General features: G+C 45.9%; 6 protein-coding genes across 10 annotated transcripts; 3 read left to right on the forward strand and 3 right to left on the reverse strand.

Annotated features, from left to right (window-relative positions):
- Positions 1-590: 590 nt before the first annotated feature.
- On the reverse strand, positions 591-53436 carry LOC133356408 (protein bicaudal D homolog 2-like). 2 transcript variants are annotated; one of them, XM_061573917.1, is made up of 8 exons: positions 51063-53436; positions 16765-16977; positions 14242-14394; positions 12547-12987; positions 10459-11346; positions 8816-8967; positions 6512-6776; positions 591-5886 (listed from the first exon to the last, which is right to left on the reverse strand). In XM_061573917.1, the coding sequence occupies exons 1-7, from the start codon at positions 51387-51389 to the stop codon at positions 6536-6538; spliced, it is 2415 nt and encodes an 804-aa protein (XP_061429901.1). In that variant the 5' UTR covers positions 51390-53436; the 3' UTR covers positions 591-5886; positions 6512-6535. The 2 variants fall into 2 exon arrangements, with proteins under 2 accessions (XP_061429901.1, XP_061429903.1); XM_061573919.1 differs by having other exon boundaries at positions 6584-6776; positions 51063-53435.
- A 15439-nt stretch (positions 53437-68875) lies between these two features.
- On the forward strand, positions 68876-97474 carry LOC133356431 (uncharacterized). The gene is made up of 8 exons (XM_061573959.1): positions 68876-69270; positions 72100-72231; positions 78857-79269; positions 82450-82548; positions 86093-86247; positions 90575-90696; positions 93599-93964; positions 95687-97474. Exons 1-8 carry the CDS (start codon positions 69199-69201, stop codon positions 96005-96007), a joined length of 1680 nt encoding a protein of 559 aa, XP_061429943.1. The 5' UTR covers positions 68876-69198; the 3' UTR covers positions 96008-97474.
- A 2961-nt stretch (positions 97475-100435) lies between these two features.
- Positions 100436-118966, reverse strand: LOC133356563 (uncharacterized). 4 transcript variants are annotated; one of them, XM_061574144.1, is made up of 5 exons: positions 118678-118966; positions 116930-116986; positions 108795-109083; positions 105770-106055; positions 100436-104674 (listed from the first exon to the last, which is right to left on the reverse strand). In XM_061574144.1, exons 2-5 carry the CDS (start codon positions 116943-116945, stop codon positions 104222-104224), a joined length of 1044 nt encoding a protein of 347 aa, XP_061430128.1. In that variant the 5' UTR covers positions 116946-116986; positions 118678-118966; the 3' UTR covers positions 100436-104221. The 4 variants fall into 4 exon arrangements, with proteins under 4 accessions (XP_061430128.1, XP_061430127.1, XP_061430126.1 ...); XM_061574143.1 differs by having other exon boundaries at positions 116930-116989; XM_061574142.1 differs by lacking the exon at positions 118678-118966 and adding an exon at positions 117167-117348.
- Positions 118967-124215: 5249 nt separating this feature from the next.
- On the forward strand, positions 124216-145080 carry LOC133356562 (interleukin-17 receptor A-like). The gene is made up of 11 exons (XM_061574139.1): positions 124216-124595; positions 124775-124796; positions 127556-127720; positions 128865-128965; positions 130134-130263; positions 133524-133571; positions 134262-134401; positions 137532-137606; positions 138084-138150; positions 140608-140727; positions 141383-145080. Exons 1-11 carry the CDS (start codon positions 124485-124487, stop codon positions 142828-142830), a joined length of 2427 nt encoding a protein of 808 aa, XP_061430123.1. The 5' UTR covers positions 124216-124484; the 3' UTR covers positions 142831-145080.
- Positions 145081-148788: 3708 nt separating this feature from the next.
- Positions 148789-169189, forward strand: LOC133356601 (interleukin-17 receptor A-like). The gene is made up of 12 exons (XM_061574223.1): positions 148789-148983; positions 151636-151796; positions 154958-154979; positions 157378-157515; positions 158901-159031; positions 160324-160444; positions 161236-161283; positions 163198-163337; positions 165057-165131; positions 165728-165791; positions 166258-166377; positions 167415-169189. The coding sequence occupies exons 1-12, from the start codon at positions 148977-148979 to the stop codon at positions 168779-168781; spliced, it is 2394 nt and encodes a 797-aa protein (XP_061430207.1). The 5' UTR covers positions 148789-148976; the 3' UTR covers positions 168782-169189.
- Positions 169190-169260: 71 nt separating this feature from the next.
- Positions 169261-185034, reverse strand: ACTR8 (actin related protein 8). Its single transcript, XM_061574224.1, has 13 exons — positions 184853-185034; positions 182855-183025; positions 181379-181489; positions 180052-180156; positions 178858-179031; positions 178337-178430; positions 176031-176163; positions 174806-174959; positions 174105-174200; positions 173499-173639; positions 172105-172375; positions 170988-171151; positions 169261-170263 (listed from the first exon to the last, which is right to left on the reverse strand). Exons 1-13 carry the CDS (start codon positions 184982-184984, stop codon positions 170120-170122), a joined length of 1890 nt encoding a protein of 629 aa, XP_061430208.1. The 5' UTR covers positions 184985-185034; the 3' UTR covers positions 169261-170119.
- Positions 185035-288358: the final 103324 nt, after the last annotated feature.

Consider the following 288358-nt stretch of genomic DNA (forward strand, 5'->3'; position numbering starts at 1 on the left):
ATATTTGATTCCTATTATTATTTCTATTATTAATTCTTAATTTTATTTTTTACCTACGTGACTTTACCGAAAAACCTCAGAGTATGAATCCTTGCAAGTTACGAAAGCTTCAAATCTAGAATTCTTGCGTGCAGTTTCGAAGCCGACCGTGTTGGTTGGGACAGCGTCGGATTAAGACGCATCGTACCGTCGTCTCAACTGCCGCGCAAAGAGATCGAACTTGGTGACCTCTGAATTTGCAAGTGCAGCGAGGTCACCTTTACTCCACGGAAGCATCCAGATTACTGAAATAGCCGAGGTTTAATACCACGCAAGGAAGACGTTTATTTATTTTTTAATGACAATCGCATTCACGTGAGTACGTTTGCTTTATATAAACCAGCACATTAGGGGTTTGATTATTCGTCGATTGATATAGATTATTAAGCTTGAGGATGCATTCAACAAATCGCATGTGTAATAACTAACGCCTGTCAATTTGTCGAGCATACTCTTTGGTTATTTCGGTAAAGTCACGTAGGTAGAAAAAATAATCGATCACGACGTTTCGATCGCCACACAAGCAATCGTCACACCTGAGGACGATTGCTTGTGTAGCGATCGAAACGTCGTGATCTATCATTTTTTCTACCTACGTGACTTTACCGAAAGAACCAAATAGTATGTATTCCTGCAGTCACGAAAGCTTCAAATTAAGATTGTAGAGCATAATCTACAGCTGATTGTCAATAGAGACTGCTGGACGAAGGCCTACTTCTGATTAGGACGGTGGGCTACGAACGGAGCGAAAGAATTTCAACATAGCATGCGTACATCATTCCTTCACTCAGCTCATTCGCACGTGGCTCGGTGAATCCGTTACACGGCGAGAGACGGCGAAGCTTTGGGAGGAAAGCTTCGTCCAGCAGTGGACAGATCACGGCAGCTGACGACGAAGCGAGGCTAATTCGGCGACTCGCCGAGCGGCTGAATCGCTCCACAACTCTGCGACGCGTCTGTACGAAGTCCAGCCTAACAAACTTCGGAAAGGGACACCAGAAAGTTGGCCGACAATACGGTACAACTTTTTTTGTTATATATAAGCAGCCTTACATATCTTTGTCGAAAGCCCATGCGGTAATTGGTGACAACTCGTAACGTTGTTACACTGCACATTTTATCAAAAAGAAAATAAAAAAATGAGAACTACAGCGGGTAAAGCAGTCAATGCAGATTGACTCGGCTAAATCATAATAACGTAACAAAAAAAACACATCTTTAGCATGGTAAAGTCACAGCCCTGAAACGGCTTGCTCGATCCACTGCTGGTGAACAAACCTCAGCAAGAGGGAGCTCTCGATAGTCCCCTGGAGAGGATCTCCATGCTGCTCAGATGTCTCGGAGCAGGTGGGATCACCCAACACTTTACCCCCCACCAGAGGTCGCAACTGGGTACCCGATAATCGTACCTTACCCGATACCCGGCTACCCGTACCCGGCCGGGTACGAGTACCCGTTTGCGACCCTGGTGCGGCCGGGTACGGGTACGGGTAGACCGTGAGTCACTTGTGAGTAACTGTTTGTCACTCATTTCCCAACGTCTTGTCTCTTCTCACAATTCAAGTTCCTAGAATCAACCCACCCGCGCCTGCAACATGACTTCATCCCAGAGGTCGCAATCAGGTACCCGATACCCGTACCCTACCCGTACCCGGCCGGGTACGGGTACGGCCGGGTACGGGTACCCGTTTGCGACCCTGGTGCGGCCGGGTACGGGCACGGGTAAGGAATCAAAACCCGTTTGCGACCTCTGCCCCCCACCACACAGAAGTTGCCAATCGACGAACTGGTGACCGCTAGGTGGCATGAGCAAAGAATATTCAGCTCGACAGGTGAACTTGCAAACTGGCTAGGCGAGTGCAACATCAGCAACCATGGGCTGCCCCCTGTTGGATGAAGGCACTCACGGGGCGAGACTGAAGCCCTATCAATGGCACGAACCGAGGACCAACTTTAGGGCAGGACGGCAATACCCCGATTTACGTCGCCCCCTTTTGCGTCGTCTCGCAAACACGTCGGCACTTTATCATCGACACGGCTACTACCCAACTTGCGTCGCCTCAACCCCGCACTCACGTCGCTGGCGGCACCGTCCGTTCCTTTCTCGTTACCCGTCGCCTCTCAGCCTTTGCCTCCACCACCACCACCACCTACTCTGTCACTCGCTTCAATTGACGTCGCTTCGATATTCGTCATTGCGCCTTTCAGGAACGCATCCCCGACGTAAACCGAGGTGTTACTGTACTACCGACGATTTTTTGTTGCACGTTTTTTTTAAGTCGGGACACAATAATGAAATACCTACGCCATCAGACGGATCGTCACTATGTGGGGGTCACTCTTTTGACATGTAAATGTATTCTATTTATTGCGGTGATATGAATCCAAAACATAGCAATAACAATTAGCGGCGCTTTAGTCAATCTTTAGACGGGAAGATGGCCTCCCATTTCTGCGTCAGTCATGGGGTGTATTTGGCCATACTTCCCCACCCTGGTCGGTGTGGGTCTTTGGAGGGGATGGGACCGGTTCATATAGAATTCGCCACTGATGTTAGCCGTGGTCGGGAATTAAACTCAGTCATATTGCTGGGTTTAACGAAGCATAACGAACGTGGAACCGCGCCACCTGATTCAAACCTACTGTATGTAATGGGGCAATGGAAAATAAGTTTTTCCAAGAAAGCGTCACTCATTCTTCAGACTTTTTTTGTCAGGATGGCGATACAACTTAGATGTTTGGCCAATCCGTGTTTGAAGAGTATTTCGCCTGTGGGGGGATTCTATGAATTATGAGCTGTGTGTATATTCAATCGCAACGTTTGTACAGACATGTAGAATTGTGAACAAAGATATTTTTGTTTTTTTTATAGCCGTAATTCCACGCATGTATGATGAGCACAAAATACATTATTGTAAGAGAACAGAATTTAGGGGGCTTGAAAATGTTTCTACTAATTTGTGGGTAATTAATATTTGACTTGTAGTGAGGTACAAATGAAAGCAAATTTCAATGGAAAATCAGAAAAACATTCTGAGTTGAAAAAAAACACTCCATTCTAGATTAGAGAGAGATCCAGTGCACACAAACACACCTGACTTTTACGCCATATCTCTATGCTTACAGTCGCGTGCAAGGTTTAGTTAAGCAACTGTCTATAAAGAACAAATGTCAGTGTTGTACATCAACATTGCATCCCATTGTTTAAAGCGCTTGTGCACAGTAATTCAAATCTGTGAATGACGGGGGGGGGGGGGAGAAACCCCAGTCACAACACCAAAAAAAGACGAGTAGATTTAACAACGCAGAACAGCGGGCCGCATTGCAACAGAGAGACGCAACTGTGGACCGGTTTCGTCCTCGTTAGGCCTCATCAGTACGCTACGGCACATTCGTCAACATGTTTACCACTTCGATTTAAAGCTTTCGTGACTGCAGGGATTCATCTTCTTGGTTCTTTCGGTAAAGTCACGTATGTCATGTAATTCAGACGCTGTCTCCCCGACAGACCTGGTCTTCACCTGAGGACGGCTGCTTGCGTTGTGGCCGAAACGTCGTGAGAATGATTTTATTATGTTTTATTTTATTATTTTATTATTTCCCTTCTACGTGACTTTACCGAAAGAACCAAGAAGATGAATCCCTACAGTCACGAAAGCTTTAAATAGAACAATCACAACCCTTGCCAATTCGCTGGGTTGCGTTGCGAGGTCCCTGAGCGCCGCCTCGTGCTGAACACCGGAGTTGGTTCGCACGTTCCGATTCCAATGAGGGCAACCCCCTCTGGAAACGCAGCGTTCAAATGCGCGTACTCGTACGTATGTTGAACTTATTTCACGCCGTACGTAGCCATCAGAGGTGCGGTTGAACGACGACATGCTAAACGCATAAAAATCAGTTCTAAAGAAATTCGTTTTCAGATCAGATTTATAATCGAATGGCTACAGTGGCTTCCTTATATCGGAAGGAAGAGCGTTCCTGCGGCCACCGTCTTTGTTCGATGGTCAGCCAAGAGCCGCCACCGATGCCGCTGCTGCTGCTGCGAGGAGTTGACGTGGTGGTTTACGCTCCTCGGTGAGGTCGGGGAGGCGTTGCGTTCCATCTGTAGCGAGCATATTCTTAGGTTTTTTCGGTAAAGTCACGTAGGTAAAAACATTAAAAAGTAAAATAAAATAAAAATCACGACGTTTCGGAGGCAACACAAGCTTCCGTCACATCGTGATTTTTATTTTATTTTACTTTTTAATGTTTTTACCTACGTGACTTTACCGAAAAAACCTAAGAATATGAATCATTGCAGTCACGAAAGCTTCAAATCTAGAACTGTAGCGAGCACTTTGTATGCAAAAATGTAGGGCCAAGGCAGCTAAGACCCCCCCCCCCAACCATCAGTTCAGTCCATTTATTTGGTATAGCGCTGTGAGCCATTCGGCTCTTGAATCGGGTGCAACCGCAACAAACAAAACATGAACAAGAAAACATCTTAAAGTGACTACGCGCAACAGAAAAATCCAGGAAAAACAGCAAAGTCTTCCAGAAAAAGCATCGTGTATCAATGCTGTGCTCAAACACATGTTGCCCCGTATTCTTTGGTTTTTTCGGTAAAGTCACTTAGATAAATAATATTAATAAAAGTAATAAAACAGTGAGGGTATTGGCAGTCTATAATGTGGACTATAGCCTGGAAAGGCTGTAGCTTGGTTTTTAAGCTGGTGAGCGTACTGGCAGTCTATAATATAGACTGTAGCAATGGTTATTAAACTGAACCTGAATGAGCGTGCTGGCAGTCTATAATGTAGACTGTAGCAATGGTTATTAAACTGAACCTAAGTAAGCGTACTGGCAGTCTATAATGTAGACTGTAGCAATGGTTATTAAACTGAACCTGAGTGAGCGTGCTGGCAGTCTATAATGTAGACTGTAATGTAGACTCCTCATAGCGGGGGGGGCGGGGAGAGGGGGCGGGAGGGGGAGGGGGGGCGGTGTGGGGAGGGGGATGGGGAGGGGGGCGGGGCGTTGAATATTTTGTGTATCTCACCACGTGACAGCCAGCTAAGGTCGAAATTTAGCCCTGGGAAAGACTCAGCACTTTAGATAACATTTCGGGTCGTTGAATAGTTATAATCATAATTGCCGTACAATATTGGAACAAGTGTGCAAAATGTACTTTCAAATGTGCTTTGAAGTCACGAAATTAATTTCAATAAATACCACACAATCGTTAATGCTAACTTGAGGGGGTATACATTAAAGCCTTTTAATTTTAACATACACATATACTCTAGGAGTACCTTCAATGGCTTCATAAAAATGTGGTGTTTGATTAGCGGGTGTCAACAATTGTTTTATATATATCTTACACGTATAAAAAAACAATATCGAAATCTATGCAGGAGAATGCAGTAGCCCTTCGTCTTTGGTACGTTCTGATAATTGTTCGTGATTAATTTTGCACGAATAATGACACACTTAGTCAACTCTGGGATGCTTCATCGAGTCTCAACACTCTTCAGCGTCCGCGGTGGGTGGGGGGGCAGCGTCACTGCTGCCGTGTCTCCCGACGGAGTCATTTGCGGGTAATTCTTCTCATTTGGCTAATTTGGGTCGTGACGCCGGCACTAGAGGCCCCCCCTTTGTCAAATAATCTCACGGGGGGGGGGGGGGCGGCGGTCTTTCAACGTCCTGTGCAACCGAGGCAACGAACCGGTGGAGCCCGAAGGTCGTGACCTGAGCACGAAGGTCGTGACCTTTGTGCTGTTAAGTCTGAGAGCCCTCGCACCTCGTCCAAAGCGCGGAGGTCAAACGCGATCGATGGAAACGTGGCCGGCAGTAGGCGGGCACTCAGCACTGTCGAAGACACAAGCAACAGTTAGATGTCTGCGTTCATTTCTCTCACGATTGACATGACTCTGCTGTATATACACTGTGCCTATTCTTGCTATGTAACTCTATGTATTCAAGAACAAATGTTGGTTAAAGTGTTTCATCATGCAAACAACAACTAAAAACGTGGTCACTTTTTTTTTCATAGGCCCTTGAGTTTTCGTAGGCCCGAGGCACAGGAAATTTATAGCGAGACAAATACTCGAAACGCATGTCGACTTGAAACGTGCAGGGATAAACCGGAGGACCCGGAGAAAAATCCACGTGACCACGGGGAGAGAGAGAGAGACGTGCAATCTCCAAATATACAGCAAGCGTCAGGGTTGGGATGAAACCCACGACCTCCTGTATACCAGGCGAAGCAGTTAACATCTCGCCACCACGGCGCAACCTTAATTCGTTTAACCCCTTGATCATCCATTCATTCAATCGCTCAATTGTAATAATAAACAGAGCAGGTTTCGCCCCCTCCTGCAACAACTTGGAAGGTCCATAATAGAGGTTTTTGGGGTTAGATCGCTTAAATATATAAATGTGTCGTTAAATCCAAATATACAGCAAGCGTCAGGGTTGGGATGAAATCAATCACCGAGTAGGAGGAGGATGAGGATGATCACCAATGCTCGGGTGGGAGAGGGGAGGAAGGCGGCCCGGGGCGCACCTTGGTGTGGCCGGGGTGGTGAGCGTGCCGTCCGTGCTCCGACCGTCCCATCTCCAAGTCCTCGAGACGCTGCGTCAGCGCCAGCTTCTGCTGGATCGCCATGCGCAGCAGCGAGTTGAGCGTCTTCTTCTCATCCTCTGCCGCCAGCAGCTGGCGCTGCATGTCATCCAGCTGCGACGCGTACTCGTCGCACCTGGAGGGGAGATGGAGGGCGGGTGTGCCAGGTGGGGGGCACACAGGAGCGCGGCCGGCCCTGTAGCGAACGCCACCTCGTTTAACGCGGGTGTGCGAGCCGGGTGGTGACTCACGGCGACGCACGTGTCACGGTTGACGACGAGAGATGGTGAACGCTGAACGGGACGAGTGACGGTGAGATGCGCGTTTGCCTGTCGTGCGCTCTGCTCTGGCTCTGCGTGTACGTACGTTGAACTTTTTTTTCACACCGTGCGGAGGCAATCGCGCTAATCGGAGGTGCGCGGGGAAGGACAATACACTACGCACAAAAAGCAGTTCTAAAGGAACGAGTTTTAGCTCCAGTGGCTTCCTAATATCGGAAGGAGGAACTCTCCAGAAGGCCGTCACAAGCCGCTGTCACGTGACCCCTTTGTGCGTTTGAAGAAAGGCTTTGAGTCAAACCCCCTTATTTCATTACCGCCTTCATTATCATCACGATCACCACTATCATCATTACCACCGTCATCATCATCACCATTATCACTATCATGATTCCCACCACGATCGTCATCACTAATACTATTTTGTGACTTGACTTGAAGACTTTAGTCGATGACATTGATGATTATTAATCGTGTTTAGTCACGGGGGCACCTTGCAAGTTATATTCCTGGGTTTTTCGTTAAAGTCACGTAGATAGATTCAAAGAAATAACAAAACAAAATAAGTCATTTTTTTGTTATTTTCTTTGAACCTATCTACGTGACTTTACCGAAATACCCAATAATATGAATTCCTGCAGTCACGAAAGATTTTAGTCAAGGTTTAACCTTCCAAGTTTAACACATGGGCTTTCGCGACCAATATCATCCATAATAGAGGTTTTTTTGGGATAGATCGCTTAAATATATAAATGTGTCGTTAAACCCGCCACCGCCCGACACAGCCAACTCGTAAGGGTTGTCACGTAAATAGAAAGTGGCCAATTCGTCACGAGTACAGCACACCGGTGTGTTGGAGAGCCAAGCCACGACATTTACAAACTGAATACGACGTTTCGCCAGTAATTACAACTAGCTTCATCAGGTGACATCCAGATTTGTGGCAAAGTCCAACTGTGTCTTATACACATCTACGCCTCTATATAAGGAACGAAACAGTTAGACTTCTCCACAAATCTGTCTGTCGCCTGATGAAGCTAGTTGTTGGGCGGTGGCAGGTTTAACGACACATTTATATATTTAAGCGATCTAACCCTAAAAACCTCTATTATGGACCTTCCAAGTTGTTGCAGGAGGGGGCGACATCTGCTCTGTTTATTGTTACAATTGAGCGATTGAAATGGATGATCAAGGGGTTAAACCAGGGGCCGGCAACCGAAATAACAAAGAAGAGCCATTTCTTTCCAATTCGGTACAAAATTCAGTATTTCAAGAGCCGCAATGCATCTGAGTACATACTGTACATACGTACATATCGTCAAGAAGCAGCCTGTAAAGAGCCGCATGCGGCTCCGGAGCCGTAGGTTGCCGACCCCTGGGTTAAACGAATTAAGGTTGCCCCGTGGTGGCGAGATGTTAACTGCTTCGCTTGGTATACAGGAGGTCGTGGGTTTCATCCCAAACCTGACGCTTGCTGTATATTTGGAGATTGCACGTCTCTCTTTCTCCCCGTGGTCACGTGGATTTTTCTCCGGGTCCTCCGGTTTATCCCTGCACGTTTCAAGTCGACACGCGTTTCGAGTATTTGTCTGCTATAAATTTCCACGTGCAAAGCCACTTTGCTGGGCTATCATTTGTGGCTGGGTCGCTTCTGACAAAGACCTACGTAGCTTTCATTGTAGCTTTAAAACTCATTCCTTTAGAACAGCCTTCCGTATTTTTAGTTTATTTTCCTTCCCCCGCACCTCTGATTAGCACGGTTGGCTACGTGCGGTGCGAAAGACGTTCAACGTACGTACACACATGCCTGGCTTTACGTATGTTTCATCGTTTAGTTTCTAGTGAACGAACGGACGAGTGGACGGACGAGCGAGTGGTGCCATCGTGCTTTCCCCACCGGGTGGTGAACATGTTGCGCAGCGAGGAGAAGGTGATCGCGTCCTCCTTGAGCGCCTTCAGCTCGTTACGCATCTTGAGCACTGTCTCCATCACGAGGCACTTCTCGTTCTCGTATCGGCTCTTCAGGTTGGAGAGCGCAACCTCCGCGGTCTGCGACGGCGGACAACGACACATCCGTTCGCTTCGCCAGGCTCGTCGGACGCGTGCCGCTCCGCTGGTGGATAACGGCGGCCTCCCCCGAAGTGGTCGCCGTCTCTCACGATCTCGCGACGTGTGACAATCCGCACGAGAGGTTTTCATCGCAACGTCTTCTACCCCCCCTCCGATGGGCTTTCTCGCGGACGCGTTTCCATTTCTCGGCTGCTAGCCGGTAAACATCCTCGCCCGTTCACCTCTGACCCTTCGGGCGATGCGTCCTGCGCAAGCCCACCTGCTGACGGCGAAGCTCGGGGAAGTCTGTTCATCTTTTGATTTAAAGCTTTCGTGACTGCAGGGATTCATATTCTTGATTCTTTCGGTAAAGTCACGTAGAAGGGAAATAATAAAAATATTAAACAAAAAAAATTCTCACGACGTTTCGATTGCAACACAAGCAATCATCATCAGGTGTGAAATCTTGCTGTGGATTTCACACCTGATAATGATTGTCTGTTTTTTTTAATTTTCTTGCTGTGGATTTCACACCTGATGACGATTGCTTGTGTTGCAGTCGAAACGTCATGATAATTTTTATTGTTATATATTTATATTATTTTATTATTTCTCTTCTACGTGACTTTACCGAAAGAACCAAGAATATATATCTGTTGATCTTGTTTTATCAAGTTACAGTTAACCGTAAAGCACTTATTCAAGGCAGCACCGACGACCCCTGCATTGTCCACACCGCACCCGCCAAGGTTTGCGTACGATTGCCCCACCCCCTCCCTCCTCCCCCCCCCCGCAGCTGCATTAGTTTAATTTAATTGATCAAGTTTTCGAGGAAACTGGCCAGCATTCAGCAAAACGCCGATCACTTTTTTGCCCAGGCAACTGGAGAGCCCAGACGAAGTGAGTGTTTCTGACCTCACGTTAAAACGAACAATAACGTGTTTAAGAACGGCAGTCAAGAGACAAACAACATATACGCTACTTATAGGGAGAATTGCAATAAGGTTGTTTGTTTTACTTAAACTCTCACCAATGACACTATGAGATCTCTTTTACCAGTGGCAAAATATAGTAGTAGGTTTTAACCCTTTTAAACTGGTACAAAACTGACACCTTTATTCAAGGCATCATGTTTGCAATAACCACAACACAAGTAGTCAAAAAAGCAAACAAAGAGAAGCAACTCTGATAATGATAATAACTTCAAGGACAGTCATATTATTATCATTATCAGAGTTACTTCTTTTTGTTTACTTTTTTGACTACTTGTGTTGTGGTTATTGCAAACATGATGCCTTGAATAAAGGTGTCAGTTTTGTACCAGTTTAAAAGGGTAAAAACCTACTACTACTCTCACGAATGGTCCCCAAACTATCCACAGCACCTTATTGGTGCCCAACCAGGCTGCTCTCATTATTGAATTCAAAACACCACGTGACACCAACGGGGGAGGGGTGGGGGCGGTAGGGGCTAGGGGGGACATGAACCGACCTGCTTGTTGGCCTTGAGCACGATGCGCAGCGTCTGTATCTGCTCGCGCTTGGTGTTGAGCAGCGACTTGAGCTTGAGCACCTCCTGCGCCAGCGTCCCCTTGTCCTTGCCGGCGGAGAGCGCCTCCTCGTCGCGCGCCGCCGACCGCTGGCACGACACCTCGAGGGAGCGCTCCACGGCGCCCTGCAGGCGGCTCACCTGCGAGCGGACCACGGCCGTCAGGCTGCCGACGCCCATGGGCTCGGCCCGGACCGACGACAGCGGGGACGGCGGCACCGCGTCGGGGCCGCTGCGAGGATCGGCGATCGCGGCCGGGCGGCGAGGGCCGGGCGGCCCGTCGTCCGACGAGTGGAGGGCGACGCCGCCGGCGTCGGGGGCCTCTCCGCCGCCGTTCTTGTAGTAGTCCAGCATGATGCGCTCGGGCATTTCATTGTTGTGCATGCACACGCGGTTGTAGATGTTGGCAAGCTCCTCGCTGAACAGCACCAATTCCTCCTGGGCCGCGTTGAGCTCCTGCCGCGTCACCTCCACCAGATCCCGCAGTTTCCTCTCCCGCTCTTCCATCGATGACAGCTTCTCCACGACGTTGCCCTCTCGCGACTCGAAGTCCAGGAGCTTTTCTTGCAGAGAAGCGATCTCCTCGTCGGAACAGTCTCTCTGCGCCGCTTTGCCTTTAACGCCGTCCGTCCCGTGGTTTCCCACGGAATGTTCCGTCGCGGCCGGGCAAATTCCATGGTTTCCATTCTCCACGTTTCCATTGCTGTCACCCTTGAAATCAGTCGCTTGGTTGAGAAGTTCTCGCTGATTGCTGAGAGTCTCTTCCGTCTGTGCCAGGGCCTTCTGACATTCCTGCAGTTTTGCTTGAAGACCGTTGTTTTCCTTTTCAACCTGTGAAGGAGCAAAGGCAGAACATCACCCACTGCGATGCATCGAAGGCAACCAAAATAAAAAGAGAAGCCATTTTTTACGATTATGGTATGAAACTCAATATTTCAATGCATGTGAATAGATTACATCATGAAGCAGTTTGTATAGAGACGCATTCCGCTACGGAGCCGCAAGTTTCCAACCCCTGGTCTATGCGATTGCAGAGTTAAATTCTACTTTTCATATAAAACTATTAACTATTTTTATTTTACCAGGTAAGAACCACTGTGCTATATGTCTCTTTTTCAGAAGCTACCTGGCCACAAATCATAGCTCAATGAATTGGCTTATCATGTGAAAATTTATAGCAGCCAAATAATCTAAACGCGTGTTCCTAAATGTGGAGGGAAAAACCGGAGGACCCGGAGACAAATCCACGTGACCACGGGGAAAAAACTGCACACTCCAAATATACAGCAGCAGGCGTCAGGGTCGGGATCGGACCCGCGACCACCTGTATACCAGGCGAGGGAGTTAACATCTCGCCACCGTGACGCCCCTGTACGTCAGGTTTCCACCCACGCACCGTACGTGCACTCGTCGATGGAATTTGCCACGCAACCCCCAAATGCAGAAACCTGAAAAGGAGGCTTGAGACTTCATGCAGCTTTCTTAGAAAAAAGTAAACGACAATATTACGAATTGTATTTTTTTAATGCGCTAATTTATGATGAAACTGAATTCGGCCAAATGTTTAAAGTATAATTGACAATAAACTTAATTAGGTTAATGGAGCTTTTTATTTGTTTTATGTTGTCTTATGTAGGGCACACGACTCACAAGTCAGTAAGTGTTGCTGCTCCCACGGGACCATCTGCTTAGGCAATGCTTACTCAGTGCTGGTTGCTAAGAGATATTTTCATCACAGATTCCGAATTGTGTTTATGCTCAGAAACACAACACAAAAAAGTATCTTTCTTTCCCACTCAACTGACCACGTGGGCGGTGATTATCTCCCGATTACAGCTCTGTGCCAGTGCTACACATTCTGCATTCTTATGGCAGGGACGAGCTCATCCGTGGTACAACCGCCACCCTCGACGTCCGCACAACGCGGCACCCGTGCTATCGACCGCCAAAGCGACGGCGTGACCAGGCGACGCCTGACCAGGATAACATTCCTTGAATCTGGCGACGTAATTGGGACGCAGAAGCTCTCACCTGCGCGAGCTGCTGCTGCAGCTTCTGGATCTCGGTGAATCGCAGCTCGCTCAGCAGATCCGAGACGACGCCGGGAGCCGGCGACCTGCCGTCCCAACTCCTGCGATCGCCGGGCGAGCAACGGCCCTTCACCTGGCTCGCCGCTGGGCCGTGGCCATTCGCCGTCGTCGCTTCGTCGTCGAGCTCCGGCCGCTCCGGCGAGGAGGAGTCGGCCAGGGTGACGCCGTGGGTGATCGCCACGTCCCCGAAACCGGAGTAGTGGGCAAACTCCTTGCGCAGGAGGCTCTTCTGCTCGCGCTCCGCGGCGAGCACCTCGAGGCTCTCCTCCAGCTGCTTCTCGGCCATGGACTTGAGGCGGAGGGCCTCCTCCTGCTGGCTGTTGATGAACTCCACCTCCTGCTCCAGCTGACGGATTTTCAGCTTGAGGCCTTCGTACTCCACCTGTCGCCGCAGCCACGCGCGCGGGCGGTGCGCGATCACGCACGGCGGTCAGAGGGCTCGTTCACACGGCAGCGCGCTCTCAAGAGTGGGATCCTGGGTTCGACCGGGTGTTGAGCATTTATTACGGAAAAAAATTATTCCGTGTGAGGCCCACTGAGCTACGTATGTATTTTTCAGAAGCGAACTGGCCACAAGTGATAGCTCGATGAAGTGGCTTATCGCGTGGACATTTAAATCGGCCAAATACTTTTAAATTCACGTTTCTGAGGGTGAGTTGAGTCTGAACCAGTCCTGCAACCACTATCCCCCCCCTCCTCTCTCCTTTACCCCTCCTATGTTAGCGCACGTTTACCAGCATGGTGAAGTATGGTCAAACATACCCCACGACCAAAAGGCATAGGGAGGCCTTCATACAGCCATGGATTCACAAAGGCATGAAAAGTATAAATATTGTTTATAATTTACATGAAAATTGTATCTCTCTTTTGTCCACTAAATCACAAAAAAGGTTCTTCCTATGAAATTACTGTAAATCTTTTTTGTTTGTTTTATTTTACACAGTTTTGTTATTTTTACGACCAAATGCTACCTGCATCTGGTGAAATACACCGAGTGTGCGCATATAGTTACGCCCTAAAACAACTCTTGTTGACATTAAATGCTGCCGTGGAATGAACTTCACATAAACAAGCACCGCCCTATCAAACGCTCGCAAAGAGTTTCACAAACTGTACATTTTACTTGCAAATTCAATTCGCTCGGGACGCTGGGTTGTCAACATATTTATCGAGACCAGAATGAGACTTAGGAAGAAAACAAATAAATTCCACAAATGTAAAAGTCCAATATTTTTCGTAATGCAAACATGGTACAGTCTAGAACAGCGTTCTTCATTGCAAGGCCACCAGGGGCCACTGGCAGGCCCCTGGTGGCCTTCAATGCGGCCCCTGATGTGCGGCCCCCCACAATACACAAAGAGTGGAAACACCCCCCATCATCATCATCATCGTGCCAAACCCCCAATAGTTTCAAATGTGCGGCGGCCTTCCTCACACTGATGATTTATTATCTTCGAAAGTGGCCCCCATCTGAAAATTTGTGAAGAACACTGTGCTTAGCAGGTCTGGGGGGTGGGGGGTGAGGGGTCAGGGGTCAGGGGGGTTGGAGGTGTGGGGGTGGGGGGATTAACCCCCTACCCCCCATTGCTTAGGGGTCTGGTGTGCGGATGCTTGTGGCTGGGTGCGTTTCTCCCACCTGATTTTGCTTGAGAATGGAGACCTGCTTCTGCAGGGAGATGTTCTCCTCTTCCAGCTCGCTGAAGTCCTGCAGCAGCCTGGCCTCCTGGAGCTTGTACTGCTTCAGCTCCTCCCGCAGAAGACCCCTCTCCGACTGCAGCTCCTGCACGCTCTGAACCGAGCAGCCGAGCGACGAGAGCCATGTCGCGTGGCGTGTCAAAGTGACGGAGCGCACCAGCAGACGCGCGGGCGGGCGGGCGGGCGAGAGAGAGGGTGAATGAGTTGCTCAGTAAGCGAGTAGAGTTAGTGAGTGGGTGAGTGAGCGAATTAACGCGTGGGTGGGTGGGTGGATGAGAAAGAGAAAATCAAGCGGCGAGTGTGTTATTCGATTCGTGGGTGGGTGGGTGAATGAGTGAGTGGGTAAGTGAATGAGAAAGTAGGGGGTGGATGGGTGAGTGAGTGGGTGGGTGCGTGGGTGGGTGGGTGCGTGGGTGGGTGAGTGGATGGGTGCTTAGGTGAGCTAACGAGGGATTATTGGGTAAGTCAAAAGTGGACATTTACTTATCAATCGAGGAAAGCATCACTGAGCTGCAGAATTCTGCTTCAGGAGGATACTTCATTGTGGATTTTATTTTAAGAAAGTTTTCAGCTAATTCATGAATTATTGTACAAGTAGGGAGGAAACAGGAGCACCCACGAGGAGGCAACGCTCCAACCCCCGTACAGATGGAAACGGGTGGCAATCAGACCACTCGCTGCAATGCCTTCTCCTGGCGAGCCAGGGTATGGCACCTCCTAGACACACCATGGGAAAGGAGTTTCACGACATCTGTGTGCTGATCCACCAACTCTGGCTGCCTTCACTGTGCCGGATCACATGCGTGCGCACACGCCAAAGCCTGGGCGAGTGTATTGTTGGCATCTTGCCAGTACCCCTTGAGAATGTAATGGGAATCTGCAGTGTTTACCCTCGGTTATATAATACACATTATTGCTAGTAAAGCGAGCGAGTGGCCACCGTCAACAGCATTTCCGAGTGTTCCTTCGAAAGCAGTTCCACTGTGAGCTGAGCATGCCTTTTTTAATCCTTTATATTAAGTTCGCTTGCTTGCTTGAGCGCTTACGACCGTGCAAATCTTTCGGTCGTTTTTTTAACACACTTCCCGTGATCCAATCGAGCTGACATTTTGCACACAGGCTCGTTGTGCGTGACAATTTATTTTCGTGAAATTTTTTTTCCAAAATTTTACACTTTTTAGGAAAAAAAATGATATTGAATTACCAATTGCTTAATGGTGGCAGGCAATCATCTGACCCATAGGTGACAGCCATCTCAAGCCAGAGGACGAGAGGACTCTAGCCGCCACGCATATAAAGGATTTATAGTGAAAAACTTTGTTTTTACGGGTTAATTTTTTTTTAGTTCTATAAGTTTTTTTACTGAACAAACAAACGCTTTAGGTCTACACAGAGGAAAGCTCTGCACGCCAGAGCATTGCATCTGTTTCCAATAACCCAAAACCGTTCCACGGCTTATATCGTACCACTCCAAATTCGACAATTTTTCTATATTTGCACAGCACTGTTTAGCATGTATGTATGTTTTTTTTGTTTCTAATTGTCAGCAACCGTTGTATTTAAAATTATGAAGATTTATATTTCTTTACACGTGCATTTATGTTCGAGAATCCCACCGTGAAAATAATTGTGTTCTGCCCTGGAGCTTGTTAATTAGCGGTAATTTGTACCAAGCATTTTTTACATATATAATTGAAAATGTTGCAAAGCCCACCGCAAGGGAGTCATTCAAATTTGCATCTGCTCATGCTGGCGTGGGACGCAGGCCAAAGGCGATTTAATAATTTATCCCACCCCCCAAGAACGTGGAAAGAGAATATCTCACCGGCCCCGTGTGTGTGTGTTCAGTCAACTTTCCTTGCTAATTGCAGTCAATTAATTTGTACACACGCACACACGAGCCATTCATTTTCTGGAGAGAGCTAAACTTAATTCATTGATATAGCAGCCCCTAAAAACACCAGCCTCAAAAATCTGACTCTTGCGCTGCGCAACTGCGTAATTAGCCTGAATGCACGCAACTTTGGTGGCATAGACATACAGGCGTGTGTGGTGTGTATGTGGAATGTGATAGTGACCTCTTTATAATATTTTTTATGTAATTATATACATTTTTTTAGGGTTCCAGTTTTTGTTGATTCAGAGAGGTTCTGGATTAGTATATTTCGAATGAGAAGACGGCAAAGACATGTGTAAGATTGATGGGCAGAATAAAATAGGTCAGAGAGGGGTTGGCGGTCAAGATGATGTTTAGTAAAAGTGTGACCGAAGACGCATCAGAGAGAGAGAAAGAGGCAGAGAGCCATCGGAAGAGAGATGAGGAAAGTCTTCAGCCTGGACTCGAACACAGAGGCAGGGAATTCCAGACAACGGGGAGCAGCAGCAGAGAAGGAGCGACGACTCGCACGCACGGCCTCCCCTCCCCCCCAATGCGATATCCACTTCCAACAAAAACGTCGCTCACCTCGCTGAGGCCCAGGGTGAGGCAGTCGAGCCGCTGGGCTTCGGCCTGCGCGTTGCTGAGTGTCGTGCGCGAGTGGCGAACTTCTCCCTCCAGGCGCAGGAACTCAGAGAGGTAGAACGCGTCCTTCCCCGCCGACTCGTCCAGGAGTATTTCCTCTCGCGTCGCCCCTTCCACCACCGTCTGCCGCTGGCTGCAGTACATCTGGCCCAGGGCCTGCGCGGAGAGCGACGACGGGAGAGAGAGGGTCGGTGAAACTCGGGCCACGTTTGTGGAAGGTCAGCGGATGCAGGAGGTCGTGGGTTCGATCCTGACCCTGACGCCTGTTTCTCGCGCCCCGTGGTCGCGTGGATTTTTCTCCGCGTCCTCCAGTTTTTCCCCTCCACATTTAGAATCAACGTGCGTTTGGAGTATTTGGCCGCTGTGCATTTTCACGTGATCATAAGCCACCACTTGGTTGAGCTTTTGTTTGTGGCAGGTCACTTCTGAAAAAAAGGGCTATATAGCTCAGTGGGCCTTAGCTGGTAAAATAACAAAAAAACAGTTCAAATGCTTTTTTTTAGAATATACTCACCCCCTGCAATCGTAACGAGGAATTTCTACAACTGGCTCGTAGATGGGCAATGCCCCCTCACCTCCGAGGCATCCTTCTGGACCCGCAGCTGAGCTTCCTCCACCCATGTCAGATCGGTGACCAAAGCCTGTCGCCTTTCTCCACCATGGCTACTATGATGGTGACGGTGCGATATATCACAAAGGTTGACGGTGGTGATTTTTTGTATTACGTAATTAATGTCAAGTTGATGGTGTCAGCCCCGTCACCGATATTAGTGGCTGGTGACCGATGATTATGACCTTAATCTATCTGCACTTCCACAGCAACAAGCTTGGTGTCTCTGCATATACCCAAGACGGACCAGTACAGACCCAGATGGAGATCGGCATACCGTATCTGGCAGTGGCTATGGGGGGCGAGCTTGCCAAGGCTCGTGTCTTAACTTGTTTGGAAAATCAAAATACCTGAAACAAAGATCCCATCATGGAGTCTCGACTTTGTCGTATAGGTCATGCACGTTGCATGCTGCAGTTTATGACCAAGTCTCGCGGATTGCACGCAATGTTGTCATGTCTCGGAAACTAGCCTGGATTACACTTGGATGGGAGACCACCTTGCATGACAGGTGCTATAGGCTGTGGGGCTACGTAAGCGTGACGCAGCAAATGCCACTCTTGTGTGTTCTATACTCGTACACTCCCAAGTCTAAAAATGACCAGCATGGTGAAGTATGGTAAAATAATTCTAGATTTGAAGCTTTCGTGACTGCAAGGATTCATACTCTTAGTTCTTTCGGTAAAGTCACGTAGGTAAAAAATGAAATTAAAATTAATTTAAATTATTTTACCATACTCTTAGTTCTTTCGGTAAAGTCACGTAGGTAAAAAATGAAATTAAAATTAATTTGAATTTGAATTAATTTTAATTTCATTTTTTACCTACATGACTTTACCGAAAGAACTAAGAGTATGGTAAAATAAGCCCAATCACCAATTGAGTACAGGGAGGAACTCATCCAGCAGTGGATTGAGCAAAAACGTTGCACGCGTTCATGTTAATCCGGTGCGAGGCTTGGTTGAAAACTGGTGTGATCGAAACCAAGGTTAGTTCCAGTAATGTGTACAAAGTTTAAAATTGGATCAATCGTGCCACATCAAACTGAAAACCACCTGTGTTGACCAGCGTGGTGAAGCATGGTCGAGAAACCCCCCGTGACCCGCACGGCGTGGGGAGCTCCTCACGCGGATTGACAAACGTCGCGCGCATGAGGACGCATTAGCTCCGACGCGTTCGTGAAACTTCTGAGTGTATTTTTGTCGTGTTTCGGTTGTTGTTCGCACCGATCTTTGCCGATGGCTTTCTCGCAGTCGCACAGAGCGGGCCGCGGCCCTGATAATGCACCGTCTGTCAGGAATGCGGTGGGACCTGTTTCCGACTGATTACAGCAGCAGGCAGTCATAACCGTGCCCTCTGGAAGGAGTTTCCTTCTTGCTCCAACGCATTGCAGTGCCGTTCTCTAGCCTGCATTTAGCGGCGCAAAGCCGAGCATTGTGGCCCATTTCAAACTCCGTTTATCCGCGAACCAATTATCCGGGAATTTCTTTATCCGAGGTCGGCAAAAAAACGGTTCCTGCTTGCGAAATATGTGGGAGGCACGGCCATCCAAATATCTTGGGGCCCAGACCACGGTGTTGAACAGAGTTATTCAAAAACGTCTTCCAATTATCCGGAGTTATCGGTTATCATGCCCCGTGGAGAATTCGACTTATTTATTTATTTGTTTGTTTCCAGGCCTCCAACACAAACCATGAAAGACGACAACAGCTTGGGGAAGCCATGGCTACTAATGATGATGATGGACGCTAATTATCACAAAGCCAACATTGACGAGGACGACAATGTTGCTTAATATTTAAGAGAATTGCGAAATTGATGGTGTCAGTGCCGTGACCGATGACTGCACACCAACCCGATCCTCAGTGGCCGATGCTCGATGATTTTGACCTTAGTCGATCTGCACTCCCACACGCACAAGCTTGGTGTCACTGCATACCCATGACGGAGCAGTACAGACCCACATGGAGATCGGTATTCTGTATCTGGCAATGGCTATGAGAGGCAAGTTTTGCCAAATAGTGTAGTCTTAACTTGTTTGTAAAATCAAAATACCTGAAATATAGATTCCATCACGGAGTCTCAATTTTGTTGTATCGGTCATACGGCCTCAAAATGTGTACCTGGTGCAACGTGTAAACATCCCCACTGAGGAGACAAGGGTGTGGTGGTGCTGGCCACCCACACCTTCATAGGTGCTCGCTAACAACACTTGCCCCAAGTCTGCTAAGGCTATACGCAGGATCTTTGTCTTTGTATTCTCAAATGCCATGTTATTTTCGAAAAAATATAAAATAAATATCTGGTGTCGTCAAGAAACTTTTAACCGAGGTGGACTATCTTCTTTCTTTGCATTATTAAAAGGACATATGACGTTTGCCTGGGGTTGCCAACGGTCCCGGTTTTCACTCGAATGCCCTCTTTTTATGATGGCTGTTCTGGAGAAATTTTACAAAATTACGGGATGGTCCCAGTGTCATGTGACCCCAATTATTTTTTTTACAGAAATGAATATGATAAAATTGAGGGGTCAGTTAATTGGGGGTCACAAGAGATCTGGACCAACCTCTACACCACTTACGACAATGTAGCAACTTAAATGTAGTTCTGGTGTCGTGGGATATTTATGTTCCCATGATACGTCCGAGTTTTCTTTGTACCTCAGAAGGTAGCAAAGCAGCCTATTGTTTGTGTTTTTACCTGCATAGTATTGTAATTGTGATATGGGCCGTCCATAAATGACGTCACGCTATTTTGGACGAGTTTTTACCCCCCCCCCCCTTCGTCACATGAAGTCACAAAGCTCTGCCCCCCCCCAAAATAAAACATGCTTCAAATCGCTTTAAACTATTGTCATTGTAGTGCGTATTTAACGTGGCGCTGCACTCTGATGTTGTAGGAGAGAACATGTATTAAATACTATGGGGACCTCATTTGCCAGTAAAAATATGATAATTGTTTTTTACCCTTCTATCTGGCAACAAAACTAACACCTTTTACCAAGGAGTCATGTTTGCATAGACCGCAATACCTGCAGTCATAATACAAACAAAAGAACAGGACAGTGCACATTATCAGAGTTATGTTCTTTTGTTTGTATTATGACTGCAGGTATTGCGGTCTATGCAAACATGACTCCTTGCAAAAAGGTGTCAGTTTTGTTGCCAGATAGAAGGGTAAAGAACCAATTATCATGTATTAAATAGTCTATTTAATTAAGAAGAACGTGTTGCCTATATTTATTTAAAGTTGCACATTTTGAATGTGACGTCACATTTCTCACCCCCCCCCTTCGTTACACACCGTCACAAATGTCTGACCCCCCCCCCCCCCGGTGCGTGATGTCATTTATGGACGGCCCCATATCCACGGTGTCCAATATATTTTAACCTCCCACCCCCACCCCACCGTGAAGCTACGCAGGTCACGTCCCAAGCTCTGTGTTGTGCCCCACACTGTACGCCGTGGTATTTAAACAACAAAACATTTTGCCCAGGTGAGCACGGGGGGAGGGGAGGGGAGGGGTGGGGTGTTTCCAGGCACCAATGGCAACGCAATAACATCTGAGCTCGAGAAGAAAAAAACTATTTCAAACAAAATCGCGCGTGTGGTCCCTGTGAGAAAAAAAATTCTGTAACCCGTTGCAGGCTCCTGGTGGGTCGTGACAACGCAGGGTCCGTAAGAGGGGGCAGCAGCAGTCATCCAGCAGTGGATTGACCATGGCGGCCGTCTGGAACGTTCTTCCGTCCGATATTAGGCAGCCACTGGACGCTGTGCACTTTTAAGTGTAGATTGAAAAAGCTCACTTCTTTAGAACTGGGTTGTTGTTGTGTTTGGTTTGTTGTGTTTGGGTTATTGTTGTTGTGTTTGGGTTGTTGTTGTGTTTGGGTTGTTGTGTTTGGTTTGTTGTTGTGTTTGGGTTGTTGTTGTGTTTGGGTTGTTGTTGTGTTTGGGTTGTTGTTGTGTTTGGGTTGTTGTTGTGTTTGGGTTGTTGTGTTTGGTTTGTTGTTGTGTTTGGGTTGTTGTTGTGTTTGGGTTGTTGTTGTGTTTGGGTTGTTGTTGTGTTTGGGTTGTTGTGTTTGGGTTGTTGTTGTCGTGTTTGGTTTGTTGTTGTGTTTGTTTTGATTACGATGATAACAAAGAATTCAACGTAACTTGTTCAAAAGCTCCACTGATCGTAACTCACAGCTTGCCTAAGCTGCTGCTGCTGCTGCTAAATGGAAATATGCTTTGCGCGCCATTGTATGATGGACACACTCGTACTGTCGCCTGCAACACAGAGCGACAGACAATACATTAGACACGGCTTGGGCGTGACTCTACTCACTACGGAGGTCTGAGTGACTGGCAAATGCCAGACCGCCACTGAAACCGGTCAGGATGATGTGATGAGGACAATTAAGAGCACTACAGAGCGCTTTTAGGGGGGAAATGTAAGGGTAGCCACAGTGGCGAGATGTTAACTACTTCGCCTGGTATACAGGAGGTCGTAGGTTCGATCCCGAGCCTGACGCCTGCTGTATATTTGGAGCTTGCCTGTCTCTCTCTCTCTCTCTCGACCCCCGTGGTCGCGTGGATTTTTCTCCAGGTCCTCTGGTTTTTCCCTCCACATTTAGAATTAATCGTGCGTTCAGAGTATTTGGCTGCGAATAAATATCCACGTGATAAGCCACTTCGTTGAGCTATCATTTGTGGCCAGGTCGCATCTGAACAAGAGCTGTATTGCTCAGCGGGCCTCACCCATTGGACTATTTAGCATGCTATTGTGGCTAAACAGGAAAGGTTTGAATCCATTCACATGAGCGAGGGTTTCCACCTTTTCTCACAGAGCACAAACACAGGCGTAGATCTCAATCAGCACCGGGGTCTTTCGAAATTGTGCAGCGCGCTGCAGTGAAGCTCAACGCAACGCCGGTGCCAGATCTTGGTACAAACCAATTCCTCTCGATTCGAAGCTTTCGCGATTGCAGCAATCCATACTCTCTGGTTCTTTCGGTAAAGTCACGTAGATAGAAAAAATAATAAATAAATGCCTGCCACCCGAACGCAGACAGGTGGGAACCTGAATATTGCCCGTCACGACATATGCGGTGGCGTGGTTGGCATGGACCCTGGTGCGAGGGATAAATAGCCCCCCCCCCAGTGCCCGATTATCCTAGTAGCAAAAGTAGCTACTACATATGTAGCTCTTGTTCAGATATGTAGTAGCTACTACATAAGTAGTAGCTACTACATATGTAGCTACGGGACCCGCACTTTCAAGGGCCCCGCGCAAAATGCTTTCAAGCTATCAATTCCGGTTCAGTGATTCTGCACTTGCTCTATTACTGTAGGACTATACCGCCGTCAACTTTTATGAACGACTGGGTGTATAAGGTTAGCGATTTGTCGTATTATCTAGCTCTATAGCAAATGAAAAAATACAATAAACTTTACTACGCAAGTAAAAAATGTGTGTTTTAATATTTACGTGTTTTTTTTATTTAGGGCCCCTTTGTACCGTACGCTACAGGCCCCGACACTATCTTCATCCGGCACTGGGACCCCCATTTCCAATGTAGTCCCGTGCCTGGTTACCCTCCACTCCACGGGCACCGGTGCAGCCGCAACGCCCGCACACTCGACAGCTCCACCACTGGCTACATGGCACTGCCCACGAACCGTTCGTGACCAGAAGTAAACATTTTCAGGACTGCTCGTTAATGTGTAATCGTAACGATCGGTGGCGCACTTCCACCGTGACCAACACTTTTGTTTTGTTCCTGTGTACAGTACGGCCATGTGATTTTTACTGAAACCAAATTAATGTCATTTCCTACTCAGGTCTGAGTTACTTGTCCTCTGAGGGGGCTTAGCGTCTGCCAGATCATCCCCGCCCTGAACAGGTGTGGCTCTCATTTTAATCGTTAAATCGCAAGCACCTGGGGTGGATTTTTGCTCCACCTTGCCCAAGAGCGTAGGGCAATACCTGTCATCGCATGAATCGTATCCGTGGAAGAGAATCACGTCAACATGACTGCAGACACGCTGCGTAACCTCGAACATGATTTGGATCGGAGATAATTTTTTTTATTTATTTATTCCAATTTTGCTGTCGGTATCGTGGCATGAGACAAAGTGCCTATCCGTGCAGCACGTTGCCCCATCCCTGTTTAGGGAATTGCCCGCGCAAGCAGATTCCACAGAACTACACTATGAGACCTCCTTTACCAGTGGCAAAATATAGTAGTAGGTTTTTACCCTTTCAACTGGTACAAAACTGACACCTTTATACAAGGTAAAGGAGGTCTCAGTGTAAATGCTTACCCCGAGCTCTCAATACTCTGATAGTGCGCTGTCTTTGAGTTGTACGCCTTTTGGCGTCACCTGGTCCAACACCAATGGAGACTAGGCTCTAAGAAAAGCTGTCTCGGGTATGGACCAATCAACTTCAAGGACAGTCATATTATTATCATTATCAGAGTTGTTTCTTTTGGTTTGCATTTTGACTGTTTGCGTTGTGGTTATTGCAAACATGATACCTTGTATAAAGGTGTCCGTTTTGTACCAGTTGAAAGGATAAAAACCTACGACTCCACAGAACTACTTCTGAGATCTCTTCGAGTGACTTTTTTTTCTCCACACACACTAGAGATGCAGATTTGGTTTCACGCATCATTAATGCACTCATCGGTGACCGGGCTAAGATGATCAACTCGCCTGCAACCTGAGAAGCCGATTCAATCACGAGGCGGTGAATGAAACCCGGAGTGAAACCCACAGGGATCTCAGCGGTCGGTGCAGGCTCAGCTGTCCTGACGCTTGAGCCACGGGGTCACCAATTCGGGCACACGCGTTTTAGTAAATGAAGCTGCCGCATCTCCATGCGGTGCGAAAAAAGGTTCCACACAAGACAAAGATCCCCCGTATAGCCTTAACAGACTGTTGGGGCAAGTGCTGTTCGCGAGGACCTGTGAAGGCCGGCACGGCGCACGAGGGGGTGGGTGGCCAGCCCCACGCTCGGCCGACTTTGTCTCCCCAGTGGTGATGTTTACACACCGCACCAGGTATTGTACTAATTTGAGGCTGAGTCAACCTAGGGGAGGCCCAAGACCGGTGCAGATAATCGTCACTGGTGTTGGCCATGAGCGGGAGTCGAACTCGGGTCGCCAGGTTCGTAGCGCCGCGGGCTCACCACTACACCACCTCTTAAACGAACAAACAAACATAAACTCGAACGGTGGCATGTATTTGAGCAAAATAAAATGTACAGCCATTGTATTATTCAGGGGAGACATGTTGTAAAGTCAAAAAAAAAACACTGCTTATACAGAAGAAAACAACAACGCTGCCTCGAGCAATGGTTGAGTTGAGTACGTGTATTTGAGTTAATTGATGTTATGTTTATTCAGTGAGTGGAACTTGTTTTACTCTGCAGGTGATTGTTATTGTGCTCTATATATGCAGAGAATCTTACATGGGAAACTGCTGTGTTTACCGAAAAGCCAGCGAGCACAGCTGTTAAAATTAAATTATCTGGACACTTTATTAGGCCCTGTTCTGTAGAATTTTGGAAAATTGATTGAAAAACATATCACCATCGCAACAACTGCTTAGAAAGAAATGCAAGCGCTGAAGTGATAGAAAATAGCCACGTTAGAGGCATATCATTTAGCAGTTGCACCTAAACCGTGCACAGCATTTGCGCTGCATTAACGCACTCTATCGTGGAGCAAATATTCAAATGCGCAGTCGCAAATCCAGCAAAGACGTTGTAGTAGATGGTTACACAGTTAATGGCTTGCAATTAAGTGGGGGTTTAAAGCCATCCATAATTAAAGTTGTGACATCATGCAGATTAGGGCCGCGTTCAGGGCAAGGCTTTGCGCATGAAATATAAATGCGCCCTCTTGGCGAGCAATATTCACCCCTCGGAAGGACGCCAGAACGTGGCGAATGTTCCTGCAGGGACGCGTGTGAGACTGAAGCCAAACCCATTAAAAAGAGGGCTTCACTTTCCTTGGCCACCGCGATGAATGTCTTTCGGGATGGGTTGTCAGATATTTTCTGGGATTTTTTTTTTAGATCTCCATCTGCTGCGAAGGGTTCATCTCGTCACTTATAGATTTGATCGTTTACGTTGCGTAATAATTGAACGCGTACAATAGTGACCTCACCCGATATGACCCAACGCCACCTTTGGTGGAAAATCACCGAAATGACGCCACTACACGTAATGCAATTTAACGTGATGTCATCCTCTTGGATGAGGCCAACAATTCCAATAAAATTAAGATTATCCGAAATGTTGTTTATAAGCTCAGATTTTTTTTTTGTGTGTTTAAGATGAATCCTTCAATTGGAAAATTTCTTCAAGGGGGGGCACTGCCTTCACGTGGCGAGGAAGCTTCAGAGACTAACGAACCTGAGACCTGAGGAGTGCCCGTGCTTGATAGGGGCACCAACACTGGTCAGGCACTCGGTAGGAGGCTGGACAACACAATTTGTTTGCTTCACCAACCAGCACTAATCTGCAATGATCAGCGTGGTGAAGTATGGTCACAAAAGCCCCCCCACGTGACCTAATGAGAAGTAACATAGCAATGTGCCTAAAGAAATTTTTTTTAATTGTAATTAGTTCATGTTTTGCCAGAAATCAGGTGCCCTATTGAGCTACTTGGTTTGCTGATGCCGAGCGCCACCACTGCTTTGTGTGCACGCAACCACCGCATCGGATCTAAACGGTACACGTGCGGTATTTTCCATTTGCCTGTGCGCCGCTTTTGATCACCGCCCGTTCCGATCACATAAGCAAACTCCGATGAGCAGCACCGAGGCTTTTGGGCATGAACATTTCCCTTTTATTTTATTTATCTACGGCACAGCAGGCCGCGTGTTCATAGCTATTAACATCAGGACCTACAGACTGTCAGCCTACAGCAATGTGAGAAAAGAAACTGTAAAAAAAAAAAAGAATCCCAAAGGAATTCCAAAAAAGGCATTTGCCTGAAATAATTGTGAGGGGATCGCTTGCTTGATGCTGCAGAGGACATGATTACGTAATGTTGGTGACTTTACCGAAAACACCCAAGAATATGAATCCTTGCAGTCACGAAAGCTTCAAATCTAGAATTAATACCCTCTACGGGGAGGAATTCCACCTATCTGCTAGAGTTTTTAACAGACAACGAGACAAGAAGTCACAGCTTCTCGAGACGCTGGCCTTCCTAAAGAGATGCCGAGATAATTTTCCGTGACTTTACCGAAAAAACCTAAGAATATGAATCCTTGCAGTCACGAAAGCTTCAAATCTAGAATTGTTGGTTACAACTTTAATTGTGCTGTTTGTTACTAACCGCTTAGCGTTTCGGGACTTTGGGCCACTGCTTTGCAACCGTGAATTTTTTTTCTGGAGTAATTTCACGACGAATGTATTTATCTCTACATTCGGCAGTACGTGATACAGTAACCGCGTGCGTGCCAGACACGGTACGTGCGGACACAGGGACAGAGAAACACGTGGATCGAGGAGCAAGATGCGAACAGAGACATCGCGCTGAACGTTAAGGAAATGAAATGGGCTTGAGCAGGGCACGTCATTGGAAGGATGACTGCCAATGGTCGAGACTGGGGATAGAATTGCAGCCTAAGGTCGACTGCCACCTGAGATGGAACGATGGGACCAGCTCATGTGCAAGAGCGATATTAGTTTTTTTTTATCACTTGAACCGTACGAGATGTTGATCACATGGGCAGGCCTTCATCCAGCAGTGCACAGAACATGACTTAACATGATGATGCGAGATATAACTGCAATACAGGGTACACTTTTTTAGGCCTCATTGAAAATATCCACACTATTTTTATAGGCACGATATATAACATAGAGCTATTTAACTGTAGAGTAGAGTAAGATGCCATAAATGAAAAGATACAATGTTTACATCCTCTCATGGTGCCTCACGCCTGTGATTGAGCACGTTGGCTTGGTGGATCACGTGAAGATTTCTGAGATTCCCAAACTGGTAAAGTCACGTAGGTAAAACATTTAAATTAATAAAAGTAAAATAAAAATAAATATAATTAAAATCACGACGTTTCGGAGGCAACACAAGCTTCCGTCTTCAGGTGGAACCGTCACAGCACGATAGCTGTATCAACCGAAAAAAACTAAGAATATGAATACTTGCAGTCACGAAAGCTTCAAATCTAGAATTCCCAAACTGACCGGGCAGTGACATGGCCAGGAGATGGCAGTGCAACCGGTGGATTGAATCCATCCGTGCGGAGCTCTTTGTGCGAAACCTTATTTGTTTTTGTCTCCCGGTCACGCGGTTTCACCCCAGAGGAAGCCAGAAACTCGACAGGAGAAATTGGCCAAAAACATCCCAATTGCAAGACTCTCATAATACAGGGTGACCCAAAAAAAACGGGCCCCAACTCTAATAGGCCCCGTCTGCACGGGGCCCGTTTTTTTAGGGTCACCCTGTACTCGCCAACACACCGGTGGGGCTGAAGTAGTAACTAATTGGCGTTTTGTTTACGTGACAAATCCCTTACTAATTGGCTGTGGAGGGTGGTGGAGGGTTACGACGCATTTATACTTATGCGATCGAACCCAAATAACCTTTATCATGAATAATATTTGTCGCGAAATCCTGCGTGTTAACGTGTTAAACTGCAAGAGAGAAATGTATTGATATGTAAACTCGTTTGTCAAGGCGCTCTGCTCCTCCCACCCAGCTTCAAAATATGCTACCAAGCTTAGCAGTGTTCATTAGGACGCTGTCTTTCCGACAGCTCTGTTCTTCACCTGAGGACGGCTACTTGTGTTGTGGCCGAAACGTCGTGAGAATCATATGATGTTTAGTTTTTATTATTTCATTATTTCCCTTCTACGTGACTTTGTAGAAAGATCCAAGAATATGAAACTCTTTTTCACAGATTTCCAGTCGAGGCACGGGATCAGAAAGTTACAACAACAAACAAGACAAAAACATGATATGAGTGAAAAGTATAGGAAAAGAAAGCAAATCACTCAAGATAAATACGTAAAATAATTTAAAAGTGTGTAAGTAGACCAATTCCCAAGCTTCGGCAAGGCAGCATAACAACAGCAAGAACAGTAGCAGACCACACCAAGACAACAGAGTCCCTCAATGCTATTAGTGTGCCCGGTGTCTTTACACAGAAGCCTCTAAATCAAATAGTTGAATGGCCAGAGGTGCTGGTGGCGGCTGCTTTGAATGCCTAAACAGGTTCAGTGTTTAATGCACTCAGGGTTTAATATGTGAACGTTACTTAGATGCAGGCTCGCTCAACATTATTACAGGAAATGCGCGCGCGTGCAGGACCAGTATTGCATTACAAATTCTAACTCGAAATAAAGGCGGTCTAAAAGTCCCTTTTAAATATAATCATAAAGAACAGGCTCATAATAATCTCATATATTAAAGGAAAGAATACTCATGACAGGAATGTAATTGAATTCTGTACGCGCGTAGGAGCATTTTAAAATTGCTTTTCAGATTTATATTTTTAAAAATCCAACATGATGTTGGTCAAATGTTTCCTCGTGGAAGCTATCAATGTCAGCACGTAAAAAATAAATATCCACAAACATTAGAAGTGGAGAGTGGTTTGATAACATGTAACGTGGCAGCTGTAATCTTTTAATACAATGTCAGAGATTTCGTCTCTTACAAGTAAGTTGAAAAGCCATGACAAAATGACTGTCATAAAATTACCTTCTGAATGTACTTCAATACGTCAACGTATTTTTTCTGTGATCCTTAACTCTGCAGCCAAGAAAATCAAATTGGAGGTAGTGATTCACGAAGCATAATGATCCACGATGCCTCATTTGTCCCAACCCCAGCCACATTTGCGGTGGGGGGCTTACTCGCCAGATCCGTGACTTCACTCAAAAAGCATCTCACCACTAACCACAATGTGAAGTACGCACATGCAAAGGGATGGAAGCAGTCCGCCCCATTCCTAGCGTCACGAGAAACACAAGTCCCTAATCGTTCAGGAGAAAGCGCAGTTGCTGTAATAGTTTAAGAACAAAAAACGCCTAGCCAGGATATCTTCACTGAGTCTCAACACTCGTTTTCAGGAGGGTATTGCCACATTGGGATGTTTGGCCAATTCCATTCATGAGGAAATAAAAGTTACTGTACCCAGAGAAAACCCACATTTCTACGAGGGGGTAATACACGATGCTCTGTACGGATGGATTCTATCTGGAGCTGTATTGCCGTATGCTGGGCACCTCGCAGTCCAAACCAAAACTCTTGGTATCCCAGATGGTCTCCCATCAAAGTAATAACCAGGCTCACACCTGGTGAGCTTCTGAGACATGTAGATACACATTTTGGTTGATTTGGTCATAATTATGGGTATTCCATATTATTGAATGCTTTATATTTAATTCAGTTTAGTATTTTTTCTTACCTGAAATATTTAAAAGAAAATTAAAACATTCAGGATTATGTTGACACTTTTTGAAACTTAACATTGAATTTTAACACAACACTTATGAGATAGAGTAAAGCTTGTTTGGTTGAGCAATGAGAGAGGGCCGTGTTTTGAAAGGCCTAGATAAGCCTTGTGATATGAACCAGCAGTTGAGTATTCCAGGCATTTCACTTCAAGAATGTTCTTACAGAATTCTAAATGTCTGGCCGTGACACCCTTTAAAACACACGCGCTCACGAATGGCTACAGCACACAAAATGTTCTGCCGATGTAATGCTCAACCCAAGGTACTGGCATGCCACGTTCGATCGGCTGATAGCGCCGTCCTGAGCAGTGATGCGGCCCAGCCGTGGCCGCGTTTTGCCGCTCGTTGCAAAGGTTCACGGTTCAAATCCAGGGGCTGCCCCGGTTACCACTACAGGTGTAATAAACCATGACAATACTGTGCGCTGTGTCTGCTTCACAGTGGCAGTTGAAGATCCCCTGATGCCTTTTGCGACAGTGGGACGTTGGGTGCCGGCATTAGGTTCCAAATTCTCCCAAAACAAATTATCTGAAAAAAATACTGAATTGGGATTATACCCAGCAACCAATGCCCCCTACTGGCAGACTGATGCTCCGGTTCACTCTCGCAAATGAGGCCACCCTGGTTTCTTGATTTATCACCTGGGTTAAACAAGATTAACTTAAAGCTGGATGTCTGCTGCTTTGAGGGCGAGAGTCATTGCTGAACATCCCACGTAGCTGAATCAGGTTGCATCGCATGTTCACACCATGTCAAGAGATCGACATTGTGCGGAAAACGCTGCCTTAATTAAAGGCGCACTGATTAAAAAAATAATTACGATAGAAACGGCCAGGTGGCTCACGATGGCACATGTAATATTCTAGAACAGGGGTCGGGAACCTTTTTGACTGGGAGAGCCATAAAAGCCAAATATTTCTAAATATATTTCATTGACAGCCATATAGTATTTTAACGTATAATAAATTAAATATGTCTTACTTTTAATGCGACTTCTGGTCACGGGACCCGTGACCCGAGAAATTTTATCTTCAAAACGAATTTCTGTTTATTTTAAAATGACACAGTATTATTAAGCAATATCACAAGTATTTTAAAATGAGTTCCAAACTGATTTTATTTTTTTTTCAACTCAAAATTGTCTGGGAGCCATATGCCGTCACCGGAAGAGCCATATATGGCTCGCGAGCCATAGGTTCCCGACCGCTGTTCTAGAAGAATGACCAAGCTATGCTGAGATTACGGGCTTGCATCCAGGCAGAGGACATGTAAATAAACCGGCTTATCAAGTTGATGGTCTCAGCCCAGACACTAATTGACTGCACACGAAAACTAATATTAAAATCATCTCACATTTGCTTCTTAGAACTCAGAGAATTAAAAATGTTCAGTTTGATTGACATTTGATGAAGGCTCTTTGAAGGCGACTTAATAAGAACGCCCTATAGGGTGGATGAAGAGCCCCAAACTAGTTGTGTGACATCATCTTCCGGTGCTGTTCACTGGACACAAGGTGATGCACTGCTAGCTGCAACAGTTCAGTTTGGAAATATATTTCCACGAGTGATGTGATGCCAATAGCACGATGGGAATTGTAATGCGTAAAAGAGGAAAATAGTTAAAAACAACACAATTCAGTAGTAATTTTCAGAGAAACCTGTATTCAGAAAAGTAAATATTGAACATTGTTTAACATGCTTTAAACAATGTTTTACCCCTGACACTAAATACTTCAATGTGTTTCATCACACCACGGTAGAAAGAAGTTAACTACCTTGCCTGGTATACAGGAGGTCGTGAGTTCGATTACGAGCCTGATGCCTGCTGCTGTATATTTGGAGTTTGCGTCTCTCTCTCTCTCCCCCCGTGATCGCATGGACTTTTCTCCGGGTCCTCCAGTTTTTCCCTCCACATTTAGAAACATGCGTTTCAGAGCTATTTGGCTGCTATACATGTCCACACGATGATAAGCCGCTTCGTTGAACTATCATTTGTGGCTAGGTCGCTTCTAAAAAAGAGATGCCTGGTAAAATAAAACTAGTAAAACAGTAACATATACACTACTGTGAATGGAGCCGTTAGTTCGAATCCCAAGCACGGCTAACATCATTGTTGTGCGACGCCTCAATCGGTCTTTGGTTGGCCCCCGACTTCACTGACCTGCTCCGACCAGCGTGGTGAAGTATGGTCGAACAACCACCATGACCGGAAGGCCTTCAGCAAGCAGTTGCTCCACAAAGTGTTCTAATAACTATTACTCTATGTACGTACTATTCCTACCACTCTACAATGTGTATTACATAATAGTTGTAATTTAAATGCGTAGTGACACATGACCTAGTGCCATCCGTGACATGAATGGAAATGAGTTGATGCCTGTGGCACTGTGTATCGTGACAACAAAAAATATCTAAACAAACTTGCATTGCTTGCTGAATGAGGCATGTAATTCACTTTGTGTACGATACACATGGCTCGCAGATGGAACGGAAATGCCGCCTAAAAACAAAAAGAAATCGCTCTCTTTCTTTCTGATCCGTACCCAGGCTGTGTGTCAAGCAGTCCAGCACAAGTTTGACATTTCACGAAAATAAAAAAAAAGGTAAAACTATTAAAATTAATAAAAGTAGAATAAAATAAAAATCACGACGTTTCGGAGGCAACACAAGCTTCCGTCTTCAGGTGGAAACGGAGTGGTAGCTCCTGCAATCTCTCAATTACTTGATACAGCTGTCGTGGCTGTGGCGGTTCCACCTGAAGACGGAAGCTTGTGTTGCCTCCGAAACGTCATGATTTTTATTTTATTTTACTTTTATTAATTTTAATGTTTTACCTACGTGACTTTACCGAAAAAACCTAAGAATATGAATCCTTGCAGTCACGAAAGCTTCAAATCTAGAATAAAAAAAGGGTTACGCTGCCATGGTGTGACGGTCAGCACACCGGACTTGCAATCCAGAGGGTTCGACTGAATCTCCTAGAAACAACGGCGTGAGTCCTGTGTCTTAACTCCCCCTGAACAGCGCGGTTAATCGATGGCAGGTTGCATGCGGTGGGGTAAAGTGTGGGTACTCTCCCAGCTTTCGGTGACATCTGGACAGCGTAGAAGATTAGGCCAAATACCCTGCACAGAGGTTCTCCGTGTTGGAGGCCCTTCAATCGGCAGTGGCTTGAGCCAGTGATCGCAGGTCCGCACTTAGTTAAGTCACTGGCGAGATTTGGAACGGTGCATTGAAAAAGTTTATGACATTCATATTCTTAGGTTTTTTCGGTAAAGTCACGTAGGTAAAAAATGTAAATTAATAAAAGTAAAATAAAACAAAATTAAAAATTCACGACGTTTCGGAAGCAACACAAGCCTCCGTCTTCAGGTGGAACCTACGTGACTTTACCGAAAAAACCTAAGAATATGAATCCTTGCAGTCACGAAAGCTTCAAATCTAGAATTTATGACATTCCATCATCGAGGTTTTTAGGTTTGATCGCGTGAATATAAATGTGTCGTTAAACCCGCCACCACCCGACACAACCAATTAGTGAAGTTTTGTCACGTGAACAGAACATGGCAACTCGTTACTAGTACAGCACACCGGTGTGTTGGAGAGTAAACCCACAGCATTTACAATTCGAGTACCACAACATGTAAACCCCACAACATTTACAATTGTGGGTTTACTCTCCAACACTGTGCTGTACTAGTAACGAACTGGCATTTTTTGTGTACGTGACAAACCTTACGAAATGATTTGTCGGGTGATGGCGGGTTTAACGACACTTTTACATTTACGCGATGTAACCCAAAATACCTCTATTACGGATAATATCGATCGCGAAAGCCCTACGAAGCATTGCTTTTTCGTACGTGATATAAGTCCCGGGATAAAATCACAAACATAGCAATGTCATGCTCCAATTTGTCGCGAGTACAGCACACCGGTGTGTCGGAGAGCCAAGCCACAACATTTACAATCCGAGTACTAAGCGACTCATTTCTATATTTACGCGATCTAACCCAAAAAACACCTGTATTATAGATGATATTGGTCGCGAAAGCCTACTGCGTGTTAAACTATCGTGCTGTATTTGAAGCTTTCGTGACTGCAGGAATCCATACTCTTTGGTTCTTTCGGTAAAGTCACGTAGGTATAAACAAAAATAACCAAAGAGTATCGTACTGTACTTCTATTCTCCGTGTTCTTGTCAGTTCCACTTCCACCAACCAACGCTGATTGGCCCTATCGGCACGCACGGCGTGTGGAGAGCCCTCATCCAGCAGTGGAATGACAAAGGGTTGTGCTTTACACATGTAAGAAAGAAAAATAGGGAATTTCAGTGCCCACGAGAGTGACAGTTGAATTTAACACGAAGGCTTTCGCGACCAATATTATTCATAATCAACGTTTTTGGGTTAGATCGCGTTATTTATAAATGTGTCGTAACCCTCCACCACCCGACACGGCCAATCGCCATTCTGGCGAATTGCCCGATGATGCTGGATGCAATTACCAGTGAAACGTCGTACTCAAAAATAGTAAATGTTGTGGTTTCACGCTTTAACACACCGGTGGGCTAAAGTAGTGAACTATTTGTCTTTTGTCAAAGTAACACTTTTTTGCTGATTGGCCGTGTCGGGTGGTGGAGGGTAACGACACATTTGTAAATAACGCCATCTAACCCAAAAACGTTGATTATGAGTTGAATTTAACTTCACGTATTGTCCAATGATGATCACCGCACCCGTATCATATGATGCCATTTGATTCAACTGACCACTGATGAGCACATCACCAGATACCCAGCATCATCGCCATCATAATCATCAGCCATGATCGATCCACTCCTGGTTGGAGTTCTCACGAAGCCGCTGTCGTCTCTTACAGTCTACAATGGCTGCAGTTAGTCGTTCAATCGTTTACATCGCTGCAAAGTTATATAATTTTTGGTTACATATGGTCGGTAAAAGGTTAAGGTGCAGCCCTGAAATTTCTAGCTCACGCCACTGCTGGCAGAAGGGGCCTCCTCGTGCAGGCCGGCTCAACGTCCTGAAAGAGGTGGGAGTTATCCACACTTTGCCTCTCCACGCGGGACCTACCGATCAACACACTGTGGCGTACTCATTTATTATGCTGGGCAGAGAGAGGTGCGCTGGGATTTCATGAACTGGCACCGTCGTCTCAGCTGGAGCCTGGCCCCACCGAGAGACGGATTGGAACCGGCGGCCTCTGAATTGCGAGTCCGGCGCTCGTCCGTTCATCGGTATTTTGAGCCAGCTGGCCACGATTGGGAAAAAAGCCTCACCCCAAATTTTGACCCAGGCAAACTGCAGAGCACATACTAAGTGGTACTAACCTTCCATTAAAAATTAACAACAAAATTTAATTACCACGATTAAGAGACAAACAACATATATACTATGAAAACATAATTCAAATAGGATATATTTATTCATTAGAATGTCATCAATGGCCCTCAAACCACTTGGGACGCTGTTCCAGTGCCCAACCAGGCTGTTGTTATTATTAATTTATTTAAAACACAGTGAGCCGCCAACTGAACGCCGCGAGGAGTATGTGGCAATTTCAAAGCAGCACAGGACTTGAATGCCATCGATCTGGGCGACAGTACGGAATGGTAAATTTGCCATTCATGTACTGACCAATACACCACTGCGGCAACCATGTTTAAGTACAAGGCGTTAGCAAATGGACAACTCAACCGAACGTTGGTCCTGGTTCAACGAGCTGGTGGAGAGATAATCTCTGCAGGCGTTAGGTCATCTGATGATTCGGTCACTTACTATGCTAACCATCACAGCGTGGCAGCACCCGCACACAAACACACATACACCCTGATACGACAGTAAGAGACGTTCCCGCTTACGCATGTAATTAGGGGCTTCGGCGACCTGACACAATGCGGCACTAAGCAACGTCGTCGCCTTTCGACCGGGGCAATCAAGCAGAGCCCACAAACCCCCAGAACTACATCAGCACTCAACCTGCAAGCACATCCCCGGCCTTTTTTCTGTTGCGTTCTACCGTGTGAATGAGTCGCATTCTTTCACCCGTTGTCTAATCAGCTTCCCATTGAGGGAGGGGTTGGATACCACCGCTCAGGAGAGACAGGCCTCTGTTTGTGCCTTCTTGTTAACGGATGCCCCAGCGTGAACAGCGCCACAGGGGGCGAGCAAACATTGCTGTGAATACGAGAACCGGCCATAATTGGAGGTCAGGGCAAGGGTCTCGTGGTTTAAATGTGTGTACAACACACGTGCTAAACGTGCGGCCCTCTTTGTCAATGCACTGCTGGATGAGGGTGCATACCAGTGCCGTGTGGATGGAGGGGGGTTCATGGAAAAGGTCGAGGCGCAGCCTTGAAACGTTTTGCTAATGCCACTGCTGGTGGAAGAGCATCTGCTGAAGCGAGCTCAACAGAGGCCCTCTCGAGGGGCTGTTGGCGAACCATCGGAAACAAAGGCGATCACCGCATCGCGTGCTTTCAGATGCCCTTCCGCGGCCGTCTGGAACGCTCTTCCTTCCGATATTGGGAAGCCACTGGAGCTACGGACTTTTAAATGATCGCGTTTGAAACCCCTTATTCTTTCGAACGGCTTTTTTTCTGTTTAGTTTGTTGTCCTGCACGTCAGATTTGCACTGTTTGGGTGTGTGCGGTGCGAAAGAAGTTTCACATACATCGAGATATACGAGACATTAAGCCTCAGATCCAGCAATAAGTTCCCCGCATCGCCGCGGATAATGGTAACTGCACTTGCACTGAACAGAGAAACCTATAAAAGCAATAAAATAAGTACATGCTATGCGATATTTGGGTTAAATCGTCGCTAAAAACCTGACCCTGCGCATAAACCCCCCTGTTAAACCACAATCTTTCATAACATTTGGAAGCCTGTCATGCTTGGCCATTCTCCGAGAGAGATAAAAGCAAAATAAATACTGCAGGCAAGGGCTGACGTGGGTACGCCCACGCGATGAATGTTGCCTCTTTCTGCCGCACTGATGGAGCCTGGATCATCCATCACTTGGCAGAATATCGGGATTTAGTAAAAAATAAAGATGAATAATAATAATGTGCTATCGCTCTCCCCGTTGCAACTTTGCCGAGTGCGAGCCGGAATTGTGGAGGATTGCAGTTTGAGACCAACGGCCACCCTGGTTAATACTGCAGGCCTTTGTAAATCGACAAATACCCCCTGCTGTAAAGTTATTCGAACATATAAACAGGAGGCCACGTGTGCCTGCATCACGATCCAATTTTTTTTTCTTCCAAATTTGAAAATGTACTGGCATAACCTCCTTGCTTGCGACGACACTACGAGAGAGCATGCCTGTGACACACAGCCCCTGTGGGATAACCTTACATGACAAGAATGTCCTTAATACGAAGTGCACTCGTGACTTCATTTGAATCGGCAGCTCCCATGTTTTGTCCTTGTTTAAGGGGGACATTGCACAGTCAACGTTCGACAATCATTAGACAAACGTCAAACGCCGAGCAGAATGAGTAAACGATACGATCTGCTTCAGCCTATCGTGCACTCTGCTCTGGTTCTCCACCACCTGTGCATACATGGGGGGAAATTGCTACAAAGCCTATGGTTTAATTGTACTGATTTTAGCAATTTGTCCGGCTCCCTCCAACTATTACGGACAGTCTGGATGTAATTATTACCAACACAATCACCATCATCAACGACCAACAATCTTTCGACTTGATTATACGAATTGAGCACAGGGGCTTTCTGAACCTTCACTTGGCAGGGGAGGGGGGAGGAGGGGGGGAGGAGGGGGGAGGAGGGGGGTAACCTCTACCCTCACCCCCGCCCCTTGACTCTAGGGGGCTACATCTAAGCCACTGACAAGTGTGACCACGCGGTGTTTTCGTGCCCCCCCCCCCCCCCACGTGTAGAAGGCTGCCCTCCATGGCCCGCGTGCATACCCCACGATGAGCCCAGCAATCGGGAATGACAGTTTGCTGTTCCATGTGTCAGGCCGCATGCTGTGTGTGTGTGAATGTTCTCGCCCCGGGGATGAACTGTAAAAGGCGGAATGCTGAACACCCTCCCCTCCACTCCCCTCCCCTCCCCTTCCCTTCCCTCCCCTCCCCTCTCCTCCCCTCTCCTCCCCGCCCTTCCCCTCCCATCCCTGCCACTGCGTCCTCAAGGATTTGTCCAACACAGGAACGCGACTGCTGCTGCTGCTGACCAACGTACAACAACAACACTGAGCCACACGCGAACGCCACGGCGCGCGCCTCTGCGCTGCGGGCGAGAAGCGCTGGACGTGTCCTCTATCTCTATTTTTTTACGATCAGGGGAAGCAAGAAGATGCTCCGTACAGTCGGCACTTTGCTTCGTTCATCATTCCGTTTTTAAAACCTTTATATTAAGTTCACTTGCTTGCTTGCTTGCGCGCTTGCTTGCTTGCGCGCTTACGACCGTGCAAATCTTTCGATAGTTTTTTAACCCACTTCCCGTGATCCAATCGAGCTGACATTTTGCATACAGACTCGTTGTGCGTGACAATTAATTTTCGTGAAATTTTTTTTCCAAAATTTTACACTTTTTACGACAAAAAAATTATATTTAATTACCAATTACTTAATGGTGGCAGGCAATCATCTGACCCATAGGTGGCAGCCATCTCAAGCCAGAGGACGAGAGGACTCTAGCCGCCACGCATATAAAGGATTTATATTGAAAAACTTTGTTTTTACGGGTTAATTTTTATTTTAAGTTTGTTTCTTCAATGCTTTGCTTTATGTGCCACCCCCCCCCCCCCCCCCCCGGTTTAAACGAAAGGTTTCACGAAACATTTCACTCTCAGGGCGCTTTTGATCTCGTTGCATTGGGCTGTAGGTGCCGATTTGAGACGCGGAGATTGTGTCTGCTGCCACAGTCGAAGATTTGAATTCGGAGGCAGTGCTGGCCCCCCAACCTCATGGTTAAGTAACATTTGCCAGGGGTGTTGACGTGGCGTGGAGTGACCTTTATCCAGCAGGGGATTGATACAATTGATGTTAATGATCATAATTTGTATGCGTATATAGAGGGCGGGGGAACTCCACACATTAGTGAATAACGCTGTTCAGGAAAATTGCACCTCTTCGTAATAGTATGAATGAGGGCCATTTTCCTGAAATGTCGCCTGTTATATTTGTTCCTTTCAAGGCAGTGTCATGGACAAAAATGTGTTCCTTTGTTATTTGTGCACCACTGCCAATGCAGTAACACCATACCAATGACATTGTACATACAGTGATATATATATACACACACGCGGATATGGGCAGTGTTCCAAATGTAAATGCAGAAGTCACGAGATGAAAAAAAACATGTTCATCCTGCAGCCGATGTTCACTGCTTTTTCCCCCGAAAAAATACGAGAGTTGCTTTTTACTAAGAGCGTCACCGGTGTAGCCATCGGCCGCATTGGAACATCGACAGGCCGATGAACACATCTACTTCATCAATGTAAATGTAATGACAAGCCGCACTGGAGCGGTCGTGGCCATAAGACTCAAACTATGGACCGTAGAGTAAAATCCTTAGAGATGCACAGCGATCCATCGAGACACGTCGAGACAACATGAAAAGGCAAGCCACAGCAGTGTGACACAAATTACACTGGTCAACACACTTTTTCTGGCATAAGGTATTCCAACGGTTTTAATGTAATTTTGGGGTGCTGATTCCAAATCTGGCATCAGTTTTTGTCTATCACATCAGGTTTTTGAGATATCAAATATTGAATTTTCAATAAAAACTGCAGAAGAAAAGTATTAAATAAATGTGGATATCTACATAAAATGATATTACAAACACACTATCCTAAAAATACAGCACCATATTTTAACACTAAAGCAGTCACTGACTCGCAACAACTTGCAATCATAAGTGACAGAGGTAATTTCGGGTAAAATCAATGAAAATGGGGTATGCCGATAGCATAAAAATGAGACGTGATAGAGCAAATCTGAGATCAGATTTGGAATCAGAACCCTGAAATTAGTCTAAAACAGCTGCAAAAGTCCAGGCCAGAATTTTTGTTGTTGTTGACCAGTGTTATGGACCGGACCACCACAGTACATCCACTGTGATTTGTGCTCTTTCAACGGAAAATGAGGAACAGCAACACCACACAAACTCTTTCTCTCGTCGCGTGGCTGGCAGACCGGCATTGGCATTCGGCTCCTGAACGCATTGCTGCCATCATTAGCAGGAATAGAAGAGTACAGCATGCCATTGTATACCGACCCATTTAGACCACTTAACTGCATTGGGTGCGTTATAAATTACCTCTCTCTGCTTTCAATTAAATTCCGCTATTGGTTATTTTTAAAAGCCTCTTAGTGGCTACAGAGGTGATGAGTATCAATTACGTACAATATGCGAGGATAATAACGAAAATTCCTCGACGATTCGATGCGAGTATTGTACGCTTACGAACGCATAATTCCACACACCCCTAATGCATAGGGTGAACCTACACTACACGTGTGAATTAAACAACGCACTTAATCCTCGAATGCATCATTTACATATCGACAATCCTGCGTGAGTGACACACTGATGTCAATTTTAGTTGAAACAATGAAAATAAAAACGCTCGGGATAGGCCATAGAGTTGAGATTTGAAATATAACAGAGTCTGTGCCTTTTGTCGACGGTGACAAAGTGACCCGCACGTGAGGCCCTGCAATTCCCTGCTCACGCCACTGCTGTCGGAAGGGCCCCACTCGAGAGAGCTCGAGAGAGAGATCATTTGGCCTACTGCACCACGCTGGCCAGACGCCTTGCAACAACTACCCATACTTACTATCAACACGTTTTGTTTGTTTTACCAGGTAAGGCCCGCTGAGTTTTACAGCCCTTTTTCGGAAGCGACCTGGCCACAAGTGATATGTCAACCAGGTGGCTTATCGCCACGTGGAAATTTATCGCGGCCAAATATTCGAAACGCACGTTTCTACACGTGGAGGGAGAAACCGGAGGACCCGGAGAAAAATCCCACGTGACCACGGGGAGAGAGAGAGACACGCAAACTCCAAATATACAGCAGGCGTCAGGGTCCGGATTGAACCCACGGCCTCCTGTATACCAGGCAACGTAGTAAACATCTCGCCACCACGGAGTGCCCACACCTTACCCCAACGCACTAACTCTGGTGAACCTATTTATTCTGCCGGGTGAACAGAGGGAGCGGTGGGGGAGGGGGGTATTTAAGAGACTTGTACCATTGTTCCAACTGCCACGCCTGGAGATTGAACAGGCGACCTCTGGATTGCAAGTTGAGTGTGCTGACCATTAGCCTACCCACGGTAACATTCACCGATGCTAATGACTAGAAAAATGTGAAAGCCAATAACTTGAAATTTGGGCCCTAAAATACGTACAGCTCCCGACCACGATCAGCCTACAGTTACGAATTGCTTCAACTCTCACGCTGAACCCTTACACGCGTACAATCCGCCCGCACGAGTGAACAAAGCGATTCGCCTCCATGCAGTGCGATGCCATGGCCAACACACATGAGATGAATGTCGCTACCTGCAACTAACATAATATAAAATATTTCGACAAGAACGCAAGCGTGTGGCTAAAGTAATACGCACTGTCGTCATTGTAACAGAAGAGACGCAGTCGAGTGGATGTGAAGCTCCTTTTTAACCTCGCCACGAGTTTTCTAATCCATAATTCCTTACGCACGATTCCCTATCCTGTTCTTGGCGCACTTGAGATCACTTGAGGGTCACGTGCCGCCGCGTCAGATGAGCTTTCTAGTCGATTGCCGGCCGATGCCAATTTTTTTTTAGTTTTTAGTCATTGGCCGGACACAGGGCACCGGCCAATGACAATGGGCGGCGGGGGCGTGGCGGTCCAGCTGAACGCGGCTTTGCTGCAGAGGTTCACGCGGTTCGAAAGCGGCGGGCTGCCCTGGTTAACCGGCAAAAAATGCCACGTCCCGTCTGGTTCACCGGCGCACGTTAAAGATCCCCTGGCGTTGTTGCCAGCAGTGTGCACTGGAGTCGTGGTCCGGATTTGCCAACAACAAAAAAATGTACATTAATTACACAGCCGAATACTCAATTGGAATATAAAGTACATGGAAATCGTCGCCCCTTTACTGCGAAAAGAAACCGGGCAGCTTACTGAAACAAGAGTTGTGAGACTCAAGTGAGGCTCTCTCCTGGACAAGCAAGCATCATGAAATGCTGTGAATTCAATTGTTTATATCAGTTTAACGCCCTGCTGCTGCTGCTCTATATAAGACTGGGAGTCAGAGCAGAGCCTCACCATTCTGGCGAATTGCCCGATGATGCTGGATGCAATTACCAGCGAAACGTCGTACTAAAAATTTGTAAATGTTGTGGTTTCACGCTTCAACACACCGGTGGGCTAAAGCAGTGAACTATTTGTCTTTTGTCAACGTGACACTTTTTTACTGATTGGCCGTGTCGGGTGGTGGAGGGTTACGACACATTTATAAATAACGCGATCTAAACCTAAAAACGTTGATTATGAATACATTGTTTGAGCATTAAGGCAGTGCCCTTCTCCTGTTCACAGCCCAGAGCCAGTTGTAGAAATCCTTACCGATAGAATAAGCACGACAGTTGACTTCCCCACAAAGTGGTACTAATTTTATTTACCCCACAAAGATAATGGGCTAAGTCGACCCCTATCGAGGATTTGAACTCACAACCTTCCAATTGTGAGCCGTTCACTCTACCATTGAACCACCTGGCTCCTGATATCTGCAATTATAATGCGCCGTTGTTATTCCTTGTGTCCAACAGGCACACTCCAGAGCTCTTAAATGTTCCTCTGAGTGGCAAGTTTTATGACAGCAATGAAAGTGTCCGTGGGGTTTGATCTCTCGCGTTTCTCAAATAAATAAAAAGTTGTCAAAAGCAATGTGGTCGTGCTATGTGACGCCAAATCAGTTGCATCGTAAAGGAGTTTGCCATTTTATAGCACGACATTTTACAATGTGCATACATAATATGCATGCATAATGTACGTTGATTACCATAGCAATAACCCAACCGGAAATGGATACCCATTATAATGTAAATGCATTCATTAATCTCCCCCCCCTCCCTTTCGCACGTGAAGGGCTCACAAGTGACGTCATCACATCTACACCTCAGGAGGATTTCTCTACAAATCTGGCTGTTGCCTGATGAAGCTAGTTGTAATTCCTGGTGAAACGTCGTACTCAGATTGTTAATGTTGTGGATTTTCTCTCCAACACACAACCGGTTTGCAGTACTAGTAACGAATTGGCACGTTCTGTTTAACGTGACAAACCTTACTAATTGGCTGTGTCGGGTGGTGGCGGGTTTAACCACACATTTACATCTACGCGATCTAACCCAAACAACCACGAGTATAAAGGAGGTTCTCAGCTCTCCTGCCTGCCTCTCAGCAGCTACTTTAATTTAACTTCTCACTAGTGTGACATTGCCAACGACTTTTAACGTACACTGAATTGCACATATGCCAAGTATCAATGCATGCAAACAAGCAGACACGTTTATTTTGAAAGTTAAACCAACATAAATTGTACACAGCCCCCATTACTGTTCTGGAATAGTTTTTTTCTTTTCTGAAAATCTCCATGTTTCAAAATTCACGTTTTTATTCCAATAACTGAAAACTCACAGACTTGTGCAACAACACTGCCTTAGCCTTGCCAACGTTCCGGGCAGTGTCCAAATTATATATAAAAATTGTATTGTGTAAATATTTTATATATTTTTTAAAGGCAGTGTTGTTGACAAATGTTGTTTTTAATGTGTTGTTAATTGTGCTTGTCCACCACTGCCAGCGCAGCATCAACAAATAATTTATTCCAATAACGAGCGCTGCATTAAAAAAAATTCTAATAATTAGGAAATCGACATTATGTTTTTAAAATGTATGTTCTTCTGAAAATGTGTGGTTCGTCTCATCCACGCTGCTTTTAACCACCACCCCGCAGGTAAACACGCTTCTCTCTCTATGCGTCATTCCTCGCATTGTTTGACTTTGGAATTCCCTCCCATCACCTCTTTTTCCCAAGCTCTTAAAACCTTACAACCTTGCTAATCACGTGTCCATGCACCAGACCAGTCCCCCTGGGTAGCTGCGTGGGCCACGTGTGCCTGTCTGCTGATGATGAAGCAACTACCAGCGCATTATAGCTACTCAATGGGTCTCTGTCAGTCTATGGGTCTCGATGTAAGTCTCTGGGTCTCGATGTAAATCTGTGGGTTTCTGTGTGAAACTCTGGGTGTCTATTTAAGCCTCTGGTTGTCTACGTGAGTCGATGGGTCTCTGTGTCAGTTTGTGCATCACTGCAACAAAAGAGGCTGGCCATCGAACACAGATGGTCACGCATCGTGCGCTTTCAGATGCGCTTCTTCTGGAACGCTCTTCCTTCCGATGTTAGGAAGCCACTGGAGCTAAGCACTTTCAAATCGAAGCTGAAAACTCATTTCTTTAGAACGGCTTTTTTGCGTTCAGTTTGTTGTTCTTCCCCCGCGCCTCCGATTAGCACGGTTGGCTACGTACGGTGCGAAAGAAGTTCAACGTACAGACATACATAAATACAGACGTACATACATAGATACATACAGACATACAGACGTACATACAGACAGACATACAGACATACATGCATACATACATACAGACATACATACATGCAGACATACAGACATACATACAGACATACAGACATACATACATACAGACATACATACCTACAGACAGACATACATACATACAGACATGCATACAGACAAACATACAAACATACAGACATACATACCTACAGACAGACATACATACAGACAGACATACAGACATACATACATACAAGCATACATACATACAGATATAAGTACGGTGCGAAAGAAGTTCAACGTACACGCGTACGTACGCCGTCGTCACATGACTCAGGGAATCCCACTTGGACGAGCTCGTCGCCTGAGACTGTAAAACCCCGCGGTGGACTACGGCAAATGTCCCCTCAACGCTAAGCGTCGCGACTGCAGGCGCCCGCTTCCTCCACGTTGCGAGCCGATCCGTCTCACGGCTCGGCACCCTGGCACAACGAGCAGCGAACTCAAACTAATAGAAATCCATTCCCCGACGAGAGGCAGATGCGACGAAGCGAGCACTGTGAAAATGCCACCTTAGTCGTTGGTTTTTACCCTTTTAAACTGGTACAAAACTGACACCTTTATTCAAGGCATCATGTTTGCAATAACCACAACACAAGTAGTCAAAAAAGCAAACGAAAAGAAGCAACTCTGATAATTTTCGATTTAAAGCTTTCGTGACTGCAGGGATTCATCTTCTTGGTTCTTTCGGTAAAGTCACGTAGAAGGGAAGTAATAAAATAATAAAAATAAAACGTCGTGAGAATTATTTTATTTTATTATGTTTTATTTTTATTATTTTATTACTTCCCTTCTACGTGACTTTACCGAAAGAACCAAGAAGATGAAACTCTGATAATGATAATAATATGCACTGTCCTTGAAGTTGATTGGTCCACACCCGGGACAGTGCATATTATAATCAACTTCAAGGACAGTGCATATTATTATCATTATCAGAGTTGCTTCTTTTTGTTTGCTTTTTTGACTACTTGTGTTGTGGTTATTGCAAACATGATGCCTTGAATAAAGGTGTCAGTTTTGTACCAGTTTAAAAGGGTAAAAACCTACTACTATATTTTGCCACTGGTAAAAGAGATCTCATAGTGTAAATGCCACCTTAGTTTATGGTTTTCCCATGATCGACCTCTTGTCGAGGTAGCCGCTGTCCTGTCATATCTCTGAGTCTGAAATTGGTACCTGGGGCGATGTGTAAACATCACCACCGGGGAGACAAAGGCGGCCGGATGTGGAGTGTTGCCCCTCCCCCCCGTCCCCCGCGTCGACTTTCCAAAGGTGCCTACTCGCTAACAGCACTGACCCCCACACAATCTATGAGAGCTATACCGGGGAAGCGTTGTCTTTGTGTGCTTGGCTACTGGGTGGGCTTCAGCAATAAATGTGGCATCTGTGCAAGTTTGCACACGTGGGTCGAGCAAGAATGCGCGCCCGTTCCGAGTGCGGATGCCTGCGTGGTTTTTTCTTCGTGAAAATCGCGACGCGGAATTGTTGCGTCCACGCCCGCGCGTTCTGACGACGCTCTGTTCGCACCACCACGTGCGTCAAAGCGAAGAGTTCCAAAGCCGTAGTAGCGTCGAGGGCTCAAGAAAAAAAATCAACGGGAGTGCAAAAAAAGTGGCTTTCTGTTCGAATGAACGTGAGCAGGTGCTGCTGTCTTGTACACTCTTGCACGCAGCGCCGAGCCAGCGGTGTTAATTCCACATTCCTACGGCAGGGGTTTTTCGTAGGAAGCAACTGTGGTACTCGTTTTTTTATCAACACCCACTGACAAGTGTGGTAAAATATGGGCACACAATCCCATGACTGACACAGCCTGGCAAGGCCTTAATGCAGCATTAGGCAGAAGAAGCGTGGGGCAGTGCAACGCAAACCACTGTTGTACCGTACTGCTATGCTCCCACGTCTATGCTCCCCACCTTTACCAACTGAAACTGAGCAGCGTGGAGAAGTACGGTCACATCCCAGCAGTGGATTGACTAAAGGGTTGTGAAGGTGCATTGAATGCAAGGCTGAGTCGAGCCCCAATTCGATTTGAATTCACAACCTTCCAAGTTTCGATTTAAAGCTTTCGTGACTGCAGGGATTCATCTTGTTGGTTCTTTCGGTAAAGTCACGTAGAATGGAAATAATAAAATAATAAAAATAAAACATAATAAAATAATTCTCACGACGTTTCGGCCACAACGCAAGCAGCCGTCCTCAGGTGAAGAACATATCTGTCAGACGCTGTCTTTCTGACAGACCTGTTCTTCACCTGAGGACGGCTGCTTGCGTTGTGGCCGAAACGTCGTGAGAATTATTTTATTATGTTTTATTTTTATCATTTTATTATTTCAATTCTACGTGACTTTACCGAAAGAAAAAAAAAGAAGATGAACCTTCCAAGTTTCACGAGTAACACACTCCATCCACGCGACCCCCCGGCAAGTACGTACAGCGGTGTCAGTCAACGTTGCGAATGAAATTCGTGCGACAAAGTTGACCTGTGGTACGGTACGTGTCACATTTTCATTTAGGCAATGATGCCTGAGTGAAGTTCTGTCATCAGGCGTGACGATGACTCTGAACTGCCCGCCAGAGACCAACGAAAGCGCAACTCTGATTTGACGAAGTGAGCGAGTTACAATGCAGACACTGATTGGCTGCGCTGATCGTATCGGTGGCAGGTCTGCGTAAAGCGTGGAACGTTGGGCGAACGTTGGGCTCAATGCTCTCAACCGCGTGCAACGTCGGCTCGACGTTGCATGTGGTACCTGGGTGGTGGAAGATTTCATGCTGCTCCTCACACAAACATTTAATACATGAAGAGTGAGCTAAGTGACAGCTTTCGTCGGCTAGGCCAAAATAATAACTACATGAAATTCACAGCCTGACACTTGGACTCGAAAACAACACAGATTCGTGTTGATGAGCCGAAGGCTACGACTGATATAAACCATGCTGACGAAACATTTCTGGCCAGATTGCATAGAGGTATAACATCCAAAACCCAAATGTGTTCGATTATGATATTAATCGATGACAAAATAATCCGCCTTTTGCCGTGCACTCAACGCCAATGCGTGTTGAGGAAACACCGGCATGCGTTTCCTGCTGTGCCCTGTCTGATAAGGGCTGTGGCACAGTCGGCAAGCAAAGCTTGTGCATCCGCCAGTGATCTCAATCAAACCCATGGCACCTGAAGGCTGTCCCGTGACCTCCTGCCAGCAGCGAGCCTTCGACACCCGGACGTAGCCTCGAGGTGCACCTAGCCTGGCACAAGCGCCGTGGTGACGTCACCCCCAACGCAGTGGCTGCTGTTGTTGTGACGAGCGCTTGTGAACGGCTTGCGCTGCTGCGTGGGAAATCTAGCGCTTGGGCTGCTGAATGCCACACACGTGCGCGCGCATTGCCCACTGTGCAGCCGAAACGTAACTTCCTTCTGAGAATCAGCTTGCGATCACGGGCTGGCTCAGGAGTGGCCCCGCTGTGCCGAGCCTGCGGGGAAGGCAAGGAGCCCCCTCCACGCCCATGCCCAACTCACCGCCTTCGAAAAGCATTGGTGGTCGAGGGTGCTACTTGGCATGAAGACAAACCAAGAGAAGAAGCTTGAGGCCCCAAGCAGCTCAGGGGGCCACGAGGTAATGAGGGGGGAATAGGGTTCAAACAAATAGTGTCGGCTTTCATTCGGATCGTTGCGAACATAACAAGCTGTTTATTTCGATTTAAAGCTTTCGTGACTGCAGGGATTCATCTTCTTGGTTCTTTCGGTAAAGTCACGTAGAAGGGAAGTAATAAAATAATACAAATAAAACATACTAAAATAATTCTCACGACGTTTCGGCCACAACGCAAGCAGCCGTCCTCAGGTGAAGACCCCGACAGACCTGGTCTTCACCTGAGGACGGCTGCTTGCGTTGTGGCCGAAACGTCGTGAGAATTATTTAATTATGTTTTATTTTTATTATTTTATTACTTCCCTTCTACGTGACTTTACCGAAAGAACCAAGAAGAAGCTGTTTATTAATGAAAAAGCGAATTTGCGTCTCTCATGCGCAGGGGTCTAATTCCTCACTAGATTTTCCAAAACGCTGCCAGGCAACGCTTCCAACAGCACAAGGCACTACCACTGGAGTACAATGTAGGACTATTCATAATAGCCCGATATGTATCAGCCTAGCACTGTATCAAATATTCATACGCGCATATGAATATGCTGAAAGATCCATCTTATAAATACATGGACAATAGTTAATGTATGTATGTTGACATTATTTCGCACGGTATGTAGCCAACCGAGGCTCTGGACTGTTCCAGCTGAAATGAAGCACCGCTCTCAACTCTCATCTCACGACGCATCTCTACCCCTCGTCTCCATCTCTTCATAGTGGGGGAGAGGGGCAAAAAAAATAACTTCTGCTCCGGCGAGCCAACAACCACCACATCCGGAGATTCACCTCTCCACACTGCCCCACCACACGTCAAACGTGATCAAAGCAAACCTCTTAAGCAACGCAAACCAGGGGCACACATCATCCTCGTCGTCGCGTTGCCCTTCACTCTATTCAACTTGCGAGTTTAAGTGGCGCTCATTCCCGCGACCAAAGCACGCCAGATGCAGGCCACAAGCTGAACAAGATGCAGCCAAAATTTCGATTTAAAGCTTTCGTGACTGCAGGGATTCATCTTCTTGGTTCTGTCTTTTTGACAGACCTGTTCTTCACCTGAGGACGGCTGCGTCTGAATGACTGACCTGTTCTTCACCTGAGGACGGCTGCTTGCGTTGTGGCCGAAACGTCTATTATTTCACTTCTACGTGACTTTACCGAAAGAACCAAGAAGAAGATGCAGCCTGCTCGGGCCTCGTTCAAGGACGGCAGCATTGCCAGCTCTTCTGAGTTGCTGTCCCCGGACAGGGCTGAGAGAATTGCACATCGCAGTGCGGTGGTTGCACGCGACACGCAACGCAAGGCACGCGGACAGGGGTCGTACCTCCGTGCTCGTTGTGACCAAACACATCCTACTCTTTGTTTTTTTTCGGTAAAGTCAGGAAGGTAAAAAAATCAAATAAATGAAAACAACTAAATTAAATCGCAAAAGAGCTTTCGCTACGTTGTCCCCACCTGAAGAAGGACGCTTGTGTTGCTCCCGAAACGTCGTGATTTAACTTAGTTGTTTTCATTTATTTTATTAGGTTTTTTTCCTACGTGACTTTAGCGAAAAAACCAAAGAGTATGAATCCTTGCAGTCACGAAAGCTTCAAATCTAGAAACAAACACATCCTACCTGCGTCGTTAAGTTTTTTACCCCCGACTTGTCGACAATGATACTGATAACTCCTGGCCATGATAACGCAACACAGCAGCGTGGCCTTGTTTAAAAGTGTGGGGGGGGGGCATAATACAAGGGGAGGTTGGGGGGGGGGGCTTCACAACACTCAGTGTTGGACAATCTTTAAGCAACATCATGGGACCTCCTTTGGCAGTACCAAAATATGAGAAGAGGTTTTCACCTTTTTTCTGGCAACAAACAGCTGTGTTAAGATGTTAAAACACCAAACTGAAACCTTTTGCAAAGAATCATGTCTGCATTAACCACAATACTTGTGATCAGAATGCAAACAAAAAACGTACTCTGATAGTATATGCATTGTCTTTGAAACTGATTAGTCCACACCAGAGACAGCTTTCTTTGGAGCCTCGTCTCAAAAGGTGTTAGACTTTTGGCGTCCTCTGGTCTAGCACCGTTTTTGAGACGAGGCTCAAAAGAAAGCTGTCTCTGGTGAGGACCAATCAGTCTCAAAGACAATGCATATATTATCAGAGTACGTTTTTTTGTTTGCATTCTGACCCCAAGCATTGTGGTTAATGCAGACGTGATTCTTTGTAAAAAGGTTTCAGTTTGGTGTTCTAACATCTTAACACCTGTTTTGTTATTCTTGGTTCTTTCGGTAAAGTCACGTAGAAGGGAAATAATAAAATAAAAAATATATAAAACAATAAAAATTATCACGACGTTTCGACTGCAACACAAGCAATCATCATCAGGTGTGAAATCCACAGCAAGAAAAGTTTTGTTGCCAGAAAAAAGGGGAAACCCTATTCTCAAATCTTTAAGCAAACACCAAACGCTACCAGAGAGAGTGAGGATGACGATCTTGTTTGGTGTTAAAACATCGTACCGACATTTGTTTGACTCGACGACCAAAGATTAATAATAGAAAGGAGGTCTGACCCTTCAGCAGCAGTTGGCTAGAAAGTTCGCAATGATACTGATGACGACAATGACACTCGTGGTGGTGATGATGATTCTCAATGATCCTGACCAACGATGATGGTAATGCTTCTGATGACAACAATGTAAGTTGCACTGATTAATGCTGATGACATGAATAACGATCATCATCATCATCCATCGCCGCAGTGACCCCCCCCCCCCCCCGCGCCAATATTGAACGACTACCACGGCCACCATCATCACCTCCTTGAGCAGGTCCATCTCTGCGCGCATCGCCTCGTACGCCTGTTCGAACGCGTCGCATCTCTCCTGTAGCGCCTGCTTCTCCTCCAGCACGGCGAGGCCGTACTCGGCGGCCTGCACCTTCTCCCGGCTGCTGGCCGCCAGCTCGCGACTCAGCCGCTCCAGCTCAGCCCGGAGCGACCCCTCCGAGGAGGACGAGGAAGACGACGAGGAGGAGTTGGAGGCGCTGCGTAGTAGCCGGCTCTGCTCCGGTGACTCCGCTGAGGAGTTGCCGCTGCTGCTGTTGTCCCGTTCCTCCGACGCCGAGTTCGGTTCCTCTCCGTCCATGGCTACGCATTTAAGTTCCACGAGCTCTCTGTGCCGTGGTTCTTCTGCCTGTCACCAGGAACCGTTTACGACTAATGACTCCAGCGCAATTGACGCTGGAGGAATAAAGTTGTTTGAAAAAGTCAAAGTCTCTCTATCTCTCTATAATATCTATTTACTCTGCATGTATAAAATCGACAGGCTCGTCTGTGACCGTGTCTGTTTCTAAGTTAGGTTAAGCCGTCCCGAAACTTGGAGTTATCTTCACGATCATCCCCAGCCCCTACATGATGATCCAGCGGGCGTTCTTCCTCGTGTCCTCGTGTGCACAGGAGTTGCTTTGTAAGGGGAAGCTCACGGCCAAAGTGTGCGCGCGGCGCTCGTGGTGGAGTGAGCGCGCGTGCGAGTCTGTGATGAAGTGTCGAGCGGCGTGACGCGAGCGAGGCGGTGTGCGTCGTGAGCGTGTCACGTGTGACGGACTCGGTGTGTGGCTGCGCGTGTCAACGAGTTGACGCTCAAGTTGTGCGTGTCACTGAGTGTTAGCTTGTGTGTGTGTCACTGAGTGTTAGCTTGTGTGTGTGTGTCACTGTTAGCTTGTGTGTGTGTGTCACTCTTAATTTGTGTGTGTGTGTGTCACTGTTAGCTTGTGTGTGTGTGTCACTCTTAATTTGTGTGTGTGTGTCACTGAGTGTTAGTTTGTGTGTGTGTCACTGAGTCTGAGCTTGTGTGTGTGTTTGTCACTCTTAGTTTGTGTGTGTGTCACTGAGTGTTAGCTTGTGTGTGTGTGTGTCACTGAGTGTTAGCTTGTGTGTGTGTCACTCTTAGTTTGTGTGTGTGTCACTGAGTCTGAGCTTGTGTGTGTGTGTCACTGTTAGCTTGTGTGTGTATGTCACTCTTAGTGCGTGTGTGTGTCACTGAGTCTGAGCTTGTGTGTGTCACTGAGTATTAGCGTGTGTGTGTGTGTCACTCTTAACTTGTGTGTGTGTGTCACTCTTAGAGTGTGTGTGTGTCACTGAATCTGAGCTTGTGTGTGTGTGTGTCACTCTTAGTTTGTGTGCGTCACTCTTAACTTGTGTGTGTGTGTCACTCTTAGAGTGTGTGTGTGTCACTGAGTGTTAGCTTGTGTGTGTGTGTCACTTAGTTTACGTGTGTGTCACTCTTAACTTGTGTGTGTGTGTGTCACTCTTAACTTGTGTGTGTGTGTGTCACTCTTAGAGTGTGTGTGTGTCACTGAATCTGAGCTTGTGTGTGTGTGTGTCACTCTTAGTTTGTGTGCGTCACTCTTAACTTGTGTGTGTGTCACTCTTAGAGTGTGTGTGTGTCACTGAGTGTTAGCTTGTGTGTGTGTGTCACTTAGTTTACGTGTGTGTCACTCTTAACTTGTGTGTGTGTGTGTCACTCTTAACTTGTGTGTGTGTGTGTCACTCTTAGAGTGTGTGTGTGTCACTGAATCTGAGCTTGTGTGTGTGTGTGTCACTCTTAGTTTGTGTGCGTCACTCTTAACTTGTGTGTGTGTCACTCTTAGAGTGTGTGTGTGTCACTGAGTGTTAGCTTGTGTGTGTGTGTCACTTAGTTTACGTGTGTGTCACTCTTAACTTGTGTGTGTGTGTGTCACTCTTAACTTGTGTGTGTGTGTCACTCTTAGAGTGTGTGTGTGTCACTGAATCTGAGCTTGTGTGTGTGTGTCACTCTTAGTTTGTGTGCGTCACTCTTAACTTGTGTGTGTGTGTCACTCTTAGAGTGTGTGTGTGTCACTGAGTGTTAGCTTGTGTGTGTGTGTCACTTAGTTTACGTGTGTGTCACTCTTAACTTGTGTGTGTCACCGAGTCTCAGCTTGCGTGCGACTGCGTGAGTCTTTGAGTCGGTGTGACCGTGAGTCTATGGCGGTAGTGCGTGCCCACCGCCTGTGAACTTTTGTGCGACCTGCGCGTGAGTCGATGTCAGCGCTGATGTTGCGCGTCTTCGTCCGCACTGTGACCTGCGCTGAGTGGACGTGAGAGTGCTCTACGCTTTGCGTGCTCTGCGCTTTGCGTGTGCTCGTGGTGTCACTTGCGGGAGTCCACGCCCGCGTTCCTGTGCGACCGCTAGCGCGCGTGTGTGTGCGTGTGTGCGTCAATTCACTCCTGAGTCACTCTGCGAGTCCCACGTGCTTTGGATGATTGTGTGCGTGAATCCACGTGGGGCGTGTCACCGAGCCGAATCCGAGACGAGACTCGGAGCGAGTCTGCGTTCATGCCTTGCCGTGTGCCTCTGTGTGTGTGTTTGTGAGCCTACACGGAAGACTGCGGTACGCCACGTACACACACATGCACGTACACGTAAAGTGAAAGCAGAGAGAGAGAGGACAGCCCAGGGAAGTTTGCGACTTCAGTGGTGGAGACGTTGTAGGTAGTAGCGTGCCCTCATTGGCCGTTGTGGAGAACTGCAGGGTGATCGCGACTCGGACTCGGATTTTAAATCATCGTCTGGATTAAGGACTGAGTACTTTAAAACTGATTTTTGTGTTGAGTGTGTTGTCGTTCCCCTCCGCCACCTCCGATTAGCGCGGCTCGCTACGTATGGTGCGAAAGAAGTTCAACATACAGACATACATAAATACAGATGTACATACAGACATACAGACGTACATACAGACATACAGACGTACATGCATACAGATACATACATACAGACGTACAGACATACATGCATCTAACAGCCATACAAACATATAGACATACATATAAACATACATACAGATATAAATACAGACATAGATACAGACATACATATATACAGACATACCTACAGACTTACAGACGTACATACAGACATACATATAGATATAAGTACAGACATACATACATACAAACAGACATGCATACAGATATAAGTACAGACATATCTGTAGACAGACATACAAACCACTAGAGGGGTCTGCCGCAGAACGTTGGGCGTAACTCGGTTTCGCATGAGTGGCTCGCAGTTCTAGCCCTGCGGTCGCCCTGGTTAATACGGAGTGCTGCATCTTACCCATTCAGCACACGCCGCCTGCTTCACGCTGGACGCGTATCGATCACGTGACGTTATTTCGTATAAAATATATAGTTAACTTGCCGGCAACCCAGCAAATATATAGAACGTCTAGGCCAGACATGGGCAAAGTACGGCCCGCGGGCCGTATACGGCCAGTTGGGCTTTTTAATCCAGGCCGCCGAACTTGTCCAAATATTATTTTAAATTTAATTTTACCTTCCTACTGTAATGCCCCCATTTCCCCATTAGATGGCGCACTTTGAGTAATTCAACAAAACAAACAAAACTTAACTCCGAGTTCTCTCCGAATTTCACGAGTCCGTTCTAGACCCCACTGTTAAATTTCCTTGCAAATAAATGCTTTGCTACCTGTTAAGGGCCAAATCCTTTCATGTAATGATTTTTACATGTCATTTATATTAGTTCACACAAACACTCCATCTGTTCCTGGCCCGGCCCCTCTGTCAAACTTTAGAACCCATTGTGGCCCGCGAGTGAAAAAGTTTGCCCACCCCTGGTCTAGGCCAACGCCAACGTTGGCTCGACGTTGGTCCAACGGTTCCCAACCGCATGCCGACGTCGACCGTGACAACTGGAGAATGACTTCGTCGGACAGGTGCCAAAGCTTCGCTCGCCCCCTACCGGCAGACGAATGCTCCCCGCCGCCCCACGCCCCTGCTGCGTGCTTGCTCGCGCTGCACAGAGACAACTGCCACTGGGGGGTCCCCCCCCCTCCCTGGCTGGACTGTAGCCGAGTGAACACGAGGGAGTGACCCAGGAGTTTAGCGGCAGAGAGTGAGATGGGGGGTGTGGAGTGTGGGGGGGCGGATTGTAGGAATATTGAATAGGTGAAGGCGGCGAGTGCAGGTGAGTATCAAGAGATGCGGATGGAGAGTGAGGAGTGGAGGATGATGATGATGATGACCCCGAAGCTGCGAGCAGAGGAGATGGAAGCAGGAGCGATGGGGAAGGGAGGGAGTGAGATGGTAGAAGAGGTTGGAGTGGAGCGGGGAGAGAGGGGAAAAAACGGATTTCACTTTTGGAAGGACCGATGGAAAGGTAGTGGCTTGACATCCACGATTGGGCAGTCGTTAAGCAGTCGGCAATGCTGGAGGCAAGGTCACAGCGGTAAAGGAAGAAGTTATGGGGAAAGTTTAATGAAGAAATGGCAGCTTCCATAGGGCAGGTAACAGCAAGGGTCTTAGGTCAGACCCTTGGGGCACTCAAACTAAATCTTAAAGCCTCATCACGTTTAAAGCGCAAGTGGCCTCTTAACAGGGATAGGCAGACACCTGTGAAAGCAATAACCCAATATCTTGTACAAACTGATATATCATAACGAGCAAACTTAGAACATAAAGTTGTAATACACTGCTTTGCATTACATGTCCGCCCAAAGGGGTTTTAATATGTGTCAAAACATGCATCGTGACAAGTTCGTGCATAACCAGGTGACATCATCACTCTCTGCACGACTACACAAGAGATAGGAGCACTGATGCGGTGAGAATCAACAACGATGCAGACGTCGACTCAGAGTGGATTCAGCTGCGATCTAAAGCCGGGCAAATTAGTCGATGAGGTTTTAATTCGTGAAAATGAGCCGATAATGGTCTCTAAGAGTCCTCGCCTGGGTAGAGAAATTCGACTAAAAAGGTGGGAGTCTACTCCTGTCTAGTGGCTCATTTCTTCCGCACATTGAAATATTTCCCAACATTCCTGCTGCCTGCCGAAGGCAGGAAACCCCCTACAAGCCACGCCCCCAGTGTCTGTGGCTGATGAAGCCAATGACTTCAACAGGTCGCGACCATGACCTCCCTTCCAGCGGCACACGTGGGAACAAAGGTGAGAGACTCCCCTCCACCCCCCTTACAAATAATTTCGTGTTAATCGATAAGTCGAGTATTCGATAGAGTCAATGATCACTTAACTACAAATATATCCAAGTTCCACATCGATCCGATTTTTAACAACATCTGAATCAGATTGTATAAGCAGATCGACCAAGGATGGATAAGAATGTAACCCAATCGATAGTTATATTCTGAACACCAGACTGTGTAGCATGTAGAATCTGTAGTGGCTGCAGAAGTGATACAATTGTTATTAAGGGAGCATTTAAGTCTTAGTCTAGCCGATGGAAATCTGTGGAACTTTTGTCAAGTTCATGTGGTTATTAAACTCGAACTATGGCCCATATATACCCTTTCTGGCAATAAAACAGTTGTGTTAAGATGTTCAAACACCAAAAAAATATGTTTGCAAGGAATCTGCATTAACCACACACACTTGTGGTGAACATGCAAACAAAAAAGACATGCTTTGGTCAGATATGGGCATTGTCTTTGAAACTGATGGATTAACACCACAGACAGACTTCTTCAGGGCCTAGCCTCAAACAGTGTTAGACCAGAGAACGCCAAAAGGCGAACAGCACAAAGAAAACGTCACTATCAGGGAATGCATAGCTCGTGGTGAGCTGCTACAACATGGGACCTGTTCACACCTGTTTAATTTTTATTCTTGGTTCTTTCGGTAAAGTCACGTAGAAGGGAAATAATACAATAATAATAAATAAAACAATAAAATTCTCACAACGTTTCGATTGCAACACAAGCAATCATCATCAGGTGTGCAAACCACCTGATAATGATTGCTTGTGTTGCAACCAAGAATATGAATCTCTGCAGTCACGAAAGCTTTAAATCGAAACCTGCCTCATTGCCAGAAATGGTAAAACCTATTCTTATACTTTGATAATGGCAGGAAAGGTTCCATGTTATGGACCATATCTTAAACAACTCAAGTCTGCGCTCCTTGAACGGAGGAATATCAAAACCACGCCAGCTCGATCTCCCTCTCCTAAAGCCCTCTCGTGGCTAACAGGCCTCGACATTGGCATTTGTCTCCACAACATAATGCCATCATACACAAGGATAGTATTAAAATAACGTGCTTACTACACTGCGTCCAATTTTAATTTCGTCACCATATAGTTGTTTTTATATATGTTAACAGCAACATTAAATACACAGACAAACGCCTGTCGTATACCGTCGACGAAGCTAACACTGAAAATGCTGACCCAGTTAACATGAACACTGGGCCGTAGTGGTCACGATTGAATTGCCCTAAGCATTGCGCCACCGCTCCCCTTAAAATGTACAGTAAAGCATTTTTTTGAAAGCCAACTCCAGGATCCATCTGCTTGGTTCTTTCGGTAAAGTCACGCAGAAGAGAAATAATAAAATAATAAAAATTTAACATAATCAAATAATTCTCACGACGTTTCGGCCGCAACGCAAGCAGTCGTCCTCAGGTGAAGAACAGGTCTGTCGGAAAGACAGCGTCTGAATGCATCTGAATGTTGTCTTTCCGACAGACATGTTCTTCACCTGAGAACGGCTTCTGGAAAGACATGAGGACGGCTGCTGGAAAGACAGCGTCTGAATGCTGTCTTTCCGACAGACCTGTTCTTCACCTGAGGACGGCTGCTTGCGTTGTGGCCGAAACGTCGTGAGAATTATTTAATTATGTTTTATTTTTGTTATTTTATTGTTTCCCTTCTACGTGACTTTACCGAAAGAACCAAGAAGATCAATCCCTGCAGTCACGAAAGCTTTAAATCGAAATCTAACTCCAGGATCGTTATATTTCTCCTTGCGCCCATATATCTCCACGAAGTCAACCCTTAAATCCCAAGCAATGTGTGCCCAATTTTAGTTATTCAATTCTTGCACCCATCCCGAGTCGGTTAGTAGTTTTATTTTTACTCGGCTGAAGAATTGCCCCGTCACTACTGACACGTTTTAATATCTCACTCTGGAGAAATATCTCTACAGTCCTGCAGAGGTCACTGTGTTCATTGCTTTGTTGAACACTGTAAAATAACTACGGTACCACATTATTTTTTTCTTGTTCCTCCTAACCATGGTAATGCTGTTGGTTAAATAACTATTTTTATTTACAGTCCGTAAAATAAAGTATGTTAATTAAACTACGAATAAATGATATGCATAGATGTTTGTACCATGCTGCTTTTTAAAAAATACTTACAAATTAGGGATTAATTTCATATGAAAATGTTTAGGATTTTCCAAAATTGTCTTCGAATCATTTCGGATAATTGTTTAAATATTTTTTTGGGATAATTTATACGACGTGACAATGTCATTTGTCTTTGTGCCAACGAAGGTGCCATGACCTGATGCAACGGGACACCACTTTTAACGAGAGCAACACGCAGTGAAGCCAAAGGAGATGTTCACGTCGATCAATCAGAGAACCAAGAATTCCAGATCGTCCGACACGTCGTATCTGGGCACCAATTTTCAGATTTTATCAAATTAATCCCCCAAAAAAATCAGCAATACGGTCCTGTTATGTACAACGCGTAGGTTTTCGCAGCCAATATTGCAAATCGTGATTGATTTTGTTTGGGCTAGGCCAAGTACGCTGGCACGCGTGACAATTTTATTTGTTTTGGCTATGTCGGGTGGTGAAGGGTCTCGCGACAAAAAAAGTTGGACAGAGCATTTTGTTGCCTAAGCCCAAAAATCTACCAGAATATGTATTCACACTGGACGAATCCGATGAGCTAGAAAGCGCTTTTTCACAGATGTCAAATGACGACTCATTCCTAATTACATAACTAGCTGAAAGTGATTTGAGGGGTAATGCGGTAGTAGACACACATCACTATCGAGTTGGATTCCTTGCCGTATCTACCATCAATGGCGAGATGAATCTGAACTGGTCCAACCAACCTCCCCCGCTCTGCAACAGCCCCCTGGGAGAGAGAGAGGGGGATGGGTAGAGGTTGCCTCTCTCAAAGGGGGGTGGTGGAGGTGGGGAGGGCCACGATGGCTCTCGCTTCTGTTCGAGGGCTACTTCGGCCCCACGATCCTCCTCATCGTCGTCGATGAGTGACCTAGAGCGCACCGTCCCGAGCTGGGCGAGCGAGGAGGTGGCGGTGGTGCGTCTCTCGCCACCGTCCCTCTCGCTATTCGGTGTGGGACTCACACAGAGACCCGGCTTGATAGAGACATCGATACACGGGGGTCACCCTCGCCGTGTCGTTACCATCACCGCCATCACCACACCATCATCATGACCACCACCAACACCATCACCACACCATCATCACCGCCATAATCACGACCACCATTAACACCATCACCACACCATCATCACCACCATCATCACGACCACCACCATAGTCACCACCATCACGACCACTACCATCATCACCACCATAACGACCAACACCATCACCGCACCACCATCACGACCACCACCGTCACCATCGCCACCATCACCACACCACCACTATCAACCACCACACCACCATCAACATCACCACCATTACCACCGTCATCACCACCATCACCGTACCATCACCACCACACCACCATCATCACCACACCACCATCACCACCATCACCACCGTTATCACCACCATCACCGTACCACCACCATCACCACCACACCACCATCACCACCGTCATCACCACCATCACCGTACCACCACCATCACCGTACCACCACCATCACCACCACTCCACCATCACCACCACACCACCATCACCACCATCACCGTACCACCACCATCACCACCACACCACCATCAGCACACCATGTACATCCGATGAGCACGGTCGGCTTCGTACGGTACGAAAGAAGTTCAACATCGACAACTCTCACTCACCCACATGGTGAAGTATGGTGAAACAGGCCCCATGAACGACACATCACGGGGAGGACTTCATCTAGCAGTGGCTTGATGGGGAGCTATAGTTGAGTACGTATCGGTACTGCCCGTAACTTAGTTCCACATCGACCTCAGCTGCTGGACCCGTCGTTTTGAGCTTTCTGCCGAAGCAACGAAAAATGCCTCTCAAAATTAAAACCTCGCAGCTACGCAGTGCTCCCTCTGAGATATCTCAACTTGATAGCACGTTCATTGCACGTCGATTAATTATTATTATGACCTTACAAATCTTTCACAGGCGGCGTGGACAGCATGTTTCTTATATATTTTTTTTTATTTTTTTTTCATACTAAGTTGATAATAAGCACTTTTTTGTTTTGCTGCAGTGCGCGCTCACGAGTCGAGAGATACAACGCGAATGTGTTACAAAATTTATAAATCATCGTGTGGCCGTTCTCACAATCCACGACTGTGCCACGGCCACCCCTACATTACGGGAGCGTGTCATTTGATGGCCCATTAGCATGGTAATTATATGTCGGCACATCAAAACGCCGCTCATTGCGGGAGCGAATGGCAGGAGGCTCTGGATATTTACCCATGCTGGGATCTGCCGGAGAAAGAGCCAATCTTGCACATTTAGAGGCGGCAAGATTAAAGCAGCGATGCTGATTGCTTTTTTAAGATTAGGACCGAGGGAGTGTTGGGGTAACATTTGGCGTTGGCGAATTTCGCTGTGGCAGTTCAAATGTTTTTTATTGAATTGCCTCTGTGTTGCAGAATGCACCACGCGTCTCGCGGGATGTTTTCAGCATTTTGGAACAGTGCAGTTATTTTTTTTTGCATGAGCAGAAGAAACCAGAGACAACGCTGAGGAGGGAGCAAAATCGTGAACAGTGTTCCCTCGTTATTCACGAACTTGCTATCCGCGATTTTGGCTATGGCGATTAGCATCTGGAGCTCTACTTGAAAGATGGAGAGAAAAACATTGATGAGAGATAAAGTGACGAGAGAAAATGTGATGCGAGAAAGTGACGAGATGGAGTGATGAGAGATAAACTAATTAAACACTTTAATATATATCTATGACATTAAAAAATATGTATTAACCACATTTTTTTGAGTTATGATAATTTTCACGTATTTAATAGCTTATTTGCGTATTTATTTAAGGTAAATAAATACAGGCCAATATCATTATCCGCGAAATTTGCTACGCACGAGCATCTCTGGAACGTATCCCTCGCGAATAACGAGGGAATACTGTAGTGCCTTATTTGTTTTCCTACTAAATGTCCTGCCATTAAAATTAGTATAGTTTGCCTATATCCATATTTAATGATTACAAAAACTACCCCCTAATTGCCCCGTGCCAGAGAAAGTAAGCAAGTGATTTCATCAACGCTTTATTTAAAACTTCCACTCAGACGAGATACAATATTGCAGTGATTGTTGAGTTATTGGAGTGATTGTAAATTGATTGTGCTGTTGACTGCCCTCTACCTAGTTTATCACAGCCTTTAACCCATACACTGTACAGTTATTTCATAATGTGTGGCTACATATTTTGTTCATGCTTAATTGGATAAACGTGTGCATTCAATATCGGGGGCGTGAATCAAAATGTGAAAGGTGCAGCCCTGCAACTGCTTGCTCACGCCACTGCTGGCAGAAGGGCCTCCACGAGAAGAGCCTCTGAGAGTCCCTCTGACCATTACACCATTTAATAGCTCGTATTCTCTGGCGGGTGGGGACACGCAAAAAAACCCAAATTTTTTTCAACATTTCAGAGTTGAGTCACGAGTGCCAAAAGTACATTTCAGCATCGCACCAACAAAGAGAAGACTCCAACCACACCACCCGTTTTCGCTTTGATTTCAGCTCAAAAGCCCTTATCTCGTGGCAAAGCCAGTGGCTTTTAAACCCTGCTTTATAAATTGGGTGGCTGACTTGTCCATCAGACGGGATTAGCAACTCGTCTATGCCACAACTCTCAAATCCCACGTTTGATATCTAGCCCGTGGCCCCCTCCACACGCCTCGTAATTCACCAAAGCCTCTTTATCATTTTCGGCGAGAGGTTTTCAGTGACGGGGGAGTGTCAGCAGCTCTTTTGAAACGGCACTCCACGTTTACTCGCAGACTTAAGAGCGGCCGGATGAAAACGAAACCCATCAGTGTGTGTGTGTGTGTGAATATATATTTATGACAATCCTGGTGCTTAAAGAGTGTGAATAGGAATAATAATGAAACGTCTGAATATATTTGGAGGTGTTCGTTGGAGTCTGGATAGGAACTGTGAGTCTAGGAGGGTTTTTCAAGCGATCCACTGGAAGTACATCCATTCTATGTTGCATGTCTCTGAACCCTCGCATATTAAGCCAATATCAAGCAAAATGATGCATGTTTTATTTCGATTGAAAGCTTTCGTGACTGCAGGGATTCATCTTCTTGGTTCTTTCGGTAACGTCACGTAGAAGGGAAGTAATAAAATAATACAAATAAAACATAATAAAACAATTCTCACGACGTTTCGGCCACAACGCAAGCAGCCGTCCTCAGGTGAAAACCAGGTCTGTCGAGGCGACAGCGTCTGAATGAAACAGCACACGTGCTTGGAGCATATATATAAGCTGGGTTGGAAGGGGGGAAAAGGGCGCCTTGACAAAAGAATATGCATATCAAGAGGCATTTAGCAGAAGATGCATGTTTTGTTCAAAAAATGTTGATTGCGTATTAACTAATACGTTTACATTTTAACAAACGCATGTTAGAATAGAGACGTTACGGCTCACAGACGGGCATTGGTGGCGCATGGGTTAATGTGCTGTCCTGTCAACACGGAAAACCTGGAGTTCAATTCCCAGTCAGGGTTCATATCAGTGGCAAATAATATCTGAATCAGTCCTGGACAGAGGTCGCAAACGGGTTTTGCTTCCTTACCTGTACCCGTACCCGGCCGCACTAGGGTCGCAAACGGGTACCCGTACCCGGCCGGGTACGGCTACCCGTTCCCTACCCGTACCCGTACCCTACCCGAAATGAGTGACAAACGGTTACTCACCAGTGACTCACGGCCTACCCGTACCCGTACCCGGCCGCACTAGGGTCGCAAACGGGTACCCGTACCTGGCCGGGTACGGGTAGCCGGGTATCGGGTAGGGTACGGGTATCGGGTACCCGGTTGCGACCTCTGGTCCTGGATGTCCGGCACCCTTCATGAAACATCAATGGCCAGCGTGGTGAAATATGGTCAAACAACGCCAGTGCCAGCTGCAGTGTTGGGAGGCGAAGCTGTGGATTTACGATGGACTTAAAATAAAAAAAGGAGGAAAAAGTTAAACAAGTGTTGCCCGTTCATCCGCAAGAAATTCGACAAATCCCAGTCGTATCTCGCACACGGCATGCGTGCAAAATGAGACTCGCCGCATGTATCTCCATCATCAGAAACAGTGCACGCGTCGTGCACTCTGAACATTATCTTTTTTTTCCTGAAGACGACCGCTTGTATTGCGATCGAAACGTCGTAGTTTTTTGTTATTTTTTTTGTTATTTTCTACGTGACTTTACCGAAAGACCCAAGAATATGAACCCAATAACGATGTTGGCAGCGTCTAAAATGTGACTCTTTTGACGGAATTACAGTTTATGGATGGCTAAAGCATAAGACTCATTACGCAGTCGTTTCCTCCCCCCCCCCCCCCAAATCTTTCCATGTGGGTGGACTAAGCTTAGCTGGAGGGTTTCCACGGCATATGCCATTGAGCATCAGGATTAAAACTGATATTTGAAATCACCCAAAACCAAATATGTTTTCCTCCGCAAAGCTGAAGGCCTGAATTACCATTTCTCTCGTGGCATTCGTAAACATTTTATATATAAACCAGTGTGAGGTTATCCCCCCCCCCCCTCCGCCCTTTTGTTCTGGAAACGTGAGTGCCATTTTGTAATTACAGTAATTGTTGAAGAAGTGTCAACGCGCTGGGATGCTCTCCTTTGACACCTTTTTTTAGAATCGGCGATGATTTACGACAAAAAGAGCGGTTTGAGTCACGCTTTACGGTCAAAAATCGCTAAAGTCATTACGTCAACAGCTGCCGTGGGTTTCCCTGATTTCTATCCGGACATTTTTGTCGTTGTCTTGTTACAAACACAAGAGTTGCATAGTCTGCGTTCTGGCATCAGTGCACACGGCAATTTCCAGCGCGCACGGCATAACACTGCACTACTGTATTACCAAATAGCGCTTCAATAAATCATCCGCTAATGGTACGACAATATTCCTCGAATTATTTGCAATAGCTATGCGTGCAGCAATTAACCACGTCCATCCGTCATAAACGTGTACACTCTGACAAGCAGATTGGTATGGGTTTTCCAGGATGCGATGGTTAGTGGTGGTGGTGGGGTAATGCACTCTGATTACTGCCCGCACACACACACACTCAGCACGTACAGCTCCGCATAAAAATACAAGTGCTAGGTGGGGCCCATGTGTGTGTAGACATTCCATTTGTGTCTATCCTCTGCTGGATGAGGGTGTCCCCCCACGCTGTTAATTTGACTACATGCTGCTCAGTCCGGTTTGCAGAATGCTTAGTTTTCTTGAACATAAAACGTCTGTACCCGTGGCACGCGACTGGCAGGCGAGTAGAGTCAGAGGATGATGATACTGAGTGGAAACAGAGAAAGGGATGAGAGTAGAGAAGGAATGGTAAAGAGGGGCAAAAGTAATGGCGTATGAAGGGAGAAACTGGACCCTCAGGGATGAATGTTCCTAAGGCAGACACAGAGGAGCACGCCACAAGATGAGCAGCAGCAGCAATGGATTAAGAAGAAAAAAATAAATTAACCCGTAAAAACTAAGTTTTTCACTATAAATCCTTTATATGCGTGGCGGCTAGAGTCCTCTCGTCCTCTGGCTTGAGATGGCTGCCAACTATGGGTCAGATGATTGCCTGCCGCCATTAAGCAATTGGTAATTAAATATTTTAAAAAATTCCTAAAAAGTGTAACATTTTGGAAAAAAAAATTTTCACGAAAATTAATTGTCACGCACAACGAGTCTGTGTGCAAAATGTCAGCTCGATTGGATCACGGGAAGTGGGTTAAAAAAAACGACCGAAAGATTTGCACGGTCGTAAGCGCGCAAGCAAGCAAGCAAGTGAACTTAATATAAAGGATTTAATGACTGGGCCTATATGTCGGTGATGGAAGGGCAGAGAGAAGGGAGGAGCGAGCAGAAACGAGCTGAAAGGTAGTAGCTAGTAAAGTTGCAGCCCTGCAATGTTTTGTTCACGCCACTGCTGAAGAAAGGGCCTCCATGTTCGTTGGTGGTAGTTTGACCACACTTTCACCACGTTGATAATGGTGGGTTGGTGAAAGAGGAGCCCAGGACCGATTCAGAGTTTGCTCAAAACCAATGGCACCTTCTAGAGGGCCGCCACACATTTGAAACCGTTGGGGGATTAACATCAGCATGATGATGGGGGGGGGGGGGGTGTCACTCTTTGTGTATTTGCATTTCGTCATTGACTTATGTGCGACCTCAAATCTGCGTCTTTGGCGGAACACGACTAATAAAGGTGGCTTTCGCAACCACTGCAGGCAGACTAATTTAAATTTTTGTTGACAGATTTTATAGAATTGCCAACTTGTACAGTGACTCATCTACTTACGAACAATCGACTTACGAAGTTTAAGAGATACGAACAAACCTGTCCATCTGTCCAGTTTCCTGTTCGGACCGAGAGTCCTAAGTTCAACTGCTGCGCAATAGATGGCGGTGGTGGCATCTGCATCTGCAGAACGTGAAGAACCAGCGGCATCTACCTCTACAGGAGATTATACAAGTTGTAAAGCCATTCCCCGTGTTTAGTGTGCATGCCTTACAACGTGTTTGTAATGGACAGGAGTAAAGTTGGTCTTACGAACAAATCGACTTATGAACAGACCTCTGGAACCTAAGTTGTTCGTAAGTAGAGGTGTTAAATAATTATCCCAGCAGCTGTTAAAAAATGACAGCAATATGATAATACGTTACAAAAGGTTCAATAGTTTCATTCTTCCGAATATATAATCAAAGATTGTGTTGTTTCGGGAAATATTTTTTTTCATAATAGAACACATGTGTATGAAAACAACAAAAGTAATGTAACAGCAGTGTCTAATGAGCCATTTAGAAGAACCTACTCATCAATGTTGACAGTGGGATAGTGACTCCTGGCATGATTGCTGTGAAGCCATCTGTCTGCATGAGCCATGCTGATGTTTTCTGAATGCCCACAGAAAATGATTTATTCACATGGCACATTATCACAAGCACTTAAAACGACAATCTAAAACCCCCCAAAAAAGATGTGCTACCCCTGTGGAGCCTCGCTCTGCTCAACGTGACATTACAAAGACAAAGATCCCCCCCCCCACCGTATAGCCTGAACAGACTGTTAGGGCAAGTGCTTTTTGCAAGTTATTTTAACCTTAAATGGATACAGTTTGTAAGATCTCCATGTTGTTCGAATGTCGAGTTACCATGTGCTTTTGTTTGCTGGATACAATTAAATTCGTCTCTCGTTTGCATGCAATGTTCTTCTCAGGCCAAGTACATTACAGCAGAAACAGGAGCTCAATTATTTTGCAAGAGCTGGCCAAGTGAGCTTTAATGTACACGACAGATGCAATAATACTTAAAAAAATCCCTTTGAGAATAGGCGAAAGGTCACAGAGCACCGATATGGCAAAGCGGAATTGAATTTTAATCCGGTTAATTGCATTTTATGTCACTGCGAAAATGACTAATGATAATACGATAGCAATGCTGCGTTTCAAAAAATAACGTTCACCAAAGGAATAAGATCGTATATTTTCAACGTTTCTTGTGACACTACATTGGCAGGGGTGCACATGCACACGTAATAAAAACGCAATACATTCGTCAATAACACATTGGCCCTCGAAGTAAAAAAAACATTGGAACGGGTTGTGTGTCGAGCAATGATCCTTCTTCATAGCCAAAAGACAGCGACGAGAGAGAGAGTGAGTGCCTAATACTGACAGACTGCACTAAACACACCACATATACACCATAGGGCCCTGCTGCAGAAATACATCGTCGAAGACCCCACAATCCTCCCACCAGGATCTGACCTATCGAGGAAGATCCTGGGTCCTCCTTGCATATGATCCGGACACTTCGTGGAAGATGTTTGGGACGCTTTCGCGACGAATGGAAAATGAACGAGAGTCGAGTTTTGTGACTGTGGGTGGTTGCGAGATCTCAGACAGTGCCGGATTATCCTCGTAGCAATAGTAGCTACATCTGTAGTATCTACATCTGTAGTAGCTACATATGTAGTATCTACATCTGTAGTATCTACATCTGTAGTAGCTACATCTGTAGTAGCTACATCTGTAGTAGCTACCGGCTCCGCATGTTCAAGTCCCCCGCGCTAAATGCTTTCAAGCTATCAATTCCGGTTCAGTGATTTTGCACTTGCTCTATTACTATAGTACTATACCGCCTTCAACTTTTATGAACGACTGGGTGTTTAAGGTTATCGATTTGTCGTATTATCTGGTTGTATAGCGAATGAAAAAATGCAATTACTTTACTATGCAAGTAAAACATTTGTGTGTTTAATATTAAGTGTTTTTTTATTTATTTAGGGCCCCTTCATAACATATATGCTACAGGCCCCGCACTAGCTTAATCCGGCACTGATCTCAGACCGTGCAGAGCATCGCGAACCGACCTCCCCAATCGGTTGATTCGACGGCGATCTGAAACGAATCCACGCGGCGTACTCCTGAAGCGGTCGAATTGGGATATCAAATCTCGACATCGATTTGTAATCTGTTGCAATCCCCCCCCAAAAAATATTCCGTACGAAAAAGCAATAAGAAGTTGGGGCCCTGAGATAAATTTGGCTTTAATAATGTTTCCAGATTATCGGCCTTAATTTGGCATTTGGACAGTTACACATTCGTAGATGTTTAGTAAAATACACACCCTTCAAACATATAAATGCGTAAACTAATTTGAATGTTTTTCTGTTGTTGTAATTCAATAGTGGGACAGCTGCCTACACAAAACACGTGTTGACGTTTGTGTCTTGGGAAGATCGCAATGACGTCGTCCTCACCCTGCAAACTTGGTGTTCACAGTGACACAGCACAGGTCAACAAGAATGGCTCCGAGTACAGGGTAGACTGGGGAAACACTGATATACCCACACGCACTGACGCATATCGGGACACATACGCACACACTCACTCACTGGCACACGAGCAGCCACACACACAACCACACACGCACGCAGAGTCACTGGCACACACGGACAGACACACCGCCACTGGCACACACATTGACCCACTGGAACACACATATAGCCACTGGCATAGACACACACACACTCACTGGCACACACATTGATCCACTGGAACACACATATAGACACTGACACACACTCAAATCCACTGCCACTCAGAATTACGGCACATGCAAAGACAAAGGTCCCCCGTGTAGCCTTAACAGGGGCAAGCGCTGTTAGCGAGCACCTACGAAGGCCGGCACGGCACACGAGGGGGTGGGTGGCCAGCACCACGCCCGGCCGCCTTTGTCTCCCCAGTGGCGATGTTTACACATCGCACCAGGTACTCATTTGAGGCTGAGTCGACCTAGGGGAGGTCCAGGACCGGTTCAGATAATCGTCACTGGTGTTTGCCATGAGCGGGAATCGAATCCGGGTGGCCAGGTTCGTAACGCAGCCTAGCGCTAACCGCTACACCACCGCTCCCCATCCGGGCAGACACCCACACACGCTGGCACACACAGAGGCAGGCGCGCACACAAACACACACACACGCGAAACCACGGGCACACACGGGAGAGGCGCGTGCGTCGTGCATCATCACGCGTGGCTGCTCGCGCCGTGTGAGCCGTGGTCTCAAGACACTTCCACACAGTCGCGAGTGTTCGCGTGCAGCAATCAGCGGCAAGCAGCGGCAGCAGCAGCAGCAGCCGAAGTGCCGGAGCTGGGGCAGCTCGCGGAGAAGTGGCAGAGATCGTGAAGCAAAGGCAGCAACCACGCCGCCAGAGCAGAAGACCATGGGTTCTGTTGACAACAACGCGACAGACACGCGCTTGGATTACTACATGTCCTACATACACTGCTACAGCGTGAGTGACCCCCACCCCCCTTCTACCCCCAGCCCTCCGTGCGTTTATATAAGTAAGGTATCGTTACAGCATCCCAACACGTTGGTCAATACCTCAACACATTGGTCAATATATTAACACGTTGGTCAATATCTCAACATATTGCGCGCCATGGTGGCGAGATGTTAACTACCTCGCTCGGTATACAGGAGGTCATGGGTACGATCCTGACCTGGACGCCTACATATTTGGAGTTTGCGTGTTCTCTCTCTCTTTCTTCCTGTGGTCATGAAGGCTCTTCTCCGGATCCTCCGGTTTTCCCTCCACATTTAGAATCGTGCGTTTCGAGTATTTGGCTGCTATCAATTTCCACGTGATTAGCCACTCTGTCGAGCTATAGTTTGTGGCCAGGTCGCCTATGAAAAAGAGCTACATAGCTCAGTAGACCTTTGCAAAACAAATATATGGTTTAGTTTAATATCACTTTCCCTAAAAGGAAACAGATATTTACAGCGATAGAGGATGTTCAGGGCAATGTCCTTTCCTTGTATAATAATTTCGATGTTGTTGCGTGTGTGTATGTTGAACTTCTTTCGCACCGTACGTAGCCAGCCGTGCTAATTGTAGGTGGTGTGGAAGGATAACAAAGTAAGATGAGTTGTTGTGTAATGTGTAATTTATGCACCGCCTCCGTCAGCGCCACAAGCAACTCTTTCACAAACACGTTTGTTTAAATAATATTCACAATTTCAGGCGGTTATTCATGATTGATTAAGTAATGACTGTAATTGTGAATGTAAATTGTATTCTATAGATTTCATGATGTGGATGTATCGTGGATTGTTTATATATACGGCTCTGATGGTAAACAGATCTATACATATACACAATTATACTGTTGTCTTAAATAACATTAGTCTTTGATAGTGCTAACATGCTATAGTGATAGCAATTAAACGTGCAAATGTACAAAACATACACCGATGTAATCAACTACAGTACGCCTGATTAAATTTGCATGAATCAGTCTACGCGAATCATCATATTTCAGCCAAATTCCTCCTAATTACGATTCATAGCAAGTAACAAAAAATGTTAAAGTTGGCAAACGTGCAGAATTATTGACCCTTCAGCAACAAACCCCGCAATGTTGACGAGCGAGCGACAGCTTGACAATGGGGTACGACGTTTCGCTGGAGATGACATGGCCCATCATCAGGATGCCAACGACGGACCCAGTTCTCGCGTGCCCAGTGTGTTACCATCGCGTGCCAACTTCATTCGAATGCCTCCGTCGGGTGGTGGAGGGCGATGCGGTGGACAACAAAAATCGTGCGTGAAACCGACGTGACGATCCAACCCAAATGACACTGCATACAGACACTGGTCGCGATTGCCTAAGTCTCTATGTAAAGCTTCTTGGTTCTTTCGGTAAAGTCACGTAGAAGGTAAGTAATAAAATAATAAAAATAAAACATAATAAAATAATATAATAAGAACGTTTCGGCCACAACACAATAATAAAAATAAAAATAATAAAATAATTCTCACGACGTTTCGGCCACAACACAAGCAGCCGTCCTCAGGTGAAGAAACGTCGTGGGAATTATTTTATTATTTTTATTCTTATTATTTTATTACTTCCCTTCTACGTGACTTTACCGAAAGAACCAAGAAGATGAATCCCTGCAGTCACGAAAGCTCTAAATCGAAATCTTTATGTAAAATGTGGATACAAAATGTATGGATACGTAAATATGAAATTAAAAGTGGATATACCATTTGGTTGCACGCGTGCAAGTACAGTCTTGGGGGTTTTACAGCTGGTGGGATGTAGCGGTGGCGGCGAGAGGGGGGAGCAAACGCGAGAGAGAGAGAGAGAAATTCGCGAATATTTGATGCCGCGTTGAGATACATGAATGAGAAGGTAAAGATGTCATGATATAAACTATTTGTGCACATGTGTGTCTTCTCTGGGTGCACTCACGTGTGGATTTTTACAAGCGCATAAAATAGCTTTGACAGCTGAGAGCCCCATTCCCCCCCCCCCCCCCCCAAAGTGTGGTAAACACTGAATATGTTATACTGCACGAGATGTATGTATTAAGCAATGCATGGTGTTGCTGTGTGAATACCCCTGGTGCATTAGCGTGCGTGCGTGTGTATACTTTGTTGTGCATGTGCACATGAGCGGTGGTGTAGCGGTCAGCGCGCCGCGCTACGAACCTGGCGACCCGGGTTCGATTCCCGCTCATGGCCAAACACCGGTGGCGGTTATCTGAATGTGTCCTGAGCCTCCCGTAGGTCGACTCAGTGTCAAACGAGTCCCTGGTGCGATGTGTAAACGTCGCCACAGGGGGCGTAGTGTGGTGCTGGCTACCGACCCCCTCGTGTGCCGTGCCGGCCTTCATAGGTGCTCGCTAACAGCACTTGCCCCAGCAGTCTGTTAAGGCTATACGGGGGGAGGGGATCTTTGTCTTTGTATACTCTTCGTGCATGAGTGTACAATTTCACGTGTGGTCGGTTTCTTTTTTTTACAAGCACATAAAACAGTGTTTCTTTGACGGCTTGGGAGAGGGGGAGGGCGAGAAAATGGAGAAAATTCCGAATATTTTATGCTGCTGAGAGATATATGGCAGGAACGGGAAGACAGTGGTGGGTTTTTTTTTTCCTGCTGTTGCCTTGCGTGGGACTCGGCGTAATAAACAGCTACGGCGTGGGGCGTCGTCGCTGCATTTAAAAAAAAATCCTCCTCCCCCCCCACCACCACCGATGGATATGATAGAGAGAGAGAGAGGGGAGCGTTAATGGCTTTGTGTTTTTTTGTGTGACCCACCCCCCACGGAGCAGGCGGGAGTCGACTCTTTGCACGAGACGCCAACCAAGACGCACAGCGTGACCCTGGGGGATGAGCGCGATGTCGATGATGATGATGATGAGTCAGAGAGCTTGCAGGAGAACACGGAGGCAGCTTGCTTCTGGGTGCGTAATCATCCGTGTCGCATGGAGATCCGCGGAAAAAGCCGCGGGGAAAAAACGCACGCACACACACACACATTGACTTCAAGCTTTCGTGACTGCAGGAATTCATACTCTTAGGTTTTTTCGGTAAAGTCACGTAGGTAAAAAATGTTAAATTAATAAAAGTAAAATAAAACAAATAAAAAATTTCACGACGTTTCGGAAGCAACACAAGCCTCCGTCTTCAGGTGGAACCGTCACAGCCACGACACCTACGTGACTTTACCGAAAAAACCTAAGAGTATGAATCCTTGCAGTCACGAAAGCTTCAAATATAGAACTATCTACATTACTTTACCGAAATACCCAAATAATATTTTAAAAATACACACACACGAGTGCGCGCAACTGCATTTCCACACCCCCCCCCTCCCCCACATTACCTTATTTGTGTCTGCATGCGAAGGACTGCCGCGTATTTGCGCGTGAGTTATTTGTCCGCACGTGTCGCTGCGGGTAATGTGAAAGCGAGCGCAGTTGCCGTGCTTCGGTTCGCGATGGGCTACAATGGTAGAACATCACCAGCTTGCGTTGTAATTGTCATCAGCTTTATGCGTTCGCCGTGGGAGCTCAAAGGGTTTCGCCAATTTTGTAAATTGCCGTGTCAAGTTGTGCTAATTCGGTGTCGTGCCCGGTGGGCTTAGGCAATATGGCGCACTTTGTAAAGTAAGGATGAAAACTGAAAATGCTTTATTGTCAATATGATACCTAGATGCAAAGCAAACATGTGTTAATGTTCTGCTAAATTGGAATCGCGCATGTACGTACGCTCATGACACTTATTTTTAAACTGGAGGGGGGAAAAAGACACATTTCAATTGGAAGCGACTCCCCAATGACTTCTTAAAGATACAAAACATTCCTCTGGGGTTTCTGGTGATAATGACACCTCATTATGCACAGATTGTTCTGCTGGTTGGAAAATACAACAGACGCGGTGACGACGACAACAACAACAACAACAAAAACACACACCAGTGTGGCCATCTTCAGGACTCATACTCTTAGGTTTTATCGGAGACTTGTGTTGCCTCCGAAACGTCGTGATTTATTATTTTATTTTATTTCTATTATTACTTTTATTAATTTTAATTGAATTTTTTACCTACGTGACTTTACCCAAAAAACCTAAGAGTATGAATCCTTGCAGTCACGAAAGCTTCAAACCTCTCCAGGACACCAATCGTGCGAAACGAACGAAACTGGACGAGTTATTGGTTCTTTCGGTAAAGTCACGTAGAATGGAAATAATAAAATAATGAAAATTTTATATAATAAAATAATTCTCTCACGTTTCGGCCACAACGCAAGCAGCCGTCCTCAGGTGAAGAACAGGTCTCGATAGACTCAGGTGAAGAACAGGTCTCGATAGACTTGTTCTTCACCTGAGGACGGCTGCTTGCGTTGTGGCCGAAACGTCGTGAGAATTATTTTATTATATTTAATTTTTTATTATTTTATTATTTGCATTCTACGTGACTTTACCGAAAGAACCAAGAAGTTGAAACTGGACGAGTTGAAGGGAGAACAATTGCACACAGAGACAATGGAATACGAGAGGGATGCGTTTCGGACTTCAACATTTCGGATTTAGCTTTTTTTTTTTAAGGACGAAATCGCGTTTTTTTTTTGTCGTCACATGTTCTGATCACTTACATTCATGCGGTAAATTGAAATGACTTCGTGCCAGTACAGTGCATATCATTATCAGAGTTGTTTCTTTTTGTTTGCATTTTGACTGCTTGTGTTGTGGTTATTGCAAACATGATCCCTTGTATAAAGGTGTCAGTTTTTGTACCAGTTGAAAGGGTAAAAAGCTATTACTATATTTTGCCACTGGTAAAGGAGGTCTCATAGTGTAAATTCTTACCCCGAGCTCTCAATACTCTGATAGTGCGCTGTTTTTGAGTTGTACGCCTTTTGGCGTCATCTGGCCCAACACCAATGGAGACTAGGCTCTAAGAAAAGCTGTCTTGGGTGTGGACCAATCAACTTCAAGGACAGTGCATATCATTATCATTATCAAAGTTGTTTATTTTTGTTTGCATTTTGACTGCTTGTGTTGTGGTTATTGCAAACATGATCCCTTGTACAAATGTGTCAGTTTTTGTACCAATTGAAAGGGTAAAAACCTATCACTATACATGTGACGTTGCCCAATGCCACGTGACACCACTTTCGGTGGGAAAATACGCAGAAGTGACATCGTGCACTTGGCTTCTCCTTTTGATGTCTCATTTTCGGAAACATTCTAGATGATGGGGGGGGGGGGGGGGGGGGGTTCAGATGGTTATAAAATTGTACATCAAGGATCGAACTTTGCATTGTTCAGATTAATCAGAAAATCGGGAACACGTGCCCACAATACAGTGGTAGGATTCTGGCACGTTGACATTCTGTGTGTGTTCGTTTTTAATGTAGCCTTAGGAGTGTTTTTTTCATGTCATCTTTCCATTGATTGTCTGGATGCGCACGACAATAACAGTAATTGCAGTGTCCACATTTTCCAGCAATCGTTAGAAGAAGAAAAACCCCTGATTATTAAAATGCCACTGATGAAAAAAATGCACTTTGTTTAAAACATTAGTTGTTCTATTGAGTAAAAACTTAAGAAAGAAAATTGATGTCATTACATTCAGTCTGAATTTAACAATGATAATAACAATAACAATATTGCAATTAAGGATACTTATTTTCGCGGCAACAAATTTCATATTTTGTTTGTTCACCTAGTTCACTGTTATGTCTTCAGTTAAACCGAATTACTAAATGTAATGTATTGTTTGGCAGTGGATAACGCGCTGTGCTAAGCAATTGGCGACCTGGACTACATTTTTTTATTTTTAAACATTTTATTTGTGAATCATCTGCATCATCATCAGCCGTGTTCAATTCACTGCTGGGTGAAGGCCTCTCCAAGCCACCACCATCTCTCAGAGTACTACAATTATTAGTTAGCTTATGTTCTTGAAAACAAATGGAATTTTACATTCATAAATAACTGTATAAACCAACTAACGGTATGTTTTAACCCTTTTAAACTGGTACAAAACTGACACCTTTTAAAAGGGTAAAAACCTACGACTATATTTTGCCACTGGTAAAAGAGATCTCTTAGTGTAACGGTATGTTCATGATAGGTTTGTTACATCTTAGCACATATGAAGAAAGTCTTTTTTTCCAGATTGGAAGCCATTGAAATTAAGTTCAAGCCATCGTCATCGATTTGTAGTGAAACGTTAAACTAGTCAGATAATAAACACATTCCTGCGGACGGAGCTGGTAGGAACGTTGGGTTGCTCGGTCAATGGCCAGGGTCAACGACGGCGTGGTGTATTCCGCAAATATGCCCGACTGTGAGGGCGGGCACAAGCCGGCGTGAGTAGGTTAAACGTTGAGTTTTATAAGGGCACCACGGGATGACCAGCTCCTCCCCACCCAGCCCCACCCCTCCCACCCAGCCCCTCCCCACCCTCCCCTCCCCACCCAGCCCCACCCTCCCCACCCAGCCCCTCCCTGCACGATGGACACAATAATCCCCTGTGGGATGGTGTAACCAGGAGGTTCCTACCAGTATAATTGACATCCATTTGCAAGTCCGTTGCTGGAAGAAGTCTCCACGTTCTGTGGCTGTTATGGTGCTTATTTAGTGACGCTGCATTGGCAGTGGTTGCACAAATAAAATTTACAAAAACAATTCAATCACATTGTGGCCTTAAAATGACATATATAATAGAACATTTCATGTGGTGTGCAGAAGGTTCATTGCCTGCAACGTCACATTATATTTTTCCTTTTAAGGCAGTGTTATTAATGAGTGATTATGTTTTTTGTTTGTTACGTCATTTTTTTACCGTACTTCGCCATGCTGATCAGTGCAGGTTAGTGAATGAGTAATTCTGATATCTAAACTAACAAATATTTTATATCTTACCAGATAAGGCCCACTGAGCTATCCTTAAGAAACGACCTGGCCACAATTAATATCTCAATGAAGTGGCTTATCATGTAGGACATGTATAGCAACCCAAATACTCGAAACGCATGATTCTAAATGTGGAGAGAAAAACCGGATGACCCGGAGAAAAATCCACGTGATCACAGGGAGAGAGACACGCAAACTCCAAATATACAGCATCAGGCATCAGGGTCAGGATCGGACCCACGACCTCCTGTATACCAGGCGAGGTCGTTAACATCTCGCCACTGTAGCGCCCCATATCCCTCGCCTCCGATGTCAACCATGGCCATGAATGGAACTTAGATTTCTCGGTTCACAGCCCAGTGCACTCATGGCCGTGCCACCACTTCCCTCCAGTGAAAAATTCGCCATCATCACTAGTCGTGATCTATCATCTTGGTTCTTTCGGTAAAGTCACGTAGAAGGGAAGTAATAAAATAATAAAAATAAAACATAATAAAATAAAATAATTATCACGTTTCGGCTACAACGCAAGCAGCCGTCACGACGTTTCGGCTACAACGCAAGCAGCCGTCTTCAGGTGAAGAAGACGGCTGCTTGCGTTGTAGCCGAAACGTCGTGAGAATTATTTTATTTTATTATGTTTTATTTTTATTATTTTATTACTTTTCTTCTACGTGACTTTACCGAAAGAACCAAGATGATGAATCCCTGCAGTCACGAAAGCTTTAAATCGAAATTTAGTCGTGATCTATTCCCTGCTGGATGAAAGCCCCTCCCACGTTCATCATCAAACATCTCCCTTCACGGCTCCGCGCTGCCACAGTATATTTAACTCCTGCCTTATGAGCTCACGTCATCGCTCCGTCAAACGAACAATTAGCCCGAAGGAAATGCAAGAATGTCGGGTTCAATAGTTTGGTGTGACAGTTGTCTTCTTGTTGCTCCACCGGAGGTGTTTGAGGACGACAAACTGCGTTCGTGCTTTTGTGGCCCTCGAATCTGAAAGCGGGGAACTGCAGAAGCAGTGCGTCGTGCCGGTTTGTGAGTGGTCAAGTGATCTAGTTTTGTTTGCAAATCCTTGACTTGCCATCGACATCACGCAACTCCTGACATCCGCACGTGTTCAACTTAGCGGGCGATTGTGATGAGACGGCTCTGTTTATGGCCGAGCAATCTTCTCCCGTATGTTCGTTTTCTTTGGCCACTTTTGGTTTTTTTCTCACGTGCGGATGTCATACCCAATGTATATTTTATTCAAATCTCATGTTTGCTGGGCCCGAAATGTCAAGCGGGCAACAGCAAACAGCACCATTGAAGGTGGAGTGGATAAGAGTTGATACATTTGAAAGGGAGTCTACGCGTCTTCTTGGTTCTTTTGGTAAAGTCACGTAGAAGGAAAATAATAAAATAATAAAAATAAAACATAATAAAATAATTCTCACGACGTTTCGGCCACACAGGTCTATCAAGTAGACAGAGTCTGTCTACTTGACAGATATGTTCTCCACCTGAAGACGGCCGCTTGTGTTGTGGCCAAAACGTCGTGAGAATTATTTTATTGTTTTATTTTTATTATTTTATTATTTTCCTTCTACGTGACTTTACCGAAAGAACCAAGAAGATGAATCCCTGCAGTCACGAAAGCTTTAAATCGATATTTTATTTAAATTATTTCTATTATTTTTATTATTTTATTATTTCCCTTCTACGTGACTTTACCGAAAGAACCAATAAGATGAATCCCTGCAGTCACGAAAGCTTTAAATCGAGAGTCTACGCGTGTCGCCCTGCCAAGGGAACTGTATTCATCCTTACAACACGGACACCGACACTCACTGGCTGGGCACGAACAGCGCTGTTGTTGATGCCCAGCCTCTCCTACCCAAGGGGCCGTCCATAAATGACGTCACGTATCTAGGGGGGGAGGGGGTGGGGTCAGACATTTGTGACGATGCGTGACGAGGGGGGGAGGGTTGAGAAATGTGACGTCACATTAAAATGCGCAACTTTAAATAAATATAGAAAACACGTTCTACTTAATTAAATAGACTTTTTAATAAATGTTTTCTCCTACAACATTAGAGTGCAGCGTCACATTAAAAACGCACTACAATGTCAATAGTTTAAAGCGATTTGAAGAATGTTTTATTTTCAAAATGGAAATATGGTTTGGGGGGGGGGGGCAGTGCTTTGTCACGTCATATTTGAGGGGGGTCTGACTTTTTTATGACGCCGTGTGACGAGGGGGGGGGTCAAAAATCGTCCAAAATCGCGTGACGTCATTTATGGACGGCCCCCAAGAGCCTTTGTTTCTCCCGTCTTCATATCCCCTCTCTCTCCTCCCCTCGTCTCTCACACCAATCTGTTTCTTTTCCCCCCCTCCCGCCATTCCCCTATCGCCTTTTTGCGCCTTTCTTTAATTATTTATCTGCCCATGGTCCCTTGACCCTTGTATGACCCCGATACGCAATCCTCACCATGTCCGCGCACGAACTCTACACGTACCTTGAATCCAACAACGTTGCTTTTACATCTAGATAAATCCATAATGCAGGTCTTTTTTTTTGGCACGGCTCGGTTAAGCCAGTGGAAAAAAAAAAAAGGTTTCTGACCCTGACCTTGACTCGACTTTCCCGCGCGCGTTTCCGTCGACGGCGCCAGCCCGAGACGCGCAGGGCCCCCCAGTCGCCGCCGCACGTCCGCTCCTCGGCTCCGTGGAGCCCCCCCTTCCCCGCCGCTCCGACGCTGCTCAGCACCTCGGCGTTCCCCTTCCCGGGCCGAGCGGCCGAGGGTGCCCGGCGCTGCTCCGCCGCCACCGCGCTGCGGGCGCTGCCGGCGGGGACGACGCGACCGCCACCGCCATCGGCCCCCACGCCGGCGCTCGGGCAACTCCTTCGCTCCGTCTCCAACTCGGACTTCAGGAACGGCAACTTGGTGCGCCGGGCAGGGGCGGCCGGGGCGGGCGGCGGTGGCGGCGAGGCGTACGGCGTGACCCTCCGGAAGCCGCGGTCGCTCTCCGCCGACTACCGATACAGCCGGCTCAGCCTTCCCAGCAGCGTGCTCGTCTCCAGCAGGTTGGGGGTCGATTCTTGGTCGACGCGACGGTCGTCGGCTGGTTCTCGTTGCGCGCGACGCCCGGCGCGATCACTCCGCGAGTTGGGAGATTCTGCGGCCACGGATTGTTCGGGAGTGGAGGGAGCTGAACAATTCGGGCGTATGAACGTTTACAACGCGGGTTTTTTGGGTTAGATCGTGATCGTGATCTAACCCCCCCCAAAAAACTATATTATGGATGAGATGTGTCGCGAAAGCCTACGTGGTAAACCCGTGCCAAAATTATTGACCGGCCTTGTGGCCAACACGACATGTGGAGGTCTCATCCAGCTTTAACAAGCGGACTGTGAGTCAGTGAGCTCATGCTGTTGCTTGCTCGTCGGGCCCTGATCCATTTGGAATTAAATCAATCAATTAATAAAGTGAATCGCTATATTTCGTCTTCGCTTCTGTTTTAGTGGCAATGCAACGACGAAGGAAGGCGCTATGGTTATGCTTTGTAAGATTTACAGAGCATTTCCGTCTTGAGTCTAAACATACTGCGGAACTAGACGAGAGTGAGAGACATATTACGGACATTGACGGGCAATGAGTTTCACATAGACGGGGCCCGACACCGCTACTTTGAGCGGAGTGGGTGGGTGGGTGAGTGAGTGAGTGAGTGGGTGAGTGAATGAGCAGGTGAGTGGGTGGGTGGGTGAGCAGGTGAGTAGGTGGGTGAGTGGGTGAGCAGGTGAGTGGGTGGGTGATTGAGCAGGTGAGTGGGTGGGTGAGTGAACAGGTGAGTAGGTGGGTGAGTGAGCAGGTGAGTGGATGGGTGATTGAGCAGGTGAGTGGGTGGGTGGATGAGTGAGTGAGTGGGTGGGTGATTGAGCAGGTGAGTGGGTGGGTGGATGAGTGAGTGAGTGGGTGGGTGATTGAGCAGGCGAGTGGGTGGGTGGATGAGTGAGTGAGTAGATGAGTTACTATGGAAGTAGATGGACTGGACCCCACTAACATGAGCAAGTGGGTGAGTATGTGAGTAAATAGGTTTGTGCATAGGCAAGTGAGTGGGTGGGTTAGCGGGCGAGTGGGTGAGTGAGCGGGTGAGTGAGTGAGTGGGTGGATGAGCGGGTAAGCGGGTAAGTTGGTGAGTGGGTGGGTGAGCGGGTGAGTGAGTGGGTTAGTAGATAAGTGAGTGAGTGGGTGGGTGAGTGAGTGAGTAGATAGGCTGGATACTGCAAAACTACAGGGGGCCGTACCTCGATGTCTCGCTGGATGAGATTATGTGCTGCCGACTGATGTCGATGGCGCTCTGTGTTGGTGGAAATTGGTACCGCGCACATATCAGCCAGGTAGCGCGGTGCTGATTGATGCGATCCTTCCATTTGAGTGCGGGACACCTGGCCAATTTGTAATGATGCAGAAACGCTGAAGTCGCTATGGGCGAACAAAAAAAAGCATGGAAAATAGAGAAACACCACAATGGCTGGTGGATGTGTTAAGAGCTTCCTCTCTGCCACTGAAACCCGCAAAATATCTCGAACGAAGGTCGTTCAATGTAATGATGACCAATTTTACAATCGCGGTGAGAATGTCCCCCACCCACCGACCCACCTCCACGTGTCACAATACTAATTGCCAAACTGCAGCTGTCACAATCATTATCATCTATGACTCAAAATCGCTGTGTAGCCACTCCTACTCGGTGTTACAGGGCAGCCTCTGACAGTTGGTGACTGTTGTGCAAAACGCGGGTTGCGTGGTGCTGTCACTCAATTAACCATTTGCCGTGGTTTCCCAGTGGTCCCTCTCTGCCGTAGGTGGCCCAGAAGCTCACAGGTCTCAGAACACTGAGCCGGCGCTGCTGAGATCCTGGATTTATATTCCGGCCCGTGATCAAACCGTGTTGTAGAGCGTGGCGAGTTGAGTGTCTTGACCCGATCACCAATGGTTTGCCCACACAATAAAAAGGCCTCATGTTAAATGTGCGTTTCCACCTCCTTCGGTCAACTGCAGCCGTGCAACTTTGAGTTGTCGGCTTTTAATTGACACGCGACGAACGATATTTCGCAGCGGATTGAAAGCCGGTCTCCCTGGTTTGATATCGAAGTGAGTTAAGGACTTTCGCGGACATCATCACCCAGGGCTGCTCTCAAACGCACGGTGACGCGCTGCGAGCTTGCAGCGTTCCGAACGGGGTTTGTCGTGGGCGCAACAACAAAGAAATGCACGGCAGCGGTCGTGAGCTTTGAAGGTACTTTGCCTAAAGTCCTGCCCTGCGGCAACTAGGGGCACTTGCCGTTCATCGTAATAAAAAAAAAATATTTAAAAAAAGAAAAGAAAAAAACCCGAAATCGTGACAGGTCATCAAATTGCCGGGGGGGGGGGGCAGGGGTAGAGGGGGTAGAGGGGGGTAGGGGAGGGGGTAGGGGGGGGTGACCCGATTCGCCCCGAACGGGCAGCAGCGCAGGGAAGCAGCCTCACTCCAAACGGGATGTCCCGCCGCGCCGATTGTGTGCCGCGCTTCGTGAGAAGTGCGCGGATTGCGGAGCCGTGGATCGACGCGTGGGAGATGACGCGCGACTTCTGATCTTTCGACGTCGCTCAGATGCAGCGAGCGCGGTTGCCGCGTGCTCATTTGGGGTGCAAATGAATCATCGCGGACGATTTATTTGCCTTCCTTCTCGGGCCGGCTCTGCCGATCGGAGCGTCGAAGTCCGGGGTGAGGGGGGGCGGGGAGGATCTGGGTCACGGAGCTCCGCTCAGGCTTGAAGCGGTGCAACGAAGCGCCTCTCAAATCCGCGTCTGTTCGGAAGCGCATCTGTCACGCTCGCTCTCGTCGCTGATGTTCGTCGACAGGGGACGACGCTTTCCGTTGTCTTCGTGCGCAGCAGCGAGGGGAGCGCGGGGAGCGGTCAGCGCTACGCCGTGCTACGAACCCGGCTACCCGGGTTCGATTCCCGCTCGCGGACAACACCGGTGACGGTTGTCTGAACCGGTGCTTGGCCTCCCCAATAGGTCGGCTCAGCCTCAAACGAGTACCTGGTGCGGTGTGTAGTAAACATCGCCACCGGGGAGACAAAGGCGGTCGGGCGTGGTTTCTGGTCACCCACCCGCTCGTGTGCCGTTCCGGTCTTCGTAGGTGCTCGCTAACAGCACTTGCCCCTACAGTCTGTTAAGGCTACACGGGGGATCTTTGTCTTTGTGTGCGCGAAAAGAGAGGCCATTCTGGAAGAGCACATGGAGAGGAGGAGAATGTTGCAGCAAGAGATCTACTACAGAGAGCAAGCGAGAAGCATCCTCTCTCTGAACAAGAGGTTGGTGAGCCGTGCGTGGAATAATGCCCCCCCCCCCCCCCCCCCGGACGTACGGTTAGCGCCCTGCGCTGCTAACACGGCGAACTGAGGTCGATGCCAGGTCACGACCACGATTATCTGAACCGGTCTTGGGCCTCCCCTAGGTCGACTCAGCCTCAATTGCGTACATACCTGGTGCGGCGCGTAAATATCTCTACGAGGGAGACAAAGGCGGCCTGGCTTGGTGCTGGCCACCCACCCCCTCGTGTGCCGTGCCGGCCTTCATAGGTGCTGCCCGCTAACAGCACTTGCCCCAATAGTCGGTTGAGGCTATACGGGGGATCTTTGTCTTTGTGTGCGTCTAAAGTTGTTCCATCCTAGTAGGAGGGATGCCTGCAGCACTGGGCTGTCTCCACTGTGATTCATCTTTACACATCTAGCGATTGTTCTGACTTACACGCGTGGGAGTCGATGTTTTTACAGTGCTTATTAAATCACTGTCGATCGTAAGGCTGCCTGCCGTATTACGCCATGAATGTAAAAGGTAAAATAAGATTTTTAAAAGGGCTAATTTTTTCTCACGCAATATATTCTGGCTTGGAGTAGGGATCATCGGCATAAGGCACTACTACTCGAGTACAAGACTCCTGACTTCAGCTCTGATGACATCTTCAAATTTCATATTTTCATAATCGTGATTTGAAGCTTTCGTGACTGCAAGAATCCATACTCTTTGGTTCTTTCGGTAAAGTCACGTAGGTAGGAATAAAATAAAATCAAACAAATCACGACGTTTCGATTGCAACACAAGCGGTCGTCATCATGCAAAGGAGTCAGCCTCTCAAGGCAAACTGTTTATAAAGGTTTGGAGATGGGCGTAGCCCCCCAAGTGTATCAACAGCACCAGGAGCATGGGTGGTGCACGAGTGCCAATGCAGCAACAATGCCAATGCAGCAACAATGCCAATGCAGCAACAATGCCAATCCAGCAGCAATGCCAATGCAGCAGCAACAATGCCAATGCAGCAGCAATGCCAATGCGGCAACAATGCCAATGCAGCAGCAATGCCAATGCAGCAACAATGTCAATGCAGCAACAATGCCAATGCAGCAGCAATGCCAATGCAGCAACAATGCCAATGCAGCAACAATGCCAATGCAGCAGCAATGCCAATGCAGCAACAATGCCAATGCAGCAACAATGCCAATGCAGTAGCAATGCCAATGCAGCAACAATGCCAATGCAGCAGCAATGCCAATGCAGCAGCAACGCCAATGCAGCAACAATGCCAATGTAGCAGCAATGCCAATGCATCAGCAACGCCAATGCAGCAACAATGCCAAGTAGCAGCAATGCCAATGCAGCAGCAACGCCAATGCAGCAACAATGCCAATGTAGCAGCAATGCCAATGCATCAGCAACGCCAATGCAGCAACAATGCCAATGCAGCAGCAATGCCAATGCAGCAACAATGCCAATGCAGTAGCAATGCCAATGCAGCAACAATGCCAATGCAGTAGCAATGCCAATGCAGCAGCAATGCCAATGCAGCAGAAATGCCAATGCAGCAGCAATGCCAATGCAGCAACAATGCCAATGCAGCAGCAATGCCAATGCAGCAACAATGCCAATGCAGCAGCAATGCCAATGCAGCAGCAATGCCAATGCAGCAGCAATGCCAATACAGCAGCAATGCCAATGCAGCAGCAATGCCAATGCAGCAGCAATGCCAATGCAGCAGCAATGCCAATGCAGCAACAATGCCAATGCAGCAACAATGCCAATGCAGCAACAATGCCAATGCAGCAGCAATGCCAATGCAGTAACAATGCCAATGCAGCAGCAATGCCAATGCAGTAACAATGCCAATGCAGTAACAATGCCAATGCAGCAACAATGCCAATGCAGCAGCAATGCCAATGCAGCAGCAATGCCAATGCAGCAGCAATACCAATGCAGTAACATGGCCAATGCAGCAACAATGCCAATGCAGCAGCAATGCCAATGCAGCAGCAATGCCAATGCAGCAATGCCAATGCAGCAACTATGCCAATGTAGCAGCAATGCCTGATGAAGATTGCTTGTGTTGCGATCGAAACGTCGTGATTTTGTTTTATTTTATTTCTAACTACGTGACTTTACCGGAAGAACCAAAGAGTATTGTCGTAATCGTATGAACAGATTTCGTTTACACGCAAGAAAGGAACGTGGTGTGACTGCATCATTACGAAAACTGCGTTCTGGTCTCTTCTGGTAACTTCCAGCTGAAATTAAGCAACTGATATGACCACATTTCCTGTAATTCAGCACTGTGGAGGTTAGGGTTGGTGGTGCCATACCCTGGCTCAGCAGGGAAAGCCAGTACAAGAAGTGGACTAATCTCCATCTGTTTCCATCTGTACAAGGGGGGTTTGTTCCCGTTTCCTCCCCCCTTGTATAATAATAATAATAATGAACACTCAATTGGCTGAAAACATATTTAAAATTAAAATCCAGGACCCCTCCTAAAAAATAGTCCAATGGCTCAGTGTGCCTCTCCCGCATAGAGAAGTAACTGCAATGTCGATGTCTGCCTGGATTCAAATCCAGGATCTCAGCAGTGGCAGCTCAGCATTCTAACATTGTGTTCGCCTCCAGAGCAAGCCTCGTGAGTTTTCTATGAGCGCCAAGTGTTCTGTTCATGCGAACACGGATAGTGACAGGTCACAGAAACAATACGGTGGCTCAGATGATAAGGCATTAGGACGCATGCCATGTGAAGTCGCACTTGCACACGAAGTGATTGCCACAAATGAACCACATGGACCTTACTGATCTCGTTAAGGAGCATAAGCCATGACGCAAAACTCTGGTCATCCTCGCAGGGGCTTTTGGCTGGCCATCGAACAAAGACGGGCACTGCATCGCGCACTTTCAGACGCGCTTCTGCGGCCGTCTGGAACGCTCTCCCTTTCGATATTACGAAGCCGCTGGAGCTAAGCACATTTAAATCTCGATTGAAAACTCATTTCTGAAGAACTGCTTGTTAAGCTTAGTTTGTTGTCCTTCCCCCGCACCTCCGATTAGCACGGTTGGCTAAGTATGATGTGAAAGAAGTTCAACAAATATACACACACCGCCGCCGCATAACTCGCATCACCCTGAAAGATCTCAGAAGCTAAGCTGGCTTGAGCCTGGTTATTACATGCATGGGTGTCCAGCAGAGCATGCCAGCAGTCTGAAGATTATTTTTTTTCAGGAGGATGCCACTTTTTTTAGATGTTTGGCCAATTCCATTGATGATGATTTTTGTGATTCGCTACGCTTTGACCTGTATCCCATCTCGCTATGTCGTAGCCCTGTAATCTGAGCTCACCCCCCCCCCCACTCCCCCTCGGTTGGCACGCGCTTGGTGGAATAGTTACATCGCAGATTTGTGAGAGGGCACAATGGAGACTTTTATCCAGTGGTGCATTCATCAAAGCCGACGACGAGCCCTTTGATTTGACTCCACTCGCTTTGATCTGATACGGTATCTGCCTCCAACTCAGCCCTGTAATCTTGCCCCCCCCCCCCCACTCCTAGTGGCAGCAGCGAGTGCTGCGCGGGGGAGCATTGGCGGTGCCGCGTGTCGCCCGCGCTGGATCAGGGTGCCAGCTGGGCCGGTGGCAGCCGGGACAGCGCCGCGGATTTCCCGCACGTGCAGCGGAGCAAGCGGCTCCTGCCGGCGACTCCCACCGGTGGGCGATGCGGTGGCGGTGGCGTTGGCGGTGTCATATGCAGTGCCAGATTAAGCGAGTGCGGGGCCTGTAGCGTATGTTATAAAGGGGCCATAAATCAAATTAAGAACACAAAAATATTAACACCAATTTTTTACTTAGTAAAGCAATTGTATTTTTTTCATTTGCTATACTGCCATATAATACAACAAATGGCGAACCTTAAACACCCAGTCATTCGTAAAAGTTGAAGGCGGTATAGTACTATAGTAATAGAGCAAGTGCGGAATCACTGAACCGGAATTAATAGCTTGAAAGCATTTAGCGCGGGTCCCTTGAAAGTGCGGGGCCCATAGCTACTACATATGTAGCTACTACAGATGTAGCTACTACATATGTAGCTACTTTTGCTCCGATGATAATCCAGCACTGGCCATATGACGTGATATTTGTCGCCACGGCGGGGTACCACGATGGCGAGATGTTAACCTCCTCGCCTGGTATACAGGAGGTCGTGGGTTCGTTCCCAACCCCGACGACGCCTGCTGTATATTTGGGGTTTGCAGGCCTCTCTAACCGTGGTCGCGTTGACTTTTCTGGTATCCAATCGTTACAATTTTGTACAATGTTAATAAATAGAGTACTGTAGTAAATAAAGTAGTTGTACGTGCCCTTGCTTAATTTATTTTCGATGATTTACCTTCGAGAAAATATCTGGCCATGTCTCGCACCCTCAGAAAGGGCATCTCGCACTCCCAGGGATTTGTGCACCTCAGGTTAGTATTTGGCTGATAAATATTTGCATGTGCTAAGCCACTGCGTTGTGCTATCAATCGTGGCCAGGTCGCTTCTGAAAAAGAGATACAAAAAAAGTTAAGCTTTTGTTTTATTTGGCTATGTCGGGTGGAGTACGGTGTACGACACAACCCGGCATTTCACTCGCATGGCGATTTGACCCTAAAATCAATTACAAATCATGACAATGGTCGCGAGAACGCCATGTCCAAACATGAACTCAAGTCTCATTTGCAAGAGTGACCTGGGGATTCATCTGCCAGGAGGGTGCAATGACTACTGTGTATAATCCCAAACGAGCAGTTTGTGGTGTCATATTCTTGGTTCTTTCGGTAAAGTCACGTAGAAGGGAAGTAATAAAATAATAAAAATAAAACATAATAAAATAATTCTCACGACGTTTCGGCCACAACGCAAGCAGCCGTCCTCAGGTGAATAATGAAACACCACCAAGCTTGCAGCGTATATTTAAGCTGGCGTATATTTAAGCTGGCTCCAAGCTCGGTGGTGTTTCATTCTTCACCTGAGGACGGCTGCTTGCGTTGTGGCCGAAACGTCGTGAGAATTATTTTATTATGTTTTATTTTTATTATTTTATTATTTCCCTTCTATGTGACTTTACCGAAAGAACCAAGAAGATGAATCCCTGCAATCACGAAAGCTTTAAATCGAAATTTGTGGTGTCAATTTAGAATCTGGCAAATGTGGACGTCTTCCCGTGATGTGACGTCCCGATGTTTTTTTTGTTACACCACAAGGGGTGGTAACCCAAGCCACGGTGCCGGGCTACGAACAATGGGCGTAAATATGACAGGGGGGGGGGGGGGTTCATATCACCGGGGCCCGGTCCATGCCAACCAGGCCACGCCGCTGACATTGGGCGAATGTGCTTTGGCAGTGGGCAAGGAGAGTGGCTGTACAGATAAACAACAAAGACAAAGATCCCCCGTGTAGCCTTAACAGACTGTTGGGGCAAGTGATTCTTAGCAAGCACCTATGAAGGCCGGCACGGCACACGAGGGGGTTGGTGGCCAGCACCACGCCCGGCCGCCTTTGTCTCCCCAGTGGCGATGATTACACATCGCACCAGGTACTCATTTGAGGCTGAGTCGACCGATGGGAGGCCCAGGACCAGTTCGGACAATCGTCACCGGTGTTGGCCGTGAGCGGGAATCGAACTCGGTCCGCCCGGGTTTCGTAGCGCAGCGTAGCACTGACCGCTACACCACCGCTACCCCACACTGACGCACACACACACACATTGGCACACGCAGACAGACACGCAAACGCACCCACACATCTGTTCACACAGCCACTGCAGACATGCGTACATACACGCACACGCACGCGTGCGCTTGTCAGAACATTGCTGCGCATACGCGCGTGGCTGGGCGGCACGTGGCGGTTATTGGGGTATTATTTTCGCGCGAGTATTACATTGCAGGAAATTGCGTCTCGCTTTTTACGCGGCGATCATAAAACCGTTGCTCCGAGTGGGTTGCGCGCATCGGTGAGCGCGTGGCACACCGCCACTGCCAGAACAAAACGTTTGTAATTGGTGGGCAAAATTGAGTAAATTGGCGCGGTAGAATGATGCGTTTATTTCCCCCACGGAGACAAATGTACCACTCGACGAGGGGTTTACGTTGAAGCCAGACGGGATCGTGTTCCTTCATAACCGATAAAACACTGCGTAGTTTCCCAAATGTTGAGCGTTAGGGAGAAAGTAATCCCCAAATGGGGCACCTCGCGTTTGTAGGTTCACTCTCGCCAAAGGGACACGCAGTACAGCAAGGCACTTTGCGTGCGTATGTGCGGGCGTGCCAGCCTGTGTGCGTGAATTCGTGCTTTCTCGGTCACGTGGCCGAGAAGCAGCGTGCGTGCTCCTGCTCGGCCATGTCGGAAGCAGGGAGGACTTCTTCACAATTCTGGCAAACCGCCTGATGAAGCTGGTCGTTGTAATCACCAGCGAAACGTCACGGTACTTAAATTGTAAATGTTGTGGGTTGACCCTCCGACACACCGGTGGGTGCTGAAGTTTCGATTTAAAGCTTTCGTGACTGCAGGGATTCATCTTCTTGGTTCTTTCGGTAAAGTCACGTAGAAGGGAAGTAATAAAATAATAAAAATAAAAATAATAAAAATAAAACTCATAAAATAATTCTCACGACGTTTCGGCCACACGGCTGCTTGCGTTGTGGCCGAAACGTCGTGAGAATTATTTTATTATGTTTTCTTTTTATTATTTTATTACTTCCCTTCTACGTGACTTTACCGAAAGAACCAAGAAGGTGCTGAAGTTGTAACAGTTGGCACGTTTTTTTCACGTGACAAACTTTCCGATTGGCTGTGTCGGGTGTTGTTGGTGGTGGGTTAACGACACATTTATATTTACGCGATCTAACCCAAAAACCTTTCTTGGTCGCGAAAGCATTTGGCGTGTGCTACTTGTTGCAGGGGTTTTGCCGTATGATTCTGTCGGCCGCCCTGGTTAATACTTCGGGAGTGTTACCGTATCCTCCAGAATAGTATGCACTTTGGTTCACCCTTGTAAATGAAAGGAGAAGTTGGGGATGTGTCATCATTCGGTAGCTGTGCACGCACGCGTGCGGGCGCGTGTGTGTGTGTGAGACAAGATTATTTTATAACTTTATTGACACCGGGCACAAGTTTGGGGTGTGTCTGACACTCCGGAGCACCTTATAATCTGGAGAAAATGGTAATTGTAGATACGCGGTGACTACTATTTTGAAGTGAATGTTAAAAGATCTCGTGATGTTATTCTAAAATGAGTAGCCCATTCCTGACAGCACCACGGTCCACGTTTGCAGAAGAAGACATTTCCCGCACGTGATTTCATTGGCTAAAAACATCGAAAGCAACATCGCCTTCTGCTGGCACGCTATACCCGTCTGCGAAACACACCGCCGTCACTATAGGAACAGCACGAATGCCAAATGTACTCATCATCAACTTCTTAGGTTTTTTCGGTAAAGTCACGTAGGTAAAAAAATTTAATTTAAATTAATAAAAGTAAAATAAAAATAAATTAAAAATCACGACGTTTCGGAGGCAACACAAGCTTCCGTCTGTGTTGCCTCCGAAACATCGTGATTTTTATTTTACTTTTATTAATTTTAATTTAAATTTTTTACCTACGTGACTTTACCGAAAAAACCTAAGAATATGAATCATTGCAGTCACGAAAGCTTCCAATCTAGAATCATCATCAAAATCAGCCGTGGTCAATCTCCTGACGAATGATGCCAAGCCACTGCTATCTCTCATAATCCTGCCATTTAACAATCACTTGCACACGAACTGACTTTCCAATTGCATCACCGTCATCATCGGCCACGGTCAAGTCCACTGCTGGATGGAGCCCTCCTCCCCAAGTCGTCTCAATCTCTCACCGTCCCGCAATGTAAGAATCCCACCCAGCACCTGCCCGCAAAAACTTGATTCCCGCGCTCTGTCTGCTCGCTCGTGAGCCCTCTCTCTCTTGCAACACGTCGGAGAGCAATCGTTGTCGTTATGTTCTCGTCGCAATTAGGGAGGATGCCCTCTCTGACCGGCGAGTGTCTGCGTGGGGACATGAGCCCTGACTGGAACCAGCCCCTGGCTGCCGTTCAGCGGACGGCTTTCCCTTTCCGCCTGCCGCCACTCAACACTCAGGTGGGTGAACATTCGTGGGACATTTCCCAGGGGCAAAAAAAACGACCGCGGGGGTGGGAGGGGGGATGCTCGCTTCGGACCTGCACCTTGACCCAGAACATAGTCACGTTGCAAACGCTTAAGTGGCCTTTAAATCTGCCTAGCTGCTGGGTGCCGGGATTTCAGGTGGCTTCAAGATATCGAAGCGAAAGGGCAACTCCAGGATCTTGGTCACTGCAGCTTTGGCGGAAATTTTGACGGGGGGGGGGGGAGGTGGGGGCTTTCTGATTGCCCACCTTGTGCGCTCTCCAGAGGTCGCAACCGGGTAGCCGTTTGCGACCCTGGTGCGGCCGGGTACAGGTACGGGTAGGCCGTGAGTCACTGGTGAGTAGCCATTTGCCACTCATTTCGGGTAGGGTACGGGTACGGGTGGGGAACGGGAACCCGTACCCGGTCGGGTCGGGTACGGTTACCCATTTGCGACCCTGGTGCGGCCGGGTACGGGTAAGGAATCAAAACCCGTTTGCGACCTCTGGCGCTCTCCCACCTCACCTCGGTGCGTCTACCGAAGCCATTGGCGACGATGGGGCTCTTCCAGACCTACGACGACAAACAAACAATCGGCTCGCTCTCGTCAGAACTTCCCGCTCGTTAAACAAAACGCCTGCTCCGGCCAAACGTGTTACCGCGAGAAGCGTTCACTCCCCACCTCCCTCCCACACACCCCCCGCTGCTGCCACTGCCGCGCTCTGCGGCGTCTGGCCAGAGGCGGGGATCATGGAGAGTGCATCCAACTGGGCCAAATGTCAATTTCTGGGAAAAAAATTCAAGGCAGGCCATGGGTACAGCAGCAGTGTGGTGACCGAGTCGTGATCCACTCCCGCGTTCCGTGACCCCCACCCCTCCCCACCTCCCCCCAGCTCTTGGCCTTGGGTTCGCGTTGTCACCTAAGATTTGACGAGAGGGATTTGCTTTGATTGTGATGCTTCCAAAGAACCGCGGGGCCAAAGGGAGATGCCACCCTTCCGATGCAGGACCAGTCAAGATATCGCTCGCCACTGATGTTCACCATAGCCGGGTATCAAACTTAGATCGCTATATTAATGACGCAGTGCGCTAAGGGGCCGTCCATAAATGACGTCACGCACCTGGGGGGGGCGGGGGGTCAGACATTTGTGACGATGTGTGACGAGGGGGGGGGGTGAGAAATGTGACGTCACATTAAAATGCGCAACTTTAAATAAATATAGACAACACGTTCTACTTAATTAAATAGTCTTTTTGATAAATGTTTTCTCCTACAACATCAGAGTGCAGCGCCACATTAAACACGCACTACAATGACAACAGTTTAAAGCGATTTGAAGCATGTTTTTTTTTGGGGGGGGGGGAGGGCAGAGCTTTGTGACGTCATATTTGAGGGGGTGGTCTGACTTTTTGTGATGCCGTGTGACGAGGGGTGGGACAGTCAAAAATCGTCCAAAATCGTGTGACGTCATTTATGGACGGCCCCTAACCACTGCACCACTGGTCCACTCCTATATACAGTCTGTTCCCATAAAAGACGGTCATTGCGTTCCTGAAGAACACCGCATTACGGAAACATCGCGTAATAATAAATAATATATAACGTGGGGGGTAAAGCACAGTCCGCGATAAGGCGTGAGATGCGTAACGCTGGGGCTGAACAAAGACCGAGGCGAGTGGGTGGCGTCTCGAATCATCCAGCAGCATCCCAGTGCCGTGTGCGATGCTACGTCAAGGGAGCCTTACGACCGCTTAATCTAAATCGCGCGACGCAGCTACGTTCGCTCGATCGCGTTATATCCAATTCGCATCCGCGTGACAAAAAAATGTGTTCCCTAATACATTTCATCCTCGCGTTCTATACAATTAGCGTTATGAAAACCGCAGGGTTATAAGAGAACAGACCGTATATCTATCTACATGTAAAAAATAGTAAGGCACACCACCCCCACGTTCCATTCCCTGGTTACCACATTCAGATAAGCCCCTCCCCCCTTAACTTGTATTTAAGGGCTTGTCTTTTGGAATTTTCCTCACTTGATGCTGTAATTTTAGCTGTGACGGTCCCACCTGATGACGGAGACTTGTGTTGCCTCCGAAACGTCGTGATTTCTTATTTTATTTTATTTCCATTACTACTTTTATTAACTTTTAATTTCATTTTTTACTTACGTGACTTTAACGAAAAAACCTAAGAGTATGAGGCACACCTTCCCATCGTGCTGTTTTTAACTGCTTTATCAATGCGTTAATGTGTTTTCTTGGCTATATTTGACGGTCATTAACTCATTTGTGTGACTAAACTGTTTATTTTACCAGGTAAGGCTCCACTGAGCTATATAGCTATTTTAACAGAAGCGACCTGGCCACAAACGACCGCTCAACGAAGTGGCTTATCATCATCACGTGGCAATGTATAGCAGCCAGATACTCTAAATGCACGTTGTTTTTAAATGTGGAAGGAAAAACCGGAGGACCCGGATTAAAAATCCACGCGACCACGGGGAGAACACGCAAACCCCAAATATCCAAGTGTCAGGATCGATCTCACGACTTCCTGTGTACGAGGCGAGGTAGTTAAAATCTCACCATATTTACATACCCGGTACACCGCATCCAGTATACTATGCATCTCACTGTGGCCGTTGTGCTACTACTCATCGTTTGCCACCCACTCCAGAAACAGACCATTTCCAAGCCTGCAAAAACATTCCCGCACCCGGCACACTGCGTCGGGTATTCCTCTCGCCATGCGTCGTAATCACCACGAGTCACCTACCGCGTCCTCACATCTACTGACAACGTGGGACGCATCCAGCAACGTGATTGGCCGCGGGCGAGCGAGCGTGGCACGAGAGCTCCACAGCGGCTCCACGGTCGGGTTCTCTTCTCTCAGAATCCGGGAGTGCCGCTGCGCGACCACGCCGGAACGACCTCCACCGCCACCGCCGCCGCCAGAGGTCACGGCTGGAGCCCCGCGCCACGCTCCTCCGCGCTCCGGGCCGCGAGGTCCTCCGTCCCGTCGGGCGAGGCCCCTGCCCGGACGCTCACGCGGAGGCCGCAGTCGTCTCCCAGCTTCCAGCTGGACGCCCTGCGGGGCCTGGTGGCGGCGGCGGCGGCGGCGGGGGGCGGTGGCGAGCGGCCGCTCTCTGTCTTCCGTCGGTCGCCCTCCGTGGGGGAGGAAGCGACATCGCAGCGTCTCGCCCGGAGCCGGCAGCGCGAGACGCTGCGGCAGGGCAGCACCGGCAGCCTCGCGCCAGCGGTGAGAGGGATTCGCGATTTGTTAAGCAATTTTAAGTTCGATCTAGAAACTTGATTATTTTTAAATTGCTTTTACTTAAGATACTTTTATAGTGGGGTTTTTCTTCTTTTAAATATGCCTTCGCTAGCAATTTATTGTATTGCGATTTTGTTTTGGATGGAAATTGCTTTTATTGTTCTTACGATTTAGTTTTTAAACGATGTTTTCTTTCACCTGTAGAGCACTTGATTGATTGTTTAGCGCAGTTGGCTACGTACGGTGTGAAAGAAATGCAACGTACATAAATGTGAGAAACTAAACTAAACTAAACATTTTTTTTACCAGGTAAGGCCCACTGAGCTATACGTAGATATTTTTTCAGAAGCGACCTGGTGATCACTAACGATCGCTCGACGAATTGGCTCATCATCATCATGGGGAAATTCAAGGCAGCAGCCCAATGCCCTGTCAGGTCGGAGGATGTGAGAGGGTCAGGAGGGGGTGACGTTTTAAGAGGTTGCGGGTTGACCGGTGGGCGAGTGTTGTTGAGCAGCTCATTGGTTCGTACAAAGTCAGGGATGCGTATTCGATGATCATGCCCACGGCCAAATCGCCCGGGATGAGTCCGGACTTGAGATATCTCAGCGGCTAAGCGGGGTTGGTCCTGGACAGTGCTCGGATGGGCCACCACCAACGACGCAGGTCAGACATGTACTGTGCAGGCTTCTTTTGGGCAGCACAGGGCAGTGCAGCGAATTGCATCGCTCTATTGCACTTGCTACGCTCCAACAACTTTGCTTCCCACCTTCAGCAACACCATGAAACCCCACCGACCCCACCTTCACCAGCGAGGTGAAGTGCGGTCTAATAAGAGTGACAAACTGCACAGCGTGGGGAGACCTTCACCCGGCAGTGGATACACAAAAGGCGTTGCACATTCACGCGTGGGTAAGGCGAAGTGAGTGGATTGGTGTGTTCGTTTGCACAGCAATCTGTGGCGTATATATACAAATAGATAAATATTTACAGATGAATATATTATCAAGAGAGGGTTGTCCAGTTGCTCCATGAAAGTCCCTCATTATTGTACTATGCACGTATGCTCATCGGAGTTGTGGGGGAAGGACAACAAACTCCGTACGTATGATGAACTTCTTTCACACCGTACGTTGGCAACCGCGCTTAGAAGCACACGTTTGGCGACGCTGCTCCTGGTGCAGCCGGCAGCACGCTGGACCCACAATACAGAGGTTTTCCGCTTCAATCTCAGCAGGTGAAACGTTGGGCTAAATATCTTAAATCCCCCCACCCCCTTTCAACCTTCAGCACTCTAAATGTGCACCGCAGCGAGCCGATGGGTAGGTCGTGTATGGTGGGGCAACGTGTGGGTCGCTCCCACCCCTTCCAAGACAGCCTGGAAGCTCGGACAAAAAACATCCTCTCCTCTCTGGCGCTTCCTCGACTGGAGGCCCTTCCGGGCAGCGGTAGCGGCACGAGCAATTGTGCCGCGCATTTACCGCACTTCATCCATTGAAAGGGAGCGGTGCGCACCGACGATCCGCATCTTCCGTCTCGTTCTGGAGCCAACGCCAAAGCTTTAGGTCACATGACGAGTGGAGGAACGCGGCGGCGCGAGCAAGCGGTCGCGCGTCCGCATTAACACCTCCGACGCGTCGAAATCTCTCTTTCTAGCGTTTAACGGAGCCCTCGTTTCCCTCTTTTCCTCCGGTGCACGCTCCGCAGGCGGGCGTCTGGAAAGTGCAGCAGCAGCATCAGCAGCATCAGCAGCAGGGCGCGAGGGACAGCAGCAACGCCGTGGCCACTCCGGTGAACATCCGCCGGACCGTCAACGAGATGACGATGGAGGAGGTGAGCGAGGCGATGAAGGACCTCCTGAACGGGAACATCCGAAACGTCGCCGCCAAGATCGAGCGGCTCCAGCGGCCGCCGCGGCCGCACGACGGCTCGAGAGGCTGTGACGACGGCGAGAACCCGCCGCTGCCGCCGACGTCGCGATACGAGGAGGACCTCTCCGGCGAAATGATCTACGTGGCAACCTTGTGAAGTCACCGGCGTCGCGCGCTTTCACTCCCGTTGCGCGCAAAGCGCTTGCCGCAAAATGGACCACACCGCACGTTGCTGATTTCGTCAAGGGGCATAAACCGTCACGCGGACTGCGGTCATCTTCGCAGCAGCAGCGGCGTTTAGCTCACCATCGAACAAAGACGGTCACCGCTTCTCTTCTTTCCGATGTTAGGAAGCCACTGGAGCTATGCATTTTTGAATCTAAATTAAAAACTCATTTCATTAGAACTGCTTTTTGTGTTTGGTTTGTTGTCCTTCCCCTGCACCTCCGATTAGCGCGGCTTTCTATATACGGCGCGAAAGAAGTTCAACATACACACGTACTGTACCTACGATATCCGGCACTCGCGACGAGCCTCCGTCACCCTTTTTAAAATGTCATCACGCCCCATGAAATGTGATATTCTCCGAAGCTACCGTGTACGTAAAATATGTATCTATATTCCATTAATACTTGCCGAAATTGAGTATTTAAATGCGATTAACAACCCATGCCACTTTCTGCGATTTGCGACAGCCATTGGATTTGGATTGAAGCGGACTATCTGCAGTTACCGCTCGGTTTTAATTATTGTCTGTTAAGTGCCTCATTACATCGTGAACATAACCCACCCCCCTCCCATCAGTGTTCTCACTTACAAACAAACAAACAAAAAATCCCGTAGAATATCTAAACGTTTTAAAATAATAAAGCTTAAACTTACATGTCATCGTAATTTCCAACATTGGCGGTACCGCGCAAATGGCAATGAAGAAAACCTCCGACACATTCGTCAGTAACACATCCCCAAAGAGGACAATCGATCACGGTTTTAGATCTCTTCGCCACGAAGAAGGGCAGTTGGCATCACCTAATTTTATGGCAAGCTTCGGGGCCACTTCCTGGAGTTCTTCCATTACTACAGTACATTCATGTTTACGATGTTATATTTTATTTTAGATGCTTTCCTCTTTCGGGCAGTCCTATTGACAACGGTGTTGAGGAGCCGTGACAACTGATTACACCGTGGAGCTATTCCAAAAGGGAATTCTAAATTAATGCAAATCGCATATCAATTTCTAATCAACCCTGTGGACGTTTCACATTGCTACAGGATCTTCATTTTTTTATTGAAATCCTACTAGATTTATTCGAAAAAGCTGCATTATATTTCATCGGTGTTTGGTCAATTGAAGGCAGTAACACCCCAAGCGGACCGTCACGTTTGACGTACAGTCGTTATACGGTACTCAGCTTTGTTTATAATTGGATGTTTCTTTTTTCTCTGAATACGAACATTCTCTGACTGACGTCTCTTTCTAAATGTGATGATAGCTGTGTCGACGTGTGCGCGAATAAACACGGGTCTTGAGAATGTTAGTTTCGCCGTTCGGTTTGTGCCTATGTCGAAATATCATCACCTTATGGCTCGAGTTGGCAGACCCCACCTTCTCCTGGTTGAGCACCCACCCCCCTCTCTAAATTCTCAACAAATTGGTTGGGTGGGGTCAATGTGATTGGCTGCTCAAATGAGTACAGGGACTTTCTTACTTATGAACGAGTTTGGTTCCAGAAGTCTGTTCGTAAGTCGATATGTCCGCAAGTCCAATTTTACTCCTGTCGATTCCAAACACGTTGTACGTCATGTACACTAAGCACAGGAAATGGGTTTAAAAGTTGCATAATCTCCTGTAGACGTAGATGCCACTGGTTCTTCACGTTCTGCAGATGTAGATGCCACCATCACCGCCATCTATTGCGCGGCGGTTGAACTTACGACTCTCGGTCCAAACATGCCACTGGACATACCCACAGGTTTGTTCGTATCTCTGAAAGTTCGAAATTGGAATGTTCGCAAGTAGAAAAGTCTCTGTATTGAGAAAGTGTTCATCTCCCGGTGGAAATTACACATTCTAATAAGACAACCACTGCTTGACCCCCCGAGGGGAGGGATGATAGGACCGAGCCATCGGTAGGGTCCTATAAATGGTTAAAAACTAAATTAGCACGATTAATCGATGGGTTTTACCTAAGGCTTCACGATTATATATGTAGTGACATCGCGGATGTCACTGTATGGTGCCGGGCCTAGGGGGGCATGTCGTGCGATATACTCACATCGTGGACATCACGTATTAAGCAACATCGTGCATGTCACCGAGTCTTGCCGGCTGTAGCGAGGCACTTCGTGCGATGCACCGTCATCGCAGACACCCCGTAGGTGGGTGTAGTACCAGCCCTAGTGGGGGCTTGGTGAGTGCTGGGATAGCGCTCAGTGGCACCGCGCGTGGCGTGCAGTGCGGTCTCCCACCGGAGGGAGTGGGAGAGCGTCAGCCCAGGGACAGTTTTACCCTGGGCCATGGCACTCTGGTTGACCCCGACAGCACGTGACCGGTAAAGTCTACAGGGGGGTCCCCAGGTGTGGGCTAAGGGGTGGTCACGTGTCCGGGGAAAGTTGTCTCAAGAAGAGTCGAGAGCCAGAGCCCTCTCTCGAAGGTGGGCGGGGCCAAGGGCGGAGCCGGCCCCGACCCAGGAGCATATAAGCCGGGTCCCCGCAGGGAGCGGGGTTGGTTGTTACTGCCATCATCTGAAGATCTAAGTTCTACTTCCAGAAGAGTCTCCAACACGTGGTCCGGAACCCGAGCCGGGGTCCGGTCCGTTGTAGCGAACTCCCAGTGTGTTGGTGTAGTTAGCCGGGTGGTCCACCACCCTAGGCTGTTATCTAGTAAATCGGCAGCTACCCTTTTGCGTATTCGTGTTGGTGTAATAAATGTGTTGCCTCTAAGAAGTACGTCTGCGACTCGGTTGGGCCCGCGACATACACAGAGGGCGATGAGTGAACGTCGAGGCAGAATGCATGACAGACAAAAAGCGGATCGTACCGTTACTCATTGTGTGGCCTGTAAAATTCGCTTAAAGTTCGTTGAACCTTGACTCTATCGTGACCACCCACCCTGAGTTTTTGTATGCTACCCACCCTCCCCGTCTTTACAAGGTCATGCTACAGGGTTTTTTTTTTAGTGTCAAGGGAATTTTAAAAGAGTGCAATTCAACCGAGCCTCCATGCACTCTGCTATTGACCCCTAACATCTTTGTTCGATGGCCAGCCAACCGCCGCTGCTGCGACGATGACCACCGGAGTTTGCGTGATGCTGGTTTATGTTCCTTGACGAGATCAGCAAGGTATTGTGGTTCATTTGTGGCGAGCACTTTGTGTGTAATGCAACGCCGTAATTATAATATATTTTGGAGGGGGGAAGCATCCCCCCCCAAAATTCAAATATGCTCAAAATGTCCTGCCCCCCCCCCCCCCCCCCCCCCCCAATATATTGCTATAAAAATTAATTGGTATGCTATGTAAATAAAAATAACAATTTGCTAAACCTTGGCCACAATATCTGGACTTTTCATTTTAATCAATGCATAGATTTCTGTTTATATGATTGTGGTTATGGTTGTACTTAATTAATCCCCAATCTCTGCCATTACATACAATGAATCAAGAAATGTAAAAAAAAAGTAAAAACAGAGCAATGTAATACAATACACTATTAGACAATATTGTCAAAAATAAATTAAAAGTCCATCCCATGTGTTAGTGAATTTTTTAATCTGTTAGGCAGGAAATGAGTTTTCAAATGTAATCTTTTTCTGGGTTGGGACCCCCGGACACCCTGGAATATTTGGTCCCTCCCAATGTTGACTCCATGGCTACGGCCTTGGTGTAATGAGTTGCCTTATAACAATGTAATTCGTTGAGCAACCAGAAGCCAATTCAAGCTCGGCAAGCACTGGACGGACACAGGCGGACTTTGCAGTGTCCAGCACGACACGTTCCACTCGTATACAAAAAAAACATTTTATAGCATCGTGATCTTGGACCTGAGCAAACAAATTAAATGAACTGCAGACACCACTCGAATACATGGTATGCACTGTATTTAACATAGGCTGCTTCCATTTTCACTTCCTCATACGAAAGATAAAGGCGCAGTCTTGCAATGACTTGTTCACACCAACGATGGCAGAAGGGCCCTCCACTACAGGGAGCTCCTAAGTCCCCTCTACTGTGGTATTTGGCCTACTCTTCCACTGGTCACACATCAGCGCCTCCATTCGGCGCAGTTTGTGACGTCCAGTGCGAAAGAAATCCAGCATTTATATACACGCATCTTGGAATAGGTGGGAGTAACCACACCTCTCCCCACCACACGCCACCTTCCGATCGGCTCGCTGTGGTGTGCCGGTTTATCCTACTGGGTGGAGAGAGGCGGAGAGATTTAAGAAACCTGCCCATTGTTTCAATTTCCACGCGATAAGGTTGAACCTATGGCCTCTGCATCGCAAGTTCATTACGCTAACCATGACACCTGGGCAGCAGCATCTGGACAAAACCGTTCGTAAAAAAATCATGACACGCTCCAGTGTTCGACTCACAAATATTTTAATGCGCTCCACGTTAGTCAATCACCTCTACCATCACATACACATTCTCCCCACATTATCAATGCATCGTCACCATTTGTATTAGTCTTATTAGAAATGCTCCAACGGAGCAAAAACAAGCCATCTCCGCGTGAGAACCAAGTGTCACACCGGGCTGTGGCGCTGTGAATTCCCTGCAGTCGCCCCACACCCACAATGCGGCACTTGGCGTTCTGCGACTTCCAACACTGGGACGCGGTGGCACCAATGTAAAAACTTTAGGAGTGCAGAGACACGATGAGAAACAGCACCAAGCCATCGCAGGGTTGATCACCTGCCGCTTAAATGAGAACTATCATTACGAGAAGTATCATTTGAGATTTAATACGACACAGACAGACATGTAGATAGACAGAGTTGATACAACCGAGACAGACGTGCAGAGAGAGAGAGAGAGAGCTGATGCATTCGCGGTTTCAACTCGAGTTGGAAAACATTAAAAACAGGTGGAGCGGTGGCCCAGTGGTTGGTGCACTTGTACTATGAACCCGGCGGCCTGAGTCCAATTACCCAGACATCGCTAAAGTTCAGTTGGGAGCAGTATCAGAACTGGTCTCTTGCCCCACACACACACACAAGTCTCTACCAAGCCATACTGCTCAATGTGGGGAGGGGGGGGGAAAGGGGTAAATTCCATCTGACATCAATTGGTAGATAGATAGTTGTTGGAATTATATGTCGTTTTATTTTATATCAGATAAATTCTGGGGTTTATCGTGGGGGGCTTAGGGTGAATTTGTAAGCAATTTGGAAAGTGACGGTGGCGGTTGTGCAACAAATAAAAGCCGCGAGGTATTGCAGCGACACCGGTGCTCGTGACCTCGCACGGTGACTGGCGAGACAGAGCGAGTGATACGCGGTGGCGTGATGTCCTAAACAAAAAAAATGTGTACTCTTTCGCAACCAACAAAGCGGTAGCCTGCAATGGGAGGGCAGGTACGAGCTGGCTCCAGCCACCCCAGAGTTAACCGTGTAAACAGCAGCGGTGGTCACGCTATCACGCACCCCTGGCAATTGCCAGACACCCAATTGTTGACCGGTTCGAAGCCAACTACGATAACGTTATGTTCTTTGGGTCTTTCGGTAAAGTCGCGTAGATGGGTTCAAGTTAATAGAAAAAAAAACTCCGTTTCGATCACAACACAAGCTATCGTCTCTCTTTCTTCCTCCTGATGACGATCGCTTTGTGTTGCGATCGAAACGTCGTAGTTTTTTTGTTTATTTTATTTGTATTAATTTGAACCTATCTACGTTACTTTACCGAAAGACCCAAAGAATATTCATTCCTGCAGTCACGGAAGCTTTAAGGTCAAGATTTTCGATTACGTTACCCCTTTTTAAATTATTTTTATCCATTTCCAGGGCAGAGCTCCGTTAAAGATTTCTGCGCACGGGCAAACACATTTGGCGCAACCTCTCGCCGTGGCCATTTGCGAGCCGCCACACGCCACCTACTCCAGCTGGGTTCAGCAACCCCGGAAAATATTCGTGGGTGTAATGGGACAACCCCGCTGGGCATCTTAGTAACAGTCGCGTTCCGCGGAATGCCTGTGACAAGATAAAGGTTGCCAGAGGTCAAGGGGGGTGGGGGGGGGGTCACGATGCTCCGGCTTGCACATCAAAGCGGGGTTTAATCTGTGCCCTAACCGTGCCTAATCCGAGCGAGGCCCCCGCTGTAGTACTGTACGCGCGCGATGCTACTTCGCGTCGATGATACGCGCGCGCGTGCTTCCTTAACGACGGTGAAAAGGCCAACGACAAAGGGGACCCATCTCCCTCGCACTGGGGGCACGCGCGAGATACAGGGAACGCGTTTTACATTCGTTCATGTTTGGCAAGCCAAGCATTTGAGTGGCGGCCAAAATGCTCCGTGAGAAGAGCCACTTTACAAGAAAAGTGCACGCAGGCTTTCACCTCTTGCCGTATGTTTCAGCATACTAACACCTCACAACCTTACAGTTACTTTATTATACAAACATAGACATGGAGCCCTGCAATCACTTTCTCACAGCACCGCTGGCGGAAGGATTTCCGTATGTACGTACGTACGAATGTTGAACTTCATTCGCCCCGAATGTAGCCAACCGTACTCTCGAGATCCCCTTGCGGAGTGCGTTTGGCATACTCTTTCACGCCGGCTGGGGACATTTTGGAAGAGGTGGGAGCGACCCACACGTTGCCCCACCACACACGACCTGCGTTCCGTGCACCCCATACACACTGCTGGGTGGAGAGAGGTGGGGGCGGGGGGTTGAAGAGATTCAGCCCGATTGAAGCGGCAACCTCTGGATTGCGAGTCCAGCGTGCTGCCCGCTGCACCAGGGGCAGCGTCCTCCAAACGTGTACTTCTACAAGTTAATAATGAGGGGGGCTGTCATAGAGTAAGTGGATAACCCTCTCTTTAGATCTATTTATTTAATATATATAAATGGGATCCACCTCAGATGGCTACACAAACTTAACAATGCCCTTGCTTCACTTAACCCTTGCGTACATATGCATTCCTTTTGTTTACCTTGAGTAAAAGCCAACTAATAGCCTTGTGTAACTTTTTTTGTCGCCCGAGTGCTTCGGAGTAAAGGGATTTTTTTTGGCCACCTCTCGGGGTTAGAGGCAACGGGCACCGATTGTTTTTTTGGAAGAGAGATTTTTGAAAAATGCAACAGTAAGATTGCATTTTCAAAAAGGGCCCACTTCTCACAACGAAGACGAACACTGCCGTTGGTGCAGCCACATAACAGACGTGGTGTATGTCTCTTGTTAATAAAAAACACATTAATAAAGCTGGTAAACTCTTTAAATGAAAACGTCCAACAGAAGATCGCTCAGGAGTTTGATAATGGAGTTATCTTCAAGATGAATGCCATTGTTTAGTTATTTATCAATAAAAGGCTACCAAGAATTCAGACCGTGCGTAATCAACATTCTACTCTCATTATATTGTTTTTATTACAATACGGACGTCAATCAATAATTTAATTATGTTAAAGTGCTTATTTCATAGCTCTTTGGGAACAATGTACGTTAATTATTTGAAGGTAATTCAATGTAATTCGTAACACTCAATATGGTATATGCTACACGTTACGAAATCGGTGGGCTAGAGGCCAGCGATTTAATTCTGTAATGGAAGCGTGGATTGCATGAACGTCCGTCATTCATAAAAAGTGTTGTTATCGAACACTGTTGTCCAAAACGACATTGCTGTGGAAAAAGAACAAAACATCCGGCCACCTTAAATTATTTAGAAAAATGCTTGCACTGCCGTAATGTCTAAGGGTGAAGTTAAACTCATGGCTGTGCTGACACGACAAAATTAAACAATCAGGTAAAAGTCTACAGAACAGGCAACTCGCAAACAAATATTAACCTGTACAAAGTAATGCTCTTCAGTTTCATATTACCCAATGACTAACTGGTCACCATTTCACCCAAAGGTGAAGCGACAACTCTCGTCCCGACGAAGGCAAAAGGCGTCGTTTTTCGTGGTCGCGTTTCAACAGCTCTCCCCGACGCGCTTTCGTATCGTGCCACGCGTCGTTCGGCGCGACGTCCGACGTTTGCGCCGAGCGCTCTTTTCGTCGATTTAACTCGGTTCCAGAAAACGTTCCGAGGGACGTCGAGCAGCAGCAGCAAAAACGTCGGACGTGACGCCGGACAACCCAAAAACGCAACTTAAAAAAAAAACACATCGGACAAGCACGCGCCACCACGACTCGGACGCTGGCTTAGCTCGACGGGCGACCGCCTCCGAGGTTGTCGTGCGTGCCGGACAAAAGCCTCGCCACGCCGGAAGGCGTGAGCCGGACAGGCGGCAGGCAGCCGCCCCCACGCGGTGAAAACGCGGCGAGCGCAATCTCCGCGGCGGTCTCCACGTCGGGCACGATGACGTCGGCGGCCAGCAGGTCGCTCTCGATGCCCACGCCGCACAGCACGCCCACGGTGAGGCCGAGGCGGGCCGCCCGGCCCATGCCCACGTCGGTGGGCGTGTCGCCGACGATGGCCGTGCGCGACGGCGCCACGCCCAGCCGCCGGCATATGTCGAGGGCGAGGCTTGGCGAGGGTTTGGGGACGATGCCGGCGTCGTCGCCGCACACCACCGAGTCGAGGAGCGGCGTGAGGCCCTGGGCGTCGATGAACTCCTCGGTGCCCGCTCGCGAGTCCGACGTGCAGATGGCGATCTTTTGAGATGCGCGGTCAAACGGGGGCGGGGGGGGGAATATAATTGGGCGCGCCTGTTGGAATCTGGCGACGCTCCCAACGCATTCGAAACATGCGCTTGTCCACGTAAGTATCTATCGAGTGGCGACAGCAGTCGAGCACGCACCAAGCGAAGGAAGTCGTCTATCTGTAGGCCGTGACAAGATAACGGAGCAGGGACAGTGAAGTGGCTCAGCGGGGGAGGGTGCACGCACCACGGCAGGCAGCGCTCGCATGCCGAGGCGAAGGACTTTTAGCGCTGGTTTTTTGCTCTCCAAATTTTGGCCAAACCTTTGGCTAATTTGTCCGTTTTAATGTAGGTTAATTTCTGAATAGCAACAAACGTTTGATGTATATTGGATCAATCTTATGAGAGTGATCGTGAACCCCTCTCTGCTGCAGACATAACGCAACAATGCTTCCAGCCGGAGTGAAAATGTGTTCATAATGTATACATACACATGCACAAGATGCTTTATGGTTATGGCATGCCCAGGGGCAATCGTCACCGGCAACTGTTACTGCTACGCCATTCTCTATTGCACACATACAGGAACCCACAGTCAATACTCTCCTTACAGGGGCAACTAGGATGGCAACTTCCAATCGGATCCCTGAGGTCACACGGTCATCCGAGGTCGGGTACTCGGACGATAAGGATGATGGTGACGACAATGGTAACAGCAATTATGATGGCAATGACGAAGATTACCATAGTGACGATGACAACATCAATCTTGACTTTTGCAACCTGAGCAATTGCGATTTGGATTTGCATAGTGCCAAAGGCTAAACGCATCTTAATATTCTGCACAGGAAGTGGGCACAATTATGCCCGACAAAGAAGATTATGATGACAATTACGTTACATGTCGAACTTTTTTCGCAATCATGTTTCAAAATCATCCATGCTCTCACCTCAAGTACCACCCCTCCGGTGGTTGTCTCACATATACACCCACTCCAGCCGTAGGAGAATGAGAAATTCCCACGACTGTGGCTCAGGGGTCGCAAACAGGAGATGGGCACCACCCAGGAAAAAAGATCAATCACCAAGATGACCGACGTCGACTCACCTTGAAGCCCCGCTCCTTGAGCCTCCTGAAGATTGCCACCAAGTCGCCTAGCGGCCTCATACTGCCACCGCTGCAGTCGTCCTTCCAGGCAACTCGCACCACCCGCTCGACTTCCGCGTCCTCCAGGCCGTGCTCACGCTGCAGTGCCTCGCGCAGCATCAGCTGCACCTGCTCCATCGTCTTCTCGGCGATGCTGCCCAGCCGGACAACGCGCCTCTCGCCGTCGTAGCCCAGCGCCCGGTAGACGCAGCCCAGCAGCTCGGGGCGCCCCGTGACGGCCAGCACCCTGCGCGCGGCCACACGAAGACCCGGGACTTCGCGACGCGGTTCGCCTCCAGCCGCGGTTGGCTATAAAGTTAGGAGGTGAAAAGATGTCGTTAGAGGTTAGGGAGGGTTTTGTATCCAGGCCTAACAGATGGATCGTGGTCAGTGTTGCTGTTAGTGATGGGGGGGGGGGTGGAAATTTCTCAGGGCTCTCACACACAAAAAGAAGCCCACACAACGGACCTGCTTTTTTGTGGTTGATGGATAAGGAGGCCTCACGTGGCATTCTTTCCTGAGCCTACCAGACCCTCCGGGTCGCCCTGCGCTTGTTTACTCATCGACTGGAGTTCTGTTGATCTCCTGCAGCTAGCCGAGTGTTGCGGATGCAAGGGGGGTGGGGGGGAATGCAGGGTTGGTGAGCCCCCTCCAGGGTGCAAAAATACATTTAATCCCTGCTTTCATTCTCCCCTTGAGGGAAAGGGCAGAGACAGCGGAGAGGATGAGCGGAGAGGATGAGCGGAGAGGATGAGCGCGAGTGAGCGAGCGAGCTTCATGCTGCTTGTACCATCGGTGTCATCTCTTGTTGACGCGAAGAAAGCCGATGATTAGAAACGCGTTTTCTTGCCGATCGCTCTGCGGCTTCATGAACTATTTGGCTGCGTGATGCTTTGTCCTTTCCGTTCACGATTGACCCTGGTGTATTGCCTTTGCTATGCCTCTCCTAACTGTTTTACCGATAAGTCTTGTACAATCTTCAAGAAAATTGCATATCAAGAGGAATTTATCATATTTAAATATGCCAAATTCCTCTTGATATGCAAATTCCTTTGTCAAGGCGTCCAGCTTATATATATGCTCCAAGCTCGTGTGCGGTTTCATTCAGACTCTGTCGCCTCGACGGACCTGGTTTTCACCTGAGGACGGCTGCTTGCGTTGTGGCCGAAACGTCGTGAGAATTATTTTATTGTGTTTGATTTTTATTATTGTATTACTTCCCTTCTACGTGACTTTACCGAAAGAACCAAGAAGATGAATCCCTGCAGTCACGAAAGCTTTGAATCGAAATCTTCAAGAAATAAATAAAAACTATTTAGAGGTCAAATTAAGCAAAGGTTAAAGGTGCAACCGTACTGACAGAAGGGGCTTCTCAAAGAGCCCTTGTAGTGGGTACTGGTGTTACTCTTGTACACTGTCAATCTGGTACGCGTGTATTTCACAAACCCGCACGGACCAGCGTAGCAAAGTTTGGCCAAACATCCTCTGTGACCGATAAGTCATTGGGAGGCCCTTATCCAGGGCTGTGCAATATAGAACATGCAGGGCACGTACACATTCGTATAGTACACAGATACTCAAAACCTTGTGTACAAAACATGAAATAGGCAGGTGAGAAACATGACCAACAAAGGAAGGAATGCTTCAGTATTGCATTGCTTCAGTGTGTTTTTTCCAGTCATCTGAGCCAGCCAACCCACGGCACCTGGGTGTGTCCCGTGACCTCCTGTCAGCGAGCCTTTGTCACTTCACGTGGCCTCAAAGTGCGCCTGGCATATCACAGGCGCCGTGGTGACGTCATTGCCACTTTGGTGGCGAATGGCGGCTGTTGTTGTTGCTGCTATATCGCAGTATTACAAAAGACGGCAAGGACTTGAGGAAGCCTTCATCCAACAGTGGACAGATCATGGCTGCCGACGATGATATTGATGATGTATGCATGTTGAACTTCTTTCGCGCCATATGTAGCAAACGGTGCTAACCGGAGGTGCGGGGGAAGGAAAACAACCTAAACATGAAGAGCAGTTAGAGCAAATTACGAGTAAAAATTGTAAACCTACTGTGTTCTCCGAATTCACGTGAATTTTATCGGAGCAGTATTTGTCATTTTGAAACTTGAAGAGTGTAAATTACGGTGCCAAGTGGGTTCTGAGGTCAGAGTTACGAGCCAGATCCTGGGTCCGAATCCAAGCAGCTGCCTGTACAGGAATAAACTGGGCTCTAGTGAGAGTTTATGGTTTCAGCCTCCGCACAGAGTACAGTAACAAAATCCCCTACAATACTAAATTTGGTTGTCTTTAACTTATCCAAATGTATCTCTAAGAATCAAAAACGTCGCCTTGACGACAATACGACGGGCTGTCAATCTGCAGCAGGGTGGGCGGAAAAATGCGGCCCGCTACTTTGTGGACCAGAGGTTGCTCGAAAAGACCTCGGAAGTAGTTCTGCGATCTCCTTCCATGGGCTCCTCTCCAGCACGCTTGAATCATTCTCTAATACAAGGGGGAGGGGGGGGGGGAAGGGGGTTGCACAGTTCTATGAGAGTTCCAAATGGAATCTTGGCCTCATGATGAGGCACTGACTTGATAGCACAATCGGTGTCATATTGAAAACTAAAAAAAATAATATCCATTTGAAAACTCATCTCTTTAGAACTGCTTTCTGCGTTTAGTTTGCTGTCCTTCTCACGCACCTCCGATTTGACACGGTTGGCCATGTACGGTGTGAAAGAACTTCAACATGCGTGTACAAATCGTGCAATAGAGATTTTTTTTTTTACCCATGACACGTGCATGGATAGCACAATCGCGACAATATTAACCAATCTATTCTACGGCAACCATCAACGCTGGCGGCAACGCAGCCTTCTCTTGACAAGCCGCGCACGCCAGTTCACAGCTACAAGCGGCGCCACACCAAAGACGAGCAAACTCGGGGACGCTTCCCCTGTGACCCCAGCGACCCCCTCGCCCCCCGTCAGTAGTACCTCTGGCCGATCTCCTCGCACCAGGGCCCCCACATGGAATGGAAGCACATGAGAGTGCCGTCCTTGTCGAATATCACGAGGGCCGGCTCGTGCTCCGAGGGCGGCATGGGGCAGCCCTCACCGCCCACCACCAGCTCGCCCTCCTCCACCACCGCCGACTTGACCCCGGCTGCCATGGGTTCCACGTGCCTCCGCTGCTGCTGCGCGTGCCGGTCGTCCCACACCGAATAGGGGCCCTCCCCCGTCGTCTTCAGGGAGCCATTGGCCACGCCCATGAACCTGGGTTCATCTGCAAACACAGCCAGACGTGGTGCAGCGAAGAATGCAGAAGCAGTTGGGAAAAATGTGTTTTCTCACAGCGATATGTATGGACAGTAGTCGCTCGAGGGATACGCTCTGGAGATGCTCGCGAATATCTAATTTCCCGGAAAATGTTATTGAATTATCTTCAACAAATACATAAATAAGCTGTAAAAAAATGTTATAATAAACAAGTATAAAGTAAATAAATGTTTTATATTAAAGTATTAAATTACAGTTGTTGTATACTGAACTTCTTGGAAGCTTCTAGAAGTCATCTCGTACGCGCAACATCTGCAGATGCTTCTAAAGCTTCGAGAAGTTCTCTCCCTCTCATCTCTTTATCTCATCCCTTTCTATCTCTCCCTCCCTCTCTCTCGATGCAGTCGTGCAGAAATCCAGATGCGATTCATGGATAGCTAAAATTGCGGAACGCAAGTTTGCGTCTAACGACGGAACTGTACATTTGTCATCATGATGCTTGGTATTGTATTGTTTTAAATACTCATTGCAATAATGACGTAACTACAGTGGTGTAAAATATACAGTACTAGTTGTTAAAGGCTAATGTAAAAAAAAATTGTGAATGTCACTGACAATTGTGCATGTTTCACAACAACGAACAAAGTCTTAAAAAAAAAAACACACACATTTTGAAAGTACTCAGAGCTGGCACGAATGCACACCTTTGACGCCGCAAGCAAATTTCACGAGCAAGGCGAAACCCCTTTGAGCACAATCACCTCCTGAGCTCCGACAGAATTCCATCCACATGCATCTAAATCTCACGTCTCGCCTGCTTGCCGATGCGTTCGCACATGGCCGGCAAAAAAGTGATAGCAGCGACAAACAAAAAACGGCACAAGGGGGAGAGCTTGTGAGCGCGTGCCTAGAATCGATTCAGTGGCTATGGTGCACGAAGCCGAGGTACCGCAGCCGGTCATACCGCACACCGACGCAAACTTTACACATCCCGTATCTTTGCCAAGTTGACCCGGTCACCTTTTGTGATTCAGACGGAGCCACGACCTTGCGTACAAGGGAAACCACTGACACGGCGCCCATCGGAGGTGGCCGCTTCCCTCGGGGCCTCTCAATGGCAACCACGAATGGAACTCTCGCTAGTGGAGCACACATCTACGCGTGATCGCGTGCGTGCGCGTAGTGTCTATGTTACTACTCTACGGTGTACCAGTCGCAAGTCAAATGACACGTGCGGCTTTTATGGCATCACCATGCACAGTCAGCACTGGGAGGGAAGCAAAGCACTGCAGCTGACATTAAGCCACAAATATGAGGGGATGGCACTCAAACATCTTAGCACAGATGCAATCAATACACTTTCTCTAATGCTATGCCGTGGCCAACCTGCAGTGCAGAGAGTCGGAGAGTGTCACAATGCTGTGCGATGCAACAGCCCTCGCCTCGAAAGCACCGCATTACAGACGTGCACCGGTAGGCTTTGCTCGATAAAACTTCTAGACTTTACAGTTTTTTTTATTCATATTTACACTGGGATGCTGCTGCAGTTTAATGGTTATCACCCTGGAACTACAATCCAAATGGTTCAATCAGATCCCCCGGCACAGCAATTGAAACAATGGTCCAAATTTATTGAACAACCCCCCCCCCCCACCACTTCTGTTCAACCAGCAGTGTAAATGGGTGCACGACAATTCGTCAGTCGGCAGGCCACATGCGGCAGCGGCAATGGGGTCAAGTGCGGGTCACTCCCAAAGACGCCTGGTTATTGTGGAAGAGTAGGCCAAAAACATGTTGTCGAGGGGCTCTCCAGAGCTCCCTCTAGCGGAGGCCCCTTTTAATTCCAGGAGTTGGAAAACATTTTAAGGACTAATAACAATTCTCATAAGTTAGTACCTACGATTCTACGGGTTTTCCGTCCAGCCATACTGTGATACATTTATGATTCCAAGTGTCTGGCGTTAACAGTATTAAATGTCGGAGCCAGTATAAGTTATCTTTAGGAAACATAGGGTTTGGTGATAACACACGAGGCAAATGTGTAATTTTGATGCATCGTTGTTAATGACTAAAGGCTCAGAGAGCCAGGCAAAGCCAGCACTTGGACTCTTGCAAGGTTCAGTGTTAATACCCGAGGATCAGAAAGATTCTCTAACAGCAAAGACACAGGGAACCACCTATTCCTCATGTTAAAGAGATAACGGACAGCTTCTTGGTCACGCATTTGAGGATAGCATCACAGGCAGGACCACATCAGTCAAGAGAAATGGAGCAAAGCACTAAGGCAGTGTGCCCAAGATCCCATGGCATTATTCAAAATAGAATGGGTCCCGTGAGCAAGCGTCAGGATCCAAATTTGGCAAATAAATGACCCACAAATAACTCGACTGGGACAACGCATATCAATAACCGCCCCTCAAAGTATAAAACTACTTCAGACTGTCAGTGAACCAGCGCCTCCGTGATAGACCTGCCCTCTAAGAATGGCACGAAGACCACATGTGCACTTGTGCCTCAGCAAGAAGGGCCAGGGTTAAATTCAACTCGGGTACTATATACCTGGTATTAGTAAAAACAACCAAATCGTGAGAAACTAATCTCAAAATGACTCAATTGGGATTACACGGGGCAACACGAATACTTCCTGGGGAAACTTGACAGGGACCCTCCTTACTAAGATACATTGAGACTCATTGAAGATTTCCCCTATAAGCAGCGTATTGATAATAAAAAACACACATTTTCTCACGCGAACATATTTCGAAAAAACGGACGAAATGTTTGATCGAGAACTCGGAGGCAAAGTTGAAAGAGCATTGGTTCACTCGTGTAACAAAAGACCACACTGCAGTGTAAATCTATACTCGGTCAACACAAGTTTCCTTTTATGTCCTGTTGTTCTGGCACCGATCTCCAAGGCACTACTAATCTCAATGCAGATGCACAAACAGCAGGTGAGTTTATTATTGCAGATTTTATTTCAATTTTTTTTAAATAAGCCCGAGGGCCCATTGCTATTTTTTATGTTTGTTTGTTTGTTTAAAACACATGCTGCGCTCTGCCCTAAACCGTGTTTGGACAACCACTGATCTCATTTCCTTTGTCATTATTATTGGCATGAGTAAAAAAAAAACAACACAACTACAGAGAAACATGGGCATTTGGCTTATTGAGAGTTAAACGGTTAGGGGAACATACAAACTACGTGCTCACAAAATACAATAATTTAATACCGTATTCTCTGGATTAAAAGATTAACGTATTTTTCTCCTTGTATGTTAAAGCAAAGGTTGTGATAACGTCTTATAAGGTGTGTGTGCGAGAGAGAAAATATTTATTTCACCTAATTCACAACAGAAATAACTTTGGGGTGCGTCTTACTTTTCAGGGCGTCTTATAGTCCCCGCGGGATATTGTAACAGTTGTATTTTTAAGCAATTAGCTATTACCAGATATATTCAACCCCTTTCATTAAAAAAAAAAATTTAGGGAGGTGAAAAAATCGTTTCCAGAAAATTATGAATCTCTTTTTAAATGTATGAGACTTAACAACCCACGCACAGATGTGCAAAGCGTGTACGAAAAAAAAAAATCTCAGCCTTATCCAGACCACCTGCTCGAGAGAACTGGATGCATGGCCATTTTGTTTCATGCCACCAACTGAAAGGGTTGAGAAAATGGGGTCAACCAACAAGGCAGCAGTGAAAAAAAAGACAACTGTAGACCAGTTTCACCCTTACTAGAACTTATCAGTACAGTAGCGATCAATGTTCACCGCTGTCAAATGCCTGTGGTTTCTAATTTTAACTTTACTTAAATAATTTCTGGTGCGATTGGTTTTCTCCTCATTTACGGATTTGAATTATAAATGTATTTTTGGAAAGACAAGCCTTCCTTTGTCACGCATGTATTAGTGGAAAGCCAAGCCTAGTCCCAATAGGGCTAATTAAAGACGCGATTATTTCCTTCAGAAGGGACGTGGCCTGGTGAGTTAAGGGAACCCGAGATGGCACTGCTGGGATTCATCCTTTCAAAAATGAGTTTCAGCCACCCCAGGGTACCAACAACCGCACACAAATAGAAACTGCGAATTAACCTAGACCTGAGGATTATAATTTCAGTTTTATTGGCGTCATTAATATCGCGATGGCATAGCATGTGGGATAGGGAATGTGTTGGTGATACTGCATTGGCAGTGCAGGCCAAAACACGAATTGTTGCGTTTTTGTTATACTGTACGTGGAAGGTCACCGAAAGAGATCTCAGCAGTAGTTCTGCGACATCTCCTTCCACTGCCCGTTGTCCAACATCGGATGTGGCACTGCTCTATGAGCGTTCAAATTACATTCGTTTCATTCTGTGGCACTGACAGTGCAGTTGGAATAGCAGACGGCAACATAAATGTATTTTAAAGTCGTTGCCAGAAGCACAATTTATATGCACAGACAGCCCTATGTAATTCTAGATTTGAAGCTTTTGTGACTGCAAGGATTCATATTCTTAGGTTTTTTCTGTAAAGTCAAGTAGGTAAAACATTAAAATTAATTAAAAAACGTCGTGATTTTTATTTTAATTTTACTTTTATTAATTTAATGTTTTACCTACGTGACTTTACCGAAAAAACCTAAGAATATAAGCCCTGTGTAAAGTACGAATCTTCAGCAGGGAGAGTTTACACAAATATTCTCCACACATTACAGCTGTGGCTTGGTTCAAGATCACTCTATGGAGACAAAAGTATACACTAGCCCTTACACCAGAGCTTCAGTTCAAAAGTATACAGCGTTCCATTGGTCAGCTGGTGTGATGTAACCTTAGAGGGGACTTGATAGCGTATGCGTGTGCAACAGCACAAAGGCATGAATGACAAGTGTAAAAGTTACTGGTACGAACAAACGTGAATGTGCAGAGTCATTCTTTACTCACAAGAGCCATCGTTGCAAAAGGAAGGGCTATTGATCGTAGGACCTTACCGAAAGTGGATGGGGCTGGGTGGATGTACAGCTGGCCAGGAAATGTGCATTGTGCAGGGTAGCTCGGCTCATTACAATTCAAGTACACTCCACGACGGCTTCACACCGATTGAACGTTTCAAGGGCCTGCGTCGAATGAGTGGAACAGCGAAGTTCATTGAGAGCCCCTTCTGCCAACATCATCTTCTATTGCTGACCCCTAGAGTTGCACTTAACCTCCCCCACGACCCCACCCAAGAAACACGGCTCCCTGAAAGTGATGAAACTTTGCGCCTTGGTGTCACCATCGCATCTCGATTCTACGAGCAGAGCACACTCGGCCCACAAATGTTCATACCATTTGTACGCACGTTCCCTCTGTGCGCATGTGTGTGTGTTTCCATACAATAGAGAGCGGCAACGTACTAAATTTCAACAATGTACAATGCGTACATGATTTTAGGAATACAGCATATGTTTCCCAAATTGTTCATACCATTTTTTATGCACGTTTCTCTGTGTATTTACATATACACCAAGTGACTACCACCACCTACTAAACTTCAAAAATGTATACTATATACGTGTGTACTGCATACAGGAATTAGTAAAGATAACATCTTCTGGATAGTAGCCCTCTTCATATGTAATAGTAAAATGACTTCTGGCCACGTTTTTTTTTATATATAAATGAGGACATCTCTTCAACACACACACATTGGCAATAGTTGTTTAGTGAATTCAATTCACCGTTTGACAGTTTAAATTAACGCATTGTGCAAATATACTTTGTATATACGAGTCCTAACACCTGTCCAATTAACACAATTATCTACGCGAAATTGAAGACTGGACTTTGCAATACGATTCCGAAGAGAATGAGCAAAGACATTCGAGAACGCAACACAAGCATGGCTGAGCATGCCAATAGAAAGGGAAGTATGAAGGCAGCAACAAAATTAGGTTGATGATCGGTAACTCACAAATGAAAAAGCCCCAAGAGAGAAATATGAAAGCATAATGTGATTAGAGATTTAATCATACAATTATTGTAAAAAAAATTATACGTAACTCTATGGGTAAAAAAGTATATGCCCAGCCCCGAAATGATGTTCCAGATGTCACACTTGAAGCAGTCAAATGTGCCTTGCACAATATGAAACAGGACTAAAGCTACTTGACAAGGATGGCATAACTTCTGGACATCATCAAAGCAGCGGGACCAAATGTCTGGAACAACATTTTCAGACTTGTTCACGATATGTTCACGCAGAAATAAACCATATCGATAATGAATTACTACAGATCGATTACTCTTCCATTCAAAGAAGGGAGGTAAAGCCGACGTGAAAAACAAGCCCCATCATTAGACACGCGTATAGAAATTGTTCACCGAAATCATTGGAAAAATTAAACAAGAGTAAAACAGACTGGAGGTGAAAAAATTAGCAAGCAGGGTTTAGGAAATGTTTTTCTACCAAACCACATACATACTATTTATGATAAAGTATTCTGGAAAAGAACAATGAGCTTCAAGTATACTGTAAAAGCATTTGACTCAAACAAGGCTTGCCTAACAGATGTTCAAAAGTAATAAAAACACGTAAAAACATAACAGGCACCCCTAAAGTTTCATGACGAAAGTACAAAAATGCATGTTCAAAGAAGGGTAAGACGTTTCCCACAAATTGGATTGGAGAACATAATGACTAAAAAGATCAAGGAGAGGGTAGTAGCTTCGCAATGCTTTTGGAAAGCTGACGTTAATCATGAAAGAAACATGCCTGTGTGCCTAATGAAGAAGTGGTTTAATAAAATGTGTACTACTAGTCACCCTGCCATATGGTTCAGGAAAAAGATGGCCATTACCACTGTTACATTGCTTTGATAGCTTTATTTTGGTGATTTCGAAAACGTTTTGGTTTAGCCCCATATTTGTTTGTTGTAGTACAGAGTTAGACTGATAACTTTAATCTAAATTATCTTATGGTTGTTATTGTTTGACTTGCATCCCACTGGGATTTTGTACACAGCATTGATATACGGTGCTTTATCTGGAAGACTTTGCCGTTTTTTCCTGGATTTTTCTGTTTGCGCGTAGCAACTTTAAGATGTTTCTTGCTCATGTTTTTGTTTGTTGCGGTTACACCCGATTCAAGAGCCGAATGGCTCACAGGGCTATACCAAATAAAATGAAACTGAAACATGAAATAGAACAAAAACTACAGAACACAAACTAGCATAGAGAGACAGATGCACGCTTGGAATGACAGTATAACGAGAAAGGCAAACACGTGGATTAAGATAATTCATTCAAGATTAATTCATGCGGTAATTCAAACGGTTAGGCAAGCGAGGCATGGGCAAGGGACAGCATCTCTCGACTGCTTGATACAGCTGATGATCAAGGCAGGAGGCGAATCCAGTGAATGAAACACGTGAGAGAAAGCGCATCGGTCACGGAGACTGGAGCAATGAAATCAGCTGGTGTGTGGCGCAAGGTAGATCATTATCACATAGTGATGTGGCGTTGTATTGGGGAAGACTTCATCAAGAAGCGGAGTAATCATGGCTCATGGTGACGATGATGATTATGTGCTGGACATATGGAATTAACAGGCGTCTAAGACATACGGCACTTTTCATCACGTGCAGTTTGAATGAGGCAATTATCATGTCACCCATCGTAATGTTGCTACGAATACCATTCATGCGGGACCGTAACACGCCAGTAGCCGGTATACTTTGAATAAGAATAAAAACGAGACGACATTCACGTACGACAAACACCACACACACACAGACGCATGCCGATATTCCTTTATAATGCCGTACGAGTGTGTATCAACCGGACACATTTGACGCGGACTGGCAGTGCGTGTGCGTCGCCGTCTTACTTACAGTGAGCAGAGGGCATGTTGTTGTTACATGACGTCCTTCCCGGTGGCAACAGCACATCTGCTACAAACACCAACGAGAGAACGCAAACCAACGTGAAACAAGACAACCCAAATGTCGAGCGACCACGCGGCAACGAACAGCCGAGAGTCGAACGCCATTAAAGAGCCCTCCTATGAAAACGAAGCGGGCTGCTTTTGTTGTTGTTGTTTAGTTTAAAAATAATTTGTTTGTTTTTACCCATGGCTCAGAAGGTGGTGGTGGTTGTGGTTGTTACGCAGGCCTCGGTGGCTAGGGTATGATCGTGAGGCCTCTATCTCGGAGGCTGCCACAGTCTGCGAGAGAGCCGGCTTGCGTGGGACCAGCCGGCTCCTGACACCCACCGCAGCTTTATACAACAGCAGCGCAAACAGCTGACACGGCAACACGAACACGCCCACTGCCCACGGGTCGCAGCAAAGGGGCGGAAACCGGAGTGGCGGAGGGTGGAACACGGAGTGGCGGGGGGTGGAACACGGAGCCGGCGCAGTGCCCTGGCAGCAGCAACAACAACCCGGGAAGGATGTTAGATCCGCGATGGCACACGGAGCCGAGCTGAGCTGCGTTCATTTGGGGTCTTTCGGTAAAGTCAATTTATTTTACTTTTATTAATTTTAATTTTTCGGTAAAGTCACTTTATTTTACTTTTATTAATTTTAATTTTTTTTTACCTACGTGACTTTACCGAAAAAAACCTAAGAATGTGAATCTTTGCAGTCACGAAAGCTTCAAATCTAGAATCACGTAGATAGGTAGAAGGGAAATAATAAAAGAAAGCAATAAAATTCTCATTATCACACGATGATGATTGCTTGTGTTGCAATCGAAACGTCGTGAGAATTTTATTGTTTTATTTTTATTTTATTGTTTTATTTTTATTATTTTATTATTTTCCTTCTACGTGACTTTACCGGAAGAACCAAGAATATGAATCCCTGCAGTCACGAAAGCTTTAAATCGAAATTTCACGTAGGTAGGTTCAAAGAAAATAACAAAATAACATAAAACTACGACGTTTCGATCGCAATACAAGCGGTCTTTGAACCCATCTACGTGACTTTACCGAAAGAGAAAATAATATGAATTCCTGCAGTTACGAAAGCTTTAGGTCAAGATTTCATACTCGTTGGTTCTTTCGATGAAGTCACGTAGGTATAAAAAATAAAATAAAACAAAAAATAATAAATCACGACGTTTCGATCGCAACACAAGCGGTCGTCCTCAAGCGGAAAAAAATAATAATCCAGAAGTTCCACTGCTCAGCAGGATTATTCAGCATTCCATTATTCCACTGCTGGGTCATTATTTTAAACAAAATTCCGCCTGAGGACGACCGCTTGTGTTGCGATCGAAACGTCGTGATATATTATTTTTCGTTTTATTTTATTTTATTTTTCTACCGACGTGACTTTACCGAAAGAACAAAAGAGTTATTTCGGTAAAGAAAGAACTCTTTGCCTGCAGTCACGAAAGCTTCAAATCAAAATTTAATGTTTATTTTTTAAAGTGCGCTCTAGCCAACGATGTGAACGCGACATCCAACGTTCTGTAACGATCACCTAATTATTTGGTTATTATATATTTTAATTGTTGTTATGTCGTTATAAATCAAGCCGACTCCTTTCACTGCATTATTGCGGATGTATGTGTGGCAGGGCAGAGTTGTTGTTGTGTGTGTGTAGCGATTAACAGCGCTACGCTGCACTACGAACCTGGCGACCCAGTGGCGATTATCTGAACCGGTCCTGCGCCTCCTCCTAGGTCGACTCAGCCTCAAAATTAGTCGCCGGTGCGGTGTGTAGTAAACATCGCCGCGGGGAAGACAAAGGCGGCCGGGCGTGGTGTTGGCCACTCGCTAAACAGCACTTGCCCCTAACGCTCTGCTGCAGGCTAATACGATGGGTGGGGGATCTTTGTGTTACACTCGACAAGGAGATGGCGTAGTTGTTAATATTTGCGTGTACAGAGGAGAGAGGCTGTAACAACGCAACGTTTGATTCTGCCGTTGTTGAATGGTTTTAACGCAACGGACTTCTTGCACATCGAGGGGTGGTGCGGCACGTGTCCAATCCTCGTGGCCATGAAAATTGATGAGGATTTGACAATGGTTGTTGAATCTTGATTTAAAGCTTACGTGACTGCAGGAATTCATAGTATTTGCTTCAAGCTTTTAAAACAGTCTGCCTCATCAGCTTTCCCCCTCTTTTTTTTCTTCCGGATGACGATCGCTTGTGTTGTGATCGAAACGTTGTGGGTTTTTTTGTTATTTTTTTTGGTGATTTTCTTTGAACCTATCTAGGTGACTATAACGAAAGATCCAAAGAAAATGGTTGTTGAGTTCATCATCATCATCATAATCTTTTATCTTGACTTAAAACTTTCGTGACTGTAGGAATTAATAAACAAAAACCCACGACGTTTCGATCGCTTGTGTTGCAATCGAAACGTCGTGGTTTTTTGTTTATTTTTATAAATTTGAACCTACCTACGTGACTTTACCGAAAGACCCAAAGAATATCATCTTTTTTTTAAAATCACCCCTTATCCAAAAATATTCTGATCAGCTGGTGACGACTGAAAGAAAATTATCTGTTACTTTTTAGTGCACTTTTAAATAAAACCGTTGTCTTTTAAAAATAAAATGTTCAGGAGTTTATTTTTAAATCACCCCTAGCCTCTGCTTTCCCAGCCCGTGCTATAAACGGGTACAATATGCAGGCACCGCACTAAGTTGATACACCGGGTAGCGTGCGGCGGGGGCAGAATGTGGGTACCGCCACCGCTTTCAGAGACGTCTTAACCATCGTGGAAGAGTAGGCCAATGTACAGGGTAGTCCAGATGCATGGGCGGAATTTACGAGAGTGGGCTAAGACTCCTGCCCCCCCAAACTGGGCATCTTTAAAAATTTATTTTCAGTAGTTTACAACAAAGATAAAACAATCATTTTAATAATATTCACCCGCGTTTACTCATGTGAGGGACAAAGCGAACCACTGCCCCCCCCCCCAAATATAGAAGTCAAACTCCGTCTATGTCCAGATGTCTTGTGACCCCCATTTCTCGACAACTTAATGTATTATTTTTAGGTGAGATTTATTTAAACAGACGTGGATATGCAAAAAGGGGGGGGGCAACTTTTTTATGGGTCAATTAATTTGGGGGGGGGGGTCACAAGACATCTGGGCCCACACCATATACTACTCTTTGGGTCGTCTAGAGATCTATCTGTCGGAGGCCCTTCCAAGTGCAGGCCTCTTACACATCGCCACTGTTCGGACAGAAGCGATTTATTTAAACAGACAGGGATATGCGAAAGGAGGGCAACATTTTGTATGGGTCAATTAACTGGGGGTCACAATACATCTGGACCCACACCGTGTACGTCTCTTTGTAGGGGGCGGTGGCCGTTTCGAGATCCCATCTCAAAGAGGCCCTTCCAAGTGCAGGCCTCTTACTGTTAGGATTGAAGGGACACGTGCATATTTTTTTAAATTCCTTTTTTTGATTATCACCCCGCAGGCTGTGATGGAAATGTTATTTTAGCACCTAAGTTAAGCCTCAAACGAGGTTCGTGTGCGAACGTGTTCGCCCAGTCCCCGCTTGCGTAAATACAAATGCCCGATTCTGGATTGTAAGGTGCTTGTGTTTAAAGTGTGAGTAATGTTCGCTTCAGGACAAAATGTTTTTATTTGACAGGAGCATCATCGTGAAACACCCAACCGAGCTATTACACCACCGCCACAACAGTTCCACAAAATAACCGAGAAGTCAAAACACATTGTTAAAATGTGTTTTCACATCTTACGCTGGCAAACGTCAGAATCGGAATCTTTATTTATTTTATAACTAAGGGGGCCCCTTAGTAAAATGTGGCTTTGGGTGGCACAGCAGACGTCAGAGCGTGCAGTTGCTGCGTTTGAATCCAGGTTTTAGCCACATGTGGTTAAACTGCGTTCTCTAGGGTAGGGAGTTGATCGTCTCAGCACACTTGCCAATGATTGCGCTAAGTCCAAAAAAATTCCCCCCTATACCCTTAACAGACTGTTGGGGCAAGTTCTGTTAGCGAGTGCCTATGAAGGCCGGAAGCACACACGAAGGAGGTGGGTGGCCAGCACCACGCCCGCATGGGCACACACGTGACGAGTCATGGGCGGATGGATGGTGTATCGAGTGCTCATGGGTCCCAAGCCATCACTGATCACACAAAAAAGTGAGCTCCTTGGAATAAAACACTGTTTTGAGTCCGTTGTAAAACTGGCTCGGATTTAATGATGGCTGATACAATTATTTTGGGTTAGATCGCGTAAATATTTAAATGTGTCGTTGAACCCATCACCCGACGGCCAATTAGTAATTATTGTCATGTTCTGTTTACGTGACAAACCTTACTAATTGGCCATGTCGGGTGGTGTCGGGTTTAACGACACATATTTACGCGATCTAACCCCCCAAAAAACCTGTATTATGGATGATATTGGTCGTGAAAGCCTGCTGCGTGTTAAACTCAACGATGGCTCCCGGACATCTGCCGGTAACCGGTTCCAGGTGTTGGGGCGAGAGACCCTGAAACTGCACTGGCCGTACCGCATGGATACATTTTAGATGCGAGAATTAAAATTGTCAGTGTGACTGCCATGCGATGGATATCACTCTCGGTGGCAGAGTGGGTTGGGGAAGTGCTGGCCACTACTAACTGGACCAGGTTATTTGGTGCTGCTGCTGTTGGCAGTGATATACAGGGACAATAAATAAGTATAACCCGTAAAAACAAGTTTTTCACTATAAATCCTTTATATGCGTGGCGGATAGAGTCCTCTCGTCCTCTGGCTTGAGATGGCTGCCACCTATGGGTCAGATGATTGTTTGCCAGTATTAAGCAATTGGTAATTAAATATTTAATTTGTTTTCCCTAAACAGTGTAACATTTTGAGAAAAAAAAAATCACGAACATTAATTGTCTCGCACAACGAGTCTGTGTGCAAAATGTCAGCTTGATTGGATCACGGGAAGTGGGTTAAAAAACGACCGAAAGATTTGCACAGTCGTAAGCAAGCAAGCGAACTTAATATAAAGGATTTTAAAAAAAGCAACACACTTGTCAAAAACACTACCTTGCAAGAAAAACTATAGAATGGACGACATTTTGGGCAATGCCCCCTCCATTTATGTGGTACTAGCGGGAAGTACCCGGCGTTGCCCGGGCGAAAAAGACAGACACACACATCGACCTGCACACACTTACAGACATTGACCCACACACACAAAGACATCGACTTACACACACACATATGGACTCATACACACAGACATCGACTTTAGATACACACACATGGAGTTACATGGAGTTACATGGACTAACACACAACACATGCACCTACACACACACACGCAAAGAAATGTGGTATGAAGAAGGATAATTGCCCGTAACCTAACCAGTCACATAGTTTGACCTTTTAAGGCAGTATACTCTTTGGTTCTTTCGGTAAAGTCACGTAGGTAGATAAAAAATAAGAGATCACGCACGACGTTTCGATCGCAACACAAGTGACCGTCATCAGGTGAGACAATCACAGCCATTCAAATGAGACAATCAACTGCCTATTTTAGCAGTTTCCCTGGTGTGATTTTCTCACCGGATGACGATCGCTTGTGTTGCAATCGTAACGTCGTGATCTATTTTTTTCTACCTACGTGACTTTACCGAAAGAACCAAAGAGTATGGATTCCTGCAGTTACGAAAGCTCCAAATCCAGATTTTAAGGCAGTGTTATTGACGAATATGTTGAGTTTGATTAGACCAGACAGTAAATTTAATTGGATGTCAGACGTAGCTCTGTGGTATCCACCTTTGTATGGCCGTTCTCCAACACGAAGGCTCTTGCGAAACATCGTAATGGATACTTGGCCTCATAACGTAGCTGGTTGCGATGGTTCATTGGGGCAACTTAGGGGGGAGTACCCACACTTTACCCCACCACATGCGGACATACCATTGAAATCGACCAACTGTGGTTGGGAGGGTGATTTATCAACGTAAAAACACATTAATGGAAACATAAGTTGAATAATATAGATCAAATATTACTTATCGGTGTAGCTTGTACGCCAGTGGAAGTGCCGAATGCTGATGATCCTTACTCCAAACCAGCTGAGCAGCGTTCCGGAAAACATCTCGTGGGAAATAAAACCCTGCATGTGTGTATGGTGAGCTTCTTTCGCACCGTACATAACCAACCGTGCTAATCGGATATGCGGCTTAAGGGCAACAAACTAAACACAAAAAGCAGTTTCAAAGAAAAGAGTCTGTAACCTAGCTGTAAAAGTGCTCACGCATTGCGTAGCTCCCAGCGCATGTGTAGAATGTTCTTAGAGTGAACATGCCGAGCGCAGAGAATGCGTATTTCGTGATTAAGCCGAGGTTGCACCCCCTGGTGACATTCCTGACCACACACGAGGCCTCGGCAAGGTAAGGTAAAAACAACGAGCCTACCTTTACCCTACCTTTCACCTTACCACAATACAATCACTCTACCCTTAACTTTTATCCTTTAGCAAGGTAAGGGAAAATGTAAATAGCAACGTGCCTACCTTTACCATACCTTTTACCCTTACCCCATAAAAATTACCCGATTACAGGGTAATTACTGGGCCACTACACATTATGGTTTATAACAGGTAAATGCTAGGTAGAGCGCTTTATTAAATCCTTTATTAAATCCTTTATATTAAGTTCACTTGCTTGCTTGTGCGCTTACGACCGTGCAAATCTTTCGGTCGTTTTTTTTCCCGTGATCCAATCGAGCTGACATTTTGCACACAGACTCGTTGTGCGTGACAATTTATTTTCGTAAAAATAAAATTCAAAATTTTTACACTTTTAAAGAAAAAATAAATTATATTTAATTACCAATTGCTTAATGGTGGCAGGTAATCATCTGACCCATAGGTGGCAGCCATCTCAAGCCGGAGGACGAGAGGACTCTCGCCGCCACGCATATAAAGGATTTATAGTGAAAAACTTTGTTTTTACGGGTTAATTTTGTCATATAGAATACTCTCGATGATTCCAATTTTAAATGGAGGCTACGGACTGCGCCACGGAGCTTTTAGCGAGCGGTAAACAATGTATTTATAATACTTCACGCTACCTTTACCCTACCCTTTACCCTACCCCTTGGCATGTCGACACTTTTACCCTTTAACCCGGTAAAAAGGGTAAATTACCTTACCTTGCCGAGGGCGGCCACACACCTGTCCGTCTGGTTTGACGAGAAAGGGGACAACATTTACGTAAATGCTTCCTGGTTCTCGTGGGGTGCAGAGGGCCTGCGTTTATGGGTGTTTACAGAGTTCGAGCAATACGATCATTTCAGAAGAAACGAAAACGAGCAAACCATTTAGAGGCGGGGGGTTTACTCAAAATTGTAACGAGTAAAACGATGAATATGATGTACTGGTAGGTGTCGGGTCTGTTTCATAGTCGAGTCTAAGTTGGTTATCAGCTTCACAGAGCCGGTCATGCTGATTCTGAGTCGGGCCCTCGAGTTTGCCATCAGCGCAATGTGCTTCCACCGCATGTGCGCGGTGACTCTCGATGCAATTCTTGATTCTTACGACTGCTCCAAGCAGGTAAGCTTGAAATGCACTGTTAACCATCACGCACATCCCTCCCTCCCTCCATATACAATCGTGTGTTTATATATAACGCGTAATATTGATGTGTGCACGGATATGTTTGTGCAAGTGTCTTCAAGTGAATGTGTAACCAACGCTGTTTCTGTCGCATGTGGTTTGATCGCGGCTGGCAGGATGTCAACTGCACGATACAAAGTAAGTGAATTCGTATTTGCACAAACGCCATGTGTGTTGCGTCGCGAACCTGTGTAAGACGGGATATTGTTGTTATTGGTACGTCGTACGTCGAGACATATTCAACATGTATACCCAGTCTAAACAACTACGTTCAGCCCGTTTGCCACTCCACTGCTGGATGAGTCTCCCTCCCCACGTCGTGTAGGAAATGACCATACTTCACCACGCTTGTGACTGCGGGGTGGTGAACGTCGGGGTAGAGTCGAGTCCGTAACAATTTTCTCTACTGCCCTCCACCGTTGGCAATGCCTACTGCACCTGCTTTTGGGAATGGTGATCACTCATCCAAGAATGGTACGGACCCCAAACTGCTTCGCATTCTGAGGGTTTGACAGGGTCTGGGATATTCCTGGGCGATTTGGTCATAATTCTTTGACAATTACTAATAGTTTAATTTTATTTCTAGTCCTTTACACTGTACCTCTAGTAATGGAATACTATGCAGCCATTATACTAATGCAAATAAGTGAATTCCGATTGGATGTGTAAGGACAATAAAATTAACCCGTAAAAACAAAGTTTTTCACTATAAATCCTTAATATGCGTGGCGGCTAGAGTCCTCTCGTCCTCTGGCTTGATATGGCTGCCACCTATGGGTCAGATGATTGCCTGCCACCTATGAGCAATTGGTAATTAAATATTTTAAAAAAATTCCTAAAAAGTGTAAAATTTCGGAAAAAAATTTTCACGAAAATAAATTGTCACGCACAACGAGTCTGTGTGCAAAATGTCAGCTCGATTGGATCACGGGAAGCGGGTTAAAAAACGACCGAAAGATTTGCACGGTCGTAAGCAAGCAAGCAAGTGAACTTAATATAAAGGATTTAAAAATAGTCATTGTGTCTACAAGTATTTCAAGATAGTCGTGTAACTACTATCCTGCAACACCAGTATGGTGACTTAAAGCTTTCGTGACTGCAGGAATACATATTCCATTCTTGGCTGATTGCTTGTGTTGTGATCGAAACGTCGTGATATTTGTATTATTTTTCTATCTACGTCGCTTTACCGAAAGACCCTTAGAATATGAATACCAGTATGGTGGGTATTGAAAGTACAACCGTAAAAATGTTATACCACACTGCTTTTGAGTAGTAGCCTAAACAGCAAGGCCGTAATTATTATAATATATTAAAATGTCCCCCTGATATATTGCTATAAAATAGATTTCTGTTCATATGATTGTGGTTATGGTTGTACTTTATTAATCCCTAATCTCTGCCATTACATACAATGAAACAAGAAAAGGTAAAAAAGAAAAAACAGAGCAATGTAATACAATACACTATTAGACATTAATGTAAAAAATAAATATAAAGTCCATCCTATGTGTTAGTGATTTTTTTTAATATTTTAGGCAGGAAATGGCAGGAAATTAGTTTTCAAATTTAGATTTTTTTTTCTGGGGGAGACCCCCAGACCCCTGGAAGATTTAGTCCCCCCCAATGTTGACATCATGGCTATGGCCTTGCCATAAACAGTATTAACAAAAAAAGAGCACAACTAACCCAAGTTCGCGGTGCTGATGATGCGAGTGCTGAACACTATCCGAGATGGCCCCATGTCTCCCCTCTCCACTACTTTCATCAAAACCCTCACCAATCAGTGGGGTCCAGATGTCTTGTGACCCCCCCCCCCCCCCCCCCCCCATTTATCTCTCTAAAACGTAATATATATTTTTAAGTAAGGTTTCTTCAAAGCATAAATTAACATGTAAAGGAGAGGGAAAACTATTGTTAAGGTTGTTATTTAATTTGGGGGACTGGTCACAAGATATATGGACCACACTGTAGAGCAGGGATGGGGAATCTTTTTTTCTGCCAAGGGCCATTTGGATATTTATAACATCATTCGCGGGCCATACAAAATGATCAACTTAAAAATTAGCCTGTTATATTTGGTCAAACATTTAATTAACTCACCCCTAATGTGATGGCTGGAACTGCTTCTCTTTGGCGAGGTGTGTGATGTTAGCCGGTATTGATGATGTTGCTACTCGCAACTGCTTTTCCAGGTTTGCTCCTAGAGATTTATTGAATTTCGAGTCCCGCCTGCGGTTGCCTTGGCAGGGCCACACCAAATCATTTTGCGGGCCTCATACGGCCCGCGGGCCGGACTATCCCCACATCTGCTGTAGAGTGTGGTCAAACGACCTCCTTGAAATTATGCGGCCTTTATCCAGCAATGGATTAGCACAGTGCTGTTTTTGTTTTGTAATGTTATGTATAAAGTGTTTAATACCATCGAGCTGAACTAATTATATAGCACCGCTAACGTTTCGTCTCAACACATCAGCTATAATAGTAATGTATTGCATTTACAAATTATGAACCCCTTTTTACACGCTTTTTATTAACTCATTATGTCTGTTGTTGTTGTCGTTGTTGTATCCTCAAATCTTGTAACTAAATTTTTACCCACTTCCCAATGTGGTATCGACTGCAAACTTGGTATACTTACATCATACTGAGGACAATACTATATTATATGATAAAAAATATATATATTTATTTTAAAACATTCTTTTTTGTATGTTATGTTTCGGCTTGGGTCTAATTGTCCACGCTCAACTGACGTTGGCTGTAAATCAGCACAGTCCCTTACGTTATGGCAAGCTTCGGGGCCACTTCCTGGAGTTGTGAAGTTCTCCCATTACTAGTACTGTACATTTCATTAAAGTAAAACAAAAATATGTTTCCATTTGTTTGCCTTAAAGCTCTTCCACCAAGGGATGACGGTTCTGTCTTGTGGACTCCTGGTCGACCATGGCTAGTGGTCCTTGAGTGGTCCTTGAGTCGTCAAGGGACAAACACAAGCTTGGATGCCTACCCCACCGTGCTGACTCCTGTCCTGAACATCACTTGGTGGCTACCTTATGATGGTCTGTGCAGATGTATTTGTTCACATATGTATGTGTTGGAATTAATAGTGAATTTGCCACATTTTTACTGAGAAATGTAGAAAATTACTGTAGTTCGATGCAATTGCATAGTCAAGGGTTAAGTCGAATGAGTTAAGGAATGAGTCCTTCCACAGCTGTCAAGGCAATATTTGTTGAACACGTCGGCTTTCGTGACCAATGTCATCCATGATAGAGTTTTTTTTTAGGTTAGATCACAGAAATATATATATATGTAACCCCTACTAGTTGGCTGTGTCGGGTGGTGGTGGGTTTTAACGACACATTTATATATTTACACGATCTAACCCAAAACACCACTTATGGAAGTCAGGATTCGTTTTGATTTACCAATCGGGAACTCAAGCGACTATGATTGTCTCATTTTCCAGAGTGGCCCTGACCTGGGGCATGAATCTGTCAGTAGGAAGAGTTTATTACTACGTGCAATCCCAATTGAGTGACGTGCGGGTCATTTTCAAATTTGGCAAATATGGACCCTTACAACGGCATGCAATGGTTTATTCTTGCAAATGACGTTGGGGAATTTTTAAGGTTCACTATGAAGCAGCTGGTGTGTAGTGTATGATGGTTATTTCACCCACAGTAATTACCAGGGTGGCCACTGCATCTGAACAACTAAGCCATGTCACCTCCCCAACCACTACAATTTCCATCGAGAATCTTTAAGACAATGAGTACGATCTTGAAGTATCTAATATAAAAACACAGATGTCGTGCTTTTGTGGCACATCATTGACAACAGCATACATATGTAGCACCTAAGTTGTTTCTGAACATAAAAATACTTGTTATCATTTGTGTGCTGTTTGCCAATATCATCTGAAAATCCAGCAGCAGTTGTTTAACAAATCTAACTCGTTGGATGAGACCCAGAAGGTTGGAAGTGGTCCAGAGTTTTTTGTTTGCTTAATCAAATGCTGCTGGACATAGCATGATTTCAAAGAAGGGTCATGGGCTGATGGACAAAACATTCCTACATTTCCGTATAGTAATGAATATGATGGCTGGTTGTAGGGACTTCACGTGCATTATTTATAGTGGCTTAAAGTGTGTGGAAATGAAGTGCTATAATACGGCCGAATGTTTTCTGTGATATTTTCAGACAGCATTGTTGCGCTCCAGGGAACCGAAGTTTGTGTGACAACCGGAAATGAAAATGTAACCAGATGTGTTTGGTTTGTTTATTCCAGCACACCTACAAGGGTAAGATCATTAAGAGCTTCCTTAATGTAATTCACGAAATAGCAACAACATGCATTGAAATAGGATACGACATGTTTACAAATCAATGTTTTACTTGTGGTGGCTTCATAGACTGGCACATAGTGCACGTGACTATACGATTAGGAATTTAATAAAGGAATAAAATACAATTTGTGGGTAGGCCTTCATCCAGCAGTAAATATGCAATATCTGGGCTGATCATGATTATCACTTTGGATTCATGAACTCTCTACAAATAACCACATCTCAAGACTGTGTACAAACATGGGACATGTGTACGTGTGAAAGAGTTTGAAATTAGTTTTTTTTATTTTAGAGCACAGAATTTATTTTTGAATTTCACAGGTCCGAGAGGGAATTGAGGCAACATTTATAGCAGCAGTGTGAATTCAGACACGCCATGGAGAGAGAGAGAGTTATAGGCAGAAGATAATGGAGAGAGAGAGAGAGTTATAGGCAGAAGATAAGAGTCTTGAGGTTCGACTTTAACATGTTCTCGGCGAGTACGGGTGGCCAGAAGAAAGGTATCCAAGGGAGGGAATGGAACGGTGAGGGTGATGGTGGTGATGGTAACGTTTGCCATTTCCCACAACGCAATGATTTGTAGCGATTTTATTCAAGAAACCTTTTTTTAATATTGTAGATAATTTAGGGGCCCAAGTGCCTGTATGGGACAAGTGAACTCATTACATACTCTTAGGTTTTTTCGGTAAAGTCATGTAAAACATTTTTTAATAAACGTAATTTTTTTTTTTTTTTACCTACGTGACTTTACCGAAAAAACCTAGGAGTATGAATCCTTGCAGTCACGAAAGCTCAAATCTAGAATGAACTCATTACATTTCACCTACATGAATCGAAAAACATTAATTCTGACATAAGTGATCCTAATGCATGTGACTCAAGCTCAAAAATCGATACAAATGGATGAATCCATCCATCATTACATTCCAAATATCAAGGCCAAACATATCTTGCTTCATTAACTTTTTGTTCTCAACAATTGGCAGTGTGTCCTGGAACATCTTGATAATCCCAGAAGTATTCTCATGGCAATCTCTATAGATATAAATAAAATATAACATACGTGGGTTATCGACTTTTTTTCTCGGAAAACCCTAAAAATTCTCCACATTTCCTTTTGCAGTTGGAGAGTTTTTCATTTCACGGGTTTGCAGTGGAACCATACAAACGTTACCGCGTAGACGTTTGCAACTTTCCCAAACCCGTTCCACTGGAGCCAGAAACCATTGTTCGGAGCTACTTCACCTTGCCAGGTAAAAAAAAAACCACCTGTAATCGCACCTTTTACAGCATGTCTCAGATGTTCATGAGCACTTCATATGCTTGGGGTGCCCGGGTCGATCAGAGGTCGGAGCGCTGAGCTGGCAGCACGGAGGGTCTTGGGTTTGAATCCAGGCAGCTGCCTGTGCTTAAGCCGGGTCCTCAATGTAGTGAGTTGGTGGTCTCAGCCCAGTCATCAATTGACTGCACACAAACAAAAACCCACCACATTAAATTTCGTTAATCATAATAATGGAATTCATAACGCGCCAGATTTTGCAGACAAGTCAACAACTCAGAGGCGTGGAGCCAAGCTTAGGGCTGCCCGAAAGCCTGACCAAACAGGCCTTTAGATCTACATCATGAGACCTCCTTTTCCAGTACCAAAATATAAGAAGAGGTTTTTTTCCCTTTTTTTCTGGCAACAAAACTGAAACCTTTTTACAAGGAATCATGTGTACATTAACCACAATACTTGTGGTCAGAATGCAAACACAAAACACACTCTGATAATATATGCATTGTCTTTGAAACTGATTGGTCCACACCAGAGACAGCTTTCTTTTGAGCCTCGTCTCAAACGGTGTTAGACCAGAGGACGCCAAAAGGCGTACAGCTCAAAGAAAATGCACTATCAAAGTAATGAGAGCTCGGGGTAAGCATGACACCTCCTTTGCCAGTACCAAAATATTTGCATTCTGACCACAAGTTTTGTGGTTAATGCAGTAACATGATTCCTCGTAAAAAGGTTTCAGTTTTGTTGCCAGAAAAAAGGGGACAAACCTATTCTTAGGCCTTTAGATGTTTCTTAAAAGTCAGAGTGCATTTGATGTTGCGGATGTGCAAAGGGATTGAGTTCCACACTGAAGGGGGGCAAGAGTTCTGCAGTTAATTTGACTAATTTGCGGCTCTGATAATAATAATATTTGTTTGACTGTCACGTGACAAAGCTCACTACAGAGGTCGCAATCGGGTTCCCGATACCCGTACCCTACATGATACCCGGCTACCCATACCCGGCCGGTTACGGGTACGGGTACCCATTTGTGACCCTGGTGCGGCCGGGTACGGGTACGGGTAGGCCGTGAGTCACTGGTGAGTAACCGTTTGTCACTCATTTCCCAACGTCTTGTCTCTTCTCACAATTCAAGTTCCTAGAATCAACCCACCCGCGCCTGCAATATGGCTTCATCCCAGAGGTGCCTGCAATATGGCTTCATCCCAGAGGTCGCAATCGGGTACCCGATACCGGTACCGTACCCGGCCGGGTACGGGTACTGTTTGCGACCCTGGTGCGGCCAGGTACGGGTAAGGAATCAAAACCCGTTTGCGACCTCTGGCTCACTCTCACATGCAGAGTGAGGAAGAAAGTGCTGCCCCTTGTTTTGTGTCGCCAGAGATCATTCTCAGAGTTTCCTCTATGATATCCACTTCCGTGAGCCGTTCTCCAACACGAATGGTTGCACTTCAAGAGACCCGAAAGAATGCCCTGTGTCGTGAACTCACACCGAGAGCACAATCGGGATACCGTTGTAAAAATAAATAAGTACCAAACGTTACACACTAAATAGATGCGGCGGCGCTACGTGGAGTTGGATGGGTGAGAAATGCGGTGCAAATTGTAAAAACAATACAGTTACAGCGCATGGATTTGCAGCAAACATCACTATGATATCGAAATACTACGTGACATCATTCGCTATACATACCACGATTATCACATCAGTTTTTCTGAACATTGCGATGTTGTGCTCAAATTATTTTCTTAAATATTTTATTTCCTGACGATCTATAAATAACTATGATCGATTAAACGAGTGCTTTGCTCAATGTAATTTTTTCAGAGTGTCCTACAAGGCATTTACGTGACATTATCACTTTACATTTTTCCTTAAATATGTCCGTGTGGCCTTAACAGCGTGTTCGTTATCAGAATTACAGATTGTATTAGCAGACATGTCCCAATGTTGGACCCTCTTGCCACACACAAAAAAACCTCAGCAAGGTTCCCTTGGATAAATAAAGATTTACTTTCGTTATATTTACATGACCACACAGAGGCCACCAATGATTAATGTTTCACGTGTGAGTGTCTAGCCGCTCAGAGCGCCATTGCCGTGCCAAATGCACGGGACTTGACCAAGGCCGAGTTTCAGGAAATCCAGTTCGCCGAATCCGGCAACAATGTAGCACCGTTATCGCGCTGCATTTCTACTTGACCACGATGGAATATTCTGTCGAGTTGAAAGGTGGCGGTGGTGGTTATTGTCACAGTATCATTTACAGGCCCATCTGATGTTGGGTGGACAAGTCAAGGACAAATGCTCCATTCGTCTACGTAAAAACCAACTTAAATGGGGGGAAATTCAGATGACTCGGTGAAACGCTTTCATAATTTTTTTTTGCCAACGCATACATTCTGAACGTGCCCCAATTGTGTGCTCGGCCACTTTTTTTTTATCGTTCCCGGTTATTGCTCAAGCTTGGGCTAGACTATAGATAACTTAAACGAGATAGGAATGCCTATACTTGTCGGGTTAACCATGGTTAATTACTGCCAATACAGTGAGGGAAAAAAAGTATTTGATCCCCTGCTGATTTTGTACGTTTGCCCACTGACAAAGAAATGATCAGTCTATAATTTTAATGGTAGGTTTATTTGAACAGTGAGAGACAGAATAACAACAACAAAATCCAGAAAAACGCATGTCAAAAATTTTATGAATTGATTTGCATTTTAATGAGGGAAATAAGTATTTTTATGATGTCTGTCTACTTATATGTCTATCTATAGTTTTCTGGTTAGATTTTTGTTGCTATTTCTTTTATACCTGATGATTGCTTGTGCTGCAATCGAAACGTCATAGTATGCAATTATTTAATTTATTATTTTATCTTTATACGTGACTTTATCGAAAGAACCAAAGAATGATTTTTTTTTTAGTTTTAACATTTTTTTCACTCCACTCATTGCATGTTTCAATTTTTCTGAAGAGACGTGAGTTATTTATTTAAGGATACGTGTGTAATGTTTTTTTTCTAATCAAATGCAGTGCCAGAAACATGTTGTTCTTGGGAGGTTTCTGGTCTGACACAAGTGTTAGCATATCCCTTGGATTTGTTTAAGCTCATGAATTCCACCAAATTCAAGACGGCAACTGCTGATAAATGCACAGTGATAAAGATGTTCAAAACAAATATCTTTTAAGTCGGCGATTCACGAATGTCCTTCAATTCTATTAAACATTCACAGGCTGTGAGGATAATGTGATGAAAACTTCAACCCAGTGTATTCTGAACGGTGAGTAAACTGCATTTAAAACTCAGATTTTAAACACACGACAAGGAATTAAAGTATAACACTCTACAGTTTTAAAATTAACAATTAATTAACAGTGGGCTTAATTTGCTCTTACTCGCTCTAAAACGTATCCAAAATGTAGGTTGTCACATATATCATGGATGATTACATCACAAGATCTTGAGATGGTGGCGAATTGGGATGGCCTTCATGCAGTGGTGGATTGTCCATGGCTAATGCTGGTAAAATATGATGTCGTTTAATTCAGTATTCATTAAAACCTCAGATTAAATATATAAATTGGGCTATCTTAAATTTGTTTTTATTAGTTTACAATTCCTGACTCACCCCTCCCCCCATCCGCCAAAATTGGGGCCCAAATTGGAACATTTTTGTTTTCTGTTGTTTATAGGTACAGTAAACCCTTAATATTTGCACATTTTATAATCGCGGAGAATATGGTTTCGAGTATTTGGCTGCTATAAAGTTCCACGTGATAAGCCACTTCGTTGAGCTATCATTTGTAGCCAGGACGCTTCTAAAAATAATAACTAGAGCTCAGTGGGCCCTACCTGGTAAAATAAAAAAAAAGTTTAGTTTTGATTATATATAGATAAGAAGACTGAGATGGCATGTGGTTCATTCGAAGAATAACTACAAATGTTTATGTGTTCCTCGTATGACTACCAGGGAGTATGTGGTCACCAAATATAAGCATCCACCTGAATGACAGTGGGGCATCAGTCGAATTCTCAGCAGTGAACCTATCGAGGAGGTATCACGTCACGCTGGAGAGCTGCGGACAAATCCACAAGGCGTCCGTGATCGGGGTGAGTTTTACACGATCATGCCCAATTCTAGATTTGAAGTTTTCGTGACTGCAAGGATTCATATTCTTAGTTTTTTTCGGTAAAGTCACGTAGGTAAAAAAATTAAAGTTAATAAAAGTAAAATAAAAAATAAAATAAAAATCACGACGTTTCGGAGGCAACACAAGCTTCCGTCCACCTGAAGACGGAAGCTTGTGTTGCCTCCGAAACGTAGTGATTTTTATTTTATTTTTTATTTTACTTTCATTAATTTAAATTTTTTTACCTACGTGACTTTACCGAAAAAACCTAAGAATATGGATCATGCCCAATTCGATGCGCTCTGTGAGTCTTGTACAGAGTGGCGGCTGGCGATTAAGGGCCAGTTGGAGCCGGAGCCCCAATTTTGAAAAAATTAACCCGTAACAACAAAGTTTTTCACTATAAATCCTTTATATGCGTGGCGGCTAGAGTCCTCTCGTCCTCTGGTTTGAGATGGCTGCCACCTATGGGTCAGATGATTGCCTGCCACCATTAAGCAATTGGTAATTAAATCGAATTAATTTTTTCCTGAAAAGTGTAAAATTTTTGAAAAAAATTCTCACGAAAATTAATTGTCACGCACAACGAGTCTGTGTGGCAAATGTCAGCTCGATTGGATCTCGGGAAGTGGGTTAAAAAACGACCGAAAGATTTGCACGGTTGTAAGCACGCAAGCAAGCAAGTATACTTAATATAAAGGATTTAAAAAGGATAAAAAGAAAACAATATTTTCACATTTTAAAAGTCAATAAACTGCGCATTGTTGAACTGTTTTCACCAGATGAAGTACGGTTTTTACTAAGGTGGCTGATCATAGGTGTACTAGCTAGCCCCTGGTCAACACACGTGACTGATTGTGCTATTATGGGACTTGACCCCCACCACCTAATAGTGGCGAAATGTTAACTACCTCACCGAGTATACAGGAGCACGTAGGTTTGATCCCGACCCTGACGCCTGTAATATTTGGAGTTTGCATGTTTTCTCTGCGGTCGCGTGGATTTTTATCTGGGTCCTCCACATTTAGAAACGTGCATTTTAGAGTATTTGGCTGCTATAAATATCCACATGATCAGCTACTTTGTTGAGCTATCATTTGTGGCCAGGTCGCTTCTGAAAAAAAAAGAGCTGTCCACGTCAGTGGGTCTTACCTGGTAAAATAAAATAAAAAGTGTAGTTTAGTTTCGTGATGCAGTAATTGCACTGTGCGCACTACACCAACGCGTCAGCCAGAGAGTGCTTGTGCAAGGGCTGTTATCTGTCTTGGGTAATAAATGGACAAGCGAGCCCCCTGGTCCCTTCCCTGCTGTGCTGCACATGTGCCGCACACGTGCCACACACGTGCTTTTGAGTAACAGCACTATTTGTACTTGAAGAAGATACATTCACACCTTCTCTGCCACCCCCCCCCCCCCCCCATTCTCACCTCCACAATCACAGGCTTCTGTGCTCCCCCCAATAGGCTACATATATACTCACTGGCCACCACTGTAATGTAAATAGCAAAATTCAATGATTGCCATTGGTTATTTTAAATGTCTAATTTATTGTTAACGTTCATGGCAATTAGTCAAACATTTACTGTATATAGCGCAATGTGGTTATGTTCCTTGTAACCAAACACACTTTCTGCTTGATGTTGACTTACAACAAAATAAAAATGCTTTCAAGAAGAACATTTAAACATCAGCCAATGGGCCTATCAAAATGATTCGCACTCAAACAGTAGTCGTTTATGAAACATCGTTAGAAATGTAGTGTAGTTCCCATGTCAAAGCACACATTCTTTTTAGTCTGCTGTATATCCTTACAATTGACAGCATGACCAAATCCCTTAACCTATCTAGCCGTAAGCAACAAATAAATGAAACATAAATTACATCTGTCCACGGATTAACTCGTTTCAAAAGTGTTGGAATGGAGCATGATTATAATCAAAATGTCAATAACTCGGTGCTTAGCGGTGCTTGGGAATTAATTGAAATGTTGGCTGAATATTATTGAAATATTGTGAGAGCAATGTACCCATTAATATCAGATTTGTTTTCGGTGTGACCTCAAATGACAAGTCCCAGCTATCCGTGTTGCTGACACCCTGCCCTGTTCAAGTTTAAGTTCAAGACTTTCCCTCCTCCTCTGCCTTGGACTGTTTGTTCTCTGATAATAACAAATTTAAATATAAAAACCCTCCTTTCCCTGACATGTACATGTCCCACTTTGAGTCCAGTATCTTAACCTGTGGCTGCATGTAGCAGCGCTATTAAATGAAAAAAATCGGGTCGCTGGATTAAAAACCGAGTGCCAACCGAGTGCCAACCACTTCCCCAATCGCTGAGTTCGATTCCCGGCCATGACTAATATAACAGGCAAGTGATACCAGAACTGGCCATGGGCCTCCCAACTTCATTAACCCGGCGTGGTGAGGCGGAGCCAAACAACCTTTCACCACTGGCAGGGCTTGGAGAGGCCTTCATCCAGCTAATATACGTCCGTCAATCTTCATGCCCTGTCGCAATACGCACTGTGAAAGGGTCCCCGTGGGTAATGTCAACGTGCGGTGCGGCTTTCTGTTATTAGGCAGTGCTAGTGCGTCGAGTGTGATTTTTTACATGCTTTTATTTAACTCACTTCGTCTGTTGTATCCTAAAAATATATATTGTAACAAAATTTTACACACTTCCCAATGTGCTATCGACTGCAAACTTGGTATAGGTATGTCATACTGATGACAACACGATATTCTATCATAAAAAAAATATTTTAAAACTTTATACACGCTTTTATTTAACTTGCCCTGTGTGTTGTCGTATCCAAAAATCTTGTAACTCAAGTTCAACCGTATTCCCAATGTCGTATCGACTGCAAACTTGGTATAGGTATGTCATACTAATGACAAGACTATATACTATCAATCATCACGGTCCCTTACGTCACGGCAAGCCTCGGGGAGCCACGCCGAGGGGCGGGGGATGTGGAAGGAGGGGAGGGGCGATGGGGGAAGGGGGCAGGGGCAGCTCGGACAGTACATTTCATTAAAGCGTGTTTTTAAAAAAAGTATTTTTTAATATTTTTTTAGTGTGTGCCTGAATTCAATGTTTATATTTAATAGGGGATCGGAAAATATCGACAGGTGACCTTTCCCGGTGTTACACCGACACCAAGCTGTCGCACATTTGAAGCCAAGGTATACAAATACACAACAGAGTACAGCATTGTCAACACCATACCACAACACTTTCACTTGCCTTGTCGATATGTATGGTTGCGACGTTATCATTTTTTGCTATATCAGATTTTACCACGTGGCAACTTTTGCAATATCACTTCCCCATAACCTTGTAATTATATTTTTCAACACTATGATGCTATTGTGCTTTTCTGTACTTCCAGTATAAATAAAGGGTTTAACACGTAGGCTTTCGCGACCAATATTATTCATAATAAAGGTTTCTGGGTTAGATCGCATAAGTATAAATGTGTCAACCCTCCACCACTGCAGTTCACGCAATTGAAGCCTGGTAAAACATTTTTTTAAATCATTACAATATTTGATGCTTATTTAGTGCACGCACTTTCTGTTGTACAAATATTGTTAAATACAAGACGACATTTATAACAATGTGAACAATGACTAATTTCTGTTTTAAATCCACACGGACAGATAAAACCTTACTTTGACATGTGCAAAGACGACTGCACAGAAAGAACAATGTTGCTGACTCTTACAGGTAAACCCTTTTGCTTGTCATTTGCTCTTTTTGCCTGCTTCACCTGCTATTCGAGAAGTCTTGGTGCGTACGCTTCTTTTGGAGGGAGTGACAACCTAATCAGTAAATGGACCAAATCTCAAAACACCTGATCCTGTGAGATCTCTGAAGCCAAGCTAGATTTGAGCCTGGCTAGTACCGAGATCGGTGACCCCCACGACTTTCCAGGCGTTGTAGACATGAGTCTGTGAGGTGTGGCCAGGAGATGGAAATTGCTGAGAGATGTGCGGTGGTTTTACTCCCAAGCTTTTTCTTCGGTTTCCTCTCACACGCCATTTCAACATTCATAGAATTGGCCAAACATCCCAATGCAGGACCCCCACCTCCCTCCTCCAGGAATTAGTCTTGAGAATCGGTAACGCTTTCCTGGGTAAACAATTGGACTTATTATAAATATCCACATAAAATCAATTGTCATTTTGCAATTTTTGGCAAATGCTTGGTAAAAGATAAAGGTGCAGCCTTACAATTGCATGCTCATGCCACTGCTGGCGAAGAGCATTCATAATATGGAGCTATAGAGAGCCCCACTAGAGGTTATTTTGCTTACTCTTCCCAACTAGCTAGAGTTGGGGGTCCTCTACCTCTGGCTAGGGATGCCCACGCAGTACCTATCGAACAAATCCCTTTTATCTGGTATACTCATTTATACTGCTGGGGCTGAACTCAACGTGACCATATATACAGTATGTCAGTTCATTCTAGATTCGAAGTTTTCGTGACTGCAAGAATCCATACTCTTTGGTTCTTTCGGTAAAGTCACGTAGGTGAAAAAATAAAAAAATAGAAATAAATAAATCACGACGTTTCGATTGCAACACAAGCAATCATCATCATTATCATCAGGTGTGACAACCACAGCAATTTTTTTTTTTACTGAAGTGGGAGAGATCTCGGAGTTAAGAGGGTTTATATAAGTCAGAGAGGGCGGTGGGGGGGGTAAATGAGGAGACGGGGAGCTTTGCGTGTTGCGATAATGACTGAGAACATGAGACTGGGCAGGTGGGGGGGAGTGGGCGGGGCTGTAAGTTACCTGGCCCGGAGTCAGGTGCGGAGAGGAGAGCAAAACGGCGACACGATTGCCGTCTAGACAGATGCTGGAGCTCAAAACAAAATAGCTGCACTGCTGAACGTTGAGGATGTAATTAACTCGGTGAAATAGACTAGTAATTCTAGATTTGAAGCTTTCGTGACTGCAAGGATTCATATTCTTAGGTTTTCGGTAAAGTCACGTAGGTAAAAAATTAAAATTAATAAAAGTAAAATAAAAATAAAATAAAAATTACGACGTTTCGGAGGCAACACAAGCTTCCGTCTTCAGGTGGAACCGTCACAGCACGATAGCTGTATCAAGTAAATGAGAAATTCCAAGAGATCCGACCTTGTATATATACTGGTTGAGGGGGGAGGAGCCAGGGTAGGCCCCCTAGATAGGAGTTTTTTTTTTATTATGATAAGGTTGGTGCCGCTGAAGCTACGGCTAGTCTACATACCAGTCTACATAACAAAGGCTCGGATCTCTTGGAATTTCTCCTTTACTTGATACAGCAATCGTGCTGTGACGGTTCCACCTGAAGACGGAAGCTTGTGTTGCCTCCGAAACGTGGTGATTTTAATTTTATTTGACTTTTTTTAATTTTAATTTTTTACCTACGTGACTTTACCGAAAACATAAGAAATAGACTAGTAGCCCGGTAATTAAGATAGAACAATTATGAACCGTTAAATTTTACTTGGTTAATAACATCTTTCCAATGATTGCTCAATTTGTATCCATCTTCTCGGTTGAAGTTATGTCTATGTTTATATATCTGGATGGCTTCATGAACAAATCTTTGATGGTATCCAGACGGCTTGCAGAGCACCTTGGTCTCGGAGAAAACAATATCATGAGAGCCCACAGCGTTGTAGCAATGATCAGCAACGGTGGAGGAATTAGTTCTGCCGTGTTGCAGATCTGACTCATGCTCGCGGATCCGGTCAGAGACATGATGTATCGTTTCCCCAAATATAGTTTGTTCTATTTATAAATCCTTTATATTAAGTTCACTTGCTTGCTTGCTTGCGCGCTTACGACCGTGCAAATCTTTTGGTGTTTTTTTACCCCACTTCCCGTGATCCAATCGAGCTGACATTTTGCACACAGACTCGTTGTGCGTGACAATTTATTTTCGTGAAAAAAAATTCCAAAATTTTCCACTTTTTAGAAAAACTAAATTTCATATTTAATTAAAATACCAATGTGATAAAAATGCAACTCTTACTCAAGAAAAAAAGAAATGAATAATAATATAAAACCGATGCCACGCATATTAAAGATTTATAGTGAAAAACTTTGTTTTTACGGGTTAATTTTTTTGTTCTTTTTTTTATTAGTATGTCAGTTCACCAATTTTTCTTCTGCCATGCTCTTTTCAGATCAAAACTCCGCAACGCCGCCTCCTCCCACAAATAATATCTTTGCAAAAGTAGTCATTGCTGTTACATTATGTCTTGTTATGACACTTGCCATGGGTGTGATTGTCTACTGCAAACGAGGTAAGTTATGGTAATAAACATGCTTTACTTCATAGCTGGGATATTTATCTTCACTTGTTATGTAGGCGATGTTATCGCTGATGCATTGCTTAGAAACACTGAACTGAACTACGAACTTGGCTACCTGAGTTCGATTCCTGGCCATGGCTATCATCGGTAGTAAGATATCTAAATCAGTCCTGAGCCCCTACCGTCGTCAAACTGTGGTTATCAACATGGCAAAGTAAAATCAAACAACCAGCATGACTGACGCCGCATGGGGAGGCCTAGATACAGCAATGGTTTGACAAAGGGATGTAAATTATTCTTTATATTCGATTATGCTAATGCTGCTTGATAATGTTGGTCTGGAAAGCCAATAGGCTGATGGACACTTAAATATGTATAATTATGTTAGGAGATAGAATGGCATTATGCTTATATTTGCCCTATTTCCAAACAAAGCAACCCATCAATTTTGATTTAAAGCTTTCGTGACTGCAGGGATTCATATTCTTGGTTCTTTCGGTAAAGTCACGTAGAAGAGAAACAATAAAATAATACAAATATAAACAATATATCTTGTTTTATATATTTTTTATTTTATTATTTCCCTTCTACATGACTTTACCGAAAGAACCAATAATATAAAGCAACCCATCTTCTCTTTTTGCAGATGCCATAAGAAATGGATTTTGCAGAACGGCCACAACAGTGGAAGAAGAGAAAACTGAGATCCCTGTTGCACAACTGCCGCCAAAGCTGCAGCCCAGAAAAGTGTTCATCGTCTACTCGAACGACCACAAATTGTTCAGAGACATTGTCCTGCACTTCGCAGCGTTCCTGCAGAGCAAGTGCGGCATGGCGGTATCGCTGGACCTGTGGGAAGAGCAAAAGGTAGCCAAGACAGGCAGGATGCAGTGGCTGATGCAGCAGTTGGATCAAAGCAAGGACTCAACGGCCAAAGTCATTGTGCTGTTCTCTCGGGGGTCGCAGATGAAGTGGAGAGCGCTGTGCGACTCCACACAAGTGGAATTTCGGGAAGATCTCAAATCCCTTGTCGGAGACATGTACAGCCCCGCCCTCAGCCTCATCTGCGATGGAATTCTGCGGCCGGCCACGTTCGAAAAGTATATCGTGGCGTACTTTGAGGACGTAAGCAGCGAGAGGGATATCCCCAGTTTCTTCAACATGACGCTCAAGTATAAGCTCATGAAACATTTCAAGGAACTTTTCTTCAGGATCCAGGACAAGGAGCAGTACGAGCCAGGAATCACGTACGGAACGCACGGAATCTCTGCAGAAGACTATTTTGAAGAGCCGTGCGGGAGACGCCTGCTCGAGGCCATACAAGCATTCAAACTATTTCAGAAGTCAAACCCAGACTGGTTTGAGAACAACGAACGTGACAAAGAACTGGATAAGGCCACATGGGAAGGAAACAATATGTATTTGAGTGCAGCAGGCATGAAGCAGAACATTCCTCTTTTTGAACCAAATGACGGATGCGATTTCGTTATCCGTAACAGTCCAAATTTAAGTAACGACTCCACTGACATGCTGAAGGCTAGCCTTACACAGTTTTCACATGACTCGGGAGTATCTGGGATAGAGAATACATACCCCAATGAACAGCTGCCATTGCTGTCCGTTTCTCCAGCCGAAAACGATATCCCTGAATATGCAGCGCGCGTGCATTATTCTAATCAAGTTAACGCTATCGCACCGCACACAAGTCAGGACCTGTTGATCAACCCTGATGATCTCGGTGCCAATGGTAGTGACCAGCAGTTTGGGGAAATTTCATCTAATGCCCTCTTTCTTTTGGAAGGTTTTCAGAGAAGTCTTGTCAATGAAAACAGTAACTCTGATCTGGGCGAGTGTTTGGAAAGGCCTGGTTTGTGTGAACCACAGCGTCACATAATCCCCGCATTGCAAACCAACGATGGGCCGATGTACAATTCATTTGACGGAGGCAATGATGTACACATTGACTTTTCCGTACCATCTTACGAATGTCCCGGAGAATTATGCAGTGACCCATATAATGCAGAGTCGAAAATGATGAAAGAACTGATTCAGCTGCAGCAGCAAGTGCTGCAAAACAGCATTGCCAATATATAACGAACTCCCAAAACTACGTGTCCACACTAGTTTATCCACCGGATTAACAACTGTACCTTCGTGAGCACACAGTGAATGTCTACCTTCTTTCATCTGTATGCATGTATGTTGACGTTCTTTTGCATCATGCGTAGCCCACGTGCTGATCGGAGGTACTGGGGAAGGACAACAAATTATACACAAAAAGCAGTTCTAAAGAAATTCGTTTTCAATCGAGATTTAAAAGTCCATAGCTCCAGTGGCTTCCTCATATCAGAAGGAAGAGCATTCCGGCCGGCCGCAGAAACGCATCTGAAAGCGCGCAATGCAGTGACTGTCTTTTTCCCTTGAAATAAGAGTGCCACGGTAGTATATGGGAGGTCGTGGGTTTGATCTCGACCATGACGCCTGTATATTTGAATTTTGCATGTTCTCCCCGTGGTCACGTGTATTTTTCTCCAGGTCCTCCGGTTTTTCCATCCACATTTAGAAACATTCGTTTAAAGTATTGGCTGCTATAAATTTCCACATGATCTGCCTCTTTCTTGAGCTATCAGTGGGGCTTTCCTGGTAAAATGTAAATAGTTTAGTTGAGTTCAATGGCTAGCCAAAAGCCACTGTGAGGATGACCGGAGTTTTCGTGATGGGATGACCGGAGTGTGTGCGATGGCATTAATTGTGTCATAGGCAGTGGTGGCCACTCGTTATTCGGAGACGGTGGAGCCAGTCCTTACTGGTGGTTCCAGGCCTTACTCGTGCTGCCAGGCCTTACTGGTGATACCAGGTATTACTGGTGATACCAGGCCTTACTGGTGGTGCCAGGCATAAGCAAAGAAAATAAATTCATAGGGCCTAAAGCAGCCCATGGGCCCCCAGATTAGAATTTATAACAATATTAGTCGTTTACATTTATCTGGCACTTAATTTCCTCAGAAACTCACAGTGCCTTGCATCACATCTCATCTCAAACATTTTAAGGGCACCCCCAGTGGCAGCTGTCCCTGTGCGGCAGAGAGTGATTCAGCACGGGCCTGCGAGTGGGCATTAGTATGCCAGTAGAGGGCGATGACTGCTATGTGTAATCCCAATTGAGCAATTTGGACTAAAACTATATATGTAGTGGTGAACCAAATGTGAGCTTGAATTCAAATCCGAGAAAACAGCGAGCGAATGAATGTAAACGGCTATTAAAATATCTCTCTCCTCTAGTCTGTAGCTCATCTCCCGTCTAACTACATCTTTGTTTCTGTCTACATTTGTCTTCGTCTCACTGCATCTCTACCTCTTGTCTATATCTATTCTATCATCTCACGAGCAGCGTATGTATCAAAAGGACCACTGCAACTCACCCCCCCCCCCCTCCCCAAATTATCATTTATTTTTTCGGGTGCTCAATGGGCAAGCACCACTCGTGTAATATGCTACTTTATTGTCTCTAAGTTGGTGTGTGGTATTTAATATTTATGTGCATGTGAAAGGTTTTACACTTGTTGCTGCTAGCCAATAATATTGATCTACATTGTTGTGATAGTTGGCAATACAATGGAATATTGCGGACTGCTCTATTTGAACGCATCACGAATGCATGTCGCTACGTTTTCCAGTTTAAAAGAAATACAGGACTGAATAAATTGGCAATAACATTTGAATAACATATACGTCCGGGTACGCGTGACTTCGCAAGCAAATGTGTGATCAGTAGGCTACTTATTACAAATACATGTGTAGCGTCGGTGTCGGGCATTGTAGATAGCATTAAGCACACTTACCTATAGTAGCAAACATGTGTCCATAGGGGGCGGTAAACCGGGATAGGCAGGATGAGCCGGGCCGCTGGGACACTCAGCTCTCCCAACCCCAAGAGAGGGGTTGGGGGAGATATTCCAGACCACCCTAGAGAGTTCCAGAAGGGAGGCGTGGCCAGGGCCACGGGTATAAAAGCCGGACCTCTGGACGAGTCTGGCAGTCTTCTTCAAGCTGAATAAAGAAGACCTGCTAGGCTAGGACCATGGGAACCCCCGGGACCCGCCGTCCTTCTAAGGGCCGGGACCGAGTGGGCCAGTGGTCGGGACCCGAGGACATTGTCTGGGTCGAGTCAGATAGCCTCCCCCTAGGTTCCCTTAGCCAGAGGAACGTGAGTGTAGTCCCAGTGATTAGGACACGCTAGCACAGAGGCTATACCTCCTTGGGTATCGGGTGGAGGGGCCGCTATTCCTCTGTTAGGGACCCGTGTATCCCGCAGTTGTATTGAATAAACGTGTTGCCTCAAGTGCTCTGTCTCCGGTCTCCCTGGAACCCACTACACATGCAATTCAAAAACAATGATCTTTGCATGCTTTGCGCTACAAATATATACATGCCAAAAATGACAAAGATGTAGGTGGGTATTTATGATGTAGGTAGTAGGTAGGTATTTATTATGTAGTACTTGGTAGGTATTTATGATGTAGGTACTAGGTGGGTATTTATGATGTAGGTACTAGGTAGGTATTTATGTCAGACTAACCTGGTAAGGTAACCCGTCTGTGCTGTTGGAGATTGTGAACGGGAACGTTGAGGGGTGTCACAGAATAACTGCATAACCCACTGTTAATAATCACCTTCAATAACCCAACCTAACTTCATTGATATTAGGTGCTGGAAGTAAAGGTGCAGCCCCTGAAATTCCTCGTCTCATTCCACTGCTGGCGGAAGCGTAGAGGTGGATGGATTGTAAGAAACTTGCTCCATCGTTTCAGCCACCGAGCCGTGAGATCGAACCAGCGACCTCTGGATTGCAAGTCCGTGACATAGTGGCACCCGCCCCCCCTATTGAATCGCTCTAAAAGTCGCTTATGACAATATTTGATATAGTCTTGTATCATCTTCCCACAGATGGCTGGATAGTGAAGCTAATAATTAACTTGCTTAATCCACCTACTCCCAATGCAAACCTGCTCTTGAGAGGCTAGACAATGATATAATGTGGGTTATGATGTTCTTTTCCAGGCTACCACACAGTCAACTTTTCTCAGTGATGTCTGCTTGCCATAAATAAAACGATTGTATTCCATTTATTACACTGGTGACTGGAATTATTTTCTGTGAATGCATACAAAATAAGGTACAGCACAAATCCATGCATTCCGAATAAATGTTCAGAAGTCATGTCCAAAGAGTTGCCACCTGCCCTGGTTTTCCCTGGATCGTCTTAAAATTTTAAATCATGTCCTGGAAAATATGCAAGTCTTCCAGGGACATTAGAGAACAGGATTTGTATCAGTTGTGAAATTATAATAAAAAATAATACACCACCCAAGACAATGTGATGAAAACCATTTGTGTTCCCTCTCATGGTATTGTGAGATATTCTTTCCATGATGTGTCCCAATGTGTTGTGTATCATCTCCCGAGAGGTGGCAACGCGAGATGTCCGCCGTGGGGTTGGTTCGGGCTAATTCGTTAAACCTCGGGTGACACCCAAGATGGTTGCAACTCTTACACACTATCCAATACGGGCACTCAATATCTGCCATTTCTAAATGCACTATGTTGAACTTATTCTGCAACCGTGGTAATCGGAGGTAAAAGGCAATGTAATGCCTTGCTCACACCACCCTGACAGAAGATCCTCCACTCGAGGGAGCTTAAGACGGCCAGTTCTCGCTGGCCAGATGTCTCGGAAGAGATGGGAGTATTAACACTTTACCCCAAGGCCGTAATTATAATATAAATTGGAGGGGGGGGCACATCCCCCCCCCCATATTCAAATATGTTCAAAATGTCCCCCGCAATATATTGCTATAACATAGATTTCTGTTAATATGATTGTGGTTATGGTTGTACTTTATTAATCCCTAATCTCTGCTATTACATACAATGAAACAAGAATAGGTAAAAAAGAAAAAAAGCAGAGCACTATTATACATTTTTGTAAAAAATAAATAAAAAGTCCATCCTATGTGTTAGTGAATTTTTTTATATTTTAGGCAGGAAATTCGTTTTCAAATTTAGATTTTTTTTTCTGGGGGGGGGGGGGGCCCACTGGAAGATTTGGTCCCCCGCAATTGTTGACTCCATGGCTACGGCCTTGCTTTACCCCACTAGACGCCAATCGACGAGCCGTAGTGTACCCATTTATACTGGTAGGAACCACCTGGTTCCACCAGCCCACAGGGGATGATTGTGTCCGTCCGTCCGTCGTGCATCCAAAAATGGGAGGGGTGGGGCTGGGTGGAGAGGGGAGGGTGGGGAGGGGCTGGGTAGGGAGAGTGAGGAGGGGTTGGGTGGGGAGGAGAGAGTGGGGAGCGGCTGGGTGGGGAGGTTGGGGCTGGGTGGGGGGTGGGAGGGGTGGGGCTGGGTGGGGAGGGGCTGGTCACCCCGTGGTGCCCTTATAAAACTCAACTTTAACCTACTCACGCCGGCTTGTGCCCGCCCTCACAGTCGGGCATATTTGCAGAATACACCACGCCGCCGTTGACCTTGGCCATTGACCGAGCAACTCAACGTTTCTACCAGCTCTCTCCGCAGGAATGTGTTACTGCTGGGTGGACGGAGCTGCGGGGTATTTAATTGGACACCTTGGCGAGATGTTAATTACCTCGTCTGGTATACAGGAGGTCGTGTGTTCGATGTCTGCTGCATATTTTGAGTTTGCGTGTCTCTCTCTCCGTGGGTCGCATGGATTTTTTTCCAGTTCCTCCGATTTTCCCCTCCACATTTAGAATCCACATCACGCATTTCGATGATTTACCTGCCATACATTTCCACATGATGGTAAGCCACTTCGTTGAGCTATAATTTGTGGCCAAATCGCATCTGAAATAAATAGCTTTATCTCTCAGTGATCCTTACCTGGTAACATAAAATAAATGTTTATTTCTGGAAAAATCGCCTGATGAAGCTGGTTGTCATCACCAGTACTCAAATTGTAAACGGCGTGGGTTTACCATCCATCACACCGGTGTGCTAAAATCGTAACTAATATCACATTTTGTTGACGTGACAAACCATACTCATCGGCTGTGTCGCGTTTGGTGGTGGGTTACGACACGTTTATATTTACGCGATCTACCCCAAGCACACACATACAAAATAAGTAATATTAAAAAAAACTTTTTTTAAAACACGCTTTAATGAAATGTACCGTGCTAGTAATGTAAGAACTCCAGGAAGTGGCCCCGAGGCTTGCCACAACGTAAGTGACCGTGGCCAATTACAGCCAACGTCATTTGAGCGTGGACAATTAGACCCAAGCCGTAACATAACATATACAAAATAATGTTTAAAAATATTTATTTTTAATGATAGAATATAGTATTGCCATTAGTATGACATAAATATACCAAGTTTGCAGTCGATGCCACATTGAGAAGTGGCTTAAAATGCAGTTACAAGATTTGAGGATACAACAACAGACAGAGCGAGTTAAACGAAATCGTGCAACAAAAAATTAACCCATAAAAACAAAGTTTATCACTATAAATCCTTTATATGCGTGGCGGCTAGAGTCCTCTCGTCCTCTGGCTTGAGATGGCTGCCACATATGAGTCAGATGATTGCCTGGCAGCATTAAGCAATTGGTAATTAAATATTTAAAAAAAATCCTAAAAAGTGTACAATTTTGCAACATTTTTTTCACGAAAATTAATTGTCACGCACAACGAGTCTGTGTGCAAAATGTCAGCTCGATTGGATCACGGGAAGTGGGTTAAAACACGACCGAAAGATGTGCACGGTCGTAAGCGCGCAAGCAAGCAAGCAAGCGAACTTAATATAAAGGATTAAAAAAAAACAACCTTGCTTACGAAAAAAAAATAGTTTAAAAAAGTGCAATTTAATTTTTGTTTATTATTTTTAGACAAATGCAAACCGGGGGCCACAAGAGGGCGCAATGCACTCAACTATCAGGTGCAAAGCTCAACTGGGCAGTGACACGACCACGAGGTTTGACGTTCGCTCAGCAGCAGCAGCTGCTGACGTCACCCATCCTCGCTTTGCATAGACACGAGGAAGTTTCCTCTTCGGTGCCGACAACAGCGTGGGAATAACCCACACACACACGCACACAGACTTCTCATGATGCAAACGAACACTCCGAAATGTAGCGTGTCACTCCGCAATGCTGGTTTTTGTTCTAACTTCGCCTCCTATTCTAATGGACAACATCGTGGCGGCGTCCCGTCGCAATGAACGGTAAAGCTTCTTCGCCTGTCGCGCTGTTAATGTCAGTCAACTAACATCACCACCACCACTACGTTAAAGACTTCAACGTGTTGTTGTTGTTGTGCATCGTAACGTTGTCGCAACTGTGAATGGAGTCGATCTTCGTGCGTTGAACTTGACGAGATTTCTGTTCGCGTACGCGGAGCTAGAGAGGGAAGACAGCCTTCGAGTTGCTGGACTTGAGGCCATCACCGGCTTCTTCATCACCATCATCATCACCATCATCATCATCACCATCATCATCACGCGAACTTGCTCTTCGTCGTGGTTTTGTGTTTGACCATACTTCCCCACCAAGGTGCTGGTGGTTGCTGCAAGACGCAAGGCCTAAGCCAGGGGGGGGAGGTGAGGGCCAAGGTGGTCGATGATGATGATGATGAGGGGGTGAAGCTACCCGCACAAATGTCGCGATGATCCGTGATGTTACGGTACTCATAGGTTTTTTTTCGTTAAAGTCACGTAGGTAAAAAAATAATAAAAATAAAATAGTAAATGAAAATAAATAAATCAATTACTCTTATTTTTTTGGGTAAAGTCACGTAGGTAAAAAAAATATAATAATAAATGAAAAGAAATCAATCAATTACTCTTAGTTTTTTTCGGTAAAGTCACGTAGGTAAAAAAATATATAATAATAATAATAAATGAAAATAAATAAATAAATTACTCTTAGTTTTTTTCGGTAAAGTCACGTAGGTAAAAAATTATGATAATAAAATAATATTAAATGAAAATAAATCAATCATTTATTTTATTTTTTATTATTATTTTCCTACGTGACTTTACCGAAAAAACCTAAGAGTATGTGAATCCTTGCAGTCACGAAAGCTTCAAATCTAGAAGAGATGTCACGGATTTATAAGACTCGCACTGCTTAACCACCCCACCGCGTTGTTTGTGTGTGGTGTGGCGTGTGTGTGTGCCGGGTGGCTAAAGCACAACAAGTTGGCACAGTAGGGGGCACAGGTGGTCCATCAGCCACTCATCTCGGTCATCTCAGTTGACCCGTGGCACCTGCTGGGTCTGCCCCGTGACCTCCTGCCAGCGGGCGTTCGACACTTCACGTGGCCTCAACGTGCACCTAGCCTGGCACAAGCTTCTTGGTGACGTCACCGCCACTTAGTTTGCTGGCTAGCAGCCACTTGCCCTGGCAGTCTGTCGAGGCTACGCGGGGGATCTGTGTCTTTGTTGCGACTTTATTGACACCTGGCACAGGTTTTTGAAGTGTTGCGTCTTTTTTTCTTTGAGAGCTCGTCGCCATGTGGGAAAGATGAGCGGGGAGATACATAGAGCCTGGGGAGTTGCTGATATGGGTATCATTGCGTACAGAAGGTTGCCAGAGGACTTGGGAAATTAATTGTTGTACTGTCAGTCTATGCCCCCCCCCCGTCTTTACCAACCCCCGCACTCACCAGCGTGGTGAAGTATGGTTAAAGTACCGAAGGGTTAGACTAACCCCGTGACCCCTACTGCGTGGTGAGATACATTTATTATAAATCGTTGTTAGTCATAAATTGTGTTTTTTTTTGTTTCCGATGTTAATCATTGATTTAGTAATCGGTGTTTTTTGGTGACCCAGTAATTTGTATCAGTTTACCAGTGTAATTTGTTTAAAGAATGGCCTTGCAAGAAAGAGGATTTCACAAAATGTACTCTGACCTATGAACACAATTCGGAGTTGCACTTCCCAACACACACCTGCTACAGAGACGAATGCTCATGGCACTGTGATCACACCGAAACGTTAATTCTCAAGAGCTAGAAGTTTGCCAAAATACGTGAGTAACTACCGTACATGTGTGTGTGTAGTTATTGGTGGCCGGACTGACACCATCAACTAACTGCACTTTAAAATGCAGTTTAAATTGTCAAAATGTAAATTCAAATTAGAAATACAATCATTCTAATTGCAGTACATGTCTTTACCCAGATTCGAACCCAGGATCTATTCACCCTCTTTTGCACTGGCACATCCGAACCGAGCCTGTGCAGGGACCTCACGGTACGAGTGTTTTTTTCCACTGGCTCTTTGCTGACCTGGCCTCAACAACAAACCCTAAACCGGCTGGGGATTAACCAGGGCCTGGGGTGGAGCTAATACCACGGAAAGCCTTTCCCATTCCGATGACATACGTACGTGTACATCATCGGAATGGAATCAGAAGTAAAAGGTTAGCGGGAGGGCGTGTGGCGCCAGCTCTTGTTGAGTGCGGTCGTGTCGCTACTGTTCTCTGCGTTGAGTGCAATGTCTTTAAAAACAGCGGCGCTACGCCTCTTCTTCATAAAATTAACGCTGAGCCGCTTCCACTTTTCTAGATTGAGCGGTGAACGGGACACCCACCTTGCAACTTGCAGACGTCTCAGAGTGGGAAAGGGTTAATTGCGTGTGGCGTCGGCGGCACTGCTCGGCTTCTGCGGTGGAAAAACAACAACTTGGTGACCTCCTGAGCCACCCGGGCTCACTTGGCACGACCTCGTCGTGGCTTGGTTGTGTAGTGGAAAAAGAGGTGTTAGCGGTACCGGTTCAGTGCTCTTAACCCTGAGACAGCCGACCAGCCACCTCCTGCAGGAGATGTTCGTACACATTTTTTGTTAACTTCATCTCGATATCTGTGTGTTTAGATGGTGGTGCGGGACCTGATCCGGCAGACTTCAAGATGAGGGCTTCCGTGTCGCCCAGAAAGATCTCCCTCGTCCTGTTGTGTGTCGTCGTTTTCCTGCTGCCTGAGAACGGAATCGCTGAGGTGGTCCTCCATCTGCAGTCCCTCAGCTGTTCAAATTCAGTAAGTGGTGTTCTTGTTGTAGAATATTTTCAGCTCAGTGGGCTGTACCTGGAAAAATATAAATAGTTTATCTTGACAGATTTTTTTGTGAGTTCCTTACCTTTCTTGTACTTTGCACTGCTGGCGTGTTTTGTAGTTGAAACTTTCTGACCCGCCCCTACTGGGCATCTGTGAAAAAGAGTTTCATAGCTCATCGGATTCCTCCTGCAGTATAAAGAAAGTATTCTGATTATGCTGTATTGTTAGGCCATCGCTGGCTCGATTTGTTTAACGCACTCACTGCATGCCAGGCACAAACCTTGCTCTCGTGGCAATTGCTCAGGCCACGTTTGACGGTGACTTCAAGCCTCACAACTGTAAGATTTTGACAGCTTTAGTACCATATTCTCAGGTTTAAAAGACACTGCAGAAAGTAATACTTAACTTAAACTAGATTTTATACAGCGAAATTCACACAAGGCCTCAGAGATGCAAGTAAACTAATTAATCCCTTCACATATAAAACTGAATGCACGATTAGCTATGCACAGTACGTATGTATGTTGAACTTCTTTCGCGCCGTACGTAGCCAACCGTGCTAATGGGATAAATAAAACCCGACATAAAACTAAAATAAAACCAAACAATAAAAACAATATAAAAGGCACGTAATCTACGTAAACTGCAATGCAAATGACAAGTATGTTTTATTATGGTAAGTTTTATGGCAAGAAAAATGCATCCCCAACTTTTGTGTCATCTATGCAGGGGTGTAAATGTACAAGAATAGTACTTTTCTTTATGTAGAGTATTTTTTTTTCTCTTGAGGGTTCTTCTCGGCATTTACAGATTTAATAAATGCGCGTTAATGTTCCACAGACTGTGAGGATTACAGCATGCTGTACGAAAGACAGCACTCACATTGCACTACCACCGCACATTCAATGCTCACACTGCCACCAGTCTCAGCACTGTGACAGTACCGACACTAGCATGCAGCAGCAGCAGCAGCAGCAGAATTTTATTTCGTTAAATAAAATATTTTTACAATGGGTCTGTGCGTAGTACGTTGAAACGCTTTCTCTAGAGTCATTACATAAAATCCCTCTGGCTGACTGAGGACTGAGCGGTGTGAGACTTTGTGGCACATACATTTGATGCCGAGCACAATTTTAAGTTGCATGTCCAGTTGACTGGTTACAGAACACGTACACATCCCAGTTATTCTCAACACTGCTGGATAAGGGCCTCCCCAAGCCACCGTCACCTCTCACAATTACGCGGTGTAACAATGCACCGATCACCTGCATACAAACTGATTTCTTTGCTCCATCTCCTCAGTGGATGTTCTCTTGGACGCGTTCCATTGCTTGGCCATGTGCATCGCAGTTGGTGTGCGATGTTGTAAGTTTACTCGGCCACCTGAATGAATCAATGTTTCTTCACCGCTGGCAGCTTCGGGTTAGCATTGCTAATCATTAGACATTAGTGCCGGGTGAGTCTAATCGCTGAGGGTTTACGATTAACTTTCATGGGTGGTAATGTCAAGGAAATATTATTTTTCACAGTGAATACAACCTCTGGGAAACAGCAGTCACAACTCAGTCGAAATGTATTATTCTATTGCATGTTTTTTTAAATGTAATATTATTAATGAAGTCCATGGGCTACATACTGCAATAACCAGGAAATATCACCGTGGTCTCCGGATTGTAAGAAGCGCCGGAAAGTAAGAAGCACCCAAAATTTGTGGCCTACGTGACTTTACCGAAAGAACCAAGAGTATCTTCTTGGTTCTTTCGGTAAAGTCACGTAGAAGGGAAATAATAAAATTATAAAAATGAAACATAACAGACCTGTTCTTCACCTGAGGATGGCTGCTTGCGTTGTGGCCGAAACGTCGTGAGAATTGTATTTCATTATGTTTTATTTTTATTAGTTTATTATTTCCCTTCTACGTGAACTTTACCGAAAGAACCAAGAAGATGAATCCCTGCAAGCTTTAAATCGAAACCAAGAGTATGATTATATGTGTCAATAAAGTAATGAATACTGGGGAAAACGCGTGCTTTGTAACCTGGAATGTATGGTATATCTGGCTATCTGTACAAAGCCACTTCACATTTGTTCCATCAATCCCCATAACAAAATGCTGGCCAGTTGGTACATATTACAGGAAATGAAAATCCCAGTAAACATGGAACGTTGGGTCAACGCTGGTCCAATGCTACCAACCATATGCCAATGTTGGCCCAATGTTGCATGTTTACTGGAATGTTAATTCATTGGTGTTCAGCACTATATTATTATTTCACTATTTTATGTTTTTGTTGTAAAATATAGCTTTTTGCTTTGAACAGGGCCCCATAGTTTAGATGGAATGCTCTTGCCAACATCGGGTAGCCCAGCAGAATTTTTTTTTACAAGCCGGAGTCTGCCGATGGGACCCAGAAGGTCATAACTAGCAGCTAGTTTGCTTGCATGAACACATGTTGCTAGATAATATTTGTCTGGAAAGCCAGCCGGCTGATGGACTACAACTTGTTTTATTTTATTTAAGTGTGGAGACAAGCGTAATGGAGTTCTGTTCTGTACGCTTTATCTGATAAATATTTTTTCGTGACAAACAGTCGTGTCAAAGTGAACCAGAATGGTCCTTGATAAGATTAGTAATGGAACACTGGGTATGTGTGTGATTGCCAGCAAACCCTGGGGGATTATGGTGTTTTTACTTATGTTTAGTGGCTCAATCAAACTAATACTGGTAGGAACCTCCTGGTTACACCAGCCCACAGGGGATTATTGTGTCCGTCCGTCGTGCAAGGAGGGACTGGGTGGGGAGGGTGGGGAGGGAGGGGCTGGGTGGGGAGGGTGGGGCTGGGTGGGGGGTGGGAGGGGTGGGGCTGGGTGGGGAGGGGCTGGTCACCCCGTGGTGCCCTTATAAAACTCAACGTTTAACCGGCTTGTGCCCGCCCTCACAGTCGGGCATATTTGCGGAATACACCACGCCGCCGTTGACCCTGGCCATTGACCGAGCAACCCAACGTTCCTACCAGCTCCCTCCGCAGGAATGTGTTTAAGAGTTGTCTCTCGAGTGTATAGTTTTCCAGGTGAATGACTTGATTATTCTTTCATTGTGGATGTGTATTTAAAATTCTCAATGCTTTTGTTTTGCTTTTCAGGATATGAATTGTTCAATATTTGGTAAGTGTTTTCAATTACTTGTTTTGGTTTGGTGTGGGCTCGTATTCAAGTCAAATAAGGTTATATCACAGAACTAAGATTGAGGGCCGCTAAAGTGATCTCTTATTCTCCGCCAGGAAGCACTGCACTTTCCAACACATCCAGCTTACAGACATTTCATGAATCCAATTATCACCTGATTAAGTGATAAACTTTCTTGTGTGCAGTGTTAAAAGTATGGAAGAGCGGTTAGCATATTGCACTTTGAACCGAAGGGACCTGAGTTTCATTCGTGGCCATGGCTAACATCGGAGGCGAGTGACATCAGAACCTGTCCTGGGTCCCCCATTCACCAACCAGCGTGGTGAAGTATGGTCAAACAAATCCCACAACCAACACAGCACACAGAAGCCTTTATCCGGCAGTAAATTGATGTTCTAGATTTGAAGTCTTCGTGACTGCAAGAATCCATACTCTTTGGCTCATTCGGTAAAGTCACGTAGGTGAAAAATATACCTAAAACATTTTACTCAACTATTTTTTTTGTGCGTATATTTTTCACCTACGTGACTTTACCGAAAGAACCATAGAGTATAGTAAATTGATGGACTGTAAATTATCGTTAGTAAGATACTGTATTATACTATGGTAATAAGTTTGTTCATCTATGGCCTTTATATTCGACTTTTTAAAATATTATGTTGATTAGCATTGTGAGTAAGTGTACTTTCTGAAGATCTGAATTTAAAAAAATATTTAAATCAATTATACCGTGTTGTCTTTTCCGAAGTGAAATAACAGTTTTTTTTTACATTCAAGTGCTCATTGTTTAGTCTCTGCATTTCATTATAGACTCATCCATTTTGAGTAAAACAGCTTTCAGCAGAATTCACATGAACATTTATGTGTTTACGTGAGCAACATTTACCGGCCAAACATCCAGGGATCCCTCCGGCAGTGTGCGGAGCAGCGAATGCGCTTAATTAAATGAGACGCAATGCAGACTTGTCACTTCTCATTCGATTTATATTGGACTGTACCACCATATGGGCAGTTTGACGATTTTGGATGTACATTTCAGACACTTTAAACTTGTGCAGGATTTTCATGGTTGTGCTCCATTTCTCTCTGATGCGTTTTGGGGTTACGCCGCTTGTTGTTCAACACGATGTCCAACGTTCCGCTCCACGTGCTGGGAACAGCGCAAAACGTTGGACATAATGCCAAACAACATAATAAGATATCGTGGGACCGTTTTGCCAGTATCAAAGTATGAAGAATAATAATAGGTTTTACCCCTTCTGGAAATAAAGCAGGTGTTAAGATGTATAGGCTAGTCAGTTTCAAAGGACAATTCATAAATGATCAGAACATGTTTGTTTGCATGTTCATCTCAAGTACGTGTAGTTAATGCAGACTTGATTCCTTGCAAAAAGTATATGATTGGTGTTTGAATATCTTAACACCTGCTTTATTGCTAGAAAGGGTAAAACCTATTCTTATTTTTTCATAACATGACTAACATTGTTATGCAAGATATCACTAATACACGAATCGTAATACAGTCTGCGAAACCTACGTATTAAGTTATTTGTTCGATGTTTTCCTCCTCACTCCAAACCACATGGCCATACTGTCATACCCCCCCCCCCCAAGTTGTTTTGATGTCTTCAGTTCTCTTCTCATCTCTCGGTTTTGCTCCATCGCAGCATGCGCACTTCTGTTCCTTCAATCGTTTTCTCTTCCTCCTTCCTCATTGTCCGGCTCTCCACTCCATACAATACCACGGGTCTGATTGCAGTTTTGCATAACTTGACTTTTAAGAGTCATCGGTCTGTTCCTGTCGGACACTATTCCGGTCAACAAACTCAACACGTAAGAATCGGTTTTACCCTTTCTGGCAATAAAACTGGTGTTGAGATGTTCAAACACCAAACAAGAAACCCTTTGCAAGGAATCATGTCTGCATTAACCACATATACTTGTGGTGAACATGTAAACGAAAACATGCTCTTATAGTATATGCATTGTCTTTGAAACGGATTGGTCCACACCAGAGACAGCTTTCTGTAGAGCCTCGTCTCAAACAGTGTTAGACCAGAGGACGCCAAAAGGCGAACAGCACAAAGACAATGCCACTATCAGAGTAATGAGAGCTCGGGGGGAGGTGCTACATCACGAGACCTCCTTTTCCAGTATCAAAATATAACACATCTGTCATCAGGAATGTGGCCTTAAAATAAAAGAAAAAATATATAATGGATGACATTATGGAGTAATGGCCTTTCTCTCTGTCAGATATTTGCATCTCATCCAACCATAACTTATCTCTTTCCCTTTCAGCCTTCTCAGCATCTTCCCTCTGTACTGATAATGACATGCACTCTGTGTAACCATGTGATGTTTTTTTTGCTCTTAGTGGGACCGGCTGATGTCTGCATTCATGGCTGGACCCCCTCGAATCCCATATTGGAGTCGATTGAGACCGCTTTACTGGATGTGGGCCAGGAGGGGCCTATCGCTGTCCTCAACATCACATGGAGGTTTCTTACAGAGGGTACGTGAGCATTTGTTGCATGGAGTATCAAAATCCCTTTGAACGTACACAAAAAAAATCCTTGTGAGTTGCTGTGGAGCAAAGCGGGAAAAAGCGGTTTTAAAGTAATGTTTCGCTTTCTCCTCTAACACAATTGTTTGTTTTTTAACACGTAGGCTTTCACGACCAATACTCTTAGGTTTTTTCGGTAAAGTCACGTAGGTAAAAAATGTAATTAATAAATGTAATAATAGAAATAAAATAATAAATCACGACGTTTCGGAGGCAACACAAGCTTCCGTCTTCAGGCGGAACAGTCACAGCACGATTGCTGTATCACTTGATATCACTTGATACAGCAATCGTGCTGTGACTGTTCCACCTGAAGACGGAAGCTTGTGTTGCCTCCGAAACGTCGTGATTTATTATTTTATTTTATTTCTATTATTACTTTTATTAATTTAAATTAATTTTTTACCTACGTGACTTTACCGAAAAAACCTAAGAGTATGAATCCTTGCAGTCACGAAAGCTTCAAATCTAGAATTTTCACGACCAATATTATCCGTGATAGAGGTTTTTTGGAGGTTAGATCGCGTAAATATAAACGTGCCGTTAAACAGGAGGATATATCCACAATTCTGGCTGCCGCCTGATGATGCTGGCTGTAATTACCGGCGAAACATCATGGTACTCGAATTGTAAACGCTGCGGGTTTACTCTCCAGCCTCGCTTGAGGATTAGCCATGCTCGTGAGGAAACGAATATCCTTGCACTATGCCCTGCGGTTAAAACTCTGCTCCTTACTCATCGGGGGGGTCAGCGACTCGGTGCGGGCGAGAAAGCAAATTTCTATAAGAAGCAATAAAAACGGACGTCACGTTCTCCATCTTCACCACCCTCCTCTGTAGCTAAACAATTTCCATGTCCGTTTTACAGCTCGCGATTTACGTGCAGTTTTCATTGCTCGTGTTTTAGTTTTTTACGCGGGCTATCCAGTAGATGTGGCAGGTTGCGTGTGGTGGAGTTAAGTTGGGGTACACCGTCACCTCTTCCAGCAAGTCTGGGCAGCACGAAAGAGTTCACCAAATACCTCTAAAGATTCCTCCCGTGGAGGCCATTCTGCCAGCAGTGGTGTGAGCAAGCAATTGCAGGACTGCACCTAAACCTAAGTCACAATTATCCCTCCCCCCCACACCATTAACCATGGTAATTGAGAGTTGACTGCGTACAGGAGGGCTGTGGTTTTGGCTTGTGGTTTGCGGGGAGTGATATTTTTTTACGATTGTGGACAGTGTGCGACCCGGGTGACGCTTGCAAATGAGGCTGCTGCCCTGGGCTATTTTGAGTTTTTTCCTGTTTGAGCAAATGATACCTGAAACGTTTCGTGTGACCGTGCCTTGCAGGCAGCATCAAGTACCTGAACGGCACCGAAGTGTGCGTGAGAGAAGATGGCGTCAAAGGCGTGCCCGTGTGTGTGCGGTACCAGTACCACACACAGTTTACCAGCCAAACTAAAGGCCGCACCCTGCAGCGAGTGAGTGGCTGTCCCCGACAACATGAACAGACCCTCTTCTTGGTTCTTTCGGTAAAGTCACGTAGAATGGAAATAATAAAATAATAAAAATATAACATGATAAAATAATTCTCACAACGTTTCGGCCACAACGCAAGCAAGCAGCCGTCCTCATGTGGAGAGCAGGTCTGTCGAGAAGACAGAGTTCAGACTCTATTATGTTTTATTTTTATTATTTCCATTCTACGTGGCTTTACCGAAAGAACCAAGAAGATGAATCCCTGCAGTCACGAAAGCTTTAAATCGAAACATGAACAGAGTTGCAAAGGCCATTAAGCTAGAACAATATGCAGTATTGAGTCGGTGCTGCATGATGTCGCAATGAGCACATTGCACATTGGACCCGAGTTCGATTCCTCGCCATGGCTAACACCTGTGACGAATAATGTCTGAACCAGTCCTGAACTCTGCCCTTTGCCAATCCGCACTGACCATCATGGTGATGTATGGTCACACAAAGCGTCTGACCAGCAGTATGGGAAGGACTTCATCCAACGGTGGATTGACATTATTGTCACCTGGCGTAAGAAAAGGGCTTACTCGCAGTTGTCCTTTGCAGTGGTAGGCAATGATGGGTTTATTGTGCTGGTGAGTTCTAATAACGATTGTCTTACGTGTGGCTAGAATTAAAAGTCACATTGTTGGTGCTTGTTGTGGGAATATTGTGGGAATATTGACATGCAAACCATGCTGGGAATTCCTGACTTCCTGTTATGTTCTGTGGTCTAAAACACCCGTCTGTGTATATTATACTTCATTTAAACTCAGGTACCAGCTCAGCGATTTCTGAGTTCTGAGCCACCCGGCGACCTCACGCTTCAGTTATTTCTTCTCGTATCGCGTTCTCACTGCTGGTGAGCACAGGCCCCGAAGGCTCAAAGTCCCAGGCAGTCGGCAACAAACAGCACCGCTAATACTCACTGTGAATGATGTAAGTGATAAAGAGTTGGGTGTTTTGAATTGAGCGAGGTTATGGTTTGAACAGAAGCAAACGCAAGAGGGGCATTGGAATGGCTTTGTTAAGAGCTAATGTTATAATTGTCTTCCCATGACGCTATTTGCACAAATTACCATCTCCCTTGCATTTCAATTAGGAAGGCAATTATAAAAACTGCAGGATTTTCATTAAATTGCAATCGTTGGCATGAGGTTGTACTCTTACACTTTTCAAATTCAAATGGGATATTGTCTAAATGGCCACTTTATTTTGATTGCCTTGCACTTAAACATCGTGCTGTTCTCTTTGCGTACAGTGGCAGTACAGCTTCACTGGGTTTGAAGTGGAACAAAACAAGACCTATGAGATCAACATCAAAAACCTTCCAAGGCATTGTGACCGAGACACAAATCCACGAAAGACGTACCTAGCCCCAGGCGAGTGCTGCACCAACCATACTGCCAGTGTAGTCGGCGTGACTATTTCATATTTTAATTTTACCAGGTTAGGGCTCACTGAGCTATGTAGCTCTTTTTTAGAAATGACCTGGCCACAAATGATAGCGCAACGAAGTGGCTTATCATGATGTCGAAATTTATATCAGCCAAATACTCAAAGCGCATTTCGAACATAAATGTGGATGGAAAAACTGGATGATCTGGAGAAATATCCACGCGATCACGGGGAGAACGTGCAAACTCCAAATATACAGCAGGCTTCAGGGTCGGGATCGAACCCACGACCTCCTGTATACCAGGCGAGGTAGTTAACATCTAGCCACCGTGGACAATCACTTTACATCATTGTCATCGTCAACCATTATCTATTAACTGCTGAACAAAGGCTTCCCCAAGTTATCTGCATCTCTTATGGTTTTGTGATGCGACAATCCATCTAGCTGCTGCACATGAGCTGATTTCATCGCTCCATCTCCATGGTGGACGTGGTCTCAGGTGCGTTTCCTCCTTTGGGTGCCATTTCTTCGCCAGTGTCGACTACTGGGCATCATCCCTTGCTCAGCGTGATATAATTTACATATCAACTTAGCCAAAGTGAGGGAAAAGCTAATTACAGGCAAAGACAAGATAGTTAACATAAAATAAATCTATTTGAGGGGGCAGTCAATTTGAGACCAACTCCGATCCACATGCAATAATCTGTAACTGGTAAATTATTTAGAACACTGTTTTCTCTTAACATTATGCACTTTGATATTTCATTAACACAGGCTGCAAAGAAACACCGATGAAGATGACCTTTTACTGCATTCACACGGGTATGGAACAACTGCTCAAGAGTTGCACTTGCGATAAATACCGAGCACACATATCAATGCGTCACATGTGAGAATGAATCAGTAGCTAGTTTGTGCTAATTTATATGCTAACCTGACATGATAGCTAATGGCGTGAACACAACTGTACCAATGAGACGACAAAAATTATAACACAAATTGAGTTGTGCCGTGCCAACCTATTACGGCTCAGCAGGGAACAGGTCGTTTTTCCACTGCAGAAGCCAAGCCGTGCCACTTACGTTAAAAATGCAATGAAAAGTCGCATGTAAGTGACGCTTCGATGTTGTGCATTGAGTTATGCCACAGGCAATGAACGTGTCGGTAGCCCCTCCTCTGGCCCTGCTTGGCCCCATGTCTGATCCAGATGTCTTGTGAGATCAGCGTATCACGGTTTGGTTCCGGATCGGCATGGTTAATAGCCAGTGGAAAATAGGATGTGTCTGTGGAAAACGTATACGGGAGATTAAATATATTTTCATGGCAACAAATAGTGACCATCATATTGCTGGGTTGGAGCAGTGAATCATTGGACATTATAGGCCATGGCCAATCCACTGCTGGATGAAGGCCTCCCCAAGCTGACATCACCTGCCGCAAACCTGCAATGTAATGATTCACCTGGCACCTGAGTGAAGAATTCAATGCTCGATTAATACCAATGGCATTAAAGCTCCCCGTTATCAGTTAGGAAGCAGATTATGGTTGTTATTTTTTTTGTATATTGTAGCGTGCATATTTTGCATGTGCCAACCCTTCTATCCATATTAACCTTGAGGGTGCAAGCAAGTAAGGCCATGAAAGATACTGAATAACTATTAGTAGTACACTTCTGGTGTTATTGAAAAGTAATCCTTTCCTGTTCCAAGATGTCTGCAAGTTGCAGGCTGGGTGTCCCGTTCACCGCTGAATCTCGGAATGCACAAGCGTCAATTTTATTTAGAGAGGTGACATTGTACTCACCGCAGAGAACTGTAGTGACATAACCGCGCTCTATGATACCTGTTACCAAATTGTGCTATGCGCCCTCCCGCACGGCCTTGTGGGAACCTCGGTACCGTCTTCCGACCTGAAGATGTACCGATTAAGTAATTTTATTTAAGTTTTTCTTCCGATTCCATTCCAGTGATGTTCACGTATTATCATCAGAACAGAATCGGAAGAAAAACTGCTAGATGTAATCTCCTTTGAAACGTCGGTACCCATTTAAATGTTGTGAGGTTACTCTCCAACAACAACGCCGGTAGTGCTGCTGCTGAAGCAGTCATAGTTGACACGGCTGATTGCCGTGACACTTTTATTTATTGGCTGTGCCGGGTTGGAGGAGGTTTTACGACACACATTTTTACATGGCCTCACCCAAAATAAGCCAATTATGGATTATAATATCGGTCGTGAAAGCCTCCGTGCTTAAAGTAGAAGTAATGTTGCTATTTGTTTTCCCGATTGACGAATTTGTGGGTAATATTTCGAACGTGTACCATGACGCCGACACGAACGTGGCCTTGTCCTCTTCAAATAACAACGCGGGATCTGCAACGACCGCCGTGGAGCGGACGACGCGCGGTGTGTTTACGGCGGATACACCCGCAGCGTTAAGCAGGGCGGCCGCGGGGTTCGAACCGCATTTGGCTGCTATAAATATCCACGTGGTGAGCTATTGCATTGAACTACCATTTCTAGCCACGTCTCTTCTGAAAAAGAGCTTCATAGCGCAGTGGGCCATACCTGTTATAATAAGACATTGTTTATAGTTTGTCACTGTGAAGAGTGGAATACACTAAGGGAAGCCTTTGCCATGCAGCGAGATTTTAATGGATAACGAAGAATGTTATGATAATAATAATAGTTGTGCATCTCTGAGTGTAAAGTCGGGCGTGTGCTCTGACGTGACAGGCAAGAGCTGGGAGCCAGAAATCTCCGCTACTATGAGCGACGCTTTCCTGCACATCGCTTTCACGGCAAGCAACCACTCGCGAAACTACACGCTGCGGCTACAGGGCCATGGTGTAAATATACATCGACAAATTACGCAAGTAAGCTCCTCACAAATGTGTTGAGTGCGTTTACACCGTTGTGCGAGTGTTGTGTCGTGCTTAAAGAATGGCCGTGTTAAAAAGTATCCGCACACCAGGGGTTGCTGTACTTTTCCACACACCCTGCTACACACTCGTTACTTTTAAATGCAGCAGCTCCTATGTCGTTAGATTTATTTATTAAACATGTTTTTAACGTAAATGTGTTTCTCTTTTTCATCTTTTCCCCCAGCTTGATTGCGATTCTGCTCTTGGTTTCCATGTCACGATAAAAGGTGTCAATTTGTATCTCTCAAAAAGCAATGTAATCATACACCTTTAGGGAACGGGTCGAGGAAGGAGATAGCACAGAACTACTTCTGAGATAAATTCGAGGGATCTCTTATCTATACTACGGAGTACGGCACTTTCCCACACATCTTGCTACAGAATACTATTTGTCGAATGACACAAACATCGAAATATATATAGATTTTTTCAAGCTGGATCTTTTTTTTTACCAAATAAAGGGAAAAATCTTATGTGATCTAATGTGGTTTTTGCAAAAAGTATGAACATATAGGAGATCAGTGCTGGAGTGATCCTGTGCACTGTACTATAATCCTCCTGACCTGAGTTCAACTTGTAGCTATGGCTAATATTGGTGACAAATGGTATCTGAACTGGTCCTGTGGACCCAAATCCACCGACCCACACTGACCAGCGCGGCGAAGTATCGTCAAACAATCCTGATGACGGACACGACATGGTGAGGCCTTCATCCAGCTGTGGATTGACAAAGGGCTGCAATTACTATTGCTTTGAATTCGTCTAGCATAGCATGTTCCAGTACATCACAATTTCAGACGGCTCACTATAAAATTCACACGGTAACTTGATTAAAGCTTTACTTTTGGTCGGGTTCAAATTCATTGCCGCCGATGGCGTTGCACCTTCTGCCAGATCCCATAGCGATTGCAAAGTTGACGACTGGCCTCTGTCTTCTTGGTTCTTTCGGTAAAGTCACGCAGAATGGAAATAATAAAAATAAAACATAATAAAATAATTCTCACGACGTTTCGACCACAACGCAAGCAGTCGTCCTCAGGTGAAGAACAGGTATGTCGGAAAGACAGCGTCTGAATTCAGACGCTGTCTTCACCTGAGGACGGCTGCTTGCGTTGTGGCCGAAACGTCGTGAGAATTATTTTATTATGTTTTATTTTTATTATTTCCCTTCTACGTGACTTTACTGAAAGAACCAAGAAGATGAATCCCTGCAGTCACGAAAGCTTTACATCGAAATTTAACTGGCCTCTGAGGACCACAATTACAAGATCAACCACGAACCGGCTCTAATCCTTCCCTTCCCTTGGTCTCTCTGGTTGCCACGAGCTGCCCTCCTCCATCCTGCACATGCTGCTCCCATTTCAACCTCCTCTTCCTCGTTGCAACTACTCTTTTTGGCTTGCTTACAATATCCCTGCCACGGTATTCCCAGCTTCCTCTGCGTACGCCCGCATTCATCAAGGCCAGCGGGGCCATGGCATAACATAGCTGGGAGTTAATATTTTCCATTAGTTTGCAATGCAAACCGGTGTGAACTAAAGGGGGACATTTGACTTCAGTATATTGTGCATACTGGTCACAGATGTTTATTTCTATCGTTGCTTTGGTTGGTGCCATGCCCACATCATGTGCTCGAATTAACGTGTGATTACGCAACACCTGTTTTGGTAGGACATAGCGGAGCGGATTGAGATGAACATTACGGCTTTCAAGAAGCCACTTGAGTATGCAGAGTACACAATTACGGTAAGAGAATTAACTGGTTGATATTAAAATCGCCGAGGCCACATGTAGTGCCTACTGTTGTGGCTAATGCTGTTTTTTTTTTTAAGATTACTGATAGGCCCCTTATAATAGCCAATCTGGGAACTCAATACAAAAATGATACATGTTCATATACAGGCAATTACCATCTGGGTCTTGCTCAGTGCACTGATGAATGAATGCTGCTGAAATGAACTCCCAGAAGGCCGTAGGGCTGATGGGTTGCGTAAAAATAATCACATTTATTTTTATGCGGACAGATATATGAAGGAGGCAGTCTGCTTATCTAGTTTGTAAATGATCTAAGTCTGCATCTTCATTCAGACCTGTTAATTTTGTCTCATCAAAGTCGTACTGTGGTCTTTGGTGGGCAGTCGTCATCTGTCACGCTTGTTGGTTTTAGTCCACTCAGTCAAAATTGACTAAAATAAAAATACGAAGAATACTTTTAAAATAATATTTTCGACCCTAACTTCACGAACAAAATTAAATCTTGCGGATCGCCTCACGGAATGCAGGCTTCTGAAATGGACTGACTTGGCAGCTTGTTACTAACAACATTTATTGTTTCTTCACAGCTGAAGCCATACTTTGCACTCTGCGGTGATGCATGTGACGAGCTTGTCAAAACCTTTTCATTCTGTACGTATCTTGCACAGCAGCAGCAGCTCATTTGCTAATTTTAACATTTTCCCCTTCTGACGACGTACTTATGCGTCATCAGTTTTTCTTCCGATTCCGTTCCGATGAAAGAAAAAATTAAATGGCTTTGTTGGTACCGAGGCTCCCACAAGGCCATGCGGGAGGACGTGTGGCACAGTTTGGCGCCAGCTATCTTAGAGTGCGGTCGTGTCGCTACGGTTCACTGCGATGAGTACGATGTCTTCAAAAAAACAACGGCGCTATGCCTCTCTAAGTAAAATTAACGCTGAGCCGCTTGTGCGTTCCGAAATTCAGAGGTGAATGGGACACCCACACCCTGCAACTTGCACCTCCGATTAGCACAGTTGGTGCGAAATAAGTTTAGCATACATATAAATGGTTAATTTCTCAATCCCGGTTATGCGCTGGCCAGAAAGCACTGACGTTTGAAACGTGCTGTTTGCAGATCCACCTACACCAAGTCCGCCCCCGCCTTTACAGGTGAAGTCGCCGATCATCGCAATACTTGTGATTTTGATTTTCCTCATGGTCTTCCTCGCCATGGCCTTGGCTTATTACAAGAAGGGTAAGTTGACGTCGTTAGTTTTGTCACCAATTCGCACAGATTACACAGATGATTTGCAGCCGCTGTGACGGCTGTGGGACCTGCGTGGCATCACGGGAAGCAAAACTGCAGTGCAACACAGACGGGTAGCTGGTTTGATTCGATCTCCCGGCGTGCCAGTTGAAATGACGGATGGCCAAGAGAGTATAGATGTGTACACCACATTTCGTCAATCGGCGGGTCGCGTGCGGTGGGGTAAAGTGTTAGCACTCCCACCTCTTCCAACGCATTCCAGGTTCAGCATGGAATAGTACACCAAAAAGCCTCTCGAGCTCCCTCCAGTGGAGGCCCTTCCGCCAGCATCGGCATGAGCGAGCAATTGCAGGGCTGCACCTTTTAACATTACCACAGACTGGTACTATCTGTGTGGTGGCTCTTCTCAAGGTGTGATTCCTGGTCATTTGTCGAGCGACGGAAAACCGACGGAAAACCGACGGAGCAGGGGGCCCCGTCTCTGCCTGTGATGGTCTAAAGTTTTGGTGCGAGTCAACGCTGGGACTGAAATCGGCCGGGTATTTGTGTTATCCCGTGCAAAATCTTGAGGCCAGAACTTGCTCTAAAGCACGAGTAAACATTTAATAAACAATTGGTATTCACACCGTGTCTAATTGTAACTGCGTTTCAAGACGCTGTAAAGAAAAGTGAATGGGATAAGGGTGTCTATGGAAAAAGAGACGGTTAATAAACGGGAGGAAAACCTTGAGCCTGAAGTTTAACAGAGGTCGTGAGTCAACAGCGTGACAAGCAAGGGATTTTACGACCTTGGGAGCAGCAGAGGAGATAGAATGACCTCACTCTTGATTGTCATTCAATCATTGTATTACTTTCCTCTGCCTGGCTCTCAAAAATATGCTAAATGTATAAACCGTATCACATGTAATTAGTTTTATTGCACGCAGTGCACAATTGTAATCTGAAAGTGTTTGTCTTGCATTTTATGTAGGGGTTACAATGATTAGTTTCGTCGTTAAGTGTTAACATGTTCTTGAATATTTCAGGTGGAACAAGATGCAACACACCGGAAGTTAAGTACTTCCCACCGAGGAGCCCCAGGAAAGTTCTGATCGTCTACTCCCAGGACCACGCGCTTTTCCGAGACGTCGTTCACCAATTTGCAAATTTTCTGCAGAGAAACTGCAACGTTGAAGTGGTCCTTGACCTCTGGCAAGTGAACAATATCGCAGAGGTCAGCTACTTGCCGTGGCTGTCCAAGTATATCGATGACCCGGACGTGGCCATCATCATAGTGTGCTCCAAGGGAGCCCAGGCCAAGTGGCAAGCAATGTGCTGCCCGTCTGCGAAAGTCAAACTCAAGGAGGACTCAAAATCGCCCCTGGGAGACACGTTCACCCCGGCGATGAGCCTAATCGCCAGCGACTTCCAACGGGGCTCGTACGGAAAATACTTGGTGGTTTACTTTGACGATGGCAGCAGCAGCAAGGACATTCCCCTTCCGTTGCACGTGGCTGTTAAATACAAACTCATGAAGCACTCGGAAGAGCTCTTCTTTCGGATTCATAACATGGAGCAGCACACGCCGGGCACCAACTACAGCGTCCCTAGCGTCTCCGGAGATTATTACCACACGGACCGACGCGGCCAGGAACTGAAGGCGGCACTGGACAAGTTCAGGCAGTGGAAAGCAGAGCACCCACACTGGTTCGAAGAAGAGACCAGCGGTAATCATCACGACGCTCCAGGAGAAGACTGTGAAGACGCAGGTGATGACGGTGCTGAAGGCAATGGGTTGCTGGAAACGAGGCTGCTGTATGTGAAACCAGATTGTACGTCTGCAAGCTACAGAAATGTCAATCTACAGCCCAGCGTTACAGAGGCCGTCAATATGCACACCGTTCCAGTGGGAAATGTTTGCCTCACTGCAGAGTGCAGCATTCAGCCACCAGTAATGTTGGAAACCATGAATGATGATGCACAGGGACAAAACAACAGCTTGCAGTTTGTACCAAGTTGCGGCTGCGATGTTTCGGACCCACTTCTTATGGTTCACGCCGCTACGTTTAACGAGGGTTCTGCCGCAATGTGGAATCCTGTTCACCAGTCGTTTCAGAGACCGGACATATCCAATGGATTACTGCCAGAAGCCCAGTTCGTGCAGTTTCCAGATAGGGTGTTCCACCAGGATCTAGTATACCCAGAGATGTATCACGTTCACGCGGACGTCAATTTTCCGCCACAACTTGAAGATCAATGCTTGTCCATGTTTGGTGATGGACACGTGGGGTTACACGACGATCTAAGTAGCTCACACGGTTGTTCAGGTGGTGATGGTCTTAGGGATGACGATGCCCCATTATCAGAAGACGCAATGAAGCACCTCATGCAAGTGATGCTCCAAAGACAGTAGAAATAACTGGACTTTACTGGGTTGCATTTCCCTTAAGTTACCAGAAAAGGTAAACTATTTAATGACACTTTTACATTTATAAGCCTTTTCCGATTTAGAAACGAATACTCATGCAAGATGATTTACACCGGATAATTATTTTTGCAACCGGTTGGAAATGATGCTGATGATCTTTGTCAAAGGAACCCGTTTTTATATCCAAATGCCCTTAAGAATGTTGAGGTACATGGACTGGTCACATCTCTTTCGATCTACACTGTGTATAACTTTGTGCACAGTTATCCATTATTATTTGATTTTAGTACCATAACTCTAGAAACACTACAAAACAATGTTGCTGAACATGATCACTTTAAGCCTTGTACTGTTGAGGGTAAACTGCTGCAATAAACTCTATAATGAAAATTGTACACCACTCCGAACAACTTTATTCCCACCACAACAAAAAAAGTGTAAGAAACCCGACACGACAACCACTGTTCAATTTTCAACAATATATATACAACTTTTCATGTTTACAGCGAAACACTTGTAGACATTTACTTTTAATCAATTTTTAAGCCAATCATACAAAACTTTAATTCATATATACATTTTATATCCTTTACATAGCATGCTTTAAACAAATGACACGTTTATTGCATTTCCAAGCCTATGACCCCTCCTATAAAACTGCACGGAACAATCAACTTAGCGTAACATTCCAGGGTTTTATCTCTTTCACACCCATACATCCGAACCTTGCTGCCGGGGCTTTGCCGAGCTGGCACGGCTCAGGAGGGCACGCGTTGTTTTTCCACTGCAGAAGCAGAGCCGTGCCACTGACCTGGCCATGCAATGCACAAATATCAAGATGCATGTGGATGATGCAATCACACACACACACACACAAACGGATATTCTGATAAACAAGGCAAAGATCAGCTGTATAGCCTTAGACTGTTGGGGCAAGTGCTGTTAGCGAGCACCTATAATAAACACACACACTTCAACCCCCCCAAGGTTTCAAATTGCTCGATGTAATTTTGTTCATCCTCTTCATGTATGATGGAGTCACACGCAACGAGGGTCATTAGCCTCGCACCCCTCTCCACGAGCCAGATTCAGAGGCCAGCGTATCACGGTTTGGTTCCAACTCGGCATGGCAGTCAATGGAAAACCACCCCGTACCATGAGGGCCCCCCCCCCCCCCCGCACTGGCTCGGCACGCGTACGTGGCAATGGAAAAGGTGTGACAGTTCCCGATCCGTAAACTTGGGTTATCAAGTCTCCTCTGCGGTTCCAATGCAACAGCGGCTTCAGGCAGCTTCGGGGCAACAACGGCGTTGGGCTTGGGAGTCACCAAACGAACGGCGCTCGCTCGCGCAGCATTCTAACTCCGAACCGCTCCCACTCGCGCCGGTGAATCCACAGCTCCTGCGCCGTGTCGAGGCAGGCCAGCACCACGCCGCCCTTCCACGCGGTCAGCCGCGGGTCCGTGTCCTGTCAAAGAAACGGAAACCACACACACGCCTTTATTAGGTGTGCAACAGCTGGCGGCGGTGGAGAAATTATTAAAATACTCGTTCGTCGGCGGCGTTGGGGGACCTACGGCCTACGAGCAGCATATCCTTGCATGGGCCGACTGGCGACGCCAACTGCTTATAACGAGCGTGGCGTGTGACGGCACCCTTTTAAAATGAATCGGCAAGTGTTTGTGTCAACCCTTTGATAAATGTGCCTCGTCTGTAGAGTACGTCCCTTTAGGCAACACAGGTTTTTAATAAGGTGTCCTTCACATTGAATCATCTCGACAGCCCTGCAGTGTAACAATCCACCTTCACACAAGCCAATTGCAGCTGGGGATTAGTCCTGGCTGACGACTGCTAAAGGAACAGTCTGGTTTCTCTCCGCCCCAATGACAGTGGCCCGCTCTCAACCTTGTCAGGCATGACACTGATGAAACAAGTGGACTACTCAGGCACCACCCTGGATGCCAGAGAATGGCTTACAAAATGAAAAATACAATTGCAGCTTTTTTCGTTTGGATTATTTAGAAAGTAATTTTTTTAAACGATATATGAAAAATGAAGACCGTTACAGGCTGGTCCAGCACAGGGTTGTGTAAAAAAATACTTTATTTTTTTATTAACGTAAATGGAGAGGTGTGCGAAAGAACGTTTACTGTACAACAGCCACTAACATTTGTCTGGAACATTTGGTGCACCTTTGGTCGCGTGATGACCTCCACGGTTTCCACAAGGCGGCGGAAAGAGGGTGGCATCTTGTTGATGATGCGATGCTGGAGGAATTCCTGGGCTCCCGGGAAGAGAAGTCCCCCACCCACCACCAGGATACTGCTGTACATCTTCCTCTTGGTTTCCTCCGAGGCTAAGGAAGGTTAAAGGGAACACAGGAAGCTTAATGGCATCTCTTACATGTTACTGTCGAGGTTGGTGAGCGAGCCATTGGAGTGGCCTCCTGAGTATCTGAAATGCTGAAGCACATCGCTATAACAAACTTGGTAATGGCATTAAGCTACATGGTAAATTACATAGGGATTCATATTCTTGGTTCTTTCGGTAACGTCAGGTAGAAGGGAAATAATAAAATAATAAAAATATTAAACAATAAAATTCTAACGACGTTTCGACTGCAACACAAGCAATCATCAGGTGTGCAATCCACAACAAGAAAAATTTAAAAGAGTGGCAGTTTATTTTATTATTTCCCTTCTACGTGACTTTACCGAAAGAACCAAGAATATGAATCCCTGCAGTCACGAAAGCTTTAAATCAAAATACATAGGGATTGTCCGAAGGGTTTTGTAGCTTTTGTGAATGTGTGGTGTCCTCAGCTTCAACAAGAACCGGATTGCTAATGTGGAGCTTTGAAACAACTGCTTAAAGGTCACATAAGCTAGTTTTGTAAAATTATACACAGTACCCTTTTATACAGTTGTACAAAAGAAATTCAACACTCCAGCCAGCAGAGGCGTTCTTATCGTTCGGTGGATAAAGCCTACGTTGGCCTTTTAAGAGCCCAAACGCATCATCCGCATTACACTACATCGTTAAATGTGGGCATAGATTAAATAACGAGTCCTCAACTTTTCAATTTCACAAGCCCCCAGCAGGCAAAATAACGTGACGGATATGACGGTGCGACAAGGAATGACGCTGAACAGAAAATGGTGCGAGTGCGACCCAAGCAGTAAAGCTAGGAATGGGCCACACACGGTCAGAAGCCGGTGGGGGAGGAAGACTTCATTCGTTCATTGGGGCCTCATCGCCGCTCTCGAACTGCCGAGGGGATGGAACGTGAGAAGAAAGGCTTCTACTTACAACAGCAGTCAATGCTGTGCAGCACAGCCTTGTCCAGGCCCAGGGCTTTTCCCTCAAAGTGCGGCGAGGCCAGCTTGAGCTTGCGGGAGAGCAGAGAGGGGGCGCCCGGCTGGTTCAAGTGGTGCGTCTCTACCGCACCCCTTGACGGCCCTTGATCCCCATCGGGCGCGCGCCCGGCACCTTCCGACGCCTCCGCAGGTGCCCCCGCTCCTTCCGAATCGGCGGCACTGTGCTTGGCCAGCGCTTTCCTCTCCGCCACCGCTTTAGCAGCCTTTAACAACCGCAGCAACAAAAAAAAAATTGAGCCGCGAGGGGTTTCGTTGTGAACGGTTCAATTAGAAAACACCGACCTAACATCCGGCGTAAGCTGTTGCACTGCAAAGGTGGTGGATCGCACTAGTGTTTGCGAAAACACTCCTCCCCGTAGGCCAGAGGTCGCAACCGGGTACCCGATACCCGTACCCTACCCGATATCTGGCTACCCGTACCCGGCCGGGTACGGGTAGCCGTTTGCGATCCTGGTGCGGCCGGGTATGGGTAAGGAATCAAAACCCGTTTGCGACCTCTGCCGTAGGTGTCTAGGTGCTATTCTCTAGTTCACCAGCAGGTGGCTTGAATGCAAAGTGTGGACCGACATCATCTGTCCCTTCTGTGTGGGATGGTGTCGCCCCCTCGCGCGTGCACGGGTTTTCTCCGTGTGCGCCAGTTTCCTCCCACGTGTATAAACACTAAACGATTGGCTGAAAACATCTTAATATATAGAGGACTGCAGAGTTTGGTCAACTGTTGAAGACGCCTCACTACCTGACCGCCTTACAGCTTGTCTATTTTTCTCAGCGATTGTAAAATGCTATTTTAAACTAAAACATTATTCAAGTAAAGTCCAACACAACCAAAACTCAATTACACATGCTCGACACAGCTGTCACTGGGGGTCCCCCTTGTATTGATTGCACCAGGGAAATGGAATGGTTGAGATGAGGTGTTAATGAAAGGCACTTTGTGTTGCGGAGGCATTAAAGTGCCCTATAAATGCAAATCCTTGACCTAAAACATCAAAGACTGGAGGAAAGGTCATGTGGCTTAGTTCCCCCCCAGCCCCTCCCCCTTGCACCTCACCCCCCCCACTTCATTCCTCTGTGCAACAAAACATACTCAAGAGTTGAAATAGCCCGATTCTCAGATGGACAAATTAAATGTATAACATTGATTAGTACTTTTTAAACAAACGAAAAATACGAATTCAAAGCTTAAGTGGTTTCCCGCTTAATCACGTGGTAGTTTGCAGCCCCAGTTTACATCCCTGAACCATTAGTGTTGACTCGACATTACGATGGCAGGGCCAAGCACAGACCATACTGAAATGTACATTTGAGTGCAAAGAATACACACACCTGCTCCTGCTTGCTTTGGGTGGCCAAGAGGTAGTGTTCATCATACGGGTCCTCTGGGTCACCCTGTGACCTCTGCTGGGTCAAGGTCATCCTCTGACCGACGATCCCAAACACGGCCGGATAGAACATGGACATCGGTGCCTGCAAGCGCGCACACACATTGCCAAGGCAATAAGAAACCTCGTGTTCAGGCTGCCAATAATCACTTGACGAGTTTGCATTACTGCATTAGAATTGGAGACGCCCGTGTAATGTAGCGTAGTTTTCCGATGACCAAATCATCGAGTATGTTCCCAGATCTTGTCATACCTCGGAAGCTAAGCTTGGATGAGTCTGCGGCGAGTGGGTGGATGGGCGACCATCAACCGTAACAAGTGTTACAGGCTGCGGGGCTACATTAGTGAGCGACCAGAGGGGGCAGTGCAGCACAATCCATTGTCATTTTCCTTCCATGCTCCTAGAGCGATGGATCTCAGCCTCGAGTACTCGCGCTGATCAGCGCAGCGTGAAGTGCGGTCAAATAACCCCATGACCCCGCGGAGTGCGGAGAGACTCTCATGCGGCAGTGAATTGACAAGGCGGCCGTGCGCGTGTGGGGCAGTTCACCTGGAGTTTCTCGTCGCCCAGTTTGAACTGATAAAGCAAGGCCACGGAGTCCGGCTGCTTCACCTGGAACTCATGGTCTTGAAAACCTGAGATATCCTACAAAAAATTGCACAAACATTTCACGTGAATCGTTCCTGTTTGTGGCGAGTGACCCGAGGCGGTCAATTCAACCGCTGACAGCACGGAGAAAAATGTAACAAAAGCCTAAGTGTGCAAAGAAGCAAGGAGGAGATATGCACACTTGAAATTAGACTAAGAGAGGAACTCATGGATCAGAGAACATACTCTGCCTTTTGTGTTTAGTTTGTTGTCCTTCCCCCGCACCTCCGATTAGCACGGTTGTCTACGCACGGTGGGGAAGATTTTCAACGAACATACATAACCACTGTATTGATTTAAGAAAGGAAGTGGCCTTGGGCAGGACATGTGACAAGGAGGAATTATGGCCAATGATCAAGACGAATGATGCAGTGTCAGCCAAAGGCACATCACACGGGCCATAGGACCTCCACCAGAGAGATGGAACGCAGAAATCAGCTTGTGCGCAGGAGCAAGATAATCGATCCACCGCAAGACCATGAGAGACAGCGACGGTTTCGGGACACCTTCATCCAGCCGTGGATGGACCATGGCTTTTGATGATGATGATGACATGACACTCAACGATATATGCAGTAACCCCAGCAGTTGAGTGTCCACACCTGGTCCAGGTGACAGAAGTTCTCCTTGAGCTGCTGCAGCAGCAATGCATTCATGCGGTTTGTGAGTTGGCACTCTCTGTAGGGGAATCCAGATCGCTGCATCAGCAAATAAAAGCAACGCGTCACGTCCGAGCCTCCGTATTCCAAGAAGAGCCTGCGTTTGGTCAGACATACACACACGTACACAACGATGTTAGCCTGGAGAAGCTAACAACACATGCTAAATAAACGATGCTTAGAGTATATTCTTGGTTCTTTCGGTAAAGTCATGTAGAAAGGAAAAAAACTATAAAATAATAAAAAATATTTTATTGTTTTTCCCTTCTACGTGACTTTACCGAAAGAACCAAGAATCTGAATCCCTGCAGTCACGAAAGCTTTAAATCGAAATTGTGCTTAAAGTTATTAACTATTTATATGCACGAGAGGATGCCAATGGTTCTGTAACTGTTCAATCAGTTTTGCCTTATTTTTGGAATAGAATAATGATCGATGCATCATTCTTTGAAGATCAGCATTTCAAATGTTCGTATGATCATTTTCTAAAAGCTAAAAAAAATATAGTTTTATTTTTACCAAATAAGGGCAACTAAGCTATACAGCTCTTTTAAGAAGCGATCTGGCCACAAATGATAGCTCAACGAAGTGTCTTGTGCGGAAATGTATAGCCGCCAAATACTCTAAAAGCATGTTTCTAAATGTGGAGGGGAAAACTGGAGGACCCGGAAAAAAATCTACGCGACTACAGGGAGCGAGAACACACGCAATCTCCAAATATACAGACGTCAGGGTCGGAATCGAACCCACTGCTGTGCACCTACCTCAACGGGAAAGGTTAACAGCTTCCTGATTTAATGAAGCCCACACTGAATTTCGATTTAAAGCTTTCGTGACTGCAGGGATTCATCTTCTTGGTTCTTTCGGTAAAGTCACGTAGAATGGAAATAATAAAATAATAAAAATAAAACATAATAAAATTATTCTCACGACGTTTCGGCCACAACGCAAGCAGCCGTCCTCAGGTGAAGAACAGGTCTGTCGAACAGGTCTGTCGAGACAGACCTGTTCTTCACCTGAGGACGGCTGCTTGCGTTGTGGCCGAAACGTCGTGAGAATTATTTAATGTTTTATTTATTTTATTTTATTATTTCCATTCTACGTGACTTTACCGAAAGAACCAAGAAGATGAAGCCCACACTGGTGAGGGAAAGAGCGCCGTGGCCACCTGGTGTGTCGGTGAGATATGCCATCCTCCACACAGCATATGCTGGTCTTCTGATCGCCGATATCGACCACGCACGCACAGCTCAGTCCGCAGCCGAAGGAGGCACACACAGACTCCTGGTGGACCATGGCGCCTGCATGCAGACAGCAAGTCCACACACCGAGACGGGGAACACTTTCCTTACACATGCTCAGTGTGTATGCGTGTTGAACTTCTTTCGCACTGTACGTAGCCAACCGTGCTAATCGGAGGTGCGGGGGAAAGGACAACAAACTAAACAAAAAAAATCAGTTCTAAAGAAATGACTTTCAATCTAGATTTAAAAGTGGCTTCTTAGTCTTCATCTCTCGCTCTCATTCCCTCATTTTAGCAAGCCAAAGGCGTGTAGATTTCCTGATCGAGAGCCCTGCATTGTAGTGGAGTGTTGGTTACAGCCCTAATCTGTTTACAGTGTTGGAAGTTCCATATTACTATAACAGGGGCGAGTCTCTCCAGAGGACAACCACTGTTGACTTCCCCACAAAGTGGTATATATATATATTTTATCAGTGCCAGAGGGATGATGGATTGAGTCGACCCCCAACCAGTGTTTGAACTTGCAAACATTCTGGTTGCGAGCCGTACGCTCAACCGCTCAGCCACCTGGCCAGTGCGTGAGCAATTAACCAGTAACCCCATTACATACAACTGTGCTTCACACGGATTCACGAGAGTTAATACGTGTTTACGTTGAATGATCAGGTGAATGATTACTATTTTATTCGTAACTTCACCAACGGTATTAACTTCTATGCACAGTGCTATGCTGCGCCTAGGCACCATCTGATACGCTTCCATGACAATGATCATCTCCTCTAAATACTTAGTTATTGCCCAGGTTGCGTAGCTGGAGAGCAGATGTCGGGAACCTTTTCCTTACTGAGAGTCAAATACAGTCATACCTCGGTATACGACCGCTTTGAAATACGTCGAATTTGGTATACGTCATGTTTTGACGAGAGAAAAAATGTCTTGGGATACGACGTCTTGCTTGGGATACAACGTCTTGCTTGGGATACGACGTCTTGCTTGGGATACGACGCGTTTGTTCGAACTTGTATGGGTCGGGATGAGTCACCGCGTACCCGCGTAGCCCCCGTTCACAACTCCTCCCCTTCCTCACCACCATCCTCGTAGGCTATGAACTCCAAGGTAAAGTGATGTAAAAAATAATTATTCTATTTATTTTAATTTATTTATGCATTTTAGTAATAAGTGGTGTCTAAATTATTTTATACAACCCCATTAATGTATAATATGCCATATAAAATATTATTTCTTATACTCTGGAACGGATTATTTCCTTTCCCTTTATTTCTTATGGGAAAAATTCGTTTGGTATACGTCATTTTCGGTATAAGTCCTACCTTCTGGAACGAATTAACGACGTATACCAAGGTACCACTGTATAGCTAACACACATCTCCGTGTAATCCAATAACAACCATGTGATGCCCGCGCCTGCTTTGCTCTCACAAGATGATTGTTTCACAAGAGCATAATATTCGGTGCAGCGGTTATCACTGAACAACAAAAGGAACGCGCGCGTCACCCGCGTATTAAGACCGCTTGTCGTGATTCGCCACCGTTCCTTGCGACAGAAGTGGCCAAGTACGCTACAATTAGTAACAGCGTTGTTGCTGGGTGGAAAATATTTTCCCCTAGTATTCGAACAGTGCATCTGATGGACAGAATATTGTTGACGGGTCATTTAGAGGTAGTAAGGCCGCATGTGGCCGAGGGTCGTACGATATGAATTTGTGGTTCAGATGTGGCCTGTAGGCTACAGGTTCGCCAGCCATACATCAGGCTAATGTACGCAAACACTTTTCTCAACTAGCTGAGGCCATATCTCTAAAACAAAGTTGGTTTAATCTAAGTATTTAATTGCCAGATTAGGAAATGTCACTCCACGTGGATCTACTTTTTTGTAAACAAAGCAAATAGCAAGGAAGACCCTGCAATATTGGGATATTAGCCAATTCCTCTCACGAGTTTTGTGCATATGGGATGATACCGGAGTATCCTGAGAAAGCCCACACATACAAGGGATTGCACTAAGAGCTCCGTACAGATAGATTTAAAAATCCAAGCCGACAACAGCCAGTATTTCTAATTTCCCATCCAAGTAAGAATCATGCTCAATCCTCCTCAAGCTTCCGAAATCTGACCAGATTTGGGGCATTGAAGGCAATTTGCTTGTCGGCATGTTTATAGGTGGATTTTGAAATGTGCAAAGTTGTAACTTTAAATAAATACAATTTTACCTGCAAAGCCCATTCCTGTCAGCAGCATGTTCATCAATTCCTTTACATGCTGTCGGTTGTAGATGTCAGGAATAAGCAGGATGCACCTGTAATACTGAGACAGCAGAAAGACACGGGTCTTGCATTGGATCCAGAAAACTGTTTAAAAATATGGGTAAGATGTATGGCCTTTGCAAATGCTTTTTCATGCCACTTTTGGTAGAAGGACCTCAACTCAAGAACCCGCGAGAGCTCCACTTATGGGTATTTGGCCTACTCTGCCAGGCTGGTCAGACATCTTGTAAGACCTGACAATACCCAAACTTTACCCCACTGCACGCAACAGGCCGATTACCTGTGGTGTCCCCCATTTATACTGCTGGGTGGACAGACGTGGCTGAGGAATTTAAGGGAACTTGCCAATTGTTTAACGACTACACCAGGAGATAAAAGCTTTACACCATGGCAGCATCCTTCAAAACGCAAAATGTGGAGCCATGCATAAACAAAGTGGGGCATGATGCAGGGTGTAAGGAGCGTACCTTGACATCACTTGAAGAGATGTCGAGGTACCGGTGGATGGCCTGCATCCAGATGGCCTCCAGATCAGCCAGCACGGCCGACAGAGACCCTCCAGGTCCACCGTGTACGTTCAGCCGCCCACGCCGCATGGGCCAGTGCAAATCGTAGCCTTCCGCCTTGTTCACATGCAGTGCCTGGCATGGCAGACAGGATTGACGGACCGTTTCAATATCTTACTTCCAACCCGTTAAGCATCTGCCGCTGCATTTTTATTTATTCACGTCACCTGTCAGAAAGCAATTTGACCCGATTTAATTTACGTGACAGGAAACTGTATTTTATACCTCCGATTAGCACGGTTGAGTACGTACGGTGCAACGGAAGTTCAACATACAAACATATTGATTAATACACTGCTGTATTTCTTCTTAGTCTTATAATACAGTTGTTCTCCTGTGATTGTTTTATTTTCCTTGATGTATGTTTTATTCCTTTCTGTCGTTTTGGTGAACCAGGCCATCCTTAAAAATGAGACTAACCTGGTCTCTCGTGTTCTCACCTGCTTGAACAAAACAAGTGAATCAACTCTTGGATGATTGCCTCCCCATGCTGTGTCAATCATCAAAGTTGTTTGACAACATTTAGCAGTTCAATGAATTATCGCTTGCCAGTGATAGCCATGGTCAGGATTCTTATTGAGACACAATGCAGTGTACTAACAGTGTACAGATAGTCCCCGAGTTACGATGGTCCGACTTACGATATTTCGATGTTACGATGGCGATACGACAAAATTGTAAAATATTTTTAATTTCGCGCGGCAGGCAAACGCAGCAGCGATCGATACGTTCAATGCATGTTAAAAGTTTTTATAGCAGATAGGATTGTTTCCTGAAAAAACTTAATATTAAATTGCAGTTCATATAGGTAGGCTAAGAATTTATCTTGGTTATTTTACTTCACATTTTACTGTGAAATACAGTATTGTAATTAATTTACTTTATACAGTACGGTCCTGTAAATTGCTCTGTTTTGCTAAATTATCACCATTCTTTAAGACTCCTAGGTAGGCTAGACCATCTTCGACTTACGATATTTTGACTTACGATGGGCTCGTCGTAACGCATCTCAATCGTAAGTGGAGGACTACCTGTATTCAATAATCGTGTCCAGTTTTACACATTCCTGGTGTCACAATGAGCGAGGTCACTTACCTCGTCCCCAATGAGCAACTCTGGTTTGTGGGATATGTTCGTCCATCTTGTTGAAGAGCTGGATTCCAGGGCTACTGGCTTTACTCTGCCGTTGTAGGCAGCCAGCTGTGAGACATATACAGATTCAACGTTTAACCAGTGCACGGCAGCATTCCGTAGTCATGGTTTTATGCTGATGTTAAATGCCCTTTGCACAAAGTATTCTAAAATTGCATTCGGATGGAGCGTGACACTCTATGCGAGGAAAAAAACATGAAGTGAGAAAAACGATTAATAGGAAGTTTTGAAATGTGGGTATATAGAATGGAAAACATCAGTTGGATGGAGAGAAAGATAAATTAAGATCATGGGACCTCCTTTGCCAGTACCAAAATATGAGAATAAGTTTTGATTCCTTGTAAAAGGTTTCGGTTCGGTGTTTTAACATCTCAACACCTGTTTTGCTGCCAGAAAAAAAGGGGAAAACTTATTCTCATAAATTAAGATGTTCTAGAGCAGATTCAGGAGAAAAGCCTGATTAGAACGATACAGAAAAGGCAAACGATGTGAATGGGGAAAGAGGCCAAGATGCAGTAAAACTAATTTCTTAATGTCGTGAAGGAAAGGGGCCCGTAACAATGGAACGAAGTTGAAGATCGGACATCGTGGAGAGAGTTTGTACCCAAGAACTGCCATTTGCCACAAGTCTCAAGATAGACTGTAAACTATGTTATTACGCTCTCTCTTCACCACTGAATCACAAACTCTGCATCACCATCATGTTCTGCTGCTACAGTAGAAGTGTTCCCCTCAAAGCTGAAACAGATAGCCCTCTCTCTAAATAGGGGTGGCAAAATGTTAACTACTTCACCTGGTATACTACAGGTCGTAGGTTCAATCCCGACCCGACGCCTGTATATTTGACGTTTGCATGTTCTCCCCGTGGTCGTAGTAGATTTTCCGGCGGGTCCTCCGGTTTTTCACCTCGATATTTAGAATCAATGTGCGTTTAGAGTATTTGGCTGCTGTAAATTTACACACGATACGCCACTTCGTTGAGCTATCATTTGTGGCCAGGTCGCTTTTAAAAAAGAGCTAAACAAGCTCAGTGGGCCTTACCCGGTAAACTACAAGTTAGTAGTTAGAACAATATGCACAACGTGTGCAGAAAAACTTGAAAAGCAGTTGCACTAAGGTGCTATATAAATTCAAATTGTATTGCGTTGTATAACACAAAGCCCGTTTACACTGTGGTCCTCTGAAATAGGTTGAGTATAAAGCAGTGGGGGGGTAACAGCTGTGTGTCACCATCGGGTTAGTGGCAGAGGGCAACGCTCTCGCACTGCACCTGGTCCGGTTGGGTGGGGATTCGGCGAGCCCCGTTGGACATCTTGCGAGACCAGATTGCCTGCTCCACCATCTTAAGTCCATGTTGCCTCTGCTCTTTACTCTCTTGTCTCTGTGAAATATTGCACGACGCATCTTTACTCATGGCTCTTATACAGCTCACCATCAAAACAAAACATTATTACGTACAAAGCTCGCATTATTCACTCATTCACCTATTTTAACAGGTTCATTCATAATAAACTTTTTTTTTGGGTTAGATGGCATGAATATAAATGCGTTTATAATCCACCACTACCCGACAGCCAATTAGTCCGGTTTGTCACGGAAACAAAACATGACAATTAGTGACTACTTCAGCACACCGGTGTGTTAGCGAGTAAACCCACATTTACAATTTGAGTACAACGTTTCGCTGGTGATTACAACCAGCTTCATCGGGCGATTTGCCAGAATTTATGAGCTGTGAAGCTCTTTTTCACAGATGCCCAGTACCCTCTGCTGCCCACAATGCCAGTAACGGACTTCAAAACAATGCAAAAGGTTACTTCATGAACAGGCATGCAAAGATTCATCAACCACAACACATGCATCCAATAATGCATTGAAGAGTTAATAATTTACTTCACTATTTATATAAATTATTTATCACGAGTAAAAAGCACAAAGAATTAATATATGGCATATACAATGCAAAGCAGTTGTAAAAACAGGCTTCAATAAGAATCAAATTGGAACACCGAATTGTGAAAATTAAAGCAGATATTCTCCATTTCAAACATCATAATCCTCGACTGCTGCCTTTCCGAGATTACCAACATTTTACATGCCTTGGAATATTAAGCCACTGTGCACTGCATATGCTGGTTTGTAATCAGAGAATGGTGCACCATGAGCATACCTGTCAACCCATATGGTTTATCCATATCCTTGTACAGGGAAATTTAGTTTTCAGGTCGATACGGCGTAGAGCCGTTTCAATTCGGCAAAAAAAATCAATCATACTTTTGTCTGTGTTTCTCCCTTGTGATGGGACTTTGTAGAATGAACGTTGAGAGTTACAAGGGCACGGGGTAACCAATAAGGTCTGAATTGGTCTGAATAAGGTAGGCAATGATAAGGGGTTGACAGGTATGCATGAGGGTGGTCGCACAGACTGGAGTTGTTTAACATTGCATTAAACTCTCGGATGGGATTCTGGGTTGTACCATGTGTCGCTTCCCGCACCTCCGATAAGCACGGTTGGCTACGAACGGTGCAAAATAAGTTCAACATACATACATGCATTAAGCACGATGTCCGACGTTTGCGCTCCATGTGCTGGGAGCTTCGGTAGGAACTGATCAGAACTGAATTCAGTTCCTGACGAAGGCTCCCAAGCAAGTGCAGCGAAACGTCAGACATCACCCTGAATGAAAAAAAAATACACCCCGAGGGGCTAGCCACAGCTACAACGCAACCACGAAACGTGTCTCACATCCAGGCCATCCCTGAGCAACCAAGGGTCTTCGTAGCAGGGCTGCCCGGCGGATTTGTGTCTCCGTGCGATGCAGTGGGGCAGGCTGATGGGCAGCATGCTGGACGCTCGACCCAGTCGCAAGGTGGTGGAGCCAGGGTGCATGACCACGATGAAGTTGGTGCGGATTTGCTGGTGGAGAACAAGGAGAAAAAATTAACCCGTAAAAACAAAGTTTTTCACTCTAAATCCTTTATATGCGTGGCGGCTAGAGTCCTCTCGTCCTCTGGCTTGAGATGGCTGCCACCTATGGGTCAGATGATTGTCTGCCAGCATTAAGCAATTGGTAATGAAATATTTTAAAAATAATTCCCTAAACAGTGTAAAATTTTGGAAAATGTCAGCTCGATTGGATCACGGGAAGTGTGTTAAAAAACGACCGAAAGATTTGCACGGTCGTAAGCAAGCAAGCGAGCGAACTTAATATAAAGGATTTAAAAAAGGCAAAGATACCCCCGTGTAGCCTAAAGTTGGGGCGAGTGTTGTCAATGAGCAGCAAAGCTACGAAGACCGGCACTAGTGGCACCACACGATGAATGGGGTGGGTGGCCAGCATTACCACGCCACGCACACACAATCACCGTGACATCACTTACACGTGCATACTCTGTAGCGGCACAAAACGTCCCAACACATTCCTGCGGAGGGAGCTGGTAGGAACGTTGGGTTGCTCGGTCAATGGCTAGGGTCAACGGCGGCGTGGTGTATTCCGCAAATATGCCCGACTGTGAGGGCGGCCACAAGCCGGCGTGAGTAGGTTAAACGTTGAGTTTTATATGGGCACCACGGGCTGACCAGCCCCTCCCCACCCGGCCCCACCCCTCCCACCCAGCCCCACCCTCCCCACCCAGCCCCTCCCCACCTAGCCCCTCCACACCCAGCCCCTCCACACCCAGCCCCTCCCTCCCCACTCAGCCCCTCCCTGCACGACGGACGGACGGACACAATAATCCCCTGTGGGCTGGTGTAACCAGAGGTTCCTACCAGTATTAATAATCACTAGACTGAGATGAAAGTGTTTGTGCGATGCACTTTGCCTACCAAAGGAATGTGGAATCAACGTTCCCTTCGGTCGGTGATAGGGGAGACTTTTAAAGAAGATATTTAATTGAAGCTTTCGTGACTGCAGGAATTACTCTTTGATTCTTTCGGTAAAGTCACGTAGAGAAAAAAAGAGTTCTCTCTGCTTGTGTCTGTGTTTTGTCTCTCTCTGAAATTTAGTTCTACCCGATGACGATTATTTAACTTATTTTATTTCCACGTGACTTTACCGAAAGAACCAAAGAGTAGAAGATAAGTATGTGAATTCCGATTATCAAGACTTATGGGATTTTTATCACCATTGAGCGTTAACATGTGAATGCGATTCTCTCAAAGTGCCCTTGTGCGTGTTAGGATAATGTGCGAATGGATTTGTCCACGAAGAGCCAGAACAAGCCGTATGAATGGTTTCGTGTGGATCGATCAATGGGTCAAACATCGAGAATTCATTCGTACGTTGCAGTGTTAATCAAGCACGAGGCTCATAGAGCCAGACGCTAGCACACCTAAGACTCATCAGGGTGCTGTCCGAGTGATTGTCGGGGTTTGAATGTTAATGAACAAGGCTGATAGATACACACCGAGGCACCCTTTGGATCTTTGTGCGTTCGGTTCAACACCGGATGAGGCTGAATAATGCATCACTGAGATTCTGTTTCCATGTTAATACCTGTGTATGCGGCTCACAGAGGGAGACTAAGGCACTCTTAAGGATTCAGCAATGACGCCCGTATCTAAACTACATTTACAGTCGCATCACGGTTTTACATTACAAATTAACCGAGTCAATAAAAAAAAGTTGCTAGGCCACGCGAACCCCACGCCGCTCGCCTAGATTCCCTACCGAGGGAGACGCATCGCTCGCGGCAGGGTGACCAGGCTGAGCCGGCACCGTGCGTAGCTGATGGCAGCGCTCACCTCCGGCACGGACTCGGGGATGGTGGCGGGCACGATGGGCCTCTTGGCGCCTCGCTGCTCCTTCTCTTTGTCTTTGTCCTTCTCACGGTCGTTTTCTTTCCCGTTCTCCTTGTCCTTCTCAATGGGTGTCATCTCGGCCGCGGCGAGAGGCAAGTCACACGCGTGCGTCGTCTCGGCCTGCGTGCCGGAGTGCGGGGCTCGTCAATAGGGGGCGCACGTGTGCAGCAACACGACAAATAAACATAATAATATATTATAACGTTATAATATTATCATAATACTATATTCTTAGGTTTTTTCGGTAAAGTCACGTAAGTAAAAAAAAAATTAATAAAAGTAAAATAAAAATAAAATAAAAATCACGACGTTTCGGAGGCAACACAAGCTTTCGTCTTCAGGTGGAACCGTCACAGCACGATAGCTGTATCAAGTGAGAGAAATTCCAAGAAAACAGTCCTTGTATATATACTGGTTGAGGGTGGTTCCACCAGCCCACAGGGGATTATTGTATCCGTCCGTCCGTCGTGTATACAAAAATGGGAGGGGTGGGGCTGGGTGGAGAGGGGAGGGTGGGGAGGGGCTGGGTGGGGAGGGTGGGGAGGGGCTGGGTAGGTAGGGTGGGGAGGGGCTGGGTGGGTAGGGTGGGGAGGGGCTGGGTGGGGAGGGGCTGGGTGGGTAGGGTGGGGAGGGGCTGGGTGGGGAAGGTGGGGCTGGGAAGGAAGGGGAGGGTGGGGAGGTGCTGGGTGGGGAGGGTGAGGAGGGGCTGGGTGGGTAGGGTGGGGAGGGGCTGGGTGGGGAGGCTGGGGCTGGGTGGGGGGTGGGAGGGGTGGGGGAGGGTGGGGAGGGGCTGGGTGAGGAGGTTGGGACTGGGAAGGAAGGGGAGGGTGGGGAGAGGCTGGGTGGGGAGGGTGGGGAGGGGCTGGGTGGGTGGGGAGGGTGGGGCTGGGTGGGGGGTGGAAGGGGTGGGGCTGGGTGGGGAGGGGCTGGTCACCCCGTGGTGCCCTTATAGAACTCAACGTTTAACCTACTCACGCCGGCTTGTGCCCGCCCTCACAGTTGGGCATATTTGCGAAATACACCACGCCGCCGTTGACCCTGGCCATTGACCGAGCAACCCAACGTTCCTACCAGCTCCCTCCGCAGGAATGTGTTATATGATCATAGGGTTTTCCCTCTTTTCTAGCAACAAAACAGGTGTTAAGATGTTAAAACACCAAATTGAAACCTTTTTACAAGGAATCATGTCTGCATTAACCACACTGCTTGTGGTCACAATGCAAACAAAAAACGTACTCTGGTAATAAATGCATTGTCTTTGAAACTGATTGGTCCACACCAGAGACACCTTTCTTTTGAGCCTAGTCTCAAACGGTGTTAGACCAGAGGACACCAAAAGGCGTACTAGTAATAGAGTTTTTTTTTTGGGCGGGGGGGGGGGGGTTAGATCGTGTAGATATAAATGTGTAGTTAAACCCGCCACCACCCGACACAGCCAATTCGTAGAAGGGTTGTCACGTAAACAGAAACATGCCAATTCGTAATCAGTGCAGCACACACCGGTTGTGTGTTGGAGAGCAAATCCGCAACATTTGCAATCGGAGTGTGACGTTTCTCCAGTAATAGGTGTTAACTGCACAGTAAATGCTATAATGGCCTCTGATTAACAAGGTGCGAAATAAGTTCAACACACGTACATTACAATGATGCATTTGTTTAAAGTGTTGCAGTAAGCTGGAAACCATTAGTCTGGCTTTAAGAGATCTTGCTGGAGAGGAACACCTCAATGAGTCTTACGCATTTTTTCAGGAGGGTCCTGCCCAGTCTATTCAGTAGGGGGCGATGTTGCTGCTGCGGTGAGTGTGTGTGTAAACCCAAACGAGTGATTTGCAGGTAAATTTTCAGCATGGGGATATTTTTTTTTGCCAAACGTCGAAGAGCAAGTTTTGAGATTATGTTTTGTGTTTTCTTTCGACGCAGCTGCATGTTTATCGAGTACATTTTTCTTAGTACACTTCGTTGGGATACTCGGAAGCTATTTGTTTTTGGTCTATCATTTCAGTGGTTTCTTTAGCCTTTTGTTTACATGCCAATGTTCAGCTTAAACAGCGTTGAAATGAATTCGTGTAGCTTCACGTCTACGTAGCGGTGCAGAAGACCAATGTTTTCAAAGCATTTCACGGCACAAAATGAATCATCACGTGCTCAGACAATTTCCCCTGCCTTACCGGTGTTTTACTGCTCGAAAATATAGACAGAAATAAACAATGGGATAATTTTTTCATCTTGCACTGTTTGCCCGTGCTATAAGTGGTGTTATTGCAATTGTAACATGTGGTACTTCTTTATGTTTTTCTTCTGAAATGATGCCTCAAGGCGAGCTTCGGTTATGGTTTGTCAGTGCTATCCCCGTTCTGCTCGTCACACGCACCTATGCCCTGCATGGTAAACATTACCCACATGTTGTTTATAGTCACTGCTGGCAACACCATGTACACCATTCATCACTGCAGGACTACAGGCTTACCTAAACTATCTACTTGAGCCCCACGGCTGGACCAGTAAAGTTATCAACGGCAAACGGCTGAATAAAAACTAAATCTAACATGAATTTACAACCCTTTGCCAATCCACAAGTGTTTGTCATGGTGGTCTGTTTGACCATACTGCAACACGGTGGTCTGTGTGTTGAAGTTATGGGGTTCAGATCTCACTCGCCCCTGATGTAAGCCACGGCCTGGAATCAAACTCTGCCAGGAATCGTGGTGCGGTTTCGCTAACCACTTCACCACCGCACAATCCCGTTAGCTAATTAATAATATTTAAACTTTCACTGCTTTGTTAATCCACTGATGGATTAAGACTTCCCCAATGCCATGTCATGTCATCCGCGCATCCAATTACCATGGTTCGACCATGGTTCGCTATGCACGGTGCGAAAGAAGTTCACCGTACATGCGTGCTAGTCATGGGGGTTGTTTGACCATACTTCGCCATGCTGGTCAACGCAAGTTGAAGGAGGGGGGGAGCCTAGGGCCGATTCAGATATACTCGCTATTGACTTTAGCCGTGGCTGTGAATACTGTATAACCAACTGCTCACCCCGAGCTACAAATGCCCTGATAGTGGCATTGCCTTTGTACTGTCCGCCTTTTGTCTTTCTCTGGTCTGACCCTGGTGAGACTAGGCCCTAAAGAAGGCCATCTCTGGTGGAGGCCAATTCGTTTCAAAGACAATGCCCATATATCATTATAATCAGAGCATGTTTGTTTGCATGTTCACCACAAGCACGTGTGCTTAATGCGAACTTGATTCCTTGCAAAACGGTCTCTATTTGGTGTTTGAACATCTTAACACCTCCTGTTTTATTGCCAGAAAGGGTAAAACCCTATTCTTATTTAAGTTCACAGGGTTCATAGTCTAGTGCGCCACCTGCTGTGCGAGCGCTCGACCCCAATTATATATAAATAAATAAATATTCCACCACCCTGGTCAATGTGGGTTGGTGAGGGCAGAGGTCAGGACAGGTTGTGATATCAATCATCACTGATGCTAACCATTGCCCTAATCACTGCAACACTGCTCCACCTCAGTTGCTAAGTAGGCGATGTTAACACAGCCACGAGGGAGTGCAGTGGTGCATTCATTCTCCATCTTGACTTAAAGCTTTCGTGACTACAGGAATTCATATTCTTTGGGTCTTTCGGTAAAGTCACGTAGATAGGTTCAAAGAAAATAACGTTTGTTAACATTTGTTCCTTTCTTTGAACCTATCTGCGTGACTTTACCGAAAGACCCAACGAATATTGTCTTTTCCGAGACCAAGGTGCTCTGCAAACCTTCTGGCTACCATCAAAGGTTTAGTACACGAAGCCATCCAGATATACAAACACAGACATAACTTCAACCGTGATGATGGGTACAAACTGAGTAATCATTGGAAATATTTTATTAACCATGTAAAACAGATTTAATTACACATATTTGTAGCATCTTATTTGACAGGTACTATTCTACGTTACCGAGTGTTGACATCCCCAGCGTTTAATAGTACTGCCTTTTTCGTATTTGGATTGTCAGCCAACACCGGTTAAGTCGATGTGCACCGATTGTTCTCTTTTAGCCCCGCCAACCCCCCCCCCCCCCCCCCCCAACACGTCCCATTCATTGGCTACCACATTCAGATAAGCCCCTCTCCCCCTCTCCCCTTAACTTGTATTTAAGAGCTCGTCTCTTGGAATTTTGTAAATTTAGCTGTCACGGTCCCACCTGATGACGAAGACTTGTGTTGCCTCCCAACGTCGTGATTTATTATTTTATTTCTATTATTATTTCTATTATTTTATTACTTATTTTTACCTATGTGACTTTACCGAAAAAACCTAAGAGTACCAAAGAATATGCATTCATTCTACATGGGACGTCTTTCTCAGCAGCAATCCGAAGCCCTGATGGGCGGATTTGTCTCGTGTTCGTTTGCAAAAAAAAGGGCACAATTTATGGCTTGCGACCACACTATGGAGTATTTGTTGCCCTACCTTAATGCATTGCCCTTCTATGGGCTTTAGAGGGAAGCACTTAACAATCAACACAAATAAGTCGAGCACCCTGCATTAACATTGCCTGACCTCGTGGTGGCAATGCGTACAACGTCACTGCGCAGTGGTGATTCAGTCTGAATTCATGAAAGTACACTTTTGACCCTTTTATTGCGTGTGGTTTGATTGTTACCGTGGCAGCAGTTGGTTCGCGCACTGGTACCACGAACCTGGCGCGCACCTGAGTTCGAGTCCTGGCCACGGCTAACGTCAGTGGTGGTTGATATCTAAACTGGTCCAGGGCCCCACTTCACCCATGTGCAATGGCCAACCACGGCGGTGCAGCAGAGACCTTCATTCAGCATATTCTTAGGTTTTTTCGGTAAAGTCACGTAGGTAAAAAATTTAAATTAATAAAAGTAAAATAAAAATCATGACGTTTCGGAGGCAACACAAGCCTCCGTCTTCAGGTTTCGGAGGCAACACAAGCCTCCGTCTTCAGGTGAAGACGGAGGCTTGTGTTGCCTCCGAAACGTCGTGATTTTTATTTTATTTTTTATTTTTATTTTACTTTTATAAATTTAAATTTTTTACCTACGTGACTTTACCGAAAAAACCTAAGAATATGAATCCTTGCAGTCACGAAAGCTTCAAATCTAGACTTCATTCAGCAGTTTGTTAGCATTATTGGCTGTATATGCCATGCAATAAATGGGTTCGTTACATGTGCATACTTGTTTGCCAATGTATTTACTTCTTCATAAGGGGCCATCCATTGAGTAGGCAAGCAAAAATCTGTCAATACTTGACCCTTCCCCCCCTCCCTGTACGCACGCGGACTTTTTACCCCCCCCCCCCCACCTGCGTACGTTCGCCTGACCCCCCCCCCCCCCCGCGAATCCTATAGAACGGCCGATATTTAATCCACGCAGAAACGATAAAGGGTTAATAATATTAACGTATTTAAGCAAACAGTCCATCGCCGGACTATCTAACTCATTTGAAGGCCAACGTAGACAAATTATTGTCGAGGCATCACCCCACCCCCCCGTTTCCTATGCGCACATTGTCAGTAGACCCCCCCATATGCAATCGTACGCATTTGGGTTAATCCCCCCTCCATGCGTACGTACTCAATGGATGGCCCCTAACTAGGAAATTCAATAAATGTAGCCTGATCTGTGTGTGATGTCTCTGCTTGTTGGGGAGCGGTGGTGTAGCGGTCAGCGCGCTGAACTACGAACCTGGCGACCCAGGTTCTAGTCCTGCTTACGGCCAACACCAGTGACGATTATCTGAACCGGTCCTGGGCCTCCCGTAGGTTGACTCAGCCTCAAATGAGTACCTGGTGCGGTGTGTAAACATCGCCACTGGGGAGACAAAGACGGCCGAGAATAGTGCTGGCCTCCCACCCCTCGTGTCCCGTGCCGGTCTTCATAAGTGTTCGCTAACAGCACTTGCCCCAACAGTCTGTTAAGGCTATACGGGGGATCTTTGTCTTTTTGATGTCCATGCTATGCATACCACGTAAAAATACGTTATATTGCAAGACATTTATCTGATGTTCTATTTATTACAAGTAAATACAAGCAGAACTATATTCTGTCTCCTCACATTTATATTAAAAACATGTCTTATCACATCAGCCGATTGGCTTCACAGACTACTACTATAATGCAGCATTTGTTTAAGCCAGCAAACTCTGGACTGGTTTTTACCTTCTGGGTCTCATCAGCGGTCAGGCTTGTGTATGTATGACAGTATTTACATTTGTCTCTGTGGGGTGAACTTAGCTGCTACATTCCTATAGCTGCCATCATCAGACACAAAACCCAAACAGTGTTCATAACAAATACATGGAAATACAGTATAATGAATAGGACAGGTTGAAGTTAATTGCCCGTCTTAAGAAAGTGCCCTTTATGCATAGACCTTTTCATTTAACTGCACTTTTCCTGCTTGCCATGTTGCAACAATTACATGGGTCAGAGTGGCGACTTCCACCTTCCAGCCTTCACCCACGCAGATGCAAAGAGAATGGAGACCTTCATTTCGTATGGTACGCTAACCGTTTCAAGATGATTTAGCAAGCCCGTCTAGGGCCAACTCTGTTGTCGGGCGTGGAGTCGCGCAAACATTTCTCAAAACGTAAGGAATTAAAAAGTCCCCAAACGCAGGATGTTTTTCATCCTGTTTTTAAAGTTCTGAATTCATATCTTGCTCGCGTCAATGTTTGTACGTTGGTTTTACGAGCGGCATGCTTTTTCCCCTCCGTTGAGAGCAACACAGCCCCTAAATTAAAGAACGCCTATATTTCATTAAAAACTGTTGCCTTGAACTTCTAACATATGGATGTAAATTTTAATCATTGCCGTGCCATAAACACGAGCCGCACATTGTTCAAAAGGTTACATAATTCTTGTCTTTCTGTAAATTGTTTATGCGATGAAAAGATGTAGCAGTATATAACATTAAAAAAGGAAAGCAATAAACATGCCCTGTGTAACTGGATCAACAGTTTTGACATCAGTGAACATGAAACAAAACTCTTCTGTAACTCATCAAATGTTAATGCAAGGTCCAGCTGAATTTAATCATCCAGATTTTACAGTGAGCCATTTTACCAGAAAGGTTTAAACAATGGAAGGATGTTGTAGATCATTAAACATACCTTTAATGTAATCGCGCCTTATTGAGTAGGGGGAAGGTGTCACGGTACAATGGTTACCACACTGGACTTCCAATCCAGATGGTCGCTGGCTCCATTCAATCTCCTGGCGTGGCAGTTCAAACAATGGTGCAAGTATCCTGAAGCCCATCGCCTCTGTTCCCCCCAGCTTATGAGCACACAGTTGCACATCGGCGGGGTAATGCGTGGGTACTGCCACGTTGTCGACGTTGGCCATCGTGGAAGACGAGGCCAAATACGAGGCGAAATACCCCCTCTCTCTATAATTCACTCTATTAAAGGCCTGACTGCCAACAGTAGCACAAGCAAATAATTGCAGCGCTGCAGCTCTCCGTCGGTTTATTTTTTCAATGCACCTTCACTGATACAATCCTTTACCACAACCACGCACACGTGTCCTGGATGTCCTTTGTGTGCAAGTGGCTTTGGGACTGTGAAAGTTTCCATTCATTTATTGTAACTACTGTAACATAATATTGAACGGTCAATGCATATGTCACCATTGTATTTGCTTTATTGTGTTCGGTTGACACTCGGAATTTGGTTGATAAAGAGCGAACCGAAGTGAGATGAAGCGTGCTCACTTTTTTTCCCCCCGTCGAGCATTTTCCTACAGCCAGGTCACCCTGAATGAGGTCAACCTATTGAGATCCCTGAAGCTTCGCACAGTTGATTCTGGCTAACACTGGACTGGGAATACCAGGTGCTGTAGGCTTGGGATACAAGTTGGCCAGGAGATGACATTACTGAAATATATTCTACAAATTTGAGTTTTGAGTGTTATTGGCACATGCCTGTGGTGGGCTTGCTCCGGGTACTCCGGTTATCTTTTGCTTGGAGTAAACCTCTCATTAGCGGAATTGGCCAAACATCCCAGATGAAAACGTAAACTCGCTCCAAACATCCCAATAACTATATTTCGATTTAAAGCTTTCGTGACTGCAGGGATTCATCTTCTTGTTTTTTTCGGTAAAGGCACGTAGAAGGGAAGCAATAAAATAACAAAAATAAAACATAACAAAACAATATCTTGATATGCACATTCTTTTGTTAAGGCGCTCTTCTTCCACCTCCAACTCAGCTTATATATAAGCTCCTAGCTTGGCAGTGTCTCATTCTTCACCTGAAGACGGCTGCTTGCGTTGTAGCCGAAACGTCGTGAAAATTGTTTTGTTATGTTTTATTTTTGTTATTTTATTGCTTCCCTTCTACGTGACTTTACCGAAAAAAAACAAGAGTATGAATCCCAATAACTAGCTCACATCACAGCTGGCAGAAGGGCCTCCACTCTAGAGGGAGCTCTTGAGCGCCCCTCTCGAGAGGGAGCTCTTGAGTATATTTTTTCTAATCTTGTATACTGGTCCGTCATCTTGGAAGAGGTGGGTGTTCCCACATTTTATCCCAACATGTGCGACCTGTCCATCAACTTACTTGTGAACTCATTAATTCTGCGCAGAGAGATCGAACCGGCAACCTCTGGATTGCAAGGCCAGTGTGTTCACCATTACCCCATAGCAGCATCCGGTTAAATAAGGGACATTATTATAACTTTGTATTCATTTCAACAATGCCACCTTTACCGAAATATTCCACGAAATGAGAAAGATTAATGTAACCTCTTTAATAATAAATCTCGCCATTTTACTGGAATGTAAAATATCCGTATTTTTTCCGGACAAGTAATGCAATTTTCTTGCATAATTCAATACCACAGGGCAGAGTTCTTTGTGGAGTTTTGTCAAAAGGTGACAGAATGAGCAATGTGGAAAACAAGCTTCTTGTTCAACTTAACTTCGCGCCCCCTAAACTATTATTGGAGCTGCCCTTTAAAACCGGGCTCTTTTTTAACATTACGGCTTTAACGATTTTGTGAGCGGACCTCGTGGTATGCAGGCCTTGCAGTGACTGGGTGATTTAATGGGGCACATGGCATTCCCCAAATACAAAAGCACATTGCGTTCAGTGACACTGGCGTTTGCTGCACAGATGCCGGTTATTAGCGTTGGACTATTCAATTTTTTATGATGGGGGGGGGGGGGTGAAAGCAATCTTGAACGCTCACACAGATTGCTACCCACGGATAGGTTGGAATCAAAGATCCCACACACCTTCATCTCAGTGAGCCGAAAAGCTTTTCCAACAAGAGCAAACCGATTTATTTTGGCCACCTTGATCATAATGAAAAGTAAAGGTTCAACCTTGGCCTGAACTAGAAGGAGTTCCAAAGAGGCCCTCTGTGGAGTATTTGTCACAGTCTTCCATACTTTCCAGATGTCTTGGAGGAGGCGGGATTACCTACACTTTACCCCACCAAACACAATCTGCCGATCGACGAACCACGGAATACCCAGGTACGCTGCGGCGTACCTATTACATAAAATAAAAGTGCAATGCATATGTATAAATCTCTATCAATACCGTACTTTTCATGGAGGGATTGCTGGACCATGCTTCACCATGCCGGTTTGTGCGACTTGGTGGAGGGGGGTGGCAATCGAAAGATATTGCTCGCCACTAAAAGCCGAAGGCTGGGATTCACACTCAGGCCACCAGATTCATATATTGTTGTACAAAACACATTCCTGCGGAGGGAGCTGGTAGGAACGTTGGGTTGCTCGGTCAATGGCCAGGGTCGACGGCGGCGTGGTGTATTCTGCAAATATGGCCGACTGTGAGGACGGGCACAAGCCGGCGTGAGTAGGTTAAACGTTGAGTTTTATAAGGGCACCACGGGGTGACCAGCCCCTCCCCACACAGCCCCACCCTTCCCACCCCCACCCAGCCCCACCCCACCCTCCCCACCCAGCCCCTCCCCACCCTCCCCTCCCCACCCAGCCCCTCACTCCCCACCCAGCCCCTCCCTGCACGACGGATGGACGGACACAAGAATCCCCTGTGGGCTGGTGTAACCAGGAGGTTCCTACCAGTATAATTCAGAGTGTATATTTGTGTTCATTCATCCTATGCATATACGCACAAATTGATATTTGGATTCTTGTTAGTGGCATTTGGTTGTAATTTGGATTAGTTCAGATATTTCGTGATTTTCTTTCTTTCAAATGTGTTTTGTTTGTTCGACATTATATTGCAATGTTGTGGAGCTGACAACTCAAGCATTTCGTTGCACCCGCTATAACATCACCTTCACTGTGTATGCCACCAATAAACTTTGATTGATTGATTCAAGGTAAGTTGTTAATCACTACGCAACCACTCTCCAACCCAGTACTTTATATGGACGTTAATTAATTGCATATTACACGTATAATCACTGCACGTAATTAACGTGGCATTTCCTTTCTTGAAGCTAGTCCTTTCGCTTAAATGGAACTTGTGGGAATAATAGACCATGGCTGCAGTGCGTGTCAGTTCCTTAATAATGTGAAATACTGTGTTTGACAGTTTCTAAGTTGAAGCCATAGATTTTGCTTTGCTGTTTCCCCCTGCAAAAGCAATGAAATGTAGCCTCTTGCGATTTGTATGATGGGAAAGGGGGACTTGCGAAAAACTGTGTTGTACAACTCAAAACATTGATATTGCAGACATAGCACATTTAAAGCAAGTTTCCTGCCAACAGTGCAGTGGAAATTTGTATTGTACGCAAAGGTATCATCCATTATTAAAGCGTTATAATTAGACAGCAAGTTGCACTGGACGGTGGAAATTTTGGCAAAATATTCCTTTTGTGCCCCGAGCACTTTAACTTGTTAAACTGAAAGAGCTTGAGTGATCCTCAAAAGCACACGATGGAAGAAGCATTCGAAACAACCGTAGACAAAACTTTGACCGAGACCTGCGGCCCTCTCAATTCGCGTTGTTGCGTGTGCTGCCAATGCCATCGTGGACACGTGGAGGTTTGGTGGAATTCATCCACGCGACCACGGGGGAGAGAGAAACACAAAACTCCAAATATACAGGCGTCAGGGCCGGGATCGAACCTACAAACTTCTGTATACCCGGCGTATGAGTTAACATCTCGACTCAATGGGCGTCCACTTGATCGTGTTCTTTCGTTTGCCAAGTGACGATTTGAGCGACACGTCCTGCCCAAAGCCGACGAACTTCGTACTCCTCTTCTTCTTCCGCAGCCATGATCAATCCACTGCTGGATGAAGGCCTCCCCCAAGCTGCCACCGTCTTAATAATCCACAGGGGACATGTACACAAGTTGATCTCATTGCTACATCTCCTCGGTCGGTGGAAGTACTCTTGGATGCGTTCCATTCCTTGGCTGCCACTCCACTACTTTTCTTAACAGTAAAGCGTATTTACTTTTCCTCTGTATGTCCTCTAATCCGCGTGTCCCTCTTTCTCTCAATTTAATTCCCAGCATGCATCTCTCCACGCTTCTTTGCGCATTTTTGAGCCTTTTCTTCCATCTCAATCGTCAGTGTCCATGTTTCCGACGTCTTGGCAGATTATAGGCGTCTCTACAACTACAATTCTTGAACAATTGAATACGATACTATATACCTTCATAGACTGGGATGGCTGCCATGGGGTAATGCTCAGCACGGGTCGACAACCCGCGGCTCTTTAAGGAGCTGCTTCACGTTGCATTGTTGCGGCTCTTGAAATTTTGATGTTTTTGTTTAGTTTTTTTAAACCACATTTGAAACAAAAAAAATGAATTTTTTTTTTCATTGCCGACCTCTGGTTTGGAGTCGCAATCCAGAGGTCCACCGGTTCGCTTCCATTTCCCAGCGCGACGGTTGACACAAAACTAGCGGCTTCTTTAACACCCCCCTCCCTCCACCTCTGTCCACCCAGCGTTAAATATGCAGGTCACGCGGCCTGTGGGATAAAGTGTGGGATGCTCCCACGTCTTCCAAGACATCCGAATAGTGTGGAAGAGCAGGCCAAAAATACCCTTTTCCGAAGGCATCTCTGGAGAGCTCCATCTCGCGGAAAGCCCCTTTTCCACCAGCGGCGGGTGTTATCAAGCAATTGCAGGGGCTGCACCTTTGCCTCCCTAGCCGCCCCGTACCTTAATTTCTCACGCCGGGCCGAAATTCACCGCACGGTAGCGCAGACCGCCCACCCCCAATAACCACGGTTGGCTACGCACGGCGCGAAAGAAGTTGAAGGTACCGTACCTCTCCGAAGGCAAACGTTGCACGCAGGTGGCATTGCCTCGTGAGTCGCTCCCCGCCCCCGCCACCCCCCGAAGCGATGCAAAGTGTTGGCGAGCAAGCCAGACTTAGCTGTTAAGGTGGCTAAAAACGTTGTATGCAGATTGATTAATTGTTACTCGATTGAGTGCTCGGAACAGTAATTCACTTACACTTTATCAAGTGTCTCTCTCTGCAGATTTAAACAAAAAAATGGCAAGGGTTTCGTGCCAAGATCAGCAAGGGTTAGTGTTGCTGGACAAGTGGAGCAGTAAGCACCCAATGCAGACCGCTTTGCTCAAGGCTGATGTAGCTATTCCGAGGCTAGAATACATCATCTGCTGCACACAAATGAGATCCTTTGTCATGCTTAGCTGCTACTAATGTGGGCTTTCCTTAATAATAACTTAATGTGAATAATAATAATGCTGTAACTAGACTCGTAATGTATTTCAAAAAAACATACCCACATTTTTCATTATTGCACTTTGGTGAATGTGCTGTTATATTCTCGGAAAAAATGACGCGCAGTGAAACCACCACATTAGTATTACTGCCACATGATACTTGCATAATACAGACGAGAACAAGAGTTTACAGCCGTTTGTCAATCCACTGCTGGATAAAATCCTCTCCGTGTTGTGTCTATCATTTTCATACTTCACCACATTGGTCGGTCTGGGTAGGTGGATGGGAGAAGCAGGAGGCTGGGCTGATTCAAATATCACTCACCGCTAGTGGTACAGCAAATGGTTATATTCCTAATAATGTGTTTTTTTATTGACTTTATGTTCTTAAGATTTACAGCGGGGCAGGGCACTGTACTACTACAGCGGGGCGCACAATCCACCATTTGAGCATTTGAACACTCGCTTGCCATACAGCAACCTACATCATTCAGTCCGTGTGTTCATGGCTCGGCTTCAGTGGCGAGTGATATCAGAACTGTGGTCTCCGCTTCACCAACCCGCCGTGTCCAGAGTGGTGAATTATGGTCAAGCGACCCCCGAAACCGACGCGGCGTGGCGAGGCCTTCAGCAGTGGTTTAACGAAAATGTGTAAACCAAAGTTGTAATGTGTAAACTGTTATTATAACTCTTACGCATGACTCCACCATCTCCCGCGGACCTGCCAGCCCTGTTTATTCCCGGGACCCGTTGCATCTTTGCGTGACCAAAATTGACAAATTGCAGCCGATGGATGAATGGCATCGCAAACTCGAGCCGGGGCCAGGTGCGCGACAGGTGTGTGGCAGTTGTGTGGCAATACAAAATAGCGTCTTGTTGCCAAATAATGAGCTTTTTTTTTCATCCGGGAAAAGTGCATCAGGCAGGAAACAGCTCAAGTATTTCCTGCCTTGAAATTGTCCAGATGTATTCAATTTGCTATAGCGTGCAAAGTCGGAAAAAGCATTTTTTTGTGTTTTTACCACCAATAAATTGTTTTCAAACCCAGCTCCACCGCAAGGCTTTGATATTGCTCCTTCTCGCTGCAATCTGCTCGCGGAGACTTCCGTGCGCAAATCTATGGACCCGCTGCGCAGGATGTCCCTTTTAAAAGGAGCATTAACCTTTCCGTGCCACTCATCTGCAGAAGAGATCCCCGTCATTTCACATCCAGGCCACCACCCGCAAGAGCCCTGCAACTGTGGCTGTTTTTATGATGAATGTCTTCGTTTATTGGTCAGTGGTCGGTTCGTAACTGGCCACGTGAGTTCATTATACATTTTTTTGTTTAAATGGGGTATAGTTTCCAAATAGAAATGGACATTTGCCTAAACGTATAATGCATTCACGAGCCGTAAAAAAAAATCATTGTGCACATATGGGTTTTGTGTGCGCGCGAACGTGTGTATTTGTAATAGAGTGAACAAGCATCAAGACGACTGGGATAAACTAAATGAAATTATAGTTGTGCCTCGCCGTGCTCTAGTAAGCAAAGAAAATATCAAAACAAGAGAAACGAAAGGGAGAGATAAGGGAAGCGTTGGAGGAGGGAGGGACAAAGACAGTCAAATCAAAATAAAGGAACGATGGGTGGACAGTCCACAGCAGAGGTCGCAACCGGGTACCCGATACCTGTACCCTACCCGATACCCGGCTACCCGTACCCGGCCAGGTACGGGTAGCCGTTTGCGACCCTGGTGCGGCTGGGTACGGGTAGACCGTGAGTCACTGGTGAGTAACTGTTTGTCACTCATTTCCCAACGTCTTGTCTCTTCTCACAATTAAAGTTCCTAGAATCAACCCACCCGCGCCTGCAACATGGCTTCATCCCAGAGGTCGCAATCAGGTACCCGATACCCGTACCCGGACGGGTACGGGGGTAGGGTACGGGTACGGCCGGGTATGGATACGGATACCCGTTTGCGACTCTGGTGCGGCCGGGTACGGGTAAGGAATCAAAACCCGTTTGCGACCTCTGCTCCACAGCGAGGTGAACGGTTCAGATGTGCAGAAGTCCACATGTTAGCAAAAACCCCGCAACACGGATACCCCCAGGCGTGGGATACCTCGTGCGTCAAACGCGGCCATGGTTTGGAGGGCTCTGGCTGGCTTCCACGTGTCTTGCACGTGCTCGGGTGGCGTCGAGTGCCTGAGCAAGCGCGCGGGGCGGTAGGTTCAACCGTGCGGTGCAGTTTCAAACAAAGCCCCCAAGAGGGAGGTGTCACGTTGGTAATGGAAGCGTGCTCCGCCCATTGTCCCGCATTTTTGGGTCATGGGAAACTCAACTCCAGGGCACTTTTACCCAACTCTTTCGGCTTGCGCTTGTCAGGAGAATGAAATGTTTGGTATTTATTTTATTTTCATCCCACCCCCACCACTGAAACACCCCACCCCACAATCGATCTTTTAACAATCGTCGTTTCTTGTCGTTGTTTCGTTTAGTGTTTCAAAGCAACTCATGTCGCTTGTGAGTCTCCACCTTCGGTGACTCTCCCTCTCTCTCTCTCTTTCCCCCGTTGGGACAGAGTGCTGCTTCGACGGCCGCGCCACCATCACCTCCCGGCCCGGTGTAACCGTAATCCATCTCACTTCCACGCATGCCCTAATTGTATGGCCCCCCCATTCACCCATTTACATGTCCCCTCGAGCAAGTCCCTGTCATGACTGCCATTCTGCCGATTGTTTAGCGCTGTCTAGTGACTGCCATTCCCTAACCCCCCCGTAAGTCACTTCCTGCCCATGTTCTCCCCCCACTGCCGCTCTGCTCATCTCAATGTCGAGAGTGAGTGGCGTCTCGGATTCATAGCATGGCCCTCCGATGCGTGTGCATTACTCCTGCTGGCTTTTTTTTCTGAGCAATTCCAAGCAAAGCAACTATTGTTGGATAACTGCCAGTGCTTAGCATGGGACATTTTCTCTTGCGTGGCAGAAACTAGAAACATTGCTTCGAGTTGGAATTCATTGGGGGGGGGGGGGGCGGGGGGGGGGCATCCAGTCGCAGCAGGGTCGACCGAGTACTCAAAGAGTTCAATGTCCACTGCGTTGAAGCCTTAGTCCGGTCACCATGTCGCAAGGGAGTTTACAGGTCATCTCAATTCATAACACTACCTTTTTGTTTTCAGCGTCTTCCATGCTGCTCCGGCTGTACTCCTGCGTCACACACCTGGACGCATCACCCCTGGCCACTGGCCGTGTGACCCATGGCCGTGTAACCCCTGGCCACGTCACCCCTTGCTGTGTCGGACCTTGGCTGTGTCATACCTGGGTGCACCAGACAGAGATGAACAAAGCCTTCTTTGCCCCGGGGCACGGCCTACTGCAAAGTGACCAGCCGGGGTGGAGGACGCTACGACCCTTTGAAGGTCAAGCACGGTAGGTGTCAAACTGGCATCAAGTTGTGAGCCGAAGCAACCACCATTCGGAACGCTTGCAGAACATTGCATTAGAGAATGGCCCGTGAAAGGAGATAGGTAGCACGGAACTACTTCTGAGATCCCTTCAAATTACATCTCATCCACAATAGGGGTGCTGCGTTTTCCCTGCTTTAAAGGTGTCCATCACATCGCAGTCAAACTGATCATTGTTAGTTCCCAGATCTGGAATTTAGCCAAGCCGTTTTGTGTACGTATAGATGTATGTTGAAACCTCTTTTGCGCGGTACGTAGCCAACCGTGATAATCGGAGGTTGGGGGGGGCGGGAGGACAATAAACTGGTGTGCACGTGGTTATCAGTTACACAGACCATCAATCCGCGACACTTGAGAACTCGGTTCAATCCCAGGCAGTGGCTGAAACCCCAGATTTGAACCCAGCATCTCGGCAGTGACGGCTCGCTGCTCTGACCTCTGGGCCACCCGGCCACCTCTAAACTACGACCTCGTTTCACAGGAGGTTGGAACTCTTGTCCCAGGCTAAATTGTGGATATTAACAGTCTCCCGGTGGTTGCTGCTGGAGGATTAACTGCGGCTGTGCGTCTTCCTTTTGAGTACATTCTTCTCAGTTCTTTCTATACAAGGGGGTTGTTATTTTTTTACTGCATCGCTGTGCATTGCGCATCGACGGTTTATGTTTCTCTTTGAGAATTTATGAACCGTTAGTGAAGGCTACTGACCACACCTGATGCGTGGTATTTTAAAGCCCCACGATAAATCGCTTGGCTTATGCGACATTGTATCCATGCCTGCACCACATCTGTGGAGTCCGTATACATGTGCGGACCCTTTGGTAAACCCAGGACCAGATTGGAGGGCCACTCCACGCAGTGCGGCCGTGAGTTGTTGCTTGACTGACCATACTTCACCATGCTGGTTCAGTGTGGGTTGGTGGAGGCAGGGAACATAGATCGTACAGTACATGGGAGTGCAGTGCAGTACAACAATGCATGTTATGACAACGATAATTTCAACTGTAACTTGGAGTCAACGACGAGCGGGAAGGCAGCCGGGCAGTGAGCTGGCATCAATAATTGCCCACGCTCTGCACTACTCTATTGCTCTGTGGTCCTTCAGTGTTGCCACCACTGCCCTCTGCTACGCACAATGTAGCACCACAGCAGCCGGTAACGACCTGTTTTATGCACGGTGGTCGCCAGTCCACGCAACTATGCGGGCTCATTTCTGCAAATCTTCAAAGATCTACACCCGCGCACCCACCGGTATTATCCAGGGCGGCCTCTTGGCCCGAACCGTGAACCTCTGCAACGAGCGGCAAAACGCGTTGCCACCGGGCCACGTTCCCCTTGTGGAGCCCGACATGGAGACAGAACAACAACAACAACAAGAAAACCTCCCCGTTGTAATCCTGCAGTGGGTTGTCTCGGGAGCTTGGTCAGCGCTGGCTGAGCCGATACCAGCATCCCCGATGCAGCACCACGGTGAAACGGGCGCACACAACGTGAGACAAAACAAGATTCCTGTGTTCAGGTCATGCACATAACACCTTGGGCTGTAATCACAAGCTTGAAACTTCTCTTTACCCCCAGACGCGTTGACAGACTTTATCCTGGGGGTTGTTTGCCCGCCCCATCCCCACCGCACCACTCCGCAATCACAAGGGGGGGGCAAAAACAAAAAATACCGGCCGATTATTTTGTGCCCAAGCGAAGGATTCCCGTATTTTTTTTTTTTTGGTGTCCAGAAAATAGGATTACGCTTAAAAGCCCATGAGTCGGAGAGATGTGTTGCCTAAACATGCTACGCCTGTCGCACAGGGTACAATTGGTCCCGTAAGAATGTACAACGGGGGCTGAGTTTCATCGAACGGATCGTATTATCTGTTGCGTAACAACAACTATCCACAGCGCCTAATCTGCGGACATCAATTTAACCAGCGCATTCCGTTGACAACGTTTCACTATTATAGTGCGCGATAACGCACCATTACCCGTCATTATCGCTGTTACAATCACCGTAGCAGGCACGCTGCGGTGATAATAATTCTCTTTGTTTCACTTGGAAAGCCTCACCGAGTCTATCGGCCCCTTTCGCATGAGGGCCCTACCGTTGGGCATATTTCGCCGAACTCCACGAACGAGCAACGCTGCTGTGGTTAGGTGTTCGTGGCGTGTGCCGAAACAGCGCTCTGATGCGATTTCGGGTTGTTCCACGCCGTCCTTCCGAATTCACTTCCTTAAGAAGCTCTCTCTACCCCCCTTCCCCACCTCCACCTCTCTTACATCGCAAAGTGAAACGTCGGACGCCGTGCCAAACTGCGCCGCGGCCACGAACCGAAAACACCGTCGCGGGTTTGGCTTCGCGCGGAAGGAAATTGGAGCGCCCGGAGATAACCAGCGCGTGCTGCACGCCGAACGTAACGTTCAGAGCGCCACACAGATAGATGCAAGGATCCATTGCTGTACTGCAATCTCAATGGCCACCTTGTAGGCCAAGCCTACAACACAAAGAAATTCCGCCCATGCAGTCTCCTGTCCAAGTATGAATTAATCAGGGTCAACGCTGCTTTGCCTGCGGAATCATTAAGAGTGATTTGGTCGTACATAGGCAAGCACGCTTCTTCACCGTCACGTTTGGTCTCTATAAACCAAATGGCTGCAGAGTTTAGTGGTACAAGTTGTTTACGTCGTTTATTGTGAAAATTCGGTCACAGTTTCTATGATCACTGTTTCATTGCTTTTATGGCTTTATTTTGGTGATTTTCGAAAGTTTTTTGGTTTGGCCATGTTTGTTTGTTGTAGTACAGAGTTAGACTGATGGCCTTAATCTAAGTTGTCTTGTGGTTGTTGTTGTTTGACTTGCATCCCACTGGGATATTTGCACAGGGTTGGTGTACGGTGCTTTTTCTGCAATATTTTGCTGTCTTTTCTTGGATTTTCTGTTTGCACATAGTCACTTTAAGATGTTTTCTTGTTCATGTTTTTTTGTTTGTTGCGGTTGCACCGATTCAAGAGCCGAATGGCTCACAGGGCTATACCAAATAAATGAACTTTGAACTTTCCAGCAGCGCAACCGAAAACCACGAAAAGAGTGGATAAACGCCGTGAAGACTCGTAACAAAACATTTCACCAGTTACAAAAAGAAAACGTTAAATGGCCATAGTCACATAACCACTTGCGGACAAAGCAAATCCAGCACAGATTGCATTTGGATTTACAATGCAGATTGTATATCAGATTGCATCAAATGCATATTTAATAACGCGTTTATGGTTCAGCCCTAGAATTACTTGCTTACACGAGTGAGATCTTGAGAGCCACGCTGCAGGCTATTTGGTCTGCTCTGCCAAGCCCGTCAGACAGAATAGAAGATGATAATTGTTTTTTTTAATCCTTTTATCTGGCAACAAAACTGACACCTTTTTTACGAGGAGTCATATTTGCATAGACCACAATACCTACAGTCATAATGCAAACAAAAAACATAACTTTGATAATGTATGCACTGTCCATGAAGTTGATTGGTCCACACCCGAGACAGCTTTCCTTAGAGCCTAGTCTCACATGGGTTGGACCAGATGACGCCAAAAGGCGCACAACTCAAAGACAATGCACCATCAGAGTATGAGAGCTCGAGGTAAGCATTTACACCATTGGTACCTCATTTGCCAGCAAAAAATATGATAATTGTTTTTTTACCCTTTTATCTGGCAACAAAACTGACACCTTTTTTACGAGGAATAGAAGATGGTAGACTACCCAGATTTTACCCCATCAGACGCGAAGTGTGCACCGATTGTTATTTTTTGCTGCGTAGACAGAGGCAATGGGATGCTAAGAAACTTTCTCATTTTTCCAACTGTAGCCCTGGGGAGATTGAACCGCCAAACTCTGGATTGCAAGGATTGCTGTGCTTAACCATCGCTGCAATGCCATCCCTTCGTATTCTTTCAGCCAAAACCCCTAACAGCCCCAGCGTCTGCCGATCTGTTGACGGGGTCATTCTCAAGTCCACTCCGACACGAAGCTAATTTTCTCATTCGTCTTGACAAGAGCTTCCAATGCACACCGCTGTACACGCTGTTGTCTTTTCAACCTCTGGTTTTCTGGCCAACGTGACCCCTTTGCAGGAATCCTGCTGACAAGGCCAGCCGCAGAGAGAAACAGAAAGAATCCTTCTTTTAAATTATTGCTCCGTGGTGTCTCCTCTGATGTAGTCCAGAGTGGTAACATTTCCAGTGTAACGAAAATATCCTCCAAATATATGACCTCTGTGAGTCGTATAAGTTTTGTTCTTTCTATTTGCAATTTGTCCTGCTGTCTGCTGAATATCTCACCGTTGACACAACTAATAACTAACACATTCTGGATCTGGCACCAATGACTGACTTTCATGGAGTTGCTTCATGGCGTTTTGATACATCGGCTCAAGTACTACATGTGGCCGAATGCATTTTCCTTCTGTAAAATGTAGCTTATATATCGTGCTTTTTGGCAACTATTCTTTTATTTGCCTCCACTTTAAAATGTTGTTAACAAGTTAAAAAAACGACTTCAAACTTAACGGCAAACTGGTTAACGTGTACTGTACGGTGCTGCATTTCGTGACGAAAAAAAACCAATTTAAACATTTGGTACTGGAGTAGAACTAATTTGTCCACTTATTGGGAGTTTTGTCCTTTCAACTCAGCTACATCTCAGAGTCATATCTGAGATTGGGAAATTCCGGCGAAATTGCGCCCATTTTTCACCCCTTTAGACGCAAAAATGGGTGCAGTCTGGCGCACGCCCAAATGTTGAATGTGAAAACGGCGAAGGCTAATGTTGATTTTTGGGGCAAGAACATGAAAGTGAGATATCATTGCTATGACAACACTTGCATATCGACTGCAATGAGTAACCAAGTAAAAAAAATATAACTACAAAAGGTAGACAATAATAATAACAACAATAAAAATAAAGATGAAAGTTACGAACGCTTTCAGGATCGGAAAAGCGATACCAATGTTTGGACATTGACTTCCTGGGGTTTGTGGCTGGTTTATTTCCGAGTTCCCATTCATTCGGACATCGGTAATGTTGGCAAGGTGCCACGTCGTTTCATACCAGACTATAACCCTTAATTATATCTCGTCTGCCAATAACGATTATGAAAACTCCCACACAGTGGCCTGGCGTTATTTGTCACAGCTTATAAGCGTGCGAGATGTTTTGCAGTTTTATTATCAGGGTTTTTTTCATCATCTTTGGGCACAGTGCCACGGATGATGACCGCGTTTGGTATTTTTACGCGCGTACGTTTCTTACTCGTTATTTGATAAGTTTTAACGACAACAAAAAAGGGAGTTGCGTTATGTGCATTGAAAAATGAACGTGACATATATTGTAGAGGACAAACTAATTGTGTAAAAAAGAAAAAAATCGAACCCAAAACAACCCATCTGAACGTGGCTTCAGCAAAGATATTTGCCTCTTAACAGTTTGCTCTGACTCAAGCGGCCTAAGTGACGTGTCCTTTAAGGCTTTAAATATCTCGCTCCACGCACGTTTTTTCTGAGTGGCCCCGTTTGGCTGGCCGTCTGCTGGGAGAGTGTTTCTCACGGTGAAGCTGGGAAAGCTCTAACGCCAGGTGTGTGCTCATAACGTCACTCTGTAAGTGGCGGGCCAGGCTCCTGCAAATTCAGCCTTCTGTGTTCACCACGCGCGGAGCAGTGAGACTTGTAAACTCGGTGATGCACAACTTTTTATCTCCGCCACACAGAGCCAATTTCATTTTTGCCTGTGCCCAGTATCTCATATACAGATTTGGCCCCTATGCTGTTGGGAACGACCCACTGGCGTAACGTTATTCAGGTCTCTTCGTTTTTTCGGTAAAGTCACGTAGGTAAAAAATGAACTTAAAATTAATAAAAATAAAATAATAAAAATCACGACGTTTCGGAGGCAACACAAGTCTCCTCCGAAACGTCGTGATTTTTATTATTTAATTTTTATTAATTTTAATTTCATTTTTTACCTACGTGACTTTACCGACAAAAACTAAGAGTATGAATCCTTGCAGTCACGAAAGCTTCAAATCTAGAGTTACTCAGGTCGTTATGGCTTCTCATAACCCCTGCGGAGGATTGGTTCTGCTGAAGCCGTGAATAGGGTCATGCTGCATACTGCGGGAGTTTATACAATTTGGTGAGATGTGTAGGTTGGCTCCTTTGGGATGCATTTGATGAAACTTTTTCTTTAGTGCTGCCTAACGACGTAGCACGGCGTGTAGAGTTTGTGCTGTTGTTAATTGTAGCCATGTTTTGATGTTACTGAGCCATGTCGTTTTTGGCCGTCCTGGTCGTTTTTTTCCCTTCGATTTTTCCTTCCAGGATTTGCTTTAAATGCTGGTATTTGTGGTCGTTTCGGGCAATGTGGCCTAGGTAGTAACACTTCCTGCTAATGATGGTCTTCAGCAGTTGCCTGTCAGTGCCCATATCTTGCACAACTTGTGTATTGGTGGTTTTGGCTGTCCATGGGATTGTCAGCATTCTTCGATACAGCCACATTTCGAAAGCTTCGAGCCCTTTTTGTTGCTGTTGTTGTCAGTGTCCACGTCTCTACTCCGTACAGCAAAACTACTCATAACAATAGTATTCATTACTTTCCAAGTGGCTCAGCGGTAAAGTGGGAGGCTCACAATCAGAAGCTTGCGAATTGAAATCGTGGTAAAGAGGTTGGTTAGGCCAATCATCCATCTGGAGTTGATACAAACATTTTTTACACTTCGTGGGGAAGACAACAGTGGTTGTCCTATTTATTGATAGACTTCAAAGATAGACTCTCCCCTGCCATAGGAATGTGGAATTGACACCACTGGCTAAGGGTTTTCAAAGGGCGATGAGCTACAAAGAATAAATAACGTGTTGACTCACCTAAGAAAGCCTCGCTGGGTCTCAGTACCTGCTACATTTGGATGTGGCCAAATCAATAAGTTTTTTGGAACTGGAGTACGTGGAAAAACCCCACCTTGCTTACAACACATTAGTGCTCATTCATTTGACTGTCTTTAACCAGAGGGGCTATCTTGGTGAAGGAGGTGCATTTTCAACTTTTATATAATTCAAATAATTGTTTCTGCAGTTGTCATGGCGACAAAACAGATGCCGTGCCAGCATCACCGTCGAACATTTTTTCCTAATTCGGCAATTATCTGCAAATTTCGCCATCGGAATGACACGTAGCAATCACCGTTTCCAGCTAGCAATCTAATGCCCGATTGCATACCAGGTTCTGAGTTACGTACCCATAGGGACAGCTGCGAGTGGGGTGGGTGCCCTTTCAAAATGTGTTTAGATGAGTTAAAATATGTGGCTTATCGCATGCAAAGTGCTGAGAGATTTATTATATATTGACAAAACCTCAGTTCCTGATCCTAGTCCATATACCCTCATCTCAAGACGCTGTTCAGAACAGTGGGACATGGGTATTGTGGGGAAAAGGGTATATTTAAATACTTTATATTAAGTTCACTTGCTTGCTTGCGCTCTTACGACCGTGCAAATCTTTCGGTCGTTTTTTAACCCACTTCCCGTGATCAAATCGAGCTGACATTTTGCACACAGACTCGTTGTGCGTGCCAATTTATTTTCGTGAAAATTTTTTTCCTAAATTTTCCACTTTTTAGGAAAAAATACAATTCATGTTTAATTTAAAATACCAATGTGATAAAAATGAAACTCTTACTCAAGAAAAACTGAAATGAATAATAAAATAAAACCGATGCCACGCATATAAAGGATTTATAGTGAAAAAGTTTGTTTTTACGGGTTAATTTTTTACATCTCTAATTTACATGAAACAGTCATTTATAGGTGGAGGAAAAGAAGAAGATCTTGAACATGGAGTTGAACGGGGTCAGGGAGTCAACATCTTGGATGGTTGTGTAAGGGGGTTCCAGACCTTGGGGCCAGCAGAGGAGAAAGAGCGACCTCACTCGTGATTCTCATGCAATAGATGTATTACTTTCCGCTGTCTGGCTGTTAAGAAATATGCTAAACGTATAAACTGCATCGCATGTAATTTATGTTTTATCGGATGCAGTGCACATAATGTAATTCACATGACCGTAGGAAAAATACGCAAACTTAGAAAGACGAATTGTGTTTGACCTTCACGTTCGGAAATTGTGCACACCATCCATGGGAGATATAAATATTCCGTCTTCTTATTTTAACCAGAGCAAGTCGAGGTATCGGAGCGCTGCTGAAGACAGCGTGCATTGTTCTTTGTTAAGAGAATTCGTACATTTTCGTTCATTTTTCTTTTTCGAAATTTGCTACACGGCCCTGTCGGAATATTTTTCTCTTCTCCTTCTCCCCCCCTCCCCCTTTGGCGCCGAGAACGACAAATTTCGATCGTGCGCAGTTTCCCACAGAGCCCACATACGGCGAGGCCAAGAGAATTAACGCGCGTCGCTTTGTAAACTATCAATCATTCCGGTGGTAACCTGCATTTTTTTTTACCCCGAGACGCACCTGACTTTGGCATTCGCGAACAAACCCCTCGCCGGGCAGCCTCGCAGACCGCGTAGAAACCGATCTTCGCGTTGCCAGCTGAGCCCGGCTGTTATCGTGGTTGGGGGGGGGTGGAGGTAACATCGGTTTGTGTGCGAACTTGCACACGAACTCACAGCTGGCGCCAGCCATGCAAGCTGGCACCAAATCATCGCCGCCGCCAATCGAGGCTAGAGGATTCGTCCGACGGCAGCCAGCTCCGGCCACGGCGGAATGCGGTGCGGCTGTGGGCACAGCTGGCCGCGATGGGCCGTGCGAGCGGCGGATTTGCGAGTTTGTGACGCTGTCGCCACCGTGCACGGCGGGGGGTGAGACTTGAAGAGTGGCCCCCCATCAATCTCCTCTACCAACCCCTCCCCACCAACCCCCCCCCATCAACCCCCCCCACCACCAACCCCCCCACCAACCCCCCCACCAACCCCCCCCCCACCAACCCCCCCCACCAACCCCCCCCCCACCAGTCCCTCCCCACCAACCCCCCCCACCAACCCCCCCCCCCCACCAGTCCCCCCCCACCAACCCCCCCACCAAACTCCCCCCCACCAACCCCCCCCCCACCAACCCCCCCCGCCAACCCCCCCACCACCCCCCCCACCAAGCCCCCCACCAACCCCCCCACCAACCCCCCCACCAAACCCCCCCCCACCAACCCCCCCACCAACCCCCCCACCAACCCCTCACCAACCCCCTCCCCCACCAACCCCCCCCCACCAACCCCCCCACTAACCCCCCCCCACCAACCCCCCCCCCTCCACCACCCCCTCCCGATCTTCTTCGTTGCGGGCAACCGCTTCTGCCCAACAACATGTGCACGCCGCTCGCCTCGGCTGAGAGCACCGGAGGACGGCGGTCTACGTGGCTTTACCGAAGGACCCATAGAAGATGTTGAAGATTGTAGCGGAACTCTCGGTGCCACGGTACAGGGGTGCCCGATTTGTCGACTTGTTTCTCGAGGTATTTGTTGTTGTTGGAGGCCGATGGCATTCGCAGACAGATAATCGTCAACACGGTGCCGTCTCTTGGAGAGAGAGAGACAAAAAAAAGACGGTCGAAATTATCTCGCCGTATATCCACGGGGAAAGGTATTCATGGATCGTGTAATTTTACAGTCAGACCTTTAAATGTGTGTTTAGGATAAGTGAAGCTGGTGTTTTGCATCGCTGACTTTTCATTTGCTCCACAGCCACAGATAATACGACACATCGCTAACCTTAAACACCCAGCCGTTCATACAAGTTGTAGGCGGTATAGTACTATCGAAATAGAGCATGTGCAGAATCACTGAACCGGAATTTAGAGCTTGAAAGCATTTCGCGCGGAGCCCTGGAAAGTGCGGGGCCCGTAGCATACGTATCTATACTCTCTGGTTCTTTCGGTAAAGTCACGTAGATAGAAAACAATATAAAACAAAACACGACGTTTCGGTCGCAACACAAGCGTCCGTCTTCAGGTGAGAAAATGATCTGCTGTTGTGGCTTTATATAGCTGTTTTCTTTTATTATTTTTTCTATCTACGTGACTTTACCGAACGAACCAAAGAGCCGTCACGAAAGCTTCAAATCAAGACATACGTAGCTACTTTTGCTACTGGGATAATCCAGCGCTGCTTAACATATTGTTGGGCAAGTGCTATGAGCGAGCTGCACCAATGAAGGCCGGCACGGCACACGAGAGGGTCTGTGGCCAGGACCATGCCGGGCCGCCTTTGTCTCCCCCGTGTTGATGTTTTACGCACCGCACCAGGTACTCATTGCAAGGCTGCGTTGATCTGGGAAAGGCCCAGGACCGGTTCAGATATTCATCACTGATGTTAGTCATGATCGGGAATCGAACATGGTTCACCGGGTTTGTAGTACAGTGCTCTAACCACTGCACCACTGCTCCCCACTGCATACACACACACACGTAGGAAATTAATTAAATCACATAGACGGATGCACAAAATGTATTAAATGACAAGAATCGTTAACAACCAGTGAGCATAAAATGATAATTTTCTGCCAAACATTTCCCCATGTTCAGCAAGTCATTGAAAAGTTAAAATAAACAAAATGTTCAACATTGGCGGATTTTGGTAGTAAAATCTCACAAGTGGGTTGTCTTAGAAAAATATGGAACATTTATTAAAATTAAAAACATATGACAGACTGAAGGTTTCCCCGAAAGTTTCACAGTTCACGGCCCTCGGCTTTCCAGCAGATGGACTTTTTTTTTATATTTCAATCAGATGTTGATTGAAATAGGTGGCACTCAACGGATTTGAAATGCTAACACACTCTTCCCTCGAAAGATCTGGCCCCCACCAGCAAGGCCAGCGTTGTATACACGGCACAGTAAAACAACGTTAAGGTGCAGAGCTGCAATTGCTTGCTCACACCACTGCTTTGTACAAGAGCGAGCTCTATATAGTCCATCTAGAGGTGTATTTGGCCTTCTCTTCCATGCCGGCAGATCGACTAACTGCGGTTGAACCAAGAATCAAAATCTTAATTTATACTGGATAAATCCGATGAGCTATGAAGTTCTTTCTCACAGATGTCCAGCATATACTTTTTCCCATTTATACTGCTGGGTGGACAGAGGATAAGGGGAATTTATGAAACATGTGACGTCGTTTCAACTGGTGTGGCAGGAAATCGAACCGGCAACCTCTGGATTGCAAGTCCAGGCTGCAATCCATCAAAACCACGGTCGCATCCCTCATATACGTGCGGCGCAGCAATGTATTATATAATAATTTACCTAAAGTACAGAAAATGCCTGTAGATTAAATATCGCATTTTTGCCTGGTTTTAATATTAACTCTGTAGGTATCTCACAGCATGATTGTGGACTTCACGCAAAGCGGTGTAAAATTACGTAACGGAATAGAGTTGCCTAATTGTCCAACTGAGAGCGGTGGGCTTTTTTTTCCTTATATATATATTTTTTACCAAGTCACAATCCAACAACTCTGCCCTCCTCCCCACCTTTTTTCCGGCGCTAATTTTACCCGGTTCAGCTCCCTGATTATTTACAGAGGGAAATCTTCTGTTTTTGCCGGACCATTTGAACGCGGGCAAATCTTTGATTTATCTACACTGAAATGCGACAAACGTGCACAGCGCCCCGTGGAAGGAATGACACGCTACCCGAATCTTGCCTGGTCGCTCAGTTTGATGATAGACGATTACACATTTGCAGTGCACGCTATTTTACGCGAGACTGCATCGGCGCGTTTAAGTGCGGTAGCTGCTGGGGTGATGTTTCATGAACAGACTTCTTTGTTGTTTTTGGACAAAACCTTGAAAACCTTAGGTGGGTTTTCCTTTCTGTGTTATTTTTTCAAAACGGCTGAAGAGGGTTGTGTAGATCCCAGGTTTACTCTTGGCAGGACATCGGAGAGCCTGAATTTGTGGAAAAATTTACATGATAAATATTTCTCCTCTTTAAATGTCACTTTTCATCAATGTCAAAATTATATATTGCTCCTTACGAATACAAGAAAATGTTTTAATTCACATGTATTAGCATTGTCGAGAGCGTTGTTTTAAACTGTTCAAGTACACAGTATATTCATTGATTCAATGAAAAATAACATTTTTGTTCACGTATATATTTTGTGTAGTTATTTTAATGTGCCATGAAGAAGGGCCATTCCCTGCAACATCACCCTTCATATATATCTTCCTTTTAAGGCCACAGTGTTATTGACATGTTTTGCGTTTTTTCTTAATTTAAGGAAGGCTCAAAATTTGTATGATCTATATATGATACACCTTTGATTTAATAAACAGCTAATCTACAGATGGAACACATCTAAAGAACCAACAATGAGGCTAAATTGGCAGTCACATGATGCCACGTGACATGCGAGGCATTCTGGGAGGACTAAACTTCTGGTCACAACACGTTTTCAGCCGACACGTACTTTCCTCATCGCGGACACAAAGTGTTCGCATTGATTCATTGCTACCCTTATCCGGTGCCAAACTCTCCTCCACATGTGCATCATCGGCCCTCGAAGGAGCCACATTTTGTGTGAGGTGGCCTGGTGGCTCAGAGGTCAGGGGCGCTGAGTAGGCCCCGCCGATGCCTTTTTGCGTTCAAATCCAGGCAGCTGCCTGTAATTAAAAGCGGGGACCCAAACCGTCGCCAGTTCACGGTCTCAGCACGCTCATCAATGACTGCAGAACACGAAACATATCCTCTGCAAATTATTTTGTCAAGGCGCTCTTCCCCCTCCAACCCAGCTTAAATATACGCTGCCAAGCCTGGTGGTGTTTCATTCAGACGCTGTCTTTCCGACAGACCTGTTCTTCACCTGAGGACGGATGCTTGCGTTGTGGCCGAAACGTCGTGAGAATTATTTAATGTTTTCTTTTTATTATTTTATTATTTCCCTTCTACGTGACTTTACCGAAAGAACCAAGAACACGAAACATCACCTTGAATCTGGTCCCGAGTTTAATTTGACGGAACTCCAGCTCTGCAACGTTAAAATGAGACGAACCTTTCCTATGTTTGCAGAGCAAACATATCTGTCTCTACTTATATGTCTGTCTATATGTCTCTGGTTCTGTGTTTTATCTCTCTCTCAAATTTAGCATTCTCAGGAAGAACGTAATCAACCAGGTAGGGTGTTGACTGTTATGTTATCCGACTCTCTGTTGTATTACATTACATTTCTAAGTATACTAAATTTATGTTTCTATTTCATTTATACCTGACGACGATTGCTTGTGTTGCAATCGAAACGTCGTATGCTAGTATTTAATCTATTATTTTCTCTTTATACGTGACTTTACCGAAAGAACCAAAGAGTAATTCCTGCAGTCACGAACGCTCCAAATTAAGTTTGCAGAGCGAGTTGGAGGGAGGGAGGGAGGAGTTCTGGCCTCTGCTCTGTGTGGCCAGCCAGAGAGATAGCGTGAATACATCTCAGAGGTAGCTCTGATACCTCCACTTCCGCGGGGCCATTCTCTCACAGAGCCGGAGATTTCGGGTGGGACGAATTATATCGTGACGCGATGTCGACAGCACAATTGGGATATCAATTGGTGGGATGAGAATTACTTTTTTGTGGGAACCCACACTGGTGGAGCCGATGAGCGTCCAAATATCGGCCCATTAAGAAGGATTTCACAGGCGGGGTTTGCTACCTTTGTGTCTCTCCGCCTTTCCCGCTCGTCCGTTGTTCTGAAATGAACCCCCGCTCAGGAGGGGGGGGGGGACGTCGCGTACAGCTGCGGAATCTTGCCGGGCTACCCGGACGCGCCCTCACGTTTAAGCGGTTGCAAAGTGAATAAATAAATACAAATTGAGTAAATAAATGTCAGCAAAAAAAAAACAACGAGGAAAATGTTTCGCGGGAGCCGTTTATACTTTTAGCCGCCTCGCTAAATGGCACGAGTTGAAGCACTTCACGACAAAAAAAAACCAATTTGTTTCATTGCTAGAAGGCGTCGGAGCTTTCGAAAATATTTAGCTAGACACGAAAGCCATTTAGAAACTTTGAGCTTCATTTGTTGACTTTTCGATATTTGTTGATTTTCTTTGAACTTCACATACCCCACACATGCGTACGTGGTTTTTTTTTGTCACGCGCGTGCAAGAGAGATGTGCATGGTAGCATGCGTACGACTAGACATGCAAATGCGTATAAGCACGCATATACACGGAAATCGAAACATATCCGCCATGGTGGCGAGATGTTAACTCCCTCGCCTGGTATACAGGAGACTGTGGGTTCGATCTCAACCTTGACGCCTGCCTATTTGGAATTTGCATGTTCTCGTCGTACTCACGTGGATATTCCTCCAGGTCCTCTGGGTTTTCTCCTCCACATTTCGAATCAACATCACGCGTTTAGAGTATTTGGCTGCGATACATTTCCACGTGGCAAGCCACTTTGTTGGGCTATCATTTGTGGCCTGGTCACTTCTGAAAAAGAGCTACATAGCTCAGTGGGCCATACCTGGTCAAATAAAAATAGTTTAGTTTTAAATACTTTAGTTTATCCCACTTTTCCCTGTGGGAATGCTATGAACGTTTCATTTAGCAAGAGCCTATACATTAAGGTGTCTCTCTCTGTGTGTGTGTACAAGGAGGTGGGTGGCCAACTTTACCCGGAGCCTGCCGAAACTTTGTCTCCAGGCACTGCCAAATGTCAAACTCACCACCAGGCCCCCCTTTTCTCACAGGGCACACAGCACGTAACGTGCCCTCCTTAGAATCAACGCGTGTTCGGTCTCGGGAAAGAGACCAAAAATAGTGCCGCTGTCACCTGGCCTCGGGCTTGTGGTCCGTGGAATAACTGTAGCCCCTTTTTTCCCCTATCGCTCGTGCTTTGTAATTGACTCTTGTTCAACAAAAAAACACATTTTCCCCGCTACCACGCGCACAAACGTACAGGCACACACGGCGCGCGTATTAGGAAGCCACTGGACTTATGCACTTTTGAATATAAATTGAAAACGTATTTCTTCAGAACTGCTTTTTTGTGTTTAGCTTGCTGTCCGCCCTCTCCGCACCTCCGATTATCACGGTTGGCTACGTACGGTGCGAAAGAAGTTCAACACACACACGCACATACAGACACTCTTCCACAACATCATAGCCAACAGTGTTGTTCTAGTTTATCTTCATATACGGGGCCACCATGTGCTTAGTTCTACGTTATTTTATTTTAAAAAAAATACTCAAACTTCTCTGTCTCTCTCTCTCTCTCTGTGTGTCGGCCCGCACAACAAATCTGTTACCGTCGTAACAGCCGGTAATTTGAGCGTTGTTTTTGTGGCTCAGTCAGTCGTGTCCTTAAAGATAAATGCCGATGATAAAACGCGGTGGCGGGAGCGGCACGGAGACGATTGCAGCTCGCTCCGACGAAGTTGGATTGCAGGAGGAGGAGAGGGGTTGGGTGGGGTGGGGAAACGGGTAATAAATCAGGGCTTGAGCAGCGCGTAAATTGTCCATCCATTGGCCTCATGCATCACACAAACGAGTGATGGCCTTGCCATCAGAGCTTGAGGGTTCTGTCGGATGAGCATGAGTGTTGTTTGCTCTTTTGAAACATAAGCCTCCCTTGGGAACTCAGGGTGTGTGTGTGTGGGGGGGTGAGGTGGGTGAGTGGGTGGGTTTGGTTGGTGGGGCTGTGTCTGCTGGGACTGAAGATGAGGAGGGAATTGAAACCCCACCCCCACCCTCTCACTTGCCAAACCGCCCACCCTCCTACCCACCAACCCACCCTCCTACCCACCAACCCACCCTCCTACCCAACCACCCACCCTCCTAATCACCAACCCACCCTCCTACTCACCAACCCACCCTCCTACCCACTCACCCTCCTACCCACCCACCCACCCTCCTACCCACCAACCCACCCTCCTACCCACCCACCCTCCTACCCACCCACCCACCCACCCTCCTACCCACCAACCCACCCTCCTACCCACCTACCCTCCGACCCACCCACCCTCTAACCCACCAACCCACCCTCCTACCCACCCACCCACCCTCTTACCCACCAACCCACCCTCCTACTCACCAACCCACCCTCCTACCCACCAACCCACCCTCCTACCCACCCACCCACCCTCCTACCCACCCACCCGCCCGCCCACCCGCCTCCTCCACCCTTACCGGCACCAGACGCCAGTGCAAGCTCCTTGAAGTTAAAATTCACATAAATCACGGAGGCCGGTGAGGCGGCATTTGCCAGGCCCTATCGAGATGGCGTGTGTGATTGCTGTGGACGCAGACAAATTACTGGGGCTGTGAGGGAGACTGCTGCCGCTGCTGCTGCAGCTGTAACTGTTTTCAAGGACTGTGCAGGATCAGCCTGACCCACGGTGTCATCTGATGGCCACGGAAAGGCTGGAGAGAGACTCCCCGATTTCAGCAATGCCATGTTCAAAGCCAAAAGTGTCCGAGGATGTGTGTGCGCGCACACGAAGTCCAATGCAAATATTGTGCTTGCTAAACGAAACATTCACATTGTTTGTTTTGCAGACGGTTCCGTCCAATTTTTGCAATGTGCTGTACAATGTGCGTGTATATGTATAATTTTGATTAAAACTAATGGGCTTTGTGGTCAGGACAAATCCGAGGGTAAATAAAGTTTGAATGGAACTGGATGATATATAATGAGATTGTGGTCTACATTTTTATGAGGCATGGCAGCTAACATGTATGAAATCTCTCAATTCTCTCCAGCGACAATCATTTTAATTCTATAATATTATGCTTTTGAAAAATTGTTTAAAAAGTGAATGTGGTTTCCTGCTGCCCCAGGCCCTCACTGAAATGGAATTGGCTCAGCATCCCAATGCAGAATGATTGTGAAAATGTGCTGAGACTCAGACTTGCCTGGATGATAAATGTAAATGTTGTTTATTATGATTAATTTTATTATAAATAAATACGGGTTGAGCGGTGGTGCAGTGGTTAGCGTGCTTCGCTGGACCTCACGGTATAAGTTAGCTGGCAACCTAGAATTCAATTCCGGACCACAGCTAAAATCAATGGCGGGTGATAGCAGAACAGGCCTAGAGCCCATACTTTCACTAATCTTCATTGTATGTATGTAGAACTTCTTTCGCCCCGTACGTAGCCAACCATGCTAATCGGAGGTGCGGAGGGGGGGGGGGCACAACAAACTACACACACAAATCTGTTCTAAAGGCAAGAGTTTTCAATCTAGATTGAAAAGTGTGCGATGCAGTGACCGTCTTTGTACGATGGCTAGCCAAAAGCTGCTGCTAGGATGGCCTGGAGTTCACGTTCATTGACCAGCATGGTAAAGTATGGTCATACAACCTCATGGTGCAGCAGAAAGGCACCCCGTGAGCCTTACGCTATATGTTCATGGTTTACCATCCTCTTCTGTCTGACTAAACGCAGCATCATTCTTCAACATCACATTATTTTCTAACACTTATTAATTAACACATCGATTTTCCTTGTCCATCCTATTCCAAGCATCCTCCAAACACACCAAATCTCAGACGCTTCTGTAACTCGGACGCCATAATTGTATCGTGCTTGCAGGCATGGCTCAAGCGATTTATACTAAATACACTGTCTTTTGGAAGTGTTGCCAATGTAGATATTGTATGTCTCATCACCTCAATAAGTCCTGCAAGTTGCAGCACACATTACAAAGCGACCCAATGGCTTCCTGGTGGGAAAGGCCACGCTATGATGATTAGCGCACTCAACTCGGAATCCAGAGGTTGACAGTTCGATCATCCGGCGTGACAGTTGAAACAATCGTCAAAGTTTCTGAATGCCTCATCATCCTCTGTTCACACACCAGTGTAAATGGTTACATCGCGGTGTGGTGGGATTAAGTGTGCGTACTCCCACCTATTCCCAGACATTCGGTCAGCATGGAAGAGTAGGCCAAAACACCCTCCGGAGGGGCTCTCTAGAGATCCTTCTTTTGGAGGCCCCTTCCACTAACAGTGGCACGAGCAAGACATTTTTGGGCTGCACATTTACGTTCACTGACTAGCAGAGGGAGGAGTTGGTAAAAACTAGGATGAAAATTAAGTAATTTTGAGGGTTTTGGTCTCACGGCCTTGTTCAGGATATCTTTCTCCATGTACTCTGCATATAATCTTCATCTCCATCAATTCGGCCAGCTCGCTGTAAAGGCTTTGAGACCACCCTACATCCGCATGGATAATTCCCACCGGTTAACTTTTTTCCCCTTCTCTTTCTCTACAAATATATATTTTTTTTATTGTACGTGAACAAAAATGTCCTTAACCACTGAGTGGGTTGCAGCAATGCGGCATTGCAACAGAAACCACACAAAAAATAATTGTAGAGATGAGAGGGGGGCGGGGGGCGGGAGCTGGTGGGAAGACGGATACATGACGAATACTCACAATGAAGGAAGCGCAAGAAAGACCAAGAAAAAATGTGAGCTCGCCAGCCGAGCTTGCCGGCTTGTCGGCGTGCCTGTCATTGGCATCACTCAGCGCTGCCTGGCGTGCGTTTCCTGGCCACGGGCCCTCCCCGTCTCGCGAACCTCCCCTGCCATTTCTCCCCTCTGCCTCGAGGCGCTCGAGCCTTGCTCGGAGGAAGTCCCCGTAGGAAGCGGGGTGCTCGCAGCTGGCGCGCTCCGCAGATCGCAAATCTCCGAGCCGGCTCGGAGGCCACCGTTGGCTCGCTCGGGGACGGATCGTGGTGGGTGGGTGGGTGGGTGAGGTCGGCGGGGTGGGGGGGGGGCCTTGATGAGCTTGGTGGCTTGGGCCTCGTTTTTCACGACCGTCGATTCCTTTAATTCGTTTTTTTTGTTCGCACTGAACTGGCAAAAAGTGAACCACCGCCGGTGCTGTACCGAGCCGACCACCGCAGAATCTGAGCCGTGCCACTTGACTTCACAATCAATGAGACAAACCCACAGGTGCACAAGGACGTGGATGATGCTCGAATGTGGTGCAATGTTTAAATGTCGCCACTCGGGAAAGACAAAGGCGGCCGCGTGTGGTGCTGGCGTACACACCCCCATCGCGTGCCGCGCCGGCCTTCGTAGGTGCTGCTACCTGCTAACGGCACTTGCCACAAAAATCTGTCGAGGCTATACGGGAGGGGGTCTTTGTCTTTGTTTGCCACAATGTAGCGTCATTAGCTCAGCCCGTAGCGCGACTTGGGCACAAGTGGATTCAGAGGTCTTTGAAGTCCATTGTGGCACAGTTCGGTTATGTGCCGGACATGATGAACAGCCGGTAGTAGCAAACCATCCGTATACTTCTAGACTTGAAGCTTTCGTGACTGCAAGGATTCATATGCTTAGGTTTTTCGGTAAAGTCACGTAGGTAAAACATTAAACTTAATAAAAGTAAAATAAAATAAAAATCACGACGTTTCGGAGGCAACACAAGCGTCCGTCTTCAGGTGGAACCGTCACAACCACGACAGCTGTATTACTTGATACAGCTGTCGTGGCTGTGCCTCCGAAACGTCGTGATTTTTTTTATTTTACTTTTATTAATTTTAATGTTTTACCTACGTAACTTTACCGAAAAAACCTAAGAATATGCATCCGTATACTGTGATGGGCCCCGAGCTGGTTCAGGTCTGATATGGCAGTGAATTAGTGGTCTGAGAACTGTATTTTGGTGAAAAATAATAATAATAATAAAATAGTAATAAATGAAAATAACTAAGATAACTAAATTAAATCACGACGTTTCGGAGGCAACACAAGTCTCCGTCTTCAGGTGGGACCATCACAGCCAAATTTACTGTATCACTTGATACAGGTGGGACCGTCACAGCCAAATTTACTGTATCAATTCTAGATTTGAAGCTTTCGTGACTGCAAGGATTCATATTCTTAGGTTTTTTCGGTAAAGTCACGTAGGTAAAACATTTGATGTTTTACCTACGTGACTTTACCGGAAAAAAACCTAAGAATATTACTGTATCAAGTGACGGTCCCACCTGAAGACGGAGACTTGCGTTGCCTCCGAAACGTCGTGATTTAATTGAGTTATTTTAGTTATTTTCATTTATTATTATTTTTTTATTATTATTATGAATCCTTGCAGTCACGAAAGCTTCAAATCTAGAATGTATTTTGGTGACCCAGTATGAGCCCAGGAGCAGCACACAGGGCCCAGCGCTGTTGTCCCAACACTCCATGGGCCACAAGTCTCTGTGGTTTCATCTTCTCCCGCTACATCTTTCACCACCTCCCCCCTCATCTCTTTGCTGTCTGCAGTGGAGGAGTGAGCAAGTGGTCTTAAAATATGTGACTCTTTTGACAAATTGTAGTGCTGGCAATAGCTTGATAAACTCATTTTGGGAATAACAATGATAATGTATTTATTTACATTTTTACCTGTCTGCTGCTGCTGCTGCTGGATGATTATACCTCTCAATCACAGGGGTTGGTTAACCATACTTCACCGCGTTGGTCCGCCTGGCTCTTTTTCAAGGTTGTTTGTATGGCATCCAAATTCAAGAGCGGCACCAGATGCTGTACAGCGCAATGTGGATAACAAAAACAAAACACAGCAAACGAAAAATCACCGTAACAAAGTCTATTATTTTTGTTGTAATTTCTTCCACGGTATTTCAAACACTAACACGACCGGGGAGCTAAACCAAGCGAGTGATGGCACAGGGCATGAATCTTGCTCGGGCAATGCCCTCCTTGCGATGCCACGGCCGACCGCTTCCCGGATCGGCGCGGCTCTCAGCAAACGTCACGGATTAAAGTGAGCCAGTGGGCCCATGGGCCTGGGTTCGTTTTTTTTGACCGGGCCAGGCTGCCATGGGGAACACGAGCTGTCTGGTGCCAGGACCTAACCAGCTCCCAGCCAGCACAGTTCCTAGTGACCATGGAAAAATGAGGCGTTAGCAGTGGGGAGTTGAGGAGTGAGTGAAGAGGGGAAAGAGGAAGGGAGGAGGATGAGAATGATAATGGAATTGAGGGGGGTGTGGGTGGTGAGTTTGTGCTGTCTGGCCTGGCCTTGCCTTGGCACCATCGGGCGCTTGTTTGCAACCCGCCGTGGTGCCCATGAGGCAGCTGTGTTTCAGCACTCGATGGCTCACGGGTGGTCCCACCGAGAATGTCCACCACCGCACAACGGACATCATTCCGCGATTAATAAAAGCGGTGGTGGTGGTGGGGGTGATGGTGGTGGGGGTGGTGGTGCTGGTGGTGGTGGTGGGGGTGGTGGTGGTGGTGGTGGTGGGGGTGGTGGGGGTGGATGTGGTAGTGGTGGTGGGGTGGGGTGGGTGGTGGGGGTGGTGGTGGTGGTGGGGGTGGTGGTGGTGGTGGTGGGGGTGGTGGTGGTGGGGGTGGTGGTGGGGGTGGTGGTGGTGGTGGGGGTGGTGGTGGTGGTGGTGGGGGTGGTGGTGGTGGTGGTGGTGGGGGTGGTGATGGTGGTGGTGGGGATGGTGGTGGTGGTGGGGGTGGTGGTGGGGGTGGTGGTGGTGGGGGTGGTGGTGGTGTTGGGGGTGGTGGTGGGGGTGGTGGCGGTGGTGGTGGTGGGGGTGGCGGTGCTGGTGGTGGTGGTGGGGATGGTGGTGGTGGTGGTGGGAATGGGGGTGGTGGTGCTGGTGGTGGGGGTGATGAGGGTGGTGGTGGTCGGGGTGGTGGGGGTGGTGGTGGTGGTGGTGGTGGGGGTGGGGGTGGTGGGGGTGGTGGTGGTGGTGGTGCTGGTGGGGGTGGCGGTGCTGGTGGTGGTGGTGGGGGTGGGGGTGGTGGTGGTGGTGGTGGTGGTGGTCGGGGTGGTGGGGGTGGTGGTGGTGGTGGTGGGGGTGGGGGTGGTGGGGGTGGTGGTGGTGGTGGTGCTGGTGGGGGTGGCGGTGCTGGTGGTGGTGGTGGTGGTGGGGGTGATGGGGTTGGTGGTGGTCGGGGTGGTGGGGGTGGTGGTGGTGGTGGTGGGGGTGGGGGTGGTGGGGGTGGTGGTGGTGGTGGTGGTGGGGGTGGCGGTGCTGGTGGTGGTGGTGGTGGTGGGGGTGATGGGGGTGGTGGTGGTCGGGGTGGTGGGGGTGGTGGTGGTGGTGGTGGGGGTGGGGGTGGTGGGGGTGGTGGTGGTGGTGGTGGTGGGGGTGGCGGTGCTGGTGGTGGTGGTGGGGGTGCTCGCCATCGCGGTCTCGGTCTGCTCAAGGGAGGTCCAACAATTGGGAACGAGGAGGTTGCCTGTTCAGCAGAGGCAACGTGTTTGGCGGTAGCTCCGCTGGGAGCGAAGTGTTTTCACGTAAGAAATAAAAGTGAAGTTGTCTGGGTTTGTGGTCCCAAACAGATCCATCTCACCAAAACACCTGTGCGATTATGGCTTCTTTAACATTTACCATGCACGATGGTAAGAGATTTTGACAACACCGTGTTGGTACACGAGTTACATTACAGCCATAATAGCTCTGGGAAGCAAACTTTACACGTTCAAGATAAATATTTAAGTATATCCTATGTAAATAGAGCCTTGGGTTCTTTTGAGAGATTTTTTTTTCTTACAAAATTAAGTCATTTTCAAAAGAGGCTTGGGACGGAAGACTTTTGGTAAAATGTTTTATCATTCCACGCAGAATATTTTTTCAAGTGGATTAATCCTTTGAAAACCCCTCAATATTGATGTTGGACCCGCGACATGATGTGTCATAGCGCCTGCGCATGCATTCCTCGCCGGGTGTTTTTGTAGCGCCGCACTGGAACGAGGATTTGGTCGCTTCTTTTTTTCTGTCTATTTTTTCTGGGGTTTTTTTTTTTACCCCGCAGCCCCCCCCCCCCCATCAACCCCCCCCCCCCCCCCCCCCCACAGGGGGCTGGGGTGAGAAACTGAGCAATTTTCCATGGCAGGCAGACTTTCCCGTAAGTGAGAAAAGCTGCTTTTTGTGAAAACATGTCCAGAAAACATTAGCCTACCATCGCAGCTCCCCGCTGAGCTGAGCTTCCCAGCTGCATTATCGCAGGGCCGGTGAGTGTGTCACACGTACGTGTCTGTCCAAGGACACGCGGCATGTGATTGGCGGTTGAGTTAGAGCGAGTTTAACGTCTTCAAGTCGCGGTGGTCCTTTGCGCTAACTAAAGCTATTTAAACTAAACAGTTTTTTTAATTCAACAATTTTTTACATTTTTTTTAGAAGCCACCTGGCCACAAATGACAGCTCAACGAAGTGGATTATCACATGGACGTTTGTCGCAGTCAAATACTCTAAGCGCACGTTTCTACAGGCGTCAGGTTTGGGTTCGAACCCACAACCTCCTGTATACCTGGCGAGGTAGTTAACATCTGGGCACCTTAGCACCCTACAGGCTGATGATCTCAATCCGGACTGTCGTTGATGACTGCCCCTCCAGAAGCGTGGCCATCTCGACCAGACCCAGAACACGAACTACGTCTGTGGCGACGAACAGACGAGGCCTCACTCTTCAGATCCAGTGTCGTCTGGTAGCTGATCACAGCTGACGATCTGAGAACTCAGCTGCTGACCGTGTCAGGGGCCTGTGCCCTCACATCGTTGCCATTTGGTCTGATTACGTTGGTACAATTGACACAAGATGATGACCAATGACAGCACAAAGAAATCAATTGAGACTTACTGATTACCATTTAATCGCCCGTTCCTGTCCATCATTGTTTCTTTAGCAAATGGTAATTTAACTAGGTTGTCATGTGTAGTGATAATCGATGGTTTTAGCCCAGTCACCGAAATTTTTTGGTTGTATTCTAAACTTTATTTGGCTCCATTCCAGATCTAAGAATCGCAATGTCAGTTTGACTGTCGTGCAGTGAAACGTTACTCTCATACTCTTTGGTTCTTTCGGTAAAGTCACGTAATTAGAAATAAAATAAAACAAATCACGACGTTTAGATCGCAATACAGCAGTTGTTTCTTGCTGTAGTCGTCCCACCTGATGACGATTGCTTGTGTTGCAATCGAAACGTCGTGATTTGTTTAATTTATTTCATTTCGAACTACGTGACTTTACCGAAAGAACCAAAGAGTGTGGATTCCTGCAGTCACGAAAGCTTCAAATCAAGATTGTTACTCTCATATGCAAGGCAGGTGGGAGAGTGCTGCCATTTACTGTGTGGACCAGAGATCACTTGAATGGATCTCGGAGGTAGCTCTATGATATCCATTTCCGTGGGACATCCTCTCACACGAAGGGTCACACTTCTCCGCGATATTTCCGCCAATGGCACAATTCAGCTAAAAACTTTGGAATAGCAATTAAAAAAATAACTGCTTTATGTTGTCTTAGATTGTATGGCTGGGCTTGTCGTAATGATGCTTGCGTACCGCGTGTCTCATCAGCTCTCAAAAGCGAAGCAGATTTGAGCTTGGATTGCGCTTGAGCAATTGTTGGTAGTTCCCGGCTCACCGCCGTGGCTGCCTTGGCTCTCGTTTGTGGCTCCTTGCGAGGTGCATTTTGTGTGCACGTTTACGCTGTCGGAATAATTGTTATTATAGGCTGTGGGTGCGGAAAAAATGCATTGTTGTACCGTACTTCTCTCACATCTATGCTCCCTGCCTTCAACAGCCAGCGTGGCGAAGTATGGTCAAATGACCTCCAACGACCTCGCACCGTGAAGGGAGGCGAAGGACTGTGCACGTGCTACAGTCGTGATATTGATTTCAATGAACCTTTATGAGTTACAGATGACCCACGTTGTGAGAAAAAAAAAGAAAAACATTCCCCCCTTTAGGAGTTTTGTAAATGGGAAAGGAGTGCGGTGAGCACACTGCGCAGTGAACCCCGCCACGTGAGTGATGCCCGACCGCGGCTCACATCGCGAGCGAGCGATTTCTCAGCTGGTCCGGACCGCGTCGCGACAGCGGACCGCACCGGCCAGCGCGGTGGAGCATGGTCTGGACACAGGGCATTAGCGAATGAAAAGAGCTTCATAGCTCATCGGATTTCTCCAGGAGAAATAAATATTCTCATTCTGATGGCCAAACAACCTCCGTTACCAACATTGCAAGGGGAGAGGCCTTCATGCAGCAGTGGGTTGGCAAAAGGATGTATATTTTTCTTACGAATATGTCATATAATTATTCATTATTTATCAACCTGCCACGTCACGTGTTGCTGCGGTTATTGACTTAGTAGTTGTGTTTTTACTGTATTCTCTTTGGATTAGTTTTTCTTCACAAAAATTTAGAACTATCAAAAACTGTGAGACAGAAGCACATTTGCAGGCGATCAGTGTCATTTACATTGGACGGAGATGCAATTTTTTTTATTTCAAGGATGTAGTCCAATAACTCTCATGCTGTACACATATGTACACACACACACACACGTGTATGCTCTGACGCATCTGCCAGTACATATGCTCAGGCAGGAATGTACACACAGGGGACATTTTAATGAAACTGTAAATTAGATAAGCACTTAACTCCCGTGTGTGTTAGGCCATGTCTGTGCAGTTACTAATCAAATCTGCTAATCGGCGTTCTTCATCGCAAGGCCCGCGAGCCACGGCCGGACACTGGTGGCCTTTAGTGCGGCCCCCTACAAGACACAACAGGTGACGACACCTCCCATCATCATCATCACCATCGTGCTGCTGTCAAACCCAACGCAGTGGTTTCAAATGTGTGGCGGCCCTCACACACTGATGATGTCTTATTGACGAAAGTTACAAACCCCCCCCCCCCCCCGCTGACCCCCCCCACCCCCACCGAAAAATAGTGAAGACCACACACTACATATGATCATAAAAGCCATCATAACAGAAAAAAATACATAAACCAGGGCAGGCCGCGAAACCGTGAACTTCAAACAGCACACAGCAACGTACACAAGAGTGAAACGTGATGCTTTTGGCATGATGCACAAACGCTGAGAGCTCTTTGTACGACGTAGCGCTGTTGGATCAAGTCAAGGTGGGGGGGGTGGGGATATTGGCTCTGTTTTGGAACGCTTTTCCTAAGGGGTGTGCCACGTGGATTGGCCCGTGACACCTACACTTACCTGGCACGGGTTGCGTCGATGTCTATTTCCTATTCACCGAAGGTCACACTGCAAGCACCGTTATTGCAGGCCCAAGGTTATTCCACTGTGCACGCCCTGGCATGTCAAAGCAAATCGTGTCCTGACTGCATTTGGCATTCCAGAAATTCCAATAGCGCAATGATATTTGTTGACTGGCCATCGAACAAAGGCGGTCACCGTATCGCGTGCTTTCAGATGCGCTTCTGCGGCCGTCTGGAACGCACTCCCTTCCGACATTAGGCAGCCACTGGAGCTATGCGATTTTACGTCTATATTGAAAACTAATTTCTTCAGAACTGCTTTATGAATTCAGTGTGTTGTCCTTCGCCCGCACCACCGATTAGCACGGTTGGCTACGTACGGTGTGAAAGAAGTTCAACGTGCGTGCTATCATGGAAAAGCTTTATTTCACAGACATAGCCTCCCCTGGTTTTGCAAAAGGGGTGACGTCACAACGTGTATTCCCGATTGATGTACATTTTCTAATTTGGACCATGTCACGCGATCGCGCGTACTCTTCCCAATGATGTCACGGGTTCTCTAACGCGCACTATCAAGCACGGCGGTGTGCACCTTTGCGGTGTCGACACGCCGGCGGTGTTAACCAGGGCGGCCGGTCTGATTCGAACCGGGAATCTCTGCGACGAGCGGTGGACGCGATGTCGCTTCTATTCCTCAATTTTGGCTCTCAATGTTTGCCTCGATTCCCGATTTGACGCACCTCCGATTAGCACGGTTGGCTACGTGACGGTGCACGAACATTTAAACGTAGCGTACGAGCCGCGGCTCGCTTCGTTTTGACGCTCTCCTCTTGCCCCCGGGTCGCGCCCTCTGCTTTGCCTTTTCTTTTGACCACCCTCAGCGTCACGTGACGAGACAAAGGCAAAGGACACGTCTACAGTGAAGTGCTACAGAGGGGCATGTTACCACGCTGCTGTAATGGTTAGGGGTCGTCCATAAATGACGTCATGCATCTGGAGAGGGGGGGGGGGGTCAGACATTTGTGACGATGTGTGACGAGGAAGGGGGGGTGAGAAATGTGACGTCACATCAAAATGCGCAACTTTAAATAAAAATAAACAACACGTTCTACTTAATTAAATAGACTTTTTAATTAATGTTTTCTCCTACAACATCAGAGTGCAGCGGCACAATAATACGCACTACAATGACAATAGTTAAACGCAATTTGAAGCATGTTTTATTTTTTTGGGGGGGCAGAGCTTTGTGACGCCATATTTTAGGGGGGATTCTGACTTTTTGTGACGCCGTGTGACGAAGGGGTGTGGGGTCAAAAATCGTCAAAAATCGCGTGACGTCATTTATGGACGGCCCCTTAGCACGCTGAAGTTACAGCGCAAAGGTTGCAGCAGAGGTCGCAAACGGGTTTTGATTCCTTACCCGTACCCGTACCCGGCCGCACCAGGGTCGCAAATGGGTAACCGTACCTGTACCCGGCCGGGTACGGGTACCCGTTCCCTACCCAAAATGAGTGACAAACGGTTACTCACCAGTGGCTCACGGCCTACCCGTACCCGTACCCGGCCGCACCAGGGTCGCAAACGCCTACCCGTACCCGTACCCGGCCAGGTACGGGTAGCCGGGTATCGGGTAGGGTACGGGTATCGGGTACCCGGTTGCGACCTCTTGGTTGGAGACAAGGGTGGACGCTTAATTATAACCCCTTCTCCTCTCCGCCGCCTCCACTGCCTCTACCCACGCAGCGGTATCAATGGGGTCAGTAACGGTGAGTGGGTGGGCATATCGCGTGCGGCGCTGGGCTAAAGTGTGGCCAATCGTAACGCTTCCAAGACGTCCGGGCAGCATGGAAGAGCAGGTCAAAATTCCCTCCACGGCTCCCTCCATCGCATGTGTGTGAGTGTGTATGTTGAACTTCTGCTTGGTTTTTTCGGTAAAGTCACGTAGAAGGGAAGTAATAAAAAAATAAAAAAAAAACATAATAAAATATTCTCACGACGTTTCGGCTACAACGCAAGCAGCCGTCTTCCAGGTGACTTTACCGAAAGAACCAAGAAGATGAATCCCTGCAGTTACGAAAGCTTTAAATCGAAATTTATGTTGAACTTCTTTCGCACCGTATGTAGCCAACCCGTGCTCATCAGAGATTGTGGTATGAGCAATACATTTGCGGGGCTGCTGCTTTACCTGTTGCCATTACAACACGTGCATTTTACCCATATAATAATTATAATGTACAACCATTTGTCAATCCACTGCTGGATGAAGGCACCTCCATGCCATGTTCGTTGTTCTTGCCGTGCTTAGAAACATGCATTAAGAGTGGTTGGCTGCTATAAATGTCCACACAATCTACACGATCTTCTTGGTTCTTTCGGTAAAGTCATGTAGAATGGAAATAATAAAATAATAAAAATAAAACATAATAAAATAAAATAAAATATTTTTTATTATATAATAATAATAAAATAATAAAAATCAAACCATACTAAAATAATTTTTTTTATAAAATAATTTTATTATGTTTTATTTTTATTATTTTATTATTTCCATTCTACGTGACTTTACCGAAAGAACCAAGAAGATGAATCCCTGCAGTCACGAAAGCTTTAAATCGAAATTTGTCCGCGCGATGCTAAGCCGCTTCGTTGAGTCATCATTTGTGGCCAGGTCGCTTCTGAAAAAAAGAACTGTACAGCTCGGTGGGCCTTAGCTGGTAAAATAAAAAAATAAAACGTTTATGTTCATATTCTTAGGTTTTTTCGGTAAAGTCACGTAGGTAAAAATTATAATTAATAAAAGTAAAATAAAAAAGAATAAAAAGTTTAGTTTCAGATTATACTTCCCCGCACAGGTCAGTGTGTGTTGGTAATGAGATGTTGAGGTTCTGAGTACGGTGTGGCCCACACTCTCCCAAGCCCTCTTACTCGGAGCGGATGGACGCGCTCGTGCTGCCCAGTGACGGCACCAGGTGCACAAACCACTACGAAATAGCGAAAGACGAAGAGGGGTGGGTGGGTGGGGGGGTGCCGTGCCAATCCCCCACAATCCCCGCGCGTCGCCACGTGTTTACGCTGCTCGAGTCCCGTCGCGACCCGCCGACCGTGCTCTACGTCTGCGTTAAGTCGAGTACCGCATCCGCAACAAAGCTCGGTGAAATACTTCTGCTCGTGTGTTTTTGGGGGGGGCGGGGGGGGTAGGGGCATAAGTAATACTTAAAAAAAACATGAAGATAAATTAATATCCGAAGTGATTTACATTTCATAAACACGTGTCCTTGTTTGGGGGCCAACATTTTCCACGCTTTGCGCGTCCCTTAATTTCCAAGTTGTTTTTTTCTTTCTCCGCAGCGGTTTGGGGTTGGCCATGTCGGAAGGCTGGGACAGATCCAGTTTCGCCGCATGTTGGTAAGAAGCCATGAAGACTTCCAAAAAAACACTAAATCTGGCCGAGCGGCAGCATGTATTAAATTATCCCCAAGCCAAGAACGATCTACCATCTGACTTGATGTTGCCGCAGTATTGTGCCACGGTAATTGAATGGGAATTTAATTTTGCCAGACTATAAGGTCAGCAGAGGAAAGGTCTGGCAAATGCATTTGTGCAATGCTACAGAGCGTTCACAACACTATTTTGAGCGTCAGCCATACAACTGTATTTTCCAATACTCTCCGTTATTCTCAGAGACACTGGAAGAAACAAACGATATAAAGTTACTCGACAGACACATGGATGAGAGGTTCTATGGCAATTTTTACTTATTTCGTACGCACTTGAGGTTTGGCCCATTACAGCAAATTATTCCTGATGGCATGCAGGCTGCGAATGTGTCTCAGTGTTGTCGGCCTAAGGGTCTGTGAGTCTAAGGGTACGCTTTGAACTCCAATCATAACCTTTTGTGTGATAAACGCGGCGTCAGGTTACAAGCTGTCCTTTGCAGGGGGATCATAAGTCACGCGTTGTTCCATCTGATAGTTGGATGTTAAGCATCCCATGGCAGTTTGTGCTCGTGGAGGCTCTTGTGTGTGGGTGGCCAAATTAATCACCATTTAAAAATAGGATTCCCATACTTTTTGTCAACAAGCCGTTATGCAGTTCAGTGAAGCCACCCTTTTTTCCCAAAAAAATACATTTCCTACAGGACCAGCCTCACAATTGAATCCCTCGAATTAGATCCTACAAAGATTGTTAAAGTAAATAAATGAAATGTGCAAGTGAAACCCACCCCACCCCCCACCCAAAAAAAAAAAAACGTGGAGTTAATTTAACGCGCACTTGCTACATTTGTTCAAAACAATGATGCATACTCCGCTCGTCTCCTGAGCGCAAAGATTTCCCCGGATACAAACGATGACGTTTCTGACCCAAATGTAAGAGGTCTCAGACTTTATTGGCATAACAACCACGTGCCTGAGTATGCTCGTGCCACGTTCCCACAGCCACTGAACAGTAGGCTGCTCGTTAACAAGTCGCGTATCAAGGGGGCTCCATGCAATGCAGCCGATTCACCCTCAAATACCAGTCGTGACGCAGTACGTACGTCTAATAATAAGTAGATATTATACCATTATAGTATATATTATAGTATAATATTATTATTTTATGCTGAGTGTCTGCTGCTGCTGTGCCCTGTACATCGCTTTGATATCCTTGATGAAAAGCGCGAAATAAATGGAATTGTTATTCATTATTATTATTAGACGTACGTACGGCGTTACGACTGCAGTCACGAAAGCTTCAAATCAGAATTATATTATAATCAACGTATGTGACGTTGAACTTCTTTCGCACCGTACATAGCCAACCGTGCTAATCGGAGGTGCGGCGGGCGGGGGGGTGGAGATTCACGTGGAAGAGATGCACGCCATTAATGGTCTGTCTCGGAACAAGCAAGCTTCAAACAGCAGCATAAGCTCACCAGGATATAGATAATTCGTTGTAAGAAATATAAATTGAAAAATATGTTCATCTTCATATTCTTGGTTCTTTCGGTAGAGTCACGTCGATGGAAAAGAAAAATAATAAAATGAACATTTTAATTAAAATTAAAATCTAAGCAAAAAAACCCACGACGTTTCTTCCTCTGGCTCCAGATGGAGGAAGAGTGCTGTGGAACAGGAGGGGCTGAGTCGCTCCGAGGTTGTTCTTCGTAAGAAGGTTCCGGCACCGCCTGCGACTTTGTCTTCCAATTGTGCCATTAGAAAACGTGGCATTCGACTCGCTTGGAATAAACCGCTCCCCCTCAAATTGCCTTGGTGCCCTCGAATGCTCCACACCTGTTTGTGGCCCGCATGACATCTTTAAAAAAAAAAGAGCAAACGTTTCCACTCGGCTATCAGTGTGAAGGTCATCTCGTGTCGGCTGTGAGTTAAGAAGGGTGTACCTTTGGGTGCCACAAAAGTGCCCTTGTGGTTTATCAATGTACAAACACTGATGGCAGTAGTAGATATGAGCGGAGAGGGGGGGGGCATTAAACCAATATATGGCACGCGGGGGACATTCGCCCCGAGGATATATGGCACGAAGGCATGCACGAGCGCAGCTGTACGACAGTGGAAGGCAATCAGTTAGCACCGGAGTGAGCCTGAGATTTGCCAGTAAGGAAACAAGCCAGCATACTTTGCCGGCAGAGTAATTTGACAAATCTCAGTTGACCTCAATACATCTGCGATGCGAGCCCCCCCCCCCCCCCCCCTTATTTAGAGCACTCTGCACGCAGCGCTCTTCAAAACAGTGTCCCGGGGCCCATGTGTTACTCCTTAGTCAAATGCCCTCATCGACGAAGGAATATCAAGGGGAACCTTAAGCAGGCTGAATAACAAATCAACTTTTTTTTTTGACCCCTGTAATATATGCCAAATACACAGAGGGGTTCTATCGAAGGGGCTATTACTTTCGTGTATACGTTACTGGCATTCCTCGGCACGTGGATTCTAATTTCACTTTTCTTTTCGTGCCTTTCTTTATTTCGGTCATTGTTACGGTGATATTTTTATCTTAAATGTCACACGGCTCTGCTTCCAAATTATACGGAACAATATATTTTCGTGATATTGCTTTGGCAGTGGTGCACAAGAACTCTTTCTTCAATGACACTTCTGCAAAAACGGACCAATTGTATTACAATAGATATATCAGATATGAGACATTTCCGGCAATGGACATGCTTGAAACAATTGTATTGAATTTTTTTTTATATGTGCTTAATCTTATTGTCTAAGACCCGATCATCCTAAATGTATCAGATCTTTGTTGGATCTCAGAAGCTAAGCAGAGTTGTGCCTGGATTGTACTCAACTATACTCAACTAAACAATTTTTATTTAACCAGGTAAGGCACACTGAGATATCTAGTTCTCTTTCAGAGATCGAACCCACGACCTCCTGCATATCAGGCGAGGGAGTTAACATCTCGCCACCACAAAGTACTTGGCTTGTCATGATATGCACGGCTTTTTCTCCAGGTTCTCTGATTTCTACCCACATCAAGGGTATTGGCAAAACATCCCGAAACTCGGGGAGTCTTTACTGGGTAAGAATTCGGCATTGTTATTACTTTTAAAATTACACTTCAGAGCAGATACACACATACCCGTTAAAGGTTATCGTGGCATTCGACAGAATGAATGAAAGTTTCAAAAGTAAATTCATTCTTTTTGTACCGTCACGACGATGATGGTTAGAGTAGCTGTGGCGCGGTGTTATTTTGTGCACTGCGCTATGAATCCAGCGTCCTGGATTTGATTCCAAGCCATGGCTAACATCACTCTGTAGAAGTGAGAGTACCCACCCTTTGCCCCACCACACACAGTAGGGCTTTCTCGATCACCCGCTCATGAAGGCCCTTCCTCCAACAGGGGCATAAGCGAACAATTGCTGGACTGCACCTTTTCATTTGTATAGTTTTGGGTCATTCGTTTGCCGCTCCTCTACTTTGCACCCCTATCGTGTGTTTTGTATTATTTGTTGTCGTAACGTTCTTACATGCCCTTAGTGGGCGTTTGTGAAAAAGAGCTTAATAGCTCATCGGATTCCTCCAGTATGGATACATATTCTGATTCTGTTGTTTTATACATTCACCTACGAATCATTGGCTGAGCAGGGCGACTGATCTAAATGATGTTTCTGACATTACTCAAGTGTCTTCTTGGTTCTTTCGGTAAAGTCACGTAGAAGGGAAGTAATAGAATAATAAAAATAAAACATAATAAAATAATTTTCACGACGTTTCGGCCACAACGCAAGCAGCCGTCCTCAGGTGAAAACCAGGTCTGTCGAGGCGACAGCGTCTGAGGACGGCTGCTTGCGTTGTGGCCGGAACGTCGTGAGAATTGTTTTATTATGTTTTATTTTTATTATTTTATTACTTCCCTTCTACGTGACTTTACCGAAAGAACCAAGAAGATGAATCCCTGCAGTCACGAAAGCTTTAAATCGAAATTTTATTATGTTTTATTTTTATTATTTTATTACTTCCCTTCTACGTGACTTTACCGAAAGAACCAAGAAGATGAATCCCTGCAGTCACGAAAGCTTTAAATCGAAAATTACTCAACTGCTCCTTCCGGATCTGCCCACACGACTATCTCTAGGAGTTAACCCAGAATGTCCGATTGACATTTCCAATTGGGAGCTGACTGAATTCAGTGAGCTGTGAGCAATGGCTCATCATCACGTGGTGTTGAGGACGGCGGTGGGAGTTGTGGATGTGGGGTGAGTTAGTGGAAGCAGGGTGTTGCAGGGGCAAGTGGCATTCGTACAGGAAAGGTCAAGCCACCACAGTCAACTTTGACCTGCACAGAGCAGGTGCTGGCCTGCTTGCTGAAACAGGCTGAATTATTGCTGCCCGATGAATTGCTTGCAGGAAGGAAAGAGAAAAGAGCAAGTAGATGGGTTTTGTCATCATCAGCCGTGGGTGGAGGCGTCTCTAAGCTGCCTCCACAACTCACGATGCCACAATACAACTTACCAGCGCCTGAACGTGAACAGATTCCGTCGCTCCGTCTCCTCGATTGGGCGCGTGCCACTCTGCTATTATTTTCTGAACAATGGGCCATCATCCAGCGGCGTGCCCTGTCTTAGGCCCGCTTACTTTTCTTAACAGTTAGACATTGTTTCATTGGTGTCAGGTTCTGTAGATGGAAATACTTTGATTTGAAGCTTTCGTGACTGCAGGAATTCATACTCTTTGGTTATTTGGTTCTTTCGGCTTTCCCACCTGATGACGGACGCTTGTGTTGCGCCCGAAACGTCGTGATCTATTTTATTTTATACCTACGTGACTTTACCGACAGAACCAAAGAGTATGGAAAAACTTTGTTTTCACCTACTCACCCCTCTGCCCACCGCCCCCCACAATAGATTTGAACAAGATTGAGGGAAGCGAGATACGTTGGGGGCGAGACCATGGGGAGAAGACTGGTAAACGCGTTTGAGAAATTTGAAAAGGCAACAACAATTGGTGGACGTGGACGGGAAGCCAGTGTACTGCGGAATGAGGAGATGCGATGTGTGGGGTTTGGTAGGGGGAGATTGACCCGGGGCAAGCGGCATTTTGCATTTGTTGTGAGCGGTTTTTAAATGAAGAGCAGGGAAGACGGAGCACTGAGGGAGTTGCAGTAATCGAGTGAAGCTCAGGGGAGTGAATGACACTGTGTCACGAGATTTTTGTCCCTGGGTAGTAAGTGTTATTGTCTATTTAAAGCTTTCGTGACTGCAGGAGATTCATCTTCTTGTCTTTTTTCGGTGAAGTCAGGACGGCTGCATTGCGTTGTGGCCGAAACGTCGTGAGAATTATTTTATTATGTTTAATTTTTATTATTTTATTATTTTACTTCTACGTGACTTTACCGAAAGAACCAAGAAGATGTTATTTTCTACTTTCTTATGCCTCAAAAGTACAGAAAATGGCTATTATTCCCCACAAACGTTGCTTTTGTGACGAGGACTTTACCTGAAGGAATGACACAAATGCACATCGCGTTTTCTCATTGAAATCAACTCGTGTGCACGACTGAATGTTACATCAAATGACAGCTTACGGAGGCATTTATCCAACAGTGGCTGACGACCATGATCAATGTTGATCATTGATCATGGCTAATGATGACTTTCACCGTTGCCAATGCGTTAATTGTATTTTAAAGAGTGTTTTGTACACTCAAATCACAATGGCATGTGGCGTTAACATCCAATAAACTAGGCACTAATTAAATCCCCGCTTGCTCAGATGTATAATTGTTATGCGCCGGTCCTTTTTAAAATCAGGTTAAACATTAATTTATTTCACTTATGTGGCCACAATGTCTCGAAAGGTAATGGCACCATCTGTGCTACAGTGTCGCTGTGATCCTGAGTGAATGGGTAAATTAAACAAACCCATTCAACGCGGCTTTTCACCCTGTAATTGGAACGCTCAGATTTGCCTTAAAGCAAGCATGAAATCAATTTAAAACCTCAATCAATACTTAATTTAATGTAACATCAATGCCCATGAGCAATGTGTGCGTGTGTGTGCCAGTGAGTACGTGCGCGCGTGTGTGCAATGGACAAAAATATCCAGCAACATATTTTTGGAAACTTGGCACGCTGCAGTTGTTAACTTATTCTAATTTATTTTTACAAGTGGCTGTTTAATAACAGCCCCCGAACAGCTCCTAACTCTCAGCAGCTTCGCGCGCATATAAATATATAATAATAATAAATACGGCATCCGAATTTCAACACTCATATTAGCAGCACGTTAGAAGCGAACGTCTCTTGACGTAATTATGTTTACTTGGAAACTGCAGTCAGATGCAGAACCTATGTCTTGCGAGTGGCCAAATACAACGGAGAGAGATCCAGCCGCAGCTGGTTCTGTGAGGCTAATGTGGGCCTGTGTGTCTGTTTAAGGGTGTAGAAAAAAAAATACAGCTGGTTTAGAGACTACCACGAAGCTTCCCATTTTTTTCCCCCCTCCCGCCTGACGGTTTACGTCTTGTAATTGTGTTTGCGCAGTGAAGAGTGTTGAAATTTAGCCGATAAATCGGGCTTACGGGAAACGGCAAAAGTAACGGGGTTTTTTTTTTACAAGCACTACGCTGGTTAAAATGGTGCCCAAACACAACACGTGACTAACGCAACAAAAATGTATTTTTTTACAAAATTTCGCAATATATATATATTTTTTAAACAAAAAATTTTTGACGGATTTCATAGGAAACAATAGGACAAGAGAAATCAAATCAATAGGACAAGAGAAATAAAATCAATAGAACAAGAGAAATAAAATCAATAGAAATAGAGAAATCAAATCAATAGTACAAGAGAAATAAAAACAATAGAACAAGAGAAATCAAATCGAATGTAAACAATCATTGGCGCAGCTCTCCCGGTGCGGTTTTTGGGCCGTTCCGCGCGTCGTTCAACACAAAGTCTGACGTTTCGCTCCTCATCCTGAGAGCTTCAGGAACTGAAAAAAAACCGCGAAGAATCCCATCAATGCTTGAGGCGAAACGTCGTTCACAGAGCCAAACAGCACGCGGTACACTTCCAAAAACATCCACGTCGTCATCAATGGCGGTGGCAGTCCCTCAGGGCTTGAGGATGACATCTGTCAGGTTTGGTGACGGCTCTTGAAGTGGCTGAGGAGTCCAATTCTGGATCCACAGCTCTTTGGGCATTGGTGGGGGTGGGGGGGGGGCACGTGGTCCCAGGTGGAAGTGGGATCCGTAGTGGTTTCCTTTTCCTTTCTTTGCGGTGGCAGCGATCCGGTTCGGCATCGAGACGTTGGGTCTCCCAAAAATGTATCGGGGACCTAAACGGCGCAACCGCAAATGTCGGGGCTACAGTAATCATCTGGATGACAATGTTTGACTCTTTATCGATTCGCTGCTAGATAAACTTTAAAACTTATTTTTTTTTTCACCAGGTAGAGCCCACTGAGCTGTGTACTTCTTTCGTTGAACGATCACAAATGATCGTTCAACGAAATGGCTTATCGCGTGGAAATTTATAGCAGCCAAATACACTGAACGCGTGAGGTTTATTCTAAAATGTGGAGGGAAAAGCCGGAAGACCCGGAGAAGCATTCACGCGACCACAGGGAGGACACTAAAACTCCAAATATACAGCAGGTATCAGGGTCGGGATCGAACCCACGACATCCTGTAAACAAGGCGAGGTAGTTAACATCTCCTAGCCACCGCAGCGCCCCAATGAATGCACCCCCGTGCCATGTTGGCTGTGGGGGTTGTTGGACCATACGTGACACATGTTGGTCAGTGCAAGTTGGTGAAGTGAGTGCAAAGGCAGGACCGGTTCAAATAACAATGTCGCTACTGGTGTTAACCTTGGCTGGGCATTGAACTCAGGTCATGAAATGGAATAGGCCGATAGGGCATCTACAAATGCGCAACCACTCTCTCCGTGAAGTATAATCAGAGGTCATCAACATCTATCACGTAATTGTTCAGACCAATTAGGACTCACTGGAACATTGACCTCACCGGACCTTATGATAACCTTGCATTTAATCATCTTGGAGTTCAAATAGCTTGACCTCAAGGTGCACAATGTTCACACGTTTTGCCAGATAATCTCACTAAACAATCACAAGTCGCACACCACTTGTGTTCTTTTTAATATAATCTATACACCATAAAATGTGGGTGGGTTTTTTTTCTTCCCACACGTGTCAGTGTGTGCGTGTGTAAACGAGGTAGAGTTGTGTCTGTGTGATTAACGCACTGCGTTAATCAGCTGGACGACCTGATTTCGATTCCTACTCACAGCCTCAAATGATTACCTGGTGCGGTGTGTAAACATCGCCACTAGGGAGACAAAGGCGGCCGGGCGTGGTGCTGGCCGCCTACCCTCTCGTGTACCGTACCAGCTTTCATAGGTACTCGCTAACAGCACGTGCCCCAACAGTCTGCTGAGGCTGTACGGGGAAGTTTTGTCTTTGGTATTTGTCTGTGTATACATTTAGAAGATGGAACATGCGATGTATAATACTCTGTATAGATAACTTATCTCTGTGCACTGAAAATAGTACGTCCGTTTGTATGTTCGTGCACAGACGCTTCATATGTTTTCATTAAAAAACTACAGAGCGACTCAACCGATTGCTACGAAACTTACCGCATGGCTTACAAATGCCAATGCCCCCACATAGGTGCAATATTTCGGGCGTTGAAATGGTAAAAAAGATACTCATGAAAATGTGGCGCTGTACACAAGCTCCCATGAAGCAGGCGAGTGTCAGAACGCTTGGACTTGAGCTCGTGCGTGCTCAGGGCTTTGCACGCCGCTACTCCTGACGCAATACATAAGGCTCAACCACCTCGAAGTCAAACAACAGATCTTGCTCTCAACATCAACATCAGCCGTTCGAAGAAGAAGAAAGTCACAATTTCTCACTGACATTTTCCAAAACGCTGCTAGCTTGGCTTGCATTTGGTATCATCGGCGTAAGGCACTACCACTAGAGTACAATATTTGCCTATCCACAATAATTTATATTATTGTTCCGTATTTTCATATTATACTCTAAACGGCTTTTGAAGAAAAAAAATTAACCCGTAAAAACAAAGTTTTTCACTATAAATCCTTTATATGCGTGGCGGCTAGAGTCCTCTCGTCCTCTGGCTTGAGATGGCTGCCACCTATGGGTCAGATGATTGTCTGCCAGCATTAAGCAATTGGTAATTAAATATTTCATTTTTTCCACTAAACAGTGTAAAATTTTGGATTTTTTTTCACGAAAATTAATTGTCACGCACAACTGTCTGTGTGGAAAATGTCAGCTCGATTGGATCACGGGAAGTGGGTTAAAAAACGACCGAAAGATTTGCACGGTCGTAAGCAAGCAAGCAAGCACGCAAGCACGCAAGTGAACTTAATATAAAGAATTTAAAAATGAAGCCGTTTCGTGAGGACGCACTAAGGCAAGGTGGGTGTCACACGTTCCCAAATAATTTCTGTGACAGCGTTCCAGACTGTTCCAGCTGAAATGAAGCAGTTGTGTGTGCTACTTACGAGCGGTGGTCTGTTCATCTGTGCTTCTTAATTCCATCGCCACTTCAGGGTTGGTTTTAATCATTGCGTGAGGTGCAATTCATAAATGATGATGATTGTAAGCACGTACGCCTAACTTTGTGCATCGGTGTACGCATTCGCATTTTCCTCTTTGCACGTGCTCATAGAAGCGTCAATTCCCTGAATAAATCGGAGGCTGCCTTAAAGACTGGCCCCGTCAGCTTGCTATGTTTGAATCCTGCGAGTAGAGTCTACTTATTATTATTATTATAGCAGGCATATAAATAAGGTATAGCCTGGCCATCAACGGGAAATTTTTATTAGCAATAAAATACTTGTGTGCTTGCCACTCGGATATGACCTGTGTTGATTTTGGCTCTGAAAAAATGTCCTGCTTTAAGCGCCTTTCGCTCTTTTGCCCTTCTGAGTTGGGATCGCATTGCGTGAAAAAGTCCTTTCATTGCTACCCTGGGAACGACAAAATGTTTTTGTTTATTCCAGGTCACCTATGAGATACTCCTCGTTTATGTATCCATGACAGTTAAGCCCACACTAACTAGTTGTCATAAAACAGCACTTCGATTAAAACAAATTAACGATATTTTGAAATAACTATTTACATTTTTTTTCTTCCAGCTAAGGCCCACTGAGAAATACAGCTCTGTTTCAGAAGCGGCATGGCCACAAATGATAGCCCGATGAAGTGGCAGATCACGCGGAAATTTATCGCAGCAAAATACCCTAAACACGAGATGTTGATTCTAAATGTGGAGGGAAAAACCGGAGGAGCCGGAGAAAAATCCACGTGACCAGGGGGAGAGAAACACCGCAAACTCCAAATATACAGCAGGCGTCAGGGTCGGAATCGAACCCACGACCTCCTGTGTATCAGGCAAGGTAGTTAACAGCTCACCACCCCTGCTCCCAATTGTTATGCGCACATTAAATATACTCCAATTTATATCAGGCATTCACTCAAAGGGCTTAACATAGGTGACAGAACGATGACAGAATGGAATGATGGAATTGACGGGGTCGTACAAGGAACGAGTGACCGCGATAGAGAGATACTTAGTGATCACAAAGGGAGAGGAGAGAGACGGGAAGGAGTGGAGGGGCGATGGGAGGGGAGAGGAAGAGATGGGGAAGACGTGAGGCTTCAAGAGAAGAATGGGAGGAGGTTAAGGTGGTGGGGCTGCTTCATGTGCAAGGGGGAAGTTGATGCCAGTGGGGGTGGGGGGGTGCAAGAAGGGAAAGGATCAACCACGAGATTGGGCACAGGGAGAAAGACTGACAATGACGATTGGGAATTAAGAGGACGAGAAGGGAGATGGAGGGAGGAGAGAGACGCAGGATAAAATGTTAAGGTGCGGCCTGGCGATTGATTGCTCACGCCACGCCTGGCTCGTGTGATATCTCGAGAGCCCTCCCGCTTGAGGGTATATTGGCCTACTCTTCCATGCAGGCCAGACGTGGGAGTACCCACACTTTACCAAACCACAAACCACCTGCCGATCGACTGGCCGTGGTGAACACGTTTATGCTGCTAGGCGAACAGAGGTGGGAGATTTTAAAGCAACTTGCCACCATTGTTTCCAACTGCTGCGCTGGGAGGTCAAATCAAACCAGTGACCTCTGGATCGCGTGCTAACGATTACCGCGTGGGAGCATCGTGTTACACGCATAGAATTGTCCTTGAAAGATGTACACGTTTGCATGTTTTCGTACGGGTCTTTTCCACAGATGTCCATCACTAGCCAGCACCACTGGCCACCATCCGTCCTGATGACGTGTCGCGCCTAAGCCCACGTTTGTGTTTCTTCACAGTTTAATGTGACATCTCTGTCGTGCAAGTAAACTCTAGCCGCACATGTTCCCCTTCCTGCCTCTGAGCGTAAATGCACGCTTTCGAATCCCCCGTGAAAAGTGGTCGCTTGCACAAAATACAAACGCGACCACCTTTTATTCATTACAAAATTCCGTGATCCGTCGTGCCTGCACAACATACCGCCGATCCGCTACTGGGAGGGCCACATTGCAGAGGGCGATCCAGATGTTTTAAAGTTAGATGGGCGGAATAGACATTTGTAGCGGTGCAGTTGCAATGCGTCGCGATGTGATTAATCCCTTTGCTCAGAGGCGTACCCACGCCATCTGCGCAGGGCCGGGTGAAGTTTTAATGAGGCCTCCCCATTGCACGCCGCGTCACATCCCGCGCGCGATTATTTCCTCTTCCCAAAAGGTGGTCTCCCGTGACATCGGTTGACATCACCGCCGTTAGCACGAAGGCACACGCGAGATTGTTACCTCATGTCAGGACAAAATCCCAAATCCAGAATGATACATTTTGAAATTCAGCCTTATTATGGTACGGCTCTAATGACGAAATTACCCGCATGATTTATCGCAGTGCTACGGCACTGTATCCACCCATTGTCGTCTCTCTTCGCAAGCTCTTACAAACATAATCTTGCTCGATTCAAGAAAAGTGTTAAGCTCTATCGATTACAACCTTGATAGTGCCGTTTGTCGCTGGCCTCTTAACGTTGTTGGCTTCGGAGTCTATGATCAGCAAATGTGTTTTTTAACAATACTGTATATTAATGCACGATAAATGGCAACAAAACGTAACACATTTGTAAGCAACACTGCCTTCAAAAGGAAATATATGTACATGTAAGAGGTGTTATTTCAGGCAATGGCTCTTGTAAGTATGTACGTACTACACATGTATGCTGAACTTCTTTCGCACCGCACGTGGCCAACCGTGCCAATCGGAGGTGCAGGGCAGTGTGAGTACTTCAGGTGGGGGCCCTCTCCAAATCTGATGGCCTGGGCTGCAGAGACCGAGAGCCAGCGAGATCAAACCTGTGAACCCCTTATCAGTATTATTATTAAAGACAAATTTCAGACCGTATTGGTCACCCTGCGTCCTTATATATATAAAAGTCCCATCACAAGGGATAAACACAAACAAATCGACAACAAACATTTATCTCCGTATCGAAACGGCTGTACGCCGTATGGACCTGAAAACTAAATTTCCCAGTACAAGAATAACGGGGTAAACCCAGCCCAACGCAGGCAAAATTCTCCCCTGCGACTAAGCATCAGCTCCACCTTCACGTGCCACGGACTCCACGGTGATCGGAGGTACCGCGTCGTGGCGGCGCAAGAGTCTACGAGGTCGCGCGTCGGAGGTGACAGATGAAGTCTGAAGTACGTATGTTTTTTTAACTTCTTTCGCACCGTACCAAACCAACCATGCTCATCGGAGGTGCGATGGAAGGACAACAATCCAAACAAAAAAATCAGTTCTAAAGAAATGAGTTTTCAGTCTAGATTTAAAAGTACATAGCTCCAGTGGCTTCTTAGTATCGGAAGGGAGAGCGTTCCAGACGGCCGTAGAAGCGCATCTGAAAGCGTGCGACGATGCGGTGACCTTGTTGATTCGACGGTTAGCCACAAGCCGCTGCTGTGAGGATGACCTTACGGTGGGCGATTTGAAAGCAGAGCTGTTTAGTTTTGTGTCAGAGCGATGTCGTACACAGAGTAAGGCCTGCGACCACGGGCCAGGAGTAGGGGTTGCGACCACACCTGAGTAACTCTACCTTGCTTGAAAGTCTCCGTATAGTTCCATTCCTTTTCGGCGCACGCTACGTAAATAAGTATCGCACTGAGACTTTAATTCATTTTTTTTTATTTAACTTGTCTCGTTTCAAAGGCCAATCGCAGTTCAACGCAGTGTGCATTTCTATCTGGGGCTTGAAATAATAAGACTGCTCATAAATAGCCACCGCAATTGCTTAATTGTCGGCCACATTCATAATTGCTTTCGGGGAATTGTTTCGTGATATATTTGATTGCACCGGTTCCCATTTCTGTGTTGCTGCTGCTGCAGGAATGGCGCCTTGTTTGTGTTCTCGGTGTTGTGCGGGAGTGTCAATCAGTGGGGTAGCGGTGGTGTGTTTTGGGCCCTGGTGCATAGAAAATTGCCACCCCCCCCCCCACACTCCACCCCCGGCGCCGCCTGGGTTCCCTCCAGCCCGTGGGCCCTCTAATCCATGGCTACAAAGACCCAATTTTTTCGAATTGTTGGTGCCATCTAAGATGGGAAAACTTTAAGTATAGCGACATCTTTAAAATCATCAACATTGTGATAACTTTTTGTTGTAGTTTGTGCCTTTTGATTTGGTGCCATTTCTTTATTTTATTATTATTTATGTTTGCTTGGTAGTAGAGTTTTCATTTGCTTGGTAGTTTCTCTATTAAGGATTTTGTCCTCATATGTAATCAATGTCCAGCGCTATGGGATGCCATTAGCATGAATGACGATATATAAACTTAAAGCATTATTATTATTAACTGTCAATTAAAGCTATGGCATAGATGTAAAAAAAAACATTTTATCACGTAATTCACTTTTAATCGCTGTACACGCAAACTGTTATCGCGAAACAGTTGCCACTTCCAGTCGCACCGAATTGCACGTACGTGCGTACGCTGAACTTCTTTCGCACCGCACGTAGCCGACCGTGCTCATCAGAATCGCTGCCCTGGCTCCACGGCAGAGGTCGCAAACAGGTTTTGATTCCTTACCCGTACCCGTACCCGGCCGCACCAGGGTCGCAAATGGGTATCCGTACTCGTACCCGGCCGGGTACGGGTATCCGTTCCCTACCCGTACCCTACCCGAAATGAGTGACAAACGGTTACTGACCAGTGACTCACGGCCTACCCGTACCCGTACCCGGCCGCACCAGGGTCGCAAACGGCTACCCGTACCCGGCCGGGTATGGGTAGCCGGGTATCGGGTAGGGTACGGGTATCGGATACCCAGTTGCGACCTCTGCTCCACGGACTACCGGCGCAGATGCCCCAGCGTGCCCACTCCCGACGGCTACACCACCGCAGCCGCCCTCCGCCCTCGGTTGGCGACGAGTGGCCTGCCCGTCCGTGAGTCCCCGCTCCGTGCTTTCCCACAGCGCTCACTTCAACATGCCGCGAATGAACTGGAAAACCCATTAACAATCACACGCGGACAAATCTCTCCACCCGCTCCCCCCCCCCCCCCCCTCTTAAGCCCAGACTGAAGTCCTTCCTTCTCTCGTCCGCCATTGACTGGTTACTTCTCTAAAAACACTCTGCCCAATGTCCCCACCTGCTCGCTCTTCCACTTAAATCCTAATCACCCCCGCCCCCCTTTCCCCTGGTTTACTGCTTCACAGTATGGATATGATCTTGATTTTAAGCTTTCGTGACTGCAGGAATCCATACTCTTTTTGGTTCTTTCGGTAAAGTCACGTGGGTATAAAATGAAATAAATCACGACGTTTCGATCGCAGGGTTCAGCAGTTGCACTGCTGGATTATAAAAAAAATTCCGCCTGATGACAACCGCTTGTGTTGCGATCGAAACGTCGTGATTTATTTTATTTTATACCTACGTGACTTCACCGAAAGACCCAAAGAGTATGGATATGCATTACGGTGCACTTTCCATCGGCGTGGCTCGTTGGATTATCCTTGCTTCGCCAATCTCTACGTTTTTGCGGATTATTGAACTTCTGTTGCGCGTCTCTTCTCTGTGCGTGTTCAGGTCGAAAGTGCACGGTGAGGTCGTCCCGTGTTGGACGACGCCGTGATTGCAACATACTTCTTGTCAAATGAAATTCTCAGGTGGTGAATTTAGCAATTATCGTCATCGTCGTCGTCAGCCAGAGTGAATCCGCCGCTGGATGAAAGCTTCCCGAAGCCACTGCCACCTCCTACGGTCCCGGGATGCAACAATCCACCTGACACCGGATACACGAGCTCGTTTAAGTTGCTCCATCTCTTCGAGTGGACGCGCTCTCGGACGCGTTCTGTCGCCCAACAGTTTGAATCGTTGCGGGTATGAAAGGAGACCTTTTTGGAGCAGCGGACAACTGTCAAGCCTCAACAAATGTCCATGGCCCACCATGAAGTCGGAAAATCTGGCGTTTCGTGAGAGAAAAGAGAGAGGAAAAAAACAACTCAAAGAAAATCGTAGCTTCTGCGACAGTTCCGCGGCGGATCAATTCCCAGGGCCACCTTGACCACCAGAGGCCCACGGACCCACAGGCTGGGACACCGCCGGTCGTAATCCCTCATGCTCTGGCGGGCACCTCGAGGTCGGCACGCTAGACGTGCGATGTTTTGCCTTACGGCGAACCGGAAGGAATGACGCTCAAGATGCAGCGAGTTCACGGCGCCGCAAGCTCCGTTCACGGTCGTTATGGGAGGGCCAGGTGTTCCTATTGAGCTGATGAAAACATAAGAACAATAACACTGGTCAACAAAAAAAAAAGATTTTTTTCTGGCCTGGACTTTTGCAGCTGTTTTAGACTCATTTCAGGGTGCCGATTCCAAATCTGATCTCAGATTTTCTCTATCACATCTCATTTTTATGCTATCGGCATACCCCATTTTCATTGATTTCATCCGAAATTAACTCTGTCACTTATGATTGCAAGTTGTTGCGAGTCAGTGACTGCTTTAGTGTTAAAATATGGTGCTGTATTTTCAGGATAGTGTGTTTATATTATAATTTTATGTAGATATCCACATTTATTTAATAATTTTTTTCTGCAGTTTTTATTGAAAATGCAATATTTTATATCTCAAAAACCTGATGTGATAGACAAAAACTGATGCCAGATTTGGAATCAGCACCCCAAAATTACATTAAAACCTTTGGAATACCTTATGCCAGAAAAAGTGTGTTAACCAGTGTTATAATAGGATTTACCCTTGCTGGCAATGAAACGGGAGGCGTTTAGATGTTCAAACACCAAATGGATTTCATATTCAAAAGGCATCAAGTCCGCATTGACCACACGTGCTTGTGGCAAAACAAGCTCTGATTATAATCTCCGCATCGTCTTTGAAACTGATTGGCCTGCACTAGAGACGGCCTTCTTCATGGCCTAGTCTCACCGGTGTCAGACCAGAGAACATCGCCAAACCGCCGAACATTACCAGAGCATGTTTGTTTGTATGCTTGATGCCTTTCGATAGGTGTGTACATTTTAGATGTTCGAACTCGTAGCACAACTCCTGTTTTATTGCCAGCAAGGGGGGAAAGCATCTTTCTCCCTCCCATTACCGGCAAAAAAAAGCTTCTCACAGACACACAAATATGTTGCCCATCGAGCGTCCGCTTCGCGATGCGCCGGGGTCCGAGAGGGTGTGGGTGGCCGGCACCTCTCCGTCTTGCCTCCCACCGGGGTGCCACGTGAGTGCCCCCCCCCCCCTGCCTACGCCTCCCTCCCCCCCCCCTGGGGTGCCAGGTGGAGTTGATCTGCAGAAGGCCCCTGACTTGGTGTGAGGCAATTAAAATAGTTGGGAACATTTTCGGGGGAGGGGAGAGGGATGACGGGGGTGGGAGGGGGGGCCTTGGTGGCTGCAATCAATCCCAGGTCGCCAGGGTGGAAGAAAGAACAGGGCACTCAACTGGAGCTCAAGCTCTCATCTCCCTCCTCCTCCTGCCTCCACCTCCTCCTCTCCGGGGTTTACAATGGCTCGCTTTAATTATTAAGCCCGGGTGAAGAAGGGGGGGGGGGGTGAGCCACAGATCCTGGTGCCCGCCACCCAGCTGATGAATTAAATTTTTACCCTGGGACGTTTTGAGGGGTGGTGAGAAAAGTTGCGGCGGCTTCGTCCGGAGCTGGCGATTGCGGGGCTGCACCTTTGGTGATTCCGCGTGGAATCGCTGTGGCTATTGCTCGTGCCTGTCGTAAATAGTTTAATTGCGAGCTTTGACAAACAAATCTAATGGGTTTAACAGAAACGAAAACTTCGACGCTAAATTCTCATTTTCGAGTGATGATTTGTCACAATCGACGATCGTGCCGCGTGCGGCGGTAAAAGTTAAGATGCAACCCAAAAATATCGATTTAAAGCTTTCGTGACTGCAGGGATTCTTCTTCTTGGTTATTTCGGTAAAGTCACGTAGAATGGAAATAATAAAATAATAAAAATAATAAAAGATAATAAAAAAATATAATATAATAAAATAAAAGATATTTATTATGTTTAATTTGTATTATTTTATTATTTCCATTCTACGTGACTTTACCGAAAGAACCAAGAAGATGAACCCAAAAATAGTTTCCTTTGTGCCGCTGCTGGTGACAGGGCCTCCACTGAAGGGAGCTGTAGAGGGCAGGGAGAGTGGAAGATCTGCAGAGAGAGCTTTTAAAAAGCTGTCGGTTGTGTAAAGTGTGTGTACTCCCACCTCTCCGCAAGACATGTGGCCAATGCGAAAGAGTAGGCCAAAATACCCTTTCAGTGGGACTCTTAATGAGTTCCCTCTAAGTGTGGAGGCATTCATCCGGCAGTAGCGCGGTCAATACATTGCAGGGCTGCACCTTTACCTTCTCGAGACAAAAATACGCGTGCGTTGGGCTGACGTTTCGGGCAATGGCCCTTAGTCGGAGGAGAGAGACGGCAAGACGAGATGTGTTGACTTTTTAGTTGGAGACCACACGTGACGGTGTGCGGCCCTGAGAAAACGGCGACAATTTGAACAAAGTTGACACAAACGGATTTGATCTTCTTGGTTCTTTCGGTAAAGTCACGTAGAAGGGAAGTAATAAAATAATAAAAATAAAACATAATAAAATGATTCTCACTACGTTTCGGCTGCTTGCGTTGTGGCCGAAACGTCGTGAGAATTATTTTATTATGTTTTATTTTTATTATTTTATTACATTTTATTACTTCCCTTCTACGTGACTTTACCGAAAGAACCAAGAAGTCACGAAAGCTTTAAATCGAAACGGATTTGAATTAACATTACGAGCAGTTTGCTCCTTACTTCACGTTTCACATCAAAGAAACCTTTACGACGTAAAAAAAGAAAAAAAAATAGCAACCAATTTTAACACACAGTCATGGAATGCGAGTGTCGAAACGAGTTGCTTAAAAAAAGCACTAACTTGTGACGTCTTTGGGGATCTGATGTCCCCATACGCTTTTGGCACTGAGAGCAAAACAAGTTGTTACTCACACTCGCCGTTTCCCACTCCCGTGTGACTGGCTGGCATCTCTTCTTAATTGGCCATTTGTCCTTGAATCCTGAGCAAAGAGACAAGCGGTCTCAAATCACCGCCACTTTCCAAAGGGTGCCACGGTGGCTATGAGATATTTTACTACCCCGCCTGGTATACAGGAGGTCCTGGGTTCGATCCCGACCCTGACGCCTGCTGCTGTATATTTGAAGTTTGCGTGTTCTCCCCTTGGTCGCGTAAATTTTTCTCCGGCTCCTCCGGTTTTTCCTTCCATATTTAGAATCAACATTTCTTGTTTCGGGGTATTTTGCTGCGATACATTTCCGCATGATCAGCCACTTCATTGGGCTATCATTTGTGGCCATGTCGCTTCTGAAAAAGAGCTGCATATCTCAGTGGGCCTTAGCTGTATATTTCGAGTTTGCATATTTTCTCTCCCCGTGGTCATGTGGCTTTTTCTCCGTGTCCCCTGTTTTTTCCCACCACATTTAGAAACATAAGGGTTCGAGTATTTGGCTGCGATACATTTCCACGTGATAAGCCACTTCGTTGAGCTATCATTTGTGGCCAGGTCGCTTGTGAAAAAGAGCGTTATTCGCTTAGTGTGCCTTGGTTATTTATATCCCAACGTCAAGCCACTGCTCGTTGAAGGCTTCCATTGATGCATCATTTATGAGAGTTTGTTTGACCATACTTCACAAAGCAGATTGGTTGTGAGTTGATAAAGTAGGGCGGAGCAGTACAGCACCGGTCCAGATACCGGATATCACTCGCAACAACTGATGTTGTCAACCGGCCTCGTCGCCACTGAAAAATAGTTTCTTGGCTCAATGGGCTTTACTCGGAAAACATACTTCTATCAGCCATGGCCAGAAAACACATTCCTGCGGAGGGAGCTGGTAGGAACGTTGGGTTGCTCGGTCAATGGCCAGGGTCAACGGCAGCGTGGTGTATTCAGCAAATATGCCCGACTGTGAGGGCAGGCACAAGCCGGCGTGAGTAGGTTTAACGTTGAGTTTTATAAGGGCACCACGGGGTGACCTCCCCACCCAGCTCCACCCCTCCCACCCCTCATCCAGCCCCACCCTCCCCACCCTCCCCACCCTCCCCACCCAGCCCCTCCCCACCCTCCCCACCCAGCCCCTTCCCACCCAGCCTCACCCCTTCCACCCCTCACCCAACTCCACCCTCCCCACCCAGCCCCTCCCCACCCTCCCCACCCAGCCCCTCCCGACCAAACCCCTCCCCACCCTCCCCTCCCCACCCAGCCCCACCCTCCCCACCCAGCCCCTCCCCTCCCTTCCCTCCCCACCCAGCCCCTCCCTCCCCAGCCAGCCTCTCCCTGCACGACGGACACAATAATCCCCTGTGGGCTGGAGGTTCCTACCAGTATTAAACTCAGGTCACTCTGTGCATAGCAGCAGCGCGCTAACCACTGCGCCACTGCTCTCTAGGGGCCAGACGGAGGTGTCTAAACTGTTTGTTTTTCCATTTTTATTTTACCAGGTAAGACCCACTGAACAAGCGACCTGGCCACAAATGATAGCCCAACGAAGTGGCGTATCGTGTGGTAATTTATAGCAGCGAAATACTCTATCGCTTATGTTTTATAATGTGGAGGGGAAAACCAGAGGACCCGGAGAAAAATCTACATGACCACGGGGGGAACGTGCAAACTCTACATATCCAGGCATCGTCAGGGTCCAGATCGAACCCGTGACCTCCTGCATACCTGGCGAGGTAGTTAACATCTCGCCACCGCGGAATCCTTTGCCTCTAGGAGACCAGAGCAGAAGAGAGACTCCAACATCCCTTTGCACAGACAATTATTATATCACTTAAATTGCAAGTCGCGTGAGGATATGGGAGGGGTGTTGATGCAGGACTGCTAAGCCGTGTCAGGTTGGGGAAACATTGGAGCGTGAATTATTAACAAGCTAATAAAACAGCGACTGATGATGGTCGTCTAATTTATGGTGCTCATATTCAAACGATCAGTACTTGTATTACTTCTTCTCCGCTCGTATGGAGTGTCAGAAAAAAAAACCAACATTCCACGATTGCACGCTTAATGTTGTAAGCCATTCCACGTCACCTCTGCGGTTGGCAGCTGAATGGCCGTCCGCTTGTTCCATCAGAATTTCGCGCGTTGTATTGGTGCAGCCATCTGTGCTAAGCGTGTGATTTGTTTGCACCTCACCGCATTTTCTGAATTCAAGAAGTTTTACATTTTTGTGGGCCCCCCCTCTGCAGTATTGGGCCATGGACAAATGTCGTGTTAGCCCCCCTCCGCCCCGTCCACACCCCCTTGATATCCAACCCTGGCGCTCCCCCCCCCACCCCACACTGAATATACAAGCACACCTACGAGGGTTTAAACAAAAGTGTTGCCACGGTACGGTACTGATATCTCCCCGTATTTTTCTTGGGTCACCAGTGAACTAATTGTAAATGAAACTATGGAGAACTCTCTCACGTGCGTACGCCTTATCTCTAGAGAAGCGGGGGGTCAGTCTTAAGTTGATCCTTTCAAGCTGCAGTGTATGGAATGGGACTTCGGGCCTGGAAGCCTGGCCATTTTCATGCTTGATCAGCTATGAAGCCGTAATGGAAATATCGTGCCCACGTGTTTACTTTACATTTTGCAGAGATGTGCGTAGGGTAATTGTGCGTGCGTGTGTATGTGCGTAGCAGTTAGCGTGCTGCGCTCACGGCCAACACCAGTGACGAGTATCTGAGCTGGTTCTGGGCCTCCCCTAGGTCGACTCAGCCTCAAATTAGTACCTGGTGTGTGGTGTGTAAACATCGCCACTGGGGAGACAAAGGCGGTCGGGCGTGGTGCTGGCCACCCACCCCCTCTTGTACCGTGTCAGCCTTAATAGGTTATTGCTAACAGTTCTAGCCCCAACTAGTCTGTTTAAGACTATATCTGCAAAACATCAAGAAAACATATGGATATGCTTAGAGGGTGATTGTGTGTGGATTTGTATGCAATCTGCTCGGTGACCTGAGTTCGATTTCAGCCCACAGACAACATCAGTGACGCATATCCGAGATGGTTCTGGGCCTCTCCTAGGTCGACTCAGCTTTAAATTAGTACTTGTATGTACGTAGAACTTCTTTCGCACCGTACGTGGTGTGCAAACGTCAGCATTGGGGAGACAAAGGTGGCTGGGTGTTGACAAGGCTACGCCACTCCCGGAGTGCATCTCTCTGGCCTTCATATGTGCTCACTGGTAGGCACTTGCCCAAATAACCAATGCGGCCTACGTGGGGCCTCTTTGTACTGTGCAATGTACTAGAGATAGCATGAAACTAAAAAATAATATTTATAAAAAGCTGGAACAGAACACTTTAGTGCTGCTGCAATACGAAAGTAATGTTAAATATACACATGACAAAATGCCCCGCAATTTTTTTCTTAGGTATCAAAAGTATAAACTGTATTATTATTCTTTTTAATATTAATTCCTCCTCGAGTGCTTTCACCTGACTTGTATGGTATGTTAAACAAACGAAATAAATACCATGCCAAAGTCATTTTCGTGCATGTGGGTATCATACATTTCCAATATGCAGCCCATTTAAAATAATTCACAGGCCTTTGTCAACGCGTTGCAGGATGAAGACCTCTCCGTGCTGTGCCAGGCATTGCTTTGGTTTGGTTTATTTTGGCACAGGTGAAACTAATTGGGTAATAAATTCTCATTTTGGTAATGGGGACCTGGTTACAGCAAAGAAACAAAAATACATGGTAAAAAAAAATGAAAACAACTAAATAAAAAAACAAAGAGTATGGATCCTTGCAGTCACGAAATCTTCAAACATAGAAAAAAAATACAACAAAAAAGCAACCCAAAAACAATAGTACGCGATCCAGCTTCCGCATGGCAAGGTTGCTTTACCCATACTTGACCGTGCTAATCGTCAGTGTGGGTTGATGAAGGTCAGTGTGGGGGGGTGGGGGCAAGAACGAGGACAGGGATCAGATACCACTCACCGCCGATGTTAATGTCAGCCGCGGTCGGGAGTCAAACTCATCTCCCGGGGTTCGTTGCACAAGTGGGCGAAGCACGGTCGCTCCACCGTTGCAGTCGAGATGCGTATGTGCACATCCACGTGTCTATACACCGAATTGGGAATGTCGCCGTGGGGTAATGGTGTAATAGTTACCACACTCGACTCGAAATTCAAAAGTCACGGGATTCAGGCACCCGTCGAGGCAGTCTGGAACGATGGGGCAAGTCTCTTTTAAAAAAAACAACCACCTCCGTCCACTCAGCGCTACGGGTGGGTGCAGCACAGTGCCTCAATCGGTGGGTCACGTGTCGTGGGTTGAAGCGTGGGGACTCTTACCTCTTCCACGACGTCTGACCAGCGTGAAAGATACTCTTAGTTCTTTCGGTAAAGTCACGTAGGTAAAAAATGAAATTAAAATTTATAAAAAAATAATAATAAAATCACGACGTTTCGGAGGCAACACAAGTCTCCGTCATTAGGTGGGACCGTCACAGCTAGATTTACTGTTGTGGTGTAATAGTTGTGGGACCGTCACAGCTAGAATTACTGCTGTGACGGTCCCACCTGATGACGGAGACTTGTGTTGCCTCCGAAACGTCGTGATTTTATTATTTTATTTTTTATTAATTTTAATTTAATTTTTTACCTACGTGACTTTATCGAAAGGACTAAGAGTATGAATCCTTGCAGTCACGAAAGCTTCAAATCTAGAATCAGCGTGGAAGAGTAGGCCAAATGACCTCTATCGGGGATTTCTGGAGCTCATTCCAGTGGGAGGCCCTTCCCCCAGCAGTGATGTGATCAGGCAAACGTCAGGGCTACACGGTTTTATTTTTATACTCCAAATAACTGCGTGTGTGTTTGCCACAATATCGCACTACTGCGCTGTGACATGGCCACTGGTCTTATAAATAAAAAAAAACACATCAGTAGAGTGTCTTGTTCTCTTGGGCAGCGCGAAAGTCACACGTAAGTTATGCTGACAGCTATCAAGTGAATTCAGGATAATATCGCCAGACACCTACTTGCATGTGGCAACCCGTAAGCAGACCTTTGGTCCAAAATCTCACACGTCCACCCTAACCTTGACCCGCGCAGCCTGTGCCCCACTAATCTGTTTCACCAGCCCGAGTTCTCCGATTGTTGGGCCTGCGAAAGCAGAGCTGTTGACATCCTCTGACTATGTCGGCTCCGACGCATATTTCACACCTACGCTCGCTGCATTTTCACTCGACGTATTTTCGACGAAGACAACAGAATAACAGAACCCTGATGCCTGGATACAAATGGTCGCCGCACGGATTTTAATAAGAACCTCGGTGTGGTCTAAGGTGGGAAACGGAACCAGAGAAATGAGGGAGGACACGGAGAAGAGGCAAAGAGGAGAGAAGTGTGAGTTGTATAGTCAAACTTTAAAGCAGTTTCCCATTGTCATGAGTGTGGAGCCGTGTTCATCACTTGCTTACAGTCTTGGGTCAATGGTGGAAAGTCCACGTTCCCATGGCAGGGGTGAGTCGCACGATAAGCCAACAAGTGTCAGCTTCTCTTCTGCTGTCCACATAGTATGAAACTGCCCCCAGCCATCCGTGCTGTCGACTCCCTGCCTTTTCGAGTCCACTACTGACTGCCACTCGTTCTCCGTGCCACGAATACTTCCACAGTTTCTGTAAAGCATCCCGAGATGGGCACGTGTTGTCCGTGATGTTTGTAAAGCCACGCTACGTGCATATTTTATAGACCTATAAGCGACCCAGCACTATGAGATCTCCTTTACCTGTGGCAACATCTAGTAAGTAGGTTTTTACCCTTTAAACTGGTACAAAACTGACACCTTTATACAAGGCATCATGTTTGCAATAACCACAACACAAGCAGTCAAAATGCAAACAAAAAGAAACAACTCTGATAATGATAATGGAGACTAGGCTCGAAGAAAAGCTGTCTCGGGTGTGGACCAATCAACTTCAAGGACAGTGCATATCATAATCATTATCAGAGTTGTTTCTTTTTGTTTGCATTTTGACTGCTTGTGTTGTGGTTATTGCAAACATGATGCCTTGTATAAAGGTGTCAGTTTTGTACCAGTTGAAAGGGTAAAAACCTATTTCTATAAGAGACCCCACAAACTAACACCGAGACAACGTTGCTTCACACGGAGAACTACAGAGTCACGTAGCGAGCCACAGAACATACACAGAGACCCTATGTGACTGCGCCTCTACGAAACAAACACGCTCAACGTTTTTTTCTTTTTCTGCACGGCATATTGAGACACGATCACGTTTAGCCGCCGTATGAATCCAAGGGGCAACGATTTGTCATCCTCGCGCAAGCGGCAAGCCAAACGGTGCTACGATGAACGAAGGGGCGGATGGAGCGAGTCGACTGGCGACTGGGATCTTTAACTCGTGACCTCGCGATTGAAAGGTCGCGTCGTACAACCAACGCACCAATCTGCCAGACGTGTACTTTACCATATTAACAGGGGGCACAGTGTAGCGCGTCTGTAAGACATCTTTCTTGCACGCGCTGCGCGAGGAGCATTGCCCTCCGTCGCGACAAAGGGGCATCGTGTGAAGTGGCGGTCGTAAAAGTTTATTTAAAGCAGGTGAGAGGCCATCAAGATAGCAAAGTCTCTTTTGAGGCTGGCCTGGGTCACGATGGCAAGCGCGATAATAAAAAAAACGAAACGTCAGTGACGAGGAGGGTACGAAGTTTGGCGTGCTCTGACCAGTGCGGATTGTCCGTAACACGTTGAGCAGTGGGAGATTGATATTCGAAATGAGACTATTCGTTTATACTGCAGGAATCCAATTAGCTATAAAGCTACACAACAGTAAATTAACAAGCAATATGAAAACACGTTCGGAGCGCAACATATAGTTACGGTAAACAAATCACTTAAAAAAGTATACAAATAAAACTAGCTTTTTTTGTTTGTTATCGTACCAGGTAAAGCCCACTGCGCTCTATTAAAAATTAACCTGTAAAAACAAAGTTTTTCACTATAAATCCTTTATATGCATGGCATCGGGGCGGCTAGAGTCCTCTCGTCCTCTGGCTTGAGATGGCTGCCACCTATGGGTCAGATGATTGTCTGGTAGCATTAAACAATTGGTAATTAAATATTTTAAAAAAATTCCCTAAACAGTGTAAAATTTTGGAAATTTGTTTTTCACGAAAATGCACTTGTCACGCACAACGAGTCTGTGTGCAAAATGTCAGCTCGATTGGATCACGGGAAGTTGGTTAAAACACGACCGAAAGATTTGCACGGTCCTAAGCAAGCAAGCGAACTTAATATAAAGGATTTAATAAGTATAACCCGTAAAAACAAAGTTTTTCACTATAAATCCTTTATATGCGTGGCGGCTAGAGTCTTCTCGTCCTCTGGCTTGAGATGGCTGCCACCTATGGGTCAGATGATTGTCTGCCAGTATTAAGCAATTGGTAATTAAATATTTAATTTGTTTTCCCTAAACAGTGTACAATTTTGGAAAAAAAAAATCGCGAACATTAATTGTCTCGCACAACGAGTCTGTGTGCAAAATGTCAGCTCGATTGGATCACGGGAAGTGGGTGAAAAAACGACCGAAAGATTTGCACGGTCGTAAGCAAGCAAGCACGCAAGCACGCAAGCAAGCAAGCAAGCGAACTTAATATAAAGGATTTAAAAAGACACGTGCCCTGAAATACTCACGACAAAGGCAGTTTGCACTTCCGTAGGCGTTCTAATGTAACTTGCATCTCAGGAGTGATTGAGATGTAACAAAAAATACTGAACGGGATCGAAAATGTTTAAAGTTAACTTATATATATATAAAAAATAACCGTGAAAATATCCTTAAATTAGATGCAACGTTTAGCAATGGAGAAGCTATTAACAGGTGTTAAGTTTAAAACTTCACTAATTAATAGGAGTACAATGTGTGAATATAAATTGCTCTAGCCATAGCATGTATGTACAGCTGAAGAGATGGGTTATTGTTTTTTAACGAAGACAACATTGAAACGTTCATGGTGATATACTCACGATGGGCTAAGCAGTATGTCACAATGCAGAGGAGAGCTCAAGGATACCCCGGGCGAGTATACAGGACCAGCATCTTTATTTAGACTGCAGGAGGAATCCGATTAGCTATGAAGCTCTTTGTGTAGCAGACACCCAGTATGGAGGGGTGAGAAAGCACATCAATTCACTAAAACGCGCATAGTCTCGTCAAAACGTTACTACACAGCCTTCCTGCACACAAATAATAGGAGTTATACTATAACGCAATTTATAACCCGCACAATATTTTTAAGGGCACCAACGACGGCGACTGCGAGCCGCCGAAGCAAAGCTCAGTGGCATTTGAAAGCCATGGCGAAAGAGGTGGGGCCTTTAATAAAGAGGTGGTTCCTTTGAGAAAGAGGTGGGGCCTTTGAGAAAGAGGTGAGGCCTTTAAGAAAGAGGTGGGGGTCTCAAAGAGGTGATGCCTTTTAAGAAAGCGCTGAGGCCTCTGAGATAGAGGTAGGGGCTATTAAGAAAGAGATTAGACTTTTAAGAAAGAGGTGATGCCTTTAAGAAAGAGGTGGGGCCTGAAAGAAAAAGGTGGGGCCTCTGAGAAAGAGGTGGGCCCTTTGAGAAAGAGTTGGGGCCTTTGAAAAAGAGGTATGGGTCTCAAAGAGGTGAGGCCTTTTAAGAAAGAGTTCGAGTCCTCTGAGATAGATGTGGGGCTATTAAGAAAGAGATGAGACTTTTAAGAAAGAGGTGAGGCCTTTAAGAAATAGGTGAGGCCTTTAAGAAAGTGGTGGGCCCTTTAAGAAAGTGATGAGGCCTTTGAAAAAGAGATGGGCCTTTAAGAAAGAGGTGGGGCCTTTAAGAAATGCGTGGTGCCTTTAAGAGAGAGAAAGAGAAGTGGGGGCCCCCTTAAGTGTCTCTTAAAAGTTAGTGTAGATTGAACGCTGCTGCGAATGTGCAACGGGACAGGATGATGACCGCGTTCCAGACGGGGGGTTGCAACGGAGAAACGACGCCTGGTGATGAGTGTATTGGAAGAGAATGCACCGTGTGTCTGCTCATATAGCTCCTCCACCCCCAGTGCCGGATTAAGCGAGTGCGGGACTTGTAGCATATATGTTATAAAGGGGCCTTAAACTTTAAAAAAAACACACGTAATATTAAAACACTAATTTTTTACTTGCATAGTAAAGCAATTGTATTTTTTTCATTTGCTATACAGCCGGATAATACGACAAATCGCTAACCTTAAACACCCAGTCGTTCGTAAAAGTTGAAGGCGGTATAGTACTATAGTAATAGAGCAAGTGCAGAATCACTGAAACGGAATTGATAGCTTGAAAGCATTTAGCGCGGGGCCCTTGAAAGTGCGGGGCCCGTAGCTACTACACATGTAGCTACTACACATGTAGCTACTACACATGTAGTTACTACACATGTAGCTACTACACATGTAGCTACTACACATGTAGCTACTACACATGTAGCTACTACACATGTAGTTACTACACATGTAGCTACTACACATGTAGCTACTACACATGTAGCTACTACACATGTAGCTACTTTTGCTACTAGGATAATCCGGCACGGCCCCCACCCCCGACTCTTATCTCACCTTAAGAAGTCAAACTCCCTCCCATTCGCAACTCTGGTTTACTGCTACCACTCCCACTCACCGCCAGTTCCCTCCCCCACCCCTCACCAGCGTTTGACATGCAGGGGATGTGGCAGAGGTTATCGCTTGCCCATCAGAGGCCACTCCATAGGTGGGGAAGTGAAAAGCTTCGTGGACTAACAAACTAATTCTGTTCAGTATTCCTCGCGCAAGGATTGCTGCCGTGGCGTAACGGAGAGCAAACAGTGGACTTGAAAATCGAGAAGTCGCCGGTTCGATTCGACTCGATCTCTCGGCGTGGCAATTGAAACAGCGGTGCAAGTTTCTCAAATCTCTCCCTGCCTCTGTTCCACACACCCAGCAGTCAAAATGTGTCCACCGCAGTTAGTTGATTGGGCAGGTTACGGTGTGGGTACTCTCACCTCTCGCAAGATGTCTGGCTAGCGTGGAAGAGAAGACCAAATTCTGTCTGGAGGGAGCTCTTTTAGCTCTTCCTCGAGTGGACGGGGCCCTTCCGCCAGCAGTAGCGTGAGCTAGAAATTGCAGGGCTGCGCCTTGTACCACATTGTATTTCCTACGCACGCGGTTTTCCTCGCAAAATACATCCTCGCATTTATTATATGGAATATCTCATGACGAAACCCCGTTATGAAGACCGGTTCCATCTCACCAGCACGGCCGGGTGCTGGCTGTCGTATTGGTAAGCACGTGAATGTACAGTGTGGAAGTTTGTTGAACCTCTTTCGCACCGCACGTAGCCTACCGCGCTAATCAGGCGCGCGCACTGTAATTTGTAAAAAAAATGTATTCGAAATGTAATGCTTGCACGCATGGCCCACTCTCTCTTTGTTTTCCTCTCTCGAATTAACGTCCACGGGATTTCTTGTAACGTCCACTGCGAAGCAGACGGCGCGTATGTTACGGTTATGGCACCTGCAGCGTAAACCAGGGCAGCCGCTGAGCTCAACCGCGAACTGAACCCCGAGGAAGCGCCCAGACGAGCTGCTCGCCCGCCCGCTCGGCCACGTCAACCGCCTCGTTAATCCCGGCATCGCCCGTGCGGTGTGCCTCGATTAAACAAATGCGCCGGTGAAAAATAAATAACTTCTCTGAGTGGCACAGAGCATAGGGTGAAAAGGCTGGGACCCCCACCCCCTTCTCCTCTCTACCCCCCCCCCCCCATTGTCCCCCCCTCCCGCTTCCTCTACTCCCTTAACGTCTTCTTCCCTCACCTTCCCACATGAAAAGTACGAACACAGTCACCCCACTCGCGGTCCCCACTCGATGGGGCAGCAGCGAGGCCAAATCTCCCCCCACGCACGCCACCCCCCTTCTCCTCTCAACTCAGGAGCAGAGCGCTCGGGACTTCTGCCCGCGGAGTTTCTGTACCTTCCCCCCTACCACCTCCGCATACGTTGCAGTTTCAGGTCTGTACCGAGCTCCTACTGAAATAAAATTTAAAAAAAATTAAAGGCTGAGACCACCACGTGTCAACTAAAAACTGTCTCGCTTCGCCGCGGACCTCGGCGCGTATTAATCCCTGGATATGCCACTGTTTCGTGCGGGGAGGGGGGGAATGTAGTTTGTTGAGGAACCCACACGCACGAAAAGCAGGGTTGACATGGTTTACATGGCACGGCGAGAAGGCAAAGGGGTCTGCAGTCGATCACTCTTCCCCGCGCCCCATGGCCTGCACAGCGAAGCCCCCTTGCCCCGATAAGATAGCACCGCGAGCAGCCACACTTAGACAAACGCGGAAACTATTTTAAGTGCCTTTTATTTGTGGCCTTTGACATGAAACATGTATGCTTTGGCCTTTGATAGACGCGCATTGATTTTTAATGGGGTGCTTCTCGTGCCTGCTATAACAATACTCTCTTTTTTCGCCCATTTCGTTGATGCAAAGCGTCAAACTTATAGAACGTTTGCGTGGGGTTTGGACCACGCGTCTTTATGAAGCCTGCAAATTGCCCTTTCAATTAAACGCCAACGAGAGACGAAGCCGTCACGCCACCTACACACATCTGTATGCGCCCAATTTGCCAGCTGAAACAGCTCATTGGAATAAAAATGAGATTGACAACTTGCACATTGAAAGGTCGCTTGTGGTGGTGGGGCAAAGTGTGAGTACTCCCATCTCACCCATGGTGTCTGACCACATGAAAGAGTAGGCCAAGCTACTCTGTAGAGGGAGGTTTCTAGACCTTCCTCCAGTGGAGGCACTTCCGCCAGCGGTGGCGTGAGCTACTTATTGCAGGGCTGCACTTTTACCTTTTATGTAGAACCTTTCTGACTATCGATCATCTCTTCTTCGTAAAAAATCTAAATGAGGAATGTCTTTATATTTCGAATGGATTAATTGTAGCGACTGCATGCATACTCACACTTTACCCCACCACACTCAACCTGCTGATTGACGAACTGCAGAGCATCCTTTTATATTGCTGGCTGGATAGAGGCGATGGGTTGGGGGGGGGGTTCATTGTGTCAATTGCCATGCCGGGAGATTGAACCGGCCACCTCTGGCTCGTAAGTCCAGCATGCCAACCGTTACACAAGGGAAGCCTTCACCAAATGCAATGTATAATTATTATACACTTGGGTATCGTGGTATATTTTGTGTTTTACAGGGATTTTTTACACGCTGTGCTAAACAGTGCATTGCAATGTATTGCTCTTTGCGTTATTCTTTTTTTCCACGGTTTAATGTTTGCTTGCTACCGAAGGCAGGAATTGGGAGGAATTTGCGTGAAGATCTGAAAACGTTCACATAAAAGGGGGCTTGACCTCGCTCGCACAAATTCAATTGATAGCCCCTGCCAGTGTCGAATGGGTTTTAGCCTCAGTCATTGATTAAATTGGTAACAGACAAACAGATGCACTGACAGCCAGAGGCTGCACTAACTTCCTGTGTGGCTGGATTTCATTTAGCCCAGGTCAGAGGTCATGCAGGGATCGTTGTTTACCTATCGGGTCACTATTCATAATGACCTGACCCACACTTCACCTTTACCTAAGGCCAGACATGGCAACAAGTGTGCCTGAGCTCACATGAATGGACTAGAAAAAAGCACAAAGAGCAGGACAGAGAGAGAGAAAGAACAACTTTAAGTATTGGGATAAAGTCGAGGCGATTTTCTGCTCAAATGAACATTGAAGTTGTGCTTATATCCTCTATACAGTCCTGAGCCAGTGGTGGAAATTCCACATTCCTACGTTAGGGATGAATCTCTCGAATTGGACAACCACTCTTGACTTCCCCACAAATCGGTACCTATTTTATAGATCCCAGAGGTATGATGTGCTGAGTCAACCCACAACTAGGATTTGAAGTTTTAATTTTTTGATTGCTCAGCCACCAAGCCAGATATTGCATTGAGATTAATTAAAATCTCCATTATGAAAGCAACATTGGAGTAATTATATTATGACAATTACCATATTCCTCCAATTATACTTTTTCCTGCCTGTGATTTAAATAAAAAGTTCGTGGTGTCTGGGACCTAGATTTATTAACACCGGGCAAATGTTTGAGGTGCATCTCACTGTCCAGAGCATCTTATAATTCGATGTACATGGAATCTTGCGACGGTACATTTGACCAATATGTTTTTGTTAATATTGTCATCGTGTGGCATTTCAAGACTCGAAGGGATGGCATCAGCATGGGAGAGGCCTTCATCCAGCAGTGGATAGCTCCTGATGTCATTACTTGCTTAAAAATATATTTTTTCATTCTGTTTCCAGTGATGAATGCCTCTGCATGCCATGTCCAATCATCGAAATTGTTTGACCATCCTTCGCCGCGAACGTAGGGTGAGGCCAGGAATCGAATGCTTCTCCAACATGGAACTTATCCTCCTCGAACATAGCCATCTTAGTATTCAAGTTCATCAGCTTATGCAATTATCGAAAATGGGAATGTTTCTCTTTGATGGCTACTACCAGAGTGATGTGCTGTGATGCCCGCTTTGTTTTTTGTTACAGAACTGTAGTGTCCCGATTATCAATGTGTACAATTGGATGGAATTCATCAGGCGCAACTTACTTCAACAAATTAAACATTAATACCACTCCAGTGTGCAACTGTGAAACAGACTGTACAACGTGTAACGACGCAATGCCCCGATCCACAAATACGGAGGAGACATCATTACAGCGATGGTGGCACACTCCGCTGCTCCTTGTCTGCCTTGACCACCTGGATGTGACATTGGAGTCGTTGTCTCGACATCGACATCAGCAGTCGTACGAAAGAGGAAGACATAGAACTCATCATCATCAGCCACTATTAATCTACTGCTGGATGAAGGCCTTCTCACGGTCATGTGATGTAAAAATCCACCAGGCATCTTCACGTCGTCTTCAAGTGACGATTGCTTGTGTCGTGATATTTATATATTTGTTTATTTAATTATTTATTTTCTATCTGCGTGGCTTTACCGAAAGGCCCATAGAATATGTATTCCTGCAGTCACGAAAGCTTTAAACTATTATCCATCCCATAGATTTTCTTTTTCCTCCAAGAACGTTTTTTGCCTATGAAACGAGACCTATTGTACTAAAAAAAATGTAATGGTGAACGCTGGCAATTTCTGTGTGCATGCCTCTTGTGGCCGCGAAAAACTCGTAAATAACTCCCATTACAAACTATTTATATGCCACATAAAAGAGCAAATTAACATCTGAGGGACAACAAAAGTTGTACCTTTAAACATAAACGCGGCCCACATTAAAATGCGCTTTTCATCTGAATCACTAGACTGTGTCTTGCGGGTTTCTCTGTTGTTAATAGGGGTTCTTTGTTGTTCGTTTTTTTTTGTTCGTGTGTCGAGCCTTCACAATGGCTGTTTAGGGGTTTTCTTCTGATGGAAATCCAAGTAGCGTTTTAATAGGCAGTTTGTGCGTACGTATGTTGAACTTCTTTCGCACCGTCCTTTGCCAACCGTGCTAAACGGAGGTGGCTTTATCCACCGCAGCCTTGACTCGTTGCTGGAGGTGGAATGCAGGAACACTGCGGTCGTTGGGGGTGTCTTACAGGATTACAGATGCACAGTGACCCACGATGTGCTAACAGATATCCACGAGAGTGAATAGAGGTCGTTTTAGCTAACACATGTTTTGATGGTGAATGGATGTCACTTTGCTTACATATCTCTATGAGAGTGAATGGACGTTGTTGCTTTGCTGACACTATCTCTGTGATGGTGAATAGATATCCTGCACCTCTGTCCACCCGGCAATAAGAACGTGTACACCACAGTAAGCACGTGTACACCACAGTCATCAAATCGTCAGGCCACGTGTGGTGGGGTAAAGCATGGATACTTCCAGCTCTTTTGCCACCTCTTCGAAGACTTATAACCACTGTGGAAGAGAAGGCCAAATACCCTTTAGAGGGGTTACATAGAGCTCCCTCTGGTCGAGGCCCCTTTTCCAGAAGTCAATCAACAATTTTAAGTCTGCATGTTCACTTTTTTAATGAAGACTTTTGTTTTGCATCTCTCTGAATCCGACTGCAAGTACAGCCTCGTCTTGTCTACAGTCTTTTCGATGAGCCGTGCACTTTTTAATCAGCTAAATCAGTTTAATTTCCTATCTAGGGGGGTGCAGGCAAGGCATATATATATAGAAAGCCAACTTAGTGTGCATAGAGGGCCAGGCACTCCAATAAGTGAGCCAACTATGTGAACAACCCCCCCCCTTACTTGAATTACCACATGTGACGGTTACTATGGCTAGCCAGCCAGGCTGGCAGCAGTGTTGGCTTTGTAATACAACCCCTCTCATTTGTAACCAATAACGGCAATAATAGTTATAAATAAAATAAAAACTACTTGCAATGGGCAAAGGCTGGATGTGGTGTTTATCATTATTTACTCGTGGGCCCGATTTCCCAGGGGCGCGATCGTAACGAGCAGGGCTGCAACGGCACATACCTGCTTCTAGCCTCGCTGGGAGAAAGCATAACGGGCCCTCTATTGATGGTCCTGGAGGAGTCGTAAGTGCATAGGCGCTGCAACGTAGTAACATGTTCTTGGGTCTAGTGGTGGGGGATGGAAGGGCGGCGGTGGTGGTCACTGCCCGTGCCTGGCCTCCCTCTGTGCCGTTTGGCCGGCGCTTTAGAACACGCGCTCGTTGCGGGCTGGACTTGATGCACAGGAGATAAAGGCAAAAAAACATATTTCGTCGCTGGGATCGGAGCCGAGCGCGGGATGATTGTTTGCAACTTTTTTACGGGAACAAACATTTCAGAGCAGCCGGTTTTCTCGAATCGAGAACGAAGATGACATCACCGTGTCTCATCGCCATCGCTTTAAACCCTCTACCAATGCTTTAAACCCTCGATCAACGCTTAAAACGCTCTACCAACGCTTTAAACCCTCAACCAAAGCTTTAAAACCTCGACCAACGCTTTAAACCCTCTATCACTGCTTTAAACCCTCTACCAACGCTTTAAACCCTTTAACAATGCTTCAAATCATCTTCCAACACTTTACACTCTCTACCAACGCTTTAAACCCTATAACAATGCTTCAAACCCTCGACCAACGCTTAAAACCTTCTAGCAATGCTTCAAACCCTCTACCAACCCTTTAAACCCTCGACCAAAGCTTTAAAACCTCTACCAACGCTTCAAAACCTCCACCACTGCTTCAAACCCTCGACCAACGCTTTAAAACATCTACCAACTCTTTAAGCCCTCTGCCAGATCTCGCAGCTGTTGCACAGCAGACACAATACGTCCAAGATCTGCCCGACCGGTATTCCACCATCTGTTATTTGGTCTTCCCCCTTGGTCACCGAGCTTGTGGAGACCACTCCAAAGTTGGTCCCTGTAAACGCCCCTCCCCGGTCCTGCATAAATGTCCCATCGAGTTTAACCGGCAGTGCCGAATCATATCTACAGCACTCTCCTGCCAAGTTCTCTTCTGGGATTTTGCATTGCTTTAATACATGAAAATTTTGCCAAGAATTAACTGAATCATCATTTTCTTTATCATGATCATCATCAGCAGCAGCAGCAATGATCAATCCACTGCTGGATCAAGACCTCCCCAAACCATCCCCGCCTCTCACAGTTTAGCAATGCAACAACAGATCCAGCTCCTGCACAATACCTCATCTCGTCTCTCTTGATAAAGAGTTGCTTAAGTCTCACTCGGCCCAAATAATAATAACGAAACCACATCCTACTTAACAACCCTTCCACCGGTTTATCATGAAACTCACGATTCAAAACGTATCGTGCGGAAACCCGTAGAGCATGAGCAGGCCCGCGTGTTGGTGGCGGCTTGGGTTGTGTAGGACATTATTTGAATGGGTGAATGCGTGTTTTCAATCACTGTACCTGGCCTTTTGGCTCTTCGTTGCGTTCAGTCCACAGCGGAACGGCTCAATTGCCTATCCATGCGCTGCGTTTTCCTACAAAAAGCGAAGGATGGATGCAATGCGACGACAATTGCTTTGCGAGTGTGGATTGTAGGGAAGGGGACGAAAATATTGTGGGAGCGGGGGGGGGGATGGGTGGTGGGGGGCATTTCTGCAGCTTTTCCAACAACAAAAAACGCCACGTGTCGTTTGACATTTGTTGGCATTAGCGCACACACCCAGACCAGCACGCATCCATGCATTCGCGTCGCTGGCACGATGCCTTTAAAGCAATCGAGCTCCACGCCGCAGCAATAGCGAAGAAATTGCCGTGATTATGCGCGCGTATTGATTAATCCCCGGGCAGTGTCTGCGCATCTCCCGGGGTTTCGTTCCGAAGCTCCACGCGCTCTCTTTGCGAAACTTCCAAATGAGCCTTCGTCAAGGTGTCGTCCAGTTGTGCTTAGAAAGTCTGCTTGGGTAACATGCTTTTGGATATTTTTTTATTATTATTTTCCATCTTCGCATGTCCGTTGGCCAGTGCCAGCGCGTGCAATCGACTGCGTGAAATGAGTTTGACAAACTGAATTAGATTGAATTGAAAATGTTTGCGTTTGCTGTACATCTCAAGTCACTGGCAATGTTGCGGGCTTTTCAAACAAAGTGTTCACTGTGTCCTCCCTTTTCAATGTAGTTGCGCGCTGCTCGCAATGCGTGCTAGACCACAATGTAAACTAAACTATGAACTATTTTTTTTATTTTACCAGGTAAGGCCCCGCTGAGCTGTGTCGCTCTTTTTTCAGAGGCGACCTGGCTGCCACAAATGACAGCTCGATGAAGTGCGCTTATCGTCACTTGGAAGTTTATAGCGGCCAAATTACTCTAAACGCGCGGTGTTGATTCTAAATGTGGAGCGAAAAACTTGAGGACCCCAGAGAAAAATCCACGCGACCACGAGTAGAGACACAGCAAACTTCAACTATACAGGTCGCCAGGGTCGGGATCGAACCCACGACCTCCTGTATACCAGGTGAGGCAGTTAAAATCTCGTCTCTAGTGAAGGTAGGGTCTACCCTTTGCTGGTTTGCTGTTGACCCGATTCGTTTATCGTGTACACCTTGCCGGACACCCACATTCCCCCTCTTTTTACTCTCGCTCTCTCTCTCTCTCCCTATCATCTTCTAATCTTCTATCTCTTCCCTTGTGCCCCCCCCCCCCCGCCCCCGACTCCTCGCGTTGTTTTCCCTTTATTTTGCTACATCACGTCTCGGGAATAAGGCACAATGTGTTTAAGTTCATGCATCGACTAAACAAGTTCTACTGTTGTTGTTATTGTCCTTCTCTCGCACCTCCAATTAGCACGGTCGGCGGCATTCGGTGCGAAAGAAGTCCAGCATACATACATTTTGTCAGTTGTCTCTATTTGCCACTGAAAAGCGTGAATGAAGTATATCTTTTTTTATCAGTCTGTCGCAACAAAGAGCACATATAATTCTCGCTCTGGAATTATGGGACCTCAATTTAGGCCGAGATGACCTTGGTGACGGGCCCACCTGGTACAGAGGTGAGAGTTGACGTCAGGATATTGGGATGAGGGCAAAGGGCACCCTCCACTGTGCCACAGCCACCACCTACAAAGCATCTTTCAGCACTACATATATAAATAAAATGTTGCCTCTTATCTGTGTTGATGTGGGATTGCTGTGGTCATATGCTTGAATCTGCAGTTATCCATATATATTGCTTGTGCCACACCGCACAGCTTTCCGTGGATAAACACAAATATGTACTATCTATGTTGAACTTCTTTTGCACCGTACGTAGCCGATCAAGCTAATCGGAAGTGCTGGAAAATATGAATAACATCTCACCACTTTCTCTGACTTCTTTTATAAAGAAAGCTGTGGACAATAGGATGAATTTGTTTTTCTACGAAATCAATATTGGCAATACATCCACAGATATGTGCAGATATTGGTCAGGATTTGACAAAGTTTAACTGTGACTCATTATATGTGCTTAAGTGCAGATAATATAAATAACTCGAAACCACTTACGAGTGACGCTTCTTACTCACAGATTACGTGAACGTTAACCCTCCTACGCAAAGGTAAGTACGAAAGGTTGATGCGTGAGTTAAAGGAGTTTGATCGCATCTATTTGGGGTGGCAGACGATAGGAAGAGTGGATAACAGAGGCACGGATATGAGGAGCAGGACTTTATAGTAGTTTCAAGAAGACGTTAAAACTAATGTTGAGCGATTGCATACGGAATGTTAGAAGATCCATATTCACAGTCATCTTAAGTTGCTATCGGGTTCTTGGGTTACGAGGTAAGTTTACTTAAGTGTATAATCGAATCAGATTTGTTTAGCTCAAGAGTGTTAAGACATGTTTTAAATGTCTCAGTGGAGTATTTGAACTACGCATAATAAACATGGTGTACTCCACAATTAACACAGGCAAACATTTATGTAATACATGCGATCAGACTAATGGCATGCTTTCCACTTTAAATAAAGCACTACCTTGTATATAGCACATGCTATCATAAGCTCTACCAAACCTCTAAACTGATCATTAAAATACAAAGGGCCAATGGAGAAAAATGTCCATTCCAGCAGGGTTTTTTTTAAACAAAAAAACCGTAGGCCTTGGCAGATCCCAGGACAACATAGGCTGAGTCTAAAGCCGTGCCCTTGGCCTTTTAATTAGTGTTTTTCAAAATTTCTGTCAGACCCACTGTCATTGGGGAGCCATTAGGCATGACTTGTTTGTGGAGAGAGCCTCTTGGAATACCAGGCCTGGACCGTGGCCTTGCATCGGAGTTAGGATAGCCCACAGCCTTTGACAGGCCTCCTCTATACCAGGGGGCCTCTCTCCTGTCACGAGTTCTACAGGAAAACCTTTCACAAATATTTCTTTAGAAATGAAAAATGCATAAACCTTCTGCCTCCCGCATTCCTTTATTTTAATGGTTCCCACCTGCGATATTTTTTTGTATTAAGTATATCCTGAACTCAAATATTGTGGAAACTAGTATTTGTTGACTGAAATTGACAAAGGCAGTACTAACAATGCAAATTAGAAAAGGCAGTCACAGATCCGTGCAATGTTGTCATCTCTTGAGATACAAAAAAACAGAGGCTTATGGGAAGAAAGGAGAAATATATGCAGCTGACAACAACCCAAACTCTGAAAGTATAACGTTCCTTGAAGACTTGGATTTCCAAAGCCACCTACTGAAAAAGAGGAGGAGCCTAAAATAACCAAGACAGTGTGGCAACCATATTTGCCTGTGGGTATAGTGTTTGCCCAAAATCACCTTTAGAATGAGAATCTTAACTCGGTTATGCTAATAATAACCATAATGATCTCAACAATGCCTCAACAATGACGGTCGTGTATTGGGATGAAATTTGACAAATTCCATCAGTGAGTGTTTGTCTTCATGCGGGAGGATATCAGAGTACCCCCTCCCCCCCAAACCCACCCCACGCATATGAAGCGGGTAACACTTGGTACTGACATTTCATGGCCACATGCCCCATGAGCCGCATGCCTAAAACACCTGGCAAGCACTCGTGGTCACCCATCCAAGAACTAACCAGTCTCAATCCTTTGTTGTTTGATATTTATATTATTTTATTATTTCCCTTCTACGTGACTTTACCGAAAGAACCAAGAATATAGGCTCGATCCTGCTTAGCTTCCAAGATCGCAAGTAGTTTGTGCCTGTTTAAGGTGAGTTTGTCACATATGTGTATAACAATAGGTTTTACCCTTTCTGGCAATAAAATAGGTGTCAAGATATTCATATTCTTGGTTATTTCGGTAAAGTCACGTAGATGGGAAATATTATTATTTTACTAAATATTATTATTATTTTATTATTTCCCTTCTACGAGACTTTGCCGAAAGAATCAAGAATATGAATTTCAAGCAGTCACGAAAGCTTTAAATACAAATTTAAGGTGTCAAGATGTTATAACACCAAACAGAATTCTTATTGATGTAATTCTGTCTGCATTAACCACACGTACTGTACTTGTAGTGAACATGCAAAAAAAAAACATGCTGTCCCATATTGTAGCCGTTCACCCCGAGTTCTAAATGCCCTGAGTGCATTTGTCTTTGTGCCGTTCGCCTTTTGGCGTTCTCTGGTCTAACACTGAGACTAAAGAAAGCTGTCTCTGGTGTGGACCAATCAGTTTCAAAGACAATGCATTTATTGTCAGAGCATGTTTTTTGTTTTCATGTGCACCAAAAGCACGTGTGGCTAATGCAGACAGGATTCCTTGAATAAGGATTCTGTTTGGTGTTATAACATCTTGACACAACTGTTGAATTGCCAGAAAGGGTCAAACCTATTGTTATATTTTAATACTGGCAAGAAAGGTCCCATACATGTGTGTATGTTGAACTTGTGTGTATGATGAACTTATTTAGCACTGGGCATAGCAACCGTGCTAATTGGAGTTGCAGGGGGGGGCAGCAAACTAAAACACACACAAAAGTTGTCGTTTCTTCCTTTGTTTTTAATGAAAATGTAAAAAAAAAGTAAACATACGGAGTAAATAATGAAAGCCTCCCAACTACAGTCTTGGAAAGTATTTGTTTAGTTTGTGTTTATTGCATGCAAAGATTCACATGTGGTAATAACCATACATACAAGGAAAACCAAAAAAAAAAGCTCTTTAATTCGGAAAAAAGATGTCCAAGTGCTGCAAGACATCAATTTTCACAAGGAATTGCTTGGGCCTTGTTCCTAGTGCCAAACCACAACAGTGGTGAAGTGATTTTACTACCCTCTTTAGTGGCGGCGGCGATAAGGTTCTAACAGCATGCCACAACACATTTCGTGCACCTTGTGACTCATGCGCGTGCCTTGGCATTTCATTTTAAATGCCGGTGACATTTTGGTATATTGGTGCAAAACTATACTGGCATTTAGAGTTATTAAAAAACGCAAGACCCAAGGCAGGCATGTTATATTCTTGGCGTGCAATATACACAAAAACTCTTTTACACGATGTGTTTTCAATAACGTCCTATATAGGTACCTGTAGAAAATTTAAGTTACTTGTTCTCATAGAGAGCTGTTACAACATATATTTACTTGATAATCTAGGTGGAATTCTCTCTGCTTTGAAGAAGCACCACTGACAGAAATATCTTATATCATATATATTTTTAAAATATTATTTGGGTCTTTCGGTAAAGTCACGGAGATAGGTTCAAATGAAATGACGATCGCTTGTGTTGTGATCGAAACGTCGTGGTTTTTGTTTATTTTATTTTTATTAATTTGAACCACGTGACTTTACCGAAAGACCCAAAGAATATGAATTCCTGCAGTCACGAAAGCTTTAAGTCAAGACTTATATTTTTTTTTACTTTAAGGGCCGTGTTATTGCTGAGCGCGCCGAGTTTTTGTTACTCTGCCACTGCGAGCAAGCTATAATGAAAACACTCACGTAGAATCCTCATTGCTATTGCAAAAACGATCGCCTTTTGTTTTACGGTGCGCGCACAAATTCGCAATCGCGTTTTTCTCATCGGCAATGCCTGCACGCGAACCATTGATTCGATCGCGATAAAGAGCTACGTAGCTCATCGGATTCCACCAGTCGAAAATAAAGATTACGATTCTATTTCGATTTAAAGCTTTCGTGACTGCAGGGATTCATTTTCTTGGTTCTTTCGGTAAAGTCACGTAGAAGGGAAATAATAAAATAGGGCGCTGTCTTTCCGACAGCTCTGTTTCTTCACCTGAGGACGGCTGCTTGCGTTGTGGCCGAAACGTCATGAGAATTGTATTTTATTTTGTTTTATTTTTATTATGTTATTATTTCCCTTCCACATGAGCTTGTACGAATGAACCGACTTCCAGCAGCAGGTCGAACGCAGGCCGTCGCATCATTCACACTCTCGCGCTGAATCCAAAGGATCTTGTTTATCAGTGTCCTTTGATTGACAAGGTTGGAACGATAGCCTTTGGCAGCACCTGCACCCATAGATAGCGATCAGAATCAATGGCCAGGCCAATTATAATGTTTACAAGACCAAAGGTGTGCTTGCTACAAGGGCCCCTTGTGCCGCTGTTATGGCCTCGGCGAATCGCTGTTGGCATGACTTGTTTGCAAATCATTTCACACCTGCTGTGGGTTTAACGCTGCCACGGTGTAACAAGAAAGACACAGACCACATGGCCTCTTAATTATGTGGGGGAAGGGTGCAGATGGCAATTTGTTCAGAGGCCAAAGTCAAAAATTCCCCGTTGAAAAATTCAGTTATATTTTTTTGTGGGGAGAGAATAAAGAGTAAATAAGAGTTTGGCGCAATAGCGTAATTGAAGCCAACAGCGAAATAACATGTGCTTGTGATTTTAATGAGTAGTATTGTTGTAACTGCTTCAATTCTCATAATTTTGTTTGCAGCCTGGACGCCAGTGTAAATAATGTTCAGATGTTTCAAATGTTACGTTTTATCGTCTTGCACCGCTAACGTATCCTGTTGATGAACGTGATGAATAAATGAAACGATCACGAATCAAAACGCCTAAAGCACTGATTCGTGGACATCCTTAACGCTATTGATGTTGTACATTGGAATTAAATTTGCACCACAATGCCCAGAAACAAATATTTGAAAAAATCTTCGAAGCTATTCAATATTTCCGAAGTTTTTTGTTAAATCTGTACGTACTAAACAAACGTTGCAAAATGTCCCATGAGCACAAGACGATGTATCAGTTTCCCCAATGCCTATGTATTCTCTTAACGATCACACAGGCTTGCGTGGAACATTTTTTGTAGAATTGAATGCTGAGGTTTAATAGTCTGTAGGAAGCTTTGTGGTTCGCACTTTGGCAGAACAGCGTTTACTTACAAGCAGGAATTGACATTAAAATATAGGTTTATAGATAAAGGTGCTTTACAATGTCCGTGTGATAGTTAAATATAATATTACTCTCCTGCGTAATATTCCATCACAGCTAATACGTTTGTAGAACATTAATTTAATTTTATATTTCGTTATATAAAGAGCTTTTGGCAAGCCTACTGAGTAGGAACGTTTCTGGCAATGACCCCTTTTTAAGAGCAGAGTGATTGAAAATCTACCGACTTTATGCATGCATAGCTGGAGATCGCACGGCACATTGTGGAAACCTGGGGAAAAGTGAACAATTTTAATAAAGTTAACACGTGGATTTTAGTAGACACTGTTTTTTTCAAGAAACATATTGAGTCGCTAAGTGTGTCGTCGTCATCATCATCTTCATCTTAAATCATTCAGCTATTAACAACCCACTGGTGGACGAAGGCTTCCCCCCAAGCTGTCGCCTTTTCTCATGTTCAGAGGCCTGCTTAAGGCGCGGCTCCGGCTGGAGCACGCATACCACACACACGTTGGTGATGTGCACGTCTTCTTCGAACGCTGGGGAGCCGGACAGGCCCCTCTCTGCACCAGCGTGGACGGCACCCTCGTGTTCACCTTCTGAAGCGCTTCGCTCGTCACCGTGGCGTGCGCGATGACCACCACAACCACGTGGCTTTTCTTTCGTATTGTGCGCGGTGCTTTCAGCGCCACAGCGCGTGGATTTGTAACGTTTGTTTTCTTTTGTTTGCTGGTGACTTTGTGTATTTCATATTGAAATCGCCTTCAGTGCTTTTGCTGCTGGCGGCAATAAAAGTTGTTTAAAAGTCAAAGTCTCTCATGTTCTTGATGCAAAAAAAAGCCACGGAACTCCACGGCACGGGCTGATTCCATGTTTCCACCTCCGCAGTGCACGTGCCCACGTTTGCGTTCCCTCCTTGTGCTCACGCTCCGTTATTCATACCGCTGGCCACAATAACTTCAAGGGGGCAGGTACCGCGCATGCCCAATAACTTTTATTCACGGTGAAAATTAAGTCTTTAACCTTGCGTTGTGTTAGTGTGTGTGTATATGGAAGGGGGAGAGGTTGCATCGTGGTACGAATTTGATTTTTAGCCATGGCTATGGCTAACATCAGTGTCAATTATCCGAACCGGTCCTGGGCTTACCCAAAAGAAACAGTCTAAAATGAGTATCTCTTGCAGTGTGCGAACATCAGCACCAGGGAGACAAAGGCAACCGGGAGTGGTTTTGGCCACACCATCCCTTTGTGCCTTCATAGACGCTCGCGAATAGCATTTGACCCAACAGCCTATGTGGGTCATTCAGGAGGTTCTTTGCCGTGATTACCAAACTGCGCTACACTACCCCGGCGTCCCGAGCTGGCGAGATGTTAACTACCTCGCCTGGTACGCAGGAGGTCGTGGGTTCGTTCGATCCCGACCCTGACGCCTGCTGCTGTATATTTGGAGTTTGCGCGTCTCTCTCCCCGTGGTCGCGTGGATTTTTCTCCAGAGACCTGCGGGATTTTCCCTCCACATTAAGGATCAACGTCACGCGCTTAGAGTGATTTGGCTGCTGTAAACTTCCACGTGGCGATTAAAAAAAAGCGATCCAGCTCAATGGGGCTTTATCAGGTTAACACAAAAAAAATCTGTTTAGTTTAGATTCTCCTGTGACAGCACTACACATGGGGGGGGGGGGTGGATCTGCGTGTCACTGTATACACATACATATGGGAGATGGTTCCGAGACACGGGGGGGTGGGGGGGTGGGTAGAAATGCCACGGCGCGCACAGGAAAGCTGTTACGTGGGCAAAGGGTTCGACTTGGCGGAGGCGTCACCGCATCACTCTCCCCACTACCCCCCCACCACTCGCCACCCCAGGGCGAGCTGCCGCTGCATCTGCCCCAATTAAAGGCGCCTTTCGCGCATGCCGGAGAGCCCCATCGGCGTGTCAGCGCACTGACAGAAGAGCCATCAGGCTCGCAGACTAATGGACGAGGCACTGACGGCCGCTGCCAAACAAAGGGGGGCGCGGGGTGGGGGGTTAAGAGGGGAGGCAGCAGGGGGGGGGGGTCCTTCTGCGTTACAGGAGCCACATGTGTTTTCGACGCGCTCACTCGCTCGCTCTCGCAGTGCTCGGTCAGACGACGACGTTAAAGGCTCTACCAACCCGCGCCCTCCCCCTCGGAGTAACATTCGAGATGAGTCTGCTTGACAAGCGTCCATGGTTTTTGTTGTTGTTGTTGTTGGCAGATGGGTTGTCTTTTCGATTGAAAAAATCATAAGCGAGAGACCGTAAAACAGCGACGCAGTTTGCACGCACCTCCTACTCCTCCTCCTCGTTGTTGTTGTGTTACGTTGAACTTCTTTCGCGCCGCACGTGGCCAACCGCGCTGATCGGAAGGACAACAAAATTATTCGCGAGAAGAGGCTTAGATAAACCTGTGGCTTCTTGATTTAGTGCACCGAAGTTTTTTTTTACTTTTTTCTTCATCGCTAACCTAACCCCCCATCCCCCGCCTTTAAAATGTTCGTCGACTAAGCAAACGCTTTTACACTTTTCAAATGCTCCGGGGTTCAGGTTTCTAGCTATGGGGTTGCCCTTGACACAACTTGCGTGCCGGTTTTTTAAAAAAAGTTTAATTAAGCGGTTGACCCTTCACCTTTCAGACATGTGCGCGGTTGCATTCAGGATCGATGTGGTTGGTTTGCGAGTGGTTTGCGGCTCGTGAGTTGTTATCGATCGATCAAAACTGAGTCATCTTTTGTTCGTAATTGTCGTTTTTTTTCCAGGACACGTTTTGCCATAACTCGGTCTTAGCAAGGTCGGCACGTGGTACCTCGTGTATTAATACAATCACGCGCATTTGTATTCTAACTTTTTTTTGTTAACGCGCCCCGCGCTTTGCAGTTCAGAGGTCGTAGAGGTTTGATTTGACCTGCCGGCGTGGCGGCTGAGACAATGGGGCAAGTTTCGGCACGAACGGTCTGATCCACTGTCAGTCGATCGGTAGTTCGCATGCGGTGGGGTAAAATGTGGTTAGTCCCTCCTCTCCCAAGATGCTTTTGCTTCTAGATTTGAAGCTTTCGTGACTGCAAGGATTCATATTCTTAGGTTTTTTCGGTAAAGTCACGTAGGTAAAAAATTAAAATTAAAATTTATAAAAGTAAAATAAAAAATCAAATAAAAATCACGACGTTTCGGATGCAACACCGCAGCAGTCTTCGGGTGGAACCGTCACAGCACGACCTACGTGACTTTACCGAAAAAACCTAAGAATCTGCTTTTGCTTCTCTAGCCTGTGCGTGTGCGCGTGTGTCTATCGAGTGGTAGCGGTAGTTCAGTGGTCAGTGCACCGTGCTACAACCCTGGTAGACCTGGGTTCAATTACAACGTAGAAGGGTAGGCCAAAACACCCTCTACAATGGCTCTCAAGAGCTCCTTCTCGTGCAGGCACCTTCTGCCAGCAGTCACCTGAGCAAAGCAATTGCAGGTCTGCGCCTCTTACCTTTCAAGTGTTGATGCAAGTTGAACCATCTTCTTGGTTGTTTCGGTAAAGTCACGTAGAATGGAAATGATAAAATAATAAAACATAATCAAGTAATTCTCACGACGTTTCGGCCACAACGCAAGCAGCCGTCCTCACGTGAAGAACAGAGTCTTCCCGATAGACCTGGTCTTCACCTGAGGACGGCTGCTTGCGTTGTGGCCGAAACGTCGTGAGAATTACTTTATTATGTTTTATTTTTATTATTTTATCATTTCCATTCTACGTGACTTTACCGAAAGAACCAAGAAGATGAATCCCTGCAGTCACGAAAGCTTTAAATCGAAATTCTTCAGCAGTGTAAAAAAAAAAAGCGTGGCTTCAAATAAAATTCGGGGTATTTGTTATTTTGTTGCGGAACGAAAGTGATCCAAATGACAGTAGCGGTGGTCTGGCAGAGTCCGCCTGCTAATCATGGTGCAGAGGTCGCAACCGGGTACCCGATACCCGTACCATACCCGATACCCGGCTACCCGTACCCGGCCGGGTACGGGTACGGGTAGCCGTTTGCGACCCTGGTGCGGCCGGGTACGGGTACGGGTAGGCCGTGAGTCACTGGTGAGTAACCGTTTGTCACTCATTTCGGGTAGGGTACGGGTACGGGTAGGGAATGGGTACCCGTACCCGCCGTACCCGCCGGGTACGGGTACCCATTTGCGACCCTGGTGCGGCCGGGTACGGGTATGGGTAAGGAATCAAAACCCGTTTACGACCTCTGTCATGATGGCGCTTTGATCGACTCGCACTGGCGGAACGCATTTGCATCGAGTGGCCACGGAGGACGCAGCCAACTCATTTGCCGAGCGCAGCCGACAACCACACGCTCGTGCGGAGGATCTCCGGCGAGATCTCAGCACGGTCAGCTACGTACGGTGCGAAAGAAGTTCAGCGCAAGGGCACACGGCGCTTACATCGTAGCAGTCAACCCATACGGGTTACCCGTATTCTTCTGCAAGGGAATTTAGTTTTCAGTTCCATACGGCGTACAGCCGTTGCAATACGGGCAAATTTGTTTGTGTTTCTCCCTTGTGATAATGGGACTTTGTAGGATGAACGTTGAGATTTGTAAGGGCACGGCGTGACCAATACGTTCTGAACTGTTCTGTAAGAAGGTCGGGCACTGGTCAGACACTAACGTTTCAAAAGCGTTTGCCGTGGCCTAATATGAGACTCTATGTGTACATTAAGTTGATCTTCACTTGTCACACGGACCGATCCCGTTCAGCCAGATGCTATTGTACAAAGAAAGATCCGTGGTGCCATGACCACAGCAGCAGCAGCAAAACAAAGGCAAAACAAGTCAATATTGCAGAGCACGTGTACAGGAAGGAATATTGCTGTTGTATGGTGCATTCATAATACTACTACTCACAAGAATAATAATGTATAGCCCTTTGTTAATCCACTGCTGGATGACGGCCTCCTGGCACATTTCACGGTGGATTGGTTTGGGGTGCTGGGCATGGATTGAATTTGAGCGTGGGGGACACCTTAATTTATGTTCAGTAGTTTACAAATAAGATTAAAAACAAATAAATTATATTCACTCGCAATTCCTAATGTGAGGAACAAAGAAAACTCCTGCCCCACCACCCCCCACCCCCCGAATGTAGAAGTCAAACTCTGCCGATGGTGGTGGTTTTGCTCCAGGTTCTCTGGTTACCTACAAAATGCCAATCACTATTTATGGTATTGGCCAAACGTCCGAATCCAGAAGCCACCGAAAACAGTCTTGAGACTCAGGGAAACTTTGTTTTGTAAGTTATCATTATTAATAGTATAATTCGTCATCACAGTCATCATAATCATCATTATCCACGATCTATCCACTACTGGATGAATGCCTCCTTAAATATTTTGATCCGGCATGGTTACGCAATTATTATTAGTGCTTTTTTAAAATTTTAACGGCCAGGATATATTTATTGCCCGTTCAAAATAATGTACGGCCTCTTGAAATATTCAGCGTGCATTTTTTTGCTTTAGTTCTCAGCCAAGGCAAGGGGCCTAGATTGGTATTTCGTTGATGGACAACCGCGTGCTGGACTTTAGGTTCTGGGTTAGTGAGCGGCAGCGGCGCGCTTGTCACATTTCTCTCCCGCGGTGCGCGCCAGAATGCTAAGCGCTAATGCGCGGACAGGAGCCAATCATTAGTGAGAGATTTATTAACGCTGCTCGCCAACGTTCAGGAATGCGAGCACCAAACTCAAGCCAGCCCCCCCCCACCCCCCAAGCCCCTGCTCTGCTTTATCCGGCGCAACGCGAGGTCTGGGATACAGTATTGCGCGGTGATCCGCTGGTGTTTATTAGTTTAATTCCGCGCCTGGTCGGGTCAAGAGTTCAAATTGTTCCGCGTAACCCAGCATTTCTCCATCCCCAACGCTGGTGCTCGCCGAGTGGTCTCAGGAACTTGAGGGTCCTCTGATTAGGTCTCCGAGGCACGCATCTAATTCTCGCCGCGATTCCTTTTTTGCCAGCGATTCCGCGCGTGTAGAGAGCACGTGGCTCTGCGACGGGTGGTGGGGAGGGGGGGGGGTTGGTTCTGATGAAGCGACGCTCTCAGGAGCCGGTGACGGGTTCAACGCTTCGTGTGTGGCCGTTCTGTGCGGCCCTCCTTTTACACCCTTGGCAAAAAAAAAAACGATCCTGGAGGAATTCAAAAATGTATCGCGAACGTGGTGTCAAAGTTTTGAAGTCCGATCGGGGATTGTCGTAACATTCCTAAATTATTTGCTTCCTTTGCAAGGACCGCGGTGCTTTGTTTTGTTCAGCCGAACTTGACTGAATGTGGAGTTTCTGCCACGGCGTATTGGTGAGCGCAGCTGGACTTGCAATCCACAGGTCGACGGTTCGATTCCATCTCCCGGCGTTGGTGGTTTAAACGGTGTAGAACTTCACCCAGCGGCATACATTGGTGGAAGAGGTGGGCACACTCCCAGCTCTTCCAAGTCGTCCGGTCAGTTTGTAAGACGAGGCCACAATACCTTCTGGAGGGTATTGATGAGATTTACAGTTAGCAGATTGACAGGTCGCGGATGGTCGGGTAGAATATGTGGGATACTCTCACCTCTTACAAGTCGTCTGGCCAGCATGTAAGAGTAGGCCAAACTGTTCTTTAGAGGGGGGGAGTTTCCAGAACTCCCTGAAGTGGAGGCCCTTCTGCCAGCAGTGCCCGTGAGCAACCTCTTTTTTTTATAATCAGCATGTTCATGTAAAAGCAATGCATTCATCTGGTCATTGTGTCTTGGTTGGGGGGGGGGGCCCAGGTGTGTAGTCGTTCTAAGAAATCGTGCAACTCATCATCTCACGGAACAGTATTGCGTGATAACATTGATCTGGAAAGGAAAGTGAAATAGCGGTTGACTCAAACGTATTTTTATTTATCTGTGGAAACGCAGCACGGGGCCTTCTGCTTATACACAGGATGCTTCAAAAAAATGTGAACACTTCGGAGAATTTGCAACAATTGCCACGCGAAATGTGCCTCCGGGCTCTGGAGACCACATGGAGAAGATTCCAGGCACGTGTTGACAATGATGGCGAACAAGCGGAGACTCTTTGACTTTTTTGCAGCTATTAACATGACATTTATTATCATGTTACATTGTGTTGTCCGTTCTTTTTCCATTAAAAACGAGAGTGCCGTATAAGTGGTAAAACATTTTTGAAGCACCCCCTGGATTCGTTGTGACTGTGTGCTTCCCGGCTGCTCTACAAGCGGTTGGCACGCGCTGCGTTTGGGAGGTTGGGTGGTCAGATGCACAGACGCTGATTGCGTTTAGACACGTACATACATCTGTTACCAGGTTTTTAATTCGCCTTTTTTTTTTCATTAGAACAAGCGCCGCTTATTCCAGTGAAAGTTACTTGGGAAAATTGAGAGGACGGACAAAAATGTATATTGTGCGTTCTCCCAAAAACACAAAATGCTCCTCGCTATAAAAAAAAATATATACATTCATTAACTTAAGTTAATTAATTGAGCGCCTTCAACTTTGAATGAGCTACACATTACAGATACCACCGTATAAGCAACGCATCCACCGCAGATACGCCGTTACATGTTTTAAAGGAAACTGGCACTTAACTTATTTGAATATTAAAAGAGGGCTCAGATTGATTCGGGAATTTACTTTGAGTCTTCTCTCCATCTTTACGTGAGCAGTTTGTGCCATGGATTGTAGATATTAATAATTGACACTTCTAAAGCACCTTTCACGCAGAGGTCACAGTACGCTGTACAAAGGCAAAGATCACCCCTATAGCATTGAACAGACTGTTGGGGCAAGTGCTGTTAGCAAGCACCTATGAAGGACGGTACAGCACATTAGGGGGTGGGTGGCCAGCACCACGCCCGGCCGCCTTTGTCTCCGTAGTGGCGATGCTTACTACACACCGCACCAGGTACTCGTTTGAGGCTGAGTCACTGGCTCGCACCAATCGATCAGATCCACCCACAAAACAAATGATGCAAGGAAGTAGAAAGCAATCTTTTTTTAAAATAAGTTGCGGCTTACGGCGCGATTTTAATAAAACGAGGGCTGAGTCAGCGGAAGCGAACGTCCAGTGGAAATGAATTTCACAGCCGAGGGGCCATACTCGGTATAAATATGTATTTATAAATATTTAATATGTATAGAAAAATACAAGAAGTTTTTATTTAAAAAAATCTGAAATCTATAACATATAAACTAAATATTGATTTAGAAAATACATATTTGCAGAAGGGAATCTCTTGCACCGCTTTCCTATTCAAGACAAACACGTTGGGGATTGAAACGAGCAAGTGGCATGGCGAGAAATGGGATCACCTTTGGCCACGTTTGCTCTCTGCCCAAGCGCTCTGTTGCCTTGTCGGCAGCTCGTTTGCATCTCCGTGCTTAGCTCCAGTGCACGGAGCGTAAATTCTAGCAATTGAGTAATTTTGTTATCACCAAATCATTACGTGGCAAACACCACGCTTGGCTACGTACGGTGCGAAAGAGGTTCAACCTACTTACTTATTATTCGTGTTCATCAGCGGAAAGCTGCGTGGTTTGGCAGGAGCAATACCCTCAGGCAACTGCAGATTAAAGCGTAGGACCATCGCAATCCCACATCAACACAGATAAGGGGCAACATTGTATCTATATGTGTAGTGCTGAAAGGTGCAGGTGATGGAAAACAACCACCCTGTGGATCGTTTTTCTCGCGCCATTGCCGACAGAAAGAGGCCCCTCCGAGGGGTAACTTCCGTGAGCCACTCTAGCGAAGTTTTGCCCTTCGCCTGCGAGCTGGCCAGACGTCTTGAAGAAGAGGTGACACTGGCCGCCCATGCTTTAGGCCACTGCCGCACGCGACCTATCTGTCGGCTCACCAACCGTGTGTTTCACAAAAGGATGTTTATAAAGATTATTTTGCATTGCACTCCTGTGGCTCTTGGCTAGCCATCAAAGAAAGATGGTCACTGCATCGCGCGGTGCTTTCAGATGCGCTTCAAGTGGCCGTCTGGAATGCTCTTCCTTCCGATATTAGGAAAGCACTGGAGCTGCGCACTTTAAATCACATAGATTGGTAAACTCATTTCTTTACCGAAAGAACCAAGAAGATGAATCCCTGCAGTCACGAAAGCTTTAAATTTAACCGCCTCTACGGGGAGGGATTTCACATCCCTTCTATGTGACTTTACCGAAAGAACCAAGAAGATGAATCCCTGCAGTCACGAAAGCCTTTAAATCGAAATTCATTTCTTGATAACTGCTTTTTGTGTTTAGTTTATTGTGCTTCCCCCACGCTCCCCCGATTTGCACGGTTGGTGACGTACGGCGCGAAAGAAGTTCAACGTACGTGCTTCCATACCGTGTCTTGGCATCAACTTACACTCATACAGCATTTAGTATGTACACTTATCATTAATGGGATAAAAACATCTACAAATAAAACCCCAATTGCAGGGCCCTCGTGAAAAAAAGTCCTCTGACCCAGCGTGGCTTTCCTGCATAAATCAGTAACATAGCATCATGATGATAAATAATTCGTATTATCAATTACTATTATAGTAATATTATAAGTACTCAAAATTGTGTTCGTACGTGAGATATTGTTTTAGTAGTTGAGTACTTATAATAGGACACGTTATTATAGGTAGAGTACTCACACTTTGAACACAACAAAAACACTCAAGCTGCCTCGGACCGATAGCGTAGAAAAATGTGCGCATTTGGAATTTATGCTTCCTCTTCACACTCTTCAAAGCACATGCCCAAATGTCTATTTGTAGAAACGCAGAGAGTTTATTTTAATAGACGTGTGTGAATATATATATAAATGTCTAATTAACTATTGGTGCTCGGACGTTGTACGCATTAGCGGGTTTCACTTGCTCGTTCGCCCGATGTGACCCCCTCAGTTGACAAATTGCAACTCCCCCCCCCCACCCACCCACATCTCCTCCACACACATTTGGGAAGCGATTTTTTTTAAGGTATCTGTGAATAGTCCACTAAGAGCTGAACATTTTTTTTTTTTTACCAAGAAGGATGATGATTGAACCAACCTACATTGTAGACTTTGTACAGTGGAATATATTTTCTGTGTTAACTATTTATTGCGTCTGCAATTTGACAAATATGCACACTGCATTTTTTTTTCTTTCTTCCTTTTATGCAATGCTCAAGAAAAATATTTTCAAATGCGTTTTTGCTGCCCGGTGTCACGCCAGCCGTTTCTAAAAGGTCCTTGCATCGTTGTGTTCGTCTGAAAAGTTGCAGCGCCGTCCTTCTGAGGTGGCCAGCAAATGAGGCCCGATCGTGTTCGACTCGACCAGAAGCCGCAATGGAGGTACGATAATAAACATTTTAGGATGAGAAACACAATCGGTTCGTGTGCAGTTGTTCCGTGGATTAGTGCAATCGCCGAGTCGCTAAAGCTGGCGTTGGCTGGATCATGGGGAGGCCTTCACATGGCAGCGGATTGACAGCGGCTGCTACTGCTGATCATGATCATGATGACGATGAACACGGTAACCAGTTATTACGTATCGTCTTAAATGACAAAAAATACAAATTTTGATTTAAAGCTTTCGTGACTGCAGGGATTCATATTATTGGTTCTTTCGGAAAAGTCACGTAGAAGGGAAGGTAGAAGGGGAAATAATAAAATAATGTTTTATTTTATTATTTCCCTTCTACGTGACTTTACCGAAAGAACCAAGAACATAAAAAAATAAAACGTTAAATGTTATTTGCATCATTGCGTTTGAAATAACGGTCACGTATCACGTGATGAATTACAAATTCGGCAGAGCTGACTTTTGCCTGAGTTTTTTTTTCTTCCGTTTATATGAATTTTAAAAGGACATTAGCAAATGATAACGTGAAAATGTTAAGTGTTATACACAGCTTGCGTAGAGTGAGTTTGTTAAATTATGAGTTTACCCATGTTATTTGCCCGATATTTTTTACACATTTTCATACTCATATGCTACCTTAATCGAGTATAATAAAACCAAATGTAGAATAATACGAATAATTGTACTCAATAATTATTTTAGAAGGGCAGGACGGACCTTGACTGACCTGTGGTTCAACGACAACAACAAAAATCGTGTATGGACAACATTTGATGTTGATATCTACACCCAATGCATAAACAGAAACAAACGAAATATCCCTAACTTTATAACCATCGAAAACAGTCTTCATCCCGATTTAAAGCTTTCGTGACTGCAGGGATTCATCTTCTTGGTTCTTTCGGTGAAGTCACGTAGACTTTACCGACAGACCTGTTCTTCACCTGAGGACGGCTGCTTGCGTTGTGGCCGAAACGTTGTGAGAATTATTTTATTATGTTTTATTTTTATCATTTTATTATTTCCCTTCTACGTGACTTTACCGAAAGAACCAAGAAGAAGTCTCCATCCCGTCTGCGTTCTCTGCGCCAAGCTCCGCGATGACGGTGGCCAAGCGCCTCGGCTGTCATTTGCCTACTTAACAAAAATAAATTCCACTCATAGGCCACGGAGCTCGCACCTAATTTGTAAACGCTACGGTGATCGCTCCCACACACGCGCACGCGTGTACATCTCCCGCGATGGCGAAGCCATGCCCCCCCACCTCCCATTATTTTTATTACTTTTTAACTTCTGCCTCTGAGCTGGAGGCTTGACCTGGCTCCGTGCTCTGCGCCGCTGTGGGCCCACCCCGTCTGGGATTGATTCGCCATGTGTCACGAATAAAGGCGCCGCCCACGACCACCTCTGAGACAGTTCAACAGAAATCGTGCAGACTTTTCCTGATGGCTCCAGAGTAACATCTACTCCTACGTCCTGCCCCTACACTTCCCACCAACCCCCACAACTACAAACAAATGCGAAGGAATTCAAATTTTTAAATGTTTCCCTGACCAAACTGTCAATGTCCTCTGCGAAATTAGTATGCTTTTGCACAGCTGCCCGATGTGTTTTCAGGTTGTGCCGCGTGTTGTTCCATCACGATAGGCGACGTTTTTCTCCCAACTACTGTGAGCTTCGTCAAGAAATGAATAGTTCCTGTCTCTGCTTCAGATCCTGAAGAAGCTGCCAGCATGTGTAGTAGAACGTTAGACAACCGAATAGTTTCCCTTACTAATTTGTAATGTGAAGAAACGATTTTAAACTGAACTAAACCATTTTTATTTATTTTACCAGGTTAGACCCATTGAACTTTACAGTTCTGACCACGAATGATAGCTCAACGAAGTGACTTATCATGTGAACATTTATATAGCAGCCATAAATGTGGGGGGGGGGGGGGGGCAGAGGACCCGTAGAAAAATCCACTCGATCACGGGGAGAGAAATGCAAACTCCACATACACAGACGTCAGGGTCGGGATCGAACCCACGACCTTCTGTATACCAGGCGAGGTAGTTAACATCTCGCCGCTGTGGCGCACTTGGAGTGGCACGTCAGACACAACGCTAAACAGCATGCCACTAATTCCAAAAAGCCACCGGAGAACTCTACCGTAAATTCGTGAAAACCCCGAGCAGCGGTGTAAACTTCTCCTCTTGTTAGATAATGAAATGGCCATTCTCTGACCTCCCCTCTCTCACCGCCACACCCACCAAGCCCTCGTGTTGAAGTCATTAAAAAAGGATTTTACTTTTAATATCCAACACGCTCAAGGACATAACCCTTTTTTTTATTCGGTTACACCGCTCTCCGCTACTTTGTTCAGCACAAATAGAGCGTTTCGTTGCGGGCCCCACTCTCGCGTGAAGGTTAATCTGTAAATGGTCACCAAGACCCGCAGGCAGAGACACGAGAGTAGGTGTCGGGGCAGGAGCCCTTGCAGATATGGTTGGGAAAAACCCGATTTTTTTCAGCGGCAGGCATATGTTTTTTTTTAATACATTTAAACCCGATTTCGGGGAATTAAAACCTGGTTTAATGAATACGAAACTCTGAGAGGCTTAGGCTGCTTCCTCGTCGGTGCTGCTATCGTACTCGGGCACGGGGTAGTCGTAGAATGCGGCGGGCAGGTTGGTCGTGATGAACACGAGCTTCTCCTCCACAATCGTGGGCGCCAGTGAGTTCCTTAGCTTGGAATGGATGAAGCCCATCGTTGAGAAGTTGGCGAAGTGCGGTTCTGCAATTAGAACCAATTAAACCGGATTTCTCCCAATCTCAGATGACCGGGTTTAATATAAAAAGACAATTAAACCCGATTGTAAAAAAAACCCGACTGTGCCACCCTTGGTGCAGACTGCTTATCGGGCGTTTCTTTTCCAATCGAAGAAAGCGTCTTCGTCTCGTACAGTGAGAGATCATGGATAACGACAGCAGTCAAGTAGCAGCTGTCGTTATTTCATTGCAGTCCGTCAGCCTATGGGCCATGTGAACCACTGCTGATTTATTTTCATTTATTATTATTTTTTACCTACGTGACTTTACCGAAAAAACCTAAGAATATGAATCCTTGCAGTCACGAAAGCTTCAAATCTATAATTAACCACTGCTGAGTAAAGATCTCTTGACCAGGTCTAAATCCAATGCTAAGAATACCGTTTTACACACTTACTGTGTTTTTATTACGCGCTTTTATTTAACTCACTATGTCTGTTGTTGTTGTCGTCGTTTTCGTTGTTGTATCCTCAAATCTTGTAACTAAATTTTAACCCACTTCCCAATGTGGTATCGACTGCAAACTTGGTATAATTATGTCATACTGATGACAATACTATATTCTATCATAAAAAATAAAAAAACATATATTTTAAAACGTTATTTTGTATTTGTTATGTTTTGGCTTGGGTATAATTGTCCACGCTCAACTGATGTTGGTTGTAAATGACTACGGTCCCTTACGTTATGGCAAGCTTCGGGGCCACTTCCTGGAGTCGTGGAGTTCTGCCATTACTAGTACGGTACATTTCATTAAAGCGTGTTTAAAAAAGTAGTAATTTTAAATATTACTTATTTTATATTAATTTATAATAAGCTATGTATGGGCTTTTTAATCTACTGCGAGAGGAATGCCTCCCCACACTGTCTACCATGGTGGTTGATTTTAACATACCTCACCAGGATAGCAAGCTTCAGATCTGCAAAGGGGGAATTGGTTCAAAACCGGTTCGGATATCACTCACCAACAATGACAGCTGTGGTCCAGAAATCGAACTCTGTGTGCTAACAAGTGGCTCACTGCTCCGCCACCCCCGAGTGAGAAAAATGATTCTGTGATACCGTCTTGGTGCATGAAAAGGGAAGGCCACGCATTTGGAAACGGGCATTCTTCACATAATACGCATACGATGAAGAAAGGAGATGTCCCAGTACATCGCCCTATTATGCACTTTTGTGTTTATGGCCACGGTGTTGTTATAGATCAGAGGTCGGCAATCAAAATGGAAAGATATATATTTTTTCAAATTCGTAAAAAAAAGGCGCAAATATTTTAAAAGCCGCAATGCGCCGTGGTGGTGAATACAAGATGGTGTTGGGCCCTAATAAATAACGTGTCACGAAGTAGTGGTCCTTAAAGAACCGTATGTGATTCCAGAGCCGCAGGCTGCTGACCCCAGTTATAGATGAATGTGTTGCATCTTTAGCAATATATATGGCTGCAAAATGTAAAACATCTCTGCTTAAAAAGAAGAAAATGTACTCTATAAAAGTCTCGAGTGATGTTTTGCAAGTAGCTTGCATGATTTGTTTTTGCTCTTGCACCACAATGTTCGTAGCCAATTGACAGATTACCGTGGCATTTCCATGCTGCATTCCTTGTTCTATTATTAAATGTATGTCTCACCCAAAAAAACACAACTGCTAAATAAACATTCAGTCAATTATTTTTCTCAAAAGGTCACGGAATTTTTAAAACTGCCGTTGTAAACAGGCCTTTCCTGTGAGGGTTTCTGAAATTATTTTAAAGCAACCTCGTGACTTTTCTTCCGAAATACCAGTGAATTAGAAACATAATAACGACAAAAAATTGGCTATTCGTGTTTTTCCAAATTATCATTGCATTTCACCGAGGTAAGCACAAGCAGAGGATACGTACACTTTTTCACGGGCCCAATGTTTTCTCTCCCCCAATGCAAAACCAAGTGTGGAAAGTTGCAGATAGTTTTAGATTTGAAGCTTTCGTGAATGCAAGGATTCATATTCTTAGGTTTTTTCGGTGAAGTCACGTAGGAAAAAAATTTAAAATAATAAAAGTAAAATTAAAATAAAATAAAAATCACGACTTGATACTGCTATCGTGCTGTGACGGTTCCACCTGAAGACGGAAGCTTGTGTTGCCTCCGAAACGTCGTGATTTTATTTTATTCTACTTTTATTAATTTTTATTTTTTACCTACGTGACTTTACCAGAAAAAAAACCTAAGAATT

Source organism: Lethenteron reissneri, chromosome 54 (genome assembly GCF_015708825.2).
Source record: "Lethenteron reissneri isolate LAM-NWPU_2019-01 chromosome 54, ASM1570882v1, whole genome shotgun sequence".
NCBI lineage: Eukaryota > Metazoa > Chordata > Hyperoartia > Petromyzontiformes > Petromyzontidae > Lethenteron > Lethenteron reissneri.

Excerpts from the sequence above, each read along its gene's own strand:
- LOC133356408 (XM_061573917.1), bottom strand. The coding sequence starts at position 51,389 with ATGGACGGAGAGGAACCGAACTCGGCGTCGGAGGAACGGGACAACAGC. Across the intron at positions 16,978-51,062 it reads AGATGGACCTGCTCAAGGAG|GCCCTGGGCCAGATGTACTG; the intron begins GTGATGATGGTG and ends CTCTCCGCGCAG. Across the intron at positions 14,395-16,764 it reads TCACCCTGGGCCTCAGCGAG|AGCGTGCAGGAGCTGCAGTC; the intron begins GTGAGCGACGTT and ends TGCTCGGTTCAG.
- LOC133356431 (XM_061573959.1), top strand. The coding sequence starts at position 69,199 with ATGGGTTCTGTTGACAACAACGCGACAGACACGCGCTTGGATTACTAC. Across the intron at positions 72,232-78,856 it reads CGGAGGCAGCTTGCTTCTGG|CCCGAGACGCGCAGGGCCCC; the intron begins GTGCGTAATCAT and ends CGACGGCGCCAG. Across the intron at positions 93,965-95,686 it reads CCGGCAGCCTCGCGCCAGCG|GCGGGCGTCTGGAAAGTGCA; the intron begins GTGAGAGGGATT and ends CACGCTCCGCAG.
- LOC133356563 (XM_061574140.1), bottom strand. Across the intron at positions 109,084-116,929 it reads CAACATGCCCTCTGCTCACT|ATGAACCCAGGTTCATGGGC; the intron begins GTAAGTAAGACG and ends CTGTGTTTGCAG. Across the intron at positions 104,675-105,769 it reads TCAAGGAGCGGGGCTTCAAG|ATCGCCATCTGCACGTCGGA; the intron begins GTGAGTCGACGT and ends GCATCTCAAAAG.
- LOC133356562 (XM_061574139.1), top strand. The coding sequence starts at position 124,485 with ATGCTGATTCTGAGTCGGGCCCTCGAGTTTGCCATCAGCGCAATGTGC. Across the intron at positions 124,596-124,774 it reads CTTACGACTGCTCCAAGCAG|GATGTCAACTGCACGATACA; the intron begins GTAAGCTTGAAA and ends CGCGGCTGGCAG. Across the intron at positions 134,402-137,531 it reads ACAAGGCGTCCGTGATCGGG|GGGATCGGAAAATATCGACA; the intron begins GTGAGTTTTACA and ends TATATTTAATAG.
- LOC133356601 (XM_061574223.1), top strand. Across the intron at positions 163,338-165,056 it reads TACATCGACAAATTACGCAA|GACATAGCGGAGCGGATTGA; the intron begins GTAAGCTCCTCA and ends CTGTTTTGGTAG. Across the intron at positions 165,132-165,727 it reads ATGCAGAGTACACAATTACG|CTGAAGCCATACTTTGCACT; the intron begins GTAAGAGAATTA and ends GTTTCTTCACAG.
- ACTR8 (XM_061574224.1), bottom strand. The coding sequence starts at position 184,984 with ATGACACCCATTGAGAAGGACAAGGAGAACGGGAAAGAAAACGACCGT. Across the intron at positions 180,157-181,378 it reads TCCCCACCCAACCGGACCAG|CTGGCTGCCTACAACGGCAG; the intron begins GTGCAGTGCGAG and ends TATGTCTCACAG. Across the intron at positions 179,032-180,051 it reads AGTTGCTCATTGGGGACGAG|GCACTGCATGTGAACAAGGC; the intron begins GTAAGTGACCTC and ends CTGCCATGCCAG.